The 286,359-nt window shown below is 36.9% G+C and overlaps 11 protein-coding genes, 1 long non-coding RNA gene and 1 pseudogene across 20 annotated transcripts; 8 read left to right on the top strand and 5 right to left on the bottom strand.

Annotated features, from left to right (window-relative positions):
- Positions 1-12,203: 12,203 nt before the first annotated feature.
- LOC131700637 (large ribosomal subunit protein eL15-like) lies at positions 12,204-13,247 on the bottom strand (annotated as a pseudogene).
- An 18,206-nt stretch (positions 13,248-31,453) lies between these two features.
- Positions 31,454-76,406, top strand: LOC117429425 (dmX-like protein 2). 5 transcript variants are annotated; one of them, XM_058998698.1, is made up of 45 exons: positions 31,454-31,945; positions 34,280-34,405; positions 35,092-35,163; positions 37,302-37,380; positions 38,061-38,205; positions 42,758-42,824; positions 43,194-43,366; positions 43,885-44,065; positions 45,037-45,211; positions 45,534-45,737; positions 46,030-46,292; positions 46,559-47,261; positions 47,471-47,592; positions 47,787-47,876; positions 48,243-48,363; positions 48,920-49,039; positions 49,784-50,011; positions 50,357-52,048; positions 52,836-52,946; positions 53,150-53,319; positions 56,257-56,354; positions 56,826-56,991; positions 59,515-59,779; positions 60,292-61,379; positions 61,505-61,696; positions 62,182-62,258; positions 62,399-62,529; positions 63,296-63,544; positions 64,739-64,780; positions 66,861-67,042; positions 67,389-67,522; positions 67,685-67,770; positions 68,052-68,253; positions 68,566-68,683; positions 70,869-70,934; positions 71,384-71,470; positions 71,565-71,686; positions 71,867-72,005; positions 72,211-72,271; positions 72,411-72,538; positions 73,161-73,238; positions 73,523-73,614; positions 73,850-73,902; positions 74,352-74,569; positions 74,931-76,406. In XM_058998698.1, exons 1-45 carry the CDS (start codon positions 31,859-31,861, stop codon positions 75,138-75,140), a joined length of 9,213 nt encoding a protein of 3,070 aa, XP_058854681.1. In that variant the 5' UTR covers positions 31,454-31,858; the 3' UTR covers positions 75,141-76,406. The 5 variants fall into 5 exon arrangements, with proteins under 5 accessions (XP_058854681.1, XP_058854682.1, XP_058854684.1 ...); XM_058998699.1 differs by having other exon boundaries at positions 37,305-37,380; XM_058998701.1 differs by lacking the exon at positions 70,869-70,934.
- A 132-nt stretch (positions 76,407-76,538) lies between these two features.
- Positions 76,539-134,390, bottom strand: LOC117429426 (gliomedin-like). Its single transcript, XM_058998703.1, has 13 exons — positions 134,209-134,390; positions 85,104-85,243; positions 83,656-84,344; positions 82,877-82,928; positions 82,482-82,499; positions 82,122-82,211; positions 80,641-80,766; positions 79,899-80,045; positions 79,223-79,345; positions 78,630-78,710; positions 78,424-78,546; positions 78,002-78,155; positions 76,539-77,801 (listed from the first exon to the last, which is right to left on the bottom strand). Exons 3-13 carry the CDS (start codon positions 83,983-83,985, stop codon positions 77,339-77,341), a joined length of 1,707 nt encoding a protein of 568 aa, XP_058854686.1. The 5' UTR covers positions 83,986-84,344; positions 85,104-85,243; positions 134,209-134,390; the 3' UTR covers positions 76,539-77,338.
- Positions 90,896-93,935, top strand: LOC131700576 (uncharacterized). The gene is made up of 3 exons (XR_009308429.1): positions 90,896-92,217; positions 92,473-92,639; positions 93,445-93,935. It is a non-coding gene; the product is annotated as an uncharacterized LOC131700576 (long non-coding RNA).
- LOC117429562 (aromatase) lies at positions 95,574-104,827 on the top strand. 3 transcript variants are annotated; one of them, XM_058998705.1, is made up of 10 exons: positions 95,574-95,775; positions 97,758-97,917; positions 98,718-98,868; positions 99,048-99,199; positions 99,317-99,493; positions 99,837-99,951; positions 100,350-100,464; positions 100,667-100,829; positions 101,563-101,804; positions 102,821-103,940. In XM_058998705.1, the coding sequence occupies exons 2-10, from the start codon at positions 97,785-97,787 to the stop codon at positions 103,055-103,057; spliced, it is 1,485 nt and encodes a 494-aa protein (XP_058854688.1). In that variant the 5' UTR covers positions 95,574-95,775; positions 97,758-97,784; the 3' UTR covers positions 103,058-103,940. The 3 variants fall into 3 exon arrangements, with proteins under 3 accessions (XP_058854688.1, XP_058854687.1, XP_033905095.2); XM_058998704.1 differs by lacking the exon at positions 95,574-95,775 and adding an exon at positions 103,977-104,827 and having other exon boundaries at positions 97,222-97,917; positions 102,821-103,065; XM_034049204.3 differs by lacking the exon at positions 95,574-95,775 and having other exon boundaries at positions 97,223-97,917.
- Positions 114,861-133,038, top strand: LOC117429414 (tumor necrosis factor alpha-induced protein 8-like protein 3). Its single transcript, XM_034901808.2, has 2 exons — positions 114,861-115,121; positions 132,157-133,038. The coding sequence occupies exons 1-2, from the start codon at positions 115,076-115,078 to the stop codon at positions 132,717-132,719; spliced, it is 609 nt and encodes a 202-aa protein (XP_034757699.2). The 5' UTR covers positions 114,861-115,075; the 3' UTR covers positions 132,720-133,038.
- Positions 134,391-136,635: 2,245 nt separating the features above from the next.
- Positions 136,636-154,213, bottom strand: LOC131700577 (AP-4 complex subunit epsilon-1-like). The gene is made up of 21 exons (XM_058998706.1): positions 153,890-154,213; positions 153,497-153,568; positions 152,788-152,911; positions 152,528-152,601; positions 152,319-152,440; positions 151,820-151,979; positions 151,224-151,390; positions 150,847-150,920; positions 149,848-149,970; positions 149,222-149,331; positions 148,647-148,790; positions 148,226-148,334; positions 147,139-147,257; positions 146,411-146,713; positions 145,747-145,858; positions 142,293-142,431; positions 141,535-141,793; positions 140,563-141,144; positions 140,138-140,328; positions 139,335-139,495; positions 136,636-138,710 (listed from the first exon to the last, which is right to left on the bottom strand). Exons 1-21 carry the CDS (start codon positions 154,028-154,030, stop codon positions 138,550-138,552), a joined length of 3,447 nt encoding a protein of 1,148 aa, XP_058854689.1. The 5' UTR covers positions 154,031-154,213; the 3' UTR covers positions 136,636-138,549.
- Positions 154,214-154,693: 480 nt separating this feature from the next.
- Positions 154,694-169,445, top strand: LOC117429895 (secretogranin-3-like). The gene is made up of 12 exons (XM_034049828.3): positions 154,694-155,161; positions 155,748-155,800; positions 156,369-156,408; positions 156,577-156,780; positions 160,210-160,352; positions 161,100-161,261; positions 161,833-162,040; positions 162,559-162,675; positions 165,117-165,200; positions 165,688-165,801; positions 167,332-167,421; positions 169,270-169,445. Exons 1-12 carry the CDS (start codon positions 155,065-155,067, stop codon positions 169,386-169,388), a joined length of 1,431 nt encoding a protein of 476 aa, XP_033905719.2. The 5' UTR covers positions 154,694-155,064; the 3' UTR covers positions 169,389-169,445.
- A 1,580-nt stretch (positions 169,446-171,025) lies between these two features.
- On the bottom strand, positions 171,026-183,063 carry LOC117429896 (lysM and putative peptidoglycan-binding domain-containing protein 2-like). Its single transcript, XM_034049829.3, has 3 exons — positions 182,539-183,063; positions 180,812-181,143; positions 171,026-172,305 (listed from the first exon to the last, which is right to left on the bottom strand). The coding sequence occupies exons 1-3, from the start codon at positions 182,782-182,784 to the stop codon at positions 172,254-172,256; spliced, it is 630 nt and encodes a 209-aa protein (XP_033905720.3). The 5' UTR covers positions 182,785-183,063; the 3' UTR covers positions 171,026-172,253.
- Positions 183,064-197,399: 14,336 nt separating this feature from the next.
- On the bottom strand, positions 197,400-219,366 carry LOC117429865 (tropomodulin-3-like). 2 transcript variants are annotated; one of them, XM_058998709.1, is made up of 11 exons: positions 219,204-219,366; positions 213,168-213,369; positions 212,294-212,450; positions 204,592-204,714; positions 203,828-203,911; positions 203,303-203,436; positions 202,789-202,896; positions 202,340-202,483; positions 201,483-201,627; positions 199,828-199,864; positions 197,400-197,864 (listed from the first exon to the last, which is right to left on the bottom strand). In XM_058998709.1, exons 2-10 carry the CDS (start codon positions 213,291-213,293, stop codon positions 199,833-199,835), a joined length of 1,053 nt encoding a protein of 350 aa, XP_058854692.1. In that variant the 5' UTR covers positions 213,294-213,369; positions 219,204-219,366; the 3' UTR covers positions 197,400-197,864; positions 199,828-199,832. The 2 variants fall into 2 exon arrangements, with proteins under 2 accessions (XP_058854692.1, XP_058854691.1); XM_058998708.1 differs by having other exon boundaries at positions 197,400-199,864.
- Positions 219,367-221,362: 1,996 nt separating this feature from the next.
- LOC117429739 (uncharacterized) lies at positions 221,363-229,971 on the top strand. Its single transcript, XM_058998711.1, has 13 exons — positions 221,363-221,445; positions 222,010-222,177; positions 222,790-222,908; positions 223,351-223,476; positions 223,576-224,154; positions 224,352-224,471; positions 224,749-224,881; positions 225,452-225,592; positions 225,791-225,867; positions 226,167-226,308; positions 226,595-226,798; positions 228,300-228,481; positions 229,018-229,971. The coding sequence occupies exons 7-13, from the start codon at positions 224,749-224,751 to the stop codon at positions 229,117-229,119; spliced, it is 981 nt and encodes a 326-aa protein (XP_058854694.1). The 5' UTR covers positions 221,363-221,445; positions 222,010-222,177; positions 222,790-222,908; positions 223,351-223,476; positions 223,576-224,154; positions 224,352-224,471; the 3' UTR covers positions 229,120-229,971.
- A 178-nt stretch (positions 229,972-230,149) lies between these two features.
- On the top strand, positions 230,150-237,051 carry LOC117427816 (RNA polymerase-associated protein LEO1-like). Its single transcript, XM_058998710.1, has 12 exons — positions 230,150-230,304; positions 231,004-231,759; positions 232,112-232,216; positions 232,488-232,582; positions 232,922-233,070; positions 233,160-233,244; positions 233,363-233,457; positions 234,045-234,179; positions 234,561-234,696; positions 235,082-235,274; positions 235,544-235,641; positions 236,780-237,051. The coding sequence occupies exons 1-12, from the start codon at positions 230,247-230,249 to the stop codon at positions 236,891-236,893; spliced, it is 2,019 nt and encodes a 672-aa protein (XP_058854693.1). The 5' UTR covers positions 230,150-230,246; the 3' UTR covers positions 236,894-237,051.
- An 18,932-nt stretch (positions 237,052-255,983) lies between these two features.
- On the top strand, positions 255,984-277,513 carry LOC131700578 (mitogen-activated protein kinase 6-like). Of its 2 annotated transcripts, none has more exons than XM_058998714.1 (6): positions 255,984-256,133; positions 267,519-268,768; positions 272,919-273,063; positions 273,517-273,681; positions 273,977-274,178; positions 275,091-277,513. In XM_058998714.1, exons 2-6 carry the CDS (start codon positions 268,214-268,216, stop codon positions 276,190-276,192), a joined length of 2,169 nt encoding a protein of 722 aa, XP_058854697.1. In that variant the 5' UTR covers positions 255,984-256,133; positions 267,519-268,213; the 3' UTR covers positions 276,193-277,513. The 2 variants fall into 2 exon arrangements, with proteins under 2 accessions (XP_058854697.1, XP_058854695.1); XM_058998712.1 differs by lacking the exon at positions 255,984-256,133 and adding an exon at positions 263,596-263,798.
- Positions 277,514-286,359: the final 8,846 nt, after the last annotated feature.

The following is a 286,359-nucleotide window of genomic DNA, read 5'->3' on the forward strand; positions in this document are numbered from 1 at the left end:
TAGTGATCTAAACGTGGGAAGATCTTTGTAAAGTCACTCTTTTAACTACATTACCAGCCAGTCTTGGGACCTGCAAGTGATATGAAGAAGTATATTTAAATGTGCAGTGGCTAAAGTTTATTTTATTTTATTTTATTTATATAACTGATGCAGATTCAGGTGCAGGGGGACACACTGTGTACAGTTCCTTTGATCTCCTCTCCCATGCAACCAACTCCCCAGTAATGTTGTTGAAGCTGACACCCTGGGATCCTTCAAGAAGCTGCTTGATGAGATTCTGGGATCAATAAGCTACTAACAACCAAGCGAGCAAGATGGGCCAAATGGCCTCCTCTCGTTGGTAACCTTTCTTATGTTCTTAACACTTTGTCCCCGTAATAAAATGGGTAGTTTCAAATTCTAACCCGTTTTGTCTCGTCTTTCAATATCAACAGGATTTTCAATTGAAGTATCTGAAACAGAGTCAGTAAAACAGAACTGAATGTAGAAATGAAGTCGCATTTGCTTGTTGATTATCATGACTTGTGTAATTATGGAAAGATTTGGGGATTTGGGCCATTTAAGAACAAAAGTGGTGTGCTAGTTAAAAATCAAGCAACGGTGCAAAAGGACACGTTAAAACAATCATGAGACAGAAGGTTAATAATATACTTGTCACATGACCCACAATTATTCCTGAATCCTACTGGGGCACTTCTATTAGCAGTGAAACAGGCCTGGGTTGCTTAACATCTGGATATAATTCTAAAAGATTCCTTGCATCCTTAAAAACTGGAATTTTAAGGCAGCAAATCAGTCAAATCTATTTTAATTGAATCACAGACCTTGCCTACTACATACACAGCCAGGGAGGGCATACCAGACTTGAGCTATGTTTGAAAATACAGTTTGTGAAATGTAAGAAAACAAATAAGGTTTTCCTTAGTATGTAAATAGCAAGAATAAAAACTGTTTAAGTCAGTATTGTATCTAATGGCAATGTGTAAATGGCAAACTACCAGGGAAAAGATGAGGCCATCTAGCTGGTCTTGGTTGATCTCTACTACTGTATAAGAGCTAATTAGATATGCCTTTACCATTTAAGAAACTAGTGTGGTGAGTAATATGAGTACAGAGATCATAAACAAAGAGCCAGTTCAATAATATTCATGACCAGGTTTATAAGGCATAGTAGTGATATCTGATCAAAAACCTACGTTCATGAATCATACAAAAAGACAAGGACAAAGAAGGGGTTGAGCTGCATAAATATGGATTGTAATATAGGATTTCTCAGACGAAGGGGTAGAAATATGGAAGAAAGCTGTCGTAGCTTTCTGATATATTATCATACTTTCATCTGATATTACTTTGCTATGGGCCTTTTGAAATCGGGTGGAAAAATATGTTTATTATTCCTTTCCTCCTTCTAGCGTATACTCTTGGAAAGCACATTATTTCCCTGTGGAAGAAAAGATATTGAAAAGAGCTTGACAGATGTATGGGCAATGAACAAATGGCCATTCCATCCATTGATGCCGACTTTTTAATTGGCCAACTGATCTTTCCCCCAAAATATTAAATTGTCAAATGTATAACATTGCCATGAGACGTCGATATGGTAGCTCTGAAAAAGTATGTATTCACATGTGTCAGTCGAAACTCCCAGGATACTGTGAATTATTAGGTTCTAATATCAGCAAGAGAACGCTCAGTTTCACAGTTCAACTGGTGCATTATTCTATTTATAAGATTGTGTTGGTTAAAAATCCCCTATATATATATATATATATATATATATATATATATATATATATATATATATATATATATATATATATATAACAGTATACTTTATTTATTATTTATGGTATTTTTTTATATTAACAATGGTTAGGGTTTTTAATGTTCATGCATACCTAAAGTAACTTTATTTTTCTTGTTAAAAGGCAGAGTGGCTTCTGCATATATTGTTCCAGCAGTAACAAGTGAATTATATAATTCAATGACTTATTAATTGGCTTAATGTGGTTGAGGATATTACAATAGTACTTCAGATTAAACATGTAAATTGGAGTTTTAAATACTGTTTATTTATGGTTATAACCCCCCCCCCCCCCCCCCTTGCATTTTGAATGTTTACTCCCGGATATAGATAGAACAGCAAGGACACACAAAGTGGTTGAAAGCCTTCCTGAGACACAGTACAACTGTTATTAACTATGAAGATTTTGTGTGATTATACTTCTATCCAGTAGTCGCCTTTGTCGCCATTTAAGAAATGTCCTGTTTTAGACGTCTTGGCAACACACTATATGCCTTAAAGATAAAATTATATAACAAAAACACAGGCCAACAGGGCAACATGTAGCCCTTGCTTGATCTCTGCTCAATAATGTTGTGCTCAATGCAGTTTTTTTAAGTCTGGATAATCCTATCCGGAGGTACGCTCATTGGGCTGAGCATGTCACCAAATAAGTCTGTTTCCTTTTGCCAAGTTTGTAGAAATGAAAATCCCTTGAGAATTTCATTTCTACATCAATAGCCTTTCTTCAGTGCAGCCTAATTACAGGCAAGGCACAATGTGGCCAACCTGGCACTTCAATGGATTAAAATGCTGACCTTTTACCTGGATGATGTGAGCAGGCAGCTACAAGTTAATCCAAGTCTAGTGACAGATTCTCCCCTGCAAATGTCCTCATTGCTCCTTTATACTGCAGCCTTATAGAGCGACTACATAAACTCTGGCAATGTACAGCACGTGTATTCTTAATATAAAGATATTGCGGTTGTTCCAAAATGTACCCCTCAGCAATTTAGCTTTAATGATCAGCATGTCTGGTCAAATAGAAAGCTGCCTGCTGCAATTCAGACATTGAAGTGGTTTGCATCGGTTTAAACATTACTTTAGAAAATGCTGTGGGCCTGTTTGTATAATAATGTTACTATTCTATAGCACTCCTGCATCAGAGATCAATAATGGCCATTCCTAATTGCAGGACAATTCTGTACAGCGATGGAGAAACAAATGATATGACACATAGGAGAGGTTTTCAGATGCTCATTGCCCTCATTGGAAGGGTGATACAGTACCTTTAGTTGGTGAATAAGTGTCACTAGAATGTCGATTTTGAGAAATGCTGAAATGTGGTACCTATTACAGCAATGCCCTTATACAATTTTACCATAATAAAACCATAGCATAGCCATGGGAAAAGCATGGGAAAACTGAAAGGTTACAGTACAAGGGGTCTCCGAGGGGATCATTTACATTGTGGCATTGCTGCGACTAACTAATCCAAACCTTAAATCAAAACTTTACCCTAGACTTTTATCTTAAATCCTTACAGCCACTATCAGATTGCAAAGTTGCTTACAACAGATGCTATTTAAAGTGTGGATGCTCCTGGAACATTTAATGCCAGACAAATTAACCACCAGTGGTGCATACCAGTTTTTACAGTATTTAGAACTCTATTGCATGCTATACATAGACATTGTGTACTAAGATAGGAGGCTGTGTGGTCCAGTGGGTAAGGAAAAGGGCTTGTAACCAGGAGGTCCCCGGTTCAAATCTCACCTCAGCCACTGACTCATTGTGTGACCCTGAGCAAGTCATTTAACCTCTTGTGCTCCGTCTTTCGGGTGAGACGTAGTTGTAAGTGACAATGCAGCTGATGCATAGTTCACACACTCTAGTCTCTGTAAGTCGCCTTGGATAAAGGTGTCTGCTAAATAAACAAATAATTATAATAATAATAATAATAATAATAATAATAATAATAATAATAATAAGATAGTTTAATTAGGATTGTATGGTAGTTTACTATGCATTTATTATGCATGATCATACATTCACTGTGCTTTATCATACTTGTCTGTGCTTTACCATCTGTGCCTGTGCTTCACCGTGCTTCTGTTGTGTTTTTATCACCCTTCGCTATCCTTGCTATGCTTTTACCATTGAACAGAAATATTATACAAGAAGTATGAGCAATTGGCTAAAGTCTGCCTATTTATTAAAATGTATTTTTGTGACCACCCTGTAACCCTGCATGTAGAATGTGAAAATGAAAACGCACCAGCTACATTTGTGGGTTTGTGAACTCTGCATTCGAGAACAAGAGATCCCATGTGGTTTTCTGAGTGCAAATTATCACCATCTTGGGTGTTTGTTTTTTCACATTCTAGGGGTCCTTCATCACTAATGCTCTGAATGATAAGAAGTAAGCAATTCAGCCTTCACTCTAATGAGCTCAGGGACAGCCCCTCTGATATAGGACTGCTATATTGTACCTTTCAAGTATAATAAACCCTATATTCTTATCGGTTTTAGAACAGGCACTGTAGTGAACCATATACATAGGAGTTGATATGACACTAAAATCAATCTAACTTATCACCAAAAATCTAGATCAAGGATATGCTTGGATTTATTTTTTCCTTCCTTGGACAATCAAACAAAAATGTATTCATGCCTTGCAATGCATTTAGATTTATCCAAGGTATTTACAAACAGCATTATTAAATATGTGTCTTCAAGGACTGTATTATGATGAAGTAGGCTTGCACTGTTCTTCTTGCTAGAAACTGAAACGGCATATTCCTGCCCTAAAACCTTCTGGGTTTTTTGTTTGTTTCTCTAATCTGTTTGTGTGTGTGTGTAATATATATTGGTGTTGTAAATAGCCGAACACATGTTAAATTTAGAGGTTGAATAGTTCTTCTAATTGGTAGGTCAGCTGTATTTGTCAAATGGTGCTATATTGAGATAGAAGGGCAAACAAATGGGTCGGACTATACAATAGAGTGGTGCTAATGAGTCAAGATAATGTTAAGGTAAAGCAAAGGTCAAATGGGTGGTCTACAAGTGTTACCAAGAGCAAGCACTACCTTTCCATGCATTTTTTACAAGTCTGGAGGAAAATAATCATAAACAACTGAACAGCAAATGATAGCTTAAACACAAAAGAGCAATGGAGTATTACAGTTCAATAAGGCTTTGTAATCATTACCATGCAAGTAATGTTCTACGTGATCGTAGTTAGTAGTTGCTGGTGACATTTGATGAACTGAGCTGTCAGTAGAAAAGATGAAAAACTAAAGCTAAATGTCAACCCCCCCATGCTGCCCCCTCCCTGCCGAGTGACAGTTTGCAATTCACTCATTCTATTTCTTTCTTTAAAGACTCAAATCTTCTAGTTAATGCCACTGCCTGCAGGTTTAATATATTACTAGGTGCGGGAGAACAGGGTCAATGTGACTTTACTGTCAGCATTCATCCATCAAAATCCATTGTGCAGAAAGCACACTTTTACCATCACCTCTGGTGACCTCTTATAATTTCCTTAATTAAGCCTCAGAAAGGATTGTGCTCAAGTAAGCACCACTTTAATTGGTTTTCAAGTAAAGACAATTGAAACACAGTTTAGGGACTGCCTTTCCAGGAGTATGAGAGAACCAGTGCATGAACTTCCAGCTGTCAGTTCCTCCAGCCTAAACCAAACTTAGTTTACACAACATAGTAGGTGGCATCTATATCAAAGTGAAACTTGTTTGGGTTAAAAAAAGATGATCTAATATCTACAAGTTGGTTTCTTAAATCTAGTCCTTTAACCTTGATGTTGTCTTATAGAACGAGCTTAACATGGGCTTTGACAGCCTCCAGATCATGCAATAAGTGTCATATTTCAGCAATGGACAGCTTTAGATTTTAAGATAAACAAGTGTTGGTTTTGTGGGTGCAGAATATTTTTCTGGTTCAAAAACAGCAAATTTATTACAACAGTATTTGAACAGTATTTCCTATTAAAGAGTTTTTCTCTGCTGTAAACCTGGACCATGTTTATAGACACCAGCTGAGTAACAAGCAATAAAACTGTGAATGTGTATCGCAATACCAGCACTTGTAAACAGATTGTTTTACTGAAGAGGGATAGTCATTAGAAATACTGGTCTGAACTGTATTTCAGCATTCTCATAAAAGGTACATTAATTTAGGCATCTATATAAATGCTCCTTAAATATGTTTGGTATTATAAGAAAGAAAAAAATGAAAGATGAACTCATATTAAAGTATTTTTTACCTCAATTAAAATATGCCAGTCAGATTAATTACCAAATGAATGTAATAATTAATTTGTACTAATTAACCAGGTTTGTTTAGACGGAATGTAGATATCCTAAGGTCAAAGAGATGGATGACAGATTAGTCTTGTAATTATAAATAAGTCTGAGAAATAACACAAGCTCATTTTTCATTTTGCAAACCACATAATTGGAATACTAAATCAAAAAGCACTGAGTGTTATTGTGATAAGAATATTCGATATTCTAAGAGCCCTTTTTATTTCTGATACGCATACTTATTATTTGCATTTTTAAATTAGGCTGACTTTAGATACAAGGAGCTAATTATAGGATTGTTGATTTTATTGAGCCCTCTGACCGGTGGCAAAGCCGACCGGAATCTCTGTAATTATACAGCAGTCAGAAATAAGAATGTTACCGAGATCCTCTTGAGATACTCCACCTTGAATGATCAGAAGGGAGTAATGACATCAATTACTGTTTCTCTTTATGTTATAGTTGCTGCATGTTAAACACTCTGTGTCAGGCGGGTATTGATAATGTGTTATTCCACTGCCCTTCACTTGGGTATTCTTGGGATTCGAATCAATCAGTGCCCCATCACTGTCTTTACAATGCTCCTTGTAAGCCAATAATGCATGTAGGAAAAGCATGTCCCCTTTAAAGGATGGCATGCTAGCTCTAACTCACACTGGTCTCCTAGTGGCGGCTGTGCCAGCCAATGCCCCCACCCACCTGTCCCGTCCCGTCCTGTCCCGTCCATCACATATATAATAAGGTTTAAGTATTGATCTAAATGTCATACCCAATATAGAATAAAATTATATTTGGGAATTATTAAAGTAGGGATTAAGATTTTCATAGCTTTTTAATCCAAATGACTTTTTCTCTCGTACCATAATATAACTTGAAGGGAAGTATATATGCATTATATTATTATATAGTGGTAGTAGTCAAAAATGAATGAATAGCATTAACTCAATGTGTAGCTGCGGCTGATGTTATTTATTATGGTGGGCTTGGCATTTACCAACAGCTGTTAAATATTTACATTTTTTTCCCCAAGCATAATTACCTCAGGATAATTAGGAACATGACCTTTGTGAGCATTTGAAAAATCACGGCCATATAACATTATGACTTTATGCTTGCCTTAACACAGCATGACTTTTATTGAGGGATGGCTGTTAAAGAATTACAAAACATTTGTTGAGACTAAGTTATAAATTGCAGTGATCTATTAGTACATTTAAAAAAAATGATTATGTGAAGTGGTGTTTAATTTACAGTAAGTAGTCTTCAAGCATTGTGGCATGCATTTTTTGGTTATCGGATAAAACACAGTACTATCAAGTCATTGGAAAAGTAAGATTGGTACCATTAAATACTATCAGATTGTTCCTTGTTCAGACTGCCAATTAATTTTTGTTTGACTTTAAATTTTCTGGTGCCTGGTCAGGTTAACTGACCAAAATTACCTAAAATGCTGCTTTAATTGATTGCTATCACAGACTATATTTGCTTAACAGGGAATAAATGGGGTTTTAAAAATGTAAATAACACCTCGAAGAACAAGTCGCCCTCTATAAGAGCCTCCTAGTGCCTTCCATCACAAACCATTCCCGATTTGCCTTTATGTACGTATGGGCAAGAAGGATGGCCGTGAGGTCAAGGCAGACAGCCAGTGACTTATGGTGTCTGGATGTTTTTTCCACAGTGATTCCTTTGGGCACTCAAGTTCAGAAATACTGGAAGAAATGTGGAAAGATGCATGGTACAGATTAAAAGGGCAGTGTAACCTCTCTGGATCTCTGTTGTTTTTGTATTAATACCATGCCATGAGGAAATGACTGTGATATAAATATATCCATGACTATTCATGGGTACAGAGAAAAGTGTTCAATAACAGGGAGAACTTTCTCTCTCGCTCTTTTTCTAATGATGCAATATTTCAAGTTTGAATTTAATATCCAGAATGCACTCTCTGTTACCCCAGAGCTCAATTCATACTGTATGGCCCAAACCTTATAAGCTCACTCACTCACTCACACAGTCTCTATGCTTCTACTTTTTATATGAGATTCTTTAACCTGATACAATATTACTCTTCCATTTGATGGTATAAAGTGTGCCAATGGGGGGTATGTTTAAACCATTCACTAGATACGCACATTAAAAGCTTTGAATGGGGTTGTCTTTTAAGTCCCACTGCTTCTATCCTAAATCGGTCTAATTCCAGCTATGTCAGAAATAGCAGAATAAAGCTGCACTTTTTCTTTCTAATTTTCATCCTTTTTTAAGTCACTGATAAAGATTATACATTTTCTAAGGTCAGAGGAAAGGTTGGCCTCTTTAATCTTCTCTGACACAATCATTACTGTGTGCTCCTGAATGTTTTTCATGAATACCAATACCTTCCACTCCATTGACTGTGCTTTTATGTAAATGAATTATTTCAGTATGCACCTCATACTGGCATTTGATAGATACTTAGGAAAGGATGCATCCTCCTAGGTACATTTCATTTGAAGTTAAGTAATGAAAACCTGTATTGAAATAAATGATATTATTGTAAAACATGAACATGTGCAATATTTAAATTACATTTAAAATATCTCATATGTAGGGCTATTTCCCTGTAGTTAGCTAACACTACAAATATGTTGCAAGTATAAGACAGGAAGCCCCAGCATAACAGTATACTCACATTGTGTAAATGCAGCATCATATCACTGAGATCTTGTCTCATCACAGTTTGATTTTTCAGGCTTTAGTTGATACCCATTCGTTAGTGATGTCAATTTAGTGTGAACTGCCTTATTAACTGGTTCTCTCAGCTAAAGGAACCTGGCAGTACCCAGGTTATTGTACATCAGTGTTCATACACCACTTACATGTTAAAGGCAATCTTCATGTTGGGGACAATTATTTCATAGAAATCACATTTCCATCAATACCTACTGGACTCCACAAACCACTTGCATATTCAGTGAAGCAAATTGTATTTAATTTTTTTTTTTTTTTGCATGCTACGTTGGTTGTTGGCAAGAATAAAACTGAAGTTACCAACTGATGCACTGTATCTAGCTGTATAATATTTTGCAGTATTGTCTAAGAGGAAAAGAATTGCAGTTGTTTGTCGATAACGTCTTGGATAATTGAACACGATCCCTGAACATTCTGTAATGTGAGCAAACAAAATAAATAATAAAGAAGAACAAGTTGCACCATCATTAATGAAAACACCCAGCTCCTTTTGCGCTAGCACTGCGCCATCTATTATTAAACAGCAACTGGCCAGTAAATTTAAAATGTTGACACAATCCATTGATTTACAATCTCAGTGCTTTGGCTTGGATTATGACTTTTCTTTTTTTAACACCGTAGATTAATAGGCCCACTACCCATGAAAGAATTCAAATGTTCTTTGTGGATCTTTGCATATTAGATCCATCTCCTGAAGTTTAATCGACAGGCCTATCACATTTTAATAGAACTATATGACTAGCATTTTGTTATTGCAATTTTAATTTAAAAGAACGCTATGCTGCCTCTCCAAATGATAGCGTGTTAATGTGTTGGGATTATTCTGAATCTTTCCATTCAGGCAGCAAATTAACAAGAGCTAGAATTAAAACTCTGCCGAGTCAGCCTCATTTAAGAAGATTCAGGACTATCAATAATTGAGTGTGCTGCGACCCATGACATCTGTTATTTATGAGCCAAAATGACAGTTTTAATTTGATTCTTCATTTGCTAGCTGTATGGTATGAAGTCCTAATGTTTTTTGGGTAGACTCTGCTAAAATGCAGTGATAGGATTTGTTTGCAATCGCAAAATATTTTGTGTTCCGTTTTTTCTTTCAATATTCTGCTTGGGTCAGAACTCACATCAACATTTAAAAAGGATTTTAGTGAATCAGATGAATTTTTTTCCCCACTTTGCTAGTCTAACCAGAAAACTATTGACCGCTTCCATTTTAATGTACCCTGACATGCTAAGGTTTAATCTACCATAAAACTTGTTCAATTGCAGAGCAAGTAGTCACGCTGAGAAAAATGGTACCAAATGCAGATACTGTACAACTTATCTTTCTTTGTGCCAGATGTTTCGGTTAGAAAAAAAAACAGTTAGAAAGCATAACACAGATTTAGTATTCTGATCACCACAGAGGGGCTTTATTCCAGTCATATACAATCTATTTAAAATGCTGCTGTCATGTCTTTTTTTTTATTTTTTTTTATCATGATCACTTCCCTCACATCTGTTTGTAATATATTCTCCTCAGTTTGGTAGATTCTGGATTCAGCTGTCATCTTGGCTGTTCTATCTACACAAATGTTTAATAGTTATTTTCCCTTAAAACTATGTTTTGTTGTATTTGAAATATTTACATATGCTGAATTATTGTAATAATAATAATAATAAAAAAACAAGTGGATGACCCAATAAAAGGGATACCAGTAATCATTTCAATATAACAATTTTTGCAATGTTTCTGCTAATTGAAATGGTCGCTAAATATGCACTTCTGTTACAGAATAAAACAGTCTTGTCCTTCATCTCTAAAACGTATAGCCCCTAATTTTTAAGTGAAAAATAGGTTACACTGGGTTTACAGTATCACCCAAGCTTAGAGAATGTAGCCTCATTTGACAAGCGGTGTTGCTCAACATTATTGATAATAGCCTTATACAAGCTTTCTGAACGTGTGGTTTTAGTGAGTACAACCTGGATGTCTCAGTCCATGCACATTGCAGCCTAACCCCCTGTGAATTTATCGGTGTGGTGCCGCCTATGGTAGGCAGCTGTATCATCTGTGAGCTCAGTGTGGTTAATTAAATAAAGACATACAATAATGGAATACTGCTTTTATTCAATTTCCACATACTGATATTTATAGAAGGTAGATTAAAAGTAAATGTACTGATTGGTGTAGTTTTGTATATAATGTTTTGACTATATAATGCCCCCCCACCCCTTCACTTCTCACCCAATCCCAAAAAACAAACCCAATTAGCCTCAAGTGTGCTGTTGTGCACGTCTTTTCTTTTTGTATTATCTTAAGTGTTTACAGTTTGTTGTGTGTCACTCTTCAGTATTCCTAGCTCTTGAGTTTTTGTTCTTTAAGTCTTTCCTGACAGATTACAGAATATTATGGATGAGGTGAATTTAAGGTGCCTCTGTATTTTTGATCACAGCAAGATCTTGAAGTCGGGTGACCACTTTGCACTTGCGTTGTGGAAAACTGTTCCCCTATCAAAGATGGCAGGTGGAAACACCCGATGGGAAATGAGGACTACCACCAGGGGTCCTTCACATCCCGTAGCGGACACCTCTGTGCTTAACTACTTTCTATGGCACTGTTAGTTTTAATGAAGGGTCTCATCATGGAGGTACAGTATTGGGACTTGAAACCTCTTGATAGACAACACCTAAAAATCTGTTTTTAATTTTATTTTTTGTTTCTTTTTGTTTTGCTTTTTACCAGCAGCAGTGATTTCTAACACCCTGTATGTAGATGATATGAAGTAAACATGGATATATAACCAGAATGTATTAGTTGCTTAGAATATTGGGAGTTTATGGATTATCGGATGGCTGCAGTTCAGTTTTAGAACATGGTATATCTAGGATTTGAAAATACAGGTGAATTTGGTGATCTACAATTTTTAAAAAAAAAATTTTTATATCTGTCCATCTCTAGATCCAAAGACCTGTAAAATAGTCTTTAAAGACAAGCACTATGACCCAGCAGAAATTAGTCAGGTTTTACCATGCTCAACTGTGGGGCCTTAAGCTAGTAGACACATTCTTAGCATTATTTAAATTATTCCAGCTGTTTATTGTAAAATTCTTTTCATATTTTTGTTGTTAACTTTAGGGTTCCACTGGGCTCTAATATTTTATTGCCAGTGAGGGAGAAGGGAAATGGATACCTGCAAACAGGAAATGTAAGTGAGGCAGAAAGTAAAACAAAAAGCAGGAAACACCTTCACAGAGAAACCACTATTATTATTATTATTATTATTATTATTAGTAGTAGTAGTAGTCGTAGTAGTAGTAGTAGGCTTTTTTTTTACCATCCAAAAGAGATATTTATTAGCACTGAAATATAAACTACAGTACAGTGGTTAACAGTAGCGGCACAGTTGCAGGGTGTTGTGTCTTCTCCAGCAAGCGTGGTGACGCAGCGATAGCCACCGATGGTAAGGTGGAAGTTGTGGCCCTTGCCCAGACCACAGCTCTTCTTGCCGGCTGACGTAAGCCCACGCATCTCTCTGTGCTTGTGGACAGGCTTCGTGAGCCATTGGATATCAGGATTGCGTCTGGTGGCCTTGTGGAATGGGTCAATGAGGATCACCTCAAAGAACTTGTATGTGGCGTCTTCACCCACCCAGCATGAGTTCAGTACTCTGAGGCCACCATAGTGACGGCCAGCACGCTCCTCAGCCACAGACTGCAGACTGCGGGCAAACTTGATCTCATTGAATCCCATGGTTCACAAGTTTACAGTAGATGGCACCCTTGGGGACGTGGCGTTTGCAAGCACCATGACGAACACACACACGATAGATGACGTAACCTTGCTTTGCTTTGTATCCTAGTCTGCGAGCCTTGTCGAGTCTGGTGGGTCTAAGAGCTCGGTGGAGGCCCGAGCTCCTGCATGTACTCGTATGCTCCCATGTTTGTTTACATGATAGTAGTAGTAATAGTATTATTATGTTTGAATATTAGTATGGGTTGGAGGTGTTTCCAAATGAACAGTCAGATAAAGCTTTGAAGTAAAACAAAGAAAATCTCCAGATAAAGATGACTGGAATGTGTGGCAGTGAGATTCAACTCATCTAAAAAAGATTTATCAAGCAGATCTTAATATTTCTATACTTGGCAAAGGAATAATATTGCAATGTAAGAGAAGCATAAAAAGTTACTTGAACTGAACAGTTAAGTGTATGCAGCAAGAAGAGAATTATGTTTTATGCCAAAACATACTGTAGTAAATTAGAACCTGAAGTTCCATCTCAGCAAATAATTAGTATATTCACACTTGCAGCTGTTTTAAATTAGGTTTGAAAAAAAAACACACACTCACACACACACACACACACACACACTCACACAAAAACCCAATAAAAAGATTCCACACCTACTTCCTGCTGAACAAGGTCATGCATGGTTCTGCTCTGCCCTTTACTGAGTTGTGTTCAAGTTGGGTTTTTGAAAATTAACACTTGCAACACTGACAGCAGACTCTGGTGGTAAGAGCTGAGCACTTCAAACTCAGTACATTCATTCACATTTTAAATGCGGTAATTAAAAGACAGAAACTAAATGACCCTGACCTGCTTCTGTTTTCACAATACAGTGAAGTCTTTCTAAGCCTGGCTAGTGGATTTTATTTATTTGCTTATCTTGTTGGCGGGGGAGCGGGTGCTGGTGTGGACCTCCTTTCACTAAAGACAGGGGATTTGAGCTTCCAGACCCAGCTGCCCTTCTCATGCCAATTGTTCTTCAGGTTTTAACTGGTGGCAGCAGCTATTTGCTGTCCATCAGGATTTATGGAACTGGGAAGCTCATTGGTTTCAGATGCTGAATTATTACTGTATGAATGTTTATACACTATTGCCATAAGTATCCTGAAGAGCCAGCATTGACAGTTCCCCAAATTAATAAATCAGACATGTCACTGATGAAAGCAATTACAAAACTTGAATTCCCTCCTCTATGAAGCAGATTCAGTCAAAGATGCTGTTCTTGTTTTTGCAGGTTCAGGGTGTGTCCTATACCAGGGAGCTTGATTGAACACCAAAGAACTGGGAAATAATAAAGGTAACAAAGTAGCACTGTATATATTCCTTAGACCAGGGATTTAACCACCCCGTCATGCATGTGTAGTATAGAAGTGGGCATCTCAATCGAGGCAGAACAGTCAATGAGAATGCATGTATCATCTGTTGGTTTTGTGTGATAGGCTTTGATCTATCATTTATCAAAGGAGCTTCAAGATTTGAGATTCTCTCAGGTTTCCCTTTTGCTCCTGCCCTGGCATACTTCACATTGCATAGGAACGCATTCAAGTGACGCACAAAAGCTCAATGTTTTATCTACAACTTACCCACAAACATCATTTTTTTTATGAAAAGGCTTTATATTCTTTCATTAGCTGAGATTATTTAAAATCACATTTTCCATTATAAACCGAGATGGGATTATTTACATTTCTTTCTCCTAGTCGGAAAAGATACACTATTTGTTTCAGAAATGTACATTTCTGGCAGTACGCAAGCAGTGTCCTTGCCATGTTAATTTAAGCATCCCTGTAAGGGGAGCTTGTTAGTTTGTTAACCCACCCCTCCTGTTGCAGCTTCAGCTGCTGACATTGCATACACCATTTAAACGGGCAACTTCAAACGCCCAGTGTTGTAGAAACTGAAATGTCTAACAACATCTTTCACTTTGAGCGCTGCCACATTGGGGTCATGTGACTTTTTGGTTTCTGGATGATAAAGACCTTATACTTCAAGATATTGGCTTTGTACAGGTTTTAGTGCCAACATTTTTTTAACCACTGGATTATAACAATTCCACATGACTTAATTCGGTCTAATATGAAATCCACCTTACATAATGCTACCAGGTATCTTTTTTTAAATCACAGAAACACCTATTTGTAGTTTATAGCAGAACGCCCTATATAATAAATTAAACTAAAGCACATGCTGTATCTTGTGTGACAGAAGTGCATCTAACGTGTTTGTATTTTGAACGCCCTCAACCGAGATGTCCTTTCCTGTGGAATCTTTTGAATTATTCAATTTGATTGGAGAATTTCATGTGCAACATAGCAAATACCTATTTGAACTACAGCATGCTAGAATCCATTTGTTTATATTACATCATGGTCTAAACATGTATTTAAAAAAATGCAGTGAGATTTTGTAAATGTAAATATAGTTAATTTATCATGTTAGCATATTTCCCTCAGTAGGACCCGCTCGAGTACTGGTGTGTTATTGGTATTCAAATGCATTTCTTTATCAATTCGGTAAGATTGCTGAGATGTGATTTCAAATATTCATGGCTCACTATGCGGCTCATACAGCAATGGCTTCCCTGATCACCAGAGACACGTTTGATTGATTCACTGTTTCAAATTAGGGACAAAGCTTTGTTGGGTTTAATTCCTTGAGTAAAATTACCGGTAGTAATGCCCATGTAATAAATTAGGTAGCAGAAAATCTATATTTGTTCTTGCTACTCACACCAGGGAATATTTCTTTTTACAGAAATTATGCAGAAAAGACTAAATGTTACAGCATGCCTTTCTAAACAAATTTTAAGCATGAAGCTTATACGCAGACAGTTATTGCTGGAAACACGAAAGAGCAATGTCAATTGTCTATTAATGTGGTAATTAGTAAGCATGTAACATGTTACCAGATGTCTTTTCTTTGTTTGTAATCTATCATTTCTATATTTAGGGTAACACATTACGCTTTGTGTTTGAGACCATTGCACCAATGCACTAGGTAGACACTGATATTAGGAATAATATAATCTGATATTATTTCAAGCAGTCATTTTGTTTAAAAGCTACACTACATTCCCTTTATGTTGGAACTGTTTGATTTCTGTCAGAAAATATAGAGAACTTACCAACCATGTTTTACAAGTGAGAGTTTAAAAATAAAATGCAGTTTCTATAATTAAACAATTATTTCTCGAGTTCACATACCATTGAGTTTGTTTGTTTGTTTGTTTGTTTGTTTTTAGCAAAAAAAATGTTGCTTGCTATTCCCTAGTGTTTCACAAATTGATTCTGTTGCCAATCAATCTATAGTTGAGATTCTTGATGTTCTTGTCATAATGTCAGATTTGAAAAGTGTTTTAAGCATTCCCTGCTGACGAGGTACTGTGAAACAGGAGTGGAAGAATGTGAAAAGTACATTTTACTGAATATGTAGGAAAGTACTGGAGGTAAGTTGATGGAACAATGTTGACAGGTCTGATTCCAACTAAATAATCATGATAATGGTGAAGAAAAAAAAAATCATACTGGGTAATTAATAGAAACTGAAACCACATGGTCATGTTAATAGCTCATGTTAGATATATAACTTAGGAGCTATTATACTCCATCAATGGAATTGGTTTGTTTTAAAAGCCATTATATTCTTAACTACTGAAGCTTTTCTAAAGTGTTGTATCTTAAAGATAATTCATCAAAGCATTTTGATTCACGGTTCAAATCAAATGTTTAGTTTAGCTGTGATTGCTTTTCCTACACACCTGCAAGGGCTGGGGTTTCTTTCTTGAGATGTGTTTTTCCTTGAATACATTTTTACGTTATATTTTTCTTTTAGGTTTACTGTTCATGTCAATTTAGCAAAGATCCAGAAAAAAAAAAATACTGTACAATTGAGTGATGTCACTTCTGTAGAGTAGAAGGAAGCAAGTTGGAACCTTCTAAAAGTTCCCCATAGTAAAGTGTAATACAGCACAGTTATAGCATGGTAAAACATCGGCAAGCACTGGAAACCACAAAGAGGTATAGTAAGGCATATTCAAAAACATGGCCAACCAAGGTAAACTATGGTACTGTAAATGCATAGTATAACCATAGGAAAGGCATGGTAAAGGTGCAAAAATACTGTGAAAGATAGTGTAGTAAACTCAAGAGAAAATCCATTCCATTGCCATTATTGCAAATTGTATTGAACCTGCTATAGTAATGTGGAAATACTGTTGTTGTATAGATATTGTACAATTCATGATTATCAAATACATGTTTTTTACTGTCCCCATTAGAACCTATGAGGAGCAACTACACTTAAATTATTGTATAAGAAAATAAAATTCAGCCATGCATTACTGTACAGCTAACATCAATTCCAGCTGGAAAATGCAAACAAAAAAAAAGGGAGTTATCTTGATTATTCTTTGGCGACCATGGGCCTTGCGTACAAAGAAAGCAAGTAACGGCTTTCTTAAAGCAGTCAGAGGTAGCTATACAGTTATCTCCCTCAGTGCTTGGTTTTATCTTTGTTCCTTTCCAAAAACAAAGAAACTCTAATATACAGTATAGCGGCTTTAATAATATATGCAGTATTTTAGATTTTGTTTCCTCAAAGTTAAAAAAAAGTTTTGTTTTGCAGAACATAATCATTGCTCAAAGGCGGAGTTAATGCCCATCTTTATTTCCATCATAATTGCAATTCCAAAATGCTACACATGCCCAGGAAATGACTTGCTGTGCACTTATTGTTCCCTAAACTGCATGCAGTTCTAACAAACCACACTCTTACACTCATATACAGACAGTTGATTTCTGGGAAAGCATTTGAAAAGAATTAGCCAGGGTCTTTGTTAGGGTGATAATGTTTGAAGGAAATGACTCAGACTTGTCACGCCAATGAGAGACCAGGACCTGCTGGCTCTGTTAGACAGGCATTGCTGGCAAGGTCAGGGATTATGATGCTATCTTCTGGAGAAGGCCTGATCTAGGGACAAAAAAACTGTGATCTGAAACACCAGGGTGAAATACAGTACGCTGTGTTTCCACACTCTAGAATACTGTTTAAAAGAGATAAGTGTATCTTGAATTAAATGCACTATTCATTATACTGTATCTATAGTGGTAGTGTAGAGCGAAAAACCTCGTGCCCCTTTAATTGCATTTGCTTCCCCCTTTGTGAAACATCGATTTAGTTGTTTTAGTACCAGCCATTAGATGTTTCTCCACACTTGTGTGAAGGAAAAAATAAGTGCACAATTAAAAAGGTTGTTGCTGTCACTAACAAAGTGCTTTCATTAGGGTAACAACTTTCATGCAAGTCGTTTATCATGCTTTATATCTTGCACTGTTTTCAAATGATATATTTAGCTGTGTGATGACATGCATTCTTTTTTTATATACAAAGAAACAGAATAACATTTGCAATAAATTATCTCAAACTTAATATTTTACAAACTAGATGGAAAGCAAGTGTCAGTATCTTGGAAACTTGCCTTTAACGTTGGGAAGGCCACCAGGCACAGTCTCAGATCAGTGCATTTATTATACAGTTTTCATATGAAGAAACACATGTATCACAAAAGGATCGGTAAATATGCCAATACACAACGTTTCAGCTTCATAGCCTTCCCTGGGAAGTTTTAACAATCTGTGGTTTCCATCTGGTTTCTGTAAAGTGTCCAGAAATGGAAGCTACATATTCCAACCAAGTGACAGTCCTTTAATTAGTTTTCTTGGATAAAAAAAAACAAAACTTGGGAAGGAGCACCATCTGACGTTCCATACAGTAATTACATGCAACAACAAAATAAGATTTCTCACAAAGACCATCTTTGGGTCAACAGTCCCCTCTGCTGGACTATCAATGTATTACATGTATGCACTCTACATCAACAGCAAACACACCTATTGAACTCTAGCACAGTTCATTAGGTCACATTGCTCAGTGGGCTTACAGCTAGTTCAATCCGTCACAACTGGATGGATTCTGTAATGGCTGTAACATTGCACTGCTCCTCATTAACCTTTTTTTGTAGAAGTGTCTCTCTCTGGAAATGTCCTCCTGTTACAGCTAGGAGTCAGACAGCAAAGTCACTGTGATAATTCTACTGCAGAATACCACTCGCTTGCTTTCAGCTCACAAAAGGCTGCAGAAAGGTAATCCGAGTATATACAGGTGGCTGCAAATTTACTGACAAGAAAAGAAACGCCCCAGAAATGTTACAATTAATCAGGTTAGTTCCAGTTAGCTTTAAATAGTTGATTGTGTATTATTTTAATCACATCTGTATTGAGATTGTAGACAGGGAATTCCAACAATAAAAATGTAATATGTCTATTGATCGTGACAACTATTACTGATGTGTTTCTTTCTTGGATGTCTTGGGTACATCTTCCGTGCTAGTCCTGTAAGCCGTTTTACCAATACAGCAGCTTGTTAATGTGTTTGATTTCGAGGCATCTTGAATCAGGATGAGAGGCCTTGTGGAATCAGCCTGAAGATTTAAAGCCAATTATACCACACATCAGTGCTTTATTGCTGGTGATTAAGCCCTGGTCAGTACTTCTTCAGCTTCTCCCTTACACATTCAGCAGCTGGCACGAGATGTATGTTCCAGGGATTTAAGCACAGTAGTTATTTAGATTCATTCCACCGGTGAGGATCGTTTGGATTAATATGGTCTTCAATGCACAAAGAAAATCTCGTAAGGAAGGCGTCCTACTGGTGAACAAATCGGAAAAACAACCATGTTAGAAGAATGTTTTCCAACCAGGAACAATGTGCAGTTAGTGTAGTCCTCGATTATCCCCCTGATATTGAGGAGTGGTAACTGCATTTTTCATATAAATATAGCACCCTGAATTCAGTGTGCATTCAGCTAAAGTAATACTAAATATTATCAACCATATTCACACGCAGTCCTTTTTGGTATTAGGCTGAAAATAACAAATAATAATAATAATAATCTTTGACATGTGGTGTGAATATTTTGTTTTACTCTGTGGGCTGCCAAATTCCTGTGGTTTCTCATTCTGTCTAGCAGAATTCTTTCAAGCAGTACCATGACAACTAGACACCAGAAGGAGGCTGCTGCTGCCTCAATATTTTTTATTAATTTGAAGCTAATATTTGCCTTGGGAGAAAATGAAGCCTGTAATCAGATCCTTTAACACTTTAGACTGTTTGCCATTCAGTGTGCATTTTACAGTGTGTTCACTTCTTCAGAGATTTGGATGGACATATAATTCAAAGTAAGGACAGTGGAATGATATTACATTTGGCCTGCAGGGCCACCAGGAATGGAAGATTGTTCCTGGATGGTTGCCAGGCACAATTAACTATGAGATTGAAAGCTAGCCTACCCTCTATTTTCTTAACAAAAATGATTGAGTCCCTTTGTATTTTTGAAGTGTCCAGAAAAGGGACACTTGTATAGTGGTTAAGCTGCTTGGTTATGGTCTTGTGCTGAGAGATACATCAGTGAGTTCCATGCTGATTCTCCGAGATCACTGCATGCTGACTGTCGTGGTATTTTTATGGTGGAGAATGTAGAGGGCGTGTAACTGAAGCACTCCTGTCTGATCTAGATATTGCAGACCCCTGCAGTTGAGACCATGTAGTGGGGTAAAGCCTGCATAACTGCTTGTCCAAATGGATCTGAACTTTTTGTCCCGTGTTTAATAGACTTGCTTGGGGACTAACAGGCAGCTGATTCATGAGCAAGTTCCATTACAATTAGCATTAGAGAATCAAAGAATACACAGTGAAGTTTACACAACAGAATAATACATTAAACAAGACTTTTGTTGTGACAGATTTCTGTCTTTAGGGAAAAAACAAAGCAATTATACTGTTGGTGTTTAAGAATGTGCCTGATGATTGTTGTGATTAATTACAGACTTATGGTGCTTGTTATGCATTTCCAATAGGTTTCTTGAGGATAGCATATGAGACAACTGATCCAGTAATTCACACCACACATTTTTCCCATTCCAGTAATATGACACTGGTCTCTGCAATAGATCATTTTCAATACTGCAATAATGAAAATGTCAAGGTAGCAGAGCTCTGCTATGTGGAAATGGGTTTTGAACACTGAAAGTTAGACATGTGATGTTTCACTGATGATAAAACCACTGAATTAAATCAGTCCATGTGGTTGTGTTCAGTTTTTTTTATTAGACCCGGCAATCAGTGCAATGTGCAGTGAGAAGAGCTCAAAGATTGATGACTTGCTGGTAAATCCAAGGCATGACTTACCTGAATCTGCTTAGTAATCCAGCTATTGCCAGACATTGCACAGGGGCCAATTAGTAAGAGCATCAGTACTCTCTCTACTGAAAAAACATGATGGATATAAGAGCATCATTTGTTCATAATGTTGTTTTAACATAATCATTAGTTTTTTTTTGTGCATGCCCATTTATTTGAGTTGTTAACTTCTCCTAAAGAAACTATATCAAAGTATTTATTAGCTCTGTAGTATAGCTGTATTTCCATTCTTTATCTAACACAGTTTCTAAATACTACCGTATTCACTGTAACAATATATAATCACAAAGTTTCAAACCTATTTTAGGCTCAGGCATTTTACACTTGGTTATCCTGCCACATAAGCAGATTATGTGTTCCACACAAGCAGATTAGCACACACGCATGGTTTACCTCCTATTCAGGTTTTTGTACATAACCTGAATAGATGATGCTGGTTTGGAATAATGGGGGAAAAAATCTAATGTTCAAACTTACAGCTCCAGAATTCCAGGTTTTAGGTGGGTATAGATACAGTATATTAAATAAATCTGAACCAAGGTTTCTTTATTGCATTGTTTGTGTTACTTAACAGTTGCTTTTCCCAAAACACGGTTACCCATGCAAGAGTGCAAAGAATGTAAACCAATACATTTTTGTTGATAGAATTCAACTGACTGACAGCGCAATATTGAAGGCTGAGCCGAGCAAGAACATGAAGCATTATATATTATAGAAAATATATGATATTCTTCATCTCCAGGATATATGTAATTGTTCTGCAGGCATGATTTTCAATTACATGTTTCCAGTAATCTCATACATTTTTCATCAATAACTTTTATTATAAGCTATTAGCAGAAGAGTAAAGACACATTAGGGGGACAAAGCTGTGCAGTGTTGATCATTACTGTCATCTGTAGTTTGATCAGTCCAATGGAGCGCCAAATCCACCGATATAACAGTTTGATGTACGAGATTCGGAAAAGTTGTTTTAATAACTGTGGGGACAATTGAATTTCTCTAAACGCATCAGATCTAAATGCAGCCACTGTTTCAAACTTTTAAAATGAGCCTTCTGTGTAACAAAGCTCCTATGTGTGGCTCTTTAGAGTATTTCTGCTTGTGAAAATCTGTAAATGCCAGTAGTGGTCCCTGTGTAGATCCCTATGCAGTCCCCTATATAGACTCTTATTTGCATTCTATAACTTTAACCAATCAATCATAAGATGCATAGTCAATTGGTACTAAAATACATGTACAGGCAAGTTTGCATCTTTTTTTGTAGATCCTGACACATTTCCAAGTGCTTAGCTCATCATTGCTATAATTGAACTATTATAGAAAGAAAAACCAGCAGTTGTGATTCCATGATGATTTTACACAGTAGAAGAGAGAACTTTTTCTTTCGTAGTTCTGCTGCAGCTTTTCAGACATGGATCACACATTTGTGCTCATGATAGCTTTTCAGTTATAGTGAATATACTGTGTATATCTTTTCGTGTCCTCTATGTTTTATACTGTGAGTTGACCAGTATACTCTCCTTTGAAATGGAGGCATACATCTCCGAGTCTAACACACACGCAGAGTAAAATGTATTATCCCTGTTATATGCTTCATAAATCTTTTTATATCCTTTTCATGCAGCTGTAAAACCATAGTATCTTGCTGTAAGCCTTTTCAGGCATCTTGTTTATAACTGAGACTAACAAAAGTAAATGTTCCTTTTTACTCGTACCAGTAACAAAAGAAAACATACAATTTTTTATCTACAGTTAAAATTGGGCCCATTTATGAGAACAATAAAAATGCAGGTGACAAGCAGTTCAGAAAAGTATGCAACCAGCAGAGACTTCCTTTTTACAACAGTGTACTGAAGTAATGGTAACAATGCTTTGTTTTCTTTTTTAAAGAATGCATGGTGTAAATGAAGGACATCTGAGTACATGTTCTTTAGTTGTGGTGGATTTATTTATTTTGTTGTCAGAAGCTTAAAACCAAAATCTGATGAATAGCCAAACATGCTTGTTACTCATTATGACTGTGAAGGTGTGTAAAAGGGATGAAGTGTGGCCTCCCGACAGACAGGGACGCTAACGAGACCAATCCCTATACCCTTATCAAGTTGGCGCTGACAATAGGTCTAGAGTCGGGTTGCGGGGGCCATCTTGCTAAGGGCAGCTACACGTGTGCTCTGGGTTTTCTCCTCATCAAGTCTGTGGTTAAGCGATTAACCAATTTGTTAATGAGTGGGTGAGAATGGATTGATGGGGTGGAGCCCGGAGTACATATTGGGTACTGTGATAGCTGTAGGGTTTGTCGAGTAGGGGAAGGAGTGAGACGAGCTGCCTGGAGACACTGTCAAGAGAACTTGAGAAACCATAACTGTTTTTATTTTCAAACATAGTATCTGGAATATTACTTGGTTAAAGAAATTTCTGTTTTCAAGCCAAGCTTTCAGTTACTGTTGCACTTGCTTGGTCATTTTCCCTGGAGAGGGACATTGTCTGCACCCCTTCAATGGGTTAATTCCTTTCATTAACCAACCAACCAATAGCTTCTCCTATTGACTGAAATGCAAATTGGAACCCATTTAAGTTATTTAAATAATGTTTTTAAAAGTATTAATAATTAAATTAAATTTGAAAACTGGTTTAGTTGTTAAATAATTGGAGAATCCTAAAGCAGTTTTTCTAACCCATATTTAAAAATGCCCCCCCCCCCCCCCCCCCCAAAAAAAAAAAACTTGAAAATGGCTTAAAGGTTTGTGAATAACAGCTTTCACAAACAGAATTAAGTAACCTGCATGGATTGAAATATTAACACCAGGGCTCATTACTGTCTATAGATGCACATTAGAATCTATTGTGTTAACACATGTTTGTATTTTATCTTATAAACAGAAATAATTATATCAGCATTCAGTATTGTCACAGATGTATTGTTTCCCTGGAGTAAGCCTTTCCTTCTGTGAGTTTAGCGACGCCCACATGGATTAGTCACCAGTTCAATCACTTCTTGTTGCTGCTCTAGCTTTTACAGAGACAATGACCAAAAGGAACAACTGGAGATTATTAGATCTTGTAGATCTGAACCCCCAGTGGCACTAATCCAACACCTTGATCTCATCACTGCTGCTTCATCGGTTTGATGCTGTGGTGGCTGACACGTCTCCATCTGTTGCAGTCCTGGGAGATTTTTACTAAATTATCCAGTCTAGTGTGAAACTTACATAATGATCCTTGTTTTGTTATCTAGCACAGAAGAAATGACAAATTTCAAACCATGTGATAAAAAAATTAAAAAAAAATTATCAACCACTTAAGGCTAAAATGAACTTATTGTGTGAGACGACAGAGTAATTCTTAATGAATGTGGAAAGCTCAATAAGGCAGCAGGGTGTTTTGATTACATTTTTACAAAATTTAAAGATAAAACAATTTAGAGACATATTAAATTCCGTGTGATTTATAGGCAAACTAGCAATAAGATATTGCCTCATCTGGCCTGGAAAATGTTCTTTCCAAAATAATCTCTATTAGAGGGTTTAGTGGCACAATCGCTGTCAGGGTGAATTATAATATCCTGATAAATTAAGATTGTATGGGCATTGCAAGGGTATATGAGAAAGCAACGGACAAAGAGTAATGTATCCAAGCTTTGGGCATGTTGGAAACCAAATTTAAAAAAAACATTGTGATTTGTATTTATTATTTACTAAGTAATCAAACTATAAGGTGTTTCGCCTTTGACAAATCGTGCCAATGTGACCTCACAAATGATCATAGATCTACAGTATTAACAGCCAGTGGGTGTTTTCTGTGTTTTGGTATACCAATCTGCTAATAGTTAGAAGACTGCAATGACTGAAGTGGATGTGTATTTCATATTATATAAGGTAAGCCAGGTGAGAAGAAGAGATAACATGTAGATATAAGTGGACCTTTGAAACCATTTGTGTAGGTTGATGGATGAAGTCGCTTGGAGCAGCACAGAGAAGTCGAGACAAGTTCCTCTTGCGGTTTGAAATATGTAAGGAATGCAGAAGAGGAAAAAGGCACTGTTTGAAATGTTGGCCATGAATCTTGGAACACAGGAGACAAGTAGATCAAAGGGGATGTGAGTTGTGAATACCTAAGTGAATACCTAAGAATGTATTGGAGAGGATACTAAACCCAGCAGCCAATCTAAACATGAACACATGATCAACGACTCCATAGGAATACAGTATTCAGAACAAAATACAAATATCGAGAACACAGGTATAAATCTCAAAGGGGGCATGTACTACACAGAACATAAAAAACCTTATAAAAGTACAAGAACATCAATACAGTGTGGGTACAAATGAATATAGCTTGTGGCAGGGACCACTGCTGTATGGAGTTAACTGTTTTCTTCAGATATATCCTTTGAACATGGCAGAGGAGGATTAGATAACTGTCATACCAGTAATGTACATTCAAAATGAAGTTTAAGGGCAGGCTTCCTGAGGTGCTAAACTTACGCTATGATAGAGTCTTTCCATGTAGATCACTGTATGAAATTGTCATTATTTTCTGTAGCTAAACCGTTTCATTTAATGTATTTATTTTAATTGTATTTTTAAATTGCATGTCCTCCATGTACAATTTCTACCTCGCTGCTATGAGTGAGACACAGTTTAGAGAACCAGACTTTGGACTCTTTCATTTATGTCCTCAACTGTACTTCGCTTTTGAGTTTTATGTACAATACATATAGAGAGATGCTTATCAAATTGTGATGAAACTTGCAAAGGAAATTCTTTAGATATAGAGGTTTTTTTTTAAATAGAATTAAACCACTGAGAATGACTGTAAAAGCAGAGATTAGGTAAGGGATACAATCTCAATTAAAATGGCCTTTGGCACAACAGTACAGATCTATATCCTGTGAAATACATACATTGGATTATGTTTTCTATGGATTCCATGCTTAGTTAGCAGTATAACATATAGAAGTAGACTCTTTATGATTCAAGGAAGATGCAGGCACACAAACGCTTTATGATTCAAACAAAGCTGCTTCATGAAAATAATATTGCAAAATGATAGTGTTGTATCTTGCTTTCAACTGTTTGCAGTTTTAACAAATTAATTCTATTTAATTTTCTTGCTTTGTGCACAAATTCAATTAAAAAGGTAATTCATAACAAAGGCAGTCTCGCTGGCTGAATTGCTTTTTCCTTCCAGCACTTAGCTGACACAAATCCAATAAAGCAACCATTTACATTTGCATTTATGGACAAAGATATTCAGCCTGAAAAATGTACTTTAATCCCAGCAGTTGCTTATTATTTCTCTCATAAGATCACATAAGAACTACAGGCAATGTACTTCATGAAAACAACACAGTTTTAATGTACGTACAGTATAGCAGTGTATAGTTAGCATTTAGACATCATACTAAGAGGTTCCTGGTTTGTAAATAAATAACAAACAACTAAACATTTTTGTACAAGGGTGATCAAAGGTCACACTAAGGGCTTTTGACTAATTAGAATTAGAAACAAATGTACATACAGTAAAGAAAAACTACTGTACATGCCATGTTTGTATAGGATCAGTGAAGGCAGTAGGCCCAGCCTGAATGGGAGAGCGTGTAGGAGAGTTGTTGTGTAAGGGAGTAGACACTACCAGGAAAAGGACGTATGGTGTGGGTTTGAAGAACAGAAACTTGCAGTAGATGGATATTGAGGTTTAGGTTTGTTTAAAGAAAAACTGTACTCCAAGAGTTTTTGTTTTGGTTTCATTGTGAATAATAAAAGTGGACAAAATATATGCACTGACCTGAGACTTTCTTGGCACACCCACACAAAAGAGGTGATACAGCCCCATTTCAGAGTTTTTCTATACTGTAAATATATATTCCAAGTAAATAATTTGCCATACTACTAACGTGAGTCGTTCTGGGATTCCTAAATGTCTCCTTGCCAAAATCCCACACACTCAGACGTTTAGTCTCACAGCACAGATACCATTCTGTTTTCTGTATGAATCTGCAAAGGATTAGCTTCTCTCAAATGTTTACTCGGGCCATTGTAAATAAAAATAAGGGTGTTCTCTTTTGATTTAATGAATGTGTTTACTGTACAGTAAGGGGGGGGCTAGGGGTTGACATTTGAAACACTTGTGATTTAGCACCCCTTTGTGTGAAGGGGCTGTCTGACCCTCACAGGATTCTATACATATTTTATTTTGTAACCACAACATAAAAACATTTCACATAAACAAGGATGACATCGAAACCACAGTGAGTCTCCAGTCTGGGACAGCAAGCCTACTGCATGTAGCTACATTTCCAGCCTTTATTAGGTTCCCTTTCCCTGGGCATCAATAGCTCAAAGGGTGCCTGCAGTAACAATCGGCCTTCTGTTAACAAATCAACAGCTAACTGTCTTCTGCAGAGGTTACCGCAGTACCGTGTGATTTCCTTTTAATGCAATTTGACATTCAGAGAGGAAAACGTGATGCAAGCACAGCTTTTTCATGCCACATCAGTGCACATCGGCAAATTAGTAATCTGTAGCGTGATTTCACAATGCAATACATAAGGCAACACAGCACTGCAGAGTTAAGGCCCCAGCTATTGGTGAAAATGTCATTGTTTTTCAAGGCCATGCCATCTGTCTTTCACCTCTTTATACACTGCAGGGTTTGATACAAAAAAAATATATATATATATATATATATATATATATATATATATATATATATATATATATATATACTGAGCACTGAAAGTATCTGCTGTTTGTCATGCCACTAGAGACACTGAACTGGAATTAGAGCCTTTGTAGTTTTGGTGGATTTTAAATTGTCAAGACCATAGTTTATATAACAACAAAAAAAACATTCAACAGTAATCTGCAATAACATTTTTTTTTTGATAACTGTATATGTAAACCATGCCCCATTTAAAAGTTTACCATGTCAGTGTCATTTTGCAATTGTCATGTTTATACTATATGTTTACCATTGTTTGCCTTACTTTACCACACCACTCAATGATTTACCATGTTTGCCCATGCTTTATTACATGTAAACTTCTATAAGGTGCAGCTCAGTGAGGTTATTTACATCTACAGTATGTCCTGACCAGATGTTAGTGGAATGAGATTTCACCCAACCACAGACCCTACCACTCCTCTAACAAAAAAAATGAAAAAGTTATAAATACAGTACAGCTCAGACTGCCTTCTGCAAACTCAAACTGGGATAACTTGGTCACGTGTTATTTTGCTCACAGCTAGTTCAGCACATCTGTTTGGCTGAAGAGGGGCAGGCCGCCTAATGGCTCATTTTAACTTTGGGTGATTTTCCTAAGGCTCCGAAACAGTAATTTACACTAGGTTAAAGGCAAACTGGTTTTGGTTAGAAATTGTACCAGCAGGCAATGCGATTTTATAAAACAAAAACAGCCAGTGGCTCCTGTCTTTCTCATTACAGAATAATCAAATCCGTAAAAGTGTAGCGTCCAAGTTAGTTTTCAAAATGTTCAAACATATTTAAGAAGGTTGTTGCAGTAAACTATTAAATCACTAAAACAAAAACACCAGTTGGTAAAAAAACAAGACACACCTGTTTTTCATTTCTGGTTTACTACCTGAAACATAATAACAAAGATTGATATCACATATATACCCCTAAACTGCCAATGTAGTAATCTCATTTTGTAAGCTGTTAGCACGTAATAAACTTAAAAATGTCACCTTAAAATAAAGAGTGACATATTATATAGTACAGATAGTTTTTTTTCTGTTTAGTTGTGTTCTTGAAGATACATACTTAAAGATAAAGCATCTTGATTATATATTGAAAATATATCAATACCAAAAACACATAATCCAAAACACTTACTGATCTGTCGGAAGAAATACTTCCATTCACACTGTGAAACAATTCTTCCAGACAGCCTGTAAATTGCTGGTGCCTTCATAGTTTTAGAGAGTTGCTAATACACCCAGGACACTGCGAAATGCCCTGAAGCCAAACCTGCTTCATCAAAAGAAAATCTATACATTCACTTGATTTCACCCTGACAAGCACAAAATGTGCTGACTTATAATTTCCAATGGGAAATTTAAAAACTCTTTAAACTCAATAATTGTGCATGCTTAAAGTAGCCCGCCGCCCCCCCCCCCCCCCCCCCCCCCCCCCCTGTCGGACACGCTGACATATTTTCTGTGACATATTTCTATTGCTGGTTCATTCTACAGACCCATGGCCATGTATATCATTTTGTATAAACATTCCTTTTATTTTATTACGTAATACATGTCCATTGAAATGCCAATACTGAATGTTCGATATTAGGTTATTTGTTTTCTTGTTGCATTTTTCAATGTTTCAAGGCCACATGTTGTGCTCGAGGTGTATTTCAGTCTTAATCAGGTTTATTTTTATTAACCATATTAACCATTTCACTATCAGCTTTATTGTTGCCACACTTTGAATGAGGACCCTGAAAAGCTTTGCGATTCTTTTTGCACTCCAAATGTTCATCAGCTGTAAATGTGATATGACAGTTTTTGTCCCTCAGTTTAATACAGACAAGTGGGTAAGTATAGAGTGACGTTATTAATTGTATGATTTATGTAATCTATAACACAACTACCAGAGAATACTTTTTTTTGTGGCAAAATCAGCAGCATAGCTCTGTATTATTAATCAAGGCAAGTGGTATTTGTGTCTGGCCAAGAACTCCATTAAGAAATAGAATAGACTTAATCCATAAATGGGAACTTGTACTGTGTTTGTTTCTGAGAAATATATACAGTATATCTATATATAACAGGAGGGATATTATTTCTTGTATATGCTTGTATATGCACTTAAATATATTTTTGAGACAGGATTTTTTTTCACAGTCAAGTCACATGTTGTCAACAAGGCTACAATGAACTAGGTTGTTACCTAAACCACCAATGTGACCGTACACATGATGACACTCATGCTAGATCTAGGGTGTGTTTTAAAAGTCGGTAACTGTGCCTGTTTTGTTCACATGTTCAGATCAATTCAACAAGGCATTCACAAGTTATATACGTCATATAACGTTATATGCTACACACTCTCGCTCTCATCCCCTGAAATCACTCCACAGCTGACCTGTTGTGTCACTCCCGTTGTGTTCCTCTGCCAGTTGGATCCCATTGAACCTCTTTCCTACCCTATATCTTAACCTTATCCTATAGCTTATCCTACACACATCGTCTTCCAAAAGTATCAATCATTCATGGGCATCCACTGAATTAATTCTAGGGGGGGCAAGGTGTTTAAAAGTAGTTGGGTAACGTGGTTTTGTATTGCATAATAATTCTTCTAAGCCTTGTTTACATTAACAACTCAGACTTAAGCTAGAATCCGATGGAAACCAATACTGTAAATATGCCTCCATTAGGGTTTCCTGGAGGGGTGGGGGCTCAGAAAGCATATCCTGCGAAGGAGTTCAAGTTACTTATAAAATGTTATAGCTAACTTGAAATCTGCAACTGTTTAAGAGCTGAAAACAAGTAAAAAGTTATAATTAAGCAAATTATCAGTTCAATTAAGGGTATAGTTAAGTAACTGAGAGCTCAGTTTGGAGTAAAAACCAGCAGGCATAGGGGGCCCCCAAGACCGAGCTTGAGAAACCATGCCCTAGTGTGTGTGTGCGTGCGTGTGCGTGTGCGTGTGTGTGTATATAACTTGTCTTAACATGTAAGAGAGGGAGGATGTCCCTCAGAGAAAATTAGAGGTAGTCTGTTTTTATTTGTTTATTTAAAAAAAAACTTAACTGAATATACGTTTAAAAAAACTGCAACACAGGTCTAATGGTCAATCTATTAATTTTCCTGAAAAACACTGTATAACTATTTTATTTATTTATTTATTGTAAATTCAGATTCCAGGTGGGGGGCAAGTGGACGCCCATGCAATCTTAATAATATGTAATATCCTTATATAGTGCTTTTCATGGTGGACCACCATCACAAAGCACTTTACAGAGGTAGGCTGTGAACTGTGCATTATATGCAGAATCACTTACAATAGGACATTGATTTAACATCTCATCCGCAGGATGGAGCACAAGGAGGTTAAGTGACTTACTCAGGGTCACACAGTGAGTCAGTCAGTGGCAAAGATGGAATTTGAACCAGTGACCACCTAGTTACAAGCCCTTCTATTATGCAGAGCCACACATATTATTATTATTATTATTATTTATTTCTTAGCAGACGCCCTTATCCAGTGCGACTTACAATTGTTACAAGATATCACATTATACATTATTTCACATTAATTTTACATACAATTACCCATTTATACAGTTGGGTTTTTACTGGAGCAATCTAGGTAAAGTACCTTGCTCAAGGGTACAACAGCAGTGTCCCCCACTGGGGATTGAACCCACAACCCTCTGGTCAAGAGTCCAGAGCCCTAACCACTACTCCACACTGCTGCCCACATATCACATATAGGGGAGTACTTAAATACAGTGCCTACAATTGATGAGGATCGTGACAAAAACCTACAGTTTTGTACTGTAGAGTAATTAGGTATTTAGCCAGATCCCCTGCAGCCCTGAGTATCCACTGCGGCCCGCACTGCCTGCCTGTTGTCACACGTCCGATGATATCTGTGAACATGTCTTTCCTGTGGTGCGCGCTCTCGCAACCTTGAAGGGACTGGGCGGCGCGCATTCCCTGGGACCGAGAGAGTGCGCGTGCTAACAACAGAGACCCATTCGTTCACCAAAGGGTATAATCCGGGCATTTGTGTTTGAAACCGAACCGAGACGGGAAGTCTAGCGCACCAGCAGGGAAATTGTACAGAGGAGGTGTTTTTTACATGTAATTCTACGCATTTTTTTCAATATAGAAAAAGGTTCGTTTAGCAAAAGATACAAACAGGCCACGGTAGGACGGATGAGGTTCCTTTTAATTCTGGAGAAACCGAGGGAGGAAGAGTGTTGGTGTAAATAATTAAATATCCGTCTACTGCAAGGAGAAAAAATGCATCTTCACCAGGTGCTGACCGGAGCTGTCAATCCGGGAGACAGCTGCTATTCTGTCGGTAGCGTCAATGACATTCCTTTCACGGTAAGAATTAAAATAGCATGGTTTTAAATCTGTTGTACCAGTTCAGGCATAGGGATCAGCAAGTCAGAACTGAACGCTGCAAGACTCATTATTTTCTGGGTATACTTTTTTAAAATATGTATTTTTATTGTTTTTAATTAAACACTGTTAGGCTGCAATGCTCTGTTTAAAAATAAATAAACGGGGATTGGATGCAATACGATAAAAAAAAAAATGGAGTGCTTTCTTCTGTGCTGTGCAAAGGTTGCACCTGAATCCTTCATCAATAGGGATGACTTGGTAACTGTCTCCAGTAGCACAGCAGTGTACCAAGCGAGGTAAAAGATATAGTAATTAGAATAAAGTGGTCTCCTTCTCATGAGTCATGTGCAGCAACAGTGGAGACCAGTCATTAACACGATTACATATGTGTGACATTTGTTGATAGTAAAATTAACAATTCCAAGTGTTTAGACATAGAAATAATAGTAAATATTGTAATCCTTCAAAATGTCTCAACAACCGCCGCCTGCTTGCCAAAGCAGGCCACAGTTTAATACAAATAGGAAAAATACAGTGATGATCAGATCTGATGCGGCTTTAATGCCTAATTTGTTTATATATATATATATATATATATATATATATATATATATATATATATATATATATATATAAAATTAGAGCGAAGTTACTGTAAAATACATTAAAAAGGAGCACGGAAATTTGACATGATTAAAGCCCACAATGCATATCCTCCATATTCTAGGGTAAATTATTTCAGATAAAAATTTGCAAAAACACATTTTTTGCAGCAATTTGTTCGAATTTTATTTTTTAACACATTGTTTTAATACATAGATTTGAGGGGTTTTACCATAAGCTTGAAAACAGAAAACATGCACTATTCAGGTAGACAGTAATTCAGTTTTCTGAAGGTTGACAAACACCAGGTTGTAAACAGGAACCGTCTTATCCAATCAGACAACTGAATTAGCAGTTTATTTTTGCATGAGATATAATATTTGCAGAATCTGAGTGACAGATGGCAGTCTGCTTAGAATTGTAGCTGCCTGCATTAGCCAGGGTTTCCACTAGCTGTTACAATGGATCTTGATTCCATCATGCCTAAAAACATGTTGTGTTAAACTCCTTACTTCTCAGGCTATTACTTTAATATCTGACCTTCAGGTATCTTAGGGTTCATATATAAAGTGTGCATCTCATTTTGCATGTCTGTTTTAGTCATGATAGATTTTGTAAATGCAGTTCAACTTTTTTCAAGTCATATCTCCCTACCTAAAAAATGATTTTGTGGTTGAAACAAATATACACAAACGTGTTTGTAGAGTGAATATAAGTACCGTTTGCTACAATTCCTTAAATGGTATGATTAAATGGTATAAACTGTAATTGATTATTTGATTATTATTATTATTTTTTTGTTCGTTAGGGTGATTGATGTTGCAATGCTGGGTTACAGAGCGTTTTTTAAGATTATTTGTAAGAGGTTATTTTGGGAAAGAGCTGGCCTGTGCGTGACGGTGACTGGTTTTAATTCATGATCTAGAGTCTTTAATGCCCTGATGAGATATGAGATGCAGTGTCTCACTCAGCTGTTTAGCAGCTATACTGCTGTGCAGGTCTTATGAAATGTTAACCATCATAAGGTCTGAGGTCATTTTAACAACCTTGTAAAATTACACCATTCTCTTGGTCAGCAATATTGTTAAATGTATTTTATGACAGTGCTGTTTTCGTATTGAATTCAGTTTGTATTTTAACATTATTTACTGTGCATATAGTAGAGGTTCCTTATTTCTTATGTTCCCATTAATAAATCATTGTGTTGATAGCAGCACTCATGACGTCCTGCAGGTAAGGTAACAACAGGTGCTGCATTGTGTGCAGTCTAAATGTACAGTATTAGTCTGTCATTGAAAATATTCAGCACATAGTCTGCAGTTCGTGCTTTTTGGAATAAAAGCATCACATTGCAGCTGCTTCCAGTGTGGCCAACAGAAAAAGAAAACAGCATTATTTTAACCATTTAATAAATATTCAATATAAACCTAATTATTTTTAAATTATAATCATTTATATCAATGATAACTTCCTTATTCTACAGTACAGTGATGGAAGCCAAAACAATCCTCTTTAATTGTATGCTTACACATACTGGTTCAACAGCTTTGTCTGTCAATAGAGACAGTGCTTGAAGTACTGTAGTGAGGTGGTTTATTCCTCCTTCTCGCTAGTTGTTATTGCAGACTTTGTAAAAGTGGGTAAAATGTATGTTGAAATGTGTATAAAACTAAACTAATTTATTCCCTGAAAATGTCACTATAATTTCAGGCATATGGCTCAGGATGTGATATTGTCATTTTGGCAAGTGACTTTGAGTGTGTTCAGATCATTCCGGGTGCCAAACATGGAAACATTCAAGTGAGCTGCGTGGAGTGTTCACATCAGCTGGGAAGGGTAAGTATTTCATCTCATGTTTAAGGGTGTAAAAATAAACACTGCAGTTAATTGTTTTGTGATGGAAATGTTTTTTTTTTTTTTTTTTCCTCAGCTATGTAGGTTTTAATCCAATATATTAACTCTGAACAAATCCAAATATATAGACACTGTGTATGATACAAATGTTCAATGCATGTTAAAAAAAACAACAACAACAACATGTTAACTGTTCTGTTGTGGAAAAATTATTGCTGGCAAAAAAAAAAAAAATAGTTGTGAAATGATACATGTTACTGGTTACTGTAGAAAAATGTGCTATAACAGTTTTGATCTGGGAATTAAGTTTTTGCCAAACATTTGTCATAGTAATTTTAAATACTTAAGACTTTGCTGTTGTCAACAGTTTAAATGATATCGAGCAGGGGAGTGATCACTAATAGCTCTGCAGATTTAATGTCCAAAGATTAACATTATTAGAACATATACATTTGGGAACCTTTGACCTAAGAGAACTGTTCATTTTAAGGAAGGAACACACAAATGTGAATATATAATTTTTGAAAGCTGTTGATTCCTTAAATACATGACACTTGTATCAACTTTGTTTTATGTTTTATAAAGCTGCAGTATATTCAGCACATTGTGATTTGCAATAGTGATATAGAGGATCTCCTAACTGATTTTTATTCCTTTCTGTTTTTTAGATTGCAGCCTCCTATGGGAATACAGTGTGTATTTTTGAACCAGTTGCTACAAATCCCCACAAAAGAAACAATGTAAGTATAGTGGTGTTTTATATGTACCAATGATTGTCATTTGCTTAAGTGAAAAAAAATGCTTTGGACTACTAATTACTGGTAATAATCATTAATTATTAATACTGCCCCAATCTCTCATCTCAAATGTTAATAACACAAATACAAAAAAGTGTTATTAACATTACATAATCTTTTTGGAACTGAAAGGGTATTTCAATATTGGTAAAAAGGTGTGCATTTTTATTTGAAAACAAATGGTTTACATGGAAATTGTTCCTTTAGAATAGTGAAGAAACAAGTAAAAAGAAAAAAGTATAAAGCTGGACAACTGGACAAATACATTTTATATCTTTTGAGTTTGAAGGGCACGTCTTTCTGGCATGTGTACCATGCAGTGTCAGCAGAAAGGGAAGGAGAATGATACTTCACTTTTTTTTTTTTATGGTGATGGCTTCAAAGTACACAGCATTCACAGTGTTGATAGCATGTTTTATTTGCTAAAATAGCTTTTAATATCTATTATTTATTTATTATTTTCACCCCTACGCATACAGACGTGCTCAAATTTGTTGGTACCCTTACAGCTCATTGAAATAATGCTTCATTCCTCCTGAAATGCCTTTGGTATGTCATAGAATAAAGCAAAGAAGCTGTGAAAAGAGATGAATTATTGCTTATTCTACAAAGACATTCTAAAATGGCCTGGACACATTTGTTGGTACCCCTTAGAAAATATAATAAATAATTGGATTATAGAGATATTTCAAACTAATTAGTTTCTTTAATTAGTATCACACATGTCTCCAATCTTGTCATCAGTCATTCAGCCTATTTAAATGGAGAAAAGTAGTCACTGTGCTGTTTGGTATCATTGTGTGCACCACACTGAACATGGACCAGAGAAAGCAAAGGAGAGAGTTGTCTGAGGAGATCAGAAAGAAAATAATAGACAAGCATGGTAAAGGTAAAGGCTACAAGACCATCTCCAAGCAGCTTGATGTTCCTGTGACAACAGTTGCAAATATTATTAAGAAGTTTAAGGTCCATGGAACTGTAGCCAACCTCCCTGGGCGCGGCCGCTAGAGGAAAATCGACCCCAGAGTGAACAGAAGGATAGTGCGAATGGTAGAAAAAGAACCAAGGATAACTGCCAAAGAGATACAAGCTGAACTCCAAGGTGAAGGTACGTCAGTTTCTGATCGCACCATCCGTCGCTTTTTGAGCGAAAGTGGGCTCCATGGAAGAAGACCCAGGAGGACTTCACTTTTGACAGAAAAACATAAAAAAGCCAGACTGGAATTTGCTAAAATGCATATTGACAAGCCACAATCCTTCTGGGAGAATGTCCTTTGGACAGATGAGTCAAAACTGGAGCTTTTTGGCAAGTCACATCAGCTCTATGTTCACAGACGAAAAAATGAAGTTCAAAGCAAAGAACACCATACCTACAGTGAAACATGGAGGAGGCGCTGTTATCTTTTGGGGCTGCTTTGCTGTGCCTTGCACAGGGTGCCTTGAATCTGTGCAGGGCACAATGAAATCTCAAGACTATCAAGGCATTCTGGAGTGAAACGTACTGCCCAGTGTCAGAAAGCTCTGTCTCAGTCGCAGGTCATGGGTCCTCCAACAGGATAATGACCCAAAACACACAACTAAAAGCACCCAAGAATGGATAAGAACAAAACGTTGGACTATTCTGAAGTGGCCTTCTATGAGTCCTGATCTGAATCCTATGGCACCCATCAAACCTGAGACAGCTGGAGCAGTTTGCTCAGGAAGAGTGGGCCAAACTGTTAACAGGTGCAGAAGTCTCATTGAGAGCTACAGAAAACGTTTGATTGCAGTGATTGCCTCTAAAGGTTGTGCAACAAAATATTAGGTTAGCGGTCCCATCATTTTTGTCCATGCCATTTTCATTTGTTTTCTTATTTACAATATTATGTTGAATAAAAAATCAAAAGCAAAGTCTGATTTCTATTAAATATGGAATAAACAATGGCGGATGCCAGTTACTTTTGTCAGTTATTTCAGAGAAAATTTTACATTCTTCGTTTTTTGTGGAGGGGTACCAACAAATTTGAGCACATCTGTAAATGTGACATTAATGTGTTGCGAGTGTTAAGTTTGTTTTTACTAACCTGTATTTACATTACCAGCAGCTAAATTATCAATGGCAAAAGACAGGACAATTTTTCCTCAATTCTATGACCTACAATTTGGCATGGGACCCACAAGGTAACATGCATTTAATTTTTTAATTGACCTTTTTCATATTATGAAAATCTTTTATTAATTCTTTGTACTGTTCAATCAACAATTTAATTGACTCAGGAAAAATCCTGCAGAATCATACAGCACAGAAAAATCCCTTTTGAGCTATGTGTTGGCTGAATGAGGCACTTGGCTTATTTATGTTGTAATCCACAAAGCTATATTGCTATCTGTGTAGTCTCTAAAATGCTTGTCAGAAATGGAGAAAAGACAATTAACAGCTTTATGATTTAAGATTAAACCTGAACTGGGGCCATCCTACCAAAAATGAAAAAATGTTACATTACATTCTTTAATAGAGAAGAAGGAGCTACCCATACATCTAATACTAGCCTTTAATTACGGCTATTTGTTTCAGGAAGCATACATGACATTAGATTGGTGATTAGTTGAATATGTCAGTTTAAAGTTAGGTTTTAGTTTATAAAATTCTTACAGATGTATTACTTCCTTGTTAGACAATGGTAAAGTGTTGCTTATTGACACAAGCCTTTATTGGACTGACATCCTGCAGTTTTAATGCATCATCTTACGCCTCTGAAATGTGTTCTTGATTCGTAAACCTACTTTTATGAAGCCTACATTTCTGACGCACATGGTGTAATTCTTCATTTTTTATTTTGATCTGTGTTTCTTCTTCAAAGGTAACCGAATATTAACAGCAACAGACCAACTGCAGCTATGGGCACCGCCGTCTGGTGATATTCTTTTGGAGGAGGATGATAGTCAAGCTGCAGATGGTAGATTACCACCAGTCTTAAATGACTGGAAATATGTCTGGCAGTGCAAGTAAGTATTGTTTGTGATAGCTTAGACAAAGATAATTACGATACCTCCTGCACACAGATTGTATCACAAAGAAAAGCATACTTTGTGTTTTAGACTGTATACTTAACATTCGCAGTAAATGATACCTTTGTACAGTATGTTGCTATGGGTGGTAGCTAATTTTCAAAAGTCTGTATGACTGGAATAGGCAAAAACTGACCTGGCTTTATAAATCAAACACATTCTGACAGTTTAGTAACAGCAAAACAAGAGCAGCTAATCAAATGATTGGATGCAATGAGATGACCGGTCAACGGTTGCTGCCTCAAAGTAGCACATCATTAATTCTATTGAAAAAGGATTTGCAACATCAAGCAAGCCAGTTAGACCACAATAATATAAGGAACTGTGAGTTTAAACTGTTATAAAGGTGAAGAACATTATTGCTAATAGCCATTATGATACACCCTTCCAGCAAAATGAGACTACTTCTTATGTTAAAATTAATATCGGTCCTTCTGGACCATTTTAGTTTTACATATGTACATTCCTTGGATTTCTGGACGTCTGTCATATTAAATAATGAATGGTCAAATTTTACAGCTTTCTCAAGTTTCTAAATCCATGAAATAGGGATTTTTTACAGCTATTTTTACAGACCCTGATTAGTACAAATTGGACTACCTTACCAAAGGTAACATAAGGTGGTCCACGATGAGTAACTAACCATTAAAACCCAAGTAATTGCTTCAAGTGCAATGTGAAGTATCATTTATTTAGTTTAGTGTAGAGCTAGTAGAACCAAAGGAGTGAATGCGGAGGTCACAGGAGGAAAGTTGAACTTTTTCACTTTTTAATCTCTAAATAATACCTACTTATTTTGGTAATCTTTAGAAAAGGATTGTGGCAAAGTGCCCCGCCCCTGTGTGCATTTGTGTGATCTGTGTTGTATGTTGCGTGCGTGTGTGTGTTAATGTTGGTGTATAGATTGGTACACGGGATATAAACGGGTCTGTGTTTCACGTATATTTAAAGTGTAGATTTGTATTTAGGCACGAGGAGAGCACAAATCACTTCACGTGCTGGTTAAATGTAATATGTGAGCACGGGGTTGCACAGAATTAATTCACGTGCTGGGATTCAAGTGAATGATTAATTAGTAATTGAATCCCAGCACAACAGTATATATAGATGCACATTTTCACTCAGTCGTGGTTGGTGTTCGGTGAGTGGAGAACGGGAGAGAGAGGAGAAACTAAAAAGTGAAAGAAAGAAAGAACGTAAATATTGCTTTACTCACCGTGTTTGTTCGTCTCTGTCTGTGCACTGTGTATTCCGTTTTTGTTTGTCTCTTTATTTTGGCGCAAGTGCCGTGTCCAGTGTTTTTACCAAACCACATCTCTCTGTGTATTCCTTTTCTGGTCTGACGCCACCCACTCTGGCCGTCTTTGTGACACGTGGTGTCAGAAGTGGGATAACAGCGCCTCCAAGCGTCAGACCAGGAGAGGGGGTTTTGTGTTAAAAAAAAACAAAAAAAAAAAAAAACACAGGACTGGTTTCAAAAAAAAAAAAAGTGAAAATGGAAGGCTGGAGAGACGGCTGCCGGGACCTGGAGGACCTCCTCGGGGGCCTCGAGGACCAAGGCTGGTGCATGGCCTGTGGAGTCTACGGACACACGTGGCGATCTGCCCCTTCCAAGGTGAGGAGGAGGAGGAACCGGCCCAGGAGAGGAAGGTGGGGAGGAGGAGTAAGAAGAGAAGGGGGAAAGGAAAGCTGCAGCAGCAACAGCAACCACAACACCAGCTGGAGGAACAGCAGCCCGGGTGTTACTGCTGTGCTGAGCCTGGGCATTCCAGCACCAACTGCCCCTGGTACCCCCTCGGACAGCTACCCCAACGATGCCCCATCTGCAGAGGTGAGCACTTCGTGGCCCACTGCCCTGTCCATCAGGAGAGGGAGGAGCAGGGGTCGCCTCAGTCTCCACGACCAGCAGGGGGGGGTAGACTGCTGCTCCCACCGCCCCAACCACAACTGCAACAGCGGCCAGAGGAGCCAGAGAACCTGTTCCCCTGGTGCACCTGGTGCGGAGAGGTGGATCACCGCTGGAGGGACTGCTCCGAGGTGCCACCGAGCTGGTGCGGGCGATGTGAGGAAGGGGGACATGACTGGTCAGGATGCCCCTATGCCAGCTCGCCAGTGCCCAAGCGGAAGGAGCCTGAACGTCCTACGCCTGAGTGGGAGGAGCCCGAACATCCTACGCCTGAGTGGGAGGAGCCCGAACGTCCTACGCCTGAGTGGGAGGAGCCCGAACGTCCTACGCCTGAGTGGGAGGAGCCCGAACGTCCTACGCCTGAGTGGGAGGAGCCCGAACGTCCTACGCCTGAGTGGGAGGAGCCCGAACGTCCTACGCCTGAGTGGGGGGAGCCCGAACGTCCACAGCCGAAGAGGGGGGAGTCGGTGCGTCCACAGCCCAAAAGGGAGGAGACGGTGCGTCCACAGCCCAAAAGGGAGGAGTCGGTGCGTCCACAGCCCAAAAGGGAGGAGTCGGTGCGTCCACAGCCCAAAAGGGAGGAGTCGGTGCGTCCACAGCCCAAAGGGAGGCAAGTCGGGGCTTCCACAGCTCTGGGACCCAAGCCACCAGCAGAGGGAAAATGCCTGCTGGTTCAGCCCCAAGAGCCAGAAGGGGAGGAGTTACAGGCCCAACCCCCTGGAAATTTTTTGGGGGGAGAGGGGCAGGAGGCTGGTGTCCCCCAGCAGCCTCTATTCATGCTGCTGAAGGCAGCACGGCGCGCACCAGCCCAGCCGCCACAGCGGAGGGAGCCAGCGCCGCCAGGAGCAGAGGAGCTGCCTCTGCCTCCGCCACCTCCACCGCTTCCTCCACTAGGAGCAGAGGAGCAGGAGCTGCCTCTGCCTCCACCACCACCAGGAGCAGAGGAGCAGGAGCTGCCTCTGCCTCCGCCACCTCCACCGCTTCCTCCACTAGGAGCAGAGGAGCAGGAGCTGCCTCTGCCTCCACCACCGCCAGGAGCAGAGGAGCAGGAGCTGCCTCTGCCTCCACCACTTCCAGGAGCAGAGGAGCAGGAGCTGCCTCTGCCTCCACCACCTCCAGGAGCAGAGGAGCAGGAGCTGCCTCTGCCTCCACCACCTCCAGGAGCAGAGGAGCAGGAGCTGCCTCTGCCTCCACCACCGCCAGGAGCAGAGGAGCTGAAGCTGCCTCTGCCTCCACCACCGCCAGGAGCAGAGGAGCTGGAGCTGCCTCTGCTGCCCGTACCTCCGCAGGGAGTACGGTGGCCGGAGCCCCAGAAAGGGGAGCTGCCGGCCACGAAGAAGGGGGAGGAGGTCTGGAGACCACTTTCCCCAGCAGCAGTTTCGCTGCAGGAGTTCTTGTGGCCGGAGCCCCACAGGAGGGAGCTGCCGGCTACGAAGAAGGGGGAGGTCGGGGGACCACCTGCCCCCGCAGCTTTTTCGCTGCAGGATGGGACCAACAGGCTGTCAGCCGTGCCACTACCGGCAGGGGTGCTGACAGCATTGCCAGCCAAGGGCCCACTGAAGCCTCCCTTCCCAGCCCGAGACTTTGTTCTGGACTGCTGGGTTTTTAAGGGGGGAGGTGGCCGTTGAGGCCATGTGTGCTGCGCACAAGGGGGGGTATATGTGGCAAAGTGCCCCGCCCCTGTGTGCATTTGTGTGATCTGTGTTGTATGTTGCGTGCGTGTGTGTGTTAATGTTGGTGTATAGATTGGTACACGGGATATAAACGGGTCTGTGTTTCACGTATATTTAAAGTGTAGATTTGTATTTAGGCACGAGGAGAGCACAAATCACTTCACGTGCTGGTTAAATGTAATATGTGAGCACGGGGTTGCACAGAATTAATTCACGTGCTGGGATTCAAGTGAATGATTAATTAGTAATTGAATCCCAGCACAACAGTATATATAGATGCACATTTTCACTCAGTCGTGGTTGGTGTTCGGTGAGTAGAGAACGGGAGAGAGAGGAGAAACTAAAAAGTGAAAGAAAGAAAGAACGTAAATATTGCTTTACTCACCGTGTTTGTTCGTCTCTGTCTGTGCACTGTGTATTCCGTTTTTGTTTGTCTCTTTATTTTGGCGCAAGTGCCGTGTCCAGTGTTTTTGTGTTTCAAACCTTTTATTTTCTGTTTATTAAATGCTGAGCGCGATCACGCGCCCAGCTTATACCAAACCACATCTCTCTGTGTATTCCTTTTCTGGTCTGACGCCACCCACTCTGGCCGTCTTTGTGACAAGGATACATTTTAATTTTAAGAAAATGCAGGGAATGTATAAAACAATTTCGGTAACTTTCTAAAATTGTTTATCAAATTGTTAAGCAAGTTAAGAAGAACACAGCAAGTTTGTAAAACCCTGCCGGCAAAGTTTCAAAAATCAACAGAGTGTCACACTTCTTAAAAATAGAAACGGTACGGTTTTTGATAGTATTTTGGTTATTTTATTAAGTTTAGGAAACAACACAAAAACAGTAAATTTACTTTGACAGACCTTTTCATACATTGTAAGGTTTCACTATTTTTTTGGTGCTTCTGCTTTTTCAGGACTGCAGTGTCTGTTCATATTATGAAGTGGTCCTCTGATGGTGAATACTTTGCAACAGCGGGGAAGGTAAGAAGAATCTCAAACTAGTAATTCAAAGCATCACAGAGTAATTTAGGCTGTGTAAGATAACCCTTGAGGTCACTAAAGGGAGTCTTGTTGCTGACTTTCACAAACATAGAGCCCTATTCACAAACTCATAGGTTATGTAAAGAATGTTTGAAAGTCTAATTTGATGAATTAAATAAAGCATTGAATAAACTGGTTTTGGCTTCTTTATCAACACAGACATTAAAACAGAAACAAAGTTTTAAATTACACTGAATAGGGACCATTATAATGCATTTCCTTGACCTACTAGGCTGATGTGCATACAGTATGTTTAGTGTTCTTTTAAGATGGAAGTAAAACCCATATTTCTAACATTATTTTTTGCAGGATGACTGTCTATTGAAGGTGTGGTATCCAACCACAGGCTGGAAGTCTGCTGTTGTAATCCCAGATCTGCCTGACAGAAAATCAGACGCTGTCCATTTCTCCTTTGTGTACCTGGCACATCCTCGGACTGTGACAGGCTTTTCATGGCGAAAGACCAGCAAATACATGCCTAGGTTAGCAACAACATTCCGTTTGCTTTTAAACTGAAAATGAGAAAGTGCTAACTTTAATATGTAGTGTAATAAACATAAAGCATGCATACAATTATTATTATTTTTTTTTTGGTGACTTTGATACTTTATTACCCCGGTTTTACCATCACAGACTTGAATCAAGAAAATTAGAGTCATACGTAGTTAGCATTTCCTATTGCACTATACTGTATACGGGAATGGTAATTATACACCGTTTTTAATGGTACATTTTTGTATTCCCAGAATAGCCCCACACATTCATTTTTTGTTTTTTTTGAGTTGTGGTTTAAATTTGATATACAATGCAAGGGGAAAAAGGTTTTTAAAAAATAAGAAGTCGGTGATGAATAAGTGGTTGTTTTTTTGAGTTGTGTTTTAAATTTGATATACAATGCGAGGGGAAAAAGGTTTTTAAAAAATAAGAAGTCGGTGATGAATAAGTGGTGCTAGATATTAACAGTTTGTTGCCTCTACAATGTATGTATGTGTTTCTACAGAGGGTCTGTGTGCAATGTGCTGCTTACTTCGTGTCAGGATGGGGTCTGTCGGCTCTGGTCTGAAACCTTGTTACCGGAGGACAGTCTTCTTGGTGGCCAAATCACTGAAAGCAGCACTAGCTCCAGCAGCAGCCTTCCTCATCTCGGAAATCAGAAGGATAAGATACAGCATGCTCTGGAGGTAAACATTCATGCTTGAGATGTTTAATCAAAGTGATTGAATGGAAGGTACCCTAAAAATCCTTGTATAGGTCGCACTGGCGTAAAAGCCGCTTGCCCCTTTTTGAGATTCATTTTAGGAAAACACCTTTTTTTGTGTTTTTAAAATTCCTTTTTTTTCCAATTGATTTTTTTTTTTCCCCCATTGCGATTGCCATGCTTTTCGGCAAATTTAACAACACACAATTTCAAACCTGTTGTGTAGCTTTTTCGTTTTTTGTCTGACTGTCCTACTTTATCCAGTCTCAAAAACACCTGCATTATAATATTGCATTGCAGTTACAATGAACTCAAGACTTGATAAGTTTAGTCAGCTTTATAACCAATAGCTGTTAGCTACGGATCCCAGGGGTGGGTTCAGTCTGAATGTTGACAAATCAATGGCTCGGAAGGGTGGTAATAATTAAATTCATAAAGATGGACAGCTATTGTGTTAACAGTGAAGCAGTATAAAATGATTAAGGGTATTGAGAGTAACTAATTACTAACAGTGGTTTTGTGTTTCTGTCTAGCAACATGACCTGAATGCCATAGATCCTGAAAAAATAGTCAGGTTGCTGAAAAAATAATCTGGTTGCTGACAGTTAAGTTTGTGTGAGCCATAACCGTGGCTGTAGTATCCAATTTGTATATTATTATTTGTGGCACTGGTACAATAGTTCAATATTAGACACACCGGCGCATATGTCGCACCGGTGTATTAGTCACACCACCGTTTTTAGGCCCCCCAAAAATGTCTAGAAAATAGACTTATACACCGTTTTTTATGGCAATTAAATTAAGATATCCTAGTCTTACAGGAAATCTGTTCTGACTAGTTTGTTTGCAAATGTTATAACTAGCAGATAAAACTTGCAGATTTTCATATACTTTAAGCTGTTTTGCCAATAAGGCTGAATTGATTTTATATTTCATTGGTTGTGTATCTTGCAGACAATTCACCACTTTAAACATCTGAGAAGAGGTCGGAGGAGATCTTCAGCTTTGGTCGCCCACACAGACCTGTTGCCAAGCCAGCTTGGTTCACATGATGTGCACAGGCAGATTTCTCACCATGCTAATGCACTCTGCCATTTTCACATTGCAGCAAGTATCAGCCCTAGCACAGGTGACGTACCAACTTGGCTCTGTCTTGTATACAGAATATTTGTGGGTGGCAATTGACTTCAAAAGCCTAACATAGTTTAAGGAGGCAGTTTTTGTTCAGACTTTTGTGTTACTTTTATTATTTATAGTGATGATGGTAGTCAAACTACTATTAATATATAAAGAAAACCACATATCAAGAAAACAATGTGTATTAGTAATAAAAGCATCCTTAGTGTAAAATTCATGACAATCCTCCATCATTTAATACTAAAGGAACAGGGTATATATATATAATAAACCTGCAACAAATAAAACAGAAACGATTCAATTATTTTTTTCAGCTATTCCACCTGCTTTGGCTGGGACAGCTTTCACATCTGATGAAGGAAATGGAGGCTTTGTTGTTCATTGGCTTAACAATAAGGATCTCAGCTTTACATCTGCCATGGATTTGTTCATGCAGCAACTAAGAAAGATCTCTGAGCAGCAGGTGGAACAAGGATGTGAAGACCTCGATCAAGACATTTTACAGAAGTCTGATCCTGGCAAGTGCTAGTATAAAATTATGTGTGCATATATGTAACTGTTTCATTTATTTTGTTTTGTTTTATTTTGCAAGTGTACATATTACATTTTTCAGTTTCTAATTTTTTTAGATCCAGAATAATTTGCTTACAGTCTAGTTCATGTTCATACTAGATTAAAAATCAATAAAATCCCAAATTAAGGGAGTCTATTTCTAAACTCATGAAACCAATCAGATTGATAGAGGGCGAGGCTTATTTGCATGAGTTGTTTATCACAGTTTAATGATTTCTAAATCTTAAAACATTCTAGAACTGGAAGATGTTTCGGATAAAGGGTCATCCGAGCATGAAGAAGGAGAACAAGAAGGAAGTCCCAAGGCATCGTCCCCTGGCTCCAGTGCTAGTGTACCACTCCCCACAGTGCTGCTTGATCGGAAAATGGAGGCACTTGTTAATGAGTGGAACAGGAACCCGGATATGCTTTTTACAATTCATCCTGTTGATGGCTCATTTTTAGTGTGGCATGTAAAATATTTAGATGAATACATCCCAGGAATCTTCAGACAGGTCCAGGTACTATATGACATTTTTATGGCTGACTAATTCTCCAAATGATGCTGATGTAAGTTTTGCATGTAATGTAAAATATACAGTTTTATATATTGTGTAAATGCATTTTACGTGACATTTTTAAATAAGTTACTCCCTTTGTAAATTGAACTATTAATAATTGGAGAGTCAAAATCTAATGTGGTTCATAATTTACATTTTAACTGCAATGCCTATGTGAATTAGGCATTAAAATGCATGACTTTCCATCTTCTTTTTTTTTCCTTTAGGTTGCATTTTCTTCTCGCATTCCAGTAGCTTTTCCCACTGGAGATGCTAACTCGCTCAGTAAAAACATCATGGTGTATGCTTGTACATTTACTGAAAAAGATTCAAGTGATTCTGGGCAACAGAAGAAGAAAATTAAAAGCATTCCTCATAGTGCATCAGAAACAGATGTATTTGGCTCTGGAACTGGCCATTCAGTGGTGCCTGTCATTAGTCCTGCAGTAATGATGGTGTCAAAACACATAGATGGATCCCTGAACCAGTGGGCTGTTACTTTTGCAGACAAGTCTACCTTCTCATCAGTATTGACTGTCTCTCACAAATTTAGATATTGTGGACATCGCTTCCATCTTAATGACTTGGCCTGTCATACTGTACTTCCATTGTTGCTGACTTCTTCACATCATAATGCTTTGTTAACTCCTGAGTTAGAGAACGAATGGGACTCTGAAAAAGTGAAGCAAAAACTACAGCCCTTCAAACCTCAGAAGGGTTTCTCGAGAAAGCAGCTGAAAAATGCAGCAACTCGAACATTTCATGACCCCAATGCAATCTACAGTGAGCTGATTCTCTGGCGTGTGGATCACATAGGACCCTTATCATGCACAGGAGGGGTGTCTGAGTTGGCACGAATTAACTCTCTACATACTTCAGCCTTTTCTAATGTCGCTTGGCTTCCAACACTGATACCAAGCCACTGTCTTGGTGAGTTTTGTATGGAAATGACCTTGTTTTATTTTGTAATCCACTTATTATAACAATGCTCCCTCATAACGTAATTGTAAGGTTTCTTGTGGGTGCCTTGTAATGCAAATGCAAGTATCGTATAACCAGCTCAGGACTAGATTAGTATATTTAAAAAAAAAAAAAAAATCTTCCTAAAGTTGTTGTTTTTGCTTGTTTTTAACATTCAGGAACTTACTGCAATTCTGCAAGTGCTTGCTTTGTGGCTTCCGATGGCAAGAACCTTCGGCTGTACCAAGCTGTGGTTGATGCTCGAAAACTTTTAGATGAACTTTCGGATCCAGAGATATCTGTAAGTTGATACAACTTACTGTTGATATGTTAATTTATCATAATAATAAATACCACTTTTTCAATGTCAGATTTTTAATTCACTGTATTTATTGCACATATTCCCAGAGCGGATTAATGTAACTGTAAAACATAGAATCCCTTAATTCTTGAATGGATACATGAATTGATAATCAGATCGTTGTTTGTTTTTAGAAACTTGTTGGTGAGGTCTTTAATATTGTCAGCCAGCAGTCTACAGCTCGTCCTGGTTGTATTATTGAACTTGATGTCATTACAAACCAGGTATCTAAACATATTTTGTATTTTTTGTTTGTTTGGTTTTTTGTTTTTTTTAATAGTCTTTGTCCAAATATTACAGGAAAGAAAGAAAGCACCTGGGGGAATGGAATGTTAAAATAGCTCACCTGTAAACCAACAAAGACGCATTACCCTTATAAAAGTAATGAAGCATATTAAAACACATGGCACACTGGTAAATGCCTAGTATAACAATGGGAAAGTACTGTGGTAAAATTCTATATGCTGTAATTTAGAGGGTTGCTTTTGTCGGTTATTTTGTCTGTTTTATGTTAAACTAATTAAAAGTCATTGAATTGTTTTGATAGTTGTTGACTGCAGTTCATTTGCATTTTTTTTTTTTAAATATAGTGTGGCTCAACCACGCAACTTCTTCATGTCTTTCAAGAGGATTTCATCTTGGGTTATAAACCACATGATGAGTCTGAAGCTTATGAGGATCTTGAATCTTCCAGTTTTCAGACAGAACAAGGTATTTCGTACTGTATTCATTTCATATACATTATTAAGAAATACATTAACGATAAATACATAAACCTAAAATATAGGTTATACATATCTTATTCTGACTTGAAAAGATTATTTCTAAGTTTTAAAATTATTTAAAGTTGTTGTTTTGTTATTTCCTTGCATGATTTTTTAAAATCAGTGTTTACATATACAACTCTGCTTTTGTTCAGTAAATGTAAAATAACATTACAATGAAGTCAAATTGACGAGTTTGGAAATTGTATAAATATATGAGGATGGTTAAATCTATATCCGTGAATTGGTCAGGGAGTACAGTAATTGTGAGGGTAACACACCTTTGCATAAAAAAGGTGACACCATTGAATACCAAGTTTCTGATGAATTTTTAGTTTTGCTGTACAGTACTGTATTATGTCAGATACATGTGGAGATATAAGGTTTTGTAAGACTGCCGATGATATATTCTGTTGCCTGGGCTCTCAACATTTATCTAACAACATTGTTAATAAATTTGAATGCTCACATTTTTTTTTTTAATAACATTTTCAATTTTACAGGGTACCGCCCTCCACTGTTTTCAGAAACGTTTTTTCTTGTGGTAATTGCAAAGGACAGCAATAGACGTTCTGTTCTTCAGATGTGGCATCTCCATTTAAAATCTGTGCAGGCTTGTTCCAGTAAGTACTTGCATTAATAAGTGTATTTTTTTTTGGCTTCTGTGAAGTGTAGCTTTCTTTAAATAAACTTTGCAATATTTGAAATACAAGTCATGAGATAATAAAGTAATCCATCGCGTATCCGACTGCAGTGGGACCAGAGTAAGGGCAGATAAATTAACCCTGTTTTAAATACCATTATACACAGCTGTAACAATTACTATATTCACACAATTATTGTTTTGAGATTCAGCTTTTATTAGGGAGATCCCCTAAATCCCTTGTTTAGAAAAATACAGGGTATCCATGCTTGTGACAGAGGAGCCGTCTGCCATGTGGTTGCCTGCATTCGCTGCTGAGTGACAGGCAGGAGATCGAGACGGAGGTTGAAGTTTATACACCCCACATGCGAACAGGATTTATTTACATGTCAACACTACCAGCAGTGATTGCGCACGGAGCACATACAACACAGTGTATGAAAACTTTGATAGGATCTACAATCTGTGAACTAATCTCTGTTCAATAATAAACTAACGTTGCTTAAGAGATTGATCATGGTGGATAAACGGTTAGGGTGGATATGTGACAGGCCGATACGCGTCGGATTACTGTAGTTGCAACATTGTTTCAGCTATCAATAATCGGTTGTAAAACCTGTTAATGTGATGACTGTGGTTAAAAACCTGATTTCAATTAACAACTGTATAATGAACAATATATAAAGGTTTTACAGATAAACCTCCTGTTTACTTGTTGTTAAAGGTAATACGACACCTGAGAAGACATTTGAGAACAAGCTCACTGTTCCACAGCAAAACAATGCAGAGTCTTCTCCAGATTCCTCCCCCGGCCAAAGCCCTCTTCCACGCTCTTCTTCAACAGCTAATCTCCAGTCTGCCAGCAAGCTCATCCTGAGTTCCAAATTAGTATACAGCCAACCGCTGGATCTTCCCAATGACGTCGAAGTTATCCGTGCAACACCTTCAGCAGGTATTTTATTTTGGTTAAAATGATCGATTTAAATCAAGTAAATAAAACTATGTATTGCTGTCTGAGCGCATAACATCTAAACTACTTTTTTTTTTTTTTTAATGTATATGGTACAATATAATTACATATTTAAAATATATATTTAAATGATCTTATATTAAAATAATGATTTTTATTTGTTACATGTTCTTGCTCTCAGCTAGCAATATGATCTTGGTTCAGATTGTATATGAATTTATAGTCCAAATTTGAACATATTTCTAATTACCTTTTTATATATTGTGTATTGTTTTTAAGGTTTACTTATTGTGGTAACATTCCCCCCTTTTTCTTTTGTTTTTAAAGGGCATCTTAGCTCCTCGTCAATTTACCCAGTCTGTCTCGCTCCCTATTTAATAGTGACAACCTGCTCCGACAGTAAGGTCAGGTTCTGGCACTGCATTGTGGAAATTGATCCAAGTTATGAAGATCCTGAAGAAGGGCGCACTTACCGATGGGAACCATGGTCTTTAATGAATGAAGAAGATGACAGCAACAGTGCAGTGTGTGTTCCTGGGAGGCCAGTGGCTGTCAGCTGTTCTTATACTGGTCGCCTTGCAGTTGCTTTTAAACAGCTAAAGCAAAGCAATGGTTGTATATCGAAAGAGTTCTCAATGCACGTGTCTATATTTGAATGCGAGTCAACCGGAGGATCTGAGTGGGTCTTAGAGCAGACTATTCACTTAGATGATTTAGCAAATGTGGGAAATGCCCTGGACCCCAGGGTCAGTGTTGACAGTAACTTGTGTGTATATAGCAAGTCAGATTTGTACCTTAACAAAGACCATCACCTGACTCCAAATATAAAACATTTTGTTCACCTTGATTGGTTATCCAAAGAAGATGGCTCACACATACTGACTGTGGGGGTCGGATCCAGCATATTGATGTACGGCAGAATTTCTGGCATTGTAAATGAACAAACCAGCAGCAAGGATGGTGTTGCTGTCATTACTCTACCACTAGGTGGAAGCATTAAGCAAGGAATAAAATCCAAGTGGATCCTTCTGAGATCAGTGGACTTGGTATCCTCAGTGGATGGCACACCTTCCTTACCAGTGTCACTGTCTTGGGTAAGGGATGGAATACTAGTAATAGGAATGGACTGCGAAATGCATGTCTATGCCCAGTGGAAGCAAGACAAGAAACGCTCTGGTGAAACTGAGAGTGACAGTCCATCGTCTTCTGAAAACATAGCAGGCCAAGTCGACTCAAGAGGATTTGACACAAAAGCCTGTAAAATGAAGCACAGTGTTTTTGATGGACCTGCTACTGCAGGTGATGCTTTCACAGCTCCTACTGTTCTTCAGGATGGGGGTCTGTTTGAAGCTGCACATTCTCTTTCACCTACTCTTCCCCAGTACCATCCCACTCAACTCTTGGAGCTCATGGACTTAGGGAAAGTTCGCAGAGCAAAAGCCATTCTTTCTCATTTGGTGAAATGCATTGCTGGCGAGGTGGCGATTGTGAGAGATACAGAGGCAGGAGAAGGAGGAGCCAGGCGACACCTTTCTCGGACCATCAGTGTAAGTGGCAGTACAGCAAAGGACACAATCATAGCTGGAAGAGATGGTGTCCGTGACTACACTGAAATTGACTCAATTCCGCCATTGCCATTATATGCCTTGCTGTCTGCTGACTTGGACACATCCTATAAAATTGCAGACGAAAGTGGGAAAGTGCGTAAAGGCTCCGAGAGTCAACGAAAGCTATCGGGAGATCAATACGAAGACCTGTTTCAGGTTCAAGCTGTAACCACTGATGACTTTGTTAGCTTTGCTACTGAAAAAAGAGAAAGTAAATCCAGAGTTATTAATTTGTCACAATATGGCCTGACATACTTTGGCCCAGAGCATGCTCGAGTTTTATCAAGCCATCTGATGCATTCTAGTTTACCAGGGCTAACTCGCCTTGAGCAGATGTTTCTGGTCGCATTGGCTGACACTGTGGCTACAACAAGCACTGAAGTTGGCGGAAGCAGAGAAAAAAGTTGTACAGGTTAGTAAGTTTACTAAATAGTCTCTTCACAGTTGTTGTCCTTCAGCAATAGAATTCATATCAAGAGAATGATGAGAGTTCCTTAGTAGTATGTAAAAGTGATTCGAATAAAAAATAGTACAAAATCAGAACAGCAGAAAATCATGAAAGCTCTGTGAAAAGGGCAAAGGCAGGGTATGTAACCTCTTAATTCAAAATCTGATTAGAAGCCTAACAATATAAGTTCACTTAGGCACTCGCTACAGAACAAATAATTATCTTTTTTTTCAGTCAAAATAAATGAATGATGCTAACATATGTATATACATAACAAGAAGAGAAGTCAAATAAAACAAAATATAAATCTAAGCCTTCTCTGCCTTATAATTTTACCTTAGGAAATATAATTATTTAGTCTTTTGGTATGTGGTCCAGAACAGACCCAGAACATAAAGTACCAGCACTTTCAATAAACATTCCTGAGGAGCACAGAAGCAGACGTCAAGGACGTCAGTCGGGACATGGCTTAGATGCAGTTAACTGTAAAAAGTCTGCCAGTCAGGTTTATAGTTTATAAACAATTGTCCTTATATTGTAATTTTAACTTTTAATGATCACTATTTTGATTATTTTATTAAAAAAAATGCACTTACTGTATTCTGTAAAGTACATTCTTATTGGATATTTACCACATTTTTAATCTGGGGTTGAGATGTTTAAATTACCATTGGCATGTGGACACCCTGGAGATTCTATACTATGAATCTGCTTTATATAACCTGGTTTTTCAATTTTATTTCATGTGCAGGAGGGGAAACGATTGATGAATGTGGTCTCCGGTATTTGCTAGCCATGCGCTTGCATACATGTTTGCTGACATCACTACCCCCTTTATACCGCTTGCAGCTGTTACACCAAGGTATGCATTTTATTCATTATATGCATTCCGTAGTAAAACATTATCCAAACTTCAGTATGGTGTGCAGCACATCTGTTATTTGAGCAGCACCCTGCTGTGAGCAATGCCTTTCTGTCTCATATTTCAAATAAAATGTGCTAACCAGCCTTCAATATCTTGTATTTGCAGAATGTGTATTTTAATTCCTCATTGTGTCTTTGCAGGTGTTTCTACCTGTCATTTTGCTTGGGCTTTTCACTCTGAGGCAGAAGATGAAATGCTGAATATGATCCCAGCAATGCAAAGAGGAGATCCACAGTGGCCTGAGTTGCGAGCCATGGGAGTTGGCTGGTGGGTTCGAAATATAAATACACTACGAAGGACCATTGAGAAGGTAATTTGAATTCCAGATTTACAGACGTGCTCAAATTTGTTGGTACCCTTACAGCTCATTGAAATAATGCTTTATTCCTCCTGAAAAGTGATGAAATTAAAAGCTATTTTATCATGTATACTTGCATGCCTTTGGTATGTCATAGAATAAAAGCAAAGACGCTGTGAAAAGAGATGAATTATTGCTTATTCTACAAAGATATTCTAAAATGGCCTGGACACATTTGTTGGTACCCCTTAGAAAAGATAATAAATAATTGGATTATAGTGATATTTCAAACCAATTAGTTTCTTTAATTAGTATCACACATGTCTCCAATCTTGTAATCAGTCATTCAGCCTATTTAAATGGAGAAAAGTAGTCACTGTGCTGTTTGGTATCATTGTGTGCACCACACTGAACATGGACCAGAGAAAGCAAAGGAGAGAGTTGTCTGAGGAGATCAGAAAGAAAATAATAGACAAGCATGGTAAAGGTAAAGGCTACAAGACCATCTCCAAGCAGCTTGATGTTCCTGTGACAACAGTTGCAAATATTATTAAGAAGTTTAAGGTCCATGGAACTGTAGCCAACCTCCCTGGGCGCGGCCGCTAGAGGAAAATCGACCCCAGAGTGAACAGAAGGATAGTGCGAATGGTAGAAAAAGAACCAAGGATAACTGCCAAAGAGATACAAACTGAACTCCAAGGTGAATGTACGTCAGTTTCTGATCGCACCATCCGTTGCTTTTTGAGCAAAAGTGGGCTCCATGGAAGAAGACCCAGGAGGACTCCACGTCTGAAAGAAAAACATAAAAAAGCTAGACTGGAATTTGCTAAAATGCATATTGACAAGCCACAATCCTTCTGGGAGAATGTCCTTTGGACAGATGAGTCAAAACTGTAGCTTTTTGGCAAGTCACATCAGCTCTATGTTCACAGACGAAAAAATGAAGCTTTCAAAGCAAAGAACACCATACCTACAGTGAAACATGGAGGAGGCGCTGTTATCTTTTGGGGCTGCTTTGCTGCGCCTGGCACAGGGTGCCTTGAATCTGTGCAGGGCACAATGAAATCTCAAGACTATCAAGGCATTCTGGAGTGAAACGTACTGCCCAGTGTCAGAAAGCTCTGTCTCAGTCGCAGGTCATGGGTCCTCCAACAGGATAATGACCCAAAACACACAGCTAAAAGCACCCAAGAATGGATAAGAACAAAACATTCTGAAGTGGCCTTCTATGAGTCCTGATCTGAATCCTATCGAACATCTATGGAAAGAGCTGAAACTTGCAGTCTGGAGAAGGCACCCATCAAACCTGAGACAGCTGGAGCAGTTTGCTCAGGAAGAGTGGGCCAAACTACCTGTTAACAGGTGCAGAAATCTCATTGAGAGCTACAGAAAACGTTTGATTGCAGTGATTGCCTCTAAAGGTTGTGCAACAAAATATTAGGTTAGCGGTCCCATCATTTTTGTCCATGCCATTTTCATTTGTTTTCTTATTTACAATATTATGTTGAATAAAAAATCAAAAGCAAAGTCTGATTTCTATTAAATATGGAATAAACAATGGTGGATGCCAATTACTTTTGCCAGTTTCAAGTTATTTCAGAGAAAATTGTGCATTCTTCGTTTTTTGTGGAGGGGTACCAACAAATTTGAGCACGTCTGTATATTAAAGCATATCCATAAAGACTTTACTCGCATCAGAAACCTAAAGTGATACAGACTGCATACCTGGGGGGTTTATAGAGACCTTGACTATTGATCTAATATGGCTCTCTGGAAGACAGAACCCAAACAGTTATATTGACTTCACATTTGGTTGAACTGTTATATATATATATATATATATATATATATATATATATATATATATATATATATATATATATATATATATATATATATATATATATATATATATATACACAGTTGCATACCCCAATGGAAATTTTATAATTTCCAGACATTTCTCAAACAAAGAATTTTAGGAAAAATCTTTTGTAGCAAAAGTTTTGCTTTTGTGGATGAGGAAAAAGTTACAAGACAATACAATTTATTTATTTCAGCAATTATTTTGCAAAACTCAAAAAATGCTAATTCAAATGTATTAATGCCCTTTGATGCTATGATAGTATTGTCTACAAGGTGCTAGAAATTTCAATATGATAATAAAGAACTTAATTCTCAAAGTCTAGAAAATGCTCAAACAAAATGAAACAAAAATCGAGCTATTTGGTCACGCCAGTAGTCTACGTTTGGAGAAAGTTTGGTGAGGTGTACAAAGAAAAGAACACCATACCTTCTGTCAATCATGGAGGTGGTAATATCCTTCTATGGGGCTGTTTTTCCTCTAATGGCACAGGAAATTTAGTTCCAATACATGGTAACATGAATACCATAGCATACCAAAAGATATTGCCCAATCATCTGAAACCCTCCGCTGCAAAATTTGGTTTAAAGTGCAACTGGACATTCCAACACAACAACCATCCAAAGCACACATCAATGTCCTCGGAATTTCAATGAACTGTAACAATTTTGCGTTGAAGGTCGAAAATCACTAAAGAATCATGCCAAAAGCTCATTGACAAATATCCTAATTGTTAAAAGAGGTTATTGTTGCTAAAGGTGCCTCAACTAGCTATTCATTTCATTTTCTTTGTCAGGGTATGAATACTTGAATGAATAGCATTTTTGGAGTTTTGCCAAAAAATTGCTGAAATATATAATTGTAGACATCTATTTCTTGTAACTTTTTTTTCCTCATCCACAAAAGCAAAATGTTTTCCTATAATTTGTTTTCAAGAAATTTCTGGAAATTATAAATTTCCATTGGGATATGTAAACTTTTGACTACAACTGTGTGTGTGTGTGTGTGTGTGTGTGTATATACTGTATTATATATATATATATAATATTGATTATGCCAACTTATTTAATATATTATACTTGTAGGTTGCGAAAACTGCATTTCAAAGGAAAAATGATCCATTAGATGCTGCATTGTTTTATCTCGCTATAAAGAAGAAAGCGGTTCTTTGGGGGCTGTTTAGGTGAGTTTTTGAGCTGTTCCATCTAATTACTATGTTGCTGTTTTGTTTTTTTTTATTATTTTTTTATCTTTTTCAACTTTTTTTGTCTATTTATTGTTTGAGGTTTTTGCAGGAATATAATTTTCCTAGGGTTAAACTGGTGTTGCTTTTTTTAGAACATAAATGTTGATTGCCATGCGTGTGCTTATTAATCTAAGTTAATATGTTGCATAGGGCGTCTCTGATTATATAAGATGTAATCTCATGCAGTTAGAGCTAGAGATTCTGGCCGGGAGAGTATTTTTACACAATGACAGAAACCCTACACACAAAGTATTAACTTCTTATAAGTCACACAATGAAGATTGTACTCAGGAATAGCTTGATAATGAAAAATATTTGAGTTTTTGTACAAACATAACTTTTACCCCCACACCTCCCCCAGTTGTGAAATGGTTCACTCTAATAGGTACACATCTGTTTTCTTACCAGGTCTCAGCATGACGATAAGATGACACAGTTTTTCAGCCACAACTTCAATGAAGATAGATGGCGCAAAGCAGCTTTAAAAAATGCCTTTTCTTTACTGGGAAAGCAGCGCTTTGAGCAGGCTGCAGCCTTCTTTTTACTGGCGGGCTCTTTGAAAGATGCTATTGAGGTAAAAAAACAAAAACAAAAAAAAATCTTCGTAACACGTTTCAAAATTATAGTGGGACCACCCAGACAGAATGTATGTACGTAAAATTATGTTTTGTCTTCATCATTTTGGCTAAGAACCAGTTTTGGGAAAATTGTAATCTGACTGGGTTTTCATAATTGGCTGACCATGAAATCTTTTTAGAATTTCTTTTTCTAATATGTATATATAAATCGTCACTCTCATGTAATGTCTATCTTTTTTTACCTTGAACCTTTAAATATCCAGGAAAAATCATAGTCTAAACTATTAGGATAATGCACTACATGTACTAACAAATGCCTTTGTTGGTTTACCTTGGGCAGTAAGCTTAAATATATAGTCAAAACATTAGGATATGCCATATTTTGATATGGCTGTCCAACATTATGGCTCTTTTTGTTGAGCAGGTAGACTACTGAAAGTAAAAATGATTGCTACTATTCTTGTTTTGATCAAGAACCGCACATAGAGACTATTATTATTAATAATATTATTTATTATTAGAAAGACCATCAAATGATAGTGCACATTTAATTTAACTATTTTTTATATATATATATACAGTACTGTGCAAAAGTTTTAGGCAGGTGTGAAAAAATGCTGTAAAGTAAGAATGCTTTCAAAAATAGACATGTTAATAGTTTATATTTATCAATTAACAAAATGCAAAGTGAGTGAACAAAAGAAAAATCTACATCAAATCAATATTTGGTGTGACCACCCTTTGCCTTCAAAACAGCATCAATTCTTCTAGGTACACTTGCACACAGTTTTTGAAGGAACTCGGCAGGTAGGTTGGCCCAAACATCTTGGAGAACTAACCACAGTTCTTCTGTGGATTTAGGCAGCCTCAGTTGCTTCTCTCTCTTCATGTAATCCCAGACAGACTCGATGATGTTGAGATCAGGGCTCTGTGGGGGCCATACCATCACTTCCAGGACTCCTTGTTCTTCTTTACGCTGAAGACAGTTCTTAATGACTTTCGCTGTATGTTTGGGGTCATTGTCATGCTGCAGAATAAATTTGGGGCCAATCAGATGCCTCCCTGATGGTATTGCATGATGGATAAGTATCTGCCTGTACTTCTCAGCATTGAGGAGACCATTAATTCTGACCAAATCCCCAACTCCATTTGCAGAAATGCAGCCCCAAACTTGCAAGGAACCTCCACCATGCTTCACTGTTGCCTGCAGACACTCATTCGTGTACCGCTCTCCAGCCCTTCGGCGAACAAACTGCCTTCTGCTACAGCCAAATATTTCAAATTTTGACTCATCAGTCCAGAGCACCTGCTGCCATTTTTCTGCACCCCAGTTCCTGTGTTTTCGTGCATAGTTGAGTCGCTTGGCCTTGTTTCCACTTCGGAGGTATGGCTTTTTGGCCGCAAGTCTTCCATGAAGGCCACTTCTGACCAGACTTCTCCGGACAGTAGATGGGTGTACCAGAGTCCCACTGTTTTCTGCCAATTCTGAGCTGATGGCACTGCTGGACATCTTCCGATTGCGAAGGGAAGTAAGCATGATGTGTCTTTCATCTGCTGCAGTAAGTTTTCTTGGCCGACCACTGCGTCTACGATCCTCAGCGTTGCCTGTTTCTTTGTGCTTCTTCAAAAGAGCTTGGACAGCACATCTGGAAACCCCTGTCTGCCTTGAAATTTCTGCCTGGGAGAGACCTTGCTGATGCAGTATAAATACCTTGTGTCTTGTTGCTGTGCTCAGTCTTGCCATGGTGTATGACTTTTGACAGTAAACTGTCTTCAGCAACCTCACCTTGTTAGCGGAGTTTGGCTGTTCCTCACCCAGTTTTATTCCTCCTACACAGCTGTTTCTGTTTCAGTTAATGATTGTGTTTCAACCTACATATTGAATTGATGATCATTAGCACCTGTTTGGTATAATTGTTTAATCATACACCTGACTATATGCCTACAAAATCCCTGACTTTGTGCAAGTGTACCTAGAAGAATTGATGTTGTTTTGAAGGCAAAGGGTGGTCACACCAAATATGGATTTGATTTAGATTTTTCTTCTGTTCACTCACTTTGCATTTAGTTAATTGATAAATATAATCTATTAACATGTCTATTTTTGAAGGCATTCTTACTTTACAGCATTTTTTCACACCTGCCTAAAACTTGCACAGTACTGTGTGTGTGTGTGTGTGTGTGTGTGTATATATATATATATATATATATATATATATATATATATATATATATATATATATATATATATATATATAAAAAAATAAATAAATAAAAACCATAGGATACTGTCAAAGCTGTTCCATTTTGAAGAATTTCCCATTGCTTAAATATTACTACCATAAAATGTGTTTTTTGAGAAAGACAACACTGTTAGCCACAGTTATGTCAATGGGAGGTAATTGTCTATAAATACAGTTATAATTGTAAAGGCGTTTTTGCTGGTGATCCATTTACATATAAGAATACTATGAATAAACCGTTTTGTTGTTGTTTTTATTTTGTTTTTCCTTTGAAAGGTTTGTCTTGAGAAAATGGAAGACATACAGCTAGCCATGGTTGTTTCACGTCTGTACGAGTCGGATTATGAAACATCCCCCTCCTACAAGGGTATCCTCAATGAGAGGGTACTAGGTTGTTTAAAAGATGGTACTGGCTTCATCTGCAGTAAACTACACCCTGATCCTTTCCTGCGCAGTATGTCATTCTGGATAATGAAAGACTACACAAGGGCACTGGATACATTATTAGAACAGATTCCAAAGGAAGATGATGAAAATCCAGGTAATGTATTTTTGTTAGCGGGTGAAAGAGAATCATTAAACAAATCAATTTCTAGGTACCATAATTATCTTGATACTTTCTGTTCATAACCTGCTTTACCCATCAAAGCCCACTTTACTGGTGAATCATACTACCAAGAGCTGTGTTTCTTTGTTCTGCAGAATTAAAACTTAAATTCCTGCTGATTTGGTTGGATGGCCAAATAAAGAACAAAAATGCTCCCAATACTGTTTTTAAAATGCTTCATGCTGTGGTGTTCTGTTGCTATACAGTTTGTTTTTAGATGCAAATGACTTTATGTCACTCCAGTTCAGGTCCAAGAGTCCTTGCAAGGAGGCAAGCCTAACCCAAAAATCAATTTCCATAATTCAGTACATAACGATTGTACTTGAAAACAATTGACGTGACCCTTCACCAAAATACGCTACTTACAATATAGTCCTAAAAATAAAAAATCTTATATACTGTATATATATAAAATTTTAAACCTAGTATCCCATTATCTTTTCCAGCTGTGATTGTGAAATCTTGCAACCCAGTTGTCTTCAGTTTCTACAATTATTTACGAACCCATCCTCTACTGATCCGAAGACACTTTGCATCACCAGAAGGGTCATTGGCCACCGTAGGACTTACGGCTGAGAAAAGTAATGCCGATGAAATCAATCTTATTGAGAGAAAACTATTCTTTACAACTGCAAATGCTCACTTTAAAGTTGGTTGCCCTGTACTGGCCCTTGAGGTCCTTTCTAAAATACCAAAAGTCTTTAAAAAGACAGGATCCTCCCTAAGCAAAGACACAAATGTTATCGCATCACAGCCACTAGAAAATGGTGGAAGAGCTAGTGACTTGGATTGGTCACAGACTGGGGCAGCATCCTCTACTCTAGACTGGGAAAGCAGTAGTGAAGCTGCTACTGCTGTTGACTGGAGCCAACCTCTTAAATTGGAAGACGATGGATTGCAGCTCGATTGGGAAAATGACAAAGATGATGATGAGGAGGATGAGGATGATGTTGGTTTAACCATGAAGGATTCCAAATCGGATGAAAAGGTTACAAAACAGAAAGACGAGTCAAGCCCAGGGTCAGAAAAACCTCCAGGTCTACAAAGGGGTGATTCTGCCTTAGAATCTGTGGTTGATGTCATTGCAGAACAGCTGAAATTCAGAGCATGTTTGAAAATACTGATGACTGAGCTAAGGACATTGGCTACAGGTTATGAGGTGGACGGAGGGAAGCTCAGGTTTCAACTTTACAACTGGTTAGAAAAGGAGATCTGGGCACTGCATCAAATCTGTAACTATAAAGTAGAAGGGAAGGATTCCACAAATGAGCTGGACAAATGGAAAGACAGTGATTCAATGGAGCTGGAAGATGCTGTCGACAAGTCTGATGTTGGGTCGTATGAACGTCACCAATTGGAGCGTCGGAGGTTACAAGCAAAGCAAGAACATGCCGAAAGGCGCAAGGGGTGGCTGAGAAAGAATCAGGCACTCCTCCGAGTGTTTCTGAGTTACTGTAGCTTACATGGTGCACAGGGAGGTGGTGTTGCATCAGTAAGAATGGAACTCATCTTTCTGTTGCAAGAGTCACAGCAGGTAAGGCAAACACTTACTTGTTGTGGGAGTTCAGCCTAAATATGTCTACAAATATATCTCTTTTTTTCCAGATATGATTTAGTTTTAAGTTCTATTTTATTTTTTGTGTGTCCATACATCGACAGGAAACCACAGTGAAGCAGCTTCAGTCTCCTCTTCCATTGCCAACAACACTGCCTTTACTTTCTGCAAGCATAGCTGCAACCAAGACGGTCATTGCCAACCCAGTTTTGCACCTGAGTAACCATATCCATGACATTATGTATACTATACTTCAGATGGACTCTCCACCTCATCCAAACATTCACGATGACAAGGTAAAGAAAAATATACAGCAGTGCAATCAGGTCTATGGTTTGATATATATATATATATATATATATATATATATATATATATATATATATATATATATATAATATGAAGTTAATTGTGAGGAGGAAATCAGTTTGATATTCATATGTATTAATGAATATCACACAATCTAAAAAACTGAATATGTTGTGAATATGATTCAAAATCATCACTTCAGTTTTTCCAAACTCGATACTGCAGATTTACTCAAACAGCATAACTTACAGAATATACATTGAAGTAGAAATACAACATTTAAAGCAGATTTATACTTTAAAAGATTAAAGTAAAATTAATTTAAAATCCACTTACCAAGTTTTGAAAATAAATCCCTGAATATGAAGTTGTATTTATTTCTTACAAAATATTACTCAACAGGTATTTTGTTTACATGTGATATGTGTACTTTTTCTTCAACTCCTTGATTTTTATATATTTTCTAATGCAGACTTACACATTACACACTCAGGCAGCATCACTTTCTGCTTGCATCTATCAAGCACTCTGTGATAGTCACAGCTACAGGTAATTGCAATCCCTTAATTACTTTCATTCAGTGTATTACATGTAATTGCCTTCATTTAATCAGTACAAACCAAGTAGTTGTTCTGCAGTTACACATTATTTTTGTCTGTGTGTTTTTTGTGTGTGTTTGTTAAATGAAGCAGTCAGACAGAAACAAGTCAGTTCACAGGAATGATTTATCAAGGCTTATTATTAAGTGAAAGACGGAGATTACGGACGGAAAGCATCGAAGAACATGCAACGCCAAACTCTCTTCCTGCCCAGTGGCCAGGTGAGATGACAAACCCTTTACCTGCTTTACTGAACGGTGCACAGTATTTTATTTAATGTATTTGTCATAATCTCAGTGTAGTTGCTTAAAGTATATTTTCTGTTTTATTTGCAAATCAAGTGAATTAATTGTCCAGTGTTTAAATATGTTTTTTTTTTTTTTTTTTTTTACAAATGGACTAAAATAGGCAGTGTGCTGTTAATGGGACATTTTAAAATACATATTTTTCCAGAGAGAATATTGAGTTAAATGGTCACTTTAAGTAAGTTACACAGGCAAGATGCAACTGGATATATGATTGACATATTATGTACAGGAGAAGCTGGTATAACACCACAAGAGGGCAGAGTGGCTGCCCATCAGTGGGCTTTTTAGCTACTCTGTTCTCAAGTGGTGCATACCAGCTTGTATTCACCCATAATGTATTGTGGATTTCAAGTCAGATTCTAAGAATTTCTGACTCAGGGATGGAAATAAGGCTGCCATTCCAGGTTTTACCATGAGCTTAATTACCAAGTATAGGTAACTAAGACATTCAGGAGTCTCTAATTAAGCTGACATTAAGACCTGGAATGTCTGAAATTACTATGCAATGGTAGTCTTATTTCAACACCAATTAAGATAAATTATATACTTGGACTTTATCATGAAGAATAGATAAGAATGGACAAGACCACTGGTGAGAGTGGCAGGATTTCTTGGATAGTATGCATTTCGTTTCCATGTTGGTAAATGAGGTTGATTTATTATGTATTTATATCTGCAGGTGTCACATCACTCATTAACCTTTTAAAGTCCGCTCAGGATGAGGATCGGCCCAAGCTGAATGTATTGTTATGTGAAGCAGTTGTGGCTGTCTACCTCAGTCTGGTGATCCATGGCCTTGCCACCCATTCAAGCAATGAACTTTTTCGATTAGCTGCCCATCCTCTGAATAATAGAATGTGGGCGGCAGTGTTTGGCGGAGGAGCAAAACTGATAGTAAAGCCTAAAAGGTCACCAGAAATTGCACCAGGTGAGGGTTTTATATTGTTTTGGTTAATATTCCTTAAATGTAACAAAAGGGGCTTGGGTAACTTGTTATCCCTCTGTGATATAGTGGAGTCGTTTGTCTGCATATCTGTCTGTCTGACCTTCTGTATGTCTCATTTCCTGTTCACTTTTAAATATCTAGACCGCTTATGCAATTGTGATGAAAGGACATTCTTTAGCAACTGATAGCAGAATCCTGGGAGTTGTATGCATGTGTAGTTGAATGAATGAATGAATAACAGAATTTAAAAGAAAAAAGGCTTTTGAAGTAAAAAATACATTTGTAAAATGTAGTAACTATTCAAATGCATCATTTTGAACATGGGTTTTACTTTGCAAAATGTACTGAATACAGGTAAAAGAGAACCATTACCTGTGGTAGGGCCAGAGCAAATTATACCCTCAATTACTGAGCCGCAGGCTGCATTACAAACCACTTTATCTGCTTCTGCGAGTGCCATTGAGTCTTCATCAGAAGAATCCTCTGAGCAGATGTGTGAGTAAAAGAGGTGTTGGTTGCTGTGCAGTGGTGGTTTTCCCATATATAGAGATTTAAAAAATAAAAGAAATCCTGATCTTAAATTAAATAAGCAGTATTGAAAACCATTTTTTCCCCACTAAACATTTTCTCTAGATAATTATATTGTTCATTGCTTTCAGAAACGTATCTAATAAAATAGATAGATAGATAGATAGATAATGTTAAATGTGAGACATACATGAGCAGTACAGCTGTACATGTTAGTTTCATTTAATATGAAGCATAGCTGTGATTTGTTTTTTGTTGCGATTTGACATGTTTTCTTTAATTTGCAAGTGCATTTTTAATATGCTTATTTATCAAAATAAAATACAGTATGTGTAAACTATTATAAATAAATAAAAAGTGTTTAACAGCTGTATTTTTTAACTCGGGACATTGTTACAAGGACCAGTTTATTGGTATCCCAATTTAAAATATCAATACAGTAATATAGCATAATTTTAATACAGCTTTATAAACTTTTTAAAGATATTATTGTAAAAAAAAAAAAAAACAACAATTTTATTAACACAGTTTAAAGTTTGTGTTGTGTAATCCCCTTATTTCTGTTCATACAGCGTAAGACTTACCATGTTTGTTTTTACTGCATTTCATTGTTCTGTTTCATATGTTTTTTCCGACTGTGATTGTTAGCCACAGTGGTCCCTGATGTAATGACTCAGGACAGTACAGAAGGTTTGTAAGCACACCAGTGCAGTGTTCCTTTTTTGTGAAGTGATGAGTTATTAGATGGTAGATTTTTACAGAAATCCTTTTGTATTCAAGTGTTCTCAGAAACCAATGCAATGGGCGGTCGACAATTCTACAAAAAAAATATTATATACACTACCGGTCAAAAGTTTTAGAACACCTCCATTTTTCCAGTTTTTATTGAAATTTACGCAGTTTAATGTCTCAATGTACTCTGAAATTAAAGCATAGAACAAATAAACAATTGGAGATAAAAAAGAAATCATGGAATCGTTTTGTTTAACAAAATTTAATCTAAATTTTTGACTCATCAAAGCAGCCACCTTTTGCAGATATATCAGCCGAACACACTCGTGGCATTCTTTCTACAATGGAAATCAAATATTGTTTGGAAAGTTCTTCCCAACACTGTTGCAGAAGTTCCCACAAATGTGTAGGTTGCTTTGCTTTCACCCTTCTGTCCATTTCATCCCAAACCAGCTCGATGGGGTTTAAGTCTGGAGACTGTGCTGGCCATTCCATGATTTGAAGCCTACCATCTTGTTCTTTTCTTCTAAGGTAGTTCTGACATAGCCTGGAGGTATGTTTGGGGTCATTATCTTGCTGTAGGATGAACCCCTGACCAACTAGGCGTATACCAGAGGGTATTGCATGGCGCTGCAAAATGCTGTGGTAGCAGTTTTGGTTCAGGGTGCCACTCACTCTGTGCAAGTCGCCGACTCTGGATCCAGCAAGAGAGCCCCAGACCATCACGCTTCCTCCTCCATGTTTGACAGTTGGTGTCACACACCGAGGAACCATCCTTTCGCCTACTCGACGGCGTACAAAAACCCTGCGTGATGAACCGAAGATTTCAAATTTTGATTCATCGGTCCATAAGACCTGCTTCCAGTCTTCAGTAGTCCACTGGCGGTACTTCATGGCCCAGGCAAGCCTCTTTTTCTTATTTTGCCATCTTAGCAATGGCTTTCTCACTGCCACTCGACCTGTCAAACCTGCAGCTCGACGTCTTCTCTTCACAATTGAAACTGAGACTTGCTTACTTCGACCAGTGTTAAGCTGTGCTTGAAGCTGTTGTCCTGTGAGCCGCCTATCACGCAAGCTGTTGACTCTCAGAAACTTGTCTTCTGATTCTGTTGTGGCTTTGGGTCTGCCAGACCTCTTCCTGTCAGAGTTACCTCCAGTTTCCAAGTGCCTTTTGATGGTGTAGGAAACTGTACTCACTGACACCTTGGCTTTCTTTGCAATTTCTCTAAAGGAAAGACCTACACTTTTGAGGGTTATAATGGTCTGTCTGTCTTCCTTTGTTAATTGCCTTTTTCTCGCCATTATGAGAGCAATATACTACTTCCTGCAGTACAGTACTGTCCAAATAATGCTTAAGAGGGTGTAGTAACACAGTCTGTTCCAACACTGCTTTTATACAGACAGAGGGTTTGTAAGTAATCAACAAAAGTTGGGACACCTGTAGGAACTGTTAGCATCAACTTTCAAGGCTTAATTTACTTCCATTGCTGCAGAACAGCTGTAAGTTGTTAACCCATTACTTGTTCCCTGAAAAAGACCTTTTTGTATAACTCTGAAATGTACATTATTTTTCAGTTTTTGGTAACCGAAACTTTTTTTTTTTTAACCTCTGGCAGTTTACCGCTTACCTTTGTACCATTTCAGGTTATTCACTGGACTTGAATTTCAATAAAAACTGGAAAAATGGGGGTGTTCTAAAACTTTTGACCGGTAGTTTGTGTGTGTGTGTATATATATATATATATATATATATATATATATATATATATATATATATATATATATATATGCAGTACTGTGCAAAAGTTTTAGGCAGGTGTGAAAAAATGCTGTAAAGTAAGAATGCTTTCAAAAATAGACATGTTAATAGTTTATATTTATCAATTAACAAAATGCAAAGTGAGTGAACAGAAGAAAAATCTACATCAAATCAATATTTGGTGTGACCACCCTTTGCTTTCAAAACAGCATCAGTTCTTCTAGGTACACTTGCACACAGTTTTTTTTATTTTACTGAATTTGTTTCTTTCTCCTCCAGCTCCTCCTGCTCGCACAGAAGAAGTTGATAAGCATCGTCGTAGATTCAATATGAGAATGCTAGTGCCTGGCAGGCCAGTGAAAGAAACTGTGGTTCCTCCACCTGTACCTGCAGAGAGGCCAACCTACAAAGAGAAGTTTGTCCCCCCAGAACTCAGCATGTGGGATTACTTTGTAGCAAAAGTAGGAACCACTTGTTTTACTTTTACTGCTTTTAAATAAAATTGCTTGAACATTGCCTACATACTGATTGGCTGCTGACATTCCAGTCCCAGTGTTCTATGTCCATAATGATCCATGTTATAAGCACAATAACACACTTGAAGGCAAGGCTGCATTTCACGCCACAACAAACCTAAGACGCGGGTTGTACAGTATCACTACAAACCGCACCTTCTTGTGTGTTACTGGTCACGCAAATGATTTTAACATCATGGTTGCGATGAGAAGTATTTTTTGTATCTTTCATGGTGTCTTAACAGCTGCTGTTACATCACCACTCACACACACATTCTTGTTTTCTTTGTAGCCATTTCTTCCTCTATCTGATAGCGGTGCTTTGTATGATTCTGATGAAAGTCTTCCAAGTGATGATGAGGATGATGACGATGCCTTCCTTTCCGACACTCAAATAATGGAGCACTCGGATCCTAATTCATACAGGTTATCTATTGTGCCAATGCCTTTCTATGTAGTGAGATTGCTGATAAATGGCTTAAACCTAATTTGTTCTGTGCTCATTGTTTGTAGAAGTTGTTGATTAAAATCCTATTAATTCTAAAATACTTTCAGCTAGAATTCTCATGTTGTATGCGTTTTCCACAGTTGGGCACTGTTGCGGTTAGTACTGGTCAAGTTGGCGCTACACAATGTGAAGAATTTCTTTCCTGTTGCAGGACTGGAGTTTGCAGGTATTGTACTTCCACAATTGCCTTTTTCAGTGGGTATGGATAAAATGTATGCATTTCCCTTACAAATATTTTGCTAGTTGTTGATCAAGTGACATGAGTAATTTAGTTCCCTGGACCAAGTTTAATACAAATCCATTTACCATTATTTATTTTTTTCTGAAGTTTGTATCTTTTGCTTCTGTTCTATAAAATTGTAATTCTGTTAATGTAGGAGATGGCCGATACCCATAGCACCCTAACTCTTGCATTGAGTATTGAAAAGGTACCTCCTTTTATTTTAGAACTTCCTGTGACCTCACCTTTGGGCAATGCTGTTATAAAAACTTTGGAAAACTGGGAACAGATTCTTCTTGAAAAAATTAACAAGTTTGACGGCCCTCCACCAAATTACATAAACACCTATCCAAGTGACATCAGTGGTGGAGGGGGACCAGCAATATTAAGACACAAAGCCATGCTTGAGCCAGACAACACCCCTTTCAAGTAAGTTGTGATAAAAATTGTAACAGATTTCTTAAACTGAATTGATAGTGGTCTTTTAAGGCATGTTTTTCCTATACAAATCTCTAAATACATATTGTGTATTTTAATGATTTATAAATGTTATTTCATGATGTTTAAACTTTTACTTTCTGGAACTGTAGTTCTGAAACATTTCCTCACACTTTCTAATATTATAATGAATACATATATTACAATATTTAGGCTTCTTATATTCAAGGCAGTGGAAAGCTAAAAGTTGCAACAATGCATACATTATTGCCTTGTTAAAATATAATGCAATTGTTTTCCTAGGGCTAAGCATTATTTAGCTTTTCCTGTTAAACGGCTGTGGCATTTCCTTGTGAAACAAGACGTTCTTCAAGACACATTTATTCGCTACATTTTCACCAAAAAGAGGAAGCAGAGTGAGGTAAATGTGGCGTCAAATATATTTTTTTTAATATTTTATTTCTTGTTTTCATTTCTTTAATAACCTCTTATAAGAAGACCTTACTGTAATTTTATTTGGATCTTTATAGAAGTGATCAGGCAACTATGTTAAAATTTAAATATACCGTATTCCTTCAAATTGAAGATGCCCTTGAATTTAATGCAGCGCAAATTACCTTTTTTTTCTCCCTTTTTGTGAACTGTGGTATTGCTTGGCATGACAGAAAACACCGGGGTCCGATCAGCATTTCAGATCTGTGCAAGCTGGTACTGTTTGTTAGAACGGAGCCTAGTAACGAAACGCTGAAATTGTAATTCTAATTCCTCATGAAGCTAATGATGCTTCTTTGAAACTGGCTGCCAGTATGTCATGGATGATTCGAGATTGCGCAGTAACGTATTTGTTCGTCTTTTCTCGGCAGCCAGTCATGCTTCTGTTTGTGTACTCGGGCCGTCACGTCTTTTATTGGCGATTTTTTATTAATAAACGCATCACTGTACTCGAATTTAAGATGCAGGACTTTTTTTAAGAAGAAAAAAAAATGGTTTAAAAAGTGCATCTTAAATTCGAAGGAATACGGTAGACCAACTATTTCCGAAACTTTTTTCTTTTTTTTCTAATTTTGTAAAGTTACTATTCTAGTGTATTTATACAGTGAATGAATTTTCGCCTTAATTAAGGAAAAAAACTGATTAATCTTCATAGACGGATGGTATCAGAGTTGCCTTGTAGGATGAGTTTGTCAAAAAAAGACCTGTAAGCACCAGTATGTTTGTGCTATGCATATATGTGCACATGCATACACACAAATACTTTGTGAGGTAAAGGTAAGTGATGTAGATACACATCATCATATGGCAATGTATAACATGTATTCCATGGCTGTGACCAAATACTACAAAGCCACATGTAATGATTCAGAAAGCTGTGAAATATCCACTGGTAAGAATTCACCGCTGTTAAGTGTATATTATAACTAGGCTTGCTACTATTCGATTTTTATTTTTTTGCCAAATCGACTTATTTTTGAAATTTTCCCTTTTTTTTTCGATCTTTATTTTTCAATTCAAGCAGAGCATGGGTGAAATCGACCTTTATGCTTAAAAAAAGACCCATACTTTTTATGCCATTGAGAAACATCTCATTTAGAGAAACCCCTTTATCATATTCTACATGCAACAAAACCATAGTTACCAACATTCTAATTGAAATAACATTTGGTCATAGCAGAGCTATACCTTGTATAGATATAGATCCCACACAAACTTAAAAAATGTCTCGAATAAACCGTAGAAAACGCATCATATACAGTGTATTACACAGACTTTTACAGCATACATTTACAAGTAAAAACAATATGCACAGACAGAACAAAACATTGGTGAGTTGAACAGAACTAACTTGCACTTATTCTGAGCTCCGCCTCTCTCCTTAAGCACAGCTAGACTCATTGGAGGCAAGGCAGACTGGCCCGCTTAGTCCTGCCGCGGAGACTTCTGCCGTCGATCAGGGTATTGTGCACAATACTCTAAGTGTTTTCCTCTTGCGCCCCATTTTGAAATCAAACTAGTAACTGTCACCGTATATACCTATAACAGCAAATGCTTCCCTACACCTTAACCTGCTAATTTCAAAGTAGGCGCTTTGATTGACAGGCTATAGCTGACAAATGAAAGTGCACAGTCTGTCTGATGATTGACAGTCATTTAAACAAATGAGAGCATTCTAGCGCCGCTTCAGCCAACGAGATCTGTCAGGACAGGATGAAATGACTGACGGTGAAACTACACCAGCCTATTAAGGAACCACTGATTTGACTGACAGCGACCCCTAGCCATTCAGAGCGGAACGGAGACGGGACAGACAGCAAGTATAAAAACTACACAGACAAGATGATTTCTTAAAATATTATTTTTGGTAAGAAAAAAAAATAACGAGTGGTTTTACCAACGTTTATCCTGTATAAATTTATTTCAGTCTAACTCATATTTTTGGGGAATTCGACGTTTAACTAGCTTTACCGATTACAATCGAAAAGTAGCAAGCTATACTATAACATATTGCCCATATGTGTGCCTTTTATGCAGCCTGGAACCCTTTTCATTTTCATGTTTTGTTTTTGTGCATGTGTTTTGTGTTGTGACTTGTGTGCTATATTGTGTAGTCATTAGAAGACCATGTGGACCAACTCAAACATAACTGCATAGCAGAAGATGGCAAAACCAGCAAGGTAGTAACTCTTTGCCCAGAACCTCACCTTTAGCAGCTGCCTGATATTCAATAGCTTTTGCTGGCTTGATCATTAGTATAAAATAACACATCACTTCTACTAACCGAGTGGGAAACACTTTCTTTAATAAAAAAAAACATATACTACACTGATGTGTAGCTTGATATTGGCAAATCGATTGGGTAACACTGAGACTATATTAAAAGCATGCTGCTTCTTTTCACTTGCAAACTTCACTACACTGTGCATAATTGTTGTCTTTGGATATAGTGATTGGCATGCATTTTTAAATCCTACAGCACCTTATTTAATTAAAAAGACACCTGAATAGCTATTTTGCATGTTATTTATGTATTTTGTTAATACATATTGTTCACTGTATTGTAATGGTACTTGTGTAAATGTGTATAAATCTCTCAATAGCAGTGTTGTAATACAATGTCTTTTAGGTGGAGGCAGACCTTGGTTATCCAGATGGAAAAGCTAAAATCATTCACAAGGAATCTGATATTATAATGGCCTTTGCAGTCAATAAGGTATATATATTTTTATATTGGACTACATTATTTATCAGTGTTCTGAAAGTCTTTGGTCTATCAATAATGAAGTGCCTTGCTTTTTTCTTTACAGGCCAGTAATAATGAAATTGTGCTAGCTTCTACACATGATGTGCAGGAAATTGATGCCTCTGCTCTTTTAGCTGCACAACCATACACCTGGATTGGAGAAGAGTTTGACAAAGAGTCCAGGAGGTACCCGTGGTCCTGTTTCAATTATCTAAATAACTCTATATTAAGCTCTATTCTATAGTTACCTTGTTGACCCACTTGATACGTTAAAATCAAAAGTGGCACGAGGTCGGCAAAGTGTCTTTCATAATTTTGTAGATATAAAGCAATTCTAAGTACAATACTGACTTCTGTTTTGTACAGCTCTGATGATCTTGATCATCGCTCCTCCCATACAAACATTGCCCAGGCAAGTGCACCTCCATTTGCACCCAGTCAGATGCCTGCGTCTGCATCGATGCCCTGGTTAGGCAGTGGGCAAACAAGCACAGGCGCTAATGTGGTATGTAAATACTTCATTGTCTTTTATTTTTGTGCACCGTATGCGGAGATTTGTTTTCAAAGCCCCTGCTTTTGAAATTTGATTTTAAGTTTTATTTCTGTAACATTTATACATTGTATATTCATCAACTGGGGATGAACGGCTGTTTCTTGTTTTTTTAATAAAACATACTTTTAGTAAGACTTTATGTATTCTTAAATTGCAGATCATGAAAAGAAACTTGAATAATGTGAAAAGAATGACATCACATCCAGTTTACCAGTACTGTAAGTATACAATATCTATAAGTGCATAAGGCTTTTAATGAATTTATTCTCCTGTTTATAGATTTTAAAATGGCTACCAATTGGGTCCTGTTTTAATATTAGAAGAACTGTTTTTGTGTTTCCCACTTTTTTAAATTAGATTTAACTGGAGCCCAGGATGGAAGCGTACGGATGTTTGAATGGGGTCGTCCACAGCAACTTATATGTTTTCGCCAAGCTGGCAATGCTAGGGTTACACGATTGTACTTCAATTCCCAAGGCAACAAGGTACATTCTTAAAACATTCATTGTGAACATCATTTCATTTAATACCTTTTGAAATGAAAAAAAATACAGTAATGAAATGATTTAATAAAATCGATAATAGTCAAAATGAATGTACTGTACATGTCATTTGTCCTGTTAAATTGTATGCCTTTGGTAGCTTCCAGTTTGCAGTATGCTACCTGATTCTTCTTGGGTAAAGGAGGAGTTCATGTGGAAACAAAAATAGGCCATCAGGGAAATTAGTTTCATCACATTTGTGTATAAACTGATGTAATCTGCATTTGACACTCATGCCTATTATTGTTAAGAGTGGGGAAATTAAGACTTTCCTGTGCTGAAAGTTGCCTTTGTGCGCCTTTCCTTTTCATCTTAATAGAGTGCGGTTTTATTTAATTTGTTTAATTAAATAGAGGTATTTTTTTTCTTCATTTACTTTTTAAACTTGATTAAGATTGTGGCCAAAGTATTCAATTACAATTAAACCCCTTTTTAGTACTAGAACATTTTTTACAGGGATTTTAGTTTAGTTTTTTGTTAAGGTTTTCAACTTACTTAAGCTTAGGTATCCTTTTTTTAATTTTTTTGTTTTAAAAATGACATTAATTGGTTTGTTTTTCTGTAGTGTGGGGTTGCGGACGGAGAAGGGTTTTTGAGCCTTTGGCAAGTTAACCAAACTGCATCAAGTCCGAAACCTTATTTGGTAAGTAATCAGAAGACATGCACTTACATTTTTTATCCTTTTAAATCAGGTTTTATTGCTGTTACATACACCAAACAACCTTTATTGACTAATTACATTAGCTTGCTTTGTGACTAGTTCATGTCTGACTGTGTTAGTTACAAACAAATGTTGGTAATTTAATGCATACTTTTTTTTTTTTTTTACTTCAACTAAAGCTCTTGAACATAAATAATTAAAAGCTTTAGCACCAATGTTTAACAGCCTTCTTGATCTTAATTTCAGTTGTGTTTATTCCAATATAGAGCTGGCAGTGTCACAGTAAAGCCACAAGTGACTTTGCCTTCCTCACCTCCTCCAGCCTCATAGCCACAACCGGACAATCCAATGACAACAGGTATTTATTTCTGTTAAAGTTGATGCATCAACTTTAAATCAACAATTATATACATTGCCGATAAAAGGTTTTGCTGTATATTCATTGATGAGAAAAGGCAACAACCAACTCAAAGTACTATTATTGGAGTAAATACATTCATATTTGAATTATATTAATTGCTCCGTAGATATGTGAACTAATACCAGTGTTGGTTTTAGGTCTGGTAATGCTTGTTTGCTTTTCTCATTTGCAGAAATGTGTGTTTATGGGATACTCTGGTTTCACCAAATAATAGTCTGGTACATGGTAAGTACATTGTTTAAAATACAAATCTATATTTCCCCTGTATAGATGAATGAGCAACACCTCCTATTTTTATTTAAGTGTATTTAGTTTAACAGAAGTTCTTATCTAAAGGAACAATTACTCAGTTTTTTGAGCATTCAGGCTCAAAATGCAGCCCTTTGTCTGCCTGTATCCAGCAAATCTGCTCTGCTTTAACATAACCAAGATAACAGTGCAATCAAAATGTAACACAAGAAACAAGGTCTACCTACCTGTATATCCTTACAGAGAATGCAAATGTACTGCAAATGGTGTTCACCATGTTTGCTAATGTTTTAACAATTAGGCCCAAATCTTATTAAAAGAGGGTAATGTATTTTTTATATAAATAGATTAAACCTTGCCCTCAGAAGATACTGTTGGTAAATAGTGTGTGCAAAGTGATTCTCACTGAATGTTTGTTTGTTTAGCTTTCCCCTGTCACGACAGTGGGGCCACAGTACTTCAGTATGCACCCAAGCAGCAGCTCATCATCTCTGGAGGCAGGAAAGGCTTCATCTGCATTTTTGACATCAGACAGAGACAGCTGCTTCATACCTTTCAAGCACATGATTCTGCTGTTAAAGCTCTCGCAATGGACTCCACTGAGGACTACTTTATTACTGGCTCTGCAGAAGGAAACATGAAGGTAAGGCAGCAAAACAAAACATTCATTTATTTATTTATTAAATCATTGTAAAATAGTATTATGTTGCAATTATAGTTTACTTATCATTGTGAGATGGTGGTGCATGTGTGGATCAGCACTGTGATGCAGGGAATGCAATATGTACAGCTATGGCCGAAAGTCTTGCATCACCCAGGATTTTAGGATTGAGAATTAAAAAAAAAAAAAATTATATATCAATCAATTAGGAGCATTACATCAAATAAACCATCACCAGGTTGTATTCTGTACATGTATTATTTTAGTGGACTGCAAATACTAGTAAAAGCCGTTTGGGGAAGGTCATGCACATACTTATTTCTTCTATATTTCTTTCGGACAGGTGTGGAGATTAACAGGCCATGGCTTGATTTATTCATTTACAAATGAACATGCCAAGCAGTCCATATTCAGAAACATTGGTGCTGGGGTCGTGAAAATTGAAACTGGGCCAGGAAATCGCATCTTTACATGTGGAGCAGATGGAACTCTGAAAATGAGGGTTTTGCCTGACCGCTACAATGTACCTGCTAGTATATTTGACATCCTGTAAGTCTGAGAATCATAAATTAGCATACAAGGCTTACAAATTCTTAGGCTGTTGATTGTTATAAAAAGTTAAGCTCACAGCAAGTATTTGCAGAGTTTACAACAGATAACTTAAAAGGCATTTATACTTGAAAAAAGCAACATCTGTTCCAGAAACCCTTATGAACTGTATTCATAGGAGAGTTATGCATGTACTGTATTTGTAAAAGCGGTGCAATTACAGGTCAGTGGTAGTGCTATAAAAGTACTTGAAGCAGAAGTGTGTATCTGTTGTATTTTGTGCTCACAGCTGAAACACAGTGGTTCTATATTTATGGTCAGTCAGTGATTTCCGGTGTGAATTGGTCTGCATTTTGTTTCTGCTGCTTGCATCATAGATTAAATGACACCAGGCTCTTTATGCCTGCTGGTAGCAATGAAGGTTATGGTGAAAGGGGAGTTATGCTGTGTTCCAGCATACCGCCATGAAAACTGTTTTGAAATGCATATTAAAGTCTGTTTGGTTGGTTTCATAGCACTCTGGACAATTTATATCATTAAAAGCATAGGAATGTTAAAGTACTCTGAGACCACAATGTTTCATTCCTGTTTTGCACATATAACTTTTTTTTTTTTCTTTTTGCAGACTGCTGTCTTTTCTAAGTTTTTTTTTTAATGATTGCCTTTACATTAGGAATGTAAGGTGTATTGCATAGCAGACAGGGACACAGTACAACACTAGTGTTAGTGGGTTTTTTTATGATTTATTCATACAATTTTAACATTGCACTCAATTTTCGCTGCAAATAGGTCAAGAATTTAAACATACAAAACAGTAAAGAAAACAAGTGTTAATTTACAAATGAATGTCTGGCTTTATCTGGCCAAGTAATAAATAGTTTATTGAAATAGTTTTTAATATATATATATATATATAAATTATTACCACACCCGCTTGTACAAACATTAAAGCTTTTCTCTTATTATTTGCCTGTAACATAGCAGCTGAAAGTCGTATTTTGGTTAAGTGTATGGTATTTATTAAAACACATTTGTGTTTAATACATTATTGGGAACCATGTCTAAGTATTTAAATGTTGTTAACCAACAGTCCTTTTCCTATGTTCCGTCTTTATGTCTGTTTTGTGTATGTATCTTTAGCATTTAATGCTCTGTTCATGAAAAATATTCAAACTGCAGTGTGAAGCCTCTGTGTGAAAGAATGGGTAGTTGTGCAATTGTCAAGGTTTTACATTTGTAAGTTAAATAAATTATTTTAATTTCATGAAAATGCATTTTTCCTGTAATTTTTATTTATTTTTGCTGGTAAACGATTGGAAAGACTGCTTTGTTCAGTGTTCAAGGATGTAAGAGCTTTATCTTCAGAGTTAAGATATTTTTTACATTTATCATATAGGATTCAGTTGTTTGTAAGCAGGATAGATGAGGACGCAACATCTGATTAGTAAGGGTGTCTTGCTCCCATTTATTGGGATTGAGAATAAAAACAATTTTTTTATTAGTTAAGGCAGAACTAATCTAGGATTGGCCGTAATTTAACATGTTGTTTTTTTTTACTGTAACCAGGAGACCGAGCATAATTCTCTTTCACGCAGAATCTCCAACAATGTCATGCACCCCTATACAACATTGTTAATAGGTTTGTTAAAGGACTGCATTACACCAGATGGTCCTTTAGATTAAGAACAGATATTCTGTACAATATATAAAAATGGTAAGTATGTTACAAAATTGGAATGCGATACATACACATCTTACAGTATGCATCTCTAATGCAAACGTATAGCATGTGGCAACATACACATTAAAATAGTATAAATGTACAGCTTATTTAAAAAAAAAAAAAAAAAAAACACTTGACAAAGTTGTTGAATTTAGAAAAGCTGGTCATGCAGTCTGTGTAATAGGATAACTGGTTTAGTCCTTGTAGCAAGCCATGTCCTTTGTTTGAATAGAACGAGTAAAAACAATTACTTTACTAATAAATGTTGGACAATTAAATTAAAATTGAAGATTTTTCATATAAAATCCTCTTTGTTTGACAATCGTTTAAAAAAAAAAAATAAAAATGGCCACTGTTGTACTTTTAAATTTTAAATAAACCTGTTCATGTACAAAATTTAAAAAAATAGTCCACTGGATTGTAAAATTGACATTCAAAAACACTACTTGAAATACAGAAAACAGACAATTGTGTATTATTCAATCGGAGAGAAAATGTACATTATATTTGGTTATATAGCCGTTGTCCCATGTATACAAATGGCGGTCCTTTGGATTATAGGACAACATTGCCAACACACCATTTGATGATCTTAAATCAAAACTGGAGTTCAGAGGCCTCTTTTTCAACAAATCAAAAGCAAAAGTTACTTTTATGTCCTTCGTATCGGTAACATAAAGGACTCCACATGCAATGAAAGCATTGCCGGCCTTCGATCTGGGGTAGGTGGTGTTCATATGCTGGGTAACAGAAAATGTTTTTTCATCCAGTTGAGCTACCATAATATTGTCATCAATGCTTGAAGCATAGATGATCCACAGTCCATTTTCATCCACTGCCACGTTAAAATAGGTCTTCGAATTCTGGAAGAGATAGCTGAGATTGCGGTGCAGGGCATTCTCAATAGTAATTTTTTTTATTGTTGCGGTTTCAAAATCGTATCTGTAAAAATAAACACTGATGATCAATAAAGAACCTTCGGAAACATCTGCAATGTGTCAAAGGGAAAAAACGAAAGATGCCAGATAAAAAGCAATTCTGCCATTTTTTGAGATTAGGGCAAATACTCCCATCTACATTCCTAAATGAAGTCGTAAACAATTTTATTAAAAAACAACAACATTACAATGGTGAGCACTTACTTTGCAATCTTGTATGTGCCGGCAACATGAAAATATAGAGATCCATTGTGAATGACGTGACCACAACCCTGGAAGACAGCTCTTCTAAGGTCGATAACTTTGACATTGCCATTCTGTAAAGACGCTAAGTTGTCATATTCTTTTAATGTCCGGCCTAAAAGCAGACATAAAACGTGTAACATTAGGTAACAAAATGAGTTGTCACGACGATAATTAAAAAAAAAATTTTCATATCTGTAGCAGAAATACTCATGATTGACACTGTCAGCTAGGAAATAGGTCATAGAATTATCTGTATTTAAATTGGTTGCTGGATAAAAAGTACACAGAAATCTTACAATTCAATTTAAAATGTGAAATGTGTTTAAATTACAATGATTCCTGTGGGGTTTACATAAGGAAAGAAAATGTCAGAAACATACCTGAAAAATGCTCAGCAACCCAGATATGTTCATCATCCGTTGATGTGTCCTGCATCCAAGTCCCAAACGTAGTTTCCATTTTTGTTACATTTAAAGTGCAGTTTACAGATTTAATGATGCATTCTGTCAATAAAAAAAAAAATGCTGTGCTTATACTGTAGTTAAACATCAACTGGAATATTGTCAAAGTGAAAACATATTTATACCAGCTTTCTTTAACAGGTGTCCTTCGACTTTCGTTAAATCTTTTCCAGCCAAGGTATCATCATTTGGTACAGCATCTGTCACTGTTCAAAAAGAATGGAAATTGTAACTACTACAATCACTTAGAAGATGAAATTGAGTAGTAGATTTTATTTTTCTTGACTGCTTAGGCATAACCGTGCAGTCTCCAAACATCCTTAACTTGAGTTATGTCTGTTTTAATTAATTAACAGTTTTCGCAAATATCCAAACTATTCTTTTAACATGCATGTACAGTAACTCATGAGTCAAGGGTTTGACACGGGTGAAGTACAGTATAGTGAATGTTTGTTATAGCTTCTTTGGGATTTCTGTTGCGTAGTTTGAAGATATTTGTTTAGATCAAGCGTGAGAAGAGACGTTTCTTCTACTCCTTTATGTAACCTTTGAATACCACTCTGCACTTCAATAAACAATATCCAAAAGAAAGAACAGCCCCTGCACAAAGCACGTCAAACTACTCCTGCATTAACTCTATATGGGATTCCAAGCAGACCATCCTAGCGCCCTTCAGAGCCCCTACATCTGGTTTCCAGTTATGTTTCCCCATACATACCAATGGTGTTTTGCTGAGCCCGTGCTTTGTGACCTTTGTTCCGTGGGGCTCCGGGGGGTCCGGGGGGCCCAGGTGGGCCAGGAGGACCTGCTGGCCCTGCCGGACCTTCTGGACCTTGAGGTGCTTCAATCCAAATGCAGATACCAGAATTAGCAGAAATGCAATACAGCATAGTGCAAGTAGGCACATTTACACTGACTGCTCAGGGTGTTCACAAAAATGGTTTACCGCTACGGAAGACCTCAGCAGACATTAATATTGTAGACACTTTCTTTTTTTTCCTTTCTTACAGGTGCTATTTGTAGCTAAAAGGGTAAAGGTGTTTAAGCTGCATAGTTTGAAGCACAAGAGAACATGTACTACTTGATTGTTCAGAGGCATATTAGTGTTGCTCTGTGCACTAGTCACATAGGTAATCCGTGTTTCATTTTACAACGCATCAGTCTAATTTGCTTCCCCACCTCACTTCTACATTATATTTCTTTGGGTGTCTTTAAAATCAATTTTTACTGTAATAATAAAAAAAAAAATTGTAGTCTGTTACAAAAACAAGTCCTAAATGAAATGCTGTTCTAAACCCCTCTGACTGTATTGAATTCAACACACCCTAATCTCAGGCTTAATGCACATATCCACGTTGGGGTCATGTTTAGCAGCCTCTAGTTCAGTATCTTACCTTCCATTATGACCTCATTGAAGGACTCCCCATTTTCACCCTTTGGTCCTGGTTCCCCTTTTATACCTGGCAATCCAGGCATACCAGGAAAACCTTTTTCACCTGTATCTCCCTTTTCTCCTGGTTCCCCTTTTTCACCTGGAGGACCTGAAATGAAGCACATTTGAAATTGGATGGCACTTGCTCTTCAAGATGCAAGATGAGATGTCCCTTTTAGTACAGGAGACCACACATCCAGACAGAAACAACCAGCATGGAGTACTGTGGTTATTCCACAAATAACCAGGCTAGTGGGTTGTTTACAGCCATCCTTATTTGTAAAAGCAGCACTCAGTGAACACTGAAGGAGTATTATGTTTTTATATAGAGAAACATTTATAAAAAAAAATATGTTTAAATATAAATTTAATTAATGAATTCCTGGAACTACTGTACTTCTATCAAGCTCTGCACCTGCCTAGCAACACAGCGTAATTTGGAACAGTGCGATGCATCCAGGCATTGTGCTGTTGGATTTAAATGAATGCAAGGTAGATTCCAAAATCACTATACTCATACAAAAAACACATCTGATAAGGTATTACACAGGTAAGAAACACAGATGTAATTCACAGCCTGTAAATTAAACAAATCTTAAATTAAATGCTGTTCTAAATTTGTCTGACTGCACTGAATTCAACACCCCCTCCCCCTCCTAGGGCTTACTGTGCCCAGTCACGTCTTGCGTCTAACTGCGTCTTACCTTTCATTATGGTCTCATTGAAGCACTCCCCTTTTTCACCCTTTGGTCCTGGTGCCCCTCTCTCGCCTGTAAAACCTATTTCACAATCTCCCTTTTCTCCTGGTGGCCCGGTCTCACCGGGGGGACCTGAAATATTCAGTACATTTCAAATTATATTAGAAAACTGAATGTGTTAATTCTCGAATTTTCAAAATGACAAGAATGGACATTGTGGTTTCATGCAGGATATTTGGTGGACAGTATATTTTAGAAGAACAGAGATATCTGGTCTATATGTGGTCTACTGTGATGAAAGGCTTTTGTGAACAGACAGTGAATTGTGCCAAAATATCATTAAGCTTGGTCTGAAAACTAGATATATTCTAAGAATCACACATCCAGAGCCTCTATCTGGACAGATACAAACCAGTAGAAAGATACACAGAGGATGTATTTAAGCCACAGTGTATTCCCTTATTCATTGTTCCATTGTGTTTCTGTTTGAATACAGCTATGATAAATGACAGAGCAATGATGGTGGGCACTACTCCTAAATAGTATTCAAATATTCATTGATGGTTTTCTTTCTGTTTTTTCTAAGTCAGTATTAAACCTACAATCAAGAATAAGATTCTGTTTGACTAAACACACTTGGAGAATTCCCCATTGCTTTCCCAGCACAAAAGTAGCAAGGAATTAGCACCCACGTAGAGAAAAAACAAATAACCCAGCCGCCGAGCTTTAGTCATGTGAATCATCGAATTGCAACGTTATGAACATGAATCGTACACTTGTATGAGTAAATCAATAAGGCTGTGATCCAAACACTAACCATCGGATGGAAGTTTGTGTTTAAGGAACATTGCTCCATTTGATTCACACCTATTAATCCCATATTCCTAAACTGTATGTCCCATCAAAACTTTTAAAATCACCATTTAGATGTCAAAAGAAATACACACCTGTGTACAAAAATGTCACCAAACCTCTGACTTTAAATGACTGGTGGCGCATGTACTGAATTTAATAGTTCTGCAGCATGGGTATTTGTAGTGGCTTTTTTAATGACTGTGCATCAGCCTGTAGCAGCTGCACTCTGCACAGTGGTTTTATTTCACATACTGACTGTAGCAATATATTCTAGTCAGTGAGCTCACTATCTTAGAAACCTCATCTAGATACAGAAATGAGCTGTCGTTGTTTTATCTTATTATTTTATTACTAACTATTAGCAAAGGCATTTTAAATTGCAGGAGGGAATTCAGGGAAGGGTTGTCAACATAGTTTTCAATTGCTCTTTGTCTGGGAAAAACAAAACAAACAAACAAACAAAAAAAGTTTCTTTCAAACTTACAATGATAAAGGACATTATTTTCTCACCCACCATCTCGGCAGTAGCTTTTCAGCCATGGTCTGTCTACAGCAGGTGAAATTTGGGGGAGTGGTATTTGGATCTGTTGCTGCTCAGATCATTAATATTGCCCTCCCTCTGGATTGCCTACCTTTCTTCCCTCGTTTCCCCTGGACTCCTTGCAGCCCTGGCAGTCCTATTGATCCATTGTATCCAGGCATGCCATCAAGGCCAGGTGGTCCTTTAGAAGAGCAAGTACAAAAGTACTCGAGATTATATTTGGATTTGAATCATTTTTAAAAGGGGGTGTTGAGTTTACAAATATCTCATGCACCAATTCTGTATAATAGCTTCTTTGTGCGTGATAAACCAAAAAGGGGAGAAATTTATTGATAGTAGTTGTACATTTTAAACTTAAACAATACCATTAGTTATTTCTGGTACAGTATAAGAGTTACACATGTCAAGATATGCTATTTGATGATTTTATTTATTTATTTATATTCCTTACCATGTAGCCCAGGAGGTCCTATTAAGAAAATACAAAGGAAATAAATCGATTAGTTTTAGCATCTTGCCCATTTGTGTCTGTTTCAGAAATCCACTTAAACCAAATACAATTGTACAGTTGTCCCATCCCAGTGAAAACCACATTTTATTTTTTAACTTTATTATAAAGCAATAAACATTGTGTTACATGTATAAAGAATAATTAAGATATTGTATATTAATGTATAGTTTTTACGCAGCACTATAACAGTATGGGTATACTGTGTTATCATTATCCCCATCATCTTCTGTCTCATTGTTCCCTTATAACACATTAACAGAAGCATTCTTTATTGTTTATAACATATCCTTAAATGTGTTACCTATAGCTATGTTACTGTTCATTTCATTCCATACCTGTTAAGCAAATTCCTTTTGTGCTATTACACAAATCCACCATCACTCGGACCTACAATGACATTAAAATTAGTGTGTCCTATATTCCCATGGAGAATACACAGTTGATATATACGTTATACCAGAAATCTGCAGACCATCAAGAAAATAAAAGAATAATCTGAATTTTAAACCAGCAATTGGCTAAGTGGAGGGTGGACATTTTTCTACGGTAAATCAAGTTAATTTAAGAAGATGTTTTCTTCACAACTTTGCCAACAAAAACACATGAGATTAGTGCCAATTAGTTTCAGCTGCGAACTTCTTCAAATAGTTTCCACACCGCCAGACATCCGCTTAACAGCCTGTAACTTTAGTACAGCTCCTATGTTTATTAAATTACAGTGGAATAAGTGCATCAATAAGATGCCTAAAATCTAATCATGTTTTTTTCTGCAAATATCAAAATCAAGTACATTTATTTTTTACAGAAAAAGAAACATGGAACAATCATTTTAACTGGAGCATAAATAAGAGAATAAAGCCTTGCAAACAAAACAACAATTCCTAGTTGCAATGCAATTCACGAATCTCCAGCTAAATGCTCTACTCTGGGACTAATAGAACGGAAACATTCTCTTCCTCTTTAAGGTTTGAGTTTTATAAAGGCCAAAATCTGTTCTGCTGACAATATAGGACAGTGTATACTGAACACACAACCGGACAGAAAGACAGGCACACAGACAGTAAAGTAAATTACATTCTCCAACTTCTTATTGAAAAGTTGAAAAGTGTTTTACCGGCACCATGGAGTAGGTCATCATCATGAGCATCTCCTCGTTTTCCGCTCGGATGTGGGTCTCGCGCAGCTCCTGGCTCCTCTTGTTCCGGGAGGACTGGAGTGGTTCAGGTTCCTCTGCTGTATCCCGGATTACCTGGGAGAGGAACTCCACCACAGAACTTTTAGAAAACTCATCCAGCCGAGTCGACAACTCTCTCTGCTGAGCAGACAGAGTGTCGTGCTGCAAGATGAGAAACGCCAGCCCAGCACAGTTCAGCACTGTGATAACAGAGACTCCTAACAGGAACATGCTGAGCTTCCAAGAGCTGCTCCCATTACTCACTTTCATTTTATTTTATTTATTTTTAGCTTTTAGTCATTTATTTCAATGCAGGCTTTAAAGCTGGTTAAAGAATCTGTTCAACCTTTTGAAGAAAAGTGAAAGTATTACACAAGCAAAGTGTAGTTTCACAATATCAGTGTTGTGTAATCCCAGTGTTTTGAGGAAGGAATTTCTAGCCTGACCAGGAACCTGATTTATATGCAGTTGTGCCCATTTTTGCACTGTGACTATTGCCGTGGGCTGTTTTTGAAAAAAATTCGCATTCATAGAGAAGTTAATGATGTGGAACAGTTTTACAAGGCGTGCATCCCAGGGCAAGCCTCCTGCAGTTTTTCAAAGGTGACTTTAACCTTTGCAAATCTTCCCTTTATTGAGATAGAAAGAATAGTGTTAAACAATACATTGTAACAGTCTATACTGTACTGTATATATTCAGATCTTAAGAAATTCTTTCAAATCCAGTTTCATTTAATTTGATCATGCTGTAAATCTGTAAGAACATTAATTTAAAAACCAAGTCTACAAAGTAAAACGTAAAAAAACCTACAGTAAACAGAAATTATGATTTATTATTAACCCTTTTATAATTTTTGTACATACTGTGTACACTACCATGTCCTAGTCATTTCCAAAAGCAATAGCCATAAAAACAATTATACATCTAAGAGTAAACCCTTTGAAAATATGCCAGGTTTCATGATTTTATTATGAACTCTACATAACAAGTAAAGAAGTAGGCTACTTGTTCTGTGTCTGCTTAGGATGCAGGTACTGGTCAATCCATTTATAGCTGTGTTAGTATTAAGTTACACGAAACCTGATGTGGAATGCAATTTATATAATTTCCCAGGACTGCCCATGTATATACATATTCTGTAAACTCCCTTCAAGTGCCAATAATGTACAATAATTTACTAATTTAAATATCTGCTAAATGTGTACCGTTTGTCCTTTCACCTCTAAAATTGCAACAAAAGAAAGAGACAGGAGGGTTTTACAGTACTTTATATTGAATTAAAAATGATAAAACCTTCCCAGAATTTCACAAGTTACAGAACTAGTCACAATGCAGCCCATCAGACACAAAGGTAGCTATCTGTCCCAAATGCACCACTGTTTGTTACCTTGACTTTCAGACATAGCAGTTCAGTGTTTCAGCCCATTGTCTAGACAGATGCAGTTAGCCGATGAGGAGGATAAGAATTCGAATGGAAAGAATACTTTGGTCAAACTCTTTCTTTGTTGCAGCATCTGTGCCTGGTCTCTTGGGAAAAATGAAAGGTGGAGGATGAGATTAGAACTGTATTGTTTACAGGTAATACAGTGTATTAGTCCCCTCCAAACTAAATAGTATGGTAATAGGATGGCAACTTTACATGCTGTTAAAATACAAACACTTTTAAACATTACTTTTACTGGTGAAGCAACACAATAAAATACAAATTTGACATGTATTAAACTAGCTCAAATATATTTATGGGGTCTATTTCAAATATAAACTGGATTTTAAAAACATTTAAAAACACATACCAAAAAGTACATACAATACATATAAATAACAATCTGCATTTAAGGTTACATTCGTATTGGTCTTTAATCAAGATTGAGAGCTGTGGAATCTTGCTTGTGGTCAGAATGAAATGGATTAAACTTGCCAGAAGACTTTTTAAAATGGCATAATCACATGTGACAGAAATAAACCCTTATATCTGACCTCCAGGCTGTTGAAACAGTCGTTTTTATAAAAGACCTACTGCTCGTTTGATTAGTTTACGGTCAACAAAAACACAGTTTGACATTTTCTTGCGTATAGGGCTTCTACACATTGGAACCTGACAAAGAGCGTCCAGGAAAGAACTTCAGTCTTTCACATCATTATATTGTAAGAAGGACTTGACACTTGTGTTTCTATATACATACACGATCACTACAAATACAGTACACACATGCACTGCATAGTATACATTAGAGGACAGACACGTTGAGTATTAATAAACTGCAACACCATTTACAATGGAGACAAAAATAAAAAACAGCCAACTTCAGCATTCCTATAATATTATATATATATATATATATATATATATATATATATATATATATATATATATAATAATGAAATTACAGAACATTAAATAAGCCCTGTCATTTGTTACATAGTTATTTATTCAAATCACATACTGTACATAAGATGCAGACCATGAATTTACAAATGGTTAATAGGTGCAAAAGGATTGTTAATATAAAATTGCACAAAGAGCTTGCTGATGGAAAACAGCATTGGTAATGCTAATTGCAGGAGTCATGGTTTATATTTTGCAGATGAGTGAGTGGTAGACTGATTTCTTTAATTGTTAAGTGGGTTCCCACGGCGAGTGCATCTTCCACTATGTGTGCTAATCTTGTTTTTCCAGACTTAGTTTGCCTTCAGGCTGTAGGTCAAGGCAAGACAAAGCACACTTATCTGTGTTCTTTAACCTAAAGTGAATAAGGTAAGCAGAGCATGCTTCACATTAAGAAAATGTATTGACTTCCTTAGCAGTTCTTTTGATGCAGTTGCAATTCAGAAATTGATTCTTTACTTACTGCATGTATCCAGAGGAGCTAAAGACTTACCCCAAAGGACTTTGACCCCAGCCCTGCTCTATGCATCTGATCTCTTTGTATAAAAACAACACTGCATGCGTCTTTCCATTCAGTCTCCGTACTTTTTACTGTATTTCTTTTACACAGAGAGTTATAACTATTTTATGTTATAAAACAAAAATTAGATACAATATCAAAAAGGAACCCACTTGTACTTTGTACTATTTCATTACATGCCTCTACAAACCTATAATCTTTATAATCAAATGTAGATCTTTACCCATTAAGGATTTTGTGATGGGGTGGGGGGGCTGGGGTATTAGGAACGTTGCATGTGTAAATAAAATTAAATGTAACAAACAAGACTTGATTTAATGCGAATGCCAATAAGTGAATTGGTTAACAATTTGTTGAGCTTTAAATTAAATTTGTAACTCTGTAACTTTTGGTTTGACAAAGCAGTGGTGAATGGAAGCCAAACCCTTGGAGTCTTTATAAAAATCGGCACACACATATGTTAGAGTTCTGTTTTTTTTTTTGTTTTTTTTTTTTTAATTTGAGCTGAGACTATTCAACATGATTGCTTTCTAAAACTGGCAGCTAGAAAATGTCAGCAAATCAGCATGAAATAAAATCCTTGTTTACAATTAAAAACAAACAAAACAAAACAAAACCTTCTAGAAGGAAGCCCAGAATCCTAATTGAACTGCTGTTGTAAACATGGGTCTATGCCAAACTCTTAATACTGGTACTGTCACGTCAGCAACACGTTCTAACCTAAACATGTTCTACTGTACATGCAAAGGATTCTCCATGTAAAAGTAAAGCCCAGGTGTTATTACTGCAGTAGACTACCAGAAGGAAATTTTGTTTCCTAGGAAAGACTCAGAGGTAAAAACGCTCTTGTAATATTAGATCGTTTTACTAGGATCAGTTCTGTATAAAAAACGCTTTACCTTACATCCATAAATGTGCAGTCCACTGGCAAAATAGCCAATATATTATATTAAATGAAGTGGTATCTGTTTTTAACATCAATGAGTAAACCCTACAGAAACCACCATTTCACCCGATAATCTTTTTAAAAAATGTTGGCATTTGGGCCCCAGTACAATAAAAACTAAACCACTATATCTGTGAAAAAGCATGATATTTTAAAATAATGTAGTGGCATACATGCGTATATATTTTCCACAAATGAATTGAAAAAGAAACACTGTTGAATCAATTCATACTAAAGGATTTACATGTATTCTTGTGTAACAGGCAGTGTAGTGCGACACACTGTTGTTACAGATCCTGGCCCTTGAAGGCAAAACAAAGTTACTATCCTTATAACTGTCAATAAGCCTGGCTCTTTGGGGTATGTTAAAGCGCTTGCTTGCAGAGTGTCTGCTGACCAGTTTGTGCAGCCTCCATCCTGTTCCACATTGGCATTGGCAAATGTGTGTGAAAGGGCTCCACATCCACGTGTTTTTAAATGCAGATGGTTCTACAGCTGGTAATATTTGTATTTTGACAGCTGTAGACCAACAGCACCCATATGTTGCAGAAGCTGGTTGAGTCCAAAAAAGCAAACAATGCATGTTAAAATCAATCTAGATTTCAGCCAAAACAGAGGGGTGGAAGTGTAGGCGATGGAACTGAAATGCTAGCGTTTCAGGGGGATTATTCAAAGTAACTGAATACATCTGCAGTTTCCCTGTGTAAACAGAGCAGCTTATTATGTAGATTTATATTCAAAGCTTAGTAGCAATAGAACACGGTTTGATTGAGTCCATATGACTTCTATAGATTTATGCCATGTGACTATTAGTCAATGCTTTATTAGTTTAGGTTCAATAGCATATGTTTTCATTGAGTTAAAGAACCAAACATAAAATGATGAATGGATGGACATTGAATAAAATGATTAAATTTCCCCAATTCATATTTCATTTATTTATTTTATTTTTGTGCTGTTAAATACAAAAATACAAATGTTCAATTAAAATACACTTATTCCAGAATTGAAGCTGAAGTTTTTTCTCTCTGCTTTCCCCTATTTCCAAGAATCTTTTTTTTTTTTTTTTTTTAATGCAAGGAAAAGGCCTTATGTAATTCTACAACATATGCTGGAACTTTCTTACTTATTCATCAAGGACAATAGTGCCATTCAACAACAGCTCATTTCAGTCCTCATCGTTTTAATGGATTAAATAAGTCTCGTTTGTCTGAGTTCAACAAGAGAGGCCCTTTCCAAGGACACACATTTCAGAATAGTTCTGAAGGACACTGAAATTGCACTGTCCCATTTTATTCACACCACCATTCACTCTTTGCCAGAACAGAACAAAAAAAAATACAAAAAGATATTCAAGTCTATTTAAAACACATATACCGGTATAAACCAATCTCTCGCCAATTAAATCGCAACATCTTAAACTACAATCTTCAATACTGTAATCACTGCATGCATTACTGCTGTTTATTAAAATTGCACTTACTGTACCTGCATTAATTGCACTGCAGTTATATAATGTTCCTTGTACAATGAAGAAGTCACTCAGAAATGTGAGTTAAAGCATTGTATTCATGGTATATTTTAACATGATAAAAAGCATTCCATCAATACAAAAAAATACTCTAATTGCTGCTATAATAAAACACCAATTATCAAGCATCATGATGTAAAATTCTAGATTATTCATTGGCTCATTTGTTCCTATTTTGTGTTGCCAGTTAGAGGAGACAATGTGAGCCATATTCCCCAATTACCCTTACTTACATGTGCCAGTTCTATATTAAGAGGTTCACTCGCTTCCCCTTGCACCTCTTCTCATTGAGCATTGAGAAAGCCTTTAGATTCTTTTCACTCAGCGATGGAACAACACGAAGACGTGAATAATGGTCTTAAGTGCATAATAACACTCTTGACATACATCCAAATGGTGCTTTTAGGCCAAAACTAGACAGGGAAGCATCACACTTAAAGCTGTAGTATCCCAAAATGAGGTTCAATTGTATAAAGACTACCAGTCTATGGTGCCAGTTTACCACAGTATAGCCATAGACTTTTGCTCACTACTTTTCCAGAATGTTTTTCTCTTTGCCAGTCTTTGTTTACTTTCCCCAAAGGTAGTTTAGAGACAGAGGCCAACTTACTTGACTTTTTGTCCAAAAAATATGTCAAGCAAGTTACTATTTGCAGCAGTAGCTGGTTATAATTAAAATGACATATTTAAGCTCTGTTCAGGATGTTGTATGGATAATATTTTAAAACGAGACCCCTATAGTGCTGATCTTTTTTTTAATCATAAGCACAACACCTTTCATTATGGTGTATTCTCTTTTAAGAATATTTTTTGGGTACACCAATATATGTTGAATCATTAAAACTAAAACAAACAGTGTTATAAAGATTTCTTCCAATCTTCAATCAGCTTGCTTATTTAAACACTTAGGCCAGTCATCCTATCTTTTTGATGTGCACCTTATGCCCCATTACCACCTCGGCAACGGCATCTCCTTCCTGGGGACATACAGAGCTTCCCAGCTTGCAGTGGAGCCCCAGTTCACCTCTTTCAGGGTCACTCAGCAAATGGAGGAGGAACCCCAAATCCATACAAACCATTCAAGTACAAAACCACTACAGCACAATCGTATCTGACTTTTCACAGACATTGCTGCAGTCCAGTGAACGCATGCATGTAAATGTTGACGTAATAGGCGAGTAATTATTCGTTCACACATTTTAATTATATGCTGATATTTAAAATATGCTTTACAATTAAACAAACCACTCTTTCACCGATTCACAGAAAGGCAATACAGGAGTAGTTCCATTAATATGGAAAACCCCAGGTTTTGTGTGGGACTATACTCAAAATCATCCATTGCTAAAACATACCAGGGAATTTTCACTGTAGCTTATTCATGCCAAAGAATTTCAGCTCTAGAAAATAATACAACAAACATAATCTTCCTTGTTGTTCACTACAAAGATGTCTGATTGAACAAAATAAATTCCTGGACCACAGTGTAGGAGTGAAGTGAATTCACAAAGTGAATACTGATTACATATGAGGCCAGGAACTCCTAGTTTTACAAAATGCTTTTGTAAAACACATAGGAAAATCTTCACAGGTTTGATTTTAAAATCAGTAGTATTGTTGGCATTAGGATAGCACAACGTACAGTATAAAAACACAACTGTAAACTTCTCACATGTCTGCAGTTTTATCAAGTTTGGGTTTCTTAACAATTATAAATGCTTCCTTCAAGAAGTTCTGTGAGGAAGCACAGTAAGTATGGCTCAAGAACACTTGTATCGCTGTTTGAACTCGGAAGCGGGCTGCAAGTGCTGTGAGGAAATGTAGTTCCTGAATGAAACAGAAATGCCGACTGTTGGGGGAGACCCGAGGACCGGCTTCATTAGGGTAATATGTGCTCCGGAACTGCAGGATTGTACAACGAATGCGGCACAAATAAAATTAGGTTGATAGGGAACAATGCATACAGCTTCATAAAAATAATGTAGTAATTCTGTTAAGAATTCTTACCAAGAAACATGGCGCAACACTCGTGCTAGTATTGTATGTATTGTATGTAGCAATTTTAATAAAGTAGCACCACTATCACAGACATGGACGCGCTGCATATTGGGATATTCTTTGATTCTTCTAAAATGTCGCATCAAGCATGTCAGCAACTGTGTTTATTTTATTGTACAATTATTTTTGTTAGAGGAGGCCAAATAGCAAGCAGAATAAAATTGTGTTCTACTGCGCCATCTGGTGTTCTGACTAAAGAATATCATTCTCGTTCAACACACTGATGTCATCTCTGCTGTGCGTCTTTATTATTTTGAGGTGATCCGTAATAAAAACAATTCTCAGATAAAAAAAAAAAAAAAGTAATACAATCTGCGTTATTCCGCAATTAAAATAAAAGGCTAAAAACCCGAAGCAAACTTGGAAAGGGCATCGCAAACAGACAGCTGAAGTATGGAAGAGGAGAATTAAGATGAGAATCTGAAGCAGCAGCACTCAGAAACCATTATGAAATTAATGTGCTGGGAAAACGCAGATCATACGCAAGAAGAAGAAAAAATACAATTGCATGTATTTGACCAACAGAGACCAAAAATTTCCTGATTTGATTTTAATTGATAACATGGGTAAATCATAATTTGCACCTGTCAGTTAAACTAATTGTGTGTGTGCGCTACTTTTCTGTATATTCGATTCCAGTACTGTTGGTGACATCACAGCTGCAGCATTAAATACAGTGGCCTAATAAAAACAAATCTTATCAGGGACACATTTAAAGTAATTGCATAATAATGTGACCGATTAAATTGAATTATAAATAAGGCATTTTAAAAGGTTAGATAGTAACGAGACAAACGCCACCTTGTTGGCCTGCCATTTGATTTAAACGATACTGCTGCAACAAAGGTTCACATGGGCTCACTGTTAATAAACGATGTTGCAAAGCTGCAGCACACGCGGTTTTAAAAGGGCAGGATTTAATTACCAATTTCATGGCAAGTTCTCCTTTAAATCTATCAGCAGAGTACAGGATCACAAATATAACGGTTTTGATCTCCATGGCAGTGGAGAAACTGCGCAAGGAAAACGCCAGGATCAAAAGGTTTGCGTTTGTTAAAAGGTATTTTATTGTTTGAATATTTAAATACAAAATACTGAATTGTAATAAATGAAAAATTGTCATAATTGCTATATTGCATTAATTGAATGGTCAATTAATTGAATGGTTAAACAAATGAAATCACATAACAGTGGCAATCTTGGAAATGCCAGTGCAGCTGGTAAATGTTCATGGGAATGGCCAAAAGTATTACGAAGTATATTATATCAAAGGCATTTAACCTAAGTATTCTCATTATTGTGTTGTTTGGTCTAGGGTTTGCATGAAACAAACATTAGAAATCTTTACTGAAAATGGCTTAATCAGTAGTACAAGACCAATCATCCTTTCTTGAACCCACTGCTTCTGGAATGTCAGTCTGCTACAAGACATCTGTTTCACAAACTGTACAGTCAGAAAGTGATGGAAAAGAGGGCATAAATGTGAGTACATCAAATGTGTACCATGACTTACAAATAATGTACTTTTAGTACCACAAGTGACCTATCTAGTTATGGTAGTGACTTCAGCCAATTCAAAATAAGGGCTGGGCTATGAAAACTGTGACTTTTTATAGCACAGAACACTCACCTAAATTCTAGGTTATTGGTAGAACTATTCCAAATGTTGGAATGCCATTGTTTTAATGTTTTTAAGAAACCAAGGGACTCTAACTTGACATTAAAACAGCATCATTGTAGATTAAGAAAAAATAAAGAGGTCCAAAAAATGGGAGTATTATTGTTGTTTTTATAATTGCTGAAGAATTAAGTCACAGTAAAACACAGGTGGATTTTTAATAAATGTTACACACCTTTATAGCTGATGTCAACTAGGGAAACCAGGAGTGTCCACACCAGCTCTGAGATCCGCATTGAAGGTGTAGGTTTTAGGAAATCGATTACTACATTTAATAAAAACATTCCTTCTATAACTACAGAAATCTGACAGAATTGTGTCTAAGGCAATTTGTAAACCATGCTTGTAAAGTTTGTAAACATCAATATTAAGAATTTTATGAAATAGAAAAACATACTCTTAATCCTCTTTAAAGCATGTGAAATGGATTTTGGTGATTATTGGCCCTTAATCATTTCAAAACCGTTCTTAAATAAAGAATTCCTTAAATAAATAACCTGTGTTAAAGTTTGTGAAGTTTTCATGAGTATAATTCATGATTATCCATTTAGTGGCTTTAATATTTCTACTCGGGTTTCTAACACATTTTTGAATTTATTTTTTTTACAGTTCATCACTGCAGGACTTCTGCAAAAGTGTGCCCTCCATTCTGCCCAGAAGTTTGTGAATGAGCTGAAGCATGGGCTGTACACCACAGAGTACATGTGAAGGCACAGTGCAACTGGAGGGCGGTCAGCACAGTATGGCATGGAGGCAAACATTAAAACATGCATTCCAAAGAATGAATTGCTTGCAATCATTTGTAAGTTGCAATAGAACTGTTTGACAATTTCAGTATTTAATGTTGTATAGTGAGATAACAGGAGTTTAACTAAGCAACATGACTAACCATTACAAGTGTTTATAAACAGTTAAGTCAGCAGTTTTTATTTTCTTTGCATTTCATTAACATTTCTCTTTTTCAGTAGATACAAAAAAAATACAATGTATATATGTTAAATTTAATAAAAAGGGCGTTCTGTTTTAATATATTGCCTCCTCTTTTTCAGCTAACAATAGCGAAAAATGGTTGTCAAAGTAATGTTGTTATAGTCTGTATTTATGGGTTTAATAGAATTAAATAACTGAAAAATTGTACATTGTCTTGTGTAGTAAAACATATATCTGCTTAATTGTGTTCATGTCCTTGAGCTACTTGGTTACTGCAGTGATTCAGGGGAATAGTGTTGTATTAAACAACAACCCTTTATAAAGAATACAATCATTAATTAAGAAATGCAAAACATTCTGCGTACCTTCTGCGGTAGGACCAGCATTACAAAGGTATTATAAAGCAGTATTCGGAAAGTACTGTAGTACACAGAAGTACTGTAGTATTCTATAGAATCTGCCAAAAATCCTATAGAACTTTATAGTGTTCTATAGTAATTGTACTATAGAATTCTATAGAAACATTTAATATGGGTAGGAGGGCAGACAGATGCATTGTACAAAGTCTTAGGAAAGAGGACAAGCTTTAGAATCCCTGGGAAATCGAGCAATATTCCGGCTTGGTTTCCCCGACTACAAGGAAGCAGTTGCTGTGCGTCTCTCCAAATCTTTTGTTTGTTTGTACAAAAAAACAAACCAATGCTGAGCCAAGGGCTTTATTAACTGTGTGCCAGCTGCTGCAAGGGGCATGGCCTTTAAATATCAGCTTTCCTTTGAATAAATAGGTGGGCAGCGACTTAGTCCAAAATATGTACTATGTACCACAGCCCTTTATCCCTGTCTAGATGTAGAAATCCTTCCCCATAATAATCTATGTGTTTGACAAAAAATACAACACATATACAAGCACATACTTCAGAGCAAACGGGCAGTCGCACACAAGTAATGACTAGTTTGTTATACATGTCAGGGATTCAATTTGCACTGTGCAATATATAAAAGCTGCATCTCCCTTGTTTAAAGTTTCAGTCATGATGGGCAAGACAGCAGATCTGCCAGATTCTTAGCTGGCAGATGCTTCCAAACCCAAGAATACAAAAATGACTGATGTAGAACAGATTGTTATTTTTTTACTGGCATATACAAAAGCTGCAGGATTTCCCAAAACAAAAGCAACAAACAGAAAAAAAGCTCTTGAAGTAATTATTCATACTAATTCAATTAAATTAAAGATTACGGTTTTCTACATTATTTTCATTTTCTCTGACAAAAATTCAAATAGAATGCTGCAGTTATTGTAATGTATTTATCTCACATAATTAACTCTCCTTGGATAAACCAGTCTCAGCGGTCTTTTGAAATTGCTCATATTTATACAATACAGCCGATCAACGGACCAGCCAATGAAAGCATTCACATTTCACATGAAACATGGATAAACACTTGGTTGTGGTTTTTCACCTGTCCCCCAAGTATCCACATACTCAAGCTCCTTGTAATGATTTACCCATGGAATAGGAAGGAAACACACAGGCAGGGCTGAGAGGTACATTTTAAATAACACAGCATTCCAAATGTTCACTTATGAAAGCATTGTAATCTGAGGATAATGAGTGCTTTTCTACTGTCAAACCCAGCAGTGAAGTTAGACTACCCCTAAACTGAGACACAACACCCCAAAAGCTTTTTTCTTCTTCTTCAAATCACTTTATTCAGCATCAGTGCATCATTGTTCAAATTAAAAAGGCTTTGATGCAAAATGTGGGAGAGCAAAGCCCTATTTCTGACAGTAATGGCACTTGTACCTACAATTTACTGCAGTATCTAGGCAACCAGTAAATTAGGAACCAAGCACACTTTTATAAATAGCAGCAGAATAGGTAGAAGGAAAAAAGTTGTTCATTGGTAAGAAAAACAGCTAGGCAGCCTTGAATAAAGGTCTACATAAAACAAGACAACATACAACAATCTTCTGCAGCTGAGCAGGACAACCAGCATAATACCAGCAAGGTCTGTATTCTGAAATGGTTTTTGTTTTAATTACTTGTACAGATAGTGTAGACTATTTGGAAACAGGCAGTGGAATTAGTTTCTTAAAATGAGGTAGAATATGTGCATACTGGGGCTCCTTATTTAAGCTTTATAGACTGCTTTTTACAAGCCTTGTGAAGTACTCACTTTTAACAGTGTTTCAATGCTGTGCGAGTTGAACCCATTGGAAACGTTACAGTGGTAAGTCTGTATGGTAATGTTTCAGTTAACCATGCTTTCCTCATGTGTGTGTATACGTCATTCATCTTTTCTGTGGTTTTGCTACAGTAAACTGTTATAAATTTTAAAAAAAAAAGTACACTACCCACTACTATACTACAAATTTCAATTTGGGGGGCATAGACAGTATGAGTGAAGCATACAATATATGAAAAGATGAATTGGGGCCACACACTGTAACTGTATTATCAAATAAACAACAAAAACAAGCGACTTTTGCTTTTAAGGTGTAATAGCCAATATTGTTTTGCTCTTGGTTTAATGTTTTCAGCCCTTGGTTAACCCATCTTTGCTGATACAACATTACTGTATATATCTCTGGTCAGGGGGGGTCTTACTACAGTACCTGTAACAGAGAGTTAATAGGGAGAGAAAACCACACTGACTCTGGGGAAGCCAATTTATCCAAAGTGAAAATACTGTTTGAAAATCAGTGACCAACAACGTAAAGTGAGGTAACATTAAAAATAACGAAAAAAATTAGATAAAAACACATTTGAATGTAACTGGTGTTACATATAGGTCTATTCTCATTACCAACGATTCCGACACCATGCCTCAGTATTAAACTGAAAAGATGAATGTAGCCATAAGAAGGTCATCAACATTGTGTTAATTTAAAAAAAAAACAAAAAAAAAAAAAACGACAAGCATTCAGTACAGCAAATGCACAGTGCCATCTTTTATGGTTGTGTTTCGCTTTTTGGTGGCACTTGCTGAAACAATATCATTCTAGAGTTTTTTTATTTATTTATTCTTTTGTATTTTCTAGCATGAGCATTTTGAAGGTCATTGTTTACAAAGGTGTGGTATTGCATGTTGCACAAGTTAGTTTTTTTTTGCGCTTTTGAAATCTTAATACTGTCTCTTCCTTACTTTATGTCGCTACTATACAGTATATATAGTTTTTCTTGGTAGATACTATATATTGGCAAAAGATGAGCTTATTGTATCGTCTCACAAGATAGCCAATGTGTGCCAAATTACTTATGCGATATTGGCACACTGTCTGACAACAGAGGAGTCTTTACAAAAAAAAGCTTCTCAATTTTAAAAGGATTCTCGAACATCAGTGAAGATGTTTTGTATATTTTGAACTCTGCTAAATTGATGCCAGTATTAAAAATACATGTTTAATAATATTTGGGTAAAGCACTACAAAAAAATAAACATGATAAAAATCACATTATGGTGAAAGACGATTGTTTAACTTGGTTCAGAGTTTACACTTTTATTACAGAACAAGTTGAAAAAGATGCATCCAGGCTGAAAATACAATCAATCAACAGGGGTTTACTTTTGTACAAAGCTGGAGTCAGTTATGTGTGCAGTAAAAACTGAAACTTGTGTTTTAAAACAGCTGTAAAAAAAGTACAGGTCTAAGATCAAATTCAAAACCTTTCATTTGGTATGTTTTGGTTACACATTTAACATTGTGTACTTATCGCGTCATCATTTGATCCTCAAGGACAAGATAAAAAAAGAATTGTTGTGGGTAAGTGAGTGGTACTTAACATCAAGGTTACTTGAGGGCTGGTTCAAGGGGAGAAGTAAACTATCTTTATTTTTGTTTTGACTTTTAAATCACTTTGCCCTGTCTAATAACTGTAACCTGCAAGTATATAAGAGAAACCTACTGCCGAGACAAGTAGACGTTTGTTTGCGCAGAAGAAAGCTTCAAACATCTATCCTGAAAACAAATTCTCCATACAATGAAACAGGTCCTGTTGGAGGAGCGAATATCGAAGATGCTCGTTCCAGTTCATCACAACAGCACTGACATTGTGCCAGAATGCATGTCTGGAACTACGGCGATTCTTTCACTCCTGTTGTGTCTCTTCATGCTGGTGTGGAACTGTAAGGCTAAAGCATCTATACCAGGTAAATATTATTTTTTAAACTAAAGGAAATGCCTATATATATATATATATATATATATATATATATATATATATATATATATATATATATATATATATATATATATATAAATAAGAGAGAGAGAGAGAGAGAGAGAGAGAGAGAGAGAGAGAGAGAGAGAGAGAGAGAGCTTACTGTACATGTCTCTAAAATTCAATTGTTGGTACAGTGAATGTTTTAGAATGAACGGTTTTCTAAAGAATAAAAAGATAGTTAACATACTTAACAGACTAAGTCAATTTTGATACAACTGTAATATTGATGAATTAATAAATGAGATGCTTAAATCTCTTTTTAAATTCATGTTGAAATTCAAAATCAAAATTTATCTTCATTTTCTTTTCGTGACCATCCTATTTGATAGAAAATGGCAATAATTTTAAATCTGCAGATACTAATATAGTTCAAATTAATTTTTGCAGTATTACAAAGGGATGCCCAGACAATGTTCAGAAATGTTTCAAAAGACGACAACAATCTAGAACATTACATTCATATCCAATGATATTTCATTAAAAACCATGGGTTGTAGTTTTGTGAACAGAGCACAGTCTATTCACACTACATTTAAAATACAAAACCAGTGAGGCTAGTACCATGCCAACTGAGATTTAAAATGAGGATAGTGTACATATACACAGCACACCCCAACAGTGAATTACTAAAGAACCAAAAGCCATTTAGAAAACTGTTGCGAATATACTCTTCAATTCACTCTGGTTTTTTGTCTTTATTTTGATTATTTGTGTTATGTTCTGCAGGTCCCATTTTCTGCATGGGTATTGGTGCACTCCTTTCATATGGCAGATTTCTATGGACAGGAATAGGAAATGCAAGCAACTACTACAATGAGAAATACGGAGATATGGTCAGGGTATGGATTGGCGGAAAAGAAACTCTCATCTTAAGCAGGTACACATTGTTACATTATATATATATATATATATTATATATATATATTATAGTCCAATTATTAGCAAACAAAGTGTAGTTCAGAATGTGCTGCAAGAGATGGGTTAATATACGACACGTTAATGCCAACGTATCCATGAATCTTTCCATCTCTTGTGTTTTTTTTGTTTTTAATCCAGATCCTCTGCAGTGCATCACGTATTGAAACATGGAAAGTATGCCACGCGATTCGGTAACAAGCATGGTCTGCAGTGTCTTGGCATGAATGATGGGGTTATTTTTAACTGTAATATTACTCTTTGGAAGAAGTTACGCTCCTATTTTGCTAAAGGTAAGTTGTTCCTTTATTAATAAAAAATAAAAACACAGCTAATAACATGTGACACTGGTAGCTTTTTAGTCGCTAAGAAATGCTAATCTCATTGCCTCGTTTTGCACCTTGCTCTAGCTCTTACAGGTCCAGTATTGCAGAAAGCTGTGGCAGCCTGTACGGATTCCACTACTCTATACTTGAACAAGCTCCCCGAGATGACCAATCACCACGGCCAGGTGGACGTCTTAATGCTACTCAGACTGATCACTGTAGATGTTTCCAACAGGCTATTTCTGAATGTTCCAATGGACGGTGTGTGTTTCATTTTAAAATGAAATCCACTTTGTTAAATACATATAATTTTTTTTTTTTTTTTTTTTAGGGAAAATAAAATGCAATACACTATCTTGAATGTGGTGACTATAAAGACAATTCTACCTTCTTGGTCCATGGTCAATATGGTTGCATTTAAGATCGCTTTTGTATAACTATGTCCCTCAAAAGAAAAAGCAGTGTTTCTTGGAGCTGTAATTTTCTCCTCTATAGCAATGTACACAGACTAATGCAATGGTACTTTATGGCTCACATGGTCCAGGATGGGCTGTTGCGTATTGAACCATTGAACTCTCATTGATTTTCTTTTCATTCATTTCAGAAAAAGAAGTGGTGTCTAAAATACAGCAGTACTTTGACACCTGGCAAGCACTACTTTTAAAGCCAGACATTTTCTTCATGTTCAAATGGATGTATCAAAGACATGAGGCTGCTGCGTAAGTAATGAATCCTGTCTTGCAACACACAAGAAATCTAGGGTACAAGCACTCTAATGGCTAGTGCTTTAAACTGAAAACTAAATACAAATGGGCATAAATACACATTTCTAATACAACTAGAGCTGTCTGCAGTTTTGAGTGATTATCTTAAGAGTTTAGCAATGTTACTTTAGCCGATAGTTTTCAAAAGACAATTTACATATTTTAAATACATAATCTGTCCCAGATATTTTTCATAATGTATTAATGTCTTCAACAGTATTGCTATTTTCAAATTCTTACTTATCGGTTTGACTGGCATCTGTGTAGCTTGTGCCTTCACGTACTGAACCAAATTATATTTTCTTACAAGAAGTGTATGCATTGCACTTACAGTATATGGTCTTCATTTCCAGACAGGAATTACCAAAAGCTATTGATAATCTCCTTGAGAAAAAGCGAAAGGCACTTCTAGAAGCTGAGAAATTGGATGATTACATTGATTTCACGTCAGAATTAATATTTGCTCAGGTGGGTAGACCTTACAGTAATATTCAAAGTATTTGTGAAGCATTTTTTAATGCTTATTGTACAGTGGCAATAGATTTTACATACCAATCTATTACACATCTATAAAAGTGTAATATGATTATTTATAAATGGCACATGGGGGCGGTGTGTGTCATTAGATTGGTGGTAATGTCTGATCTGATGTTGTCTTCTGTTCTTATAGAGTCACGGAGAGCTGTCTGCTGACAATGTGAAGCAATGTGTGCTGGAGATGCTGATAGCAGCACCTGACACCATGTCGGTCACTTTGTTTTACATGTTAATGCTTATTGCACAACACCCCGAGGTTGAGAGGAAACTGCTGGAGGAAATTGACACTGTTATAGGTAAGAGGCTGGTTAAAAGGATTTCAAAATCTTAACCAGTAAACAGCTTAGTATGTGTAGATTCAAAAAACTGTCCAGACTGCTGAAAACTGCACTGAACCTTGACAAATGCGGGATTCATTTTAAAAGGGGTCTCCTGGTACAATTAGACCTTGGCCTGTTTTCAGCATAGCTTTTTAAACAGAAAAAACACCTCATTATGATACATAGAACATGGCATGTTGAATTATACAAATCACTCCATCAGCTTCTCTGTTCTTTCAGTATTGACAATTCTCATACGAAAGTTAGACACTACGATCAACACAGTCAATGCTGATTTATCACCACGACCAATTTACAAATGCAAGCTTGCCGCGATATATTTGAATCATCTAGATACTGCTGTGTTTTAACTCTATATTAATACCCTTGGCTCTTATCATCACTAAGTAGGATAGCAGATTTTACCAGTTTAAGAATTACATTTTACTTGTTTTTCCAACCCCACACTATTGCTGATGCATTTCAGATGATTTTTGCCTGATAAGCCGATGTTAAAAAAATATTTATTATAAAATATATCAGAGTTGATCCTCTTCAAATATTTATTTTGCTTTCCTTAAAATGGCATTTTAAAACTCCACAGTACTGCAAGCAGTAACTGGAACATGCCTATTGAGGGCAGAGGGATGCAATAGCTAGTAGAATTCATGGAGGAGTGCTAAAACATCTTAAACTCATTTGGTTTTAGGGGAAAATGAAATACAAAACAGAGACTTGCAGAATCTGAAGGTCTTAGAAAACTTCATCAATGAGAGTCTGAGATTCCATCCAGTGGTGGAATTCTCCATGCGCAGTGCCATTGAAGATGATGTCATTGAAGGCTACACTGTGAGAAAGGGAACAAACATCATCTTGAACATGGGCTGGATGCATAAAGGAGACTTCTTTCTCAAACCAAATGAATTCAGCCTGGATAACTTTCACAAAACTGTAAGTAATAACTTTCTACACAACAAATATTACCCAGGTTCTTATAAAAGTCATTTTCCTTTCCCCTCACCCCTTCTCTTTGTCCTCTTCTAAGCATCAGCTGCAAAGGTTTATCTGCAAGGTTTTTTTAGTGTTAAAGTTAGAGACATAACAATTATAAAATTACAGCCTGGAGTTTAGAACAGACCACCTAGGAAGCAAGGCTGCCACATTTACATGTTATCTGCTGTAACTGCAGTAAACTAAGCAGCACCATTTAAAACAATGAGTGGGGCCTTTTAAAAGAAATAGTTATGTAGTAAATGAATATAAAAAGCAAATAAAAGAATACCTTTCATTTAGGTGTTACACTTTATTTCACATTTACTATAGTACTAAACAGTACATAATACACTTATTACAGTAGAAAAATAAAACACAAGGACAAGTTATTTGTACACATGTGGTGCTGTATTGTAATACAGAGCATTGGGTAAACCTCATGGCAAATTAACAAAGTACGATCTGAAGCACACGCCAGCTGCTAGTGAAGCTTCACTTTTATTGAACAATCTGTAAATCTACAGGTAACACACACAAGCAATTAACACTACAAATCTTATTTTGCCAACAAAACTACTTTTTATTTAGAGAAGAGTGTGCTTACTTCAATATTATTAGCGTTGGAGGTTGGCTATATATCGTCACTTAATTGAACTTCACTTTTTTTCTCCTACAGTCTAATGTTTCACATCATTTGTTTAATGAACCGGCTTGTCATTGAGTCGGTATGCGATTGCAATGGAATACAAACGTATATCAGAGAAATGCGATACAGACTTAATGTTAGTTTATAGTTCATGGATTTTTCAAAACTTGTATGAAACTAAACAGAGGTCTTTACACGTTTAAAAGGTGTCACACTTACTAGGAAGACATTAAGCTTGTGTCTTCTCACAACACCTTTGAGGTGTATAATTACCCAACAGTACTGTAAAGACTGCTTGTGAATTGTATCAAATCTGTGTTGCTCACAGGTTCCCAGTCGGTTCTTCCAGCCATTCGGGTCTGGCCCTCGGTCCTGTATAGGGAAGCACGCAGCCCTAGTGATGATGAAAGTGATCCTGGTTACCCTTCTGAAGAGATACACTGTCCAGCTTCAGACAGGATGCTCTTTAAAAACCATGGAAACCAGCAATGATCTGTCTCAGCACCCCAGAGAGACTCAAAACATGCTGGACATGTTTTTTATTCCGAGACAAAAAACAGAGTAAATGTTACTGTACGTTAAACTGAACATTGCAAGACACCATCTTTTATTTTCCTATTGTTTGTTTGTTTGATATCACACTTTAATCTAGGAATGAGTTAACCTGGCTGTGCAGAGTGTTGGGTTTGCTTAATTTCAATAATGACAACAAATATCAAAACGGTTGATAAGGATATATATATATATATATATATATATATATATATATATATATAATTACACCATTAACTAGTTACACACACACTATGATAATTCCACATACAATAATGTCCTATGGCTAACATTTGTGCTGCATATTATGTTTTCTTTTCTTTCATTGTTTTATTCTGTTTTATATTAATATTGTATTACATCATACAATATCAAATCTCACAAACAGTGTATAGCAGACCTTGTAATATATATATATTTTTTTACATAATTTTAAAAGCTTTATAAAAAAGTATACTGTGTATCTGTCTAATATACAAATCCTGATTCACCCTTATTTGAGTTTCTCATAACTCTCTGTATTACACAGGAGAAAGGATTGCCTGAAGAGTTATTAATTTCCCCTCATAGCAGCAGAATATTGATGCACATTAATTAGAAAAAATTAGTTATGGTGATGGACATGCATGTGGACTTGTTTATCACTAGAGTTCTGTAAGGTTTTTATTATTATTTTTTTTTACGATGTTTATGACATAAATCCTGTTTGTCTACTGCTCAACAAATCTTAAATCCATCATTTCTTGTATTTTGCTGTGGGTTTTCCGGTGACACATGTTTTCAGAAGATCACCTCACTGTAACTGTAGTCCAGGTGGACTAATGCAATATTAACAGAAGCCGCTGTACTAATAATAATTGCTAACAGGACCTATTAAACTGGAATGCATTGTCAAAGATCAGTTTGGATTTATATATTTTTTTTATTTCCAGGGAGGGAGTGGGGTCACTCTGCTGGGCCCAGTTTTAAGTTCTGTCACATCTGTGTCTGCTTCTCTGTGCCGATGGGGTTTCATTGTAGTGTCCACGATGAGCTGCATCAAAATGCTGCTTGTGAGTATGTGTAAAGAACATAACAAAAACAGCACACTGGGGTCTATTAATCTGAAGAGCAGCAGATAGAAATAATGCCCAACATCTAACACTTCCTGTCTAGTGGTCTCTGTTGTCGTTAAACGTTACAAATTGCCAGGGTGGGTCCTATTTGCTATTATTTACTGTAGATCCACCTCAGCTTAGATCCATTATTGAATTGCCCTCACTGTCAATTGAATTACATATCACTTTGTAGTTTTCCATATACTTAACGAAAATCTAACATGAAATACCGTACTACTATTATGGCTTCCGGTAGACGGTTGCAATATCATTTCATACTTTCTTTGATTACATGATGTTAAATAAAATATCTAAATTATGTTCATGTCGGTGTAGGGTTTTTTTTTTTTTTTTTTTTTAAATGATCTCTCAATCCTAAAAATCTAGGTAATGCAAAACATTTGGCCATATGTACAGTTTTATGCACCCATTCAGAAATACAATAAAAGTGATTTCTTCTATATTACAGTATATATTTCAATTTCATCTTGTTGGTTGTGAAAAACAAGTGTAAAAGAATGCTGTAATGTGTAAAGCGGCACAGCAGGGGGAGTAATGTTCTATTGTAACATTGGAAAGGTTATTTCTAGGGCAGACCAGTAATGAACACTAGTGAAGCCATCAATGCGATATCTTAATAAAAGCACACTTTTTAGAAAACATGAAAAGGTTGCTGGTCTGTGATTTAATAAGGTCATTTTCTGAATACCGCTTGGGGGGTCTGATACTTTGATACACAAAACTTTGCTGCTGTTGTCTGGGCTTGCATTCTGTGCCTAGTATTGCTTCCCTTGATGGTACCTTCCATTGGTCAGCCTTTATAAAGTGAAGAGTTTGACCACCACATATTGCCTTGAGAACCAGTGCATCTAACTTCCAATAAAAATGACAAAACAAGAGATGGTACTTGATCTACTGGTTAGCTTTTCAATTTAGGTGATCAAGATTTTTATATTTTGAAGCATAAAAAAATGACATTAAATGGAAGTGTTTGAACAGCAGAGGGCACTATAAGAATATTTTCAAATGACAAAATAAAATCAACAGAAAAGAAAACAGGAAAGACAATGGTTTTTATATTAGAAGTTTATCAGCCCTTCAGAGATGGATGCTTTTACTCCTGAAATAGGATTTTAAGCTATTTACTCTAAAATAATTGCATAAAATATTATATTTTCTGTATAATTATAAGAATTAGGTGTACAAGACAAGATTTAAAAAGGTATTTAAATCATGGTGTTTTTAAAATAGAAACTCCAAAACCGCTGCACAGATTTTGGCTCATTCACATACAACAATATTACTACGATCAATGGTTGTAAAAATCTGAGTGGACTTGATAACTCTCACCTTAGTCACACTTCAGTTAATTGCTATTCTAATACACCAATAATTGCTTTCAATATGGACATGACAACCAAACGTAGGGATTATGATAGCAAACAATGATTTTGCAGCATATTTGGTTACCAAGCAATGGTGAAAAGCAATGTTTTCTGAACCCTTTGCGTTAACATATTTTAGGATAGTAAAGCAGGTGGTGTAACCATATGCATGTGCACAATGTTCCCTTCCTGTTGTGCTTTAAAATGTCAAACGGACTGGGTTTCCTTCAGGATAATGTAATAGGAGAGACAACTGCTAGAAATAAACATCAAAGAAATCGAAATAAAAAACGGTTTACAGAATATCCACTTTATCAAAACCCAGAGCGCACCCAACTGAATCATGAAAAGTACCTTTGGAAATGCAGAGAGGCTCCTCTGGGGTTATTTGTTTTCACGTTTTGCATTTTAGTCGGAACTAGAACAATTATTTCTGTGAATCAGATGTTCCGACAGATGGACACCCTAATCTGGTTTCCATTCATCTAATTGCGCGTTGCCTCTGCAGAATTAAACAACAAACCCTAAATGATTGAACCTGCCCAAGTGATTTCCTTATTCAACACAATTACACAAAATTATATATAGTATGTTTCCACTGTACTGTAAGAAAGTAAAATATGACTTGGTTTAGCTTATTAAGTGCAAAAAACAGTACTGCAATTACACGTTTCAAATTTCCCTTTCACTTACTACTTTTATTCTGCATTATACTGGGATACATAGCTTAAATAAAGGGGCAATTTCAACAACATCTAATAAAGAAAAGTGGAAAATCCTCTGCAGAAATACTGTTGAGTTTGAATTTGACAATGAACACTGAAAAAAAGGCAAGTTAATATAATGATATGCATTTTACTGTATCTTTTGCCCACAATCCCACAATATATACAGTAAGAAACTATCATGTATATTCTGATCCAAAATAATTACATTAGCTATATTTAAATACATTTTTCATACGCAGGTTTTAATAAAATACTAAAATAATTAAACCAGGTTTATATTAAGCTCGACCTCATGAACGACCAGAATTTCATTAGCTAGTATTATTAGCCAGGAAAGAGAACATTCTGTCTTTTTCTGTGTTTCATTTGGACAGGACAGAGTAAAATTCCTTTAACCTAAGGCTTACCATTACATATGAATAGGTGGCGAGAGTGCTGCTTTTAAATACTCCCACTTCCCAAGTTATGAGGTGCAGATTGAAACATACAATACTGAACAACTCTGGCAATCATAAAGGAATGTTGGTAGAATGCATACACAGTACTTGGAGCTTTTCTGATTATAAAAGGTTAGCGATAGTGGAAGGAATCCATATACAGTAATTGTATAAATGAGACCAGGCCCTTAGCAGTTACTAAAACATTGCCAGACACTGTACAGTGCAGTGCTTAAAACAACCCCATTATCACGGATAATGTTTCATGTGATGTATGCACATTTTCCATAATAAAATCACCATTACCTTGCTGGGGCTGGGTAGACATTACAAACACAGAGAAGCAGGATTATACATGAAGCAGGAAGAAGACACAAGAAAACAAATCACTAGAGTAAATCCAATGGTGGTCTAAATGGGGTTCTGCAATGTACAAATATCATGACTGCCTTATATGAAACCAATAGACTTCACACGAGTGGTTCGGTCCCACTCTTTCCTTACCGAAGGACTGCTTTCATTTTACAATACCAGTACTGTGTATGTGTGGTCAAGATAATTGAGCTCTAGAGATTTGGGGGGTTGGGGGGGGGGGGGGGGGGGAAGATGGAGAAATCAAAAAAGACATGATTCAGAATGTTTAAATTGAAAACAGATGACTGGTCTTAACACGCAAAACTAGCTTACATTAAAATAAGCTTATTTTTAATAATGAATATCTCTATTGAAAAATGCCAGCACCCACCTTGGACTGTAGCATTACCCAGTACCACTAGAGCTTTGTTTGTGGGATGAAATAAAATACGTTATGCCTGAATAATAAAAGATAAAAAGAGCAATTTCTTACAATCAGATAACCTTCAGCTCTGGTAATGAGCGTCACTGGATAACCAAACGACATTTTAAGTCATTATCTGAAAATGTAGGAGGATTAATGACGCAAGAGTATAAAAAAACAATGCTCTCTATAAAACCTCTAGAAACTGCACAATTAGCAACCTTTCTGCAATGAAAAACCACCTGCTTCTTGACATGAATGCCTAGATTATTCAGAGCAGGATGCATCACTGAAATTCTAGGTATTGCTTCATCTCACAACTCTTCTTGCTTGCTTGCTGTTGAAGTGACGCATGTGCCAGATACATAATAAATCGTTTAAAAAGTGCAAAAGTCTGCAAAGGATTATGGCGTCAGTGCTATCGAGCAATGCTCTGCATGCAAAGTGGAAGGATCCAGTTTCTAAGTTTGGCTCAAGTGCTCTTTTCAAATTGCAGTATGGTACCGAGCTGGCATGTATAAATATAGAATTGGATTCTCTTCAAACACATGCAAAACACTAGTACCCCCAAAAAGTAACCCTTTTCCAGGCATGCCGAATGGGTTTATCTTTGGATAGACAATGGTCCCATCTTCAAATGCATGTATTTCTGTCACGTCTGCAGTGGTACCCCAAACATTTCATTTACTGCTGATGCAGAACAACTCGGTGTGACACCAATTTTTAATGTTACCCCCAAAAATGTGTTTTGTTTGCAATTGACAGCCAACACTGAAAAGGACTGTCAGTGTTATACCAGCATTGAAATGAAGGAAAGTTAGCAGCAGCAACGAAGAAAATACATTTCAGAGTAATTGTTCAGTGGCTTGTGATTACAGACTGGATCCCTGCCCAACAGAACACAGCCACTCTGATGGGAACTGGGCAGGTATGCGGTTAAGTAGCTTTGACGGGTAAGGTCAGAGATAGCTGGGGGCCTTCCACAAACACGCTGTAGAGTTTAACAATACCAAGAGTTTACAAATGTAACAAGGTCCTAAAAATGTGAAAAACGTGCATAAATAGGTATTACTTAGCCTGACATAAAACAATAACCTTAATGAATAGGGGTGCTTTCTTAAATCCATTATTAGTCAATGAATGGGTTTTCTGACCACTACAACTTAAGCCATAAAAATCACATAATAGAAACCAAACCAGCTTCATCATTATTTTCAATGGCATCTACTCAGAATAACTAAATCTGACACTGGGGCCTGTGGCAATTCCATTCCAATTTCACCTCCTGGTGCACAATGCTGCAGATAAACAGTTTGCTGGACCTGGTACTGAGCAGATTTGTTAAAAGCCACCATGAATCATAAATAGCACACAGAAATTAAATTTTAAAAATGAATGAGCAATATATTATATATAGTGCAGCTGGGTCTTTGAGCTAATAATTATATATAAAACACATTCTTTTAGTTGGTCACAACAGAAATCAATGTTTTACATTAACAAAACTAACACTACCACACAGACTCTCTTTCAAAAGACGTATGCAACTTTCTTGTACAATATTCTGTATTGTAGACAGTTTCTAGAATTAAATGAATGGATCAAATCCACGAAAAAAACATTGTGATTTAATGTCGACTTTTTCTTTTTAAATACATAAAGTATGATGCTGACAATTTAATCTGAACATTGAGCACCATATGAGAACTGGAGTCCGTAACAAATCTGAGCAAGAAAAATCGGGTTCAGGTCCATTACAAACCCTCACATTAAAACACAAACGTCCCTTGAGAGGTATATTTGGGAGGAATAAGTATTGTGGCTAATTCGCACAGCTTCCCGATGAAAGACCGTTCCAAAGAGCTTTTCTGAGGGGAAATTTGTTATTGAATTAGAAAAAAAAAATGTAGCTTAATTTACTTATTTCCTTTTTTACATCAGCAACTATTACTTTAGCAACTATTTGGAACAGTTAGTGATACTACTTTACAATTGTGCTTATAGTGATACTAACAATAGACAGCAACTCCTTGACTGATGGTCTCACAATAGATTTGGTACTTCAAGCTACAGTGGCCCAGAATTCCATGTTTACAGTTTAGCCTTTCATGCATTCTGCTTTACCAGAACGCACATCTTGTTGACCCGATTTGTAAATTTTAACAACCCGAGTTGTTTTAGCTTCAGGAACACAAACTGTATCTCGTCTCAGAACCTGCTTTCCCTTATAGGACTCTCTGACCCTAGAAGGCAGTAGTACTTTATAAACTTTGACTACTATCGTTAGCAGAAGGTTATAAAAGGACACAAGTCAAGTAATAACAGAAACAGTGGAATAAAAACAGAAATAAAAAATCTGAAACAGCTCTACAAAGGGAACAACATTTCTAAATATTTATGTTTAGTTAGTTTAGTTTCCTCTTTCAAATAAAAAACATATTGGTTGCACACTTTATTCACAAAAAATACCTCCCTGTCTCATTTGTTATTAAAACTCCATTGCTATATCTTCAAAAGTGTTTGTTTTTAGGACTGAATTGTATTATACCGGACCAATATGTAGAAACAGCATTAAAATTATCATGCTGGGGAATAACAGTTAAAAGAAATTTTCAAAAAAAAGGAATTTTATTTTAGGCTTACAATAGATAAAAGGGACTGACCTACAATTCAGGTTGTAGCTTTAATTTAATCAAATGAAGCAAATGGGAAAATGAATTCAAAGTGTTTATAAGCCTCACCCTTTGAAAATCTCAAACAATCTCTAAACTCATTAGCTATTGGGACAGACTGAAGTACTAAAAAACAAACACTGATCTGTATACTTGTTTGCAATATAAGAGTATAATAAATGAACCTAGTCAGGTCCATGACTTCATGGCCCTCAGATAAAGTGTGGCACTAATTGTATGCGTGTTTGCAGTTTAGCAGACAGGTCTGGAAATGATATATAAATAAAAGGCACAGATAATCAATGGGAACACAAGAGTAATCTCTCAATTTGTAGGGGGAGGGGCTCTGAATTATTTAAAATGGTGCAGTGAGTCCCAGCCAGCTCAGATACAGCTGCTGCATGCTATTCAGAGTGACTTCTCAAACCTAACCAATAAGACACAACTAAAATATTGTGGGATAACCCTCCAATCATATCTAATACGTACAGATGCACTGGCCTATACGGTGCTGGGTCAGTCAGCAAAACTAGCCCCTGAAACAGAAGCTACTACACCATGAAAACAGTAAACTTACTAAACAAGTACCACATGCACACTAGAATGTAATTCAGCAACTGTTTAGAGTCCTTGGTTTGGTAAACTTTGACATACTTTTGGAAATGAAAGACAGCACCAGGTCAGCCTGAACTACTGGCCTTTTAAACAGGACAGATAGTACATTAAATCAAACCGTAATCACTGAAGAATCCAAAACCAGCCTGACAATTCTGTGGATTATGTACAGGATCTGTGCAGGATCTAACGTGTAATCAATATATGACTGAGAAGCAGAGGTAATCTGTGCAATGCCAAACTGAAGGACCACTATCTGGCTTGAAAGAGGGTCTTTTTTCATGAAAGTTTAACCTGTCCTTTTCCCATTCAAGTCTGTATGTATGCTTTTTCACATTATTCAAGTCTGTATGTGTTTTCACTGCACATTTTTAGCACATAATAAATAAAATTATCTTACACAAGAAAAAGGTGAATAATAAACAAACAGTATTATAGTTCATGAATAACGGTTACTAGAAAACACACACAGGTCACCATTGGAGACACCATCAAAATAAACAACAATGGCCAAATTACAAATTCTCTCTGTGGAAGACCGGACAAAACTCAACAAGGAGTAAAATAACATGAAGAGCGGAGCACAAACGTTAGCTGACAAGTCATTCCTGTCATGGGTTTCTTTATTTATGAAACAGTTTACATTGATGTCTCCAGATATATCAAACCATAGTTACTTGTAATTGGCAAACAGAAAAGCTTTGGCGTTTACATATGGACATAAGTGAACCAGTAGAACCAGTGAAAACAGTCCTGTGGCTGTTAGACTTAGCTAGTCTTATGGTCGCCACGCCATATTCACCAAAGAGACCATGGTTTAGGAAACTAATTATATGAAACCTTCAAGGAGATCCACATGGATTTAAACTGACAGGAAAAACAACTTAAGCAGTGATGAGACAAACAGTCATCCCCAGACACGGTTCTAATTCCCATCATGTTCACATGTGGGTTCTGGCAATGGGGGACGAAACAAACAATTAATGTGACCTTGACCTTAGCTCCAAGTTTCTGATACATACAAAACAAAAAAATACAGGTGTAACCAGATTATGTTGATTTTTAAATCAACAAAATTGCTAAAAGAGCAGAATTTTATAAACTACGGAGACATCACTTTCTGCTACACTAATAATGTCTCCAGCCCATTGTTATTATTATTATTTTTTTTTATTTAGATTATGTATGGATAAACAGATGCAGGTTCTGTTTCCGTTTTCATTTCAGGGGCTGCAAATTACATTACCACAAACAGAAGAAAAACATCCCACAGAATTTGGTATGACTGGAATGACCCATATTTAACCCTGTGATTTCACTTTGGACAGTGGTAAATACTTTGTGAATATGGATCTTCTATAATGAATGTCTGGAATACATGAATCTGTTCTGCTGACAAAGTGTTAAATATAAAAATGCTGATAACGTGGAAACAAGTCCATCTGCTCCGACTGCTCTAAACCAATTTACTGTTTCCTGTGAACGTCTTCCCTGAAAACAACAGAGTCCTGAGAAGCGGTTTCAGATTTCACAAACAACTCCACGAAGAGCGTTAGACAGCCTCCTGACCACGTCCACGATCGGATCCAAGAAGTTGCAAATGTTTTTTAAGACACAACAGCAACTATGCAGGGAAAACATTTTTCAAAAATATGAACGAAGACATGAAACCCCTTAGTTCTATCTGGTGCCCATCTGTGTGCTACACAGCAAACCGACATTCAGGGAGCAGTTTCTCATGCATTTCCCACCAGGCAGCCATATTGAGTAGGACCACAACATATACCCCCGGGGTGTAAAATGCATCCAGAACGTTTAAAGCAAGTAGGAGAAATAGACCCTGAGATATAAGCAAGCAAAAGTGGTGGTCTATAAACAACATCATCATGTTACTGTAACGTCTTCAATATTAGTTGTGCCACTTCATTGTAAAAAATGCTTGGGACTGCAACAATGCTGATCGAAATGAATGATGTGCTGTGGGAACAGAAAATGACAGTGCATTGCAGGAGGGAACAGGATCTGGATACACTATGATGCTTAGAAGAGAAAATTCTCCTTTTTTCTGGTGAACGCTCTCAAGCAAAAAGTTACAAAATGTATTCCACCTAAATTATTTATGAGACACACACTGTTTGAATAAAAACCATCCAAACAATAACAGGATTATGTTTTTAAGATATATTGTTGTTATACTGACAACACGTGATACAGCAAAGGTAAAGTAAGGTGTTTCTTGTAAACACTGCAGCGTGTCACCCTTTAAGACTTTAATATGTTTACATACACACACAGTCTCTCTCTCTCTCTCTCTCTCTCTCTCTCTCTCTCTCTCTCACACACACACACTGGCACTGTGGAAAAGACAAAAATGTGCCAACTTCACATTTTCTTAATAAAGTATTTTTTCTGCATTGAGTCCAAACAGTGACTTTGTTATGTAAACAGGGTCATATGTCAGGGACACTTGCCAGAGAGCTTTTTGCATAGATGCAGTTCAATGACAAAATATGCTGTCAATCTTCCGCATGAAAATTAGACCATTACCACCTTTCGTGTTAATCAGGGACAGCACTAAGGAGCTAATACACTTAACAATAGTGTGCACTCTCAGACAACAATTTATCAAGGCACAAAGAAGCTGAGATTATGCCAAGCCATCTTGCTGGCCAGAGACTGCCAAGATCTGCCTGAACTGCACAAAATAAGGAAAGAAAAAAAAAAGAATTGGCAAGAAGATCACAAAGTCAACAGTACTATTCCCCTACACAGAGGAGGGTCTGGGGGGGGGGAAGCAAGACAAACATATACTGTAGCAATAATGGCAACATTGTCTCATTAGATAGTGACTTTGGGGTTGCACGATCAGATTGAATAGATTTTTTTGGAAGGCACTAAACTAAACCCCAGAGTCTACTGAACCTTTGTCTCATCTTCCAGGTGGAAGTCTCCCTGCTCAGTATGCAAGCCTGCAGCATGGTAGCAGATGTTGAGCATTGATAGATCTGTCTGTGGTAAATATCACACAATTCTCACATCCCTCCCTCTCCTGTGCTTAGTTTCATCAACATCAAAATATAGTTTAACAGTCACATTTTTCTCTGCCAAGCATTTAGTATGTCTTATTTTTACTAGTAGTACAGGTCTCAGGCATCAAGATTTCAGTAATGTGCTACAAATGATACTTTTTTTTTTTTTTTTAAACCCAAAGTTTTCCAGTCTCCAGTTTACATCGGATTTGGTTTTCTGTCTGCATTTCAATTGAAAGCAAGGCTGGAGTTTGGTAAATGTTTGCACTATGCAGGAGAGAAGTGTCTCTTTGCTTTGTCCTTCTATCCTTCATTTGGCAATTCATTACAATTGAGCAATTGTGCATTTAGTAACAGGGTCTGCATTTCCTCTGATCTATTCTCATTCATGTTGATAGAAACTAGTATATCTCATGGTCTACAAAAACAGACCATCAGATCACTAGTTCCCCAAAGTAAAATCTTGTTTACCCATCACTGGTGCCACTCAGCCTTGGCAGAATACAATGCAACATTATTTTAGGCTACTCTTAAACCCAAGGGAATTCAAACTAAGTACAACCATTTGGAACAATTTAACGTAGTGGTAACTGTTGGTTTGATGTCAATATTAAAAGCAGATGAGGCTGTCAATAATTAGCTCAGATGAAAGTGTTCAATAGGGAAACAAATCCTTAAAAAACAGATGTGGATTTCAGAAGTTTTATTTGAATTGTATAAAAAGTATTTCACTTATTTACATTTTTTAAGCAAGTAATAAGGAAAAATCTGTAATATCGCTAAGAACTGTCTGCTTACAACAAACATTTAACAAAATCTTCAGACATTTGGCAGGAGTGCTTAGGCATTTTGTTAAAATGAAATTTGTTTTAAAAAGATATACTATTTTAAAACAAAGTTTAATCCATATCTGGCCAAGGAATATGTGTTTAATAAAACATGCTTTTGTGTCTTATTCAGTACAGTCCAATCATTTACCACTCAAAGTAGCCATTGGTAGGAGTACTGTATATACAGCAGCAGGCCTGCCTCTGTAATGACCCTCAGAGTTCCTACCAATGAGGAAGTGCAAGAACTCTGATTTCCAGCTTGAGAGAAAGAGAGAAAGAGAGCGAGAGAGAGAGAGAGAGAGAGAGAGAGCTGCAGACAGAGAGAGAGAGAGAGAGAGCTACAGACAGAGAGCTTACCGAATAGCAGACTGCCTCACTGCCAGCAGTGTTCTATACACAGCTGCTGCTTCTCAACTAGTTTCAGATTCAAGTCTACAGAAAGAAAGGTCCAGCTGACAACATGGACACAGATTCAGGAGAGTTGAGTGAAGGGGAGTTTTCTCCAGGTAAGGCTTGAAATTTAAAAATCTCTCTGCTGTAAAGTTACAAAACGTAGCATTAGCTAAATTCACCTTCACTGTACAGTGCATATGTAGTGTATAAAAGGTCTGTATGTGATACTGTACAAGATTTTGCAAGTTCAGGCAAATGCTGTTGGATCCTATATCAACACCTTACATATCAAGGGAATACAAGCATCACTAAGAGATGGTTATATATAGAACACAAAAAATATATTATATATATATATATATATATATATATATATATATATATATATATATATATATATATATATATATATATAAAATCATAGCAGGTGAATGGCTGGGAAATTGTAAATGTTTGCACTATTTGTTGCTCAAACTCTAAAGATAAGATGTACTGCTTTGCTGAATCCATAATCCAAAGGTTTATAATATTTCAATATAAGCTTATTAACCTTTCGACTTATTTTGGGGGGGGGGGGGGGGTGGTTATGTGCAGTCATGTTGACTTTGCTTAAATATTTTAACAGATTCCATGGTATGTTATCTATTAAAGTGAACTGGTAATGGATTAATAAAATGCTTAAACATTTTTCAAAACACAAATATTTTATTTCTTATTTCTCGGTCAGTGTTGGAAAGTAAAGGTCCCATAAGATACAAGCACCTGTACCAAGTTCGACGTTTTTATCCTGCTCTCCTTAGAGGGAGGCAGTGTTCGTGTGTCATTCACCCATTTGAGGACAGGCTACTTTAATTATTTGGAGGATTTTTAAGTGGCATCTACCTCTTATTTTAATTCTCTAACTATATTGTTTGAAAATTACTCTCATTTTGTTAACCGCAAAAATTAACTCTAAATGTAATGCATCAAGTAACATCAATAGAGCTTGTGTTCTGATTTTTTTCAAACAAACCTATTTGGTACTTAACAGGTTAATACTAAATGTATATAAAAATAAATTTTCTGTTAATGAATAACTTGAGAGGAACTCTAGTCCAGCAGAGCAGGTCACACTGAAGCACACATGCAAACCGGCACCGATTTAATTAAATCAATTCAGTCATGCAGGTTATTGTTATAATTGTTGAACTATAAAGTATTTTATTTAGTACTGTACAGTGCAATATCAGAATGATGTGCAGTGCGATACCAGTTCACATTCTGGAGTTTTAAGGTTTGGCTGAAAGCGGAGGCTAGGATTCTGTGCCCGATGCAGTTCTTGTAAAAAGGATCCTTTGACAGATTACAGAAGCCATTTACCCCTGCATTAGCCATACCCTTTGTACATGATCTACCCATTGAAGTCAGGAAGTTCACAAAGTCTTACAAACTCAATTTAGTCAAAAGGTCATGTACTGTATTTCAGAAGTAAAAGTGTGCCTCTGTAGTAGTGTGTGTAAAAGATAGACCGGACCCACTTTTACCTGGAATCTCTCCCTCCTCCCGAACTAAAACATTATACTAGTAAACCAGAATTCCTTTAAATTGTTTTGATCAACCAGAGTAATATAGGAAAGTACATAATGTGTGTATACAATTTGACCAAATCTGCTATGCAGTCTTTAAGCATATGGAGTGGTTGCTGTGTAACTGCAATACTGAAACATTTTCATTAATTATAAATGCTCATACTTTGTCTTATTCCAAGAAAATCAAATCCTGTCCCAGTGCCTTCTTTAACATCTTATAAGAGCAGTATTTAGCCAGTGATGTCATTGTAATGACAGATTAAGTATGATGTTATAATGCGGTTTCTTTATTATTATTTATTTCTTAGCCGACGCCCTTATCCAGGATGACTTACAATTGTTGTTAGTTTTGTTTGTTAGTTTTGAAATCTGTTATTAGATGGCTGCCTGGTGCAACTGTAACCATGTTTCAGTAAGTACTTAGCCAGTTGTTGCTGGTCTGCTATTATTGTGGCCAGTGTAGACCATTTTCAAATGTTTTAATGTTATTTTTAAATACACGTTTGTTTTTATTAGAAGTGTCCCTCACCCAAATCACTTTGCTCCTTTTACTTTTGTAAAGGGGGATTCTCATGCATTGCAGAGCATTCAATTCTGGATTGGACTTTCAAATACTAGAAGACAGACACTAAGAAACCTAGTAATAATTACACAAATGTTGCAATGATAATCCTAAGAAAGAAGAAAACCTTAAAGAGTGTATAACTCTTAACTACCTTAACCCATTTGATAAAAAAAGTCAGGGGAAACAGATATATGTGCAGCTGTTTTGTGCTTTCATCTGGTCCACAGATGTAGCTGTGCACCCTGGGGATTTACCGCAAATGTAACCAAAAGCTAAATCTGGAAAGTCTGTTGAAACCTAAAAAAAACCCTTCTGTTTGGGGGGGGGGGGGGCGGAGTGTATGGCTCCATATCAGTTAAATTAAATCACGATAACCCCAAAGCTTATGCCTCCAAAACAGGCTCCAACAGTTACTAGCTATTCTGCCTGTAATGTGCTAGGCATTCAGTGACAGCAACAGTATTTTTCATGGGAAGTTTAGTGCATGACTTTTTTTTTTAAAGTTCATTATTGATACATTATTGAGAGATGGCAATTTTTTAAATGCACATTCATATGTTATCAGATTTTTAGCAGGATACATACTGTTCTTTATACTACAATGGTGCCATTAACCCATGTTTTACTGAGCCTATTTTTACAGTTGTTTGCAGTTGAAACCACAGTCATTTCCTCTGTAAAGCCTAGCTATATGTTGTGAGGGAGGACGCAGTATTATTTAGAACTCCCATCATAGCTAAAGCTCTCAGAGATTCAAGGGTGATTTATCAAGATATTGTGCCAGGAAAAAAAATCTTGAATTGCAGCATCTCATTTAAAATGGAGTGCCTTGGGACAAGAATGGAAGGAAGTACATGATAGGTACACAGGAGAGCCATTAAATTCTACTCATATCAGAAGGATAAATCTTTGCTGTTTAATAGGTTTCACACTAACTGGGGTGATATGGTCTCAATGACCCCACTTATCAGCAAGCTAAGAGTGGCTCCCTTGGCAAGATGTCAGATAAAGAGGGTATATGCTCAGTTTTTCTAGAAACGTACCTTTTATTCAAGCTCCAATTGTGAATTGCAACAAGGGTGCTCTATGCACACTATTATTGATTCCATGTAAAAACATAGATGTTATTCCTGGAGAGGTTTGTTTGTATAACCGCTCATCCAATATTGTGGGGATCCAGACTAATAATTCAGTCACTTCCTCAAGGTTAAAACTGCCAAATCCAACAATACTTTACTTTTTAATGGTAGGGTTCTGACACATTCCAGCAATAATATACAGAAATGCTGCTCTGAGAAAGCAAACAGACTGCCAGAAGAACTTCTGTCAAAATGCTAGTGTAAGGAAGGACTTCATGGATGTTATTGTACAATGGCATTCATGGGATCCATCTTGTAGAGTAGGGGCATTCATAAAGTTTGTCATCTCAGCTAGCCATAGCTACTACATAGCTAAAATACTAATATGCAGATTCATAAAAAGAAGGTACTTCATATGGTTGTGTCACTAGAGAAGGAGCACATTGTTTCAGTCTTCTAAAAACACAGTACCTGCTAGTTAATGTTGATCTCATGTTACGGATGGGTTGTTTCTGCCATTACATCTTTTTTCCTAGCAAGTGGAAAAATGGTGCTTGCTTCATACGTTGGCTTCTCTAGATCTGCTCAACGGCAGCTGGCAGATTGCAAACATAAGCTCAAAGGGCATCAGGGAGATTCTTTTGATGAAGTAGCACTTTTTACAACAGAAACCAATGATTTGCAATATGCAACCCACATGGAATTGTATGACACTTTGTAACCTTGATTCACAAAGATTTTCAAGATTAATGATGGTTATCATGTGAGACAATGGATGGTATTCGTTCACATGGATTCTGAACATATTTTTAACATACAGTGAGCTTCTTCAAAAGTTACATGTAGGTCAAGGACAAACCCCAATCCTGAGATAACTGTAAGGACATCCATGAGAACCAGACATCACCGGTAGCTTTTAACAAAATAAACATTAGCCTCTGAAAGGGAAGCCACTGCAAAATGTGCACTTCGTTTGTTTTTTTTTGTTTTGTTTTTTAAAGCCACTGAAGGTTATTGGAAGGACCTAATTTTTCTCGTTTGTACTGTAGCATTACCATTTTGTTTTCTAATTTTTGGATAAACAGCAGCCACAGTTGCCAAAGCTATAAAACATGTAGATAAAGACATGCTTTAGAACAAAGCATAAAGGGAAAGGAACAGAAGGTCAGATTGTAAGTTTAGATAACATGCTCAAGATGGAACATATTAAACGAAGTCAGCTATGGCAGTAGAGACTAATGTTTTTATGCATTGCACTTGAGCCTATTGTGATAGAGAACAGTTTAACAAGGTAGTGTTACATAGATTTACAAACACAAGTCCAGTTGTTACAGGCTGTTTGGTTATAGAGAAATGCCAATCTCTAGCTCATTTTTACCAGTGGAGCTACCCAGAAACAATTTCACCTATTCTGATTTGAAGAAAGTTGTTGGGGCAGTGCTCCAACTATAGAACAAAAAACTGACAAATTCAAAAATGTGACATTTCAAAATCCAACACGAAATACTGTACTACTATTATGGCTTCCGGTAGACTATTGTGATAACATTTTGTAGTTTCTTTGATTACATGATGTTAAATAAAAGATCTAAAATATGTTAATTATATATATTATATATATATATATATATATATATATATATTAGCTCAAAGAGCCAGCTGCCCAATGTTTCGATATGTTGTACATATCTTTCTCATAAAATTATAAAAATGGTTTTTTTCAATGATGTCTCAATCCTAAAATTCTAGGTGATGTTAAACTTCTGGCCAGAGCCATACTGTGCACAGCCTGTGCAGACAGGTTGGTTTCTCTCACCATGGTTATGGGATAAATAGTTGCTTCTCAGTTGGAAAATATGAGGCCTAACAGCTTCCCTCTGCCAGGCCATAAACACGGAAACCCTCTCCCATTAAACTGTTTAACTTGAAACAGAACCTTCTGGAACCACGCCTTTAATGAATTTACCAGTAAGAATTACAAAAGTAAAATGAGTAGACGTATTGCTAGAATAACCCAAAACAAGCAGGCAGCCCATTTTCTAAATGCATTCTGTAATAGAGCAAAACTAAACCATACAAGTAGTTCTGGTTACTTTGTGGAGGTCCCACTCCACTCCCCAAGACCATGCCACTTTTTTGTGGTTTAACAGCTTAATTTATCACTCATGATATAACTGGATGTTCCAAATGAGCAGTTGTAGATAAATAAAATTGCTGCTTCTGGATTTAAACTAATTTAGAATGATCTGATTGTGTTAAAAGCATATTTCTTATTGGGGCTTATGAAGATTTCATGAATAGTATTTTGGATTAATAGAGTTGGTTTACAGCAAAAGAAGGATGTTGTTACCTTTATGTATTATCATTTTGAGTCTCACAGCCATAGAAGAAAGCACATCTTAAAAACAAGCGCTTCTGCATGTGTTGTGCAGGATGGAAAACACTTCTTGGGTTACTCAAATACAAATGTAATAGAAAAAATGATATACAGACAACTGGTTCAGTTTAAGATGATGTCATTCAATTAGATATTTAGTAATTAGGAAGACACATTCAGAATGAATGCTTTGAAGCTGTGCCTGTTGCTGGCTCTTCTTCAGACAATAAAGAAATACTCAGGATAAATAAAATACATCAAGCCAACATGGAACTTAAAACGTAGTCAAAAGTATCTAGTATATAGTGGGAACAATTCAGCTGTTAACGTCCAAAAAAACACAAAAAATGACATGCATGTGTGAACAAGAGTACGGTAACAACACTTGTACGTTTTCGTGTTAATAGCATGGGCAAGCAGCCAGTTTTCTGAATCAAAACACAGTTGAATGTTCAACATTTGAACTCTTCCAGGTTCCAGTGGTTTAGAATTAAACATCTTGACCAGAATGTTTATTTTACCATTTGTTTTTCATAATGCCTTTAAAATGAAGACAAAACTTAAGAACTGGGAAAGAGAAAGGTATGTGATTATTAGACTGCAGCGTGGGATCGTAGGGCCAGCAGTAGAACTCAGGTGAGCTAAAACATCTCAAAACCGATCTCTGGGTAGGCTAACAATAGGGCTAGCTCGGAATCGTCAGGCTGCACTATCTACACTATCAACAAAAGCGGTCTTACAACCTGAAAGTGGCATATGTAAATGTATTTGTGAACTTGGAAACTGCTATTGTCCCACAAAAGCAACAGCACCGACAATGGCAAATGTAGAAGTTGAAGTGATCATTAAAAGTGCATGTTATTTGGTCTTGTAAACCAATTGACTAACAGCAGACACAGGACTGAAGTCACATGTGTCAAACCCTTTTCTACTGAATGGTATATTGTCAAAGCAAGATCTGTTGTATGAAGAACACTTACTGTACAAGAAACACCAATAGGGCTACTATTTTCAACATAACCTTACAAGGTTTACAGGCTTTTAATACAAGAAATATGTTTAAACTTCGTCAAAGCACTACAACTTTAAAGTTTCAACGGTCAAATAGCAGAATGTGTTTTAAATGCACAAAAAGTGCATTATTTTTCATAGAAGTGTACATGAAGGTAAACTTAAAGCAAATTCCATTTCTTTTTTTTTATCCACTAGAATTTGCAACCAACATCGACCAAAAAACATTATAAAAAACTGACATTTGTCCAGTTGACTGATGCAAATCACTATAAAGGCTGCAGTGTATTTTAAGATGCTGAACATTCCCATGGGGGGGGGGGGGGGGGGGGTACTATGCATTTGTATAACAATGCCATGCTATTTTAGTTACATTTTGTAAATATTTACAAGAGTGTTGGGGTGTGAACGCATGCCTTTAGACAACCCATACATTTGCTGTTTTTCCAAGTTGGGACCTTTTTGGACTGTTTTGTATTCAGTACAGTTCTTAGCCTGACAGCAGCCACTCTTTACACTGCCTATTAGCCAGTGCGTCTCAGTGTTTGGGGACCACTAACACGCAAGTTTCTGGTTTCAGGACCTAAATATTTATTTAAAATACACTATCTTATGAACTTTAAATAACTATGTGAAAACCCCTCTGGTTATCAGTGAATGGTTCAACAGTAGAACTGGGCCATTTCACTGGCTCAGGCACCGACAATCCCAGAGCACGGGAATTACTCAGCCTAGATCTGTCTTCATGAAGCAGGGACAGGGTCAGAGGTTGTGCTTGAAGCAATGGAAAAAAAAACTGTTACTTACTTCATATCCTTTCCTGGCAGACCTCGATTTGCAAAGAACCGTGTAGCTTCCTTATAACTCTCCAAGAAAAAAATATTAAGAAAGATTCAGCTTACTGCATATTAGGTCAAATTAAGATTTAGAACATCAATACTGTTAGTTTGCTTGAAATGCTAATAAGCTTGTTTGATTTTATGCCATTTCCTTCCAAAACGATATTTAATTAACGCTTACAACTTTGACCTGCGGTATATAGACGCTATGTAAAGGTTCAGCTGTGACATTTAAAACAAAGGATTCCAATCAATTTTTTTTCTTCAACTATGAGCACATCTTGAATCAAAAGCAAAACCAAGACCTTGGAAAGAGCAATTATTTTTTTAAGAACACTTTGAATTAAATACGGATTAGTGTCTTTAATACTTACTTTAAAACTGCCTTCAGTTGTACCGATACACACACACACACACACAAAGCCACCACATTAATTGGCCTAAGGTTTAATGAGGGAAGAAAGTGCTATAATCTTCAAGCAAATTGAATAAAGCAATATTGATATAACAAATGCCAGAACTTTGACCCCCTACTAATAGCGGTTACAAAGGGAAGGCTAGCACGGCTAATAAGGGTTCAGGACTCCTACCTTTAATGTATCTGTATTTTATTTACATGTTCTGGTATTTACAGTAAAGAAAAAACCACACACAAACCAGACTTTTACGTCACTAGGGCAAAACAAAGTCCGACTTAAAAGCACAGTTTACACAGAACACCCGAATTCAATATTTTTAAATTGCAGTTACTATTTAAACTCTAGATGGTTAATGTTCCCAATCCAATACTTACTTTTACATTTCACAGCTATGTTTACAATCTGAATGGCGACTGAATGCAGGAATTTCTTAATACTGTAGTTAGGGTATTTTTGACACATGTTTCCATCATTTGCCTCTGCCAGTGCCAAAGTAAGTACTCCAATAAAAGCACACACCCCAGACACAGACTTTACAAATGCCTTGAAGAATTACAACAGTTTATAAAACCTCGTTAGAGCACCACAACACCATCTTTGCATAAACCATTTTTCATTGCAAAAGAATATTTGAAAATCTAGTGATATGAATCTAGATTCTAAACCCTTTTTCTGTATGGGACTATATATGGACGGCCACCATACTCACACTATAGGAGTCCTGTGTCTAGTCAACAGGAGATGTGTACTCCATACACACTGTTCAGCAAAATATAAATTTCTCTGCATACATAAAGTTTATCCACAAATAACACATACCAGTGCACAATCTTTACTGTCAATATTGGTTTGTGTATATGATTCAAGAAAAGGTAATTCAAATAATTTCTAAATTCACAACAACCTCAGAATGAGAAAACATGTTTATTTCTATTCATTTCTGAACCTACTGTACAGCTTTGATCCAAGGTGAATAGGAATCCCTCTGCCATACACACCATTAAAACAGGGTCCTCTGTCTCACTGTATTACAGGATCTAAAGACACTGATGTTTACACCATGTTTAAATATAAAATCAGTATGTAGATGTTTAATCCAACTGAGTAGATTGCACCATCTCTTAAACCCGTAGTATTAATGAGTTACTTAATACATTTGTATGAGCGCTACACACAAATGCATGAGTTACAGCATGAAACAGATATCAAATGCATGACACCAAAAAGCATTCAGGGTGTAGCTGGTTTGTTCACAGTGTATTGTGATATATGTAGCAACACAACAAAGAGACTGTGCTGCAGGCTGTTGTATTTCTTAGTTGGATTTAAACATAGAAATATATTATGGTGTAAAGTCAAAGGCTCAGCACTAGTTAATGGATCACACCCATCAACCTATTCATAAGCATGAAGGCATTTTATAAAATGCAGCCTTGCCTCATCTGCAAACCCTGTAATTACAACGCTCACTATATCTCTACCATATGAAATTAACAACAGGTGCTTAATAACCAGTTTTGGTTAAGTGATTCAAATTGAGTTTTTTTTTTGTATGCGGCTATAAATAAAATAATTCAGATTTCAAACAGAATCAAAGCTACTGTTCAAATGTTTCTACAAAAAATAAACACTATTTTAATGTCTAAACTTAACTTTCCAGGAAATACATTTTATGTGGGATCAGTTCTCAACATACAATGCAAGGTGAATTTAGTTGGAAATCAGAATATTAAAACTACAAAAAACTCTGGTGGCATTCCAAATATCACTGTGAAAAACAGAGATATCGAATTAAACTAGTCAGGCCTTATGGTTTTAGTACTGAAACTTAAAAACAAGGTATTATGAATGCATAGTTGATAAAAGTCCAGATTTCTGAGGCATAGGTTGCCCCTATAACTTTTAATATAATAGAATATATTCCTTGTATGTGTAACTCTGGGATTTCATTAATATGGGGAAAAAACCTTCAGCCACTACATCAATAATCAGATTGAAAATGTTGGGGGGTTTTTTGTGGGGGAGGGGTGGGGTTTATATCTGCAGCATAATTCCTGACTTGATGAGATACATTAATTGGGAGAAAACATCCTGATGAAAAAGCCTTGCCAGAGTACTCCAATGTTGGGTTTAGACTGATGTGAAGTGACAATGCTTCCATTTATACAGAAGCGCCTAGTCTCAGCTTTCCTGAGCTGTCAGTACTGCTAAAATGTCATGCTGGAAGCGGACACAGTTTTATAAACCAAAAAGCAAGAATAACTTGTTGTCTCATGCAGGGTTGTTTCCAAGGAAACAAAGTGATCCCCATTTATATTACAAGATGATATCTCTAAATCAGGAATAATGTCCCGTTTGTTTTGACGCATCACTACTGCTTTATTAAAATACTTCTAATATTCTTTACCTTGGGGCCCTTTTACCTGCCCATCATATTTCTATTACTTTGTGAGGTTTATGAGTTTTCTTCCAAAGAACAAACCTACACATTATCAAATGTTACTTTGTGATATACACTCTCCAATGGTTTGAAATTAGCCTGATTGACAGAGGCAGGTCCATTTGGTTGTGGGCAGGTGTATTTCACATACTAACCCGCCGTGGTGGGGAAATCGACATGTACTTGGTTCTTGGTGCTTCCTTTTCTAGTGGACAGCAACATAGATTTAATAAATAAATTACAAAGCCTGTACTATGGAAATATCCTTAGCAGTCAAGCTGTTGGGTGTATGACATAATAAAATACAACACAGTCACCAGTTTATGGAGGATTCTCCCTACTAACTATTTCTTACGGTTTTAAACTTTATTAATTAATCTTTTTAGTACTGTGTAACAAACACAGAATTTACCACAACTACTGTACACCAACCTCAGTATTTCTCACAGTATATCTTACACATGCAGGCTGAAGGCCGGTGAATAAAAATGGAACTACCAGCGGCAACCAAAACTAGTCAAAACACCCATCTTATTCATTGCATATTTCTATTTTAGAAATGAGGACTAGGACAACAGTTGAACAAAACAGATTTAAAACACCTTCCAACAAATAAAAACGAGACAAACTGCCAATTGATTAAATAAATGATCCATAGTTGGTGTGGTGAATTATAAAATAAATTAATAAAATTTCCAACTTCAAGACAGTAAATCAATACTGCTTTCAGTTTGTGCTTGAGCAGAAACAACAGATCTCCACCCTCATTTTAATTATACAGTATGGATGTTCTACTAACTGACAAAACATTGTGTCAGTAGAGTGTCAGATATCATAGATATGCTGACAGCGGTTACATATAAGGAAGTGTTTGCAGACACGTTTCAGGGTCAGAATTCAATTTGCATCAATCATTTCTTCACTTATAGTAAATGACGAGAGAGAATTGACATTGCTGTCATTCACTGTTGTTGTTTGTGAAATAAACTCAGATACTTTTCCCCTAACTCTTCAGTCACTGCCACAATCAGTTACTGTAAACATGTGTCATTCATGGGCGATAGGAGAATTGTATCAAGCACAATTTAGCTGTTGTGTAGAGTTTCCTCAAAGCCTTCCACCAGTACAGATTCAGGTTCCAGGGTTGTCTGGCTGAGAGACAATGTATTATTAATTAATATATATCCCATAGAAGGGAAAGCAAATACAAAACTGGCGAGAGACACACGTAATTGACACTCAGGGAAATATGTAATTACTTATCCACACTACCTGTTGATGGCTGAAATTGTGTAGTGTTTCAATATAGTTTTAGTTGAACAGTTTTTCTGTTTATCAGTTAATTCTTACTTGATTATTTTAATTAGTTTGCTTATTTTTGGATACAGATACCACTTGAATATATACAATGATGTTTCAGTTTTTAAATCATTATATATATATATATATATATGACACACAAACACACACAGTGCTCCCTCGCTATAAGGCTCTCAATTATAACATGCCTCGGAAAGAACACTCCTACAGCATGTCCCCTAATTCCCTATACTAGTGATTCATGCAATATTTCTACAGTAAATACAGTACTCGTGTTGTTCAAACTATAAACCACTTCTCAGTCTAACTTCCGTTACTGTCTCTCCCTTTTGAAACAGTAGCTGAACTGAAGAAAAGCTGTGCTGGCACTAACACAGACATCTCATTCAGCATTCGTCTTATAACTAAATAAATATTAGGCCTATTTATAGTTTAAAATGGTTAATTCATGGAAAGTTATATTTTTGCTTCACTGTATGTGCATAGTTATTTTATTTTGTATTTTAGTCAGATGTGTGTTATGTGTCCCATGGAGCCCCCCGCACCCCCTCCCCAGTTTATAACATTCTTTGGTTATAACGCTCATATTGTGTCCCCCCCGAGAACCGCGTTATAGCGAGGGAGCACTGTGTATATGTATATATATATATATATATATATATATATATTATATATATATATATATATATATATATATATATATTGCATACAAGTGTAATATATATGTAATAGGGAAATAAAAAGTCAGACAGACAGAGTATGCACCCCTAATGCAAATACCACTATTTGTATGAAAACTGTTTATAAATAGTACAGTGCTCCCTTGTTATTTGTCATAATTCACAAATGTGGCTATTTCATGGGGACAGTAAATTGCACTGTACACTGTATAAAGGCACTTCACTAGCGCACTGTTTTTGTATGTCATCTAGCAAAGGGGGCTAACAGGGGAGTAATAAACTGCTAAATCCACATTCTCTTAAGCAATGTTATTACTAAGTTCTGATATGAAGGCTTACCCTCGCCAGGAATGCATTCTTTAAAAGCAAAAAAAAAAATCACACTAGATAAATTCTACAAAATAGACTAAACAGTGGGCAGCAGTCACTTTAAGACAAACAGCTTCAGGCATTCTGCACGTAAAGTACAGAAGAGTCAAATATTGTGTGGGACGTAAATCCTGTGTAATCACAATTTTACTTCATAAATCATAAGTATTACGAGAACAATTTATTTTTCATGGTACTGAATAAGTTCTTTACTTGGCAATTCCTTAATTAGCTGTTACTAATTCAGCCCCCGAGCGCAATCAAATAAAATGAATTAAAACCAGGCAGGTCAAGTTGAAAAAACAGAAATCAGTCCCAGACAGAACGTATCTACTAAAAATTCAATACGACACGAAGACTATGACTTAGCCAGGCAGCTGGAAGGATAGTCCACTGCCACAATATCCAGGAAACCAAACTAGCAAGTGAAAGGAAAGTAAATGAGAATACAATAGCTCTCTTTATTAAAACAAACAAAAATGTAATGGTAACCAACAAAGCCAGACATTTTTACACATGAAAAACTGACAACCCTGCATCTGCTCACCCTGTCAACTAACGTTTTCTGCCAGGAAACTAATCCTCTAAACAAAAACAGCACAAAGTCAGTGAGGAAGAATTAGCAATCCAAATGATTAAGTAAAGGACAAAAGCCTCCTTTGATACACAGGGCTTGCTAAAATTTCAGCCTGATTGGAGAATATGGCACAGACAATCTCAAAGCTAATTTCATGTGGGGAATAATAGTGATTCGGAAAAGTAAAGGATTAAATGCAGACGAAAGCTCATGGCAGTTTATGTAAACCTCATTAAAAACCAGAAGTAATGAACTCTTGTGTAAATGAGAATGACCTTTGGTTTTTGCATTCTTAAGTGGTAAAGCAAGAGCTTTTTAAATGATCATTATCTCCAGCATGTGTTGAGTAGGGAAGGATGCAATGCCAGCAACTTGTCTTTCTGTTCTGCTCTTTTCAGATGTTAAATACTGAAGCGCGTAAATTAATATATTTAAATAAAACACCACACTGGTGGTGTTGTACCATATAATTAGTAAACATTACACTCATACTTCTGAACCTCCAGAAGGTTACACAGAATAAATAAATCACAAACATTAGAAGAGGCCTAAACGATCCAGGATCCCACAGGTTTGATTGTATTTATATTTAGAGAGTATAAACATTCAAACTGTTGGACACTGCTGCTTTAAAAGTCAAAGTCTTGGCCCTTCACATGCTTACTGTGGAACACCCGTTTCTTTGTTGACATTTTCCTACATACTGTGCGGTACTTATGTTTCAAAACAACTGCAGGTCTTTCAGGTAAAGACTGTCGGGGAGCACCTGCTCCTTGTTTTGAAGACTTGCCAGAAATAATTATTCCAACTTTCAGATTGAAAAAAAAAAAAAAAGTTGCATGCTATGTCTTGTAGAAGTTAATTCTTTATAACCTTGACCCTTTACCTTCAGCAGCTGAATGTTATTTTGATATAATAAAAGACGGTCATGCAATGCCATCCTAGATGCTGCACACTGCAACTCGCCTCAGGGCTGGAAACTCGCTCGATAACTCATAAATCATATACTTAAACTCTACTGCTGAAGATCCATCCATAAATTTAAAGACAAGCCAAGTAGACACATGCCTCGCTGTGATGAAGGCGCCAGCCAAAATATTAACAGGCAAGCTTCTGTGAATGTATGCAGCAGCAGGAGGTTATAACCTAAAAGCTCACCTAAGAAGTGCTTAATTATGCAATACAGGAACAGCCTAGTAGACAGCATAGTAACCCATAGATTACCAAGCTTTCAAATCACAAGTTTCCCCCAAACCTTTAACTAAATCCTAACCTGAAAGTCAATGCAAAATTGCATCTCATCCCTCCAGCAAGATGATCAAAAATATTATTTTCTAACAGATGCTATTCAATGTGGATTTTCCTATAGCATTCAGTACCAGACTAAATCGACAACTTACATTGTCCGTTTGTTCTGAAGGTCCTAGCAATAAATATGAATGGTGACTATTGTGGCATACTTAGCCAAACTCTTGACTGTTGCTGTTGGTATGCGTGCTCCCCTTCTTGGGTGGTATGTCACAAAGCTAGTGAGAGTTGAAGTACCGGTAACAGTAAATTGAATTAACTAAGGGTTTATTTACAGGCGTGACTTCAGACAACATACTGCATTCATTTAAAAATATGGCTTCCAGAGGTTTCACATTTTTCTAGTGCTTTAAACTATTAATTTATTTGGGTTTTAATGACCACAAAGCAGAAGTTTAAAAGTTTTACACATATTGTATTAATTATCACTCCTTTACAGGTTTACTTCATAAGTAATGTGTTAATGCTTCCAATGATTAAAATCACATTTGCTTAGCTGTGTTATTTTCTTCAATATGGGGTTCAATGGCAATAACTTGTGAGAAGTTTGGGGGGGGGGGGGGGGGGGACAATTCTGCATAAGGCATTTAAATCTCCTGCAGTACAATAGACACATATACTACGACGCTGAATTAAGAAATGTGCATAACTTGGAACACCAACTGATTTGTCATACTTTCCTCCAGGTCAACCTTGTTCTATTCAATTGACTTCAGCTGGAAGGAAACATTTTGAAAATTATAAAATCATATGAATAACGGAACAGATGTAGAACATGGGTTAAACTTACATAAAAAAATTAAAAAAGTGTTCCACATTAACTCCAGCACAAGAGAGTAGACTGGACCAAAACAGATCTTAACCCTGTATTATTATTTATTAAATGAACCATGTTGAGCATAAGAAAATGTACCGAACTGTAATTCAAAGCTGAATTGTATTCAGTTTAATAATGGCAACTGTGTCCTAATCTAATTGTTATGCTTGCATGACATTATTACAGCAAAAATAAGGTTTAATATACTGTGGCTGCAAGCATTTCAAGCATCATTATTTCCAATGGAGCATGTTAGCATTAAAGCTCTAAAAATGTAATGGTTTAAATATATATTATACATATCAAACTATATTACTTTTCTGAGCAGCATATTATTATTATTATCAATGTGTTTTCCAGTCTGTATCCTGGAACCTCACCAAGTGATGTGGCCAGCACACTTAGGAAATGCAAAAAGCCCCCACTTTCATCAGAACAGTACTTGCAGGAAGCTGCACTACAGAAACGGTGCCACTATTGAATTATAGATTTGTCCTCTGTGCTTTTATTTGGCAACATGTATAAACAAATTAATAATGATGCCAACTGCATTTGCCACATTCTTATTCTATTGAAATCAAGTCTGGGATCGTATTCATTAAATCTCTTTAAGCATGGGCACCAGATTAAAATAGGAATGTTTTGAAGCATCAAGAGCAATACTGTGCTTTTTTAATTCAGAAGACATAATCATTCTCATAAATTATGAAGGACTGTGCATGAAAAGCATTTCCTAGAATTCTGTCATCAGTCATTTTGAAGGACTAAAAACTACATTTCTACTACAGATAAAATGTTTAAGCTAAAATAACCCGATATCTTATTTCCAGAAAAGAGCTATTTTTAATCTTAACTTCCTGTGTTTAAGTACAGTTTATCGTTCCATAAGCACAGTAATAATCATATTTACTTTTAGTAATAATCTTATTTACTTTTCTTTAATATTAATAACATATTCATGAAAGAATGACCAAGATTTAAAATAAAACAAATTCAAAATAAAGAGAAAAGAACCCAAATCCCTTTCAAAACCCTGGTTACCCTTCTTCAAACCACAAAACAGCTGCTTACTGGGTGTCAATTCTGAATTAAATCATAGGCTTACAAGCTTCATTCATCCTTTGATCATTTTACAAAGGCTATGATTTACTCACAATGACAGCAGATTCTTTCAACTCAATCAGATTTATTTTCAAGTGCTTTTTGACTAAATAGCAGATTAGATGGTTCTATTTTCACGCACTACAGCAGCTGCATCTGTTGTAAACCAACAGTGTGGGACTCCATGTTCGTTTGTATGCCAGTGTAATATGTATGTCTTATTTATTTAGGGTATTCAGGGATTTTAGTTGCCATCTTGCAAAGATCATCCAACCTTAACCTACTGGTGTCAAATAATAAATAATGTACTTTAAAAATAGTCTAATAAAGCACTGCATAGTGTTGTCCATCAAAGATGAAGGCACCATGGATGGCAGACCTTTTGGACAATTATATAAAAGCCAAAGAAAAATAGTGTTTTGAAGTTTTGCATGGGATATAAGAGGTAGGGTTGGGGGATTCAATTTTACATTCATCATTTAAGTTTTAAAATACTGATATGTGAATGATCTATAGCCAATACCATACAGTACGTATTTACCTTGAACTAAATATCAGCCATTTGTCTACATATAAAAAATAAGGGTGTGCTAAGAGGGTTCTTTTTTATTTTGCTGTTTAATATTAAGATGATGCAACGGTTAATCTCTATTTTTGTGTTTGTTTTATGCTGTGCAGTCCCAGAGATCTTCAACTCTAAAAGCCTGGCTCTTCAAGCTCAGAAAAAGATCTTGAGTAAGATGGCAACGATGGCGGTGGCCAACATGCTCATCGATGACACCAGCAGCGAGATCCTGGACGAGCTGTACAAAGTTAGTCGAGAGTACACCAAGAACAAGAAGGAGGCAATCAAAATCATGAAAAATGTGATCAAAATCGCCTTGAAAATCGGGATCCTCTACAGGAACCATCACTTCAGTCCAGAGGAGCTGGAGACCGTGGAGAAGTTCAAGAAGAAAATGAATCAGAGCGCCATGACCGCGGTCAGCTTTTACGAGGTGGATTACACCTTCGACCGCAACATTCTCTCCGAACTCCTCAACGAGTGCAAGGACCTTCTGCATGAACTCGTGGAGCACCACTTGACAGCAAAATCCCACAAGCGCATCGATCACGTTTTTGATCATTTTGCTGATGCAGAGTTTCTTTCTGTCCTTTACAGTCCTTGTGAAGAATACAGACTATACTTGAAAAAGATCTGCGAGGGTATTACCAAACTACTAGACGAGGGAATTCTTTAACCTGTTCCTTTATGTCGTGCTGTCTTTTATGAACTGTACTTTTATTTTTTGGAAGCGTTTTCACAATATGACTGGCTATACTAGTAAATCATCCTGATCTGTACATCCTAGGGTTAGCAATTTTGATAGTTCATATGTTTGTAATTGGAGAGGACCTTGAATTCTATTTCACTTGGTGGAACTCCCCACACCTTCTCAGCAAATGGTTTTGGATACTATAGACTCGGTTTCATTGGTTGAAATCACCAGTATTTTGTTTTGATTTAAATGTTCCCTGTTAAAGAAATAAATCAGGTGGCTGGAATCACTTTCCCTTTAAGTTGTTTTTGTTTATCTTTCATTTAAAATAAGGATTTGACTGGATCTAGTGGCCAAGTGTTGTAACTGCAGTATTGTTTGGACACATGTTTAAAGCTTTCCCTTGTCTGAAATTACTCTTAGATTTTGAGGAGAAACAAAAATCAATTTGACAAAACTACAGTAAGTGGTATTATTTAATATATCTTATTGTACACCATTTACATTAATTTCTCCTTTAAAAAAACTATGGAGTAAACCAAAGATTAAGATACAATTACAGCAAAATGACAGTTCAAGAAAGTTATTATGACTAATGTGACCCAAAGACATAAAAAAAGAAGAAAAACACAATCTATCAGTTATTTTTACCTCTGAAATCTTGCATCAACCCAAATGAATATATAAATAAAAACTGCCACATTCAAAACAATACAAATTTGATTTTAAAAGTATGTAACTGGAAATGATCTGTGTAAGTTTTCTGTTACCATACCACACTGTTTGATGAGGAATGCTCCAAGTTATAAACCATTTATCTTCAAAGTCAATATAATTGGTCCTAATAAGATACCTGCGACTGTATGGATGTTTTTACAATGGTGTCAAGCTGAGGTGTAATAGCTATCTTTTACTAAAGAATAATTATAAACGCATACCTGTGGTTGAAGTGCTCTACAGTTCTCAAATGCATTGTGTTAGTTAGCTTTTTGTATGTAACAGTTACATTTATAGATATCTAATCCAGCTTAGATCTTCATAACATGTCAGGTTGTGTTAGATGTCATTTAGTAAATGCTTAAAATAATTAAAGCTACTGTCTACATGAGCACCACCAAAAACCACAGTAGATTACACATTCTTTTAAATGAAACCTAAGCCAGTTCAGATAATTAAATAGAAATCGACTCCAGCATAGCTATACACCTTAGTTATGAATAAACAACAAATATGTACTTAAAGCTCTGGATTTTGTGGGCAGCTGACAAAGACGTCTGAAAGCATTGGGCTTCAAGTAACATCACCACCCAATTGTTTGTACACTGAAAACTGTTTACGTAAAGTTAAATCAAACAAAGTATTATTATTATTATCCATGTTACCGCGATTACTTTATAAACAATACATAACAATAACAATTACTATTTATTGATTTATTTGATACAAAAAAAAAGATGACATGCTCACCTACCTCAATCATACAAATCGATGTTTAACAAGTGCAGGTAACGGTCTACGCATGCCAATACATTTGCTTCAAACGTTAACTCACACCATACATTTTGGGTTACAAATTTTACACACATTCAACAGTAAAAATATGCTGTTGTTTTGTTTGTTTTTTTTACACCAAAGCAACATTGTGCATCAAAGACAAATCGCCAATTTGTCAAAATCGAGACCGACTTACACCAATCTGCACATCAATTAAGTCCACCAGTAATCCCTCACATGACAATCGTTGCATCAAACACAGCTGCAGCAAAATAATTGTATTCAATTAATACACCTGTTTCTGGTGGTATCCAGTACTGGTGTCTTTCTCTTTTGAAGCACAGGAAAACCGGGGCTTGTTGGCTATTATTATTTGCTTCCTTTTCTACATGAGGAAATACACTGTGGACTTTTTTTTAAAACCAAGCCTGGCAAGCATTTCATAATACAGATATGTGAACTAATACATCTAAAACATATACAAAAGTAGAACAAACAACACCTGCAAAACAGCTTATACAGCACAGCTGTATTATGACGTGTGGCCATTCACTATTCCACCTGTAATCTAAAGTGAGCCAAGCAACAGAAACACTTAAACTGAAACAAACATTAAACGCTGCAAAAACCAGAGATGACACAGAACAATAACCATTACATGTGCAACTAAATGCATAATGTATTTGCTTCCGTGGTTAGCAATACATGCAGTATGCGTCAGACAAATGCATTAATTCAAGTGGAACACTACAGGGAAGGAATAACAGGTAATGCATTGCATTTCATATACACGTGTGGCCAATATTTTAAAGTGTAACGAAACAAAATATTTGTTTGTATAATTACTCATGATGTTTTGTTACAAAAAGCTAACCCCCTGTTCCATATCTGTTGCGAACATTGAGAATTGAGAAAAAGTCTCCAAATGTACTTTCAGACTGTGCTAGCAATTCACAGGAATGAATCGCTGGCTGGGGAATTGATTTAATCCAGGGGTCTCCAGTACTGGCCATGATTTTAATCGACCTGTACCCACCTGTACAAACCACAGCTAGAGCACTGTAAGCCCCAGGGAATCCCTGGATAATGATGAATAGGTGTTTAACGTAATCGAGGGGGAATCCCCGGTGTTGTCTGGCAGATGAGATAAACGCCTTAGCCGCAGTAGTACTTTCAATTAATGTTGAGGTTTCCAGACTGTCCATGTAGTATGTGTGCTGCTTCAAAGAAGGGCTTATGTGAGCATACACATATGATGGTGTAATTTTCTTTTCTTTTTTTTTCATCACTAGAAATGTTGACCCCTGAAATTGGTCAATGAAAAGATTTGTGTGTGTCTGTGTGGGAGGGGGTTGTTGACACTTATATATATATATATATATATATATATATATATATATATATATATATATATATATATATAAATCATTGTTACATATCTGTAAATTGCAAAACATTACTACAGTAGAGCTATCATGCTTCAACCCCAGATGAAATCGTTACATGTTAGTTTACAATTACTTCTCATACATAAAGAAAGCATATTGAACAGTATAAGTATATTGTCTGAAACTCTATCATAAGGTCTAAATATATGTGACCCAGGGCACTGAGCTACCTGAAAGCAGGTATGTAATTAAAAGTTTGTTTACATATTTGAAAAGGTTGTTTCCTTAAAACCTTATGTTGAAAATATTAGCTTTAACTATTTCTCTAAAATGTTACCATCATAAATAAAATAAAATAAAAATCTTTCTGAGATGTCATCATAACCTCCTACTGCTGCAAAGACAAATGCAGTGAAATAGTTCAAAGAAAACTAGACATACTGGTCAGCAAGGTCTGCTTTCTGGTGATAGAATTCACACTGCTGATTATTTAGGCAATAATGTATGGGCCTGATAGTACACTTAAATTCACATGAAATCCTGTCCAATATTGTTCTAGACTGACCATTTTTAACATACATCAACAATTGTTTCAAGAATTCTCCTGGTTGCTTCAGTGAGTCGAAGTGGGTATTCTTAATGTCAGTGCATTGTGCTGGACACCCATTAGTCTCCTGATGCTTTAACCTCCAACAAGGTTATTGTATACAAAAGATAAATCCTTTAGTACAAATATTCAGAGTGGTTGAAAATGTCATGTACTTACTGCCACGTCTGTAGCATTTAAAATGTGTACTGTCACAGACAGCAGCAGTGAGGAGTACTGCACAAGATACTAAAAAACAACTGCTGCTGCCCTCATGTGGTCTGAGGAGGCTGTTTAACAGAAGCACTGTACAACAGTATCCTACCCCAATGGTTACATTAACTTACATATTCTGCTATTGTTTTCATACAGCAGTTTAATATACGATACATGTAAACGGTTTACTGCAGATGACACAATGAAAAGACAATTTTATTAAGCATACCATATTTATTATATTCTGAAATAATTAGAACTGCATGACAGGCATCAGTTAGTAAATCGATCATCTGTACCACAGGCACAAGTTAACATCCCATCATGTTTTATAAACATAAGGCTTTTGGATACCTGTATTAAGACTAGTGTTGGAATACTTATTCAGTTCATCTTTTGTCACCCATGCCATGTAAAACATGTTCTATTTTCAAGGCATATGTGAATATATGTAAATGTATATTCAGAAAAAAATAATGTTCAAATCATTAAGGCTATGTGTAAAAAAAATGATGACATTTTCACTTGTACCAAAATATCAGTAAAACATCTCCGTAATAACTCACTTATAAGATTTCATTTTTGAGATATGATACATTTGACTTCAGTAGTTACAAGCACATACACAAATGTCTTTATCTCAGCAACATTTTAGCACTAACAAGACATAAAAAAAAAAAAATTATATATATATATATATATATATATATATACTGTATATAATGGTGTCTTGTGAGTAATATTCAAATCAGTGCAAGCACATGTTATCTTAAGATACAAGTCTTGTGATCAAGCTGCTTAAACCCCTCTGAACAATATTTATGGTACCTTGTCAAAGCAAGAAGCTCTTCACTTTTAATCACAGACAGAAACTTTAAACATTTTCTTTTTCAGTTTAAAAAACTGTGACTTAAGTACTTGCACTGATGGCTTTAAATATCTGAAATTATAAGAGAAACAATCAAATTAGCAAAGTTAAAATGAAGGCTGATAACAAAACAAGCCTCTTCGTATCAATCGAAACTGCACCATGCAAACATTTTTCACTTATGAATGATGGGTTACAGATAAAAAGGTAAAATAATATCATAAGAAAATATGGTATTTAAAACAACACACTTAAAAATCTACAAGTAATATGGTAACATAAATAAAATGTTTATGGTTAACTTGAAAACTTTTTAAATATATTAAATGTATATACTGTACTTTTGTTCATTTTAAGTGCAAAACTACTTAGTTAACTTTTGCTTGCAGAAAAAGAGTGGACTATTGGCTCAAAGCCTGTTAGCAAGCCATACATGTTTTTGCACTTGTTTGTAACACACGTAAGCAATATTTCTTAATTATATAATATTCATGCTTATTGTACGATTGTTTGCTAATATTATTTTTTTTATTTGGTTCTGGGAACTAATAATGGGTGATCAGGGTGTATTGTTCTTAATTGTCTTCTCTAACCAAGCAACATGCTGTATTGCCTCATTGTGATCTTTGGTATGGGGTGAGTCAGTTTATGCTTAATTAAGAGGAGCTGTCTGACACTTTGCTATCAAATCATGTGTATAAAGTTTCTGCACAGCATGTGCAGTGGCTTGCCATCATCTTCAGTTTACCCTTCTATCGAAAACATCCCAGAGATGCTCAATGAGATTTTGGTTTGGTGTCAATACAACTCATTACAGGGTCTAACTGTACAAGTGTGTCCTGGGGTTTGCTTCTATCTGCTTAAGTTACATTGCACCCTATAGATGGAGCACTTACTACTTGAGCAGTGGAGCTGGAGCCATATACACAGAGACAAGACCCATTGGTATCCCCACAGTCCAATGCTTCTCTCTGACTATGAACTAGACTCCCATTCTACCCACTGCTTTCCCTGAGGTACAGTAAGTGATATAGAATGTATATTAAAAAAAAATACAAAAAATGCTTTAAAAAAAGGAAAACATATGAAATTCTACTTCAAAACTACAGCAGAATGCATTAGGTTGTGAGTTGAAAAGCCTGAACTGTCCCGCTTGAACAGGGAGCCATATGGTCACCTTAGATATGAGATACATATACACACACTTTAATACAATACATAATAAATACTGCACTCAAAAAGACACATTCTGAACTTCAATCACAATTTCTGAATGGCCTTTTGGCACTGATACAGTAAACAGTCAGGGAGGTCAGGTGAAGGGGATCTGAGCCACACAGCCAACATTCCAGTATTAATTCGGCAATGCAGCAGGCAGGGGATGGCTGGAAGCAGCTGACATGCTACTATACCTTCCGTGCCTGTTGAAAAACATTAAATGTCATTATCTACACTAGAACTCCTTTTATCCAAACTCATTCATTCCATTAAAAACACATACATGTGTTACACTGATAAACTATTTATATTAGACTAATAGCAAAGTCAAAATTGAAATGGTGGTGGATAAGCCAGAGGTCTATCGTTATGCCTGACATCGCACATTTGTTTTCTTGGAAAGGTCTAACTCAGTTCCAGGAACATAGAATGTATTATGTATGAACAAGCTGAGTTTGCAAAGACATCAAAAAAATAATTGAACACATTAGCTTGAAACTATTGATTTTTTTATTTATTTTTTGCTATATGATAAACCAAATTAAATAAAAATTATAAAAGAAATGCTAAATACAAAAAAGCAGCACTTCTGTAAAACCCCTCTAGTTTTAAAAAAAAAAAAACATTTGAATGCATTTACTAAAACTTACCTGGTATTTTGGAGATTAATGTTACTGCATTTCACTCATGTTGCGGCTATTACTACAATTCCATATCACATGAAATTGTGATTAATTGATCGTTCACATGCTCTGATTGATGGTTTAACACTAGAAAACACAGCACAATGTCCAACTGAACTGAAGAGTAGAATGAACAATACCTACCTATAATGTCAACAATATGAAGCTGTAATGTTTCCTTCAATGCATTCAGTGTTGCAGTAAGAGGATCCTTTGCATCTGATAATAACTTGAGATTCTGCTTCACATCATTGGAAAAGGCCAGCCAAAGCTTGCCATACTCTTCTGTGGATATTGTCAGGGGCCTGTGTGTCAAAAGAGAACACAGTACTCAGTAATTCTGAACTGTGATCACCACACTTTCCACACGGAGCTTAGGAACTACCTATTCTACCCACCAAAATAGACGCTTTGAAAAAAATAAAATAAAGAGGACATTGCTAGATTTTTGAAAAACAAGAAAAATTGAAAATATGTAAACTATCCTTAAGTAAAATATACCACATCATGCAGTAACTGCATTTTAAAGCCAGTTTGTTTCAGTGGAGTGCTTACAGATTTATGATTACTTTCCTTTTCCCTCAAGCAGTGCATTTCCCCATCCAAGAGGCATTACTGCTGATGAAGCTTTCTAGCCAGAGGCATTGCCTTGACTGCAGACTGTTTGTTAATAAAGAGAATAGGTTAAAATGTCAATTAAGCTTTATGGTAGGCTAGCTTTGCCATTATTTATTCTGTGGCATGTCTTAAGTGCCTCACTTTCAAGGCCAGGAATCTTACAGGTCAAATTAAACAAGCATCTTCAGCAAATGATGCCCTCTAGTGTCAAAATGTTTTTCTGCTTGTAAAGTTTTACTGATTACACTGCAGTGCTTCCTGCTGGTAGCAGCACAAACAACTTCATGGTAATTACACCTGCTTATAAGTCAACGCAAACAGTACTGCACCTGATAAAATCTGCCAATGCAAAGGCTAGTGAAAACTGTAGTTCTGACGATTTCTCAGGTTCCGCCTGGTAAGCGATGCTGCCAACAAGTGCTCCTTGTGCACACGGCTTCTCCATCAAGACAGAGCACTGACAGTTTGCTGTATTTTGGCCTTCAAGCAATGGAAACCCGTGGCCTGTGCTTTCAGAAACCTGCAAGACATTGTGGAAGAGGGGGTACTGGCATTACACAAACCACTTTCAAAGAACCAAATCTCTAAAATACAGTTGGGTCAAATCAATTGATCTAAATAGTGGCAGCCTAGGAATATGCATATTGTTACGGACATAAATGTATCCACATACACTGTTAGTAGAGATCTGTATACACTTTAGGTACACAAGCAGCCCCTTTAGACCCAGAACATTGTGAGTGTGGTATCTTACCTTCAGTTCCGTAGGTGCAAATCTAACCATAATGTCTTTAATGGCTGAGGTGCTTTGATTTGTTATAAAAACAACTAATACTACAGAGTCATCTTTGTAAATTTTACAGGCTGAAACAGCTATACTTTCATTAGAACAAAGTCCTTGAACTCCTGAATGAGCCAGCTGCGAGAGTTCTGTTGGCAGAGAAGGAGGGGGCCTGGTAACTGGAGGTTGTTCGTTCTCTGCAGCAGCACAGGAGGGCTGTAAGATCACCATGTCACCACCTGTAAACAATGAAGGAGCCAGTCCTGATGGATCTGAAGGTGTGTCCTGCTTCTCCCGCTCTCCTCCAGTCAATAAACCATCAGGTGTTGTGGAGTCCTGAAATTCAGAAGCTTGGCTTGATGACTGATTTAGCGTTGTCAGTTCTGTTTCTTGCTCGCTGCTAGTGTTTTCCAAAATGTTATTATCCATAAGGCGCTCTACTGTACTCCGGGAAGAAATAGAGGAATCTGAGAATTTCTCACTGGCATTTGAAGATTCTTGTGTTTTGTTTGTTTTCCTTCTGAACCTTTGTGAAGTGTTTTCAGATTTTCCCATCTGTGTAGGAAATAGAGTTTATTTTTTGTAGACCTCCCATATGAAACCATTAAACATTTTATTGTAAATATTATTACACGTGGATAAGAGAAATAGATGCGCATTAGAATTATAGGTACAGAAAAGCTTCCTGGTGTCTAGAACACATATGATAAATGCTGATGGAAGCATTTTCCATACGAGCCCACAATATGCTACAAAGACAGGATTGATAAATACAATTAATGTACTTGGTAAAAAATAACTTTGGCCCCAAGTTACAGGTTAAATTGTGGCTTGTTCATATTTTCAAAAAGAAAGTAAAATAATAATAATAAGAATACAATACTTGCTTCCAACTGAACAGTTAACTACATCTGTAGACTGAAAAACAAAAGAGCAGTAATTCACCAGGCAGAGGGTGTTGTGTGATTCCAGTCCTACGAAGAGTGACGATGCCAGCTGCTGCTTTTCCTGGTCTTCCTCAGGTATGGTTGGAGAGGCCAGGTCCAGCTGCAGCGATGCATTCTCCACAGAACTCTCTTGGGTGCTGGGTCCCTCATGACCGGGTAAGACCTGCAGGGTGCCTTCCGCTGTGGTTTCTTTCTGAGGCAGGTAGCCCTCTTTACCCCACACATTCCTCACACCTTCAAGTTTAAGGCTGTTTGATCTGGAAAAGAAGACAATCGATTTCAGTTTCAATACTGTCTTTGCTAAGAAAACAAATTATAGCCTCAAAGCAGATACATTTTATTGCTCATTTGAGCAATGACTGGAAATCACAGTTCTTTGTCTTGTTTATTTTAAATCCACACGATGCAAAGAAAAAATAAAAAAAATATCCAAAGGCAAGGTACACTGACTAACAAATAAAACACAACGAAGAAAATCTAGATTTGTGAATCTGGGATTCTACTTCGACACAAAATAAAGTAAACTTAAAGACAAATGAATGTCCTCAAGAGGGTTAATGCAATAAAAAAAATCCTAAAAGACATTCAGCAGTCAGATTAAAAAGAGGTTATTCTTTCCACCAGTGCTAAATGTCAGATGGTGAAGATCAGTCCCTTTGGTTTAACCTTGAAAGACCTGGCATATGCATCTTTAAAAGATAGTCTGCACAGTTCTGTCTATGCCCAGCTCTGTAACAGAGAGCAGAGAGAACGTACCCTCCTTTTGGCCCCATTTCTGTGCTGTTCCCCGACAGTCCAGAGCTTAGGGAGAGGCCTGTAGGAGACTGTCTCCCAGTGATGCTGCAAGATGACAGGCTGACAGGTAAGGACAGTCCATAGGGCTCATAATTCAGGGCTAGAATATAACACAAGGAGAAAGCACAATGAGAAATTTGCTATCCTACCTGAACCCTCATTATCGGTTATATTTACAGTATTTAAAGTATTATCTATACTGGAAAGTTTCCGCAACCTGTTAATTCACACTTCAACCAGGAACGGTTTACAACAGCTCCAGGACTATGTAACAATAACAATAATAATATGAATAATAAGAATACATGTTTTAATGGCATTGAACTTGCTTATTTGATCTTGAAATGTGCATAGCCATTACGAGAAACAAATAGTTGGCTATCAGACATATTCTACTACATATGGCTTGACAGTACACTTCAAGGCATGTTTCTCTGGTTTTCTTCCAATATGCCATATGCCAGAAATTGTTTTATGCAGAGTTCTCCAGATGTCTGCTAAATAAACACTGAAAACTAAAATATCTGAAAGAAAAGGCAAAGGAAAATGTCTGCCCTAATAGAAGCAGTTTTTTTTTTAGACAGGCACTCTGAAATGTATTACCTTCTTAGAGTTACTGGTAAGTACCCCCTTTTTCAGAGTGTGTTCCATGTTGAGCAAAAACAGCCTACCACATGATGGCGCTGTGTGCTCAGAACTAAAGGACACAATCGGCACAGGTTATAAAACCTTTGAAAATGTAAAGGTTAGCTCTGTATACCTTGTACACAATACATGTGTCACTTATATCCTTGCAGTCTTTTGGCGGAAAAGGTTATTTGGGGTGGTCACAGACCAATTAATATCCATAGAACACTGCTTTGAAAAATAATGCCTTTTACATGTGAAAAATTTCATTGCAATGCTCTGTTATTTGTACTTTTGCGTTAATTGTATTTTTATGTTTTCTGTGTACATTCTAATATTTTGAGCCACACTATATTGGTTCAACTCTCAATTGGCTTCGGGTTAACCTTGCTAATTTTGGTGTGCAGTGAACTCAATATCTTAGAGACTCCTTAAGTAAGATTACTTACAAAATACATCTACTACATCACATTTCTATTAGGCACATTCTACTGTATTTTGGTTCTTTTCTCCCAGACAAAAATATTTTGAAGCTAAAACAGAACAGATTTCTATTTGGTTGTATCAGTAAAATAGGAACTGATGTTCACAAAAAAATACTAGCCTTTCTAAAACATCTGTTAGTAAGCAGTAGGAGCACCAAAAGTAGAGTATTTTGTATTATCAGTCAAGCCCATAGCTGCTGTCATGAGCAGCTTTTCTGATGCTGGGGAGATGGAATCAATGTGGCACTTCTTAATGGTACTTTTTATAAACTTGTGATAAACCATGTGATAGGAGCTAACATATGCAGAACACCATTTGTTCCAGAAAATTAACCTGACAAATTAAATTGCTGTGTACAAACCTTTTCTTTCAAGACACTGCTGTCATGTGTTGTTGTTGTTGTTGTTAATAATAATAATAACAATAATAATAATAATAATAATAATAATAATAATAATAATAATAATAACTAGAATGGAAGTTTCTGGAGAAACTTTGTCTGCGTTGTAAAACACGACAGGTCATGGTCATTTGTGGATATGGAATACCTGGTTTTCTATACTGATTCTATAGTAAACATGACTATCTGCAGTGTTTAAGGTGCACTATACTGTCAAATCTGCAGTTACAAGATTTGGCCACCAGAGGGCAGACAGAGAAAGTTGGAATGTGGCATTTTTCTGGGCACTGCGCCTACATTTCAAATCCGATCACTACAAAATTTAATACCAACTAAATTCAAACATATTGGAAGAGCTGAGCGAAAGAATCAAGTTGATTGGTTGAAAACTGTAGGAGTAGGAACTGTCCAGTTTTTAGCTGTCATTCTTGAAACAGCCAAATGTCCATATCTGGCTCTGGGAAGGTCGTAGGTCAACGAAACTCGCATGGAGAGATAGAGAACCAATAGGTTTCTATACATGTTCAATTTTAACTATGACCCTATCTTGCTCCTAAAAGGAGTTATAAGCTGTGTAATTTTTGGGGGTCATGACCTGTTACCCCCAAATCCAACAGTCCGATTGCCACCAAAAGTATTAGCTTCTCAAATGAGATAGAGTGCAGTACTTGTGCAACGTTTTGAGTTGATCAGTTTAAAGCTCTAGGAGGAGATGCGTGCAGACAGAGAAAGTTGGAATGTGGCATTTTTGTGGGCACTGCGCCCACATTTCAAATCCGATCACCACAAAAATTAATAGCAACTAAATTCAACCATATTGGAAGAGCTGAGCGAAGAAATCGAGTTGATCGAATGAAAACTGTAGGAGTAGGAGCTGTCCAGTTTTTAGCTGTCATTCTTGAAACAGATAAATGTCCATATCTAGCTCTGGAAAGGTCAAAGGTCAATGAATCCCGCGTAACTTTTCGGGAACCAATGGGTTTCTATACATGTTCAATTGTAACTATGACCCTATCTTGCTCCTAAAAGGAGTTATAAGCCGTTTAATTTTTGGGGGTCATGACCTCTTACCCCCAAATCCACCAGTCCGATCGCCACCAAAAGTAATAGCAACTCAAGTGAGATAGAGTGCAGTAGTTGCAAAGTTTTGAGTTGATCAGTTCAAAGCTCTAGGAGGAGATGCGTGCGGAATTTTGTTGGAAACTGGAATAATAATAATAATAATAAAGAAACCGAGAAAACAAGGTCTGCGTTTTACAACGCAGACAATAATAATAATAATAATATTAGTCGGACACAAAAACGTAGAAAGTTCTCAATAAAATTCTCCAATGTTGTTTTTTTAATAATAATAATAATAATAATAATAATAATAATAATATTATTATTATTATTATTATTATTATTATTATTATTAAAAAAACAACATTGGAGAATTTTATTGAGAACTTTCTACGTTTTTGTGTCCGACTTCGTTTATTAAAAAAAAAAAAGGATTTCACACTTCCTGAACACTTTAGTTACATAACACAAAATTGACATACATCGCCAACTGTTTTCAACACGTCTAGCACACAGAATTGATTTTTCAATGTGCAAACTGGAAACTTCCTGAAGCAGAGAAAATGGAAATAACTTGCTGCCAGCAGCCGTTGGCTTCAAGTTTGTCAAAAGGGTTTACAATGTGAAATAGACAGAAAAGCTGATGAGAGGACAACTGTTGCAGGTGGTGTATTGAGGTGCCCGTTACCTTAGAAACAACAGAGTACATTAAGGCAAAAGCTGCTCCACCAATAGGGACAGGAATAGATTATTTCACTCTCCAGCACAGTGTGTTCTAACAATCAAAGATTTTAAAAGTACAGGGAGTTCTGGAAAGTGCACATTGATAATTAAAGTCACCTTTCTCCTGTGAGAGCTCCTCTTGTCTTTGATGGTGAGGTTTATAAGGAGCAGCACCGCGACCCAAAGCATCAGCCACAAACCCATCCAAAAAAGACAGTGAAGTGTCCACCTAAATAAATAAAAAAAACAACAGGGTGCGATTATCACAAAAAAACAATATATTCTGAAGCATTAGGTTTAATGACCAAAGCGTTCAGTAAACAACCTCTTAGAGAAATAACACCTGCTTAGAACTCCTTAACACTTCTGATATTCCTCCTTGGGATGTCGAAAGACAAAATTCAGTGGTTTGAAAATCTGTTACTCCATCCCTTGCTGCTCCTCTACTAACTGACCAGCTCAAATGATCCATGCCCTGTGTGGTTGGATAAACTCTTGACAAGACCCCCTAGAGATTATATACACTAGACTGCAGTCTGGCTTTGGGGGTGCAATATAAATGTGACTGCATGCTTTTAACCTGGGTGACTAAGATTTAGAAATTGTGAACACAAAATCTTAAATTACTTACACCTCTTTCAATATTATTTTGTATCACATGAATATGTTTAGTTAATAATCTTTTTTTTTTTTTGACAGCTGCTAATACATATGCTGCATTATACCAGAAAAAAACTTTATACAACCACCTTATTATGAACCAAGAAATGTATTACTGTACCTCTATATCTTCACAACTAGCATCCAGGGGTAAAACTCTTCTGATGAGATCTCTGTCGTCATTAAGATGCTTCAGCTCAAAGGCATGTTGTCTTAGAACTGTATCCAGAGATGTAGTGTATTTCTGTGCTACTTCAGCCACTGTGTTTGGACACACTGTATGAGACGAAAGCTTTGTGATTGCAGCCATGATCCAGCCTTTAGTTTCAGAAGTGACAGAGCTTTGATCAAGCAATCTTCCTAGTTTATCAAGCACCACTTCTGGCTTGGTCTCTGCTTTAAGAAAAAAATACTCTCCTAGAACCTGGGGAAGACACAATTGCATTTAAATGGAAAAATAAGCACTATAACAATAAACAATGCATTTTACTTTTAATTTAAAAACGTGCATACTGTTTGCAATGTTTACTGTACATCATAAACTCTGCTTGACAGGCTTCAATTAATGCCATTTTCCATAGCAGCCAACACAACTGTTATCAGATTTATTTTTTAGCACTCCCTGAAAAGGTTAAAGCAAGTTATATGTTTTCTGTTGCTCTGGAGAAACAAAGCAAATCTCTTTGTACAGGGTGAAGGTTGAGTGAAAGCAGATACTGTATGTGGATAACTGGGATAAGCGTTCATGTAGCTAACAGTATGATAAAAGTCCAGAGATCCGACTGTGTGGAATACTTTGGACCAGGATCATGTCTGCAATTAAAAGGGAAAAAAAGCCATTCTCCTTACCCAGCTTATAACCTGTAGAAAACGCTGGGGAACATGAACATTGTCTTTCTCTAGAAGTGAAAGATAGGAGTTCACGGCATGCAGCCTTAACTGATGGTCTTCAGCTTCATTTTCAAACCCTGGAGGAAAAACAAAGTATTCATATTTATTAAACTGAGCCTAAATAATCAGTGAAAAGAACACTTGTGAGAATCACATTTAACCAAATAGTAAGACAACTGAAAATGAAAGGCACTAGTTGTTCCCTGGGAAATACATTAAGCAACAACACTTGGCTGTGGTAGCAATACAAGTAAAGCAAAGACATGAGCATGAAAACAAGCAAGTCATTTTGTTTTGCTTACATTCTTTGGTGCACTATAGCAATGTGTCCACATATAGTTAATATGGGAATAAAACATATGTATCTCAAGGTTTAGAGACAGTACACTATGAATTATAGTGTACAGTGAATCACTGTGGTAAACGACTGTACATCAGCAAAGTGCTGCATCTTCATTAAAGAAAATCACAAGTTATCAAGAGGTTACAAGTTCAGTTAGTATTATTAACTGCACATCCACCTTAATGAAATACAATTACCACTGAAGCATAACAAACATGTCCTTCTTGTTTATGACTATAAGCTAGTAATTAATTCAGTTTGTCACAACAATATATCACATATATCACTTCACTTTCTTTGGATTTTGCATCTATTTTTATTCTGTACTAGCACTACATACTTCCAAAAACAACTTTAGAGTGCAAGAGAAGGGTGTGGGGGTAGGGGAGAGGTTACTGACAACATCGATTTTCATTCATCGCCTGGAACACAGAAACCCCACATTATCTGCTGTGGTGTTGATAGATTGAATACAAGCAGAACATTAATGTGAACCATTTCAATCTGTGACCTTTTGGTCTGCCAGCAAATGAGCCACTGACACAAAGCAGAGCCCCAGTCTCAGGTTTTGAGTACATGGTGTATTTCTGTTTATCAAGCACATCCTTTACAAAAAACTGCAGTAATATTCCTACCCCACAACCACCACTGTACGTTCCTCCTGTATTACATTTTTTTTGTCTTTTTAAATGCACCACTAACCTTCTGCAAGTAACCTCAGGAAGTTGTTGGGGATATCTGGTTGCATCACGTCACCTCCTACTGAAAGCACAGTGTTCATGGTCTGGATGAACCACTCGTTGTCTGGGGCATATGTACAAACATTGATAGGAAAAACGGTGGGTTTTTTTCTAAATTGCAGTTATTTATTAATAATCAAGAAGTAATTTTTTTTGTAATCTATTATAATTATATGAAGCCATTATGACAAAAAGCATACACGTTTTATTAATCAAGCAAACATTATATTATCTGTTGTTTATGTACTGTAGGATGAATCATCCACTTACTATTCTGTTTTTTATAACTTGGGGAGCACAATATTTATCTTTATGTTTCCCATTTGTATATTTGATCTCGGGCTACATTAGGCGTTCTCTTTTTAGTCACTGTCAGTGAAAGGATATTTCTCAGCTAGTTCAGCAACTTTTCCAACCAGGTCAATAGTTGTGTATTCGTCTTTACTTTGCCTTAGAAAATCAAGCATCTTTTCCACAATGACCGTTACATTCTGGCCATTGGTTATTCGATACAGCAGCTCCAGAGTCTGCAAAGAACATAAAAGATTTGATAACAATAATTCATCAAAATGAAATAATCTCAAACATGCCACAGAAGAGTGTCACATCAACAGCATGGAACACAAAAACAACACTGACACGCAAACAGCTTCAGAGGAGGGACCTACTGTATCAGCCAATAGGTACATTCTCATAAAATCTAGCAATTTAATACTGTTTACCATTCAGACCTTTTAATTGTACAGTACTCAATTTACTCATGTATACTAATATTGTCTTGATAAGATATTACCTCTGTGTAATCAGTGCAACAGACATGTGACACATATTTGAGAATGTAGGTGGATTTTTTTTACTTCACCTACACATTCTTTTCTTAACTCTCAAGCATCTTAAATCTTAATGAGCATACACATGTTGTGCAAACATTTACGGGAAAACAAAAAACGTGTTTTACCTCTCGCTTGATAATTGGGTCAGAATGATCCAAGCACTCAATAATTGTCATTTGATGCTGAAGAGCTAGGTTAGGATCCTGCTGGATTACATAGGTCAGTGCTTTTAATCCTAAAAAAACAAGGTGATCATTACTAGTGACACACGACACACAGGTATGATTCTCAGTATTTTTCCAATAAATATGAATCATAGCAGAATCAGCAATGTATTAAAGGAACTATTTTAACTAGGCTTTAACTGAGAAGCAAACATTACTGAATGGTTTCACAGACCCCGATTAATACTAATCTAAAGGCCTAATATTAGTTTAGGAAAGGACGTTGATTAATGCTAATCTGGGTCTGTAAAAGCAGCCCTTAAAGTAAAATAATTTACATACATGTACTGGTGTACCAGGTTTATATATCTAAACTAAAATATAACTAATGACAGACTATAATTTAAAGAAATAATTGAAAAAGTAAACTTTAGAATGGATGAAAGCTTTAGGTCAATGGAATAATCTTTACTACTGTATTTTATGTTGGTGTCAAAATATTATCAAGACAATATGCAACACAGACAGACACCTCCAGACACCCCAAGATTCTGATGCTTTGAAAAACGTATTAGTCAGCTTCTTACCTAGGTACTTAAGGTTAATTTTGGGTGACAAAACAAACTTCCCAATACATTTTGCCGCTTTCTCCAGTAAATCTGATTTGGGGTAAATTGTATAGACAGTCTTCACACACTCAAATAAAATAGCTGAAAAACAATCAAATAAAAAAAGATATGTAACACATACACAAACTGTGCCCAACATATGAAAAGCACACGTTGCTTTCATCATCCCAAACACAGGCCAGAACACTGCAACCTAGAATGCTGTTGCTCTTCCCATGTTTCATTACAATAGGATTAGCGGTTAGCTAAAGAAATGTAAGCCATGTACCTAAGTTCAAGCGCTATCCCTGTAGGGGTTATTATAGCTTAAAGGGGAACTGTACTCAAAATAACAAGGCTCTCTAAATGCTCTGTATACATAACAAAATGCGTCTCGCTGTTAAAAAGTCAAGCGTTTGGCCAGTATTTCAATTTTTTTTGGTCAACTTTCTGGGTTGCTGGAAATGCAGGCCGCCGCCATATTGGAATCTTTCTGGCGCCGCTGTTCCATCATATCGTTGACACCCCCCCACACCAGTGAACGCTGGCAGGGTGAATTATGTCAGAATGCGAAGCGTTCGGGTGCAAAATAACAAAAGGAAAAACAGCAACAAAAAGTATTTTTGTGTGCCTAAGCCTTTAAACCAACAAAGAGCAGCCATAACAAAACAATGGCTACACAATACAGGAACGGGGCATACGCTCAATAGAATACTATGTGTGACTATAGAGCGAGTCAACGACAGGACGTTACACGAAGCGTGACTGAAGAGAGCTCCAATACATTCAATGTTAATTTGTTTTAATGGTTTTTATATAATATACTGCTCAAGGAGAGGCTGAAAATGCATCAAAAGCTTTAGTTAACATGTTTTCTATTGAAATGGTTATATATTTTTTTTGCATTACAGTTCCCCTTTAACAGCTTACAGTGTTATAAAGGAGCAATTCACACATCCCCTCCTGCTTTACACTTACCATACGTCATGTTGTGATTAATTTCTGCTCTTCTTACAGATTCATCCAAAATATCATACATGAGTTCACTTGTACTGTAAACCAAGAAGAAAAACCTGTTACACGTCCCTTCATTAAAAGTATCCACTGTCAGCATGTTCAATTCTTGGTGGTCTCCATACTCAGAAGGACAATGACTTTTGGGTTTGGTATTTCCAACATCCATTTCATATCATCTATAAAGAAAATGTTGACTTCAACTTACATGAAGTATAAAATATTCAAAACTCAACATTTATTTTTAGCTTTGAATCATCAGTGCTCAAAAGATCAATTGTAACTGTAATTAATTCTAAAGACGGAAACACACTTGAGTATGCTACTTTAAAGTGAGTTACCTTTGATCGTCATTCCCTAGTAATGCCAGAATTCTAAGCAGTTGAATCTGTAACCATGGTGCTGGTACACTGTGGTAATTGAAGTCCACAGGGAGTTTTCCTCCTACAACCTGTTTTAGAATGGTTACAAAGCTTTCTGTCAAATCTTTATAGCCTTCTGGGTTTTCCTGAAACAACAAGGTAATGAATTGGTCAAAATCAGTGCTTATCCTACTCAACATGGATATCAAGATAAATTTTAACAAGTTTACAGGGTTCAATCCTCTAGTTTTTATATAAGCACACACCAAACAGATCCAAGTTATTTTATTGTTTCCAAATATAAAATCTGAGAAGAAATGTACAGATCTAGTAGCAGCATTTCCCACATGTTTTTAACTTAAAAGATAAAATATGCAGAGGAGTAAAATAATTTTGTTCCAGGATCGTTTTTGATTGTTTTGCAATGGTTTTGATTGCAATGCCTTCTAACTAATTACTAAGCATTAATGACTCTTCAAACACTAAAATCTATTTTATACATAAATCGGACCTTTGTCTGAATGATATTTTTCAAACTGTTTTGAGCACTTATGCATAGTTTCACCTGAACCAACCTTGATCATTTGTCCGTAAATGTGCAAAGAAGCTGCCATGACATCAGGGTCCTTATCGCACAGTGCTTTTCGAAACTTGTCATGTATGTGCTGGACCTGATTAGGGGCAATCATGTAAAACTTGTACAGTGCAAGAACTGCCTTCCTTCGGATTATTTCTCTGAAGATAAAAAAAAACAAACACTGGGCAAAAATAAAATACTACATAAAAAAACTAAAACAGAAACAAATATATCCCTCCTTAGAAAATGGAATGACAACCACCAAAAGAGCATAAATAATAGATAGTGGTATTAAGATCCAGAGTCTTAAGATGATTAAAATAGACCTCAATGTGTATTGGAATAGCTTAGAAAGAAGCCATAGTTTTATAGTTTTGAATCTCAGGCATATCTCACAACAGGCAGTCAATGTTTGATTTCAGTTTGTTTTTGGTCATCCTTTTTTTCCTTTTTAACATATATTGTATTCCAATAATAATAATTTTAAAAAATCATACTTTGAATGCTGGAGCTTGTCCTCTACTAGTGGGAGAACTGCTGGGATCATGTCTTTTGGAAAAATCTGACTGGCAACAGTTAATGCCATGCAAACTTCAATAAGGTTGGTACTTTGCAAATCCTAAAACGAAATGGAAAAAAAGACCAATTAATAAAAATAAAACATTATGACGTTCCAAATAGTCTGAATATATCTTTCTTACTTTACCTTTAATACTGTGTTCACAAGGAGAAGTAGTAGCTCATGACTTTCATTTAAAAACAAAGAAACAGCCAGATAGCCTGTCAAGAAATACAAGTGTCAGGTCACTTAGTACAACAGATGTTCTACAGATAATCTCCCTACTCTTTTTGCATTTAATTACCAGTAAGAGAATACTATTAAGTGTAAAATGACATTTCTCTACTAAGACGGTCCTGTGTGGTGCACAGTTCAGTCATGAGTAATAAGCGTGTAAAATAACATACCAACTCTTTTTTCCAAGAGACTCCCCTGCTGAGCAAGTTTGATAGCGTGTATATAGCCGAAGGAAGCTTCATATCCCAACATTTCACAATAGATCATTCTCACCATAATTTCTTTCATCTGTCTCTGAAATAAATAACATTATGTCAGCAATACATCATTTGGTATAAGATGAAAACACTACTTTTTTTATTCTAGCAGATGCCATCTGGCAAAAAAAAATACATAAATAAAATAAAATAATTACAGTACAGTATGAAGCCTCGGGGATGGAAATAAGACTCCTATTGCATAGCACTTTGATCCATTCCTGGTTTTACTATACTATGAGTTTAATAAGACACACCTGAGCTTGTTCAAACTTGTATTAACACCTGGAATGGGTGAAACTGCTATGCAATATTAGTCTTATTTCAATCCCTGTGCCTTAACCTATGTTTTTATGTCATTAATATTGAAAGAAGTAGAGGAAAGTAAAACGTTATAAAGACTATACTGTGCCTCGGTTTCTTAATTTATCAGATTGTCTTACCTTAATTTAATAGCTATACATAAGAGGTTGAAGTCAAATAGATTATTGTTAAAAAACAGAAAATGTTTCATGTCTCAAACTGTTTCTTATAAAGAACACACACATGTAGAATTTGGACAGATGCTGGCCCATTTGAAAATCTAAAATGGAATGGATGGGTGGGTAAATCATGCTCTTACCAGTGTCGTGTTAGGAGAAGAAACATGTTCTTTAATTGCAGCTAGTTCCTTCTTTATCAGTTTTTCTTCATCCTAAAATAAAATGCACACAATATGGTTAGACACACGCACATTGGTCTGGACCAAAAAGCCTTCAATACAGTCAAACTATAACGCAGTATGTAATTCAACATGTAAACGTAACATTATTCAGCAGGTTTCATTCAACTTTATGAAGCAAATTTAGTTATTTCTATCTATAGGTGATGCAAAACGTTTGGACATAGCTGTACTTCCACGGTATAACTAAATAGGTTATACTATACGAATTTAAAATACTTTCATAAGATGTTTTAGCTATGTATCGTTTAACAAAATGACTAATACAAAAGAAAACACATGCAGGCAACTTACATGTTTAGATGTCAGTTTTGCAATGTTCCGGATAAGATTTCCTAATTTTGAAGTGCCAGAAAGTTTCCCTGTACCGGGCTGCGAATCCAGCGACAGAAAACTCGGAAGGGCCGTTAGTGTCTTTTCAACAACATCACTCATTGCAACTGTGACATTCAAACAAACTCTCCGGAAAGCAGAAAATATTAATAAAGACTTGTCTTTATTTTTTAATAAACACAAAATAGAGAATGTTGTTACGATACCCCCCTGAACGCCATGTTCAAATAAGTCACTTCCTGTTAGCTTGAAGTGAAAACTTTATTAAATCTGTTTTGTAAAGGACATTGTGCTTACAGTGCTGTTGGCTGTATCATGTTATGAGCACTAGAGGGCATCAGGACGCGCTACACAAGGGAATCAGCAGTTTTGCAGTAGTCCAAATACTGTGTACGTTAGACACGATTTTAAAATATTATTTGTCTAGGATGGCCTAAAGTACAGTGTCGGCTCCCTGATCAAAGAATATTGTTGTCAAGGTTTATTCGCCCTTGTCTACATAAATGGAAACTTACAATAATGGCACACGTTCCTAGGAATTCACCACAAAAACAAACACCATCCCTATAGCATAAAGTAAGCTATTCTATTGCGTACAAATAAACACCTATCATTCAGCTTTGCCATCAGGGTGGCTTATTAATCAATAGGAAATCTGAGATCCCTTCAGTAGCGGCTAACTCCAGTGTTCGGCTGACGCAGTTTGGTGGGAGCTGACGCACATGGGCGGGTTTTAACTCGAGTCCACCTCTTCCACTGGGCTGTCACGGACACAACCAGCACATCTATTTTTTCCAGATGCCATATGCATAGGACAAACAGTAGACTCATACGGGGCTTTGAACCTGAGAGCCTACGAGCTGACCTGGTTTTAATTATAGCTGCCGACCTGGTTTCAGCACCACAGGGACTGAACAGCTCCGCGCAGTGCATTTGAAACCTGCTTTAGCGCCACTGAAGCTCAGTCACTGCGATTTTGACAACTAATCAAGAAAGTCACTGATAAAGAACAAGGTTAAAGGAGCTGTCCAGCAGGTCAGCAGCTGCTCGTGGTATACCCAGTTGGATTGTAAAGTATCGGAGAATCGCACAGCTGCCCTCACATACCACCGGCATTTACTGCGGTTTATTTAAGGATGTCGTCTAAAAGCATGGGGTTGTTTTTCTTTGTTCAGGTTTTCGCTGTAATCCTGTACCAAATCAACACATTCCCCACGCCGGAGGGAGCAAATGGTAAGCGAAAAAAACCCAATTCAAAAACCAAACTTCTTTTGTCTCTAATATGTCTGTGCTATGTAAATCCGGAAGTCAACACATTGGTTTAATCTGATTTATAGGGATTTAGCCTTCATAAATACCTGTAAGATGAAAGTGTTCCTAAATACATTACTTATATAAAGGGATAAAATCTACAATTTATAATTTACATTGTGTATTTGTGTTGTTGTTTAAGTAAAAAAAAAGATAAGTATGTGTCTATTTTCTGTTGTAAAGTCGAGCGCGTTCTATTTCCATTACTGTTTAATCTCTTGATGGTCAAAATCCGATTATCATCGGTGTTCCGGACATACAGAATCGGATAATGGAGTTGACATACATCTATATAAATATATTAATCTAGAGACATCAATATAATTCCACCTGCACCCATTTTCAATGAAAAGCCAATTCTCATTCTCCCAATGTCCCATTGTTTGTTTTCTTTGTGTTTGTTATGAGTGACGTACAGTATTTATTGTTAACGCATTGTAATGGTACTGGGGTCGTTTCCAAACTGACGTTATCAAGTTCCAAAACCATTTGACGTTCTCTTTTCCAGATAAAGCTGTGTACAACAGAGCACTAACCCAGGAGAGACCTTTACAAGAGCAGGTATACAATTAAATTACAAACATCGTATACAATCAGTTACTATGCTTGCAAGACTTACATTCTGCGATATATCATGCGAGAGTCTGAAACACGAATGCACTATTGCACCTCAGTATTATATACATGTATATGACATGTCAAGAAGCACAATCGAACAGAAGTTTAATATTAAAATAAAAACAGCACTCTGCTTCCGAGTGCCTGGTTAAAAAGAAAAGTAAAATGTGCCTTTAAACTGCTTACTGAAATCTAAAGCTTTGTGTGCCGAACATAACACTATACAGTTGTATTCAGTGTGGTTTTGACAAAACGCAACGCTAATTTACAGCCATTGGTTTCCATGTAGATTTACACAATTTAACGTATTAATTAACCCAGACCGATTACTCAGTATAGACGGTACAAAATAAAATACAATCGAAAATGTGGAATATGTGGATGACCTATTCACACCGTAACCTACCTAAGACTTTATCTGGTAAATTGAATACATGTGAGTATGGTTAGGCTAAATGGATATAATATAGACATAACTAACATGTATGCTTTTGATTTATCATTGCAATAGATTGCTGAAGCAGACAGTGTCAGTAAATCAGCGCCCAAAGGTAAGGACATTACCTTCATCTTATATAATTACCCTTCTTTAATAACATGTGAATGTTATATATATATATATATATATATATATATATATATATATATATATATATATATATATATATATATATATATATAAATAAATAAAATACATCCCTATTGTCTTTCACTCATAGATAACCAAAATGATTCGGACAGCGATGATTTCAGTCTCCTCAGATCGTTGGCTGAAGAAGTCAATAAGTACGAGACCAGCGAGCCACAAACCACTACCCCCACTGACGGTCCGTATTTCCTTGATGACGCTGACTCCACAAAGAGCCGGAGACTGGCCGAAGACTACGACTCCACCAAAACTGGAATCAAATACAAATATCAAGGTATTTCTGTTACCTGGTTTTATATTTTCGGTTAAGCTAAAACTAGTATGTATTTTAGGCACCATTCACATTCAGAAGTTAATTTAAGTGTGCGCACATATTTTTGAGGAATATATATATATATATATATATATATATATATATATATATATATATATATATATATATATATATAAGCATATTTTAAAATTTATATATATATATGCCCTAAAACTTTTCAGTGTTACGTGATATTTTGTTCATAGACTGTATGTTAGGAGAAAAACAAAGTCGTTATTCAGTATTCTTAGCTACAGGAGTATATGCTGTCCTTTTATGTACATCAATACGAGCATTTATTGAAAATGCACATTTTTACCATTTACTAAAGAATGTAGTTTAGTTAACCCGATTTATCATTGAAAAATATACTTTCAAAACGTTTGTATACTACATTAAAGGCCACTGTCAGAAACATATTGCTCACTTCAATGTGCAATTTCAATGACAGAGATTTTGAATTTGAATGTGCCGATAAGAAAATTCCTTATTTTTACAGTATTTTGGTTCTAATTGAAAGAAGCTGCATAATAATACAATTGCATTTTACACGGGTGGTTAAAACAATGAGCCTCTAGTACTTACACCTTGAAATTAAATTAATTGTTTGTTATTGTTTCTAGAAACAGATATCAACACATTTAAACAACAGTACTGTAATGACATGACAGCGTAGTTGGCGTTTATAGGTCATTTTAATTTAAAAGCACACTATAAAGGCAATGTATTCATTCCCTCTGATTCTTTATCAGGCATTTCATGTGTCAGGAGATGCCAGCAATAAGCTTGAGGAATGTTTTCTGATTACCTGTAGTACATGTTACAAAGGTTGAAGACAATTATGGACAGGGGCAGAAAATGATGGCATTAACCTTCAAAAGTTTACAACATTCTTTCATATCTAGCCATCAGCAATGCTATTAAAAACATCTCATTGTCATTTGGCTACACTCAAACTGTGTATAAATTTCTGGAGCGTTTTTGTCCTCATCAATGCAATTTTAATATGAAAGAACCACCATGTGAATGAATCATTGTCCTCAGTACATTTACATGCAGTAGAATCTCTGAAAGTATTCATTTAGGCTGCCAGTGTATCAGAAAGCCTTTTTTTACAGCTTATCCAGCTGTCATTGGTGTACATCTTCTATTCAGGGCGTATCATTTTTATAGGAACGCATTGACATTTTAATGTTTGATTTTCTCATTTTTTCATTTCTTAGGTGTTTAATATCCTGTAATGTGTATTCTGTATGGTTTGCTATAGTTGTTTTGTCTTAGATCATTATTTGTTATGCTTACTAATTATTCCAGCAAAGATTGCTACTGAAAAGACTCCAAAGGCTGACTGTGGTGAAGTGAGGTTTAAATATCAGTGTTGCACAGGCTTCAGTGCACAGTGTATATCAGTGCTGCACATCGCTGCTATGGTTCCTCACAATCAGCCATTAGGAGTCATTTCAAAAGCAACCAGTGAATCTGGCAGATAATGCTCCAAGCAGAAAGAGCAATAGAGAATCATAGTGAGCACAAATAATGTAATATGTAGTATTAGGAAAACGTACATGCTATAAAGCTGAAGAGAAAAAAAAAACTGAAAATTAGTATATCATTTAATATACAGTTCTGAAATGCATGTTGCCTTCATGTATGGAACTGTCCTGCAGGTTTGTTTTTTCAATAATGACAGACCATAAAGATGCTTGTTTATTTGGTAATGAGATCGGACACCGTGTGAAGGGGTGTGTGACACCATTATATTGCAATAGATTGTGAAGGTGGCTTCTTGGCAATAGTGCAAAGCCTGTCTGACTTCTCTGAGTAACGGTTACCTGAATTCTCCTGTGCAAATAAATATCCCGCTGAGAGCAAGGCAATGGAAACATGCTTCCTGAAGAAAAGAGATTATCTGAGCTCCTTCTGTCAGTGTCAAAGTCTAACCTTTACAAATCCTGGGTTAAAGCTGCTTCTTCTTTTCCTTTTCCAGCCACCTGTCCTCAGTAAAGCAGAACTCCCCTTCTTTCCTTCCGTGCTTCATTTGTTTTACTGGTAACAGCCACGTCTGACCTGGTCACCTCCAAGTACATTCTTCATGTTTTGTGGCAGCAGTGTGGAGTAGTGGTTAGGGCTCTGGACTCTTGACCGGAGGGTTGTGGGTTCACTCTCCGGTGGGAGACACTGCTGCTGTACCCTTGAGCAAGGTACTTTACCTAGATTGCTCCAGTAAAAACCCAGCTGTATAAATGGGTAATTGTATGTAAAAATAATGTGTACAAATGAATGTAATTGTATGTAAAAATAATGTGATATCTTGTAACAATTGTAAGTCGCCCTGGATAAGGGTGTCTGCTAAGAAATTAATAATAATAATAATAATAATAATAATAATAATAATAATAATAATAATAATAATAATAATAATAATAATAATAATAATAATAATAAAAGTCTAGTGTTAAGGAATAATAGCAGAAACTCAATACAATTACATTAAAATGAAACAGATTCCTTTAAAGACAGCTCACTCAGTAAACATCCCCATTGCATTTGTTTTAGGTACCAGTTGCCATAAAACTAATACAGCACTTTACACAATTGAAATGAAAAAGAACAAGGTTTTCAACTAAAAGGTAATAAAAGGTCATGCAACTGAAAAGCTTTTGTAAATACTGACAAGTGCACCTCTATGTGAAGACAAATTTTTATTTGAATTGCATTTCCATCAGCAGGTCTATAATTAATATAACTACTACAAATATGTTACAAAGTATAGCTGCTATTGAAAAAGTGAATGTCAGAATCAGGACACTTACCTGAATACCTTGTCTCACAATCCACCTTCCTGTGACCTACTCTCTTCTCATACTTGTTGCCGAGTGTGCCTTGCCACTGATGTGAAACAGCACTCTCACATATTCCTTCAGTGTGGAGGGTGTCCACATTTACTGTTATCAGACTAACACATACTGTACCAACTGTAACACAGAGCAGTGGTAGCAGTAATGCAACTGCACATTCAAGTGTTTTATGATCTGCAGACAGTCAAATTGTGTGATCGTAACTAAGATTCTGTTTACTCTAAGGAAGTATATGTGTTGTAAAAGACCTGTTATAAAACCATAACAGCTCTTAAAGGAGTGTCAACCAAGGTTTTAAATACGTTGTCTTACCTTTTAATAGTATTTGAAATAATAAGTGAACCTCTTTTTCTTCTGTGTAATATCTTTTTTCTGTGCTTGTATTTAGTGTTCAGGTAATGTGACTTACCACACAACCTTGGTTAACATTCCATGCTAACTTGCATTTAGAAAGTTCTTCTAAACATTTTTACAACAGCACAAACTATATAAAAACACATTTTCTAAAGTTTGCTGAATTGAATTATTTTAGATGACCCTGATGGTCTTCACCAGCTGGATGGGACACCACTGACGGCAGAAGACATTGTCCAGAAGATAGCTACAAAAATATATGAGGAGAATGACAGGGGAGTGTTTGACAGAATCGTGTCCAAGCTGCTAAATCTAGGACTGGTATGTCACTTCCTTTAAGGAGCCATGCTTTTAAAAGCACACATTCTGAATTATGCATGGCTTTAGTGAAAAATACAACATGTTGAAATCTGCTTAAGAAGGAATAAAAAAATAAACAAATAGGAAGCATTGGCACAACCACTGGAGAAAGAAAAAATAAAATGACTGGTATAAAAACAGCAGCAGTGTAACTGTAACATCTTTTTAAAACTGAATATAAAAACAAATGCGATAATGTTTAACATGTTAAAAAGTAACAGGGGCACCCACAGATGAAAACTGGCAAAACCTATATGAATTGATTTCAATTATAATTATGGCAGCTTTATCTGTTGCAATAGTCAACAGCCCTGTGTTATTCATGCAGAGGAGTTTCAGGTGAAAAACAACAGCTATCATAATACAAATATCATGGCTCATAGGAGTCATAACACTTCTGAAGCACACAACCTTAATGAAAGCTGTACTTCAGCGGTTTGTCTACTGATAGTCTCACCTCAGAAGTCATGATTCTGTTTGAATTTAGAGTTTGATTGTACTCATGCATGTTTGAGTTATGAAGAACCAAAAGCCTCCCTTGAACACTTGGACAGCTTCTAAATGTTTTCAGATAGGCGTTTCTATACTCACATAAAGGTGTGCTCTACTGTACAAAAAACTGTTATTTGTATCAGTGGTTAGGCAACAGTTAAACAATTTGAAAGTCTTATTTAAAGGAATTATGTTACAATCAATTCTCTCTTCCAGATCACAGAAAGTCAGGCTTATACATTGGAGGATGAGGTTGCAGAGACTCTACAGAAACTAATAGCCAATCAAGCCAAAAACAATGAAATACAGGATGTCAACATCGACTACCCAATTGCTAGGCCTGAGGATGATTCAGAACTGAAGATGGTGGAGCAAATGGTATGTTAAGGTCATTGTACCCCTGCTTACAGATTTCTCTGTTGGTCAATGTAATATTTTCCTAAGCTTTTGGTTGAAAATGGAAATGTTAGAATGCTTTGTGAGGAATAAATGCTGACAGTTAACCATTAACTGTGCTCCAAGGCAAAAGAGAAACAAAAATCAGTATTCACAGTGAAGGCTCTGCCAAAGCTGTAAGTTTATATTGCTAAAAGCAAGCAAAGCTGTGACTTTTCTAGGATTTTTAATCAGGGAGGTAACAGGGAGTGCCAAGGTATCCCCAGCAAGGGAGTGTCTGCAAATTCATGAATGACTAGCTGGAGTAAGGGATTATCTATAAGTGACCAATCATTGTAAGTCATATTCCATTGATAGAGGTTTGTAGCGCCTTATTTCACGCATTACCCATTCATATTCATTCATGAACAATGTGCATACTATAATAAACATTGGCAGACATCTTTCATAGCCGCATCAAGTATTTACAAGCCGAATTGTGTTACCGCCTGAAAACATTTAAACACATATACGAATTGAAAGTGTTACCAAAGTGTTGCCTTGTCTTTAAAAGCTAACTGAGAAATCCAACGATAAGAACGTGGATGAGCGTATGATTGATGATGACAAGGAGGAGGTTGACGACACTGTGGGAAACACCTGGGTTCCTCCCACAGAGATGGAGCGGAGGAACGAACTGTCCTCTGAGGACAGCCTGGATGGCCTGGAAGACCTGCAGTACTTTCCCAACTTCTACAACCTCCTGAAAAACCTCAATTCAGGTCAGTCTCTTCATCACCCAAACATATCATATCATATCATATCATTGAACTATTACTGTAACCAAAGGCATATCGATACATATCAATATTAACTCTGACAGGGACACAGAGTGCATAGGGGAACACTGTAAATGCACAATAACACAATGGAGAGAGCTGCTATAGGGTTGAGGTGTTTCAATGTTAAAAAAAACTAAGAAGAAGAGGAGCAAAAGAAAAAGGAATTCTGACACCCTAGTAACAGTAGGCCTGGTGATATTGTGTTAATTCAATATGAAATTCATATATACGTTTAATATATAAATCCTTGCTTTGGACTAGTGGTACATTTCAGAAGAGAAGCTTTATATATATGCAGCCATGGCATTTCCAGCCTTCCCAATAGCTTATATGTAGAACAACCCCCCCCCCCCCCTCCCCCAAGTCAACCTTCATTCATACAATCTCCCCCCAGGCAGAACTAGTTAGCATGCTTGTGAATAACCATGATAATGAATGTGGCTTTTCTAATTTCACAGAACAAGATGCAAAGGAAAAAGAAACGTTGATCACCATCATGAAAACACTGATCGACTTTGTAAAGATGATGGTCAAATATGGCACAATTACACCAGAGGAAGGAGTGTCTTATTTGGGTAAGGATCATGTTTGTGAAACTTCAATTACACCTCATGGGTTTGGTGTCATTTAGAAATGCACTGCTGGCCATGGTTTAGTAATGTCGATTTCTCTGACATTTTGCGTATTTCATCTTTTCACTTTTGGGATTGACATGTTGAAGTTGAGTGCTCGATTTAGGATTCTCCTGCTGCCTTGCCTGTCTCTCATTAAGAATTTGACTTGCTGCGTCTAATCATCTTGTTCAAGGTTGAGTGGTTTCGTTTGTGGCTTGCTGTTGATATTCTCTTTGAATGACTTAATTACCTAATTTCTGCAGTCCTTTATTTTATTTGTGTGTGACTATTTTAGAGGGGTCTTTATATATTTTTGTATTATCTTGTTGATGTTTTGAGCAATAGCAATGTCAGTGTTGGTTTAATAAATGATTGGTTTTATTAAGGGGATTGTCTGTCACATGAAAAGCTCCCTCAGTGCTTTTGATTGACTGGCATGCTCTTAATGAATGCATGTCTAATTAAAATATTGAAATTATGATTTTGATACCTGCCAGCATATTCTAATTGCTTATTCATCACCTCCACAGGCATTGCATGTATTATACTTTGTACTGTATTGCTGGTGTTATTATAGTCACAGGGTTTTCCAGGACCTCATTATTTGCAGTATAGTGCACAGTACATATACAGTTGCTGTCATCTGATACATTTTTCAAAATGCATCCCTAACTGATATTGTGATTCTGTTTTTTTTGCAGTTATGCATGTATTGGTATATGAATGGAAGTATTGGGAGTAATGTCTAATTCCTGAATTCAATTGAATCCCCAAATAGACAGTTTCAATTATTAATATCTGACTCTGTGGCATGTATGCCCTACTAGTATTATAATGCAGTTTGCTATTGTCCACTTGCAATTTGCCGTTATATCTATCTTTGTGTTCCTGAGGGTTGAAGATGCAATCACACATTGATTTAAATAATACATTTTCAAGCAAACTTTAGATGTAATGATTTTTGTTATTTATAAGTAGGTGGGGTTCTATCAAAGACAGTTGAGTGTCATTACCTCTTCATAAATCCTGACTTGTCATTATGATCAGTTTTGTCTGTCTTGCCAGAAGATTTATTGATGGTAAATTATTCTGAACCTGCCCTCCGTTAGTCATGCAAGGGCAGACAATAATGACGCCAATTGCTAAATAAAAAAGAGATGGATTCGAATCAATATCATATTTCCATTAAATATGTAAGATAGCCCAATCCAAAAACAGGACGTTTTAGATAACGTTAAAAAGGGTGCCAATGAAACATCTCCATCAAATGCTACATTCCACAATGCATAGATGGCAATGCTTATAGAATATATTTCCTATTAGCAGTGGAAACATTGTCACTGCTGTTACTTTTTTTGTGTTGTTGTATTCTCTGCTTGTTTTGTGCAGATATGCCTATTTATAAGACAGAACTCTAGATTAAAAGATGAAATTGCCATGATCCATTGGGGGTGGTCCTATAGACGTAGTACTAGAAAAAATCAGCACATCCTTCATTAAAGAGCAACAGGCAGTCATTGGTACAGCGATACTGGCACCATTGATAATTTCCCTCATGCTAATAAGAGATAATAGATCACTCTTTTGAAATGAATGGTTATCCACATCACAATGGTAATGAGCAAAGTAATACAACGCTGTGGGAATTGGGTTACCATTTATTGTGAAGTATAAATCAAGCTTATCATGGTTTGGCCATATTAAGCAAATAAAGAAATATATAATATATATATATATACATTTATGTTCACACCTGATAAGAAGGTTAATAGAGAATTGTTTCTCCACAATGGACAATGAGATATTTGCTGGCCATTTGTATATGTGTTTTGCTTTGCCCTAAACCTTTAGCTGTGCTTATGATGTGCAGCTGGATCAAGGTATGGAGTCATAAAGATTAAAGCCCTCTTTGAATTCTTCCTGAGTAGGATGCAGGTTTCCATGGAAACCCCCATGGCAGGATGGCATGGTCCGAAGGAAACCAGCAGATAGAATTGTTAGTTGCCTAGCTACTAGGTCTTTGCTTGTGCTTTACTACATGGGCCACTGTCTTGTATGACTCCCTTCTATCTAGGCCTTAATGGGATTCAGGATTCTAATTTTACACTTGATTGAGCTTTTACTTCCGATAGAACGTAATTGGTCAGCACTGTAGTACAGACATGCCAAGGGAAACTAATTATTATTAGACCAACATAATGTAAATTAAAAGAAAGTCTAGCTCTCATTTAGTCTACTGCAAGTCTACATTACCACAAAATGCACACTATGCTGGTTGTGATATTTTAATTCCCTTATACCTATATCCATATGGTGTTCCAAATAAATATCTCATTTAAACTGTATTTAACCTACAGCATGAATTACTATTAAGAAAAATATTTTTTACTGTATTTCCACAGAAAATCTTGATGCAATGATTGCCCTTCAAACAAAGAATAAACTTGGAAAGTTGCTGGTTTATTCTGACATCAAACAATCAACAGGTAAATACAGAGCTCCTGGCTGTGTGTTACCTTTAAACCCATGAGAGCCTGGCTAATGTTCAAATCTAATGTCTGTAGCTTGGAGTCGAGGGTTACTATTCTATGGGACCTTGAGCAAATAAGTTTATGTTCAACTGTTCAAATTCAAGAATTACATTCTTGAATGCAGCGGTGATATTGAATAGTGTATTTTTCTTATATCCACTATTTCAAATCTAACTAAACAGTCCGTCTTCTTGTGCTATAGAGAATTAAAAAAAAAATCATTGCATGTTTAAATTAGAGTTCAAGACTTTTTAAAACAGCAAACGCAAAAATAATCAGGAATTGTATTTGAGTTGTCCTTAAGAAACAGGTCTTAATTTACACACATAGATTTTCTTTGTCTTCCTGCAATAGCCAGCTGTAATGTGATTATATGTAATGCTTTGTTCTGCATAGCTTGGTATTTCATTTTAATGTGTGCTGCACTGTATCATTGTATCAGGTAAGACCAGTGATGAGATTGACAACACCAAGGAGGAAGCTGCCAAGATGGAAAAGGAATACAAGACTCTAAAGGATTCCACAAAGAATGAAGAGCAGCAAGAACCTGAGATGGGTGAGCCTTCAAACACTGGCTCGTTAAATAAGCAGCTTCTTATTTTTAATTGTGATGTACGTACAGGATGATGAAGTACCTGGTCAATGACAAATAGTGCCCATGTATTCGTTCCTCTGCCATCCTGTTATTCTGCAATAACTGTGCAGTTCAAATGCAAATTTTCCCAATCACATGACTCCAGTTGGAAACCAGTTGTCACATAATAGGTATAAATTAGATGATCCATCAAGTGTTCTTGGAGACAACTGCCTACCTCACCAGTATAACACCTTTGACCGTTTAGTTCCATTGACTCTTTAATTCCAGTAAGCTGTTATATATTGAGTGGCCTGCAGGTGGCGCAGATGTATATACTTATAGTTAGGTCTGAGTGTCTCCAAGGGCTGTAGGAAGGTAGTTTCTTCAAGTGGTGACAGTGAAAGAATAAAAGCCAGGAAATCTAAGTAGATAGCGGGTTAACTTTGTGTTTAACAAGAGATTTCAGTGATTGCTTTACCGAAATGACAGTGTGCTTATTAATTGGGGAATTGTGTGCATCTGAATGATATTTCTGACTCAATCTGTTTTACCCAGAATGGTATGTGGGCCAGATTATTACTGCAGAAACCAATCCTTGGGAAACCCCCCAGAGAGCTTTGCTTGCAGTGTAGTGAACTAAATATATCTGCAATAGCACCGGAGTGGAACCAGGGCATGTCAATAACATTTAGAGGAATGACAATGAGGACACCTGTTACTGCATCATGTTAATACACCAGGACTCATATTCAATGAAATGCACACTCTTCCATTGAACTAGGAACTACGACAGCACTGATAAATATATAGCAGATACTGTATATGGGTATATCTTATTCAGGAATAATCTATATACATCCATGGCATTTGATTATATTATATGTAAACTGAAGACGCACCTGTACATGTAAGTAAAGAAATCCAAGATTAGAATTTATCAGGGTCTGTGAAGCCAGGCAAATAGGTCTAAATACTAATAGTAGGTGAATTAGATTATTCTTTTTGCTTAAGATCTAGATGTTCTTTGAATCTAGGTTTGCCTGATATTTTCAAATAGAAAGTCAAATTGTCCTAATGCAAATATGTAGTATACATGCAAACACAGAGCTTAGAGGTTTGCTTACATAAAAAATACCATTAGAATACCATAATAATACCCGTGCATTACCAGGGAATAGTAGTTCTGCAATAGATTATAATCAGTATGCATTGCTCATCATTCCATTCTAGCAATGGATCATGCCATTGCTCTGTGTATGCTCCGTTGTTAAACATCAGCACAGTACTGCATTGCCATTCAAGATCATTTAGTACAAGTTGTTTATATGTTTTTATGTATATTGACATTCAAACTGCAGAAGACAAAATAAGAGTCCTCGTTTGTTCACTAACCACTGTAATTATACAGACACTGGAGAAAAAGGGGCGCTGTCTTCTCCTGTAATTGAATTTGCTAAACTGAAACAGACACATCGATCACCTTTGACTGGAGCTCTTTGCCTTTCACAGGCCCGAATGGGAAGACCGAAACCTATTTGGAAGCAATCAGAAAGAATATTGAGTGGCTGAAGAAGCATAACAAACAAGGGAACAAGGAAGGTAAAGAACAAGTGCTATTCTAGTTCAGTGAAGGGTGAAGACACCAGGCCAGGTTTAAGCTTTCGCTCCAGTGCTAAGTTTGCACCCATGCATTCCAAAATGGTAACATGTCAAAGCAAGACATGCAGAAATACTAAAAGAAATGTAATACATTTGATGCCAATTTCTTGTATTTCTAAATGTAACTATTGAGTGTTTAATAGTTATCGATGGCAAAGCTAGGAATACTCAGATCATTTAAGGATTGTTATTGTATGTGCAAAAATCTGCTTTTGTCTTCAGCTTTCTCTGTGGTTTGAATTACTGCATACTACAGCTGTACAGCTCACCACACTCTCCCCTAGATTGTTCAGTGTCACATGTTCCTTGCAAAAGCAGACATTGCTAAGAAGTGCCCAATTAGAGCTTTAGTATAAGGCTGTTAAAATCCCAGAATAACTACATTAAAGCCCCTTTTGTCAGCCTCTAATTTGCAATTTAAAAAAGTGGAGGGAGAAGTGGGAACCGTTGGTTAATGAATATTTATCAGCTGCTTGATGAGTCTGTTCTAATTATTGGGTTGCAAGCTTACAAAAGCTTGTTCATGTCTTTCTTCCCACCTGCATTTCACAGTCATGTTGCTCTGTTTCAATGCCTTTACCATGTTCTGTTTAGTGAAAATGCAACCAACCAACCTAAAGCTAATCCCATCAATAGCCTTCAGGTTTATGGCTGCCAAACATTTTGATTCCCACACTACAAGTAATAATAATTATACGATTATACATTTTAGTTCTCACTCAGCAAAAACAGTTCGTTTTTGAGAAAAGTACTCAGGACCAGCACCATTCCTTCAAGGTTGTGTTAAAACAAAAGAAGCACAGACAAAACTATAGAAGAAGACAATTGCCGGAAATGTTGGTAAAATCAGGCTTTATAAATCGCATATTTACTAACACAGGTTATTTGAATCCTCTTCACCCTTTTAATGCTTACAAAAACAGTCTTGTTAATTTGTGTTGATCCTTCCTGCCACAACCACACCATTATATCTCTGATGAAAATGTCCTGTGGACCTGGCTGTACAAACAGATTCATTTAGTAGGGGAATGAATAGAAATTAGGCAGGAGCAAGACAAGCCTTTTTACAGTGTACAGTAGCATTTCAATTAGATACATCAGTCTAGCGGTTTCTTTATTGTAAGTCTTTTTTCTCAGGCCTTTCTGTTTCGTTTCCTTCTTCATGCCGATGTACTTCTCTAGTTTAGTTCTCTAATAATGTGTTTGAAGCCATTGCCATTATGCAGCATTTCCCACCAGGAGAGGCAGCTGGTATTGTTACAGTTTTCCACCTCTCTGTAGCTCAAGCAAATGAGTGGTGGGAAGCGGGCCAACTCCAAAAACCAATCGATCTGGCCTGGAAATACAATGCATTTTGCAGTTTCAAAGTGAAAAGAAAGAAAATGCTAGCGTTGGCGTTAATATAGAATTGTGTTTCCGCTCCAAAAAGCTGTCCCTACAACCTTATCAAGGAGGAAAAATCCCCCAACACGATACATCAGAGGCCCTGCATCTGTGTATCCTATTTAAAATGGTTGTGAACCTCTAATGCAAATGTATTGCTAAGGGCACGGTGGCATATGTGTCTGTATTAATTTATGCAGTACATTTGTGTTTTAAACTAGGGGGTTATTTAATGCTATGTTTTGGGTATTTTTCTAGTTAAAGCAGAGATGTTTTTGAGGCATTTCATCCTGTGTCAGGGAATTTGATTAAAGCAATAAAGAATAGTAACACAGGTCATAATGAGGGGCAGTATTTATTGATGAAATCCTTCTATTTGAAAGCTAACTCTTTGTCATCTTTCAGATTATGATCTTTCAAAGCTGAGAGACTTCATGGACCAGCAGGTGGATTCTTACATTGACCAGGGGATCCTACAGAAAGATGAAGGAGAAGTTATCAAGAGGATTTACAGCAGCATGTAGAATCCAGAAGGGAGAGCAAAGACATCTCCCGTCTTTAAAAAAAAAAAAAATACAAAATTTAAAATTTAAAATAGAATTTCAGCTCACACTTCAACATGGTTGGCCCATGTACACAAAGTATACAAAGTCAAGCTAATTTGGGAAGTACTGCAATAATTTTATAGCTGTTTTAGTTTTGTTTAATTCTCAAAAGCAATAGATGCTGAAATTGTTAGATTACATTTTTTCACAGTGCTTCAACAATAATGCCATAGAATAGCAAAGAAAACCCTAAAACCGCAGCGTTTTGCTCTTTGCAAATCGCTCATAGCACACAGTAAATTGTCACTGTTTGATATGAGCCAACATTGTGAGGCATTTTGAGAGTTTGAAACAATGTCCACGGGAGCTGTACCCTGGAAGTGAGCTGCAAAGGCTTTAGTAGAAAATAGAAGGCGGCTTCTAGTTTTGCTCACTTTGAATACTTTGTATTCTTTTGCTAAAGATAACAAATGTACTGTAACATGTCAGAGGTTTGTCAAATAACAACCATATTCTGTACTATTGTGAAAACATATGGCTTTTAAATCTAGTATGTGTTTTGTGTCTCCAGTGTCCTCTCACTCACCTTTTCGTGTGATTTGTTTCAGCCAAACTTGGTAGTTCAGGGAACAGTCTACTGAGCCTGCAGTTTGTTTCAGTCAATAGCCTAATGACTTAGGTCTTGTCCTTTTTCATTCTGCATGTAAAAAAATCAGTTGCATCCTGATGTTGTGTGAGTAAAGCGCAAACAAAGTATTTTTAAGTGTAAATATTTGTGAATTTTTCAGAACACTGTAAAAGCAATTAAAAAAAATGATGCCTTTCTCTAACAAAGTACTTGGTTACAGAAACACAGCAGCGTTTCCATTGCTCTTACTTCATGACCTCAAGCCTGCTGCTTATCCTGGAGAAAAAAAACAACCAAACACACTGTACAAGTGCAGTGTTATAAAGCTCTGCTAGGAGCACAATACCAGAACTGAATACTGGGAGCAGAATGATAATGAAGACGTATTGTTTTTAACAGTTATATTAGGTTCCTTTGCCTGGGTAGTTTTTAATTCAATTATTTCCATACCCAGAGCATTACCTTGCTCTGTAGCCAATAATGCAAAGGGGTTTGGTGGATAATGTACAGTTAATGAAGATAAACGAAGTGTTTAGGCAAACAGAAAAAAGAAAACTATATTGTCCTTTTATATGCTGTAACTGATGTCGCTAAGGGTTTAATTTTCAAAACAATTACTAATCAGGTCTACTTTAAAATCACATGCAGGCCTGTAAAAACAAAACACACATTTATATTAATATTCCTCTACTTGATATTGAAATATGTGGTCTCCCAAGAATAACACATTACAAATACAATCACCCCAAAAATATGAATTTGCCAATAGGTTTTTAGAAGTGTGATGTGAAAATAGGTGGCGCAGCAATATCAATCCACACCAGGACCGGACTGCATTGCGTTACTAGATCATTCAAGAGCAAACAATAGAGAGTAAATGAAAACAAACTAAAAAAACTAAAATAGAACAGAAGTACATCCTTAAGATTTAAAATCCCTGTTACTGAAAGCAGTTGGTAAGAAAAAGGTTCAGAAAAACACAAGTACATTTGTCACAGAATTGTTTAATGTATTCAAAACCATAAATTACAATAAAAGCACAATAAAACACAATAAAAGCCATAATAGTTCAAACTTCACTCACCACACAACCGAAACATGGATGCTTCTAAACAGAATAATCCCTTTTGGAAAACATTCAGTAGCATCGAATAGGCAAACAAGAATAACACGCTTCCATGCACCCACAGCTTATTTACAGTCAGAGATTTCCATAATTTGCATTGGTGATACAAATGAATATATTTATAGGAATGCTACGTTTCAGAAAGGAATATATTTACTGCATTTATATGAGTATCATAATAGTCTCCTGACATGCGGATATATTTTGCAAGTTTATTTGAACCTCAGCTGGTTTAAAAGGTGACACAGTTGACCAACTGTAGACTAATGAAATGGGTGTCTGTGTTTGTGTGGCATGTGGGTGCAATGACAGCCATGGGTGCCTGGAGCCTCAACACACTCTCACCATTATCACTATAATAGTAAGGATCTTGGATTTAAAACAATAAATAAAATACAATCAAGAAGGCAAGGTCAGTTTCCACAGTACTGTTGAAGCAAAAAGCGGTACAACAATATCAATTAAAAATAAAGCTATTGTGGTGAAAATGTTTAGTTATTGGGTGCCAATGCCTTTGGAAACAATATTTATCCATTAAGTCATTCACGCAAAAGCCATGTAATATCGAATGATCAGTGCCCACTCATTCCTATCTTTAAAGTAAATACACATAAAAAGAACTGAGCACCGTATGTCTTTTTTTCCCTTGTTAAGTTAGCTGAGATCTTGATTTGTTGAGACAGGCATTGTAACCACACTGCTCTGAATACTTGGTTTCAGCACCAATATTAGCATGGTAAATGACTGATATAAAATCTCTTACCCACACTCTGGTCCAGTGGTAATATTCACATGGGTTCTTGCTACCACAGTACTGTGGCTATAGACAGTTCCTTAAAACAAGGCAAAGAGTAACCGTTCCGTTTCAGTGCAAATAACACAAGTCAAAAGTACCTGTTTGATGGTTTGGTAAAAGCATAAGAAAAACAACAACAAAATAAAATAAAATAAAAATAAAAACAAACAAAAAAACTGCCAAAACAAAACAAAAACAAAAAAACAGTCCCTGCTCCTGGAAATGTCTCTGCCTCTCCAAAAACAAAGAAAGCTTTTACAGCTTTAGTCCCCGTCACGACTCCATTCAGCAGGTTCAGTGAGTATGGTATGAAGAGGTTGCATACTCATGGTCTTCCCCCTCCAGCCTGTAAAACAAATGGGATTGTTTATTACAGGATGTACACGCAAAAAATAAAAATACCCTATTATACAATTTATTTGCCAAGCAATCGAGGTAATAATGTTACATTTCATAGAGATCTTGGGTCAATTCATTTCATCTAAGATCTCTGCAGTTCAGCTCATTAGAATAGGGCCCTCTTGCACCCAGGTGCAAGCACGTTTCTGTTTTTAAGCCCTCTACTGAAAAGGTTTCATGCATTAAGAGAGGTAGGTGTCCTGCCCTTAGGTCCTACAGTCAAGTATGTTGTTTTTAAAACCAGGTGTTTAACGAGACTATTGTATTTTTTTTATTATTATTATTATTATTATTATTATTATTATTATTATTATTATTATTATTTATTTCTTAGCAGACGCCCTTATCCAGGGCGACTTACAATCGTAAGCAAATACATTTCAAGTGTTACAATACAAGTAATACAATAAAAGCAAGAAATACAATAACTTTTGTTCAAGCAAAGTACAAGTGTGACAAACCACAATTCAATAATACAGCAGATAATAGTGATAGTTACATCAGGATATGATTAAATAGTGATAGTTACATCAGGATGTGATTAAATACAAAGTACTACAGGTTAAACACTTGGCAGATTACAGTATTCTGAAGTACAGGATTAAATGCAGTAAAATAGGGGGCAGATAAGAGCAAAATAAAGCACATTTACATGAAGGGTGATAGTGTCCCAGGATACAAACAGAGGAGTTCTACAGGTGCTGTTTGAAGAGGTGAGTCTTAAGGAGGCGCCGGAATGTGGTCAGGGACTGGGCAGTCCTGACATCTGTAGGAAGATGGACTGCCCCCTTTTAAGATGGACTTAAGACTTGCATACTTTTCTTTAAATTAACAATATCTAATAACCCCCAAAATATTTGCATCTATTTTTTCTATAACCATTTTTTTATTGGCACAGCTCCACATTGAATGTATTGTGTGGATTCTTCCTAAACTTACATTTCCCTTCATAAATAATATAATCCTACTGTACTACAGCTTTCACCCTGGAGACTGATCCAGTTTCCTGTAAAAAGAATGCCTGCGTTTGGGAACTCTGTACAATATTTCTAAACCTCATCAGCATCGAGTTTTAATCAGTCACCTTCTGCGGGTAAAGCTTGACTAAGCTGAGAGTTCACTGTGAACGCATTAGCAATGACAATTGCCAATGTAGAGGTGTTCATTTGTCATTTGTGTCATCAACATTGACCCACACTTTTACTAAGCGCTTCAAGTTAATTGGAAACACTAGAAATTCTCAAATGAATTCTCTCTGAATTCCAGCTGAAAGCTACACATATGATACTTGTACATGGTTTCATAAACCATTATAGGCAAACACTCATTACAGAAGCTAATTTACATGTCTTGTCTTTTGCCTTTATCAGTTTTCTCCTGCATTGTGAAGTCAATCTAATATACTATAATCAAAGAACGACTGAAGCAAATGTCAGTACAATGCATTCAGCTGACTACTGGGCTACAAATGACATTACAAATTAATATTTTGTAGTAATAGTTTACTACTTTATTGTGGACAGTGAAGATGGAATCCTTTCTCTTTGTAAATAGATTTTAATTTAGGATATCTCTACAGTCTTCAGAAAACACCAGTGTGACTACATTGACCAAACACACACACACACACACACACACACACACACACACACACACACACTTAGATGTCCTTTAGTTATCATAACAGTCACTGTTTAGATAAACTGAACAGACCCCTTTCTGGTCCTAATCTAGGGAGATCTTAAGGGTGTTCTGGTAATTATATGGAACTAGTCACAAGGCAGGGAGTTTAGTGTACTATGTATTAATTAAGGACAAGTCTATATATAAAAGTAGTGTTTAAAATGCAAAAATTACCTTGTTCGTATTCATTACTATAACAGAATTATATCATGCTAAGGAAACCAATGTTTTAATGACCTCTGAAATAAAAATAAAATTAAAAAAAACATTTTCTGCTGTACAAAACTGTGTTTCTCTCCTTTGTTTATGATGTAGTTTGATGGGGTACTGGGTTTATTTTACTCTTAATGGAGTATTTAGTGAAATACAGTTTTCAGATGATTTAAAACAAAAGAATATTCAAATATTTGCTGAATTTTTAAGGAACTTCTCTGTCCCAAAGCAGTGTGTGTGTAAATCATTCAGGCACATTTTAAAAATGTCGACAATCACATGGTTTTGAGAAGAATGCAATCTTCTGTTGCTTCTCAGTCTGTCATGAGACTATATGGTTTAGAAGTGTGTTTGTGTGCAGCAGGGAAGTATTCTTAACATCATGATGGGTCAGCAGATGCCCAGACTACTTGGATTAGAAATTTCCATATCAGCTGACAGCGAGAGAAATTTTAGATTAAAAAAAAGCATGAATATTTTGATTAAGATTTCATAAGCAGTTAATTTTTTTCCTCTCTTCAGTACAAAATTAAATGGACTACACTGCTCCACAGGGTGTGGATGCAGACAATATGCCGTATTGGAAATGCAGCGCAAGAATGCTTTTCTGTGCCAGAAATCAAGATGGTTCGGGCTGTTTATTTGCTCTACAAAGCGTAAGAACTTAAATGTGTCAATTGATTCCTTTCCCATAACCAACGTCTTGGAAAGCACTGACAGCAACAAGAAAACATAAAAAGATATCAGTGATTTACACTGCTCTGTTACATGCTGGAACTAGTTTGAATGCACTTTTACAGTCTTTCAAAGCAGAGCAATCACAAAAACAGCCCAAGAATGTATTTAACAATGCAATCCCATACATCAGTGATGTCAACATACTACGCACTGCATGAATACACAAATCTGCCCCTACCATGGAGATATAACAGTACATACCCTCAGCCATGCAGTTATACAGTACCATATAGCCCTGGATGAAATTGCATCACTGTTTCTGGAGTTGTCATAGTGACACCACCATACAAGGGTTAAAAAGTACCTGGATTTCTAAGAAACTGCATCATGGAAGTGGTATGTTGTGAGAGATTATCATCTTAGTAGTTCAATGCTGATGGATAAGGCACCCAGATAAAACTATGACAGCAGTTTATGCTCTGGATTGCCCTAATTTAGATGCATCCTCCTACAGGTTTCACCAATAAAAAGGAAATCTTATAGCAATAAAGAATGGCTGAAATACGCTTGGTTTTCCACTTTGTTTACTTTCAGCCTTGTCGCCACTCTGTCACGCTTTGAACAAAACAGGTACAGTATGCTCCTGCTCCTACCTGTAGTAAATCTGTCAGGAGGTTATACGTGTCAGCTGCAAGCTTAGCTGTAGCCCACGGAAGCAAAACCAAAATATAAACAATTAAGTCAGATTCTGTTATATTATCTAGCTTCCAGGTATCTAGATTAGAGAATGTTAATAAATCTGTACTGCAAGAGTCTGTGGGTATAAATTAATTAATACCCAGGACAACATTTTTGTTTTGTTTGGTTTACAAAATGTAGAAACACTAATCTGGAGCATTAACAGAAGATTAGAGATGCTATTTTTCCAGGTAGTATCCAGGGGATGGGATATCCTGTTTAGTACTGCCGCTGGGTGCCTAGCCTTGCAAATGTAGGATAGTTTATAAATAGCAGGATCATGAGGGAACAGTGTGCCCTGGATCATCCTCCCAGATGCCTGATAGATAGGGGGCCCACTGTAAAACAGAATGAAGCTCAAAGTCATTACATACTTTAAATCAGGTGGAAACTAATTGATTTTCTGGATTAGACACAGAATCATCCCGTTTTTGGTTTTAGAGATATTTAAGGCAAAATGTGATCCTTCACTGGTCTGGTAATTTTGTAAGATTATCAATGGCCATTTCAGCATGTTCAAAACACATATGTGCTACAGTATGCCACACTCACAGAGGAAATACACTACAGGGGTTAAAAGGCTCCCTGAGATATGTGGTTTCTTCCAAACTTTTATTTGATTCACTTTTTATATCCTGGGGGTGACCTTCCATAAACCTATGCCTTCAGGAATGAGCAACTGTGCGTTAAAGCTATTTTCTGGAAGCAGTGAAGTGAGGAGAAGGCATTACACAGAAAACAGCTATTCAAAGCAGAATCTAGTGTGAAACCGATCATGCTGGAATTGACAAATAACCTTGCCAATTGAAACGATCCATTAGTTACAAAAGGGTATGCATTTTGAATTACTGTGAACAGTGCTATCAGTCTATAAGAACAATACTGCACACGGGAAAATCAACATGAATGTTCAGTATCACTTATGTTTCACCTAGCTGTGCTTCTTTAAGTGTTTCATTGACAGCACCTGTAATTAAATACAGTGCTAACTTAAGAAAATCTGTCTCAACTGTGTGCTTAAAACAAGCTGGAATGCAGTGCTTCTTGTTAGAAAAAGCTGCCCCCCCCCCCCCCCCCCCAGTGCAGATGATGATGGATACTGCTATTCCAGTAGAGTGGAAATATGCCTGCTGTGTATTAAAATGCAGCCTGTAGTGCATTTCTATTGAAATTGTTTCTCAAGATTCATGCTTTACCAGTATAACATGTGAGTGTTCTAAACTATGGAAGCTAAATACTGCATTGTGCCAAGGGATTCTACATAGCATAGTTAAAACACTTTCAGAGAATAAAATTATACAATCTACAACAGTGACAACAAGTCTGTCTATTTGAAATGGATACCAAATAACCAGCAACACTAAGTTTAATTTCATCAGCATGGGAATACCTACACAACATCAACTTCCATCACTGTACTATTGTCAGTAAAAAATAAGGCTTCATGCTTAAGCAACACAGAATAAAAACCTTCCAAACAGGCTATTCATATTCAATGCAATCTGATTTGTGCACAATACTGCATTCATCACTCCCAGCTTCCACCTTGGTCTATAGAGAAAAAATTGAAGATGCATCTTTTTTTTCACAATGCAAATACATTCCCTCATCAAAGCCAATCGCAATTATTTGATCTTATCCCGCATCACCACTTGATAACCAGATGTATCCCCTAATGTCTTCTGAATTTCCTGTCATATTTCACTTTCCCCAATACAAAAAGAGCTTTCCTTTTTTTTTTTACCTAGTCATACAGGTAATGCCTGCCATACAGCAGCTATCACATCCTACCATGGTTCACATTGGAAATACAGGAAAACCAAGGTGTCTCCACAATACTTTATTATCTGTCTATTGTAAACCAGGTTTATTTTCTTATAAGCCCACATAGCTTACCTCTGTGCACTGATCACAGGGTAGAAAACAATTCTATAAAGTTGCCACTGAAATGTGTTTTCAGACCTAGGCATTAAAGCCACTTGAAGCCACTCTCACTTGCGAGGAGGTCTAATGCAATTTCATAGGTTAGTTTTGCTGACAAAGAGGTTTCCCCCTGTACTGTATAATCTGAGCATGGCGCAGTGCTGATCCCACCAGCCAGCTGACAAGGAGAAACTGATTACCTTTCTGGGTACTTCAGTTCTCACCAGCTAAAATGTTCAAGGTCTGTCCAGCAGACCGATTGATGGATTAAGATAAGAGAACAACAATAATGAGAAAGAAGCACTGAGGGAGAAATGCTGTTTCTTAAAGAGTGTACATCACTGCATTCTCAAAGTATCACAATGCATTTAGACATGTGGTCACCTTTAGGGGTGTTTAAATGTTTTAGACGTGATCCAAACGTTAAGCATTTAGAATTTTGCCTAAATGTTTCAAATTATGTTTGCGAACTGTTAGGCAAGTATAGATGTGTTTTTACACCTAAAAATTATACAGTGTAAGGTTATTGATTTATCATTGGTTTATTCATTACACATTGATGCTGTAGTCATTTATTTTAAACTATGTTGGAGTACTTCTGCTACTGCTTCCTGCAATAGTTACCTACATTCCAAAAAGTTTAAATATTTAAGAAATTAAATAGAATCTAACAACAATACACGTGTCTATTTAAACCACTTTCCTAACCACTTGTGCCTTGCAAGTTATTTGTTTACACTGTTGGCAATAAAATACTGAATATTTGTTTTATTTTATTTTAAATGACAGAACTGTTACACTAACCAATGGGATTTTCTTCAGCACACAGTAGAGAAATTGCTTTATACATTCAAAGCAATTACCAAGTTACTTATCTTAATTATTTTACACCACCCCCACGTTTCCAAACTCTGGCTGCAAGACTGTATGAGACAGCACTTCTTAAAGTGACACTACACAGTCTCACACCACGGTGGTAAGGCTGCTACCACCAGACACGATGCGACTAGCGAAACTGCAGCGATGCAACTAAATGAATAGAACTTATACTTCTGAGAAGGATCTTCCGCACGACAGGCGACGCGGGAGCGACACCAGGGCGACGCAAAATAAATAGGATTGAATCCTATTTTTTGAGATTTGTCGCGCGACAACTAGAGAATTGACCCATCAGAGAACAGCTTCAATGCACATGGTCCAGCAGGGTGAAGCAGGCTCTTGACACTTCCGTTGAAAAAATACCCAGAGCTTTATGACAAAGGTCATCGCAATTATAGTTTTCGAACGACCTAAAACGGTTTAATACTTATAGTAATGTTATTAACTATGAACATGCAGTTGTGCCGCTAATGGCTTTTTCTTAGACCGATATAATCGATTTTTTTATTTATATATTTTTATATGAGTTTTCAACTCTTAAGTCTAATACTACTGTAATTACTACTGCTGCTGCTCTTCAGTTTTATTTATTTATTTATTTATTTATTTATTTATTGTGCGGTGGTATTGTTAAAAAAAAAGAAAAACTGGTTAGTGCTAATTGGTGTTGAAAAAGGTAGCGTGTAGACGACTCCTCCCCTTTCTTCCTTCAGTCGCTTCAAAATGTAAAACCCAAACTTAAAATATGTGGAATATCATTTTTTTCTCAAAAAACATTAAAATGACAAATATAGAAATAGAAATAAATAATACAAATAGGTTTATTATATCCCCGCATCCATCACAGCAAGCCGTTAGTCATTTTGAAAGTGAACGCTCTGAGAATCCAGCTCTGTAGCTGGAGCGATCAGAAATTCATCTCCTCTGAGTTCGAACGACACCATAGAGCGCCTCCCGGAGTTTCCGAACGGTCAGAGTGCGCTCTGACACTGAGATTGAGTTTACGAACTCACCCTCACTCAGCTTTAAATACATTAACTTCCACATATAAAGCTTCCTTGTTGAATTTAACTTAAAAATGGAAAATTACAGTTTAGATATTTTGTGAGAATAGGGACACCAGTAGCAATGTTAAACTAAAAACAACGGAGGCGTATAAATAATTGGAAGCGAGAAAATAAAAATCCAAGATCTTATGCAAAAACTGAATAGACACCGTTTTTTTTTAAATACCGCAGCAATTTCTATGTCAGTAGTTGTCATTCCCTCTCTATATTGGTTTCTATTTGTGAACACCACATTGATACAGATTGGCTGATTTAAGTCAGACAATGCACAGACAGGAAACAGGAAGATTACATTGACCTAAGGCAATGCTTGGGATGAAGCAGTGGGGTATATTGTAAGATTGAATTTAACACCAACCAACACCACAGCCAAGCCTTCATGTTTTTATATTGATTGTGGCCAAGGGTGTATTTTTGGAATTGTCAAGCAAGTTTTTTTTTTTTTTTTTTTTTAGTTCAGGACAGTAATTTATTTGACGACCTCAAGACAGAGATAAATGACTATGTGTGGGTGGAGTGATCAGACGCTATTCTTCATCTTCAGGTTACAAGAGCAACCTATTCATATCATGTCATCCCTTGGCCATTTCAATCACTGCAGTAAAGCTGTCTGTTTGTAAGTTTATCACAGATCTTTACACTTCTGGATTTGATCTTTCTAACGTCTATACTAGGCTCTATGAACATAGCTGTAACACATTAGAAATTTATATCAAGTCATATTTTTTTCTACCAAATAGATATTGATAGCCCTGAAATCGTCCACTTCTTGAACAGCAATCTCAAACAGTTTCGTGAATACTGTATTAATCCATAAACCAGGACAGAATTCTTTCACAGCTGTGTTTAACTCTCTGGGAATGCATATTCATGGCAACAAGGATGCAGTGTGCGTATGTCATACTTACTGAGATGTACATATAACTAGAGAACCACTTATCCATCTGAGATGAAATTTGGTTATGATATTTATTTTCCAGCTATTGAAAATAGCAGCATCCGGGATGAACCTATACTTAATGTGTCCGACTGTATACCATTCTTGCATTTTTCCATGTACATAAGTAAAATCATGGTGATCTGCTTTTCTATATACCAATAGCCCTAGTTTAGTATTTACAGCTGTGGTGAGGATGTAGTTACCAACATACGTTTTATGTTGGTAGAGTTATTTTTTACTCCTTACCATGTTTGTTTTTTTCTTCTTGTTTTTTTTAAAAAACAAAAATTAAACTCAAGCCCCATTTTCCTGCACTTTGCCGTGCCTCTTACCTGATGTCCTCCTCTTTAAGTTTCCTAGCTGCCTGTTTGGAGAGTTGAATTTTCAAGTCCAGTCTCTGTAAGTAATCTTTGGCTGACAGCTCCTCTGGCTGAGTGGGCTGGCTGTCAGGTTCCTGAGGGCTGGGAGAAGGAGATGCGGTGGAAGAAGAAGGTGAGGAGTCATCCTCCACCACGGTCACGCTGGCCTCGCTGTCCGGTGATTCTAACGAGTTTAGTCCATTAAACGATATACATTTCTCTGAGATCACTGGAATATTTAGGCTTGTCTTCAGAAATATACAATCATTGCTAAAGATTTTGTTTGCCCTCTTGATGTGTTCCATCTTAAAAAAAATAAATAAATAAATGAGTTCACTGTGAATGAACAGGTTAATTACTATCACACCGTAACATGATGCATTACAACTGATAAAAATGAATGCTGACTGCCTCCTACTGACCATAATGCACATTACCAGCACTGTTACCAAACACATCCTTGACATATAATAGGCAAAATAATTGGAGAATGTTATAGAACATTATACATTCCCCTATGTTGAAATGTAGTCAAATGACCTTCTTGACCTACATAAGCTGTGAGAGAGTTCAGTGCAACTATTAGGCAACAAGTCATGGGAAAGCAGTAGAATCTCAGTGACTTCACATGGGGCATGACAGTATTGACCAACTTGTCCAATAAAACAAGTAGCCTGTATATAATGCTTCTCATCCAACTGTTGGCCTAATTAGCTTAAGTTTATTTTTGAGTAGTACTTGTACTGTACCATGTTGGAAGTATTTAGAACAAATATATATATATATATATATATATATATATATATATATATATATATATATATATATACACACACACACACACACACACTCAGTATTGATTATTAAGTTTTACGCAATCTCTAAATCAATCTGCGTTTAACTGGAATTTCAGTTCATTTAATGCTACTGTTGATTTTCAAGTACTCTGTCTTTAATTTCCTCATTCCAAAATGCTCATATACAGTGAAATTCAAAATATTTGTTTTGTCATTTTCAGAATGCGTGTGTGCGACCTTACAGAACTCAATGGAAACACGTTCAGCCTTGATGTGCAACACTGTTGTCTCGCTCCTTCTCCCCTCTCCCCTCTCCCTCCCTATTGCATTCCGTACAGCCCTTCTATTTTTCATTTACTAAGTGTGCACGTTTTGTCAGATCTAATATGTGGAAACAGAGTTGCTGTTTTAAAATAGATCATGGGTTTTATTTATTAGCAAACTGCATGGTGTTATTAACTTGTGTCGTCATATTTTCACAGCCAACGCTGTTGCCACCGAGAGCTCAAAACGAGTACACAGAAGGTACTTCCTGGAATCCGGGTGGTCTAGGTTTCCCGGTGGACGCTTTATTGTGGAGCATTTGTGTGGTTAACGGTGCTTGCTTTCCCCTGTTCCCCCCACGTCATTGGCAAACAAGTGCATTTGAAACGCAGTTAAAATTTTCCATTGCTAATATAAGCATCATAGGAGTGCATTGGCTACATTATAACTGCGTTCAAGCGCTCGTCACAGTCGTTAAGAATGAAATGTGAGGGTCTACCTGGCCTTAGGCTGCACATTTTCAGAAGAGAACGGTTTCGGTATTTGCGACTGCTTCCGTCAGAGGGAATCTCCTAGGTTTCTATCTTATAGATGTATACATTCACATAAGACAGGCTTGCATTTTGTATAGTTTCTTACCGTGACTCCGTATCTGAGAGCGATTCCCTGTAGTGTATCACTCGCACTGACCCGGTGCTCGATGTATTTCTCTGCTAGCGGTGCGGTTACACTGGCGGTGCTGCCGTACGAACGGGTCTTGGTCAGGGCCAAGCTCTGGGACAGTTCGGCTTCAGACTCCGAACCGGAGCGGGACCTGGGGAAGACCGGTTGTCCAAACCGACCGTCTCCATCGCTTAGTGGTAGAACCGGGGAGAACTCCGCCATCTTCTTTTTAATAATGAAGCAGTGGGCTGTTCTTTAAGGTACGGCAGCACTGTAGTCCAGGGTTCAGGGTTTCGCCGGTAAATTCAAACTAGTAAATTAGCAAAAGGTGGAACGAACTGCGGTTTTGTTTAGCAGTAGGTCTTTTCGAATATTATAATTACGTATCCCTGTAGTTTTCAAAGGCCTGGAATAAAACAACGCACAACAAATGTAACGAAGCCGTAGTAAGCAAAGAACGTGCCAGCAGTGTTGCAACATGGTACTGCAGCTCTAATGAATGTGATTCTTTTTGACAAGGGAACAGTGGGCCAATTAGGTTAAACACATGATTAAAACCTTTAGAAATGTTCATACTGTTAACTATTTTAAAACAAAGGGTATTTAAAAACGTTCGAAACATAAGTGGGAAATTTACAACTGTCAGAAGCTGACTTAAGTTTGACAATAATAATACTAGTAACCTCTAACTAGCAGCAGTCAAAACGTTTCTACTGTACACAGTGTTGCAGTTAGTTTGACTTCCTGTGGTATAAAACAGAGACAGAAACGTAGTGGTTAGAATTGTTAGGAAAACTGAAGTGAAACCTGAGGCTACTAACATTAAAAAAGAAGCTTGGAACTTTGAAAGTTTATTATTTTTTATTTTTTTTTAACCCACAGTAGCATCTGCATGGTCCAACGATTTTTTAAAATGTCCTTAATGTTAGACTGTAAGCCTGCAAGCCAGATGAAAGGGTGTCGTTAGGCATTTTGCATTGATGAGAAATTCTTTTAATATGAGTAACTGATTTTGCCACAGCTTAATTAAAATAAATAAATAAATACAATAGTATCCTGAAAAAGTAGATAATCATGAGCTACATCTTCAGCATGCATAGAGTGGTATACTTGCCCAGGAATCAGGTGTCAGTACTGTGAAAATAAGTATGTTGCTGTGACTGACATTTACATGTTGAATAACTTCTTGTAACAAATGCCTACAAACCAAGTTTTATTCATACAGGTACTTGTGCTTACCAAGTTACCAAGTTCCATCATAATTGCATTAGTGGTTTTCTTGGCACAGTAAATACGTGTGAAATATACAAACCATGATCAGTATGAAAGCCATATACTGTTTTTCTTTTTGTTTGTTTGTTTGTTTGTTTGTTTGTTTGTTTGTTTTTAAACACGCCCTCACAACAATAGTTTAAATCCCAAAACCAAAGATGTAAATATGTTTGCAAATAAAATGTCTCTATATTTTACAAATTAAATCAATTCAGTCTGTTAAAATTGAAACACAAATACCCACAACAATTCCAAGGAATGGTTTTATACTTTTCAATGTCAAATTCTCAATGGATTATTGTAAAAATGTTTTTAAAAAAAAAAGAAAAGAAAAAGAAGATGCACGAATAATTCTCAATGGAACCCAAATTAATTGGCTGATAATTAATGTACATTTATAGATACTGTGATCCCACCAATTAACACCCGTTCCAGGACATAGTTTTGCATTTTTTAAATTACTTAATATGTGCCTCATATGCCTTTAATTATTTTACATTTTGAATTTTAAATAATTAACTTGAAATCAGGAGATTAAAACAATGTATTCCATTCCATGCAACTTTACCATTCTCTTACAAAGAGGTCTAAATGACTTTGATCACAGACTGCATATAAGACACATTTTGTCATTAGGAATGATACACTACTTCAAGAAGGAAACAATTTAATTAATTCACAAAGGTAAAGTATTCAGTATCATGCTACACTCAACATGTTTATTTGAATTTATAATGCAATTACTGCACATAGGAACATCACAAGCATTACATATAATTGAAGTTTGAATGGTGTAACTGTACCCCAAATTTAACTTTCGCATTATGTGATACAAAGGCTGTTATTAAATAAAAATATGTATAGTGTCTAGAATAAGTATACAGTAACCAGCTGCTTAAAATAATTGTTTATTTGTACTGTGGATAAGGACTGTTGAGCACAGGTGATCTTTACTGCAACGGTTTTTCATTTCCAATAATTTCATAAACTGACCTTTTAAACAATTGGAATATGAAAGATTACTAGTTTAAGCCATTCTAACTTTTTTACATTATGATGAATATTTATCAATCTTGTTCTCTTTCACCAGTTTGAAAGGTCAGCTTTAAAATGATTGTTTTCCCAGCCTTTTTGGCAATAGTGGAAAAATAAATTGCCTATGAAAATAAATATGTATTATCTTTTGACATCTGCTCAGTTTACGCAGGATCCAGACTCAATTGTAGCTGAAAATGGGGTACCACGTTAGTTTAGGAATCCGTTATAAGGCATTATATACAATACCAAAAAACCCTATGGCAAAAGTATATAATAACTCTATTGCAAAAGCAAAGCAGCCCTATATAATTGGTGAGACAGACATATAAAGACAGACAAACAGACCGACAGACAGACAGGCATAGAAAGACAAACAGACCTGAAAAGAATAAGTGTTAATAGCATAATTAATAACACCTTTATAGATGGTTTATAATCACTTAGTTATAACAGGAACCTAAACTAAAGTGTACCCAAAGTGATTGTCTAAAATAGTAAAGTGGTTACGCAGCACAACATATATGAGAGATATGAATTGTGAAATACATTTCATTTGCTTTCATCCTTGAACAAATACCACTACAAAGTGTTTGCTTTCACATGTCTTACGCATATGTGCTTTGCATTTATATGTTACATTTGACATATTCTCAAAAAACAAAATAGCTTCTGGATATGAAAAATAGGCCCAGGATTCATGGGGGTTTGGTCAGTCTCGCACAAATAGTTTTTATTGTTTCTGAATTACACTGGAGCATATTTTAAATGTAACCCTTTAATCGCTGGAGTCCATTCTAATGAGAGTTTTAATGGATTTTAGTTTATAAGTTTACAATGTGATTTGTGCCCTCTTCTTTAATATGAATTCTTAATTCAGTGAACTATGGAGCATCACCCTGGGGTAAGCCTCTAGGAATTCTAGGGTGAAAGACATCTTAAAGACCCACTGCTAAAAGGTGCCCTCTACTTTCTGAACAGAGCTCCAAAAAGGTCATTCAGAAATAGTGTAGAAGAATGTATTGATTTTAGACCCATGTCTCAGTAAGGTTTAATGAACCAATCAAAAACACAACCAGTATTTTCTATAAGGCTATGCAGTTTTCCATCTTACAAATCCATTATAGTTAGGTTCTTGCCTTGTCCTATCAATCAACAAAACCAGATACAAAATATTACTAAAAAATCTTATTAATATATATTTAAACATGCAGAAAACACCCCAAATCAATTGCATACTGTAAGTTTTGGAAGCCACTGTGGATGGGTTAGACGACTCTCAATATCAGTGAAATGTAATTCCTAGTCAAATACAGATTATTCAGGTTAACCCTTGCATAAGCTTTTCCGATATTTAACTACATAGTGACATCTCACTAAATTATTTATTAAAGAGTAAACTTTAAAATACATTTTCATAATATATTTTGCTGTTCTCTTACCCCACTCTATATTATTTATTTATTTATTTATTTATTTATTTATTTATTTATTTATTTATTTATTAGCAGAAGCCCTTATCCGGGGCGACTTATAATTACAATTGTAACCTGTGTGGTTCAAATTGCAATTACCCACTTACTGTATTGGATACCATTTCTGATATACTTAGTGTTAAGGCACTTTGACCTGAATCCAGGATCAGCGCATAGGGTCTAGTTGCCAGATTTTCTTTCACCATAGACATCTTGTAGTCCAGATCAGCAAAGTGCATGTATAGTTGTAAGAGCCAGCGCCATCTAGTGAGCAGGCATTGTGTACAGGCACAGCAATAATTAAAGGAAACCAGATTCACTAGACTAGGCTCATAACCCTAAACAGACACTCTACTGGTATAGCATGTTGTATGTGAATAGAGAAAGAATGAACTCTGGTCCAAGCATTTTTACACAGAGTTTCAAAATGCAATTCAACATAATATTTGAATAATTGCCATGAGAACCACTCCAGATGATTGGAAACACCTTAAAAGTGTAAGGGGACAGTAAATATGCTTAGCCCAGGATGTTAAAGGGTTAATGGTGGAGTCATAGCAAGAAAATAGCAACTGAGTCATACAGTAGCTGTGCGAGTTCACAAGGATTGGAAGAATTTTCCAGCTCAGTGTGTCCCGCATAGGAACACATTATGTGAACTGATTATTCATTTATCACATAGTTAATAGCAAAAAAGGAACAGCATTAAATGGCATTACAAAAATATGTAAAAACAGCACAGCCTCACCAGTCAATATCTTGTTTTATTATAGGCTAGCATTATGTGCAATATATTTAAATATATTTCAGGTTTATTTTAGTTCTATAAAAAAAAAATCCTAGAGACTTTAAAAACGTGTGGGTAGCTTTGGTTCAGATGCTTTTGAAAACAAAATGCGTCATCTCAAGGGTTTTGTTTTCCTGGTAAAACGTTTTAAGTACAATAAATTATAGTTAAAATGATTAAGCTAACATAATCCACCCTCTTAAGACCTTTACATGTTTTGCTGCTGTATGACTTATATTGCGTATGTTCAGATACACACTGTATTGTTAATTGTTGTTAGTGTGTGTGTGTGTGTTTGTCAAGTATACAGGTAAAGGTTTGCTATGTCTGTGATGTCCCAGTGGGAGCTCTTGAAAACGCCAAGCTTAATCTGGTGAAATATTTTTCAGATGAATAAATAAATAACTGAATAAATCTACAAGCATTTGTATTGGCATAAATGATGGGCCATCATTCAGCTACGGTTCAGTGCCTGTGCCTTCTTAATTTGACTGATACAGCCAAAACTTCAGGGCATTAAAAACTTATCCCGGGTTAAAAGACAACTGATCTGCTTTGACCTTCCTTTGGATAAGCTGCACCACCATTGTACTGTATGAGAAAAGCACAGGATTTTTGCTTGTGGGGTGGAACAGTTCTCCCCTCAGGCTGCTGTATGTTAATAAGCCTACCCTTCTTAGCGATTCATCATTAAGCCTAATGCCATCTGCACCCGGCTGCAGACTAAATGATTATTTCTTTCTATCGGAGGATCTTTCCAGTAGCCGCTGCCTGGTTCAAGCTCACGTTTGCTGTCTCTGTGACATCTGGTTCAATTTATTGCGGTCTTGGGGGCATGTTGCAACACTTTAGTTACAGGTTAAAACCTGTTTTGTCAAAGGTTCAGAATTTATTAATTTACTAGAAGTAAAAATGTGGTACTTCTATATATTTTAGTAGGGTTTTTTTTTTAATGCAGACCTAAAGCTAACTAGCATGGTCCACATGGTTTATATAACTGTGCATTAGTAACCTCTTATTCAGTTCTAGAATTCTTATGACAATCATATGCTGTGCTGTATTTTTCTGAAAAGCTGTGTAAATTCTCCAGGGATATTACTTTTTCATGTGTTCAGTAAAGTACAGATCCAGATTTTGTTTGTGTGTTGCAGCTTTCTATCTACACACAATATATGGTAATATGGAATATAACAAGTGAAATGTAACTCTGTCTTTGTCTTTGAGTGAAATGACAGATAAAAAGGACAGTTGGCATGTTTAGGTTCTATCTCTGCTGTGTATAAAATCAGTACAAAAAACTTGTATTTTATGGAACGTGCATTGCCATTTTTTTTAATTTTTTTTTTGAAAGCCGAATTAATAACCTGTACACAACGAAAAATAAAACGAATTGTGTAAAACCAACTGCCATGTTTCCACTGTGTGAAGAAGAGAGCCTGAAGAAACAGGTTAGCATGCTAATAAAAATGAGATATTTCCACATAACTAATTAGCTGTCATGCCTGGCAAAAGGCTGTTGGCTTTTTACAGATACTGGGGATAATTTTCCACATTTGCTGCATGCTGGTAACTTACAATAATGAATAAGTGACTCACTCCTTGAAGTAAATGGGATCCCATAGCAACCACATGTCCTAAGTAGACTAACCAGGCTTATCAGGTAAACATGAACCCCATTTTACATTCACTAGAGTAAACAAGACCTTTAATTGCTACAGAAAAGGAAAGGTAAAAGCAATCATAAATAGTCGTGTTGTCATATAGAAATATTCACCTTCTACCAGTAAAGGTTTTAGCTTTATGATAACCTACAGTGTTATAATAACCTGCTTATCAGATATTTTTCCGATTGGATACATAAATGTGATGCTGAAGAATTGTCTAAATGTCTTTTAACATGGATTCAAAATAAATTCATTTTGACAGCTTTGGTATCTTACTAATCAGTCTAATGGATAAAAGCTTTTTAGGGCAAATAGTTTAAACAAAAAAAAGGTAGTTTTTTTTTTTACATGGATCACATACACTTCTCATGGATTGATTAGATTAGCCAGACCCCTAGTGGAGATTCTAGATATTACAGATAAGTTTAGAGTGTTGTCAAAGGCAGGAGATTCAAACCAATTTCAGCTCCATATGTTTTATATGAAGTGTTAGTGAGTGTAAAAGGCAACCCCCACTCAAAGGGTAATAAACTTGTATATAAAGTATGGAAAAAGTGACATACATACTTAATTAAACAATAGCTCAGTAGTTTGTTTTTCTATCTTACAGTTTCGCAAGCCAACATCGTAGTACATAACTAGTGATGTCATCAGTCAGAACTGAGGAAGCGAGTAGGTAAATCAAACCAACCCATAAGTCATCAATGCTAGACATGGCCACTTTCCAAGCACGATCCAGAAAGCAATTGATCCATCTTACAGGCTAGCGGTTTGCGGTCATGCTGGTATTGACTTCCCCCTGAGGTGCATAGCAACAGTAAATCAGTTGTTTTTTTGGAAACAAAAAGCCTGATTCCAGCTGCAATTATTGTAAGCCTTTCAAATCAACAGAGCAGGAGGAGGTTCAGACCCAGGTCTGAAAGGGACCCCTCTGCCAGTTTATCTGCACTGAAATGAGTGATTTCACTGTGTTTTAGTTTCTTTATATGTAGTTATAATCCAGGATTTCAACACTGCCCTGCATGGAAGCCTCAGAATCCTCAATCATCTACAATAGCCAAATTGTCTTGCTATTTGTCTATCTTGGTTCAGCTGCCTCATGATAGGCTGTATGAATCTGCAATAATTACCCTATAGAAGAAGGTGGTGAATGCTGGTTATTCCACTTTCCTTTTTACTCCTAATGACATAGCAGTGCTTGCTAAACAGCTACATCTAGTGTGTGACAACTTTCAATGTAATATTCTCAAATAGCATATTTATAGTATAGTGCTTTAAAAGGGCCTACATCATTGTCCGACATTGCAGTCATCAATATTCCTAATCAAAAGCTTTCTAGTTCTTCCCAGAAGTTTCTACTCTTTTTGGATTTTCGTGTCTGTAGAGAAGTACGCTATCCCCAAAATGATTAGCAATGTGAATGACCTGAATTAGCAGATTCACATGCTCAGCATCTGGAAATAGCTTTGCATCCTGGGAAATACAAACCCTGGCAGACAACCCAATCCAATATTCAAGACCCAAGTGGGGCTATCGATACGATGCCTCTTGGGAGCCTAAGCCCAGATCATGGCACAACATAAACTAGACTGTACAATACTGTAGTGTTGTATCCATTCATATCAGATAGAAAACACGCCAAAGTCCTTTTTGCTGGCTGTCATCTGACTAGCAATCATGTCTCCAGGGTGGTGTGCAAGGCCCAGTTCGGGGTTCTCTGGCTTCAGTTTGTGGAACCCTGGGGGCACTAAACCACACCTCCAAGTCCTACCTTATTAACAGGACTGTACAGAGGACAGGTCTGCTCCTCTGCTCTAAAAATGAAGATTTTCAAATCCTTCTCCTGCTCACGGATGACTGTGAAAGAGGATTAGTACACTCGTATTAACACAGCGTGATCTCAGGGTGAGAACAAAGTGCTCTGGGATTAGATCACGGCTCAGCTACTGATAATATTTGTGGGTAATATAACTTAACGTTAAAGAAGCAGTACAATTAGAAGTGGGACCAATGTAGAGCTATTATACTAATACAGCCAAACCTACTCATACTGACTGCTCAAGGGACCTAATGCAGTCTTTATAGACAGCGCATTTAACAAAAGGGCATTCTTCACAATACCCACGATAGACAAGTGCTCTTTTATAGGGTTTAAATACGCTGTGTGCTTGAATAAAGCACATATATAAGAGTGGATTTTAATGCCCAGTGTCCGAAGCAGTATTGATCTTTGAAATTAGGAATGCGATGGATGAAGGAGATCACATTCATCAATGCTTTTATAAAGCATGTAGGTTTTTAAAGTTCCTGTGCAGTACATCGTATTGCACATTGAATTGACCGGCCAACGTAATAGAGCATGGAAGAATAATGCTGTTTCAGTCACAGCCCTTGCTTCAGTCTTTTACTGTAGTGGCATGGCGATCACTGTAATGAAGATGATTAGTATTCAAGTTTACAGATAAGTTTATAGTATACTATTACTCTTGCTGTGCATAACAACATTTTACACTGATTGCAGTTCATTTTGGAATTAATCTAACCGTAAAGTTAGCTACAACCTAGAACCCTGCATTACAAATCTAGTACATATAGTAGGTACTGTTGTGAAAGAAGCACTGCTCTATAGATAAGAAGATATAATAAGAATTATACTACAGTGTGCACAGCAGCAGAGTCGAAGATATTTTTCATGTGTTTTCAATTCGCAGAAACAAATTCAAGCAAAGTGATTCACTGAATAAATGGATCATGATATGTATTGCTTGAGCCAAATGCATTGGTGAGCCGCTATTATGCACTGTACCTGAGTGCACCTGTTATGCAAAAAGCTGTGCAGTTTAGCATAGACATGTTCAGCCAGCTGGATAACAAAGTGCAGGAGCACATTACAAGCTTTCCTGTCCACTGTGAATCATTAGAGATATGTATAGTCATTATATATTTATAGTCTTAAAGTGAAGAAGAATGATGCAGTCCTATCTCCAGTTTTTGGTGATCAACAAATACGTTTAGAATCTTATTGAAAAGGACTTGTTTTCAACCAGACGGCTCTTTGCGCACCAGGTGCACTCAGCTACACCATGTTACCTTTAATAATAAGTTTGTAGAAAGGGCTGAATGCAGTAAGCAGTGAGAGCTGCCTCAGTAAAGAGAGGCCCTGTTCTATTGAATTATCCGCGCTGAGGATTACATTACAGTCCCATGGCCCTGGAGAGTCCAGCAAGGCCTGTAAACAGGTTATTGTGACATCACTCTCGAAACAGATTCACTGCTTGAGTACTTCTGCAACTACATCTCCTCATGAAAGATACGCTAGATTAGTCTTTAAAATCCACAAGAGAATATATTTTACATTGAAATGTTTGAATGAGCTCAGAGCCTTGCTTTAGAAATGCTCCTTTCGTAAATAATTGAAGGTGTTTTTAGTCTCAGAAAATTAAAATGAAAGATATATGTATTGATTTGCCTTAGCCTTACATCAATAAAATGACACCAATGCAAGTTGTTAAAGACTGGCAAATAGAGTTTCAGGCATTAAGCTAGTCTATCATGACAAACTATAGATAGATACACCTTCTATAATTTTATAGAAATTATTATAGGTGCAGTACTACATGTCCAGATGGACAATAAAAATATATATAAAAATTATATTAGTAATATCACCTGTCACAGGGGAGTATCAGTAATATGGAAAGGTGTATCCCAAGACCTTTACTCAAAAGGCACTAAAAGAACAACATTGCTACAATATGTGTTTAAAAAAAACAAAACAGCACAGAGTCATCACAGGTTCACAGTAAATAACAGATGTGTAAATGCTGTCGACTTTTAAAGAATAAAAACACAGTAAAATGCTATTCATTTGATATGCCGTGTCTTTTATCTTCATAACACCCTAAAAGGTTGCTTTATATAAGTAATATCCACTGAAGTGTACTTAGCAGCTGCAGAGCATCTCATGCCCTTTCCTTGCCCCAGTAAAATGATACAAAAAGATCATTAATGAAATGTCACTCTGATGAATAAGCACTAACTGCGACAGCGGCAACATGCACAATAATGAAGTTGCTCTGAATCTAAAAGGGCTGTTGTTATGACAATTCCACCCACAGTGATGCATGAATCACCGCCTTTGTACCGATGTCTTGTCCTAGTCTGTTTGTTCTCTAAAACCAGCGAGCAGATGTACATGAAATCGAATCCCCTGGTCTCCCTAACCTTTACAAGCAGGCTTACCAAACTGCAGGTGATGTGATTAAGTAACTGGCTCCTGACTGGCCTCCTATTAATATGGAATGAATTTAAAAGCAGCTGCAGCTACTCTATCTGAAATCAGTAGAAACTTGAAGGCTGTGCTTCAGACAGGTTCCTGACTAGTTGGAGACTGGAAACAGCATTTGCATGGCTTAAAGCTACCAGGGTAATGCTATACACACTGACTACAGCTCATCAGCAGTCATTTAAACTGAGTCACAGCAGTCATGGCAACAGAACAAACAACCAAACAAAAAAAAAAAAGTAGGAATGAAATTCAAAGAACAGTTGGGTCTGAAAATATACTTTTCTCTCTTTTATTTTGATGGCCATTATTTAATAGCAATTTTGATTGCAACAGGCAGCTGATTCAATTAACCAGTAATTCTAGTGTATCCATTGTACAATTCCCATTTGTAGTTATTTTAAAGCTGCTGGAAATCTTTTGTGGCAGTTACCATTGTTGTATGTATATTGCATTTGTTCTTCGATCCTAATTGCTCTAATATATTCATACCTCCACTGTGTCTTCCTATGCCTGACTCTTAACAGTCTGTTTCTGATTCTCCCCTCCAGACACTCTAAAACTTTCTAACTGATTCATACCTACCAATACCTTAGAACCTGTGGAAGCCAAGGTCGATGCATTGAAGGTTAAGAATATAATTAAAGGGTATATTCATGTGTACTGGCAGTGCCTGTCTCAATGAACACAGATATAAATTATACAGAGAGATTCATTTAAGGGAGAGTTTAACTGCGGGAAACACTTCTAACTAGAAGTGTGAGTACATTAACCAAAATGTCGATTTGAAGCTCACTTTGGTGAGATATAGGACAGTTCCACCACTCGTCGCTTCTCAAAATAGAACTAATTACATTTAAAAGCAAACTAATGAAATGAATACGTTGAAGACAGGGGGAAAACAAACAAGGTCTCTGCTGCCCTCTGCTGGAAACACGTAGCTCTTCTACTGCTTAATACTACTACTAAAGTAAACCCTATGACAAGCGTTTGACAAGATGTGTTCCTCAGAGTCTTCACTGAAGATTTTATTTTTTAGTCGTCACTGTATTTTTTTTAAACTGTTGGGAATTGCTATACCAAGGTTCTTAACTGTAATCTTTATTAGATTTGACTTTCACGTCTCTTTAACCAGCAAATTGACTCGCTATCCTGAGTTCTTCCTCTTTTAATACAATTTGGCTCATTCCCAACGTGTTGTGGGTTTCTCTCCACATACCTATGAGACCACACTGCCCCGTTGTGTTCCTAATATGTTTTCCTCATATAAAAAAAAAAAAATGCATTTAGGTTAGTTAACCTTTTACCATCAAACAAGTCACACCTCCTCCAATCAATTTCCAAATACCGTTTTTTTTTTCAGTTTTAAACAAACAATTATACTGCATTTGTAAACAGGGTATAGATTTTCTTTTTCCTTTTATAAAAAAAAATGCTTTACTGAAAAAAAAAAATCTTATTGAATGAAGCCTCTTTAATTTGATTGGCTCTGATCTTATGTTATAAAACTACCAGAAGTTTAGGTCTAGGAGTTAAGTGTAGTCACTTAAAAAGCATGCTCTTTATCCTTCACTTTCAAAGTTAATAAACACATAGGCCAATCAAATGCCCCATTAGTGTTCAAATTAAGACTACAATCCTATCCCATGTCACATGGTGGTGCTCTAGAATACATGTACTGTACTTCCTGTTTGGCTATCTATCCCCAAGACTACCTCATTAAGGCTTGGGTCCTACAGTATCTGTAATTTGTGATGCATGTTATAAAATCTCAAGCCTTGCTTTAGAGGTCCTTAGGGCCCCTTGTAAACAAGATGACAATTCTCAAGGGTTTCACTAAAAAAAAGCCCCCAAAAAACACATGCATTGTATGCCAGCAGGCTTAAGCACAGAGATAATTACCAGGGAATTATATTTAAACATTCTAAATTTACACACACTGATTAAGAACAGGGGTCTATATTTTCCATAGGAAATGTATTATTGTGTGCAATTTGACCACAGCGGAAAATCAGGCCCAGAGATCTTCACTTGAGGTAAAGCTGTAGTTTCCAACAGTTTAGCACATTAAAGCTGTAGTTTCCAACTGTTTAGCACATTTCACAGTTCAGCCTTCTGTGTGTTCCTTGCTCTATTAGCCATCACACATCATTCCTTGACTGTAGTTTCAGCTGTGGTGAGATAGCTTTCTGTGAGAGCAAACCAAGGACCTGATACTGGTATAACAGCAGTAGGAGGTAGTTTTAAATGAAGGATTTTAAAATCAGTGATACACAAATTAGTATTAACAGGGGAGGGGAGGGAGGGGGGGTATTGATTTATTTTAAATTATAATCTGTAATGTAAGTCAATGCAAAGTGTATTTAAGTGTAATTCAGCTAATTACCAGTATGCTGTTTAAACACAGCACTGCAACACTGTACCCAAGATCACAGCATTGCATTATAGCAGTTAATGTATCGGTGTATCACACTAGCAAGCCTGGAGAAGGCAGAACGGCTTTGCTGCAGCCATGGCATGGTTTCATTGTTTGACACAGATGCCTCTTTCATTGCTACCTCAAGGCACAGATGTGTGAGGATAAACAGGCAGTTTGACACAAATACACCTCAGCTCTGGGACAGGTTATCTGAACTACCTGAAATCCTCCCCTTGAAAGCTCTGAATAATCCACTCTTTATTGAGCAGTATGCAGTGCAGCATAACTGACTATAGTGACAACCTCACTCAGACACTGCTACAGGAGTTGCATGTTTTAACATCAGTTTCACTGTATTTTGACTGTACTGCTACCTAAAACTACATATTGTGCTTTCAGTCTTTTCAAACCAATTACAAACCTGCAATGGGAGACTTCAAAAGAGCCATATTGTGGAGCTCAATGAGCCACATACGGCTCAATACCTATCCGCAGGACAGCCCTAGTACAGAGTATAGGGGTGCCTTAATGTAGTGCTACTCTGCACTGCCTCCCTGACACAAAACACACATGAATATAGCTAGTGTATTTGAGTTATGAATAGACAAATTGATCTACTATACACTTTGCCTGTACTTCATATTAGATGTACAGGTTTATAGAGGATATGCTGCTGAACAGAACTTTGATTATCCACCTAGTGCAAAGCAGTAGGTTTTAATTAAATGCAGCCACATGACGCCACTACCATATGTCACACTGTATTCCTGCTTCCAAGACATTCTGGCCGTAACAGTAAATATCTCAAGCTATTAATACACATTTCAGTATTACTCTGTATATACTTGAAGTTATTCTACAGCCCTTCTTGTTGCACATTCTGCCAGAGTAAGGTATATTCCCTTTGGATAAAGGCAGTTCTGTTACCCTTAAAAGTAAAATATGAAACACTGACAGATAACAGGAAAATTCTGGATTAAGCTTAAAATCCATGTAGAATAACCATCTTGGACAAAGCTAAGCTGCCAAGCAGAGTTTTACAACAGATAGACTTAGTCAGCTGTCTAATCTATCCATAGCATTAAAAGCAAGAAATTATGCCACATACTGTTTACTTTTTGAAGTCAGGATTTTAGTTCTGCTGCTCCAGAACTGTGAAGGACTATACTAACCCCACATAGGCATAATAGCTTTTTTTCCATATCTTTAAACACCGAATCTTAAATTCGGAAAAAAAATAAAATCTTGCCAAGTATCAACTAGTCATCTCTTGCTCAAAATTATCTTCATGAATACTTGAAGCAGATCCCCCATGGCCTCTGCTACTTTATAGAAATGTCATCACCATAGTAGGACTGTCTCTCTAAACATTATTTGTATAGGAGTTAAATACATCTTTCTTTTATGCAATAATTAAAAAAAAACTTTAGTTTACATGCCAATGTTCTGACAATAAACATGTGGCTGGATACAAGTCCTGTGAGGTATTGCAATTACATCACCCAGCAGTCATCTGAAAACAATAAATACAGAAACTGGAGGCCGCCTGGAAACTCACAGCACGTACCAAGAGTCTTTTTTTAACCGATAGTTATTATTGACAGTGTTGGCGGAAGTCTCCTAATCTCCGGATTCAGAGTATGCTGCATAGTATAGACGCAGTATTCTTTTTGCTGTGGTCAGACGCAACAGGATCAAAGTAACTAACGATATGTCCAACAGTTGTAGACTGGCAAGATATCAAAGAGTGCATTGTTTTCTTTAGTAGTCGCTTCTGATAAACCAGATCCTGGGATCTATACAATTGATCTACCTACATGTTCGTAATAAGAGATCTGTTCAACAGCAGGTCCTTCTATGTCACATGTAGACTAGAGAAATTCAGACTTCAATACAGATATTCCTATTAAATACAGAGTTCTCCAAAAGGATTATTTATTTCCATATTGTATACCATTTCACATTTTATACAGTCTTGTATTGCACAAGACAAGAGATACAAATACAAACACGTCTTTTGAAAGCTGAAAGCAGAGCACAACGTCAGTACTGCATATTTAATAGAATTACATTCCTTTGGGGAAAAAAGTAAACTTTTTAGCTTTATAAAATCCCAAAGGCAGGCAGGCAGGCATCCAAGTTAAACACACAATGTAAAGAGGAAAGGTGAATTCCAGTTTTGCCTACAGGTAATACAGTACACAATGTTAATTTTTATAAACATGCTTTAACACGATACAAAATGTGGAGAATCACAAAGCGATATATAAAAACATGTATTGTTCAGCAGGTTTTACATTGTGTCGTGCCATTAAACTGGTAAATACCAGCACAGAAAAGATTTTCCTCATCTTCTGTTTAAAACCTGTGGGATAAATGTAAATGATCATTTCAGCAGTTTGTAACTTGCAGACATTTAGTACTATACCGAACTCTCTGTATGAATAGGGGGTGAAGGGACAGATAAATAATATAACCCTACAATAACACAGGTGATTATTCACAGGGTTAAAAGGGAGGGTAACATTCCTTTTCCAAAAGGTTTTTTTTTTTGTTTTTTTTTTTGTTTTTTTTTAAATGTCCAATTTAAATATTGCAATTGGACACACAACAGTTTCAGATAATGAATATATTGACAAGGACATTTATATTTAAGATTACTATACTGTATACGTTCACAAACCAAAAGATTGTTCAACAATGCTAACATTCCACAACATTTTTATTACAGACAGAATTACACGGGACTGATCCCAGCACCTTTCACATAGTTTGCTGTAAGCATGCAAATGTACTTGTTCTGTGCCATCCAGCTGGTCTTGCAGACAGCCACGCTGTGTTGCTTATACAATAAGGAAACATCCCTTTTTAAAATTAGAAAGCTCAAACAAGTGCCATACAAATTGGGTAATTACTCGAGTATGCAGAAATCTCCGAGGGCTGTTTCTGATAACTGGTCATGTTCTGGTATGGATCTGGTTATTGTTTTTATGCTTGTTTATTTATCAAACTAGTTATTAGCACGCTTCATTGTTTGCAGTTTCAGCATGTGCACCTGACTAGATTGCTGACCAACTGCTGTACCCAAGCTCATTTGGCTCAGGAGTATAATTGCTACATATGATAAAGTTACTATGAGGTTTCTGAAGACTTAAAATATATAGAAATCAAAATTTGTATTTATTAGCAATCAAAACAACCCATTTGTATTGAGTTGAAGATAAAAAATCAGCAGAAATTGTACGGATCTAGAAAACTGAAATATTTTGAAATTATGAAATTATTTAAGAGGGAGGTAAATTACTGGCAATGATAAGCATTCTGTTTCTACAGGACAAAGGAATACACTCTCAACAAGATGCTTGAGATGTATTATTTTGTTTAATTTCTATTATTGGAAAAATATTAAATCAGGGCTCGAAAGACAAACTGCTTTGGCATTAATTTACAGATTATAATATAGCTTCCAAAGCTACTGCCACCATCAGTATCACCATAGCAATGATTCTGATACAAAGAGATACATAATGGCAAGGTGTGCCATTGAAACAATGCTGTGCAGTACTATTCAACTTGCTTGGTCCAGAATTGCATTATAGAACATGACAGTTCTCAGAACAGCTTTCCAGAACTCAGTTACATGGTCATTCTTACAGCCAAGGTCATGCAAAACGAGTGCCTGTGACACAGCCTGAAGGTCTTTAAGGTTTAGCTGCACACAAAAAAAAGGCTTGCAAATCTACACAGTCAAACCTGTCAACTACAATACAAGTACTAACAAAGGGAGTGCCTGATAATGACTTGGAATGAAAGACTTATTTTAAACAGGTATATATATAAAATAAACAGCATCCCCAACACAAAAATAATCCTAATAATCATATATATATATATAAAAAAAAAAACCAAGAAACATCCAATACCTTCAATCAGTTTTAACCGTTCTCTGTTGTGACGCGAAGCTGAATCGTCACTAGGGCACACTTATCAGTCAAACAATGCTCTCAATATTTAGAAAATAAAAGTTGTGCAAATACCAAGACACTACTCTTGATGGTGTAGTTAAGCTGTCATGTTACCGTTTTACTCTATAAAAAACACTTGTGTGATATTTAAGAGGTTTTACGTTTTAAAAAACAAAATGGATGCTATTCAAATGAATTACTAAACTACATTTACTGCTAAATTATTGGAGAAGGCTATTCCAGTCATTTCCCTTCTACCCAGATAGCTAAAGTTTGAGGATGCCTTGCCCTGGGTTTGGCACAAGACTGTTGAGCTGTAATTATTCCACAAGTTGTAACACAGCATTTGTCAGGCAAACACACCAGGTTTACACGTCGCCCTCCACTCGTCTTCTGCGAACTGCACAAAAAAAAAAAACACAAGACAATATTGGTTTATATAAGTTGTATGCTTAACTTGATTAGAAATGCAGGAGAAACATTTGTGTGAGGAAGGTTATGTAAATGATGGGACTTATTTGTACATTGCGTTTACTTTCAAATCAATGTTCAATGAATGTTTTTGAATATAAAATTACAAAGACAACCCCACTTGTTATGGCTGATATGAAACACTATGAGGTTTAATAATATTTAAAACATAGCAGTGTATGGTATTCATCTACAGTTTTAAAAAATGAAATTCAGATTCAAACAATCAAGCTCAGACTAGGGTGTAATGGCCATTACCATCAGAATTACTGTACCAAAAAAAAAAAATAATAATAATAAATTAGTGTATAGCATTGCTTGCGATTTCAGGTTTTTACTAGAAGCTTCAGTAGTTAGCATGAGACCTGTAGGATATGTCTAAGCTCAGGTATAAAGTCTAAAATGTGTGATATTGCTGTGCAATGGCAACAAGTCTCATCTGTTACATCATTTCCTATTGAACCTTGCTTATCTGAATAGTGTGTGTCACCAGGTAAGTGGATAGATGCAGTCTTATTTGCATTCTACAAGTTCCAAAGAAAACACACTCCTAAAGGTTAGACATTTGCCGTACAAACAGCAAACACATGGTGTGTTATTGGGTTTCTAGTGCATGCAAATAAACACAAATCGTGAGAACGCAATAAAACCAGAGGGTTAATGAAACATGCTCAGAAGCACAACACAAAAGGAAGATGCATAATCCAAGATCTTAGACCTTGGAAATTAGCTACGCAGTTTTGACTACCCAACATGGCACGCCTAATGCCATGTTTGTGTCCTGTAGCGTCAAGGCTGAACAGGTGGAAAAGGTTCTGTACAATTACATACTCGAACACTCCAGACTGAAGAAAGGAAAGAAAAGATTAAAACAGAGCAGTCAAAAGAAAGATCTAAAATAATAATAATAATAATAATAATAATAATAATAATAATAAAGTGGGAAACATGAAAAAAGAAAAACATACATAATGCAAACTGAAGTATTATAATGTACAGGGCAAAACGTTTAAGGAATACAGAAAGCATGGAACTGTACTGTAGGACTTTGGGAGAGTTTAGGAGTTCTGAGCCTTTCCAAAATAGTGTAGATCACTGCACTGCTGCAAGGAAATTGACATACAGTAGCAGCACTACAGTATGTCCAAACATTGTGATAATTGTGCATCACTCAAAAGAACTTCCTGATATTTTAAATTTAAAAAAAATAAATTAAAAAAAAAATTACCATAGCGTCAAACTCAGCAACAATAAAATACAATAAATTATGAAGCAGTAAATATGCTTAGATCAGCTAACAAAAGTGAAGATTATATTATATTATAGCAGTTGTTATCACTGTTTGAATATATGCAGCCAGGTGTTGTCAGGCTTCAATGATTCATAGGTTGCCGTTTGATAAGGATCAAAGAGGAAACATTCCACTGGACTGCACATAACATTAAAACTCCCACACTCTACATACAGTCATTGCACTGGAGCTGGCTGTACCTGTGCAGAATAACACATCTCAGGAAACATCTGGGATTCTGGCTCGGTGCTCTTACCTAGATCATTGTTCTTTGTGATTGCTGCTGCAGCTCTTGCTCTCGGTCCCTGCTGTGTGAAGTGGTATCCAAATTTCAGAACACCTGTGTTCTCTTCCAGCATCTTGGCTATTTGCATTTCCACTGTAGCACCCAGCTGCTGCCTCTGTTTTGGGATGACATCGTCATTTATGTGGAATGCAGTTTTTTGGCGTAGGAGTCAAGTGGAAAAGTATGCAGAGCAGCTTTGAAAATGTTCTTACTGTACATGAGAATAATCCAAAAGGTGTGGCTTATTGTCAAGCGAGAAATTATGCAAACTGAATCATAAATGGGTCATCTCCAACGATCTTCCCCTATCGTTGTTATGGACCAAATTAAATCTAGTGCTTTGGAGGACAGACAGTTTGCATATGACAGTGAAGAAATCTATTGCTGCCTTGTTATTAGGCAGTACAAGATGTCAGAATTCACATGTTACATTAAATCATTAGCCAACTTACACGACATTGCTAATAAATAAATAAATAAATAAATAAATAATAATAATAATAATAATAATAATAATAATAATAATAATAATAATAATAATAATTAATAGACCTTTTGAACTGCATAATGGACAGGCTCAATGCTTTGCCTAATGTCCGTTTTGAATCAATACACAGCAACTGCCACTTTTCTCCAACACGGAATCCTAAAAAGCCACCTCAATTACAAACGTTTTTAGTCTTTCTTAATCCATACATAGATAGAACATTTGGAATTAACCCTCAGCCTGCAGCTAAATCGCAACGTAATTTGACCATAGACTGAAAAAATACTGCTGCTTATGAAAGTATGCAAAACTGATTCAGCAATAAAAGGTGTTTTCTTACTTGGTTATCAATCTTCATCTCGGAGAGCGTGTCATTCTCTTTCATGGCATGGACTATAGCCTGGATACCAACTCCAGTAATGAAGTTGGATTCCAGATTAAGACTCTTTAGTGTCTTGTTTTCTCTTAGCATGTCTGCAAAAGCCTGAGAGAGAGAGAGAGAGAGAGAGAGAGAGAGAGAGAGAGAGAGAGAGAGAGAGAGAGAGAGAGAGAGAGAGAGAGATGCTAGTATAACACACAAAAATATCTCCTATAAAAAAGGACAAAATACAACAATGCAAAATAAGAGACATTTAGTAAAAAAAAAAAAAAAAAAAAAAAAAAGGTTAACTACTTCCGAGCGATTGAAAATAAAAACAAGAAATCTTTTAAGCCACTTTTGTTCTTAGTATATTTAGCAATTAAAAAGCCACACAAACACAGGAATAAATATATATTTTAAACACTTACAGCAGCTACAGGGTCATTGCTTCGAGTTGCTGCCAGGCTGAATTTCTTTACATGTGTATTCTTTTCCATAGCCTTTGCAAAATCTTTCAATGTTGGAATGGGAATGTTCTAAAATACATAACAAGATTACATTTATACCACAAAAGCCAAACATTAGGAAAATGCAATCTTAATGCATTACTCGCTTTTGGGACGCATTCAAAGCAATACATTCACAGAACAGCAATACATTTCCAAGCATGCTAATGCTTTATGTATATCCTTGGTGCATGACTTAACATTTAAATGAGGCAATTACCCTGACTTTGTTTACATGTTTGAAAGTCCTTAAAAAAAGCTGACTGCAGCCTGTTCTGCAGATTAGTACTTTTTTTTCTCCACATAGAACTGTCTGAAATCCTATTTAACAGATTGAATAATCATGTCTCAATGAGAATCATAGATGCTACAACACTGTGCTCTGTTTGGTTTAGACCTCCTCATTATATAAATGGAAAATGTTGCACAAGCATACCTTTATGTTGTTTAAATTGACTTCCACCAGTGCAGGGTCATTTCCCTTTATCCTCTGCAAAGTCTCTTCAACATTGGTAGGATTAGGTGGCTCATCGAAAACAGGTCTGATTTGTTCACCTTTGACCACACCGGCTAAGGAATTGTTAGAAAAGAAAGAAAGAAAGAAAGAAAACACCATCAACATTGCCATTACTCCATATTAACTACATATGTGTTACTGAGAGTGGATATTATGGTACTCGGCATTATAAAATCAGGGACCCAAATACAACCACTTTTGTGTAGAGGTGCAAAAACGACGATTCCTGGTAAACTCTATTCCGGTTACCATTAGGCAGGTTGAAACACTGGATTCTTTTAAGTATAAACTAAAAACATTTTAAAATGTGCTTTGATATAATTGGTTGTAACTGGAGTATATTGTATATTGAGCTGTTTAATGGGCACCATATATAAAAACACTATTGTATTGTAAAGTACACACTTGGCAGACAATGACACATTTACACACATAAACACTTACTGCTGTAGCCTTCTTTGTTGGAGTAACTGCCGCTGCTGTCATAGCTGTGTGTACTGGTCACCAGCGTATGAACACCAAGAATAGCTTTTTAGAAAAAAAAAAAAAAAAAGAATTCATGATTCTACTGAACAGGAATTCAATTTTATTTATAACACTGCTAAACATTCTTGATCCAGTTAGTTAAAAAAGGTTACCGTTCTAAATATACACAAGTAAATGCATTTTTAGAACGGTATGAAGTAATTAAACAAAAAGAGCAACACAGAAACACACATATTTTACAGTTCACCCCCAGGACACCAGTGTAAAGAAGCCTGATGGCTCAATGGGTTAGGAAGATGTAACACCAGTCTCATGGGAAAGGAGGAAAGACATGGTACAAAACTTTTACTAAGAGGGCACACTTTAATGCAGTACTGCACAACCCATACTGCAACTATTAGTTTTTATTAGGCTCTAGTGTTTAGCTGTGCTGAATGCGGGAACTGGGAGCAAAGACACAGTATTAAATTAAGAGCACCAGACAGACAAAGAGACAATGTACAGCAGGGATCTAGTGTCCTGGATTGTATTGTACTTTGTAAATTGCTTAAAAGGGTTTTAAACTTAAATTTCAAAGCCAACCTGTGCACTTCCAAACATATGTGTGTTGTGTTGTTTCGGCTTTATTAAAAGGCACATTCTGGGATTTGTTTGTTGAAATGTTAGACTAGCTGTTCCACTTCCCACAGAGGACACAATGCAGTGTCTGAGGGAAAAGTTACCTGCTAGGTCACAGAGTTCAGTATCAGTTGCACTTGAAAGTGCTTCTTCCAGTTCTGGATCAAGGGTGGTCACCTCCTCTTGTCGTGTTTCTATGGGCCTTTGTTTGGGCACCCATGCTTTGCCTGTAAAAACATCATTCAAAATTAACTTTGCAGTACTATTACAAAATAATCTCTTTATACATATAAAGCTGTTCCTTTGGCATATACTAGTATACACACACACACACACACACACACACTGTATGTATGACCTCTTAATTACAGGCTTCCAGATCAGATAATCCAAGCAGATGCACTACAAATCTGTTGAATTCTTAATTTGACCACATTCATTTCCGAACATGGGTATAGGATATACACGTACAAGTGGTTGTGAAACACAGGTAAAATTATTTACAGCAACTGGAAAAAAGTTAACCTTGAGCCAAGGACACACTGCTTGCACAGAGTTTTACTTTTATTGTTTTAACCTTTCCTAGATGGACAACACACCACCATCGTAAGTAAGTTTAAATAGCACTACAGCAAAAAAGACATTTGTTGTTTGGTACTGGTAGAAATCTAACAGTCAATTAATGTATTAAAATAATGCTTAATGCTTTGTGTATTCGTTTTAAGGTGGTGAAAAACACCAATAAGGAAAAGAAGCACATACACAAATCTACTTTTAAAAGGTAAGTAAAAGATAAGTTAAACATTCTAAACCAGTGGAGCCGGACACCGCTTAAAGTTTAGGTTATTCATTAGAGCTGCTGTGGTTCTGTACTGGTAGCCACAGTTTGTTAAAGACTCACACTAAGGAAGGCTCGGAGAAACAAAGCATTCCAGAGACCCTCCTGAGAGACTCAAGGCTGACTCTCGCTGCCTGAAAGATTACATCTGCAGCAGCACTCAATATTTCCAAGAGGATCTGATTATAACCCATGCTCAATGACCCACTCAGCCTGTTAGATTTTCCACTGATAACTCCAAAATGACTAAATCAAATTAAAATGTTTTGTGTGAACGTAAAACATCCCCAGGATGCAATAGGACTTGCTGTAAATTGGTTTGTTAATAGTATGAGAATAAGTGTGTGATGCAGTACGTACTGGCAGTAGAACAGTTCATTGCTATTGGACAACGACAGTTCTGGAACTGAGAAATCATAGAATACAGCTGTGTACCAAACATTAACATAATAACTCAAAGTGTACTGTCTCTATACCAAGAAAACCTCACTAAGGCAGCCATATTACAGTAGGCAAAATACGACGCAGTACAGACAGATTGTTTATATACCCAGATTACTTTCAATAATTAAAAAAAAAGTCCTCTAGATGCATGTACTGTAAACCTCTAGTTTTACTTGCAGTACATGTGCTCCTGTACAAACCGCACCTCCAATAACTTCCTGACAGGGGACAATAAAGCTCGCTCGCAGTCTCAGTTTAAAACAATTTGCTGCATTCCCCTTAAAGCGCCCCTCCTGGAAATCTTCTGAATCAGTTAATAATGAACTAATGGCATTATCATTCCTACACTTACAAGATGTTTAAGAAGATCTTCCCAAATATACATTAGTGAGACAAAAAGCTGATTTCCCTCAAACAAATAGCCTGGTTCCTTTATACGGAAATGTTAACTACTATCACACCACGTGCAGTTTCCTCAGTGCAAATACAGTCAAAACTATTAGCTGGGAAAAAAATTCACTGAGTAGTGGTTAGGGCTCTGGACTCTTGACCAGAGGGTTGTGGGTTCAATCCCCAGTGGGGGACACTGCTGCTGTACCCTTGAGCAAGGTACTTTACCTAGATTGCTCCAGTAAAAAACCCAACTGTATAAATGGGTAATTGTATGTAAAAATAATGTGATATCTTGTAACAATTGTAAGTCGCCCTGGATAAGGGCATCTGCTAAGAAATAAATAATAATAATAATAATAATAATAATAATAATAATAATAATAATAATAATAATAATAATAGCAAAAACCATTTAGAAAACACATCACATTTATGTTGCCATCAATCTGAAGACTGCCAAGTGATCTAGGCTAGGCCTATAAAAGAGCAAATAACGCACACTCTCACACACACACACAGGATGTGTCCTTTTTCTTAAGAAAAGCATATTTTTCTCATAAAAAAATTAATACATTTGAGAAGGTAGATAAATAAATAATGGGACAAGCTCATTATTTTGATGTGGTCTAAATACGAGCCCATGCACGGATACACACCATTGGACTAAATTCACAATTTTTAGAAATCCGTGGGTGGGTTTATCCGGGTTGTGGATTAACCATGCTTTATTAGGTCAGAGACTCCATGCCATTGTGACTGAAAACATGTTGGCAAGTAAAATGCGTGCTTTTAACAATTCAAGAAAAAAACGTACAAGGATTGTTGGAAAACCTCCGATCTCCAGAGCAAGCCCTGCAGGCAAGGGTATGAAGACGAGTCAAGTCTAGTACTGGTGACAAATACAGGACAGCTACCTGATCTACATTCATCTGTAAGCATTGTATACATTCATGATGTGCTGATCCCAATACCTGACAAACAGGATTGTTTATTTATTTATTACCTCTAAAAGATCAAAAAGGTAACAAAGGGGTTGGAAGAATGTGTTTGGACTGTAGTCAGTCACTGACTCAAATTCTAGTTCTGCCAGTTAAACAGAGATCCTAATTCAGAACAGACACACAGTCCTGTTCAATTGTAACAGGGCTGGGCAGACGCCAGCTGTACAAACAGATCAGATCCGGGTATTTTTTAGAAACTTGGCTATATCAGACATCACCCTAAAATCAGAAGCCTTACTAATAAACCATTGCCTTGTCTCTCAGATGGATCAGTATCATTTGCAAGAGTAGAGAGTTCCACAACACAGCCTTGCCTGTTTCACATAGATGGCAGGAGTCAGTGGCCAGTTTCCTTGGTAATGATAACAAGGGTTATTGTACTAGAAATCGCTCTCAGCCAACAACACAGCTGGGCTTCTGATTTAGAGTGGGAACTGGCAGGCACTGGTTGAAGACCTACTATTGCCCCTGCAAACTTACACTGTATTTTATTATTACATAAAATGGGGTTGACTAGCAAGTGTACTGTATGAAACAGACGACATGTGCATAAAAGAATCAAAAGATACTACCTGTATAAATAGTTACTGGTGCACATTAAAAACAGCTTTTTTCACTTTATTAATGTATGTCGTTCAGAGTTATGCTTTATATATTTAGCCACTACTTTTGCTGTCTCCACTACAAAACATGAAGAAGTTGCCATGGAGCCTGACAGTACAAATAAACTGTTATGGGACACAACCAGTTACTATATTTTGAAGCCTTCTTTTGCAACAAACTTGGCTAGCATATGAAACTCTTGGAATGTGGTGGAGTCACCATGGGACCTTCTACTTCCCTATGGTCTCCAACCCAGCAATTAGATTTAATCAGTAGTTTTCCTGTGGGAGTTTGAAACATGCAAACCAAAACTAAGAAAACTGCAAATGAATTACGCTGTTACAGTACCATATTTTGCAATAGTTTAATGTATCATGGTTTATCTGTGTCCTAGAAGATAAACTTTGCTCAGCACGGACAATTGTGTTCAACTGACACAAGGTCGAAAAATGTAGTGCTCCCTCAGATCCAGGACAGCTCTTAATGTACTGTATTTTTTTTACATCTATTCGGATACAAAAATCAGATGTTCGTATTCATTAGAAATGACAAAATACCTTGCACTTATTTACCACCTCACCAGAAATTGCACAACAGTTTAAAAAATGGCAAATGAAAGAGAGCTCTGTGTGATGCGTGAGATTTATAAAACATTTTTTTAAAAAGACACACACACAGAATTCAACGCAGCAGCTCTTGAGCCTCTATTTAAAAGTTTTAGACAGCAAAAAGTAAACAAACCAGATTATGTGCGCTTACGCATAGTGATCTCTATGGAACGCCATCTGTCAAAAATGCATTGTGCTTTAGAGCGAGTCAGAATCTCATGGGACAAAAAAAGGCAAGCACGACATTCTGAAATGCCTCGCTTAAACAGTGCCCAATTTGCTGGAAATGTTGTGTAGTGATTTTTATATATCACATTTTTTGTTGCGACTTTCTGTTATGTGGAATGTAATAAACAAGAACCAAAACAGTGAGTTTTTTTCCCCTTCATTTTACAACGCCATTTCCATGTTTGTTTTATTTGAAGTGTTTAAAGTTAAATTTCAGTTTTCTTTTGCTTGTTCAGCAACAAAAAGGCACAAGTAAACCTCATGTTATTACTTTATGAAAACATGTCTATGGTCACCGTTTACTGCGAAGAAACGGCAACGGCAAGGAATGAAAAAAGTAAAAAAGAAATAAAATGCGGCTATTTATTTTGGGAATAAACAAAACAACGTTTAACTTGAACTGCTATTTGGCATCCTTTGTTTTGTAGTTAATTCACTGGGGTAAAGTAAGTCCTACACAACTTATTCTTTACTCCTGGGATATGTTTCTACTTTAATGTGTTACATACATATTAACGTCTTTCTGTAAAATAAAGCCACACAAACAGGGGCCATGCTCCCTGCCTCTGCTGCTATGTTATCTCTGCCTGCGTTCTGAGCAATATAATGGCTTTCATTACTTTTTGAAAACAAATGAATATCCAAACGAATATTTAAACTATGAGCGACTCTTCGAACATGAAACTCCTGTGTTCGTCCCAGCACTAGTTACACTACAATAAGCAGAAACTAACACTGTATGGCATTGTTACCCTCTGACATGATTAATCCTCTGTTAGCGGTTAATATTTGGTACTTGATAAATTGCAGAAACCCCTAATACAGCTCTTACACCTCTTTAAATGTGACTAGACACAACAGTACCACTGTGTATATTCAAATCAGTCAAAACTGTGGTTATTTTTATTATAAATTCTGCCTCGGTCACATGAAAAGTCAACTTGTCGTGACTCATTGTTCTAGTTATATAACTGATAATCCTAGGTAATTCTCTTTGCTTGACACTGTAGATAGATTGCTCTGTTGTAATTTAAAGTTTGTCTTCCTCTTACTCTGTACTTAATGTATGCTAGATGTTCAATGTACAGCTTGACAATTACTTCTGTGAATTTTCATAACTAATTTACTACCCTATTAAAAGTCAAAATCCCAGAATTCCATCCCTTCTGGAGTATTTAACTCTTCCTCAAGTATGACCTCTTGAGTGTTTTATTAATGGCTTAGGAATTATTTGGCTAGAGTACAACCTAATAAAAAACACATGTTTCTCTCAACACTACAGAATATATTTAAAAGAAAAAAAGACTATATATACACACACAAGTGCTTTGTTTGTGAGTACAATGTATGGAACTTAAACTATCTATATTTTTTTTGTTACTTAAACTTATTAGTTTTACAAACGTATCTGAAGATTAACATGTTCACTATGTGCTGGCTATTATAAAAAGAACAGTACTTTACCACTACAATAGAACTGAAGAGTCTTGTACACTGAAATAAAACTCTTCTACTCTGTGGTCAGGTAAAAAATGCAAAACAAGCATGCCACGCCTTATTAAAATCAGCAAGCATGACACACCTTATTAAAATCAGCAAGCATGATGCACCTTAGTAAAATCAGGCAGTGCAGGACAAGATGATATCAATGGGAAAATGCAAAAAAGGTATTCCTGTTGCAAGAAACATGCATGGGCACATGCAGTTGCATAGAAACAATGAATTATGTTCACTAGTAGAGTTCGCAACAGTATTTGTAAAATTACTAATAATAAATCACAGTATATACTGTATTGCGTAATCTGTTTTGAAACAGTGGTTACTTCAGCCCTTTCGATCCACCCCAACCCCGCCACACCCACACACTGTTTACAGAATTGCTACTCTGAGCAATGTCGTAAGCAGGAAACACACTCCCTGAAACACGCTTGCATCCGCCCTTTTACTGAATCTACCCCGCCAGACTCAGCCCTTATCCTGATAATGCACTACAGAGCTGGATTATACTGCTTTCACTTGACCTTTAAACCAGGGTGTAAAATTATTATTATTATTATTATTTATTTCTTAGCAGACGCCCTTATCCAGGGCGACTTACAATTGTTACAAGATATCACATTATTTTTTACATACAATTACATTATTTTTTACACATTATTTCTACATACAATTACCCATTTATACAGTTGGGTTTTACTGGAGCAATCTAGGTAAAGTACCTTGCTCAAGGGTACAGCAGCAGTGTCTCCCACCTGGGATTGAACCCACGACCCTCCAGTCAAGAGTCCAGAGCCCTAACCACTACTCCACACTGCTGCCCTTAAAATGAATGAATAAATAAATGAACAAACAAACAAACAAACAAACAAACAAACAAACAAACAAACAAACAAACAATAGCCTCCATTGTATTAGGAGTCCGAGTCTGTGGGATACCCATGAGAAATAATAGCTGCTTTATCAGAGCATGCCTCAACATCTGTTTCTTTGAACAGAATAACAAGCAAAGCATTTGCTGATCTCTAAATGCTCACATTATACAGTAACGAGATAACAGTCCATCAGTCATAACTTTCTCTATTACTGTGCAAGAGCTGCAGTTTCCATGTAATAAATCTCTTTTATCCGAGTTTAATCTATCAGTGTTGCTTCAGACAAGGTAAAGATACACGTCATAATAAATGACTACAGGAATTCACTTTAAATAACTAGTTTAGAAAACCACTAGTCAGGCGTCGGAGTAGGACCAATGTACAAATGAATAAAAATGAAAACAACGTACAGCAGCAACATGTATTTAAATAGCCAACTCATCATTTTCTGACCAATAGCCCAATGACTGCTGAGATTACTGTGCATCCTATGTTGTAGCATAAAATCAACTGTGTGTATAGTATAGTTGTTTTAACACATTGCATCTCCAAAGACCCGTCTCTCTACTTCCCGGATAACTCCCAAGTACATTCCTTAGCATTCCAAATGTGATTTTCTCATGTCATTAACATGCATCCTCTGTAAATACAAAATTAAAGCTACCAGTATAAGTAAATCACAATACCCTACAGTGCATCCACTGTAGGTACATGCAAAAATGAAAGTTTGACAGACAGGTGGAGTGATGCCTCCACATACTCCCAGATTCTGATACTTCTGTTTGTTCTAACCAGGTTTTATCACAACTAAATAAGCGGTTCTCTATGAAAAAATACATGCATGCTTCCACTATACCCCTGCCAAAAGGGGAAATGAATCCCTAGCGATCATTTCTAGGGATACGAAAAAGTAGGGAAGGTACATAATTTTTAAAACTAACCGACTACATTTGATTTGTCAACAGAACAAGCAAATGTTATGTAACATTTCCATATATTTTCACTACAAAAAATCAGCAGAAGCGCTTTACAACATGTAATCAGGAATCAATATACAGTATAGGGTTAGTCAAGCAACTTCAGAAATCACCCCATGTGATTATAATCTTCTTCAGCCCTCTAAGATCCTAATCCTTACATTATGCAGTGCACTTCTAAAGGCAGTTTAATGGAAGCAGATCAGAAAACTGGCAATGGCTACTGATGATTCTGGTTTTATCTGCAGTTGTCACAGATATAATTCTATGAAACTCCTCCCCCACAAGCAGACAGGCACAAACAGATAGCTGCTCTCCAAGGGATCGTGCAGGCAACAGTACCTTTCCTCTCGCCAGTGAAAGGCAATGTATCTTCCCTGTCTTTGTATTCCAAGGCTTCTTTCTCAAGGAAGGCAAGCAACTGTTCCCGGTTAAAGGGACCAGTGTCTGGCTTAACCGTCTGGTCCTTCTGACGGAGGCCAGCTGGCAAAAGTGCATTCTGAAATTAAAAATTACATTTGTAATTATTTAAATGTATCAATGTATTTTTAGGATTAAGGCAGTAGACTTCGGCAGCCGGACTGTTAAAACTGTGTAATCTAAATAAGCTAAAAAATATATATACAATTTTGTTTTTTTTAATTGCTCACAGAAAATTTCATAGAGGTATAAACCAGAGCCTGTAGATATCATCCTCCCCTGTCCCCCTGCCCCACTGTCAAAACTTTGAAGGCCATGAAACTCAACGCAATTTCTAGAGCAACTAATTGCAGGTGACATTTTCAAGGACAAACATTTGATTGAGTTTTCGAAAAGTTAAAAGATGAAGAAGTTTCTGCAGGTCCTGCAAGCTCAGCAGGTTATTGTATAGATTCTTGTCAGGTAGAGCTCATGCATGGCCCATTTCAACCAATCATCAATCATTACTGATAAAATCTCAACTACTGCAACAGTTAAGCTTTTAAACCAGTAATTATCTACAGCAGTGATGGCCAAAGTTGGCTCTTCCAGTCCTGTTTTCTTTTTTCCCCAACCCTGTTCTAAATTGTTTAATTGAACCAATTCAATCTCCACCCAGACCCTGAAGTAGTTACTTATATCATTTTACCTGTTAACCCTGGTGTGGAAAGGACCACTCCTGATCTAGAGCATAGACATTCATGGTTATATATTACATTCTACAATCTTTTCTCTTTTCGTCCCTCTTTACACTCACCTCTGGGTCAAGATCCTCGAGAGCGGCTTCCAGTTGTTTCAGTTCCTCCGCCGATAACTTGTTGAGAATTTCGTCCTCATCAATATCCTTGTACTTTTCCAAGTCCTTTTTGAACGGCAGAGCCATGACTGCAGTGACTGTCGGCTAAACAATTATTATTAAACCTCGTCGCCGTCAACGTGACCAGCCAGGTTCAGATTTCCTGTTGAAAGGAGCAAAGGCAAGAAAACCATTAACAAATGATGAAATAAAACTAGTGAGACACACTCCAAACAGCATCCACTGTACAACAGAACTCTTACAGTGTATTCTATGAAATAATGCTAAATGACTTTCTATATGAAAGGTTTGGGGACTTGCATACCCTGCATCACGTACACCAATTAGTTACTCCCCCCCCCAATCAGAGGTTACCACTTCAGAAGAAAATCAACTGGAATAACGGTGAGGAATAGAAGACTTTATATCACAACCACTGACACAGCAAGGGTTCATGTATTACTGTGCATGCAGATACAAACCATCAATAATGTCAAACTTACAATTAAATTGATTGTCAGTTTTTGTCAGCTGTATTGGGTTTGATTGAAAAACAAAACCCCCAAAAAAACCCAGCACTTCTGTCTCTTGGTAAACTTTCACTGTGTCAGAACATAATTAAGCACCAGCATTGAGTGGCTACAAAAAGTACAACTGAAGCTCAATGTAAATTGTTTATGTGCAGCCTAACATTTTTATTTAAAAATGGAACTTTGTAACAAACATGCATGTTTTAACATGAATTCCCAAGCAGAATAGTTTATAAAAGCCTCCTTCTTTTAGCCCCAGACACCGTAGCAGTGTTTCCAAATGGTCTCCTGAAGCTTCAGTCTCTTCCCAGTTTATGAACATTGTATAATTTAACTCTCCCTCCAGGGAGTTTGGCTCTAATTCCTAAAATGTGACAATAACAGTACTGTGTGACAGCTGCTCTAATATGCTGTACAGCCCACTGCAAGGGCTAAATAACACTTGCATACTCTATTTTACCCACAAGAAGGTCATGTTAAATGGACATCTTGTTAAATGAATCAACCAGATTGAATCAGTGATACTATATGCAGGCATGAATTATGCAAGTATTTTATGGTATGACAACTTGGCTTATAAATCAATTATTACCACAATCATACACAATTCAGTCCACACCTTTCATTGGATGACATTAAAAGCAGAATGCCCACTAGTAGTGTATATTTCATTTATAAATGCCTTTTCCAGAACATGAAACGGAAAAAGATCCAAACAAACAACACCTGGTGTCGACTCTGCAGTTTACAGGTAAATGGCAGGGAAGGTTATTTGTCCAAACCTCACACTGCTCTGATAAATTACTACCATATGTTAGGAACATAGCTTTTGGATGCTCTACCGTAAACCGCACCAAATAGGAAAGTAAAATAAAATAATTCAAGACATACTAACCCAAACCTCAAATGGCTTGCCACAAATGCTTTCCATAAAAGTGTCTCTACATGAATGCAATTGAGGAGTGTAAGAGCTTACTTTATCCTTTTTTTAGGTACTCGCAATTCAAAGTAAATGGCCACAATTAAAGTACAGCAAATCCAGCCCTTTATCTGAAAGCTACTGCTGAGGTCTTGCACCCCATGAATACTTTCAATAGGAAATCTTTGGCAGTACTGAGGGGACCGATAGCAGGAAGGAGCCGTAAAATAAATGCAAAACATGGTGAAACAGCAAAAATATACAGCACCTGGGAAAAAGCCTTGTGACACCCCTGCAGTTTGTTGTACTTGGGGGTTTATTGTCATTTTAACTCAGACAGCTTGTTTCCTAAATATCTCTGGACCCCTGATGAGATATCCCAATGATATTAATAAGCTAGAGGTTTAGTGGTACCCCAAAATGTGATCCATTAACTGAGTATGACAAGCAAGTGGGAGTCAGACTTTTAATGGCTTTTATCCCACTCAGACTCCTTGTTTACTAAACATCTTGGTAGCCTTGTTTATTTATTATTGTATTTTAGTACAATATTGGAAAAAAGGCGTAAGGGTTTGCATGCAAAGCAGTCTACAAACATCTCTCAGGGAGATGCTGTTTACAGTATTTGTTTCAAAGCATTTGATGGTTGACAGCAATAATAAATGTCTTTGGCTTCACTGCAATAAACATTAAAAACAATGGATTAGGTTAATCTATTTAAATAAACATAATGCTCTTACAAATAAATGAATAAATGTCAGTTTAATCAAACAAATGACATTTGTAATACCTTTATAATCCTATGGATCCGTACAGCCAAGACGAGTTCTTCCCTACTTTACTACAATTGCCTTTAAGTTGTTTTTAAAGTTTATATATAAAAAAACGTTTAAAAGTTCCTGGTGCACTCTGTGGCTGATAACTTTAGAATTTTAAAATGTGTTTCCACTGACCAAACCTGCACTGCTGTTGCCTTAGTGATTGTCCTCCCCAGGTGAGAATGATTTTAGCAGAACGGTCAGAGCTTAAACTGGAAAAAAAAGATACAGTAGTTTGGGCTGGAGGGTAAAAGATCTTAAACTCCTGACCCCTATATGTTCCCTCTTCGAGCATGTGTTTCTACTTAAATATTTAGGTCGGGGACTTACTGCAGGTGGAAATTATTATTATTATTATTTTTTTATCCTGGGACCAACAAGACCAAATCTGAGCGAGTCTGAAAACACTGGTCAGTGGAAACAGACTGTAGCGACACAGTTAGGTGTTTAGGGCAGTGATACTTTGAGTCCAACCAAGTGCTTGACTAGCCATTCTTTAACCTCCTTCATTACAGGCCACATTCCATTATAAGTTAGTGGCATGAAAGCATTACAGTAGTTACAGTAAGTGCTGCTGTGAGTGCCCTTACTGTAACTACAGTACTATCATTATTTATTTCAAACATCATTCTATTAATTGAAGCCTGCCAGGCATTAGTCCTTAAACCTCCAGCCATTTCTTGCCGAACTTGGCACACCAAACTATTTTTCAATTCTCTGCTATTGTTTTTTGTTGTATTTTTTTTCCCCCGTTAACAAAATGTAAGAAATATATATGATTGTTATAGTTTTATGTTTTACTTCAGTTTTTCACTTGAATGTGTTGCAGTCCAGTATAAAATTCATATCCCCAGAGGTTCTCACAGCTAATGGTATTCAGTTCATGAACATACAAGACTAGCTCTTATTGTAACTTTGTTTTTCTAAAAAAAAAAAAAAAAAAAAAAAAAGGCTGTTGTTGTTACCCTTCCAAGCAAAGATGTATTCCAAATGCCTAGTGAAGGATTGAGCTGTCCTCCTGTCAGCTATCCAGCGGCGCCCACTCATCTGTAACCCTAGTGTTTATTAGGACTTGCAGTCAGGAAATACTTTGCTATTCTCTATGCACTCTTAAATCTACAGCCTGTACATCAGATTACTGTGGAGAAAATGTTTGTCAGGTCTTCATTTTCTGCGTGAGCATTGGTTTCTGTAAAATAAAAATCAATGTGTCTGTGTTTTTAGATTTATGAAAGACGGTTAAACATCCTAAATGATTTATTTATTTAAAAAATAAAACAGTGATAAATATTTACAAGAGGTTAGGCTAATCATAACGCAACACACAGTACAGTACAGTACATCCTTTATAAATACTAAGAGAAACTTAAGAAATTAATTCTAGTTTGCCTGTAGGGGTTCCTTTCTCTCCGACAGTGTGAAATAAAAAATAAAAGAACCCTGTCACAGAAACGCAGCAGTTCATGGTAGTTCCAACGTGACTCTTAATTAAAAGTCTGAACAACATACTGTTTTGGGAAGCAACACAAGTATGATGCCAGCCTTTAAAATGCCTTGGACTTCACAAGGCGTGAAAGTCAGGTCTCCCTTTCTCCTGTGACAGCACCACATAACTCACTGACTCCAGACTCTGAAAGGGTTGTTAGCACCATTGCAGAAAGCACCTCTGCTCTGTTGGATAGTACACACACAGGCTGGAGCAATCTAGGTAAAGTACCTTGCTCAAGGGTACAGCAGCAGTGTCCTCCACCTGGGATTGAACCCACGACCCTCCGGTCAAGAGTCCAGAGCCCTAACCACTACTCCACAATGCTACATCTTCAAAACTAATGGCACCGAGGTGGGCGTTTAAGGTTCACTTCACTTTGTTACTTGTGTTAAGAGGCTCTGTAAACCATTAGTGTAAATTATCGGAAGAGGGGGAAGTCATTTTTAGGAGAGCCTTATTCACCTCCTTTGCATATAAATTATTCAAGGCCCTAGGGTCTGCCAGCTTCGGTGTATCTGAATGCTGGCATTAATCAGAAACACAGAAGGCAGAGAAACTGTTCCAGCTGCTTCATACCAGTAATCCTGGGCTTTCCCAGACTGGGGCTTTATTAAGCTATACTGTAGTACTGGCTCTGGACTTTCATGATAGAATAGCAATTTAAAGAATAATTGAGTGCTTTACCACTTTGACAAATGTTTGATGTGTAAAGCAACACGACCTCAACATTTCTGTTGCTTAAAAATCATGAAGAGAGCCTAAGAAAGAGCGTGGCTGGGTGGAACGGGGTTATTATTATTATTATTATTTATTTATTAGCAGACGCCCTTATCCAGGGCGACTTACAATTGTTACAAGATATCACATTATACATTATTTCACATTATACAGTTATCACATTATTTTTACATACAATTGCCCATTTATAAAGTTGGGTTTTTACTGGAGCAATCTAGGTAAAGTACCTTGCTCAAGGGTACAACAGCAGTGTCCCCCACTGGGGATTGAACCCACAACCCTCCGGTCAAGAGTCCAGTGCCCTAACCACTACTCCACACTGCTGCCCTGAACTATGAATTCAATTGTAGGTGAATATTGTGCCACAACAGAAAAGTGAAAGGGTGCCATGTACACAATTTTATTTCCTACATTATTTTTACCCTTACTCTCAAAACTTTAAAAACTATTTTCATGTTTAAAGGCTGGGCTCACCCAGTGGATTTGCTGACTAACACAGTGCAAACAAAGGGGGTTACTTTATAACATGTTCACACCATGGCAACTACTGCCCTTGGTGTACTGCAAACGCACCTCTTATTAGAAAATAAAAGCAGTGTTACAGCATTTAGTCGGTCTTCTCCCATGTCATATATTAAAACACTGCAGTACCATTGTACACATCTCTAAAAGCCCAATAATGTACAGTACAGTTAATTGACTATATCCAGAATTCTTAATCTTTACCACCATTAATATTTAATTTAAAAAAACGCTATAACAATGATTGTTGCACTGTCTGGCTGCAGATGCTTGGTTTATCAACAGGCATGCACTATGTATATATAACAAAAAAAAAACAACCGCTAACCACACCTGCAAAGATTAAGCATGACCCGTTAAAATAACCCATTTCACTACAAGCATTGAACATGTACGATTTTGTATTTGTATTATTATTATTATTATTATTATTATTATTATTATTATTATTATTTAAATATACCACAGGATATAAAAACACTGCTTTTGACACCAGCCTACACATTTTAGCGTGTTGCTAGTAAGAGAACATATCTGCATTTCATGTCACAACAAGTGTGTTTAGACTTCTGGTGATGATGAAACACCACCGATAAAATCACTCCCACTAACTCTGTACAGAAAGTGATGTCATATATAGCAAGATGAGAGTGACTCGAATCAACTCCCTGCTTTTTCAGGCTGCCCTTACTGTCTCGTCGTTCTCTTTCTCCATCGACAAGACCGCGAAGTAAAGTAGCACACAGATGGTGTAAAGCCTTTCTATAAAATAGTAGTGGTCGATTTATTAATAGAAATAAGTATTCCTTTACTGCTCCAATATTTCTCGGTATCTCTGCAGTCTAGTCTACTGTACTGTACTGTAATACTACTATACTGCCTACACCTTATGCAGCCAGCACAGCAGTGTGTAAAGAAAATGCTTGATTTGTCTTCCAAAAAACACCCGTTTTCCCAAATTACACCAAATGCGCTACTCACCGACAGTGCAGTGTGCTGAGGTTGTTATGCTACAGTGATAGGAATTGTTCTTGGAACACAAGTCCTGTGTATTTGTATTAAGCGATGTCAAATTACTTCCTAATGACGAGCTTCAGTCCCTTCCTCACCTCAAGGGCGGTAACACAGGAAGACAAAAAAAAAAAAAAAAAGACGCACTACCGTATCATATAGTGGATAATCTGATGACAAAATACACCAATGAATGAACAGGGGCCGACCCCATTTATAGTTTTAGACCAATCATATTCACAAAAACTGGAAATACAGGCGTAAAGCAGTTTGGTAACACGTGCCCAATTACAAGGGCGTCTGGGACTTTCAGTTTTTATAAAAACAGTAGGCGGATTAAATTTTGTTCAAGTTACAACGCCTACTAGCCATTGTTTCGGGGACTGCTAATATAGTAACTTATTTTGGTCTGTTAGGAAGTATATTGCAGCAGCACACCAAAAGGACTTTGTAATGCCTCTACTTGTAAAATGTTCCAAATTGACATGTTTTATCATTTCAAAGTGTATTAACTTAGTAGAAACATAGACAAGTCTTTACATGCCTTGTCTGGTCTTTTTAATGTGTGCTTTTTGCACATATGTATACTGCTGCTGTCCAAACTAGTCAAAATGTAGCCATGCAGAACCACAATGCCAACATGAAGTTAGTTTAAAAAAAATACACGAGATCCCTGTTGCAAATCTCAGGAAGGACCAACACTGGTTAGAGCTAACTTGCCATGCTGGCCTTAAAAGATTTAAAGTCAACTGGCCATTGTCTAGTCTGAATGGTAACCCAGGTTTGAAAAGCATTTTCAAAGCATTTTTCTTATAGCACTAGATAATTGTCATTAAACTTTGTGACCTACAGCCAATGCAGCAGTTTCTTTAAAAATATAATATACATACAGTATATAGCTTTTATGAATTTCCATTCAACAACACAGCTGAAACCTAATCCATAATTACTATACTTTGTATGAAGCTATTACTGTACCTTCATGTTTTTTTGTTTTTTTAGCTACTAAATATACTTTTGTTTCCTTATGTGGATCTATCAAAATGCAGCTGCATAGTCATCAAAAATCTGACCGTTGAAAAAAGCTAAATAAAATATTGGAAGCTGTAAGGTTCTTAGGTAAGGAAATATTTAAAACTTTAACAAGCAAATGGAACTATGTAATGAACATTACACTAGAGAGCTCTTTACAGTATCTGGAAACAATCTGAGTCGGATGACACACCACAGAGCTATTTTGTTGTTTTCATTTAAGATTTTTTTTTTTTTTTTTTTCATGTGCTTTATCCAGATATGGGGGGTTTCTATGTCTCTTTGGCCAACAGAGAGGAAATTATATTCTTTGTAACCATTTCTGACAGTGAGCATTTGACCCTTACATAACATTGAATGGCCAAAGTTCATGCAGTCTTCACTTTTGCAATTAGGAAACTGTTTTCATTTAATCAAGAGGATAGTTTTCAAATGGTTTCAAAGTTAAACAAACGGTTAGAACAATAACTTTGTGCTTGAACTCCACAGTCCATATAGTCTGGTAAATAATGACAGTGTTAGCTTATGGCGCCTGTGTAAAATTAGCCAAAATTAAATCACAGTAGTTGCCTCGACCTATTTTGACTTGTGATTTGTGGAACCAATGAAGGATATATATTGAGAACAAAGGTGTTATTTAACATACTATGTCTGCAGGTTTATGTGACATATGTGTGCAAATCTTTACAAAATTATTAGTGAACACCCCATGCAAACTCTTGAGGCAATATTGCTATCATTACAGGAATCCTCCTTGCTCAGATTAAATATACTGATCACTTTATGTGTCAGATATCAAAATACCCATGTAATTAATTATGATTAAGAAGACCCATCAAGGGATAATAAACAGATTTTAAAATATAATATACATTCAAGATTTAGAGTATTCATTAAGGTCACACTTCCATGAACACCGACACCATGTAATCATTGTCAGGTAATCCTTTCAAGTTGGCGGAATGTTCCAGTTAATTGTAGGTACACAGCTGACAGATTGTTGAAGAACACAAAGGTTCCTTTCGTTTACAATGAGTGAAATGGGATCTGCTTTAAGCATTGCTCAAAAAACAGACTGCTGTCTCCAGAGAAGGGTTGCTAGGCGTCTTTTTTACAGCAACAAAACTGGATTCATCATACAGCATTGCGCTAAAGTGACCAACAAAATAGGACCCTGCAGGTAATTTTATCTTTTTTTATACCTGAAACAGTGGTATGTTATATTCTAATCCTGGTTTGATATGGCACATATTGAATTGTGTATTAAGCCCCAGAGAAGGTCACATTCAACTGTGAGATAATATTTGGAATTTGTATACGATTGTGAATCTACTACGTTTGAAAACGAGCTGTTTCTTATCAAGAAAAAAAAAACTTGGTTCACTTACCAGTACTATATCATGTACTAGAGATTACAGGTACTTACTTAAGTTATGTTATGCCTTGATTGTCTTTTGACAGCAGTATTACCAATAAATCATTTATTTTAGGCTTGCACTTTTGGTAAATTTAACCACAGCTTGATATGTGTCTGTAATGCATATACATTTGGATATGTCTTTGTCTAGACCTGACTTAACATCATGCATTTTGGTTGCTGATATCTTAATGCATTTCCACTGTGACATTTCTGTCTGAAAAACACACAGTACTTGGCAATAAAACTGTAAATTACACTGACAACAGTACTGTAGCCTCAGATACACAAAATACTCACTGAAACTTTCTATTTTATTTATTGTAGATTGTGTATAACCAGAACAAACCATTTATATCATGAACTAAATACTAAACCTTCGTGTCTGTGATTTTAATTGGTTATTGGAAGAAAAAAAATATTTTGAAGTAATCACAACATGGAAATTGCACAGGAGGTGGAACCTATTCTGAAATCACTAAGGGATCTGAAAAGGTAATGTTTCACATATATTAAAATATGTGTATGATACAATACCTGGATTTCTGTTGAATCTTTTAAATATATGAAGTTTTAAAGTTTTAAGTTTCATTTTCTCAAAACAGCATCTGTGTGTGTTACCATAATTTTGCCCGATCCCTTCATATATACGAGGATTTGGAGTAGATACAGGTGATTTAACCCTATACACACATTACTCACGCACAGCCACACTACCACATTCATTGTATCTCTAGGCATGCTCAAATGCCTGATGGAGGGCAGTACTGAACATCCCAATCTTGTACAAGGGAATCGTTTCAATCGCCTTCACCACGCGGGTGGTCTTTAATACATCTTTGACTGTCTTGGCAATTGTTTTACAATCCTTGTTATTTATAGTCTTTTAATCCCAAAATGTCATTGTCATATTTTTTTTTTCTGTAACGAGATAAACACCTGTTCATTTTACAAAGCTGGACAACAATACTCAACTCCCTATTAATTAGAGTTATTTAGTTCAGGTTATGCCTCTTCAATGGGTGCATGTTTTCGTCAGTACAAACAATGCAGCTGCTTTGTGAATTGTGCCCATGCCTCAGTAATTCTTCCTACTTGTTTTCTCAGCTATGACAATGAAGAAGCCCTTAAACTTCTTCAGCAGCTGTGTCAGCTCTATTTTAAATACAAAGCTGATCAGGATCGATGTGCGCTTGGGGAGCTTCTGGTCAAAGAAGGGGGGGCAGGTACCTGTAATAATACCCAGTGAATGTATATACTGAAGCCTACATGTACCTTTATTTTAGTTGGGGAGCCTTCATTTGTGAATAAGCTAAGCAAATGTATAGCAATATTAATTTAAATTAATACATGTGTTTGAGATATATTAATCTAAATATCATCCCACATTGACTCATTGCATGCATGTCATTGTTGTTTTTTTCAGCTACAAGTTAATTTGAAGAGCCCTAAATTAAATAGGGGTTATATACAACTGTAAGAACGCAAAGTCGACACATGTTTCGCAAATTACTTGATCAGTTATTAAATGGGCAAAAAAGTGTATTTTCAAAATCAGTTCCGTGTCAGTGACACATTACACCACTGGGCTTATGCAACCTTCTTGGGAATCTACAATGTTATGAGGTTACAGTCGTATTTGTATTTGTTCTCTTTTTCTGATTGTAGAATTGCTTGTTCAACTCTTGATTGATTTCTCCAATGCCGGCTTCTTCAGTAGCAATGCTGTTTGGTTCCCTGCTTACTACACATTTAGTGCAATATGGAACATCAGTGATGCAAGTTTAATCTTTGGTAAGTGAATGGTATTAAAAAATTTAAAAACCTGCAAATATGGGCTTCAATAATTACATTAATAAAATATGAATAGAATTAAATGTCCTTACTTTGCAGGACAAGAGCTTGGTAATTTTGGACTAATACAACATCTGGTAGCAATCCTTGATCATAAACCCTACAAGGAAAAACTGGATCAAAAGTTTGGTATAATACTGGTATTGCTCCTGTATACTCCAGAACCACACCGGACATTCACTCAACAGAACTTACAAGAACCCTTGGGAACTTTTCAATAGTATTTGAGAAATCATAGCAACAGTTCATTACAGAATGTTTTTTGTTAGTATAGCTATAAGCAAAATAGACCTCGTAGGTGACATGTTTATTTTTTAAATACAGTCATTATACGCAGTACTTTTTTAAAAAGTCATGGAAAAATTAAGGTTTGTGCATCGATCTCGCTAACAGATTTGCATTTGTGTGACAGAATGTATTTAGTAAAGGCTTCCCTCTGCATACTGCATAACGTTGCCAAGGTGCACGAGAACAGACCCCTTCTTCGTCAAGAGAACGCTGTGCAGAAAGTCTCGAGCTACACCAAAGTGGAGGATGCGCTCTTGAAGGTGGTGTCTATCATGCTGTTGGGCTACATTATCGATGAGGATGAATCTGATCTTATCATGGACGAATCAGGTACTGAATTAGGTTCTTTAAATGTGTGCCCCCTCAAGCTGACTATTATTCAATACCTGAGTTTAAACTAAACTATGATACATCTAAACCAGTAAAGCAAGTATTGATCCAGACACACTGATTGTATTTGTCTCAAACTGGTATTTTAAAGCTACTGTATAGTATTATTTCATCATTTGGTATGCTTGTTTTTGAAGGTGCCATAGAGAACATGCTTAGGCTGCTCCAGGGAGCTTTAACGGCGCCGTGGTTACAGGTCTGAAGAAATTGCTGAAGGGTTGGGTCTCATTGCAACTTGTGAGAAAAATAAAATCAAGGTATGTAAGGTAATAACTATTATTGTCAATTACATGTGAAGGGTATATATAATACATATTCAGATATACCTTCAGTTCTCAGTTCAAATCCACGCTCCGCCACTGACTTACTGTGTGTGACCCTGAACAAGTCACTTAACCTCCTTGTGCTCTGTCCTTCGGATGAGACATAAAACCGAGGTCCTATTGCAAGTGACTCTGCAGCAGCAGTTGTTGATGCATAGTTCAACCCCTAGTCTCTGTAAATCGAACACTCACATTATTGATGTTAATTTAGATGTTTCAAGCTGGAGCGATTCCGAAATTAATGCTGATGATGGAAAGCGGCAGCAGCCGGGAGAAGATATTTGCTATCAAGGTTGTTTGGCAGCTTGCCTTTCATCAAACAACACGGGAAAAGCTAAAAGAAAGTAAGGTTCATGTAAAAACAAAGAGAGCACTATACAAGACTTAAGTGGTTTTTTTCAGGCACTTGCTAAATAAGCCTGGTCTCCACCAGTACACAGTGCTCGCTTTTAAGATATGGAGAAGGCCTATGAGTTCTAGACCCTACGTCAAGAAGTCTTAAATCATAGTCTTGTCATCACAGCGAGACTTTGCCAATGCAGTTTTTAAAAGCACATAAAAGTAAGAGGCAAGAAATAAAAATAAAAAAATCAAACCTATTCATTAAACAGAAGTCCTTTTGTTGTCTTAATTATAATTATAAATCACTCAAGCTTTCGTTACGGCTTTAAAAAAAAGACTCCTCAAGGATGTCTGTAAGGAAACTAGGGAAGCATATTAGCAGTATGCTGTGCACTGAAGCCAATAGGAGAAACGAGGTGTACTGAAGCCTGTGCAGTTTGTGCTCCTTTAATATGGAAGGGACACCAAGATTGATTCTTGTAGTAGGGGCAAAATTCAAAGACAACATGAATAAGCTAATTTTAAACCTGCAACCAGAGTATATACAGTCAGTATCTATGATTACATCACAGACAGCGATCTGATGAAGCTCCTGGAAGAACTGTCCAAAGACAGCGACAGCGGCGTCTCTAACACAGCCCAGGGAGCAAGATGGGTGATAGAAAAGCAGGCTGAGGAAAAATCAAAGACAAAGAGGGAGAGCTCACAACCAGGTATATTCAAATGAAAAAGGGCTTTATGCAATGCTACTGTGGAAACAACTACATTACCTGTTTAAAGGTGGCACCCCTCAAGGTACTTTTTATGGGCAAATGATGCATATGGCAGTGCCATAGACTTTGATTTAATTCTATAATATGAAGTGCCATTACCAATTATTTATAATATTGTATGGGTTATATGACAAACAGAGACAACGGGACATGTGATGATCAGCTACCAATGGGAAAACCAGAAAGTTATGTTGGAGGTGAATAAAAGACTACAGGTTAGTGAACCATTTTACATTTGTTTTAGCTATCTGTCTACTGCATCTTGGTCAACTGTGAGAGCCCAGAGTACTAATATAGTGCACCAAAAAAATTACATTTCTCTATTTTTTTTCTTTTATGTATTTTCTCCACACTAAACAGGAATGTCTTCTTTTATACACTTTTTGTGCTCTTTTTTCGGATATGTCAAAAATGGAAGAAATCCTGATTAATGGTTTTTGTTTCTAAATAATTCTGTCTTGGCTTGCTATGTCAACACTACTTTGAATGTAAGACTTGAAGGTTTGTGTTGCAGAGTGTGGAGATCAAGGTGTGGATGGATGTGGAGCACATGGCCGGATCCACACTGCAGGCCATGGCTGAGGCAGTGGAGAAGGCCTATGTTGTTGTTATATGTATCTCTCCAAAATACAAAGAAAGTCCGAATTGCAGAACAGGTACAGTATGCTCACCCTCACCTCCATTCTGTACGGGGCCCAACCTTTCCATGGTAATGATATAGCCATAATAGATTAACCATAGATATTTATTTCAGGTTTTTGTTTTTGTCCATGTTACTGTATAAACAAGGTACAGTATATTACAATGGAAGGACCCCCATGCAAATGAGATATCTCAAGGGTAATATCCTGGTTAAATAAAAAATAATTCAATAATAAATGTTTCTAGTAGATTGAAAAGACTTCTGATGAAACCCTACCTCTCAACCCGTCTTCCTTGTAGAGGCTGAATACAGTTTCCAGTTACGAAAAGAGATGATCCCACTCATGATGCAAAGAAACTATAAGCCAGACGGGTGGCTGGGAGCTGTTTTAGGGACCAAGCTTTGGGTTGACTTCACCCAAAAAAGTATCTTTGAGGACAGCATGAACCAGCTGATAAAGCTTATTGGGGGCTATGCACCACTAAGTAATGATGCAGTTAAAGGTAAACTTTCTTTCTTTCTTTCTTTCTTTCTTTCTTTCTTTCTTTCTTTCTTGCATGTTTTTGTTAGCTATCCATTACATTACAATGCTTCTAATCATTTTCAAGACTTGTTTATAACTGTTTGACTAATTATATTGATAGTCATATAACAATATAATTATAACACACAAATGCAGAAATACATTCAAAACCTATTTCTATATGAGGAACTGATTAATGTTTCCATATTCAATTGGAATGACTAAGACTTGTAGGCTGGGTGTATTGTTTAGAAACACACATCAGGCACTGTGCCCATGTTCCCAGCTGTAATTCGTCCAACACAACAAAGATGTTTTTCTTGTCCCTGTGAATTTACAAGAACTTTAAGAGACGCGTTTGAAAGCCACAGGATATCAGAATTGTTATGAGGCCAAGAAAACCAAACTCCCTGATTTCTCTTACAACAGCCAGTTACATTACAGTCTGAAGCCACTAAGCTTTTACTACGGCTGCATTTATAAGTTTTCTTGCAGATATTACAGATGGCATTGCTAAAAGGTCAGAAAGGAGGGCAAGTACATTATTAATTTAAACACAAACAACTACCTATACACTACTGTATATAATGAGGGTCAAAATCAGTTCATATTTATATAACGACATCATTCTTCGGGGTGGATTCCTTGTTTAGCATGCTAAAGAGAACCAAGATTGTCATACCGCAAGCATACTTTCAGTGGTTAAAGAAGGAGATCACTGGTTCAAATCCCGGCTCACTCAATGACTCACTATGTCACCCTGAGCAAGTCACTTAGCCTCCTTGTGCTCCGTCTTTCGGGTGAGATGTTGTTGTAAGTGACTCTGCAGCTGATGCATAGTTCACACACCCTAGTCTCTGTAAGTTGCCTTGGATAAAGGCTTCTGCCAAATAAACACATAATAATAATCTGTTAAACTGGATAATGGTTGGTCTAACTGAATGGGGAAAAAAATGTTTTCCTTGTAAAGATGGGAAGGCAGTCATTTTGAACATAATTGCAAAACTAATTTCAAAAAAATCTAAATGACTTTTATTTATTTGTGTGAGGGAACAAATAAACAAAAACGGGCTGCAGTAAAAAAAAGTTCAAAGAGAGCTGTCTCTTGCCTTAGCTGAGGTGAAAGCTTCTTATGATATGAACCAGCTGTGGGTGCCATATAACACCCCTTACAGAAAAGATAGATTACCATTAAAATACAAGCGGACCCTCATAAGAGAACACAGCACTACCAGCAGCACACATAGATTGAGGTGGAACAAGTATTGCACAGGAATGAATTTCACATGTGTAATGTTTCAAAACAGTATGATAACACAGGTAAATATTACCACTGTGGCTCCATTCTACCAATGGCTGAAATGATTGTAGATTCCCTTGTGTTACCATATGACTGCCCCTTGGTACAGAACCATTGCATTGTCATGTAATTATAATATCACTATACTGGAGCTGCTTCTATTTTTATTTTTTTTTACAAGGTCCGATTGTACCTGCAAATGCAAACCAGCAGATGGCCAATACAGGTGTCACTGTTGTGAGCACCTGGACAAAGGAAGATGTTGCCGCGTGGTTGAAAGAAAATAAGCTGGACTTTTGTCTCACCCTGTTTGCAGCGTATGATGGGCCACTGATGCACCAGCTACAGCAATTACGCAAGGAGGTAAGAGAAACCGACCCTTAACCACCATTTCTGAAAAATAAACAAACCAAGCAGGCTCTCTGGTGCTAAACTTTCAAAGCACCCATTTTCAAAAAGATTTGCACCCGTTACATGAGAAGATAATATTATGCAAAAAAGGTCTGAGTCACCCAACATGAATAACCCAATTCTCAGTCTTCTATAAGACTGACTGTAATATAACGGTTGTGGTCTCGAGAGCCAGATAAGAAATGAGACTTCTGTGATATGCTGCTGACTGAGATGAAAAAGAATAAAAGAACCCTACATAGTTGCATTACCTGGTTTTATCCAGTAGATGTCACTACTGAACTAACTAAAGATTACCAGTAATAAACAACAGCCAATGTTCATAAAAAAGATGTGTCACTTTGACAGGCTGTTGTTGAAGGTATTAAGGATTTATGAACCTAAAGCCTAATCTGGGAGTTTGAAAACAGGTGAAATAGAACTGTCCCCTGTAAGACTTTCACTGTTGTTTCTCACAATCGTTTCTTTTTTATTCTTCTCCTATTTAGGCTCCAGATTTTTTCTTTAAGAGCCTCAGAAGGGATATAGGTTTCAGCTCACTGACTGAAATCCTACAGTTTATTGATGCCCTGGAAAAACTACATAATTAAAAGTCCCAGTCACACAATGTAACTGTGTGTATATGAATGCACATGACAACAGAATGAAAGTGGTTGAGCTAATTATTGGATGTATCCACAGTTTTACAGATCACATTTATAAGTTTACCTACTGAGACCTATTAAAACACAAAAATAATTACAAAAAATTCTATCAAATTGTTTACATTTTTTGTGCTTTGTAAGAAAAACAAAATATTTTGGTGAATATATTTTCACAGTTCAAAAGAGGAAACATTCGAGATACAAAGCAGTTTAGTACAGACTGAAAAGGCAGCCATTTGTGTACATTTTCCAAATAAATGAATACTTAAAAAATATGTTCAGCAATGCAAACACTGGAAGTAAGTCGTGTGTTATCAATTTCAGGCTGCATTGGAGGCTTACAGTAAAAAAAAAAAAAAAAGTTTATACGTTGTCTTTATTGCTTTGCTTATAATTGTGTTATTTTATTGCCACGTTTTAATTGCAAATTATATATAGAACTATATATTGTATATTACATGTATCTACCTCAGCATGAACTGTCTGTTTCTCTCACATCACACATGAGAACAAGGTTATTCTTGCAATCGAGAGTGTGCGGTATAGTGGTTATACAGTACTAACCTTTTCAAACTTTACATCAAAATAGACACAGATGTCTCTATTATAGAACTGAATATTGGATAAACTTAACTCAGTACTGCACTACCCAAAATGATTAAAAGCATTGTAATGTAATGGATAGTTAACAAAAACATGTATGTCACTTAATGGTGAGGCTGACATTTTTGTAGTCTGACCACGTATTTATGTAGTCTGTAACGTATTTATATGATACGTTTCACGTAATTACCTGTAGTTTACACGTATTTACATGATATGTTGTCAAGTAATTACGTATTAGGAATGTATCACGTAATTACACGACACAAAATAATCACCTGTTTTTCCATGTATCAGCAATACGCTTCCGTATGAGTATTTGTAGTTTTTTCTACCCAAGACATAGAGGCAAACCCTTGCGTCCTGCAGCACTATCTGCTGGTCAAACATTTTTAGTTCAGTCCTTTTTTACGACAGCGACAGGAAACAAATACGATCTGTTTTACTTCCAGTCTCGGCGACTTTAAAAAATGGCGGACATGGAGGATTTGTTTGGCAGCGATGGTGACAGCGAGAATGAACACAAAGGTAACCCTTTCTTTTTGGAAGAATAGCTATTCCATGCATAACTTCTTTGTACATTTAGTGGTTTTACTTTTGAGTTTAGTTTAATTGTATTTGCTTAATTTTGTTTAAACACATTCGCGTCGCATAAAGTGGATGTAGTGTTTAAGTAACGTGGTTATTATGTGATAGTAATCACGGTAGTTTTTCACTCAAATCACTAATCATGAGATGATAGAAAATGTATGTTAGCATATAAGTTTCTCGTATTGCATAAAATACGAATATATTACACTTTGAATTTTAGTGCAGCCCGTTGGTACAGTAGTACGTTTCCGTGTATGGAACATGTTGCTTATTTTATTTTAGCATAGAATCAGAATGCAGTACAGTAGTTTTCTCACCAACTGTATTTTAGACAATACAAAATCATTCTAAGATTTTTGTTTTGCACATTGAGCTGAATAATGTCTTATTATATTAAATTGACAATCTTTCAATAGGCTCAGTAATTTGAATATTTTGGTGTATTCAAATATACTAATGTCAGCAATACTAAAGTAACGAGTTTAAAAAGACGAAAATAAAAGCGCTTTCTCTTTAATGGTTATGATTGAGTGTTTAAAATAGCGAATCAACATTCAGGTGTTCTGTATACCTATTTTATGTAATTCATGACATGCAGAATAGATCCACAGTGACAGAACATCCCTCTCTTGTCAGATTCTGGATCGGGATCGGGGTCCGGGTCTGACTCTGACTCTGAGCAGGAACAGCCCAGGTCTGTGAGTAATGCGTCAGGGAGTGAGAGTGAAAAGGAAGGTCACCGTGATGATGATGATGATGATGATGAAGACAGAGATGCAGGGCAGCCCAGTAACAAGGAGCTGTTTGGCGATGACAGCGAAGACGAGCATGGCTCCCAACACAGTGGAAGTGACAACAGGTCAGAGAGGTCAGACAACCAGTCGGAGGCCAGTGTGCATTCTGAGCAGGAGGACAATGAGCATTCAGACGTGGAGCAGCACAGCGGCTCAGAAGGGCACCACGACGAGGAAGACGGCGGACACAGGTCTAACACGGGCAGTCCTCGTTCTGAGGCAGGCAGTCCTCGTTCTGAGGCAGGCAGTCCTCGTTCTGAGGCAGGCAGTCCTCGTTCTGAGGTACCTAGTCCCCGGTCTGAGGCACCTAGTCCCCGGTCTGAGGCAGCTAGTGCCCATTCAGAGGCAGGCAGCCCTCGATCTGAGGCAGCAAGTCCCCGTTCTGAGGCTGCAAGCCCCAGGTCTGAGGCTGCGAGCCCCATGTCCCACGCTGACAGTCCCCACTCTGAGGCTGAGGGCTCAGGAAAAGAGGCCCATTCAGAGGATGAGAAGTGGGCCAAAAGTGATGAATCAGACGATGAGGCAAAACCACAGCACTCGGATGAAGACCACAGGCGCTCCGATGATGAAGACGAAGAACAACGGGAGCACAAGTCAGGTAGGGGGCAAAAAACAAACCTGTTCTTGTCTTAATAACTTCCTGAAGCATCGTTTTCTCACACCTTCATTACGTCAACAGGAGTCGCCTGTTTGGCATTGCCTCAGTTCTACAGTAGAAGATATCTTCTTGAGAGACAGTTGACAGTTCTGTAAAACACATTAAAATTCAGTTTCAGAGTAATAGTGATACCCAAAAGCACACTTAATGTACATCATCAAAAATATTCATTTAAAGATATCTTTTTTTTTTTTTTTTTTTTTATTCAATCATCACTTAAGGTCAGAAAAAAATATTAAACCCTGTAATTAAAATAAGAAGTCCATTATACATTTTCTTATTTTTCTTACAGAATCTCCTAAAGGCAGCGACAGCGAAGATGAGTTTGTGAGACAAAAGCACAAGAAGACAGTAGCATCGGATTCTGATTCTGACAGTGATGCTGGAGGACACAAAGGTAATTTGCATCCATTTAATTGATTCATTTAAAATGAAGCTGACTCCTTGCTATATTGCTCATGTATAGGTTTGCAATTCAGAGCAAAATTCACATTGTGTGTTTGATGTTGCACATCATATCGGTAGCACAGCTAACAAGTAGTTGAATTCTATTTATCCTTGATGAATGAAAAAGTTATATGTCAGATACAAGTTTTGAGTGAGAAATACTTTAGACCTGCATCTTGTCTGAATGCATGATGTTGAGGTCATGTTACTATTTCTTATAGAAAGTAAACCTGCAGCAGATGACCTCTTTGGAGAAGCTGATGATATTTCCTCAGACAGCGATACTGAAAAGCCCACCACCCCAGGACAGCCACTTGTGAGTGCAGTGCTCTAAAATATTTCGATTTTTATCTCGGTATCTGTTCCTAGGCCGTATGTCTAGTTTTACACATCTAGTGAACAGATTATCCTTTTGGGTAACTTGGTGTGACGTTCTTCAGCACATAGTCAGGAGCTTCATATGTGGAAAAGTATTGGTGGTGACAGTGTGTTTCGTGTTACACATTAGATTTCTGGTGGTAACTTACAAATGATTGTATCACAAGCTGATGTGTCTATATATCCTACAAGTTTAAAACAAGATTAAAATGTTAAGGAGCATTTTGACTTTGGCTTCTTTGGGTCCCAGCTGATTAATTATTGTTTTGTATCCCAGGACAATGAGGATGGAATGGATGCTGATCATCCAGAGGAAGAACCTGTTCCAGAAACAAGGATAGAAGTAGAGATTCCCAAAGTCAACACTGATCTGGGAAGCGACCTCTACTTTGTCAAACTGCCTAACTTTCTCAGTGTGGAACCAAGGTAACTATTTCTTCAGTCCTATTAATAATAAAATCAAAACTGTCAAATGCTGTGATGGTGCTAGATGATTTTCTACTTCTGTTTTTCAGGCCATTTGACCCTCAGTATTATGAGGATGAGTTTGAAGATGAGGAGATGTTGGATGAAGAAGGAAGAACCAGACTTAAACTAAAGGTAAGTGAAGAAACGGCAAATAAATCCACAGGGCTATTGCATCAACAGGTACTGTAGTATCTGTATGATGAGAGATCTTGCTACTTTCCAGTAAGTAGTAAATTACTGTTTCGTCCAGGTAGAAAACACTATTCGATGGAAGACGCGGCGAGATGAGGATGGAACAGAAATCCGTGAAAGCAATGCACGGATTGTGAAGTGGTCAGATGGAAGGTATGGGGATTTATATGTATTAGGCACATATCTGAATCACAGAACCATGGCAATTTAGCGTCGCTGTGCTTCAAAATAAAATCAGTAGGGCTGTAAATACAGAATTAGGGCTCTCAGTATCATGAAAAAGGAGATCACTATGACCAAGATCCACTGCAGATGTAACAATGTGGACAAGTACATCCATTTATACACAGATTTTGATACTCGTCCATAAAACAAGCCCTGGGAACTCACAACTGTGGCTTTAGTCAAGAGGTCATGATTTTAGTATACAAGGCAAGGAATTCTGAATAGCCTCTTCATTGAATGCATAATGGTACTTTTATTTTCTTACTTCAGAGCCTTTTTTGATCCCGCACTATCTCAATAATGTTGTAAGCGAAAAGCATGTATGATAATGGGATGTATTTATTTATTTCTTGATGTCCACACTGACTGTTGTCTGCTCTTTATAGAACCAGTCAGGAAGAAAATGTTGCTAGTTTTAAAGTTGCAGCTTATTTTTGGACACGCTGACGAGGGGGAGAGATGAACACTCCTGGTACTGGTTGGGTTCACAGTGAGTGTGTGTTCTTCCGTTCCAGCATGTCCTTGCACTTGGGAAATGAAGTGTTTGATGTCTACAAAGCTCCACTGCAAGGAGATCACAACCATCTCTTCATCAGACAGGGTACCGGTCTCCAGGGACAGGCTGTGTTCAAGACCAAACTGACATTCAGGTGAGCACCCTGGCAATGTACACAAAAAGCATCTTGAATACTGAGGTGTTTAAGTGCAAGGCAAAGGTGACACTTGATAAAATGCGGCTAGGGAGTGGATTAGTAATGTTCTTATCAGCTTAGAACAGTGGGTTTGTGTTCTGCCAAGTTAATTTGGATTAAAAATGTATTAATTCCCATGATTCTGAAATTGGAATGTCCCCTTTCATTTTGTTATGCTTGTTTTTGTTGGAAAAAGTCCTAAAGAACTGAACTTGACCCTTCTCAGTCTGTTAAACGCTGAGTCCCTCTCATTGTAGTGTTTTGAAGAAGTGCTTTAGAGATTTTGTTTTTTTAAGAGACTGGAGAGTGAGAACCCTTTCTTTTTCTCGTTCTGTGCAGACCTCATTCCACAGACAGTGCCACTCACAGGAAGATGACGCTGTCCTTAGCAGATAGGTGTTCCAAGACCCAGAAGATTCGAATATTGCCAATGGCAGGCCGGGACCCGGAGTCTCAGCGCAATGAGATGATCAAGGTAAGGATGCTGTGTGTAAAGAGGTCTGGTGTGTCCCGGCTGCTTTTAATATTTATTTTTTACAGGGCTTTTCAATGTTTATTTTATTATGAGTGCTGAAACAACTACCTAATAAATCTAAAATCCTCTTTTAGAGGGCTGCATTTGTTTTGAGCTTTGCCATGATTATTAGCAACACATTTTGTAGCAGAAGATCCACGTCTGAGAATGGGGAGATAATATACAGATTAAGCAAATGGGGTCATACAAACCTTCTTGTATTGTTGTGAAGGCGTAATAGTAGAACAGTTGGATTTGGTCATTTTATTATGAGCCAGTGACCACCATGGTCCTTTCTAATGAGCCAAACCCTCAGAAGCTAAAGTTGTGATTCTGTTGAGTTCAGAAAGAGGAGGAGAGGCTGCGTGCCTCGATTCGCAGGGAGTCCCAGCAGCGCAGGATGAGGGAGAAGCAGCACCAGCGAGGACTCAGCGCTAATTACCTGGAGCCTGACCGCTACGAGGAGGAGGAAGAGGGAGAGGAATCCATCAGCCTGGCCGCCATCAAGAGCAAATATAGGGGGGGCAGCGGAATAAGAGGTACCCCTGAGATCACACATGCCTGTTTGTTCACTTTTACATAAAACTAAAAAGATTGCATCTGGTACCATAGTTCACTAAAGAAAGCTCGGATTACTTGTAGATAGTCTTGAGCTTCCTTGGTCTTTTCATCTGGGGAGTGGTACCAGATCCTCAACTGGAAAACCATATGTGATTTGAAAGTTATTCCACTTAAACTCACTATTGGGTTGCTTGCTTAAAAATTCTAATACATTTAACGCTGCTTGTTTTTTCTGTTTTTCTTACAGAGGAACGTGCCAGAATTTACTCCTCTGACAGTGATGAGGGTTCTGATGAAGATCGAGCACAGAGACTGCTGAAGGCTAAGAAACTCGACAGTGATGAGGTGTGTATGCAATGGCTCTTTATAAAACCAGTGTGTTCTTTACAAAGTGAATAGGTTCTTTAAGCCATAGCAACACCCTATCCTGATTTAAAACTGTTTTATTCTAATGTGCAATTTGCATTGTTTTGTGAATACATAATTAAACTGCCAAGATAATACAGCTTCTGCAAACCGACTAAAAAAGGCAAATTTTAGGACATATTGCATTCAGAATTTCAATTCTAATTGGACATATGCAAGAGTTTCGTGTTTCATTTTACCACAATACCTAAATTAGCTTAAGAGCACACTCTGCAAGTCACTTGTACAGCAAGGCGTTCACTTGCAGACTACATAATTCTTTGTTTAAAGCTGATTTGAATATTTCAGATTAGCCCAGGTTCAGTTGCTCCCCACTGAAGTGAAATTAGAGTTAATCACTCTGGAGAGTAATTTTAGCCACCAGCTGCACTGAAAGCAGAGAAAGCTTGCTCTTGTCCGAACTAGAGGGCTTGTAAAGCAGACCCGTCACAGCTGGTAAGATTGATGCACTACCCTTCAGGTAACACTATCTTGCTGCAAAGTTTGGCTACAAGTACAATATTTTTTGGATCAGGTCAATTTAAAATGTCAATGAGAGTTCATCATACTGTTGTCAGGTTTTACTGTGCTGGTCATATTTTTTTGTTTGGAGCGATTTATTATTATTATTGTTTTTTTAATTTGTTTTCCCCATATGACTTTTTTGTGTTGCTACTTGTGTCCTGTACTGCAGATTCAGTCCCATATCTCACCTGTAGATGGCACCTAAGGTTTATTTTTATTTTTAGATGTGTTAAACTTAGAGCTTTAAAATGTCATAATCTGGTATAAACTATACATTTTTTAAAGTTTTATTGGTTTAGTCACTGTCACTTTGAAATAATACTATATACCAACACTTCATAAAGTCTAAGCCAAGTTGGGTTAAGCACTGGAGGCAAAGTGTCTTGCAATTTGTAAGGGAATACAAATAACGTATTCATGTGTATTGACTCTGTAGTGTGAGTTTGCTGCTCTGTTTTTCAGGGTTGAAGAAATGACTTTTATGCAAATGTTTGGGTGTTAATCTACAGCAGAGTAAAGTACCGTTGGGTTTTTATTTTGTTCAACTTTTCAGGAAGGTGAAAGTTCTGGGAAGAGGAAAGCTGAGGATGACGATGATGACGACGACCATGAAAAATCCATGAAAAAACCCAAGAAGTACGTCATCAGTGACGAAGAGGATGAATAGGTTTAGAATGTGTAATTCTCTCATCGCAAATGCAGCCTCCGTTTCTGTCGTCCACGTAGATAAATGTTCTAGAATATTTTGATAATCATTGTTTAAACTTTTTTGAACCAATTGTTTGTACAGCTAGTAAATAATAAAGAACAATGTACAAAGGAAAACACCCAGCATTTTTTATTGCTTTATTTTTAGTCAGTTTATTTTTTATTTTTTTAAATCTTTGTTAATTCAAATACAGCAAAAATAGTGACAATTCTTCAAAGGCAAGTTTATGTTTATATGGTCAGGAAACTATACAGAAACCATTTCACTTTTTATGAGTAAAAGGAGACATTCTACAGATTTGTTATAAAACAAAGTATTTCTTAATTTGAAATTGGGAAGCAGACCACTTTTAAATTGGTGATTGTGTAACATGTAAAAGCAACCTGGTATTGTTGTAATATTTTACAGGATACATTATTCATTTTAAAAGCTTATTTGCTGAGCTATGTTGTGTATACTTGATGTTGCTGCGGAGTACACAGGGACACGTTATTAATACATTGTGTAACTCTTGAATGGCAGTAGTTATGAATCCACTAGTGTTTTGTAATTCAGCAAGGCATTTTAGCAAGGCAGGTTAACTTGACTGACAGAACCAGCAGCCACGTATAGGATTAAACAGATATTGGAGTGATTGAAAAACATTATCTTAACGAAATGGCTCAATGTTCATTTAAACCCTGTTGTTTTTCAATTTAAAGTACCCGGGACCCAATGCATTTGTCTACAAGCCTTTGATGGACCAACAAAAATGAGGAACGTTGCCATTGAAAGATGCTCATGAAAGTTGCATAATAACATTTAAGCTTCCACTTCAGTAACTAAGATATGCAGTCCCATGAAATAAACTGTGTAACCTGTAAGACAACCAGCAATTAACTAACATCCTTACACTTTCCCAATGAATGTCGAATACATCAGTTGGGGGCGTGATGAATTGGTAGTCTTAGCTTCATGACATCAGTGAACATTCATCTTCCATTACCTTCCTGTGGTTTTGCTTAACTTGCTGAATGCCTTTTCAAACACAATAATAAAGAACCTGGGGTATTAACTTCATTTTTAATAGAGGCTCTTGTGTGCTAGTTCCTTATTGAAGGAGCTGATGTAAGATAAACTAATCTTCACAAAGGTGATTTCTAAAATACAGTACAGTTTCTGTTTGTATTGCATTGGTGTATATATTTTGATAAAATATTTTTTAAGCTTAACAGTATAATTAATTTAAAAGTAGTTTTAAAGAATTAAACAAATTGTCTTATGCAAGCTTTGAAAATGCTGCTGTTCTTTCAATCTGGTCCACAGCCATTAGACTGCAGCTTGAGGCAGAAAATAGATATCTGTTTGAGCTCTATTGATTTTGACAAATAAAATCAAAGTGTGCAGTACACTTATGTAATGTGGTCACATTGGAAAGGATCGCTCTTCAAGATTCAGATTAGAAATTTAGAGGGATCTGAAAGATCAGCTTTCATTGCACTCTTTAAATCATTGTGTAGTTTTTTTTGTTTTCTTTAGGTGTTATTCAGGGAGCAGGTGCAGGGGCTCCTCCCTAGTTAATCAAGCCAATCTATCAATTAACCTGCCTTTTTAAGCCCTGGGTTCAAACACTCTTTGCCTGTTTTTTTTATTTTCTTTTTCCACCTTCCTCCCCTGCTTCTCCAAATGCAGCACCACTTCTGGAACGGTCTCCCTCTGGGGGCAAGCGATGTCACTTCCCAACCTTAGGCCTTGACCTCCAAGAGGAAGGTTCTCCGAGAGGCAGAGGGGACACCCGGACAAATCTTAACAATCCCTCTTATCATTCCAGGTTCCCCCTGGGGGCAGCATACATGCTCCCCAGCCTTGGAGCCCGATCATTTCGGTCCCACCTCCGCAAGCCAAGGGGAAAGCATTTAGTCACCTTACTAAAGTCACAAGCACATCATTTCTATTTCAAATCCCAGGGATTATTCCTTGCAGACCTTGCTCCTGTTCTGTGAATTTACAGGTTAAGATTAAAACACACAGCAGGAACTGAAAGAGACTCCCATTCCATTTTTTATTTTTATTTTATTTTTTTATTTTTTTAAATGCAAGACACTGGTTATGTGCATTCTAAAATAAACTATTTAGAACTCCAGACACAGCCTGCAAAATGCAAAACTAAACTAATAAAATGCAAGCTGCCCAGTTCTGTTTGGAATCTAAGGACTGCACCACTGAGAGTGACCATTAATCAAAAGCCAGTCTTGTATTAAAGGTTTTGTCCTTTGAAATCGTGCACTGAATTCTGGCCCCTGAACCACATGCATGACTAATGAGCTTGTTTGAGATCTCTGCTTCCGCTCTGTAGATGATTGATACAAGGGCCTTTCTGCCTGTGGCGTCTTAGGAGTCTTATTTAAGTCTTACTGTGCATTAACGAAGTTCAAGCCATTTCACACATTATCCATGTTTATACTAGCCTGGGCATGCTTGGATTACAGAAGCACTCTTCTGTAATGCCTTAGAAACAAGAGTCTAGGTCATCTATCATAGAAGATTTGATATCTATTTTCATTGAAAATGTGTTGAAATGACAGAATCGTAGCTGCTGTGCTACACTTTGTATTGTGTGAAAATACAATGAAATCTTACTACCGACACTGCACAGGTGCTCAGAGCTTTGTTTCTGTGTGTCTTATGTAGAGTGGTAGAGATGTAAGAAGGTGAATGTCCATCAGAAACACATCTACATATACAGTAGAATAGATGGACAGGAAAGATGAAACTGAAATCTTGACTTTGAAAGTGTCCTCATTATGATGAAGGCTTTAAATAGGAGCAGCAGTACAGAAATAGACTAGCCAATCAAAAATCATTGTTTCATGTTTGGCTTGGAAATCATGTGGCCAGTGAAAAGCACATGGGGACTCATTCAAACCATCTTTAATGAATATACACTGGTGTTGCCTCCACTCAAAGGTATTCAACTTAGCCTTTCTTATGCTAATGATGTTCCCAGCACATGTTTAAAGCCTCTAGTGCTGGTTTTAATATGATCTTATATAACCAGGACATGGTCCTCTGTTGTGCTCTTTGCTTCTTACATGTGGCAAATAAACAGAATGAAATGTAATACTTAGAAGCTCCAATTAGCCTTGCTGCTTTGGCACAATGGATGTCATTGAATTCATATATAGAAGAACAAAAGTAAAACTGCTAAACAAAGAACAACACTCCCCCACGAAGTATCGTGTTACATGACTAATTAGTTTGGTACATTGTCGATGTCCTACCTCCTAAATAGCCTGCTGTTACATTAGCTGTTTTTTTTTTTTGTTTTTTTTTAAGTCATGGTATAATTTAGGTCAGCCTGTACCAGAACCACACAGCTTAATCCTCTAAATAAAGAGCTGCTTTTGATTTAGGCTTCAAGATTACAGATTTCTGTTTAAAATACTCCAGTCCAGTCCAGGCATGCACAATGTGTTTAAATCCTACAACTGTTACATGGCCTCTTGTTTCTAAATCTTCTATTTTATTTTAGTTTTTTCTCTCACACACACTAGACTAGGCGTAGGGAGCTCTGGTCCTGGAGAGCCACAATCCTGCAGGTTTTGTAGGTATCTCTTAATCATCAATTGCTGAATACCTGGAGCAAATGGTAATTCTGATCAATTAGTTACATCAGGATATGATTAAATGCAAGAGCCTCAGGGTCTGCTGGGTAAAACAAAACCCAGCAGACCCTGAGGCTCTCCAGGACCAGGGTTGCCTACCCTTGCACTAGACTGTGTAGTGTTAACAAGTGAATTGGTTAAGTTGTTCCATTAGTATGCTAATGATAGCCTAAACCTGACAGATTATGTAAGGGATAAACAACGAAAAGGTTTGAATCTGTGAATAAATATTAGGCAAGAGAACTGGGTTATTTCAGGACAGATTCAATACTGCATTTTGAAGAGATCACTTTTTTAAGAGATCGTGAGCCCCCTTTTTTCTGAATGTTTGAAAACAATTGAAGCCATCAGTGGAAGATCGTGTTATATCAAGTTTGTTCTTTTAAATAAGTGACTTATATATGTGCGAAAGCAGGGTTTACGATATCAAGTCAGAGCAATAACCTGGTAGCTACAATTAAAATGAATGCAGAATATAAAAAGAGAAATTCAGATCAGAATTTGAAGAGTCACTCATTCTAGTTCTAAACCCTAAATAAAAATAAATAGAGATTTAGGGGCTCCTGAGTGGCGCATCCGGTAAAGGCGCTCCGCGTGGAGTGCAGGATGCGCCCTATAGCCTGGACGTCACCAGTTCAAGTCCATACTATTCCATTGCCGACCATGGATGGGTGCTCCCAATTGGCCAAGTGCCGCCCGGTTTGGGGGGCTTGGGGGGCTTAGGTCGGCCAGTGTGTCCTCAGCTCGCTGCTCACCGCGCACCAGCGACCCCTGTGGTCTGGCTGGGTGCCTGCAGGCTTGCCTGTAAGCTGCCCAGAGCTGCTTTGTCCTCCGCTGCACCTCTGAGGTGGCTGCATGGTGAGCCTGCAGTGTGTAAAGAAGTGGTCGGCTGATGGCACACGCTTTGGAGGACAGCATGTCTTCATCTTCGCCCCTCCCGAGTCAGCACAGGGGTGGTAGTGGTGAGCTGAGCCTATAAATAATTGGACATTCTAAATTGGGAGAAAATAATAAAATAATTGGCGACTACTAAATTTAATAAATAAATAAATAAATAAATAAATAGATTTAAACCATGTGTTCTTCTTCAGGCACTCACAGTGTGCCCCTTACTTGATCACGCAATGGAAATTCTTCCTGCCTTCGTAATATCTATCAAAGCCACTAGGTGTCCCCCCTCACAGGTGCAGATATAAACTCAATACGAAACACATCTGACCCTTTAGCAGGTTTAAATATTTGCTTGTGATGTTTTTTTTTTTTTCGAGGAATTACATCTTGAAAATATAACATTATCTGCCATAATCACATGTAAAGTAAAATAACATAACTTATATATGGTTTCAGATTATATTGCTGCTGTAACACTGCTTTGCCATACTATAGTAGCATAAATAAATGTGTTTTACTGTTTTACTAAGGTCATATGGGGACATATTAACACAATAACACAACAGACAACTGCACTAAGAGAGCACCAGCTCTGAGCAGTAATAGATTTTATTTTAAGTGAATGACCAGCACCTTGAATAAAGTGTCACCTGTCTTAAGCAGACCAAGTTGACAAATGTTCAGTCCCTGTGAGACCAGTTACTCTGCTTTTTAAAATCCTTTTGGTGCAAACTGTGAACTGGATCAAGAGTTGACTAAATGACTGTAAAGTAAATTCTAGTGAAGCAAAAACAATATTCTTGTTACATCCAAAACTTACTCCAATACATGCATTACTTGTTCTGTAAGGGGAAATTCAGTGTTTGATTATTTATTTGTCGGGCAAGTGGTGACTATGTAAGAGCAGGACCTAATCTAAGAGCCTGTTTGCTTTTGGTTTCACTTGAACACTATTTGTTGGTGCTCTGACTCTGAGAGGGTATAGAAATGCACAGAAACAATCAGCCAGGAGGGAGAGCAGAGGTGTCCTCCAGCCCTACGTCTCATAAAAAACAGCCATGTCTGTGCTGTTGAGTCCTGTCTGTGTGGTGGGGATAATGCAACCTTTCACAATAGGGAGATGTGGGATGTATTTTTAGAGGTCTTGGTATTACCAGTAGTAAGAAGCGATTTGAAGTTCAATTGTGGCCAGAGCATTGCTGGTACACAGCCAGTTTGTCCATGTGTGTCTGGCTGCTGGAGCCTGTCCCTGCTACTAATCGGGGGCTTAGAGCTCTCCTTCAATCTAATCACAAGTCATCTGACTTGGACCGAACTGAGAAAAAAACATTAAAATACCACAAATCGTACAGAATATTTAAAGAAGCACACTCTTTTATAAATATGTCCATTTTAGGAACCGCTGCAGTGGAGATATACTTTAGCATTGATCTGTATGTCTAATTCAGCTGCATCATGAGAACTGCCCATGCAATGCAGATGTGTGCGGGGAACACCATTAGGATAACAAAGGCTTAGTTGAATACAACAGACTCAGTATGGACATTGTGTAATACAAGAAGCTTGTGGTTCCGAGTTTGCTTGAATTTGATTCAACTTTGAGGAGCATCAAAGTTGATGATAGTGTTGGTACTGTCTAAACATGCACTGTCCTTGTAAACAAAAATCGAGGTGTTGAAAGCAGTGGATCGTGCACCACTATACAAGAAAAAGAAAGAGGTTGCTACAGATTTCAACATTCTAAAAACACGGGATACAATAAGACAGGCTTATGAACAGCAAACTGTGTCAATGTTCTGATTTGCTCAATACCCTGATGTTGAGGGCGCCTTGCTTTTGTGTTTTAAAAATGCCTGTGATCAGAATGGGACATGCAGGTTTCAAGTGCAGTTCATTTGCAATGTATACTTTTTAAAAGTTCACTTACAGCCGTATTTTCAAAAAAACACACTTTTAAATGTATAATATTTTTCATTGTTCTGTAATTGAAATGTGATGTCGGTGTTACTGTAAGTTCAATAAAATCTGACAAGATGCATTTGGCTTTAGATTCCTGATAATACGAATTACTGACAACACATTTTTTTTTCCAATGGTTCCTTGAAATTCATATTAAAGAAAATTGACTGCATTTAAAAATAATCCTGAGAAATGAATGTTACAGAAGGATCTAAGGGAGGACTAAAGTATAAGTTCAAATGAGTCAGGACCTGAGGGCTTTTATGATCTTAACAAATGATATCCGACCTACTCAGCAATAATGAGTCACAAACAGGTTTTACAAGTTCACACAGTATCGCTATACTGTATGCAGGTGTTCAACAAACCTCTCCCCTGGCAGCTCAAACTAACATGCACATGCAGTGTTTCACATCAGGGTTTGACACACACATTTCACATAGTTTAGAGTGTTAAACATTTACTGCAGGTAATTCTGACCCACACCCTTGACAACACCCTTGGGGCCCACTACAGCAAGCACACTGCTGTATGAAAGCACTGTGCTCCAGCACTGGGGGCAATGTCTAGGAGCACATTACATACTGCTTGCATGATTTATTGCAGGTCTGGAAGAAAGACATTGTTCGTTTTTTAGCAGAAATAATTTAATAACAATGGGACACAGAGCTATATTATTGATTTTGTTTCTTTTCATTCGTTTGTGAATAGTACTTGTTTATATTAAAGATAGTCTGGAACAAAATGTCTGAATATATTATTGATACTGTAGGTAGTTCTATCATTTTATGAGATAGGAACGTATTGCTTTTGCACCATCCTGAGAAATGTTCTTTCTCATCTTAATGTGAGATGTTTGAACTGGGGTGCCTGCTTTCAGTGCTTCTCACAGGTCACGGTGCTATTTTTTAACAGTGCTGCTCAAACTGGGTCAGTTCTAGGTTAAAGAAAAACTGTACAGAAGATATTTAGCCCCAATAGAGGTGTTAATGTCAATTATGTTATAAGTGGAATCTCTCAGCCATTCACTTTCATTGGGATTCCAAATCTTGTCATCCTGCAGTAAATGATACAGTCCATTCACAGCATAGAGCCGGATGACTGATTGAAGTCAAACTCAGGTCAGAAGAGGTACTTTGATTACTTTTTTAATTAAAAAAAAAAAAAACAGGACCTTAGAATAAGAAAAGACTATGATAGCTATAACTAGAAAACACATCCAGTGTATGTGGAAGACAAATGCCATCAAGATACCATTAATAAGGCTAGTACATTACCAAGATTATTGATGTCTTGAAACTGGTTGTAAAATGATAATTTAGCTTGGGTAATTTAATTTATAAAGAACTTTTTTATATTATGAAAAAGGATACAAAAAGGATATGCGACTTGCTCTTTAAAAGAGTATAATTATTCAAGATTTTATTTGGATTCCTTCACACAGAAAGCCACGCTCTAATAATGCGATCTTCATCATGAATGGATTAAACCGTTGGGAGTAATGTGAAAATCTATACAGCTTGGCGTATTTAAAGTGCGTCATCACCATTGACATAATGCTATGGCAATCTTGGTCTCAGGTTGCAATGGCATCCCCTCTTCTGTTTCTAGATGGCGCAGTGGTGTTGCACACTGCCAAGTTTCTGTGAGTTGATGACAGTGCTGGTGACTGTCCTCTGTTCCACAGCAGGAGCGTAGGGACTGAACAGCTCTTATTGCCATGGTGATCTCTGCAAGCCAGGTTTGATTTACCTGCCATATGGACAGGCAGGCAGGCAGTGTACCCCAGTGTACTCACTAAAGAATAAACAATATCTGTGAAATAATCTACCCTTTAGGTACAAGGAACTGAGGGTTATTTGAACATCAACTCAACAGGATTTGAATCAGCTTTTTTTAAAACATTTCCGATTTCATTAAATCAAATATTTGTTTATCCTGTTACTGAGTTTACTAGTTTTTGACCAATCGAAAGTTTTCAGTTCAGTCCTACATTATACCGTAATCAATGTTAAAGTAAAAGGATGACGTCATGGAAATGTTTAATGAAAGGATAAGGAGACCCTGGCTGGGGATTAACCTTTAAATGAAGCTGGTATTATGTGAAACTACACTAAACCATTTACACGGTTCTGTTATTCAATTTGACTTCAAGAAACTGGTAAATATTTAATAGAGCTGTTCAGAAAATGAACTTGACTTTATTTAAGAAATCACAACCCCTTAAAGGGAAAGCAACCTCAACCCAATACTGTAGTAAAAGTCTCTCTCTCTCTTTGTCATTGCACCCTTTCACTAAAAGTTCTCCAATTTTCCTAGCCTCTGCTGTACACAACTATAACAAGGCAGAGTTCCTTTCCCCTTACCCCCTTTTCTCTTAGCCCCAATAACACTAGTGATCTTGTTTGATTACTTACCAAAGATGCAGCCACTGAGCTCTCACATTCTGAGGCATCTTTCTTGAAAACCTACACTGCAGCTAATAATAATCCTGTAGTAAACATTAATAGCAAGCCTGTCACAGGCACTAATTCAGCACACCACTTATTTGCCCACACAGCTTATACTTTACACGTCTGAGAGCCTATACCAGAGAAGGAAGGATGGTTTCCTAAAATGGCCACCCGAGGATATATTTAGACCAGATGGAATATGGAGGCCTCTGTACTCGCTCCCTCAGAATCATGTTACTTAAATCAACAGGGACCTTCAGACTGGCAAATGATCCATATTGAGTCAAATTTAACTGCAGGGGGGTGGAATTACTATAGTTACACATTAGGGAATGGGGTGGGTCCTTTGTAACTGGGAAACAGATGTGAATATTTTACTTTATATATTATTTCCAACCAAGATTAATTTTTTTTTTGACTACACGTACAGTACTTGGGAGGCAACGTTGCTCATTTTTTAGCTGCAACTTCAGTGTAGTATTAAAGGAATGTAGAGAGTGTAAGTTATAGTGCACAGTTTGCAGCTATCAGTCAACTCTTTAGGTCAAAAGGCATACGTCCTTGTTGGCCCCATTATGTGTTAGGTATATAATATGCAGTGCATGGATGATTTTCTATAGAATATCATGGCTGTAATAGTCAGCAGTGCAGCCAGTGTTTGGTTTGTATTTACACTTGAGTTAAGTGGGCTCGTTTAACCTAAACCAAGCTTATCTGTATGCCATTCCTGAAGAAACTAGCTTGTACTGTTTTATATAATTTCATCACAGGAGAATAATTCTGCAAGGCAAAATCTTATCTGACAGTCCGTCATTTCTTATGATCCCTTGCAGAAGAAGCCTGGATCTCATTTTTAAGAACAGACTGTAAGTATATATAAGGGGTTAGCCTGACACTGAATTGTTGTTTTCGTTTGTAACAAATATTGTCCTATTTACATATTTTAATAACATCATGGTCTTGTTTGATAACAGCAGTATTAAGTTGGATTTTGACGCCATTGAAAAGCACTGGGGGAGAGTCCATATATTTAAAGAGTAAGCAGCTGGGACCGAACTGTCATACTCATTCCATTTGAATCCTGTGACACTGTGACCATTCAATTCTGCTCGTCCCACTTACTCTGCTACATTAGTAGAGCTGAAAGATCACACTGTCACATGACTTGAATGGAACGAGGAAGGGTGTTCAGGATTCAATATAAAAATATAATGCCTAGGTTTTTTTCCATTTTTTTTTTTTTTTGGTCAACATTCAATCCCACTTTCCAGAGGAACCGTGTATATGTGTTTTAAATGGAAAGCATGTATGTTTATGCAATGGCATGTTTGGAACATGTCCACCTATGTCTGTCCACCTTAGCGTGTTTGGAACATGTCCACTTATGTCTGTCCACCTTAGCGTGCATGCATGTGTATCTACTGTGTCTACCTGCGTGTATATTTCCATTTATATATGTGTGTGGATAAGAGAATTTAGGAATAAGCGGGAGTATTTACAAGTACAAACAGTACATGAGGTGTGCAAAAACACTTCCAGCTTGCTGTTTGTTAAGCCTTGATGCAGTCTCTCTAGACCATTCTGCAGCACCACATTTCCATTGTAATCAGCATGCCTTCCTCCCCAGGTACAGCTTATTCTCAAGCGATCTCTGGGAGTGTCTAGAGGCCCTTCCTACAGTAAGCTTGAGAAATTCCCATGCCCTCCTGTAGACTCCCAGGTATAAAGCCATCTGTCTTGCTTGTCAACAGTGAGATGTGTTGCTGGAGCTATCCGCTCCTCAGAGTTCCCCATTGTGCTTTTGCAGGCAGACAACCCCACCGGCAAGCCTGGAATTTTTACATCACAGTGGTGTCTGATGTGGAAAACAGACCTTGAAAAAGGTTCAGAGCTTTATAAACCAGTGTAATGATCTATGGATATTGGGCTGGTCTTTCATTTATTACCACTGAGTCTTTGGAATTGTTGTTTAAATGAGTGCACTGAAGAAACATTGTGATTTTATTAAAAAAACATCATTCTCAATTACTGTGCACTGCAATTACATGTAGCTCATCTATTGTTAAAGATTCTTAACAAGGACCAGTACTGATGCCTTTCCCAAGCCCTTTAAGGAATGCAGACTTCCAAGTGAAAAAGTCAAGGTTTCAAAACTCAGATTCTATAGATGGTGCATTGATGTGGTAATCTTACTTTCTGTTCACTAGATGGGCCATTTTGAAAATAGCTTTGAAACAGACTTTAAAGTTTTAAGTGTAAAAAGTTGTCAGGGTGTTAACAATGAAAAGAAAAATGACAGGTACATTATTTAAACAGTTGCAGGAACACCTGGGGACGCTAAATTTTTCGGAACCCCTCTACTTACTCTTTAAATTTAAATTTAAAGCTGACTCATCTAGGATTTATAAAAATGACAAATTTAGAATCAACTTAAATGAATAGGAAATCTACTTCACACAATCAGTAGACATGGCTGTGCAATAGCTGGTTTACTAATTAACAGAGTATGAGATTTGATTAGAAGATGGATGTTAGCTATTCCAATGTTACCCATAACCCAGTTTTAAACAGCTGGGAGAATTTAGCAATGTTTGATCATCTGATAAATTATTCATTAACTGATACATACAGTTGAACTTTGCTAATTTCACAAATGGATTTCAAACACTCAGTGAAAAGCAAGCCACTTCAGGGCCCAGAAGTGCATGGAAGGTCACAGTGATTGCAGGCAAGGGTACTGTAATCCAAATCTATAATTGACCCTGTTATGAAACAGCCACTGGTATTGGCTCAGAAATAGAAATGAATATACAAATATAGCTTGTGTTATACAAGATCAAGTGCTTTAATCAAAGTGTGACCAAACATATGTGGCAAAACATTAGGATTCCTTCCTAGGTATTTCACCACTCAAGCAGCATGTGCTAATTCCTATTGGTTTAACCCAGGGCTTCTCAAACTTGGTCCAGGGGACCCCCTGTGTCTGCTGGTTTTCATTCCAGCCGAGCTCTCAATTACGTAACTATACCCTTAATTGAATTCATAATTTGCTTAATTGGACCCTTTTACTTGTTTTCAGCTCTTAAACAGTACAGTTCAAGTTACTTATTAATTGTTATAGCTAACTTGAAATATGCTACTGTTCAAGAGCTGAAAACAAGTAAAAAGGTCTAATTAAGCAAATGATCAGTTCAATTAAGGGTCTAGTTAAGTAATTGAGAGCCTGGTTGGTGGGAAGGAAAACCATCAGACACAGGGGGTCCCCAGGACTGAGTTTGAGAAGCCCTTCCTGAGGGGTGATGGTCCTCCATCACCCAGGTTTGGTTCACCTTTGTCAGGAAAGGAAGGCGGGATCCTGAGACTATCTAATCAACCCTGCATAAGTAATCCTACTGCCTTGAGGCAGAGACAGTATTAACAAGGACTGCAGTTAATAAGTTACAGTTTCAGTGTGTCACTGGGTAGGGCATCGAATGAGGAGGATTTATATTTGCATTTGAGTTCTGAAGGATTTTGCCATGGCTAGGTAAACACAGTACCTATCGGTCTTTATCGGGGGGAGTTAAGAGACAGCATTTTAATGGGGTTAAACATGTCACAATCTATCTCATACTCTCTGGTGAATCCTCAGGAAAACATCTCCCTTGCTTCCCAAGATTTAATGAGGAGGTCGAGTAAAAATGTATATAAACATTGTATAATTTCCACTTGCTAAACAATGTTAATTCAATATCATATACTTTTAATACAATCATGTGTAACCTTGTGGAGCAGCTTTACAATGAACATGTGACAAACATTTCAGCAGTTCTAAAAATGAAATTTGAATTTCAATTGTCTTTTCACAGGAAACGCATTCAGTTTTCACCATTGTACAAGGGGGAGTCAGACAGATGTATGAACTTTGCATAAAAACATTTGCCAAGTTAACTGGTAAACAGCTGTTACCCTCTCCCTCTGCAGGGTTCAGCTACTGCTTTTCCCCTATTGGGATCTGAGGGCTGGGGGATCATTATGTGGCTTTTTGTCAACAATGCTGCATCCCATGTGATTACTGACAGAAGCAGACAAAGAGGACAGCTTTACCTCCCTTTCTGCTGTACATTAACATTGAAGCAGTCTGAGCCCCAGAGTAATGAAGCTCCTGCCATACTCTCTAATCTAATGATGTTCTCCTGTTTATAATTCACTTGACTTGAGTAACCATAACATAAGTCTCTAGGAACCTGAGTTGTGTTTATCAGATAATAGACAATTAAATAGAATAGAAAAACAAGAAGTCTGTCCAGACCTGCAAGATAATGAGGTGGTTCATCCACAACATTGAACACTCAATAATTCATAAGATACACAGTAGGACTGAAAATAAAGTTAGTAGTATAAATAGATAGACATTGCATAGCAAAATAAACAAAGTCTCAGTAATTCATCAGTAAAAAAACGAATTCTGTTTTCTTTTCAGATGAGCTAACACTTTATTACTTGTTTAGCATGTTTCTAGCTAATACCCTATTCACTGTCCTATAGGACTGCAGGATTATCACATTTTGAAAAGTGCATTGTAATCATATTGTGCTTTATTTAGGTTGTGCTTATAGGGTATATGTATGAAAACCTATCACATGTTGAATAGCTTCTTGTTCATGTCAGTTATCAATTATCAGAACATTAATTACACATTTCATATAGACATTTATAGGCATTTTTTTACCTATCAATTTAATAATAATTAAATAGAATGGAAATAGGTATTACAATACTTGTATTAGTTTTTGTATTTAGTCATTTGTATATGAATGTTGTATAATAGTTATTACATAAAATTACTAAATGTGTTATGTATACAGGTATTTTCATTTGGAATGACTGGAATTTACATTAATTGTATTTCCCATATAAGTTAGCACGTGTCCCACGTTTTGGACAACAATAGAAAAACCTGTCTTGCTAAGAGCATTCATTGCCGTGAGCGTTTTGTGATGCAACCCAAAAGCAAACAAACACTAATGAACCCAAGTGAACTCCAGTGACTTCTGTTGAACTGGCTGTTGATTGACAGTGAAGCAGTAATTAAATGAAGCGAAACTCTATTCCAAGGAATAGCACTTAAGTAGCCCAACCAACCATTTCAATTGAACCATGCAGCTATTTTAAGGGTTCTAATTAATTAAAACAATAAGACTTTATTAAACACACACTGAAGCCTCTGTAGTTGTTATTTACCTATGAATTAACGATTTAATAATGCTTTATTTTTCTTTCAATGCTATAATGGCACATTAAAAGTATCAGGATTGAAGCATCTTATACAAAGGCCTTCCAAGTTCAAGTAGGGGGGGTGTCTTCTGGTAGTCATGGAAACACAAGACACACACAGAGCTAATACTATTCAATTATTTACAAATATATATTTTTTTTCTCACAAAAATGTCCTTTCCAATAGCAGATGGTAGTTTGAGTAGGAGGTCAGAACTACACAGGGTGCCTACTGTCACTCCATGGACTTTAGCCAGCAAAAAGAGGCAATGCACAGACTTGGCAAGAGGCAGGACATGTACTCTTTGCAGAATTAATTTCTAGACTATATGCATGGTTTGTTGTACAATTAGGGTGACTTTGCTGACATCCCATATATGGTATCATGCTGGAAAGATTTGGGGGGGTGTGCCACTCTGCTTTGTGCAATACACAGGCTTGCTACTGTAATCTGTGGTTTAGCAATGAAACAGATTAATTGAGAAAGCCATGCATATACTTTGTGTACAGTTTATTTTTTGAAGTTTTCAATAACATGATTATGTTTTCAGTTTGGCTGAACATCCTTCCTCATTTCATTAATCTATGACCATTCCACTGTCAGCTCTGCCTGTTCTCTCTTTATGTAAATACAAAGCAGGTAAATCCCATTTAAAATGATAACAAAAATAATGCTGGAGCAACAGATCCCAGATGAATACTAAACAATATTAATTCATATTCCTGACTCTTGACCACCTGAATTTAATCCAAACTCCTACTTGTTCAAAATAACTGTGACTCGGCATAGACTTTCAGCTAATTGTATTGACAAACGTTTTTCACTCCTTCCTGAGTACAATTTGTTCCTTGGAATTTTCCAAGAAGAGTCCAAAGAACAAGATGCTACTAAAAACAGATGATGTAACGTTCATTTTATATACTACACACTATCACATTGAGATCTGCACTTATTATAGCATTAGTGTAGTGTTCTCAAAAAAAAACCTTTTTTGACTTTGTAACAAAAAGGAAATTAATAAAATTGAATGATAAAAGTAATGGCTTGACTGTTATTCCCTTATTGAACAACAAATGAGCATGATGCAGTCGTCGGGTCCCTGTTTATCTGAAGGATGTCAGGTGATGTGCAGACCCACAGCCACTCCGATACAGAACAGGATTAAACAGTATACCAATAGTATAACTCTCAAATAAATTAACAGAAACACGGGAAGCATTCCGTTCTACAAATAGGATTTCAATAGTAATCTTTATGTGCTTGATTCCAGATTTGAAGTTGGTTGACAAATGATTACTTATTAAGGGTGGAGTTAAAAGACGCTATTAAGACAATTTGGGGTTTGTGAGTTGAAGGTCAGTGAATTGCGTCACAATGTGTAGCACTCAAGTATGTGAGGATAATAAAAGGCTGCTTATATAACTGCTCTAGAAAAAGACAGAGGTTACATACTGTAGTTTCACCCTCATCCAAAGCCACTATTGTCAGTCCAATGAACCAATATTTAGCCTGAAGTGACTTGTTATGGGATGCAACAAAAATAAAGACAAAAACCAACCCGGCTTTGAACATGCCCTACCTTTTATACATAAGAAATATCCCTCCCCCCAAAAAATACATGCATTTTTATAGAAATATTATACTTAGAAAATATGGATTTACAGGTACTCAGGGCGTAGGCCAAGCACAACAATTAAAAGTATAATCACTTATTTTAAATACAGTATTTTTTGTGTTGTTTAATATGAAAAGTCATTTATGATGTATTTTTATGAACTCAGAACTTTTGTCTTGGTATCTTACTATTTGTATGAATTATAGGAAAAGCACAAGTGTTGTTTTGAGCTTTAATTGCAATTGTTCCTATCTTTATAACATCTGTGATGGCCTGGGGTATACCTGCGGTACCATAACTTAGGGGTTTTAGGGACGGGGTGAGTGGTTGCTGGTGGCCATTTTGATACCACATGGGAGGTTGGGAGTCAAAATGGATGCCAGTTTCCCCAAACAATTAAACACAAGTGCAGCTGCTACCACATGGTATAAAAGGCAGAACAATGTTTGTTTGAGGTTGTTGTGTAAGGGAGTAGACACTACCAGGAAAAGGATGTATGGTGTGGGTTTCGAAGAGCAGAAGCTTAAATACGAAAGAAAGGTATTTGCAAGATATGTGTTTGGTTTTACAGGGTAAAAGGAGTCAGCCTTCCCTGCCTTAGGGTTAGGTTTAGGTTTGTTTAAAGAAAAACTGTTAGTGCTCCAAGGGAGCGATGATTTAGTTTGTTGTTTTGGTTTTGGTTTCATTGTAAATAATAAAAGTGTGCAAACCGTACTAAAATATATACACGGCCTCTGAGACTTTCTTGGTGCACCCACACAAAAGATGTGACAGCGCCACAGGCCATCCTGACTAGAGGGGCTTCATCAAATACCCAATAAAACCGCCAAAAAGAACTCCTCTCATTGCTAAACTTATGGTGGAAAATAATTGGTATTTATGAGCCCCGTCAACTGAACATTAAAACACCACAGCTTTATAAACTGTTATTATTTCCTGCTGGAAAATGGCTACTTCGTCACAGATAAAAAAATAAAAAAAACTCTTCAGTGCTGCAGGATATCTCCAGCAATAAGCATTCTTCCAAGCTGACTCAAGGGAGGGTTGTGATCAATGTTTACATAATAACCAAACCTCTGTTGACAATTGCTTATGTTGACCAATTAGCAGGTACCAATGTTCACAAACTACGGTATAGAAAATGAGTACAGTACAGTAACCACACAGTTTGCTTCACATGTAATTCCTTTAAAGGTTAACAGCTTCAAATGGTATTTCAAATCGTGTTATCCTACTACAACAGGACACAGTACAGTCCCAAACGTCACAAAGGCTCCCACTGATTCACAGCACAGCCTGCTACAGGATGACTGATTCAATCCGAAGCACTTGTCACATTACAATACTTGAGGACACATTTAGTGAACTTGGGGACAACTGTGTCCCTTGCTAATATAGATAAAAACCTTGACTGTCTTTTTATCCTCTTGGAAGATTATTCTTTCCTCGTGCACTCGATGTACCCTGTAGATATAAGATGTAAGTTGAAATATCAAAGTCTGATTTGTCTGGGCTCAGGAATCACAGACATATTCAATAATAAATATCAGTATTGGAACAATTAACCACTCAGAATAATTGTCAAGTGAGTTAATAGATCTCAACGGTCCCAACTGTTCGGATAGCACAAATCAACAGCTCTGAATGGCATTTTTGTAAAACACATTTCCAAGCAAATGACTATAGAGAAACACTATACCATAATAGGTACACTTGTCAGTTAGTGGGAGAGGTACTTCATAAGGTCTGGAGAGACTGCATTTTAAGTTGAAGTGCTTTTGACCCCACACTACTGATTATACAGAAACAGGCATTTCAATGTTCACGAAAACCAAATTAGAGTACCCAGAAACACCTTTTCATCTATTTTAAGCAATTCTGAGGAGCCTGTTATTAATACCTTAAATACATCCCCTAATAATGTTAATGAACAGCAATCTATTTCTATAATGAGGTGACTGCTGTGCTCAAACTAGTTCACAGATCTAAAAAAATGTTGGGGAGACCCATATAAATTAAGATAATTTAGTAGGCTAGAACTGACCAACTTTTTTGTCTGAAAGAGCCATATTGATGACAAGTTCTTTATGAGCCATAATAAGCAAAGGTCAAATGTTCAACTGGACTACACACGCTTCACTGTTTTTGAACTACATTTTTAAACATTAATACAACATTTGCTTTTACGCTTTGACTTGCTTCTACCAAAAACTACTGAAAGTCCAGCCTTAACCTTTAAATCAGGAGCCAAATTGTGCAGCTCAGTGAACCATATGTGGCTCAAGAGCCATCCTTTGGACAGTCCTGTTGTGGGCTATGCTATTTGTGAATAGGATCTAGGGCTTTCTGCAATAAAGTCTCCAGAAAACGCGTACGTTTTGGTCGTTCTTGGTCGTTCTTGGTCATTCTTTCCAACCAAATGACTATGATCATGTCAGATTTGCTGCATTTCCCAGTTTGACTGAAACTGCCTTGCAGCAGGGAGATGCAGCTTTTAAATGTTACAGAATACATGTCAGGGATGTCATGTGTCTAACAAATTACTTTGACTTTCAGACACAGATTGCAGGTGCTTCTACTCTGTTATCCAAACCCTGTAGTATTTATTAATTAATGTACTGTCAGTTTTTTTCCTATGGGCTGGGGCGGGGGAGGACAGTCACCATTAGTCTTGTAGAATGATACCTCTCCCAGTTTAAGCCTGTGATACACTGCTGTAATAGTAGCATGCACTGACAAACAGCAGGTGTGGCATTGCAGTATACCTGCAGGCAGCTTTAACAGCTAGGGAACTCTCTTGGTAGGCAAAGCAGGGGAGTGAAATAATACAGAAATGGCATAAACAGCAATACCTTCTTCACTAAGGCATGGGTTGACAGCAGCCAGGTTAGCTTGGTCTAATGCCTGGCTTTGCTATCTGCTCTTGCAGTCAGAAGCAATCCAAATCAGCAGGTCTTTCCTCCCATTCATGCAGCTTCCCTTTATTTTGCCAAGGCCCTGATTGCTGCTCAGGAAGATCAGGTAATAAGCTCAACGTTCAGGAGTGCAGCAGGAGTCGAGACAGCCTGTCAAAGACAGAAAGAGAGAGGGAGGTGTTGACTTGTCTGCAGTGGGGCTGGAGCTGGCACTCTAAGCAATACAATCTCCTCCCCCTCTCCCATTCTATATTAATTCCCTGTGGGACTACAACAGCAACAGCTGAACATGATACTTTGAGCACAGCATCACCCACTCAGACACTTTACACATCACTTCTTCAGTCTCTGGCTACCAGTCGTCTGATTGCCCTGCACCAAGACTATCACTAATGGGATATTTATTCTTATTGGGGTATTAAAGGATTTTCATGCTATTGGAGGAACTATGGAGAAAAACAATGGTAAGGGGCATTTTTATACTCACCCTTCTCCTGTGTAGACAGATAGGTCTATAGTAAATATTTGATAACTGCTATAAGTTTTACTTGTAGGCTTATTCATTTTGCACACATTGGAAGTGTTATTGTTGTAAATGACAGAAATACACACACCAGCAAGTGTTGAACAAATTGCTGGCATATAGTATTGTACCTGTGCAACTTTCCTAATCTGCTTTAGAAAATAATTGCTTACAGTAATATAGTGAATATATATTGTGCATGACAAGCACTTTCAAGTCATATTTCTTTCTATCATCAGGCAGTAAATACTGTTGGCTAAAGAGTGTTTTCAGTTAAAAGTCTATATTGCTTATTGGGGTCACTGGAAACGTGTTTGATTTATTGTTTGAGATGTGATACACTGGCTTTTAAACAGCGTTCACTTTCCCACCTCTCTCCTTAAATGCTATACTAAAAGCTGAGGAAATCCACTCCATTGAAGTGAAAATGGGGTTACTGTATGAACAGAAAGAAATACACTTGTGGAGCTTGTTAAAAATATATTATAAGAGACTTATAATATGATTTCACAAACCAATTAATGCTAGATGCAAACCGCACTTTTAAGTTGAACAGTAACTATTCAAGAAACAAAACTATAAAGATCAAACAGATCGCACAATGTAAGCAATCAGTTTAAAGAGATCAGGCTCTGTTTGACACAAATTGTCAGTGCATATTTAAAACATAAGGTTCACTGTATACAGAATAATCAGTTTCCATAATTACAGCTAAACTAGAACAATGTGAACTGCAGGTTGCGCTGAAGTTAAACTGTGGTTTTCAAAATCCTGAGGGCTGCATAAACTGGTTTCATTCATAGACAAATCTTTTGTTTTTGTTTTTTTTTTTTAATTGGTTTTCAGATTTTGCATACATTATAATGTTATCTTGTCAAATATTGTATCCAACAAAAAGATATTGAGCAAGAAACGGAAAAAAGAGAAGACTAGTGATTTTTAAAAAAAGAAATACTGCACATGTATTTTAAACCACTTATTTAACATTACCCTTGTGATATTCACTGTCACTTCATTTGATTATCCCCCTTTTTAAAAGTCACGTACACCCAAAAGGTGTTAAAAATCAGTAATTGTTCCTCATCTTAAAAATACCAGATTGTTGTATGTCATTGTAGATTTATAATTTCTTATTAAAATTAACAAACAAGCTATTGGCTTTGGGGCTCTATTCGTTAAACTAAACCTTCATTTTAAAAAAAATAATAAACACCATTGATTCCAAGACATCTTCAAAGTATCTTTTACAACACCGATATCTTACAATCGCTACTGTAAATCTTTAAATGACTTTGTTTGAATCAAGACTTTGAACCAAAAAAATGCTGAAAGACAGTTTCTCAAAGCAAGGAGATTCCACAATTTTCTGCCAGGTCTTGATTGAGCTCTTCTGCTTATTTGAAGAGTTTGCTTGTGATTAAACAAGGTAAGCCAAGTCTTTTAGTGGTTGAACTATTCATATTAATATTTTCCCATTTGAGTACTTTTATGGTCTTGGAACACACACCACATATCAATGGCTATCAAAGGCCATAACTCATAGCAGAACTTAAGCATGTGCTAGTAAAAAATCAACTAATTATTGTCGACTTGGTTAACATTAACATATACTAGATGGATTTCACAACCTAGTGACGACAGTATGATTTCTAACAGTGAGAAGCAGACTGTAACTAAGTAGAAGGGAATATGATTACATTCAAATGGCACTGGTGTAAATGGTGTCAGGGTCACACACAGTTGTCCATACACTGAACTGAACTGCATGGAGGATTCCTCATCAATTGGGACAGATGCTGTTTGTGAAGTAGTTTAATAATGCTGATATACAACATCCTTTAAGAGTTCTGATTTCAAAAAAATATTTAGTTATAGAGCGGAACATGTGTTTAGTTTTTTCAGATTCACTTCAAAATACTGGTACATTAACTTTATTTATACTAATACAAATACTTAAATACTAATATATGCTTGTAATGTAATGTAGAGTTTCAGCTTTAAACTCACATAATTGTGTGTTACGTGCATGCAGTAAATATTTCTAAATGGTAACAAAATTGTAATTACCCTTATAAAAGTTTACCCTAGTAATAAATAAAGCATAGCGAATACCATGGCAAAGCATGGTAAACAATGGTAAATGCAAAGAATAACAATAAGAAAAGCATGATCAAACTGCAAACTTACTGTGTAAATGTACCGTGGTAAACTTGTATAAAGGTACTTGTAGTTAATGTACCTGTGTTTGGAAGTATATCTGTTGTTTATATTAAGAGTGGCTTGTGGACCACTTGCAATCTTTATCCCATGACATTTGCTGTCATGGCATGAATCTAGAAACACGCTGTGCAATCATAAAATCAGGTTGTGCAATCCATTTGGAAAATTCTGCTAATTAACAAAGCTGAAATTAAGGTCACACAATCTCTTGGTTAAAATAACAAAGGTTTGATGACTCGAGCAAATTCTGTGAGAAGGACCAACCGGTTTTGATTTTCATTTCTCTGCATAATTTAAATGCACTGTGTACACTTGCCACTGCCAGATAGTAAGGCAATCCTGTAAGGGTAGTCAGTCTGTGAGCTGATCTCCTCAGTTCTGCTGGTTGTCCATTCGAATACCAAAATGGGAATCATTACTCAGCTCAGAGATATGTAACCATTCAACCAACTGGAACTTAGTTAAACACTTACTATCTAACTGAGTCATGACACTGGTCCACAAGCCACTAGACCGGTCACTACTGAGCTCCTGGTTACAAAACGGGAAATCAAGGTTACTGCATTGAATCATAAGTTCAGTTTTACTCAACAAATGAGAAATGACCAAATGGCTTCCTGAGAGGCACAGCAATGGCCATTTATCAAATGGCTTGGAATCATGACCTGATTAGATTAAGAGAATTTCAAGTTGTCTGTGAGTCAGATATAATATTATTAATGAATTTGAATGCTGGAAGCATAACCAGCAGGCAACCCAGCCATTTCACATAAACAAAGCTTTTTGAATGTTTAAAATGTTAATGAGTTGTTGTAAGGTACACAGTGTCCGGTTGAATAACAACCTACTTGTGTTTTTTAGACACATTCAAATTCACCCATGCCATTGGGAAATTTAAATAAAAACAGCTAGGCATTTGTGTATTACAATCACTAAACATACAGTATATTCGAAAGTCAAGTCTCTCTAATGTCTAATTCACCAAGAAATCTGCTTTGCAGTGCCAGCTTGAAGGACACATAGAAAGCGATACCTTGACAGTGATATCAGCTAGCTGCTTGCTTTCCAAGTAACATGTGTGACATGCCGACAGCCACTGAGTGATGGCACAAACAAAGGGCTATGAAAATGCAAAGAACTTTTCAGCGCAACTGGGAAGAATCAAATTAAGCATTGCCAGGGTACATCTGAGCCAACAATGTAAAGTCTTCACTTGGAGAGAATCCAGTCCTTTCAATGGTTACATCATTCTCCTTTAGGTCAGTTTATAAAGATGCTGTACCGCTGATGAATTGAGGACATTATTCTGTAACATGAGCAGAAAATACAGCTCCCTGCGTAAAACTAAAAGCATATGGCAGAACTTATACTTCTAGAGCACCAGGCATCTTTAGGGGATTCAAATTCCAAAGGATATGCAACAATTGCTTCTATGGTCAGGGGCAACTTCCTTACTAACTAGAGCAACATGAGCGTGTCTAAGCTGTAACGCTGCAGTGGTGTGTTGTTATCCTATCTCGGGACTAGAAGAATGCTGCATTTCATTATTGACGCTGCTAGGACAGGTAATAAAGCATGCATATTATATATGTTAGTTAAATGAGTTATATATTTCAATATGACCTTGATACTGTAGTGTGCGTCAGTATGTTTCATAAGCATCCTTTTTTTTATTTCTTAAACCCAGTCACACAAGCATTCTAACCTGGCTTAAAAGCAGTACACCCACAGTCGATGTCCTCCTCTGTCGCATACATACAGCACCGACCTCCTCCAGTGGTTATGTAGCAGCATTGTGCTGCATTCAGGAGCACATGGGCACCCACATGGTCCATCTGTGCTGATGCTCTGCAAAGCTCTCACAGTCATGCGAATCTGGCTTTCACTGCTGCTCATTCATCCGCTGGTGACAAGCTCTGAATTCAGATTTTGTTCACCACTGGCGTTGCTTCGTTATCTCGAGTCTGCAGTGGCACGCAAAGCAGAGGTGCTTTACAGTCAATATGTTTTGTTAATAGCTTTTCCATTTGAATTCACGGTACATATATAGTATAAGGAAGTGTACAGCAGCATCTAGGTTTTCATTCAGCCATAGATATATTTTTTGCTCATATTTATTTTTGTCTTTAATCAAAGAGTTATTTATCCCATTTGAAAAAATACTGCCGCAGATGTGACAACTTCCCTGCAGATTGTTTTTCCTAAATCTAGGTGACAGATGGACTGCCTTTTATAGACGTGCTGTTTATGTGGATAATTCTCAATAGGAACTGGTAATCCTGGTCAAAGCAGTTATGTTTTGATCTTTGAAGAGTGGATACTGGGTGTTTTTTGATGAATGAACAGGGAACAGGTTCATTATGTCAAGGAATCAGGGGAGTCTGATCTGATTGGTTACAACAGACAGCTGCGGAGGACATGAAGGTAACACTTACATTCATACAGATTTTTCTATTGCACAGTTTTCAACAGATCTATCGGTCTTAAATGTGGCTGTACCTGATTAGGCTGGGGATGATTAATCAAATCCTAATTATCTAAACATTGTTTCCTATTTTTACTTATTTACTGTGCATCAGCCTCACGGCAAAAGGGGATATAATAAACCTGATGATTACATTAAGTTAATAAACCTATGCGGCTAACATGCACTACTGAATGACTTGTAATGCTATACCCTGTGTTTTTGTTTTAATCAATTCCATGTACATATGCCGGCTACATCGCAGTATCTTTGTATGGAAATCTTGGAGACCTATCATACAGGATAATTAAATGTACACCTCTGGTAATACTATATACTAGTGATAGACAATCAAAGGCAATAAGTGAGTATTAGGTATTACTGTCTGACAGAGGCTATTTCTAAATATTTACATGTTCTATGGGAATGGGATATTCTCTGTCCTTTTATGGGTACTCTGTGAGATGTCTAGTGCTGCTGTATCTCTGGTTCAACATGCACTTTAGTTTGTCTTCCCTTAATTGATCTGTAGTGTAAGGAGAAACAAGGCTGCACCAAGGACACACAAGATCACTACCTTTATAAAGTGAGATGATTCCATGCACTTGGGTACATTTTTGCTTCTAACCTTAAGAGCATGAGATGAACATGAATATCCTTTCATGAAAGTGCTTCCTTGTTATTATAATTATTATTACTGTATTATTATTAGTATAGATTACGATCATCCAGACTACTTGCGTTCAACTTTACAATTGTATGTTCCCACGCTGTCTTTATTCTGTAAATATTGTATATAGCCCAGAATGATTTTACTTTCTTCTCTGTAATCAAGGGAGCATACACAAATAGTGGGTCTACTGGGCTATTTATTCTGTGTAGATATAAAATATAAGGTTCAGTACCATGTCAATCAACTTTCCATCTCTAAAGGGCTTCTATCAGACAGTAGCTGCCCGCTGCCATGTCACAGCATCAACTGGGAATCAAATTTCTTCTATGATGGAAGCTGTGGCTATAATGGCAGTTTACTATGATATGAAGCGCAATGCAGAGACACGTGCAAAACTGTGCAACTGTGTCCCAGGCATGGTCAAGCTATATTCCAAAATAGATTTTAAGTCGCATTAAGACTTTTGTTGGAGCTCAGTGCAGGTATATGCTTCAAAACATAGCTAATTCTCCCTTAATATTATACACAAGGGTTCACATAAGATTTATCATTAGGTTCTCACATGAGCAGGCCTACCAGCAGAAATGGTTTGGTACTCACCAAAAGTATGGTCGCCTAGTAACGAAGTGCGTTTTTTTTTATCGTGTGCCCAGAATGATTTCAGTATGATCCTTAAAGGTTTAATGGGCATGTCAGAGACAACAACAATAGTTTATAAATCTTTAGTACGAGGCTGGATTGCTGGTTATTACAATTTTTTACAAATCATCTCGCATTCTCTGTTTACTTCAGTAGCCTACCACCAAATTCCATCCCTGGGGATTAAAAAGCAAAAAACAAAACACTTATTTGTTGTTGAACACGTCAGCTTGACGGCACACTGGTATTTATAGAAGGATATAACATAAGTAAAATGCTTAAGTAAATTTAGTTTTTTTAAACTCATGTTTAAATGTAATGTCTCTCAAACATCAACACCTCCTCTCATCTGGGCTCAGTTTGCCACCCTGTAACTACATCCCTCTTCTCTGAATGGACAGCTAAATCGAGATCCCTGCTGTCATTGGTTGCTTCAAGTATCTATTAAAATGTTATGAACTGAAGTGATTCCACCTATCGCTCTCCATTTTTTAAAAATAAAACTTGAAGCAGCCAATGATAACACTAGCAGGGATGGACTGTTTAGTGAATTAGAACCATCTGGCCTTAAGTGAAATATGGGGACTGGTATTTAATTATGATCAGCAATAATAAGCTAAGTTACCCTGGAGATCGTTGTCAGATCCCAGAGACTCAATAGAAAATCGGGAGGTATGGGTGGTCATAGCCAGATAATATGTACCCCTCGCTGCCTATAGAAAAATGCTTTCAAGACCGCTTTTGTTTATTGGTGGGCATGCCTATACCTGCATACCAGTTATGTGAACACCTGGTTATTATTATTTATTTCTTAGCAGATGCCCTTATCCAGGGCGACTTACAATTGTTACAAGATATCACATTATACAGATATCACATTATTTTTACATACAATTACCCATTTATACAGTTGGGTTTTTATTGGAGCAATCTAGGTAAAGTACCTTGCTCAAGGGTACAACAGCTGTGTCCCCCACTGGGGATTGAACCCACAACCCTCTGGTCAAGGGTCCAGAGCCCTAACCACTGCTCCACACTTCTGCCCGTAAAGTATACACTTCTGCCCAGTTATACAATAAAACTGTTTTACAAGGGCTGGATTAGACAGAATTTACTGTATATTTTTGAGTCAAAGACCTTATAAGCAAAAGTGTGAACTTGGTGAAATATGTTAGTTTATTAGGCTTAAACTAGTTCAGCAATGTACAGCCATTTAAAGCAACTGTTACTTCAGCAGTTTTCTTTTTTAAGTGTGATTCCTATAACTATGCTGTTGAAAATCGATAGTGTATTTGTTTGTAATTATGAAAAGTAATAATAATAATAATAATAATAATAATAATAATAATAATAATAATAATAATAATAATAATAATAATAAAGTATACTTCAATAGGCCTCCCAGTCACACTGCGACAGCCTAGTATTTTGAATTTGCCGCCATAATTCTAGCACCACCCCCAGTTGTGAGTGCGTGGCTGACGCAACTGGCACCGTCACTCAACACAGTCTGAATGGCGATTGCGGCAGACACACAGGGTCGAGGGAGCGGAGCACAAACTGGGCTAATTACAGTTCGAAAAAATTCACATATGAGACGGATAAGTACAGTAAGTGATGCTAAGCCATTATTCTAACATACTGTTTAACAAAAAAAGTATCTGGTCTTTTTGTAAAATAGTCTATTTTGTGTGCTAGTATCTATGCCGGTCCGATGTCTCCTGACAAACAAGCGCCTTTGTGTTGCTGGTGATGACTCTGCTGTCGTGGTAACACACACGACGGGCCCTTTTGTTTCTAGGCTAGGCAATTTTGTAATAACTAGTGCTACAAAGAAAATGCTTACGTTATTGCAGTTAAACTGTAACTATGACGTCGTTAGCCATAATGTTGCCTATTTTTACCTTGGGTTTTCATAACCACCTCGCATTCGTCCGTCGGACCACCTTCATTCTGTCTCCTTACATATCATTTTTTGTAAACACTGGTGTGTCGGGCAGGGTTGTTTTCTTATGTGTTAAAGTATATAATAAACACACATGTTTTTAATCAAACCGTTATAGTTACACCGAGTCATTTGTGTTCTGTGTTGCGTAGGCGCTTTGGTTTACAGACCGGGGCAGGCGACTGCTACGTACGTTCAACAACGCTAATACGTTATTATATGCATAGTTCTGAAACATTTTGGTTTTCGTCTCGCATTTGACGCCGTTCTCTCTGTGGTAGCTTGGAGGATAATATGCGTATTTTTGTTTGTGAATTGGAGTGGAGTGTAATCTCTCGCGTGAACATTGTTCGATACCGAAAGCCATTCAGTGAGAGATTTGGGGACTGTTATAATTATTATTATTATTATTATTATTATTATTATTATTATTATTATTATTATTATTATTATTTATTATTATTATTTATTTATGTATTTAGATCTAGCTTGTTTTTACATCATAGTACTCGTACTGTACTGGACAGTGTACACCGCTCAAATGAAACGTGTTGGTATTACAAAACAGATATATATATATATATATATATATATAATTGTTGAAAACAGGTGATTTTTTGATAGTCACTTGCATTTAAATAAAAGCTTGATTGTTCTGGGAAACTTAGAAATGAATCTATACAAAAAATACAACTTGAGAATACCGTGTGTAAGTCCGCAGAATGTTAATGGCTACATTAGGTGTAGTTTACATTCATGGATAAATCTCTTGTCAGTTTTGTGAATATTTTCCGTAGTGCGGCTGCCTTGATGAGAAACAGTCCAGTCATCAGAGCTCAATGCAAATTAGACATAATCCATCCCACAAAATTGCAACGTGGCCGCTGTGGCGAGCTCTTACTGTAGTGAAATCAGGCGGGTGTGAGAGAACGGTCTGAAAAACGTTGAACATAAGTCCAATGGTTTATACTGTTTAAAAAAAATACCCCAAAAATCATTAAATAGCAATGATATGATAAGGAGATTTTGGAAAGTATCAGACGGTGACGTAAGTTTTTTTTTTTTTTTTTTTTTTTTTTAAGCGAGGGTGTATCTTATTGGGACGTCACACCTCCTTTGACGTAAATGTAGTTTCCACAGTTCGTCAAATTACACCGTGTGACAAATTTTTTTTGGTTCCTGGGTAGTAAGTGTTATTTCCTAATTGCTTATGCCTCAAAAGTATAGAAACTTTCCTTTTGTGACCAGGACAGTGATATTTTGAAATTTACCTATTTTCCAGAACATTCCAGATAGATTCAGTGCTGAGTAAACTTGGAGTAACTTCTAGAACTTTCTAGAACTTTCCAGTAATATAAATAGTAGTATAAATACAGGGGCCTTAAGCCCACCAGTTCAGTTTAGTTCCAGCTGCCTAAGTGGATACATATCTGCATTTTTCTGAGATGGCATCAAGAGGCTGCAAGCATCCGGCAGACGCATTTTGCTATGTCTGCGGCCAATTTATCAAGACAAGAGTGAAAAAGTACTCCGTGGAAGCATCTGCTAAGATGTGTGAGGCCTACAAGGCATATTTTGGCATGCCTGTCGGGGATCAAGACAAACCCTGGGCACCTCATTTCACCTGCGAGCACTGCAAAAAAACTCTGGAAGGTAAGATGGACAATTGTTGCTCGGAATTTTACGTTATAAAATTTGTTAATTTTTAAAATTGTAAAAGTTTTTAATTTTAAAATGTTTTACAATTTTCAATGTTATTGAAAAAATATATCATATATGAAAAATGTTGCGAGAATCTCTTGCACATTAGTCATGGGTGAAATAAATGTATTTTTGTAGGATGGTACAGAGGGGAAAAGAGAGCCATGAAGTTCGCTATCCCAAGAATTTGGCAGGAACCCACTGACCACTCAAGCAACTGCTACTTCTGCATGGTGGACCCTTCCAAGCGGACCGAGTTCTCTGTGGGGAGGAACAACGTCAAGTGGGAGCCACTGGTGGACCCCCGGAAGGTGCTGATGCCACCACTGCACATCAAATTGGGCCTTATGGAACAATTTGTCAGAGCTCTAGATAAGGAGTCGGCAGCCTTCAAGTACCTTCAAGACTTCTTCCCTAAGCTGTTTTCGTCGGACCACAGATAAAGAAGATCCTGGAGTGCAATGAATTCCCCAAGAAGCTCACTAGTAAGGAGAAAGCGGCTTGGAACAGCTTTGTCGCAGTGGTTCGGGGCTTCCTGGGCAATCACAAGGCTGAAAACTATGTGGAGCTGGTTGAGACTCTGGTGAAGAACTACGGCACAATGGGCTGTAGGATGTCCCTCAAAGTCCATATCCTTGATGCTCATCTTGATAAATTCAAGGAGAACATGGGAGCGTACTCGGAGGAGCAAGGCGAGCACTTCCACCAGTATATACTGGACTTTGAATGCCGCTACCAAGGACAGTATAACGAGAACATGATGGGAGACTACATTTGGGGGCTGATTCGTGAAAGTGATTTACAGTATAATCGCGAATCTCGAAAATCTACTCACTTCTAAATCTTTTGTAGTCATTTTTGTATTACTTTAGTATAAATACATATTAATTTGGATTCATATGTTGTTTTTTTCTGACTTTATGTGAACGAAAAGACACAAATTTGCCCGTTTTCTCATTGGAAATAGGTAAATTTCAAAATATCACTGTCCTGGTCACAAAAGCAAAGTTTGTGGGGAATAATAGCCATTTTCTATACTTTTGAGGCATAAGCAATTAGGAAATAACACTTACTACCCAGGAACAAAAATTGTGTTACATAGTGTTCAGTTAATTTCCTGGAATAATGTTAAACTTTTTTTTTTACACTTAAGTGAAGTATAACTGTGTGTGGCTAGTGAGTTTTTTTTAAAGGTTAGCCAGATCAGTTTCTTAAAGCAGGTAATAAATAAATACATAAATAAATAGTGTTGCATACATTCTACCTCATCACCAGTTGACATTCCTCCCATTCAATATAAATCTGTTTAGTATTTAGCTGTCGTAAGTGGAATTGGCATTGCTAGTATTGTGTAAGTACTCAAGATGGATGCTTAATGAAGTCTGTTGTTGCCTGCAGAAAGTTAACTTTTAATGTGAAGTTCAGAGGGTATTTCTATTTTTAGGGGGTCATTTTCATTAAATAATGGGAAGAGGGGTTTTTTTGTAATTCTGTATAAATCATCTAAGTTGGGGGTTATAAATCAAAATTATCTTATTTAAGGGTTATTTTCTCTCAATTGCTGTCATCCAATTGCTATGTAGTAGTTAGAAGAGGTTTCTGTAAGAAGCAACACTGTGGTGAAAGGTTTGTAGATTGTATGATGACAAAAGTGAAATAACTCTGTTTTTTCTTTCTTTTTCAGGTTACAGAAGTGTAAAATGGATGATAGCTTTGATTGCGACTGTGGTGAGCTAGAGCCACCTGATCATTGACGTGGAACTTTCTGGAAGTAAAGCTGCCACAGACTCCAATTGCTTGACCAGATGCTAAAAGTAGTAATTTAAATAGGAAACAATTTGACAATTAAAACATAATTTAAAAAACACCTTGTGCTCATTGGCACTGTAGAATGAAGCTGCTCAGAACCAGTCTTACACTGAATATATCTGCACTGTGAGGAGATGCTGTTACAAGCTTTTTATTTATATTTATTCAGTTTTATGTTAAATGTTAAACTTTAATCACAATCTGTTAAGATTAATTCCATTAGTGTTTCAAACTAGTTTTAAGTTGAAAAAATAAATAAATTAAAAAAAAGTCTGAAGGAGACACTGCACCTTTGAACTATGAAAATACTCTACATCTGCATATTACAATTAAACTTTCTCAATTTTTTCAGTAAGAGGACTGTGAAAGATTAAGTGGGAGGAGGGGGGAAGGGGGCACTGCTTGCCTGATTGGCTTGTGTTGTTAATCTCCAGGGAAACAAGTTTAGTTTTAAGGAAACTCCTATGGCTCCATGCACATGTTTTGATCTTCAGAAATTATATATAAAAAAAAATAATTAAAACTCTGCAGTAATTTGGCAACCAACACATTAAATCAAATTCTTCTACAATGGCAGAGAAATTTGAAAGTCTAATGAACATTCATGGCTTTGATTTGGGCTCCCGGTACATGGATTTGAAGCCACTAGGCTATGGTGGCAATGGTCTGGTTTTTTCAGCTGTGGACAGTGACTGTGACAAAAGGGTGGCCGTTAAAAAAATCGTCCTCACCGACCCCCAGAGTGTTAAACATGCCTTACGAGAGATCAAAATCATCAGGCGCCTCGACCACGACAACATTGTGAAGGTCTTTGAGACCCTGGGACCTAGTGGGAGACAATTGACGGAGGATGTTAGCTCTTTGACGGAACTGAACTCTGTTTACATCGTTCAGGAGTACATGGAGACAGACCTGTGCAAGCTATTAGAGCAGGGCCTCATGTCAGAGGAGCATGCCAGGCTGTTTATGTACCAGCTTCTCCGTGGACTTAAGTACATCCATTCAGCCAACGTCTTGCACAGGGATCTCAAACCTGCCAACCTCTTCATTAACACAGAAGACCTGGTGCTGAAGATTGGTGATTTCGGTCTGGCCCGCATTATGGATCCGCACTATTCTCACAAGGTATGATGGTTTTTATGCTGGGTTAATGTTTTCCTTTTAACAATGAACTATATTTCTACATTGATTGCCTCACAATACAAAAAAGCAGGCTAAAAATCCTAGTTGAAAGAATTTTTTTAAATAATCCTTTTCGTTACACTTGAAGAGTTGAAGCACTCAAAGTTACTGTATTCAACTTGCCTTTGAAATACTAAAAGGTCCTCTCAGAGTTAACTGTCTTTTATTTTTTATTTAAAAACTCCCTATAGAGGTGTCATAGTTCCTGAAATTAAAGGCACCTCCGCCTTGGTCTATCACAAAGGATGTGGTCCCTCCAAACAACTGTCTGGGGTAAAACTAGTGAAATTCCATGCTATGAGCGCTTTAAGCTAGTTTTGTTGTAGCCTGACATGATCTGTGAATGGGAATGGTGTGTGCTTCAGGAAGAAGGGATATTTTCTTCTAGGTTTCTGGAAGGAAATTGCTGGCTACGTTTCCCTTAGTTGATTACATACAGTAAAGAAATCAAACAGATTTACAGATCACATCTGTAAAAACTGCTTGACCAGCTGTGAATTTTGAAATGTAAATTCCAGTCATAGTGTCTTTAGAGTGTCTTAACACATAAACAGGAGAGGACTGGGTTTCCTCAAGTGCTGGGGGTATTAACTTGCATTCCACAATGTGTTAACCTTTTGTCAGCTGAGTATTTGCCAGTGACTGCCAAACCAGCTGAAAAATGTTGAAGTTGACTAAAGTCTTAACAGGCATGGCTACATTTAGTCACAAGGTGTGGTTAACCCCTTTCTGATAATGAAGTACAGTAAATTCTCGTTAATACGTATTTCAAGGGACCAGCAAAACAAAATGTATTAACAGTGTAAAATAATTAGTTAAGTTAATTTGTATTAAGAAGTAATTTTCAATAAGCGTCTGCTAAATTTGGCAGGGACCATGTCGAAAATTCGTTATCAGGAAATATGTCTAATCAGTTTGTTTTAACGAGGATTGACTGTATAGTTCCACCGTTTCTTTCTGGTACCACAAATTAATGGACAGTTCCAGTTTACATTCTTATGGTATTCATACAGTAAACAAAGTACCTTATTCCCACACCACCCCCACCCTTTTTGTTCCTCCCCAACTCATTAAATAAAGGCAAGGAAGGGTCTCCCCTTCATGCTCAAACAGAGCTGGCATGATTGGTGAGCCCTCCTGTGCTGTTAAAGTGAAGCCCTTTCAGTGTGAAATGAGAGCAGAAGTGCATCACTGGGTATTGAAATGAGATTGCAACAGAAGTGATTAGAATGCAGTTTTAGATCAGCAGTTCAGTTGTTATCCTGAAGCTTTGTTATTTTAAAAGTAAAAAAAAAAAAACTGGCTGAGTAGTCCATGAAAGACATTTTTTGTGTGTGTGTCATAAGGTTGGTCAGCTTGCCAGCAGCTCTTTTATGTTGGTTGTAATGCTAAAATGTTGTGCAATTTAATCTTTCAGGTTTTACCCTTTTAGAATAGCAGCCAGAGGTATGGCTTTCACAATTTGGAACCAGCAATGGTACATTGGGTTTCAGTGGTGTAACTGTACTCTGGCTGCCGAGCATACTGTTTGAAACGCCTGGTTTCTATATTAAGGACACCAATTGAACTACAGTACCTTTATGCATTGCTTTCTCTGGCCCATCCAATTTAACACTAAACTTTTTATTGTGTGATGTTTCAAAAATGGTAAAATGCAAGTGTGTGAATGTCATTTAAAAACAATGGGACACTATTTTATTTTTGTGTCCTGTTTAATTGTGCAAGCCCCATTAAGACTGAGGTGTGATTGCAACTGTCCTGAGTGTGTAACTGAAATGTATAGTTTTAGTTAATGTACTGCTAATATATGTGCAGAAGAGAAATACTTATGTAACTAATGAGGTTTCATTTGAATACATGAAATTGCGTTAAGTAGAAACTGAGGCTGAGCAAGGGAAATAGTGCCCCCCTCTATACACATAGCCCTGTGATGTATAGAGCACTGCCAATTGCCTTGTAAGACTGTTAAGACTTGGCTTCTGTTTATTAGTGCTTCAGCTTAAGGCACAGCAGGAATTTAGAAGCAATTACATAAATCATCTGAGAGTTTAAATTTAACCCTAAAAGCCTAAACATTAAGGGGGGATTCAGAAAAGAAATGATGGGGGGGGGGGGGGAAGCAATGGAGAAGAAAAAGTCATTTTATGCTATTATAGATACATGATTTCCATTACACAAGAGTAGATGTTAAAACTTCATGCTGATTTGAACTCGGCTCTCGCCAAGATAAGCACCAACTAAGACGTAGCTTTACAGTAAACTAATGTGATCCATATGTGTCTCCGTCCATTTACGTTTCCTTCCATATGATGATGTAGATATCCTTCTGTCTGGTGTTAATGGCTGAAGTGTAATGCTGGCTCCAAGGATCAGCTTATTTTGCCTCCCTGGCGCATCAGCACACACAACGGCTGCGATGCTGGCATTACTACTTTAGGTGTCGTTTGCAGAAAGCATACTCTTGTCAACCTGTACAGCACACTGCTCTCTTTTCTGACTAAGACAGTGCAAGGTCTTTACTTGGTTAAGTCTTTTCTTCTAAATGAATAGATAGGCCTAGTGTCTTGAGTGAAGCAGGTCATCTCGTTGGGATGCCACGTTTCCTCTTCGTGGTGGTCGTGGTTTCATGTTGCAGGATTGGGAATTAGCACATTTCTCTGATGTAGTTCTCAAGTTAGTTTCTCATCAACACCATCTGAAATGGTCAATGACAAACGAATGCTGTATCAGTGCCTTTTATGTTTTTTTTATTTATTTTAAATGCCGTCTTCAGTCAAAGAGTGGAGTGAGGTTGACCTCCAAAGGTACTGGCAAAAGGTAGTCCACCCTGAAAATATGAACTAATGTAACTTATAGGAAATAAGTCTAATATAGTTTAGATACAACTGCAACTTGTACATCAGCATGATAATATGAGATTTAGTCGGATTTACTTTATTACAAACATAGTGATGCATTGATAAACTCGTCGGTCAAATCGTCTGGCACAAAGCCCAGAGGAGACTGTGCTATTGGGTGTCAAAACAAACAGAATTCTCATCACTTTAAATTAATCCCATGGTACTACTCTATACAATTAGACTGCAAGCACAACTAGAAGTAAACCCAGTAAAGAGAAAGAAAGCTGGTTAGTGTACATAACTACAGAAATATAATTACAATACAATTCTCATCATTGCATTATTATTGGGATAAGTTTATCCACCTGTGTTGTTCTGATACCACATTGAAGTTGCACCATAACACTATTTTTTTTTTTTTTGGGGGGTGGTTGTCGGAGTGTCCCCTTTTATCTTCACTATACCTTTTGAGTAGGTTTATTTATAATTGTGTCCATTTAGCCATAGCCAGAACTAGACCACTAGCTGTTTGCTTGTTGGATAGATTCCAATTAGCCAGTGTTAATGTACCCCCAAGCTGTTGGTATTTAAAATTGGTAATCTGTGTAAGAATTAAATGTATAGATTAACTACTATAAACTATTGTCTGTTTTATACTGTATGATCTGCTTTAACCTCATCTGTCCTAATCCAGGATAGAAATGGTATTTCTTTGTAACTGTTATTTAATGTAAGTCATTGTTTAAGATATGCTAGCTGTGATGGGGATATTTGACTAGCAGATTGTAAATACATTTATTTTTTTACATATTTGATGTTGAACATTTAGTTTGAAGTCATAGAGTCCAATCATATTTATGGCCTAAAATATGAAACCAATTTTTGATATTTTGATATTGAAAACAATGTCAGTTGTTTTAAGAACAGCTGGTGTTGGAAATATGCAAGTTTATTTTAAGGTGAAGATGGTGACTAAAAGTATTAATTCTGTTCTAAACACCAAGCTTCAGTTTTTTTTAAATGTAAAACTTGATTTCTCAGAGACCTGTTTGTTTGACATTGTCTAGTGTGCGATCTGTATCATGATCGGTCTAGCATCCCACCATAATCATGACAAGGAAGGTGAGGGTTTGTCTCTTATAGATGCCATATGAGCTGGTGACGGGAGTGTTTACATGTTTAAAACATAGCTGTATTCAAGGACAGTAATGTGGATCTTTCTTCAGCTAACTTGTTATGCTTTCTTGTTCCAGGGTTACCTGTCAGAAGGGTTGGTCACTAAATGGTACAGATCCCCACGTCTTCTGCTGTCGCCTAATAATTACACCAAAGCCATTGACATGTGGGCTGCTGGCTGCATCTTTGCAGAAATGCTGACTGGGAAGACCCTTTTTGCTGGTCAGTTAAATATTTGCTTGCCAATCGTATTGTTGAAACAGATAACTGATCATGTCCTTCCTAAAATGCAGGTACTACAGAGATTCTGCTTGTGTGCATTCCTTTTCAAATGTTCTGCAGCATAGTCTAGTGTCTTATTGTTCTTAAAGCAAAAGAAACAATAACTTCAAGATTGATGGGGGTGGGGGTGCTGCTGCTGCTGCTAATCTTCATTTGTGGGACATTTGTAATCCATTTTTTGACAGGTTTCCAGTTCATTTACATAAACATAACTATTTTACTAATGAGTCTTACTTTGTTCTCTGAAAGTAAGGTGCCTGGGACCAGTTTTATAATGAATGCTTCTGGAATTCTAACCCTTGCTGTGCTAAATGTTTTAATAATTGTGTTTACTTGTCGCACTTCACTTGATTCATCCCTTTTTATTCATTTTTTGGTTGTTTTTTAATCTAGGTGCCCATGAGCTGGAACAAATGCAGATGATTCTGGAATCAATACCTGTGATTCACAAGGAGGATCGAGAAGAGCTTCTCGGAGTCATCCCAGTCTTCATCAAAAATGACATGTCTGAGCCACATACGCCATTGGCAAAACTGATGCCAGGCATCAGTGCAGAAGGTAACACAAAACATTGAATACATTTATTGTCTTCTAGCTTTCCTTCCTAAAAGCCAGCTTGGAGCATACAATATATAAATACATTTATATTCATCATGTGGTGCCCTATGATTGCTGGACAGTACAATTTATACAAACCTAAAGTACAAAAATAATATAAAATAAAATATATATATATATATATATATATATATATATATATATATATATATATATATATATATATATATAAAAATTTTTTTTATTATTTTGTGATATTGTAGAACAAAATGTTAATAGGTTTTTGTTTTGTCAGCACTGGATTTTCTCAAGCAAATTCTGACCTTCAACCCAATGGACCGATTGACCGCAGAAGAAGCCTTAGCCCATCCTTACATGAGCATCTACTCCTTTCCTCTTGATGAGCCCATCTCGAGCCACCCCTTTCACATTGAGGATGAGGTGGATGATATCTTGCTAATGGACGAAAGTCACAGCCATGTTTATAACTGGGACAGGTGAGACCTTTACACACTGTATGCAATGTCCATAGTTTAACCCTTTGCAGTCCATTTATTAAGTGCGCGTCAGGCGCTTCGGGTCCAATTTATTTTCACATGCGCAGTTAATTTTAGACGCGCTGTTTAAAAGTATTTTTTTCTACAGTCAAACGGGTTTAAAAGGCCCTGCATATCAACAAAGCACTCACTAGGCATCTCCAGCCCGCCCCACCCTTTCGTTCGCTATCGCTTTCACATATGCTAAGAAATAAATAATAATAATAATAGTCGTACATACCGATCGATCATCTCCTGATCACTCGTTTTATCACCAAACTCCTCAATAATGCGATCCAAGTCATTATTTTATTACTATAACATCTCAAAAAAGCTCTGCAAATGTCCGTGATAGTCTCTGTGTGATGATTCAGTAACAGCCAGCTTGTTTTCTTATGACCGCCCCTATGTGATGCCAGGGGCAAGTATGACTATTCTTTTTTTTTTTTTATCGGCTTGTCTCGGCTCCTGTCGCTCCCACTCGGCCATTGAATGGTTTTCTCGGCTTTTTCCGGAGAAAAAATAAGAGAAACCCGTTTTTTGCGTTTTTTTGATGATATCGGACCAATGGACCGGATAGGAATAATTGCAATGTCGGACCAGTTCCGACATAGGACCGCAAAGGGTTAATTGGTTTACATAACTGCATTGTATTGTTTTTCAAGACTTGGTATAATTCTAATCTCTCCTCAATTTTTGTTTTATAAATCTAGTGTCATTTGAAGTTTGTAAATGTAAAATGTAAACTGTTTTAGGACCATAAGATCTCTTTAGTTGTGTTTTGTGGATATTAATCTGGTAACTCAATGATGTTGATGAAAGATTTTCATTATGCTAACATACCCTTTAACTTTGTTTCATATATCATGACAGCCAGTTTTCTGACCACGACTGGCAGGTGCATAATTACGAAGCCGACGAAGTTCAACGTGATCCAAGAGCAATCTCTGACTTTACAGATGAGGAGGAAGTGCAGGTAGACCCCCGTAAATACATGGATGGTGACAGCGAGAAGTATCTGGATGACCCTGCTTTTGACTCTCTCTTTCCTAACGAACGCTCCTGGCAATTTGAAGATCACCATGAAAACAAGTATTGTGATCTGGAATGCAATCATACCTGTAACTACAAAGCCATCTCCCCATCCTACCTGGATAACTTGGTGTGGCGGGACAGTGAAGTCAATCATTACTATGAGCCCAAACTAATAATAAATCTGTCAAACTGGAAAGAGCAGAGCAAAGAGAAATTGGATAAGAAGGGCAAAACTAAATGTGAAAAAAACGGATTGGTAAAGGCTCAGATTGCTCTGCAGGAAGCTTCCCTGCAGCTGGTTGAGAAAGACAAAGAGAAGAACCCGGTTTTTGACTTTGATTCTTTCATGGCAAGCACCATCCAGCTCGGTTTACAACCAGAGCCTTCCGAAGTCGATCTTTTAAATGATTTGAACAGCTCGGTATACCAAATAGAGTCTCAAATAGAATCCAAAAGCTCCATGTCCAAGTCTGTGAGCCAGGAGAAAGAGCAGAAGGGAATGGTCAATCTAGCCCAGTTGGGGGGTCGAACGCCTAATCCTTGGGAAAGCCAGTTTGAGAGCACAAGTGTTGAGGGGGAGAGTTGCTTAATAGATGAAGTTTGTTGGGATGTAAGGAAGGATGAGCAGTTAGAGAAGGAGAATACTTACACCAGTTATTTAGACAGGCTGTTTAGCAGGAGAGAGGAGGTTGACGTGGTAGAGCCAGAGCCAGTAGAAGATAAGATTCCAAGGGACGATAGAGAGGAGGCAGGATTTCTAGGAATGAATGGGGATATCCTGTTCAACAAGCAGTTTGAGTCCTTAGCCCTCCCACAGTTTGATAGCCCTGCTGATTCACCACTTGGGTCACTACAGGCTGTCTTAACACCTGCAGCAGTGAAATGTTCCCCCCAGATTGCCCATAAAACATACAGCAGCATTCTTAAACATTTAAATTAAAACACGCAGTAGACTTTCTGATTTGTTTTGTGTGCGTGAGACCTTTAACATCTATGTGTTTCACACTTATTTTTTTTTTATTTAAATTGTGTGTTTTTTTTTAACTTGAATCCCTTTTGTGTAACCATTGTTCTTGAGTATTTGTTTGTGTGTTTTTTTTTTAAAAATACAGATTCTAAACTGGTATGTCGTTGCACACAGTGTAGACAAACAAATGACACAAATGCAATAGAGGCAAACTGAAATTGATAGGAAAATGCACTAAACCAAGTTTGGAAGCATTCTGTCTGAAACAGCAAGACGAACACAGATTAACCTGCTTCACATGGAATGGTTCTTGCCTTGGCATATACAGTACACAGTGGGAAAAATCTATTTGCATGAGTTTTTATTAAGTGCAAAAACCTCATTTATGAAGGCAGTTTTTTGTCACAGGAAGAAATCCTAAAATCGTTTCATACTGTAACATTTCTTAAGACACATGATGCTAGCAGCAACCATTAACTGAACGCAGAAATTGGTACACATGTGTTATCTACCTCAAGGTAACAGCAATGAGTGGCAAATTAGGAGCCACGATAGTGCTTTACAGCATGAATTTCCACTTTGCAGGAGTCCTATCTCATTGACTGTATAAGTGTGCATTTGCCATAGTGAAGGTGTTAATATACACCATTATTTATTTTAGCAAATGTAACATGTTTTCTGTATTTATTTTAATTTGTAGATTCAATGTGACTATTCAACATCTGAGGCATATTTTATTTCAGAAAATTTTAGGTTCAACACTTTGATTAGTTAACTGTATGCTCAAATGCAAAACATCTGCTTGAGTTAGTAAGCTTTCCATTTCCCATCATTTGTTTTCTTGCTTTGGAGGCAAGCACTCGCTGTGTGGAGTTCATTTTTATTGTATAGGTGATAGATTTCATTTAAAAAGTAAACCGAACAGCTTTAATATGAATTTGAAAATGCGCCTAGAAGTCTTAAATTCTGTGTTTCATTTTTTTTTTTTTTATAAAAAGAAAAAACGTGTAATGTTAGAATCGTTTGCATGGAAGTAACAAGTGGAAGATACAATAAAACTAGAAGTTAAAGGTTAAGTATTGTAAGTCATTACATTTTCATTTAATTGTATGTTTTTATTAGTTTATATATTTCAAACAAGCATGCTAAAAAATAGGTTAAAGTGTAGCATGTAGAACATTTCTGAAAATGTGTTTGCCTTTAAATTCTAGTACTTATTTTCTGTATCATTGGTTGCCCTGTTTAAAAATAAATAAAATAATACAATTAAAAATGGCCAGCAAAAATAGAATAATGTCTGTTCATTTGTTCTAATATTTGTGTATAATTGTCTATGTTGCACAATGTCCATGTAAACTTCTGCTTTTTTTTTTTTTTTAATGCCAGAAAGAACAAAGTTAAGTCTTAAGGGTAGAAATCTAGAAATCATCAAGCGTAAAATGTATAGCAGTTGGCCAAAAATGGTGCTTGCCTCAGGAGCATTGCCTGAAGTTAATACAGTCCTCAAGAACATATTGATTTAGGAAGCATTTTTCTCTACAAAACTAAACTCATTCCATCACATGAGTGCTTTTATGCCATGAGTTAGAGATCTGTGTTCATATGTTGCCTGATTACAGGGTCAGTGCAGATGCTGCAGCACAGACATGCACAGGAGTGGAGGAAAACAGTATGCTATGGAAAGCTGGTGATTTTCATTAAATGCTGGCAAATTGCTTACAATTGTTAGTAACTTCAGTGCAAAATGTCCCAGGGATGGGAAGTGGCAGCCAGAAAGTTCTACATGTTCACTGCGGTGGAATACACAGTTTCACTATGCAGTGTTAACATACAGTACAGAAATGCGAACTACATTGACATTTACAGCATTATAGCCATTACATAATTCTAAAGAGTTAAGACATATGACAATCCCCTACTATAAACCTGAATACTCTGTCCAAATAAATGGTCATTTTCCTGTAAACATTTGCAATTCACATGTGTTGTACGCTATCATATTTTCAATATGTGTTGATTGTTTGAATAGGGTCATTTTAGGTAATGGAGAACAAATAAATGGCAAAAGGGCCTCTTAACGCTACCTGTTAAAATTGTAAGTCGGCCTGGATAAAGTGTCTGCCAAGAAATAAATAATAATACTATATAAAAGTAGGCATTACTGGTGAAATACCAGAAGATCCTCTAGGCTAATTGTGAGGAAGAGAGGAAGCATGTCAAGTGATGAACAGGCTTCGGTGCAGAATGCTTCACCTTCTGTATTGGCACATCTGTAATATGATTTCCCCACCACTCTTCCTCATGTAAATTGCGCTAATATGTAAGCTGATTGCACTCTCTGTGTTAGTTTGTCAGTTTAGTTTAGCTTGATTTGATTGACACTCAAGATTGTAAACAGGCTCAAATTATCATGAAGTTCACTTTATAAATAGACACTGACTGCTCATGCCATGAACTTGGAGAATAAACTTTTGTGCCTGAAATAGACAGGACTTACATTGTCATTGCTGGTTATAACATAAACAGAAATGGATTGCTTTATTATATTGTGAGATATGTAAACATAGGATGTTGTTTCCTTTAGTTTCCACACGCATAGCAAACAATTACATCTCTTACAGTGGTTCCAGTAATAAGGTCAGAAACATCTTGGTACAAAGCAGTAACCAACAATCTGAAACTGCAACTAGAAATGTATTAGCAATTGGGAAAATACCTACAGGTAGCTGGTGCAGCAACAACAGCGGTAGTAACTGCTCAAGTGTATGCATATATGCATCTTCTTTTCTCCACTAATCTAGCCATTTCTTCATTCCATTTAACTGCATGTTTTCATACATGTTTTATTGTTTGGATATTTGTTTTTATAAAAGTATGAGGCTTATTATTTCTGAACACTGTTGTGTATCAGAAAATGTGCACACAGCTTCATAATGTTGGAGGAACAGAAATAGTAGAAGATTTTTATACCAAATCGTTCCCTTAAAACACCTTCCAGATGCCGATTAGTAGAGCACTGTCATTTGCGAGCCCACACTTGTGTGAAAACCCATCTGGCTGATTGAGTGTTAGGTCACTTCCTGTGTTAAGTTAACAGGGCCCCTGGCCACTTGGGCCTTCCACTTACATTCTGTGCTGCACACAAGACCCTGTTTTGTCAGTTACAAGACAGGATGTGAATGGTGAGAGGAAACCAAATGCTGCAACCAAACCTGCAGCTTTGGGGTAGAATAAAGCACCCCCAATGTGTGGTATTTAAAGACAGAGGGCCCTTCTGCACATTTTTGACTGTAGTTTGGTAGTATTGTTTCGTGTTGTTTACGGTACTACAAATAAGGAGAAGCTTCTCTTATGCACACAGAATAAGAAAAGAGAAGAGAGTCAAGACTGCCTTACTGCAAGGAAACTACATTTTGATAAAGAAACAGGAGGCTGTGTGACAACAAGGTTAGAACTGAGTGGTTGAACCAAGTATACTGGTTTACAATATCCAAACTCCTTTGATGATTACTTCACTGTGTGACCCTTTCCCTCACCTTTCCCCGTGTACCTGCTGTAAAACTGTATTAATTGGGCTTTCATAGGTTAATAGTTTCTGGACAAACAAACCTATTAAAAATGTGTTTATAAATAAAATGGATGTGGGCATATAATTAAGGAAAAGGAAAATAGCCTGAATAAGACTTAACAATCCATAAAAAATGGAAAGGAAGTGTGTACTCATATACAATTATTTCCATACCACAGCTACCTCACCGTTTAAAAAAAAACAAAACTTTTTTCCCTCATTGATTTGTAGAATATAAAAACACCATAATATTCAATCATGTGACCTAGCGTGTGTTTCCAAAACACCCAGCCCTTCTGACCTTCAGAACAGTTGTGAAAGGTTAGGCTACCTGTTACTGCAGTCCTTCAGATTGCTCCTGATAGCTTTAATGAGCTGCACTGTTTCCTGCTTTGCACGTCAACAAGGTGCATGTAAAGGACTGACCATTGTATAGTATTTTCCATCCTAAACAAGAACAGAAAAACCTAAACGGTTGATTTTTACACACAGACACAAAAAACATATGACATTAAGTGCTATTCTGTGTTCCAGGAACAACTAAACATCGATTTTCCAAACCATTATTTACTGTATCACATTTCTACTGCATAACAAAACCATGTAATCCCTTTTTGACCTGCTGGGAAGAATGATTTAGAGCTGCCTGAACCATTCAAACAAGTCAAAAAAAATCCATACGGTTTGCCCATTCCCTGTGTAGTACTTAGGCACTACATTTTGATGTATATCTTGCATTTTCTATGTTTTACATTTCAAACATAATCCTGCACAAGACTGCTATTGACAAATGGTCAGAGATCCCTCAGGTCAAACCAGTGCTGCCCTGGCAGACCATGATGCTCACAGCCTATTAACACTGTTATGATATCATTTAAAATGATGATACAATTTGCCTACTGTACCCTGATTATATCCCTCATACACCTCACGCACGGCAGTCGTGAAATCAGAATTTGTTTCAAGGCTACAGTGCTTGAGAATACTAAAGATGATTCATCATTCAATTGAAACGCTGATTTCAATCGTAAGGCTTCCCACTCCCATCCGAACATAAAAACAAGCAGCTGGCGTTCAGCACTCCAGAGATCCTTCTGCTGTTCAAAAGTCACCGTCTCTGAAAAGCCTTTTGCAAAGAAGCCATTTTCACAGGATACCAATCAAATAGTCATTTGTGACAGCTGTGGATTTTCAATTTTTTTCCAAGCGAACAGGTTTCATAGTCCAGAGCTGATATACTAAGAACACAGGCCATGTTTAGACGCGGTCTTAAGAAGGCCTTGCTGTCACACTTACATGAAATCATGGCATCAGAGGACACTATTCTCTTTAAATTTTTAGGCTTATTTGTTTATGTGGAGACACATTTAAAAGGAATATCTTTGAAGATTGTAGCCTCAGAATTTCACCACATCTCCAATAATCTCCAGAAATGGATGTGTAGTCTGGCTTCAGGGGTGATTCATTAGGTGACAACTAGAAAGAAAATATACGTGAATTGAATCTGTAATTGAACTTGTGGATCTTAATGCACCTTGAGTGGAGGTCTCTGAAATGTTGCTGCACTGAGAATAGCTGGTGTTCATGTCTGTGTCGCAGTTTCATTTTGGATGGCTGACAAGGGAGCCTGAAAAGACAGCGGCCCACGTCATTGTGCCATTGCAGTTATGCAACTGTCCTCTTAGTAATTCAAAGAGGAGGCTTCTTTGAGGATGCACACTAGGATGCAAGGTGAACTGTGCTGAATTCCAAACTGCCTGCAGTCACGTCACTATGCTCAGTTACTTCAACTGAGGGATCCCTTTAATGCTTGAGAATTTGGGGGACAATAATACATCAAATAAATGTTTGCTACATTAGTTTATATAATTTGGATCATTTTAATTGTGAGGTTTATACAGATGTAGCTTGACGAATACCATGTCTGATCGACCGTGTTGCGGGGCTAAAAGAAACTAGTAAAATTCTTTAACAAATGTTTCGACTAGAAGGTTTTTTCAATGTCCGCAATGGTGAAATGAGTTCAAATAATAAAATAACGTATCAATCAAATCTAACTATCATGTAAGTGTTTTTCCACAACCTTCTGAAATGACACTCACCCTTCATAAACACTTCTAAAGATATTAACTATGGACCTTTTTTTTCATGTTTCCTGTTTTACATTTGCAGGCAGAAGAGTAGTATTGTATTTTGTGGCTGTTCCTTATTTGCATAATTCCAATGTCAGTTTGTCTCCTCTTAGGCACAGACCACAGGATTACTGCAGTCTATTAACATCATTTAACCTCCCCCCTCCCCCTCCCCCTCCCCTACTCAGAATAGATGGATTACCTGGAAGTGTTGCCATTTCCTTGAACTCTTTAAACAGACTGATAGGCTTAGCCCCTCCACATCTGATCATGTGGACTACAGTCCCAGCACAGTAACACAAGACCTGCAAACATGTTGGAGGGGAACCAGGAGCAAATGCTCTCCCTGCCAAGCAAGGCAATTCCGTGTCTGAAATTCCAGTATTGGACAGGAATCATTTTATATAAGGTTCATTTGATTTGGTTACACTGATGACATTAAAAAAAATGTAATCTCACAAAAATACCAAATAATTGTAGTTGTTTAGTTTGTCATGCCACAGATTTAATTTGGCTTTCTAAATTGTAAGTACACCTCTCGGTATACAGTAGCTAAACCTGAGGCCTGTGAAACCTTATATTATTTTACTTAATACTGAATTATTTGTACTGCTAATGAGATCACTAAGCAGTGTCTTGGAAAGCTGCAGAAACAAAAGAGGCTTGGTGATTGAAGATTATTGTATTTCAGCCTGAGGACTCATGGACATGAAAGTGGATTGCACTTGTGGAACGAGGCTGGCTCTGTTCCTTGATTTAGGAATTTGTTTTCCCTTTTAAAGTCTGTATCTCAGGCTCAGAGCAGGGAGTGTTTGAAGTCTATATGGACGGACGTGCACATTAGATTGACTCCTCTATCATATTCTATATGTCACTGAAATGTGATTAGAGAGCTGGCAGCACCCATGACCTCAGAATCTTGTTTTACAGGCCAAGCTCTTGCCTAGAGGAGAAAGCACCTCCTATTGAAAAACCATGACAGACAAACTTTGACTGCGCAGTGTTAATATTGAATACTCTGCTTAATGCACTTTCTTTCAATCAGTGAATGGTGGTTACTTGGTGACTAGCATACAAAACAGGATACATTTCCTAAATTGCTTTTACATCAGGTTTTCCCTGAGTATGACAAAATGACAGCTGTGTTCAATTACAAGTCTGAACGAGGCTCTGCATTGTTCATACAGGTTGTTCCTTTTTATCAACAATCATTATGAAACATCACTTTCCAGGCACCTCACAATACCTGACACCTTTTGTGCTGTATTTGTTTTTTTGTGACTGGCCTTTGCAGGTGAGCATATTGTTGTAACAAAGATGTTCAGAGCTGATGAATGCCAACTGAGATATTGCTGAAACAACTCTGGTCACAGTAAAATGCAATGGCATGACTCTTACCATCCCCACCCCCTGCACTGCTGTTGTCAGTTAAATATATCTTTCTAAATGTGACATTGTGAACCAGGGGAAGGGCCTTTAAAATCCTGGGCCCTGTGCCAGATTACAGCTCACCCCCTGATCTCAATGTTAGTGAGGATGTATGACACTTTAAATCTGGGGCCCATTTTTGATGCATTAAAAGGGCGCCCTGGATAATCACAAGTGTCTTTTCAAGAGAGACTTTGTTGCAAGCTAAATTACTCCTTGTGGGAGAAGCTTGTCTTCTCCGATGGGTTACGCCTGGTCACACTGCTGGGGTTGTTGAGCTTTGTGAGGTTCTTGCTTTGTGTCTGTCTGTGTTATTCTTGTTTGAATGATCAGAGAACATAAGAACATAAGAAAGTTTACAAACGAGAGGAGGCCATTTGGCCCATCTTGCTCGTTTGGTTGTTAGTATCTTATTGATCCCAGAATCTCATCAAGCAGCTTCTTGAATGATCCCAGGGTGTCAGCTTCAACAACATTATTGGGGAGCTGGTTCCAGACCCTCACAATTCCCCGTGTAAAAAAGTGCCTCCTATTTTCTGTTTTGAATGCCCCTTTATTTAATATCCATTTGTGACCCCTGGTCCTTGTTTCTTTTTTCAGGTCAAAAAAGTCCCCTGGGTCGACATTGTCAATACCTTTTAGAATTTTGAATGCTTGAATCAGATTGAGCATAGGGGCTGAAGGACACTGGCTAGGATTCAGTTTTGATGAGGGAGCTGCTATCCCTATTGTGACTTTATAAAGGAGTACCAAAAATAATGTGTTGCAATGCTATGCAATTAAAATTGCCCAAAACATCAATTATCTTTCTTATTATTTTATTATTAGAGGCACCTTAGTACAAATATTATCTTGGGCCTGTTGGAATTAAATACACACATTCAGAAAATAGAATAGAATGATTTATCAACTGAATCTGATTCTTTACATTATAGATTTATTTGGGGCACATAATGAAAGTAGCAGGACTATGACTCTATGAGTAACAATATGTTATTTTAGCATGTACGCTGTACGTCACCGAGTCTGCTTCCTGCCTGTAAAGTGCTACACTAGCAGGATTGAGTGGTGATGTATTAACGAAAAGCATGATGGCGCCCTCTTCTGGAACAAAGTAGATTGTACTACAAAACAATGTATTCCACTTGCAAATGGACATCCTTGTAAGGTTCAGATTCCGATCAGTTTGAACTCATTCACAATATGATTAATCAATTACATGTGTTATACATTAATTCATAATGTAGTATTATTTCATTCATTACAGTAAACATGGCCCAATCTTAAACTAATCTATGTTATTACCACTGGGAAATAGAGGTTAATAGGTTGACAGTTAATAGTACTGATTCAAGAAAGAGGTCACTGGTATCGAGTGCAACAAATACTGCTGAAAACACTCTTGCTGTAATGTTAGACAGTCAATCAGTCAGTAGGACAAATCTTTTGGCAAATGCCTTCATCAGTTTTATGTATACATTAGGAAAGATATCCAGCCCCTCCATGTGAAAATGAGTTGTAAATACCACTAGATCAGATGAAAATGTCTGTGTGACTGGAGAGGTACACGTACACCAGTGTGAAAAGGTCAAGGCATTACCAAGCATTTCTCTGCTTGATTAAGATATGTTATATGAAACTCATGTAAATGATGTCTGTAGCCTCCCTTTCATATGCTGACAAAGGCTGCTGGCTTGTGATTCCTGTTTCTTATTACCATTTCGGTTACATCACTGTTTGGCATCCTCATCTGCACCTGGTTTACGTGCCTTTTGTGGACAGGGTTCTGAATCCTTTGATCCCCAGTATACTAGGCTTGAGAAATAGACCTTAAGACTTGTAGAACTCCCATAGATTTTGTTCATTGTTGAAAGACTACACCAGGTTCTGTGATTACTGTTGGCATTGGTCTGTTCTGGCAGTCAATGTCAGTGACCCCTACACTGTGCACAGCACTCAGACTCATCCCATACATTCTCCAGGATGTCAAGATACTTTCTGAACAGAGGCAGCTCTGTCAATGGCTGTGATATCATTAGTCTCCCTCAACGGCAAATGTTACCGTCATTGTTTCATCAGATGCAGGCTTATTTCCTGTCATAACATGCGCACCCGGGTAGAGGTGTCTGCATTTAAAGTGACTCTACTTTTTAAGACAGACCTACAAGGTGAAGGGTTAAAATAAATATCAGTTAAACAACTAGTATGAAAATGCTTGAGTATGTCTGTGTAAGCTATGTTGAAATGGGGATAGGTAAGTCAGTGCATTACAAGGACATCGCACTTTGGCTGTGTGCTGAGAACATCTTGTGATACTTTTGTTTCCTTTTAAGATGAATATACGTTCTGCTGCACACACACGCTGGTTTGTCTTGTTTGTGCATTGCTATAAAAGCTGTACTTTGTAAATACGAGTCAGAGAAGCATTAACAGATTGCCTGTGAAGTGTTGTCTCTCCAGAATTCTGCTTAATAAAACTGCAGCTTCGTATTAACTCTCAGAGAATCTTTATTTAAAATTTGGTCCCTACCAGGGTTATTAAACAGAATACCAGTCTGGAAGTAGACTAAATAAATAAATAAATAAATAATAATAATAATTCCTTAGTGTTGTTCACGTGAGACACTGTTCCAGTGCTTGCCTCAGTCTGTAAGTCGTGTGGCCCTTCATCTCCTATTGGTTGGCCAGTATTGAATTGAAACATGATTCCAATGTGTAATAACTAGTCTCACCTGCAGGAGGCACCAAAAGCTCAAATTAAGTTTCAATAATTAAAAATAATACATATTTGCTCTTTAATGTTGCATTGATCTTGCATTGAGTCATTGACAGAGCATCAGTATGTTGCATACAGTAATGATCCATGTTTTTATATGTTTTGTTTAATGTAATTTTTTTCAAGTGGCTGACGGCATTGACACTGGAGGCTGAAGCTTCACAGCAGCTTCAGAACAGACAAGCAGTGTGAGCCTCCCCATGCTCAGTGGAGTAGCCAGGATTTAGTTTTGGGGA

The sequence above is a fragment of the Acipenser ruthenus genome, chromosome 24, assembly GCF_902713425.1.
Source record: "Acipenser ruthenus chromosome 24, fAciRut3.2 maternal haplotype, whole genome shotgun sequence".
In the NCBI taxonomy this organism is placed as follows: Eukaryota; Metazoa; Chordata; class Actinopteri; order Acipenseriformes; family Acipenseridae; genus Acipenser; species Acipenser ruthenus.

Coding starts and splice junctions, on each gene's coding strand:
- LOC117429425 (XM_058998698.1), top strand. CDS start 31,859: ATGCATCTTCACCAGGTGCTGACCGGAGCTGTCAATCCGGGAGACAGC. Junction 63,545..64,738: donor GTCACCAGAAATTGCACCAG/GTGAGGGTTTTA, acceptor TGTGATTGTTAG/CCACAGTGGTCCCTGATGTA. Junction 74,570..74,930: donor CTGCAGAAGGAAACATGAAG/GTAAGGCAGCAA, acceptor TCTTTCGGACAG/GTGTGGAGATTAACAGGCCA.
- LOC117429426 (XM_058998703.1), bottom strand. CDS start 83,985: ATGAAAGTGAGTAATGGGAGCAGCTCTTGGAAGCTCAGCATGTTCCTG. Junction 78,156..78,423: donor GGTTGCTGAGCATTTTTCAG/GTATGTTTCTGA, acceptor GTCTGCTTTTAG/GCCGGACATTAAAAGAATAT. Junction 77,802..78,001: donor GGCACATACAAGATTGCAAA/GTAAGTGCTCAC, acceptor TTATTTTTACAG/ATACGATTTTGAAACCGCAA.
- LOC117429562 (XM_058998704.1), top strand. CDS start 97,749: ATGAAACAGGTCCTGTTGGAGGAGCGAATATCGAAGATGCTCGTTCCA. Junction 98,869..99,047: donor GAAACTCTCATCTTAAGCAG/GTACACATTGTT, acceptor TTTTTAATCCAG/ATCCTCTGCAGTGCATCACG. Junction 101,805..102,820: donor TGGATAACTTTCACAAAACT/GTAAGTAATAAC, acceptor TGTTGCTCACAG/GTTCCCAGTCGGTTCTTCCA.
- LOC117429414 (XM_034901808.2), top strand. CDS start 115,076: ATGGACACAGATTCAGGAGAGTTGAGTGAAGGGGAGTTTTCTCCAG. Junction 115,122..132,156: donor TGAAGGGGAGTTTTCTCCAG/GTAAGGCTTGAA, acceptor TATGCTGTGCAG/TCCCAGAGATCTTCAACTCT.
- LOC131700577 (XM_058998706.1), bottom strand. CDS start 154,030: ATGAGTGATGTTGTTGAAAAGACACTAACGGCCCTTCCGAGTTTTCTG. Junction 151,391..151,819: donor TTTACGGACAAATGATCAAG/GTTGGTTCAGGT, acceptor TTGTTGTTTCAG/GAAAACCCAGAAGGCTATAA. Junction 150,921..151,223: donor CTAGGGAATGACGATCAAAG/GTAACTCACTTT, acceptor CTTGGTTTACAG/TACAAGTGAACTCATGTATG.
- LOC117429895 (XM_034049828.3), top strand. CDS start 155,065: ATGTCGTCTAAAAGCATGGGGTTGTTTTTCTTTGTTCAGGTTTTCGCT. Junction 162,676..165,116: donor GGAAGGAGTGTCTTATTTGG/GTAAGGATCATG, acceptor GTATTTCCACAG/AAAATCTTGATGCAATGATT. Junction 167,422..169,269: donor CAAACAAGGGAACAAGGAAG/GTAAAGAACAAG, acceptor GTCATCTTTCAG/ATTATGATCTTTCAAAGCTG.
- LOC117429896 (XM_034049829.3), bottom strand. CDS start 182,784: ATGGCGGAGTTCTCCCCGGTTCTACCACTAAGCGATGGAGACGGTCGG. Junction 181,144..182,538: donor CTCTCAGATACGGAGTCACG/GTAAGAAACTAT, acceptor ATTTTTTTTAAG/ATGGAACACATCAAGAGGGC. Junction 172,306..180,811: donor CTTAAAGAGGAGGACATCAG/GTAAGAGGCACG, acceptor TTTGTTTTACAG/GCTGGAGGGGGAAGACCATG.
- LOC117429865 (XM_058998709.1), bottom strand. CDS start 213,293: ATGGCTCTGCCGTTCAAAAAGGACTTGGAAAAGTACAAGGATATTGAT. Junction 204,715..212,293: donor TTTCACTGGCGAGAGGAAAG/GTACTGTTGCCT, acceptor ATGTTTTTACAG/GCAAAGCATGGGTGCCCAAA. Junction 201,628..202,339: donor AGATGAAGATTGATAACCAA/GTAAGAAAACAC, acceptor ATCCCAAAACAG/AGGCAGCAGCTGGGTGCTAC.
- LOC117429739 (XM_058998711.1), top strand. CDS start 224,749: ATGTTTCAAGCTGGAGCGATTCCGAAATTAATGCTGATGATGGAAAGC. Junction 225,593..225,790: donor GAGGGAGAGCTCACAACCAG/GTATATTCAAAT, acceptor TATGACAAACAG/AGACAACGGGACATGTGATG. Junction 228,482..229,017: donor TACAGCAATTACGCAAGGAG/GTAAGAGAAACC, acceptor TCTCCTATTTAG/GCTCCAGATTTTTTCTTTAA.
- LOC117427816 (XM_058998710.1), top strand. CDS start 230,247: ATGGCGGACATGGAGGATTTGTTTGGCAGCGATGGTGACAGCGAGAAT. Junction 232,583..232,921: donor CCACCCCAGGACAGCCACTT/GTGAGTGCAGTG, acceptor TTTGTATCCCAG/GACAATGAGGATGGAATGGA. Junction 233,245..233,362: donor GAACCAGACTTAAACTAAAG/GTAAGTGAAGAA, acceptor TGTTTCGTCCAG/GTAGAAAACACTATTCGATG.
- LOC131700578 (XM_058998714.1), top strand. CDS start 268,214: ATGGCAGAGAAATTTGAAAGTCTAATGAACATTCATGGCTTTGATTTG. Junction 268,769..272,918: donor ATCCGCACTATTCTCACAAG/GTATGATGGTTT, acceptor TTCTTGTTCCAG/GGTTACCTGTCAGAAGGGTT. Junction 274,179..275,090: donor CATGTTTATAACTGGGACAG/GTGAGACCTTTA, acceptor ATATCATGACAG/CCAGTTTTCTGACCACGACT.